We start from the raw sequence: 288,358 nt of genomic DNA, 5'->3' as shown, positions 1-288,358 counted from the left end.
AATATATATATATTATATAATATACATATATATTAGATAAACTAGTTAAAAACGTTAAAAAAGAAAAGGGTAAAAGTTAAAAAAAATTTTAGCAGAAGAAGAAAAAAAATGAAAAAGAAAAAAATTAAATTAACTGAAATAAAAAAAATCACAGGGAGAAAGCCATGAGTTCCATGCTTTGCTTTCTCCTCCTCTGGAATTCTGCTGCTCTCCTCGGTATTGAAACCACACTCCTTGGTTGGTGATCTTGGTCCTGGCTGGATTTCTTGTTGATCTTCTGGGGGAGGGGACTGATGTAGTAATTCTCAAGTGTCTTTGCCCCAGGCAGAATTGCACCACCCTTAACAGGGGCTGGGGTGAGTAATCCGCTCGGGTTTGCCTCAGGAGCTTTGGTTCCCTGAGCGCTTTCCGTAGAGTTCTGGAGGACGGAAATACAAATGGCAGCGCCCTAGTCTCCGGCCCGGAGGAGCCGAGAGCCCGGGGCCCCACTCCTCAGTGCGGCCTCAGAGAACAGTGCCCAGTAACTCCCGTCTGCCTGACCTCTGGCCATGCTCCGAGCTCACTGAGCCTTTGACCGGTTCAAGGTAATCCCGAGCTGTGATCTTACTGTTGGCTCTGTCTCTGTAGCTGGTTTTCCCGTTCCAATACCCGCAAGCTCTGCGACACTCAGACACCCCCGATTTTTCTGTGACCCTGCGGGACCTGAGGCCACGCTGACCCCGCGTGGGCTTCACCCCGGTTTAGCCTCTAGAGCGATGTCCCTCAATGGAACAGACTTCTAAAAGTCCTGATTTTGTGCTCCGTTGCTCCGCCGCTTGCCGGGAGCCAGCCCTTCCCCCCGGGGTCTATCTTCCCATCGCTTTGGATTCTCTTCTCTGCCAGTCCTACCTTTCAGAAAGTGGTTGTTTTTCTGTTTCCAGAATTGCTGTTCTTCTTTTCTTCAATCTGCCGATGGATTTGCAGGTGTTTGCAATCTTTAGATAAGCTATCTAGCTGATATCCTGCTAGCTGAAGTAGTCTCAGCCTACTTCTCCAACATCTTGACTCCTCCCTCCTGAGAGTAGTTATTTTTATTATGATTATGATTTTTTGCCTTTTTAAAAATTTTTTATTTTTTTTCAGCATAATAGTATTCATTGGTTTTGGACCACACCCAGTGCTCCATGCAAACTGTGTCCTCCCTAATACCCACCACCTGGTTCCCCCAACCTTCCACTTCCTGCCCCTTCAAAACCCTCAGATTGTTTTTTTTGTAATGGGTATCTGAGAAATCAGTATCAATTGGATTAAGAGTCTCATGCTCTACCGACTGAGCTAGCCAGGCATATCAATTGGATTAGACTTTGGTCTTTTAATAGTGGAGACAGTTAAAATAAGCCATTTTAGTATATGGCGGACAAACTAAGGTAATAGGATGGACAGCTAGCTTATTTTTAATTCACTTGGAGCATATTCTGGAACAGATTGAAAGTTCCCATTTGTAAGGCAATTTATCTAAATTGCCTCACTGAACCCTCACACCAGACTACAAGGTAGTTCTGACTGTCCCCATGCTAGAGATTGTCCTGAGGCCCAGACAGGGTGGTGATAGCAGGGAGCAGCAGAGTCCTGAGGGGCTACTTTCAAGCTCCAGTGCTCTTCCTTGGGCACTGCTGCTCAGAGGGAGGCAGGGTTCGATAGGGTTAAGGTCGGTTCTGCCCATTCAGGCTGCCTCTGAGTCTCATCTCTAAGAAGGGTATATCATCCAGACTGAACTACCTGCTTGTCAGGGCTTTGTTTTCTAGGTAGTCATGTTTCCTTAACAAAATGTATTTGTAGAATGTGACAGATGGAACTAGCCTCTGTTCCAATGGTTTTCTCACCTTTCACACCCCTGTCATCTCCAGGTGCAAGCTGTTTATTTATTTTTTTTCTGATTTATTTTTATTTTTATTTTTTGAGATTTTCTTTATTTATTTGTCAGGGAGAGAGCACAAATCAGGGGAAGAGGCAGGCAGAGGGAGAGGGAGAAGCAGGCTCCCCGCTGAGCAGAGAGGCCAAGGTGGGGCTCCATCTATAACCCTGGGATCATGACCTGAGCCAAAGGCAGACATTAAAATTCTCACGTCATGATCCCAGTGTCCTGGGATTGAGGCCTGCCTCAGGCTCCCAGAGAGCCTGCTTCTCCCTCTCCCTCTGTCGCTCTCCCTACTTGTCCTCTCTCTCTCTGTCAAATAAATAAATAAAATCTTTAAAAGAAAAAGAAAGGAAAAATAAAAAAAATGTATTGAGGAAAGAATTGATGGTTTGACATCTCCGTGTGTCTAGATTGGCTGAAGAAATTTTGGGAGTGCATGGATGCTGCAAAAACTACAAGCCCTGGATATCACACTACGGAACTTAAATAAAATATCAAGGTGCCATAGAGTGCACCCACCATTCCTAAAAGTCCAAGAAACGAAGGTAGATTTCTGGAAAAGTGAAGCTACACTTCCTGTGAGAAAAAAAGGGTTTCCTCCTCATCCTAAGTGATTTGATCAGTGAACTTTCCAGAACAGGAGGTCAACAGAACCAAGGGAACTAAGTACCCTACTATGCCATCATTTCTGATCTTGTTTTTCAGGTCTCCCTATACCTACTTCCTTGATGCCATATCCATAATCTCCTCTACATTACTTCTTTTTTAAGAGATTTACTTATTTATTTGAGAGAGAAAGAGAGAGAGAGAGAGAGAGATCATGTGCAAACAGGGGACGGGCAGAGTAGGAGAGAGAGAGAGATTCCTAAGCAGGCCTTAATTGGGCACAAAGCCCAATACAGAGCTTGATCCCAGGACCCTGAGATCATGATCTGCACTGAAATCCAGATTAGGCCCCTTAAGAGACTGAGCCACATAGGAGTCCCTCTCCACTGCACTTTAGAAAAGGGAGGGGCGCCTGGGTGGCTCAGTTGGTTGAGCGACTGCCTTCAGCTCAGATCATGATCCTGGAGTCCTGGGATTGAGTCCCACATCAGACTCCCTGCTTGGCAGGGAGTCTGCTTCTCCCGCTGACCTCTCTCCTCTCATGCTCTCTCTCTCTCTCAAATAAATAAATAAAATCATTAAGAAAAATTAAGAAAAAGAAAGAAAAGAAAAGTGAGACCTGCAGGATTTTCTTCCTGAGTCCACTCTGGTAGCAGAAAGAATAAGGACTGGAGGCCAGGAGACCTGGGGTCTAGTCTCAGCCATGCCACTATGTAGCAGCAGCCTTGAGCAAGTCACTTAACCTTTCTGAGATTCAGGATGTTCCTCTGTAAAAGTGGGGATTACATTATCTCAGGGATGACAAGTGGAACACAAACATTTACCTCCATCCTGCCTTCAACGGAGGCTACTGTTCAACCACATCGCTTATTAGAATTTTTTTCTGCAGCATTCTAGGCAGGCCCATCCCATTAAAGTGGATACTCGAGTATCTTACTTATTCTCCTGCAATTTAATAATCCTTACAGACCCCTCTAGGAAGTTCCAACTTTCCAATGAAGAGATGGCTATTTTTGTGATCTGGTAATAGTTCACTCAATAAAAGGAAAAGGAAAATTTAGGATCATAATTACATCCCCTGCTCCTGCCCAGCCAGGGTCTGAGCAGGATTTTCTTGAGGTCACCCTGTCCTTCCTTCCATGCCAGAGAGTTTGGTATTTGAGCTCCCCCTCCATCAGCTCACCCAGCAGGACAGTCCCAGACTTTAGCTCCCTTTCATCTCAAATAGCCCATACTTAACAGCTTCATATTTGGCAGCAAGGCATCTCTGAGAAAAGGAATGATCTCAGGTCACTGAAAACCAAGAATCAGGAGCAAAGGCATGTAATGATTCTATTCGATGCTTACCAAATCTACCCACATTTATAGTTCTCACCTGAGCAGGAATGCAATCACACAGACAGTACCAGATGGCGACAGCTTCAGAATTCCAGGTGGTTGCAACAGTGTTTTATTGAAAGAAGCAGTAAAGTGGTTCACACGGGCCCCCCTCCACCCCCAAACCATGCAGGGGCAAATGCTGGGCAAGAATGTGTGTGTGTTTGGGATAGGAGCCCTGGCTGGAGTTCTTTCTCTAAGAGGAAGGAGGGGAGAGGGGAGAAGCAGGTGCCACCATGAGGGAGGTGGGGTATCACGCTGCTCTGGCCTCAGGTGCAGACCTACACAGAACCGTCAAAGTGGACTGTCTCAGGTATACGTATGTCTTTAAACGTACAGGCCACGATGATGGATTTCTGTAGCTGCTTGGTCTCATAGTCGCATTTGGGGTGTTTGGAACCTTTCTTCAGGCGGCAGTCGGTGATGCGCATCTTGGAGCTGCTTTTGTAGCAGTTGGACTGCCCGTTCTTGCAGCGGACATTTTCCTGGGAGCAGATGGCCTTGACCTTATGCAGAGGCTCGTGGATAAACGTGTTCACTGGCTTGCACCGTCCAACCGTCATATCCCGGCGCTTCATCATTTCATTGCAGTAGCTGGCAGTGACTGTGGAGGTGTTTGGGTCCATGTGCTGCCGCTGGAACTTCTCGGCCTGAGACTCCTTGGCCAGCGAAGGCTGGACACAGCCAAGCATCAGCAACACCAGGACCAGTGGTGGGAACAGGATGAAGATCCTCTCCTGAGCCATGGTGGTCTCGCTCCTCTGGAAGAGCCTAGCCAGGAAAGGGAGAGAGGAGAAAAAACATTGCCTTCAAAAGAACCCAAGCTCCTACCTGTGGCTTCCCTGGCTCACAGTCTCCATTTGGGTCAGTCAGAAAGGTACCCCTTCTCCTGTGCAATTTTTCAAGGAATGAGACGCTCACATACACTCTTGTCTAAGAGCATTTAAGTCCCACTAGCTGGAGAGAGGTGATCTTTGCCTCTGGGTGGTGACTTGACAGTAAACTAAAATCCTACAGTCCTTGGTCTGAATATTAGAGGTAAAATTTAAAATCCATTTGAGGAGGCACGTGAGTGGCTCAGTCTGTTAAGTGTCTGCCTTGAGCTCAGGTCATGATCAGGTGTCCTGGGAAAGAGCCCCACCTCCAGCCCAGAGCCCTCCTCAATGCGGAGCCTGCTTCTCCCTCGCCCTCTGCTGCCCCCTCTGCTTGTGCTTTCTATCAATCTCTTTCATATAAATAAATAAAATCTTTAAAACACTAAAAAATAAATAAAGTACATTTGAAAAATAAATACATTTATACCCAGTGCTCAAGGGGCTTAGCAGAAAATCCTTTTGAATAAACCGTGAACTGAACGGCATCCCTGAACTACCACCATGACCTGCAGAATCATGATGCACAGGGACCTGTTGTCCTGCAAGGCAAGGGAAAGAGCCCAGTGCCTAACACCAGCATCACAAAGGGATGCCATAGTATTCCCAAGAGAAATGCTTCCCTCCCCCAGCGTCATTGGTTCCCAGCAGCCCACATGCTCCATCCCCATACTGGTCCCGTCCAAGCTTTCTCAGGTGCTAACCTCAGCCACCCTGGTCCCTCCAATCCAAAGCATAAATAGAAGGAGTCCCAGAGATCTCCTCTTCAGCCACTGACCTGGATCTCTAGCTTGGTCCCTAGGACAGAGCAGAAGGCCAGTCTCTGTGATCCCGGGATCCCTGAGGAGTGAATCTTATACAGATTACAAAGGGGCTTGGCTTCCAAGGAAAGATAGGTGGGAGGGGCATCTTGGTTTCACTTTAGAGGGAACCAAGGACCTTGTAAAGAAGGGCATTGTAGGGAATCATCTACACCACTCTTTTTTCAGGACTGCTGGGAAGGGTGAATCTTGGCCTCTACAGTATTGATGTCTGAACCCCAGCAAAGTCTCAGTCATCTCAGGGGGCCATTTTCACCAAAAAGTGCTTGGAGGTTTGCAAAGGACACATAAACATATGATCCCTAGAGCAGCAGAGAGGGGGAGGTCTTCTGTCTCCCCAGGAGTCCTGGCGTGGCTGGAATTCCAACAACATCTTTTCTGTGGGGAAGAGAGTGGGGCATCCAGGTGCCCCCCAATGGAAGGCTGCAAGGACCTGAGGTCTGGGGATGGGCGTGGGCAGTGGCCGGGCAGGGAGGAGGAGGAGACCTGCGACCTTACCCAGTGCTGGCTACTTCAGCTCTCCTGGATGTGGAAGGTTGGTGTGTGGCAAATGTTGGCCACAGCAACTGCTCCTGGAAGGTCAGAGTGGCAGAGAGGAACTAAAGTCAAACCAAGTCCCCAAGGGATGTCAGGCTGGCTCAGTCACCAGCTCATGGGACTGTTGATCTCATGGTTGTAGGTTTGAGCCCCATTCCTGGGATTGGAAATGACCTTTAAAAAAAAAACACCCTCAAATCCCTTTTGGAGAAAAAAGTAGAGAACACCATATTTCTTAGCAGCAGAATTCCCTCTGTCAACTGAGAAAGTAGGAAAAACTGAACAAGAACAAAAGCCTTTTCTGGGAAGTCTCAGGATTGTGTTTTTTGGAGCAATGCCTCAAAAGCTCTCTCCTGTACAGGAAGAGCAGAGTGTTGGGGATAAAGGGTAGGGGACAAGTACCTGACTTGCATCAGGGAGCCGAAGTCTCTGACAGACTGAGCCCTGCTGATTTATGCTTGGGTTGATCAATGCATTGGTGTTACCACAACACACGATTTCTGATTTGCATGAATTAATCATCTGTCATCAGAAGGCCACACTGGCAGATTTATGACCCAGATGCCCGGGGTCCCGTTGCCTTTATACGCAACTGCTTATAAAACAATTACTGTGTCTGGCCAGTTCAAAAGGTCTTTCTGCCCAGTTCAAAACTTCACTACAAAGGGAAATGGAGCTTCAAGATGGAGTCTGTCATGCCCAGAAATTTTATACAATTTCACACCTCCTAAAAAGAGACCTGTCTCTTCTGGGTGACAATTTCCATTCCTCTGGAATGAGAATAATCATAACTCCCTTTTTGCTCTGGATTTAGATGGTCTCAGTCCAAACTCTGATTTAGCACCTGAGGAGCTGGGCAACTCCCAGAACTGAATTTCTTTCCCTGTTCCTCCGTTTCCTCGATCGTGAAATGGGGATGATGATAAGTACATCTTAGGTTTATTATGAGGACAAAATAAGGTAAGATGGGAAGAAGGCTTGGAGAGGTCCTTGGAAAGCATGATAAATGCTAGCTCTAGTGATGGCTCACATAGGGTGCTATTGACATCCTCCATAAAGAATCTGCATCATTGACATGGGCCATCTCTGACTTTGTAAGAAAGTAGGGGTGAAGTAAAAACCTCCCAGGATTTTTTTTTTTTTTTTTTGGCAAAAAACCTGAACATGAAAAAGTAGGCCATTTTGAAGCCCCAAGGAGAGGAAGAAAGGGGAAGAGGAGAGAAGAGAGGGACCTTAGTAGAAAGAACAGAATTCTTTAAAGGAAGAATTTTTATTATGTTGCCACATGATATCCAAGAACTCCTTCCGAAGTCAGCATGACTTGCTAACAAGTATGAATTGGAAAGTGCCAAGTGGGTTGAGGAGGATGTGGTATGGTGTGAACTTTTATTTTTATGTAATTTGCCTAGCACCCTACCCTTCACCCAGGTTTGGTCTGTCTCTTTATCCTTACATAGCACGCATATCATCTGGAGTGGTGTTGGGAGGAAAACTTCCCTTAACCACTTAGGTTCATGTCAGAGAGCCTGCAATGTCCCTGATAAAAAAAGACTGACAGGAAAATAGACAATGTTTATTCGCACGCCTGTGTCGGAGCTCAATGAAGTGGTTCCCTGAACAGCAAGGGATAGGGGTTTCTAGATTAACGTCATAGGGGAAGGAAGGGAGGGAAATAGGATATAAATGGGGTCTTGCTTTTGTGTTTTTGGGGAAGATAAATGAGCTTTTAGGGAACAAGTGGGAAGTAAGACAGTTTGTGATAATGTTTGCTTATGTAGGCATGAGTGGCCTGTTCTCTTCCAGGGTGTAAAGCTTCCCCAGTGGAGATCTAGGGCAGTTTCACTCTCAGAAGATTGTCTTTATTCAGGTAAGAGAATCTCTGAGGGAAGCCTGGTGCATCAGTTGGTTAGGTGTCCAGCTCTTGATTTCAGTTCAGGTCATGATCTCAGGGTCTTGGGATCCAGCCACCATCAGGCTTCTCCCTGTCACCGGGGAGTCTGCTTATGATTCCCTGTCGCTCTCCCTCTGCCCCTCCTCCCCTACCTCTCAAAGATAAAACAAAATAACCACTTAGAGCTGAGCAGGTGAAAAGTTAGTGACTTCTACATCTACCACTTTTTAAGGGATAGGTACATGTTACCTTGCTCTCTCTCTTCTGCTTGCTTCTGAGCAGGAACAGAGGACTTCCCCTTCCTCTGGTTCATTGTGCCATTAATTCATTATCTCCCCACAACTCTCCATCTTCCCATTTCTGGGAACTGTAAGTAACAAATCTTAAGACTTTGCTTCTGTATCCATGTCCTGAAATGGTGACCTGGGTTTTTCACTCCCCAAAGTGGTAACTGGAATGCCGAGGGTGTAAGCTGACCATGTGGATGGGTTTTCCCCTCTTCAGCACATCATAATCTTAATTGAATACACTAGCTCTGATTTCTCAACACACCAACATAGAATTATTTACCCTGCACTTTGGAATGAAGATAAAATAAGGAATTTGCTGGCAAAACAATAAAATAAAACAAAACCTAATAGAGTTTATAACTTCATTAAAGCAGCCCTCCACTAAAAATATTTCTAATCATGGATTTCAGATTACAGAGAAAAGTTGCTCAATGGAAATATGAAATTCAGGAAGGAATAAAAAGTAGATGATGACAAATATGTGAACAAATCAAAGATGTCTTGAGTATATAAAGCCATGATGTGTTGTTGAGTTAAGAAGATAAAATTAAAATAAACATCAGTAACATAACTTGGAAGTGATGTGAATTGCCAAGTGTTCAAGAGATGACTTAAAGTACTGAGTAGACTTGTCTGTGTTTACTATGCATTTTAGAATTTCTAAGGTAAACAATGAAAAGATTTGAATCATAGGGTTTGCATTCCAAGCTAGCAGAAGGAATAAGTAGACTGTGGATCTGTTAGGATAGTCTAGGTTGTGCTGTGGTAACAAACAATCTTAAAATTTCAGCAGTTTAAAGTTTCTTACTCATTTACTGCTGTGTGTCTATCCTAGTCCAGCCATGGTATCTGCCTGCTGTAGTCACTTGGGAGAACAGGCTGAGACAGGTTTCATCTTGACACACACTGTCATAATCACAGAGGCAGAGGAAAGACAATATAAGACTGGGATGCCCAGGTGGCTCAGTCGGTTAAGCAACCTGCTCATGACTTTGGCTCAGGTCATGATCTTGGGTCATGAGATCAAGCCCTGAGTTGGGGTCTGGGATGAGCATGGGGACTGCTTGAGATTCTCTCTCTCTCTGCCGTCCTCCCATTCACTCTCTCTGTGTCTCCCTATGTAAATAAATAAAACCTTAAAAAAAAAAAAAACCAGCACCCCACAGGAAACTCTTAAAATTTCTGCTGAAAGGGGCACATTTCACTTCTATTCACACTTCATTGACCAGAGAAAGCCTCATGTTAACATTTAAATACAAGGGACAGAGAAATAGGATCTTTCTAGGTGCCTGGAACAAGAGAACTATTTGTGAACAGCTTTAATGGCTGTCACTGAATGACAGACAAATACACCTATAATCCAAGAGAAGAGAGAAAGGGTAAGAAACAGAAATGCCAGACAAATGAGACACATAGAAAAGGCAAAATAAGTTAGTAGATATTCACAGAGGAGAATAAAAGTGAAAAATTACATTATATAAATGGGCTCAATGGTCCAGTTAAAGATAAGATTGATAGTGGGGAAAAAATTAACACTCTCTCTTTCTCTTTCTATGTGCACGTATGCAGAGAGAGTAGGCACACACACCATGTGTATATTTATATATACATAACATTATTTATATATAAGATATGTATCTATCCTACAATTTTAAAAAATATTTAAGAAGGAAATATTTATTAAATGATGACATGTAATAATCAGGAGATCAATGGAGCATTTGCTGGAGTACTTTCAGAGCACCCTTATTCGAATATATTAAAGAGAAAGTCAGAGACAAGAAAAGGAGTTAACAAGGAGGCTGACAATGAGGGGATGAAGCAAATCTGTGCACTAGTGTGATGTGGGTGACTGGAAAGAAAGTGACTTGAAGGTGTGCACATCTTGAGGAAAGTCAGTACAGCAGAAGATACTGAAAATATAGCACAGAGATAGAGCATAGCTCCAGCAAGGAGGCTGACATGGATAGAGGAACAGGAGACTTTCTTGTCTGTGAGGATGGTGGAAAGGGGGAGGTGGGTACCAGACAAGGAAAAGGATGCAGCTGAGAAACAGTGAGGTTGACTAAGAATATGAGCAACAGAAGAATGTCCTTTCCAGCAATGGGATTTTCTCCAAGCAGTGAGACTTGAGTCTTGTTTGCCTTAAACCTCTGTTTTAAAACAGGGTTCGGGAGGCACCTGGGTGGCTCAGTGGGTTAAACCCCTGCCTCCGGCTCAGGTCATGGTCTCAGGGTCCTGGGATTGAGCCCCACATCGGACTCTCTGCTCAACGGGGAGCCTGCTTCCCCCTCTCTCTCTCTGCCTTCCTCTATGCCTACTTGTGAACTTTCTCTCTCTGTCAAATAAAAAAAAAATCTTTAAAACAGGGTTCTGAGAATGTCTGCATCATCTCTGTTGTCCTCTAGGTCATGAGAACAGTTATCCCGTGTAGAATGAGTCTGTGACCCATTACTGAGAGACCTCATTTCCCATACATTAAATCACAGTTGCAGTATTTATCTTCATTACACAGATTAAAATGTGATATCAATCTCTCAAAATTTTTCTCAAGTAGTTAGACATACATCCCAGTTGTCATTTCTTTAAGCACATACAATGTGATATTCATTTCCATAAACCATTCTTGAGAATTTGACTAGAGCCTGTAGAGAGAGAAGACCATCTGTATTATTTGCAGCTTCATGACTGGTATGTTATGTTCAGGAAAAATTTTTCGCCTCTCGGGACCTCAGTTTTGTCATCTATAAAACACACAAGCTGGATGATTGGCAAAGCACTAATAAAAGGGAATTTAAATGCATAGGGACCGGAGTGTGTTTGGATGGGGCTGTGGAATCAGTTCACCTTTTTATTTATTCCTAAAACTCCAACTTGGATTTTTCTGGTTGAGTGCAGATGAATACCCAAAAGTCCTGTATTAGGATTTTAAAGATCAGTAATATATCAACTTATGTATTTGTTTCCTTATTTGTAAATCAGGAATAATTAAAGTACCTTATTCTAAGATGCTATAGACTGAATGTTTGTTTCCCACCCCCCATCCCAAATTTGTATATTAAAACCCAAGTCTCAATGAGATGGTATTCAGAAGTGACGCCTTTGAGAGGTGATTATGTCATGAAGGTGGAGCACTAGTGGATAGGATTAGTGTCCTTAAAAGAGAGACCACAGAGAGCTCTTTTAGACCTCTATCATGTGAAACTGGTTCATAGCTATGAAACCATAAATATGCTCCTGTTGGCCGAAGCCCATCCCTATTTATGCTCATTCCCTTGACTAATAAATGATAATGTCCCTCTTCACTCCCCAAAGTGTCCCAATTCAGACAGTAAATTATATGGTCACTCTATTGAAAACACATAGTAATCCCTAATAGAATTTTTATATTATTATTATCACTCCTGATATTGTTCCTTCAAGAGTCAAAATTAAAAGTTCAGTTTCAATTCTGATTTAGTAGAGGTGACAGTGATTGATGTTTCTGGTTGGGAGGGAGGGATAGACTGACAATCTCTAAATTCTATCTTTATTTTTTAAAAAGATTTTACTGATTTATTTGACAGAGAAAATAAGCAGGGGGAGCATCGGAGGGAGAGGGAGAAGCCGGTTCACTCCTGGCAGGGAGCCCGAGATGTGGGGCTTGATCCCATGACCCTGGGATTATGAATGACCCAAAGGCAGACAGTTAACTGACTGAGCCAGCCAGGCCGTAACTTCTGTCTTTATAGAGAATCAGAGATCAGTGAAAATGGAATGGGTGTATCAGGAAATCACAGGCAGATCTGGACTTGGACATCACAGTAGGCACACATAGATTTACTCTGGGGTAACCGTAAGAGGGCACTGAGACATCCAAAGCAGAGCCCCTGAGAGAGCCTTGGGATAACCATGTACAACTGAGTATAACTCATAGGGACGATGATGGGAAACATAGCTGTACCTGAGCCTCCCTGGGGGAAAAATGGGACAGACAAGTTTGTAAATAGGAGGCGAAGGGAGTAAATGAAGGCTGGAGGAAGAGGGGTCTAAACAATGCAGCTTGCCTTGCACCTAAATGTTGCCTTTGGCTACTCCCTTCTGTGTCGTAGACAGTAGAGTGGCCAGAAAGAGGAAGGGGGCAGATCCAGAGCAGGGTGTGTCTTATCTACAGTCCCCTGTCTTGCCCTATCTCCAAAACTGCCTCTCAAGAGGTCTCGATTCCTGTTAGGTTCCTGGGGGAAGTTGCCTCAAGACAGCTTCAAATCTCCCGGATGTACCCAGGCCTCAGAAAAACGGACCATTGGAGATAGCATTTCAGACCTGGAACTTGGTCAGCCAGCTCCGATGACCAGGGTTACAGCTGAAGAGTGAAATCATTACTGGCTTACGTTCTCAGCGAACAATGTAGTTTTTGTTTAACATTTCTGAGTGCTTGTTGATAGATCAAGTTTCAGAAAATACTCTCTTCCAGTGAAAAGTGTTTAGACTGGTTGTAGGAGTAAGTCAGGGAGGTCTGGGGTTTGTCCTGACCTTCCACTGACCTTTCAGTCCCTTGAGAGGATGGCCTTTGTAATCAGTTCATCCTGTCCAATGACAAGTCTAAGGAAAGAGAAGATATTGTTCCATATCCAATAGATATGCCTGCTTATTTGCATGTTATCATCTTAGTCTCAGAAACACTTTCTGCTCCTGACTCTATTTCTACTTAACTTCATTTGTGACTTTGTGGAACATCATGTAGTGAGACAAAGCATGGGCCTGAATTAGAGCCCAATGCCACAGTATAGTCTACAGCTAACAACATGGTGTTGCTTATGTATTGCTGTACGGCACACTTACTAAACACCAATACTTTCATTATCTCTGATTTTATGGTTTAGGTGTAAAACATCAGTCTTCAGTAGGGTTGGGTAGAGATAAGGGAAAAATTACGAACACATCCTAAACTTTTGGAGTTCATCATAGTGGTATGGGCAAAACAATTCTCAGACTATGTTAGATGTATTACAAGAGTGAGCAAATGAGCACAAGTGTTAATGTTGTGAAGAGCCAGGTTTCAACCTGGACATGTGTTTACAGAATAGGTGGAGGAAACAAAGGGAAGGAAGAAACTTTTCCCCCCAACCTCTTAGGTTCAGAGACTGGGAATGTACAAGTTAAACTGACAAAAGATAGACTAGCAAGAGAAAAAACCTGAGCTATATACACATATACAGCACCAAGAGTGAACCCTAATGGATTCTCTGGACTTGGGGTGGTGTGTCAATGTAGGTCCATCATTTGTAATAAATGTACTGCTCTACTGTAAGATGTTGAGAGTGGGGGAGGCTGTGCATGGGGGGGGGGCATGGGGACACAGGGTATATGAGAATTCTGCTTTCTGCTCATTTTTTTCTGTGGATCTAAAACTGTCTCCAAAAATGATGTCTACTTAGAAGTAAAAATTTAAAAGAGATGCTGATTTCTTCAAAAATTTCAAAGACCTTGACTTATTTCACTCAGCATCATCTCTTCCAGTCCTGTCTATGTTGATAGAAAAGTTGGATATTCATCCTTTCTGATGGAGGCATAATACTCCATTGTATATGTGAAGCAGAGAGAGTCAATTATCATATGGTTTCACTTACTTATGGAGTATAAGGAATAACATGGAGGGCATTGGGAGATGGAGAGGAGAAGTGAGTTGGGGGAAATCAGAGGGGGAGACAAACATGAGAGACTATGTACTCTGAGAAACAATCTGAGGGTTTTGGATGGGATAGGGGTGGGGTGTTAGGTCAGCCTGTTGGTGGGTATTATGGAGGAAATGTATTGCATGGAACACTGGGTGTGGTGCATAAACAAAATTTTGGAACACTGAAAAAAAATTAAAAATAAAAGAATGTCAATGCTAAAAAAATATTTCAAGGACCTAAGGTACAGAGATTGTGGAAATATTATACATTAAAGGTGGCTAAAGATACATGGCAACTAACTGTGACACCTGATACTCGCCTTGACCCCGGACTAGGGGAAGCACACAGCTAAGAGAGCATAATGTGATGCAGGAACGGCTTTTGCATGCATAACCTCCAAGTCTGTACTTCCAGGCCCCCCACATGACAGGCACAAGCGCTGTCCTAAACAATCCCTACTGCTCAAATGCACACGAGAGGGAGGTGGAGATGAGTGACCCTGGAGATTTAAAGCCATTGCTCTACACGGGAGGACCTAGAGTGGGGCAGGTGAAGTTTCAGGATTTGCCATAAGATGAGAAATGAGAAGACAACCTTGATATTAATCAAGAATATGTGGACAGACCATGTGATTGATCAGAATCAATGAAACTCTCTTGAGAACAAGCTTTCAGGCTCTTGGACAGGCTGCACACAGTGTCCACATGCCCAGAGAGGATAAGCTGTGTGCACTCTGTGTGGACAGACTGACCAGACCACGATAAATGATGTTGATAAAGAAGGGAATTAGGCTTCTGAGAATGAAAGGAATAATCAGACAGAAGATCTTTATTCCATCAGTGGTCTTTCATGATCGTTGATATGTTGGAACCCTGATTCTTTCAAAGACCAGCCCATGTATTCCACTTTTCTTGGTAGGAAGAAAACTGTATAGAGAGATCCAATGGCTGGAGAGTCCACATTTTTCTTTCATAGTTCAGTGGCGCATCTCCCACCCTTCTCTGCCACTCTGTCATAATGGTGCTAAATCTCTGTTTGTATTTGAATGCAGTTAATTTTTGTCTTTTCTCAGTATTGACGGTAAGTCAACATCTGTATGGAATTTGTCATTACTTAACAGTTTGTTGTTGCCACCACTGCTGTCATTTCAATGTCTGTTGCTCTTACTTCCTGCTGCCAATGGTGGCGCTCTTTGAATGGCTTCTCCAGGGAAAGCATCACTCATCTCCTCTCTGTCTAGTACTGAGGCTCATTACATCCTTCTGTCTGAGGGGACCTCAGAACCCCTCAGACGTGTCACCTCACTCTCAGATGTGGAGAGAGCTGTTGACCTGGGATTTGACTGCTTGATCTTGTATAACTCCCTGGGGTGAGCTTATCTAAATTTCTTTCAAATGAGAGTCTACAGTCAATGTCGTCTCATCCTTTAGGAAATCTATGCTTTCTTGGGGTACATGGGTGGCTCAGTGAAGCCCTCAGTGCTTGATTTCAGCTCATGTCATGGTCTGAGGGTCATGAGATTGAGCTCCATGTTGGGTTCCGTGTTCAGTTAGAATCTGCTTGAGATTCTCTCTCCCTCTGCCTCTGTTCCACCCCATTCCCCTGTTCCCACTCACTCTCTCTAAAATTAATGAATAAAATCTTAAAAAAATAAAAAGAAATCTAGGCTTTCCTTTTCCCATTTTCCTGAGGCCATGTCATCTCTATGACAAGAAATCCAGGAGCTGCTGACTCCTCAACTGGATTCCTTCTATTAGGTATTTTATTTCTTCTCTTTAGCCTTGTCACCACCATCTCATATCCCCTCACCTCTCCCTGACCATACCAACCTCTTTAAGGTGAAAGAAGATGCCAAGTTTTGCCTGCTACAGGGCTTTTGCTCTTGTTATTTTTTCCTGCCTAAAATGTTCTTTTATATGACTGTGTCCTCATTTGACAGGTTTCACTTTAAATATCCCTTCACTGGAGTTCTACCCTGACCACACTATCTGTGGTCCTTGTCTTAGTCTGTTCAGAATACTGTAGCAAGCCCATATACTAGATGGCTTATAAAGAACAAACATCTCTTTCTAATAGTTTAGGGGACTGGAAAGCCCAAAGTCAAGGCACCAGCAGATTTGTTGTGTGCTGAGAATGCCACCATTTATAGAAGGTTTATAGATGGCTACCTTTTTGCTGTGTCTTCAGGGCAGGGAGTTCTCCTTGGCCCCATTCCTGTGGGCTACACCCTCATGACCTAGTCACCTCTCAAGTGCTTGATCTCCTAATACCATCACATGTGGGATTTAACATTTCAATCATTGTGTCTGTAGCAATTCTGTTTTTCTACCCACCAGTTCCTCTTCAATTAATTAGTCTAATTAATCTTTAATTGGTTAGTGGCCAATTAATCTTTACCAAGGCAAGTAAGACTATCCAAAGGCAAAAAGACATTCCCTTCAACAAATTTCTGGGAAAACTGGACAGCTACATAACAAGAAATGAAACTGGACCACTTTCTTTTACCAAACAAAAACAAACCCCAAATGGATTAAGGACCTATATGTGAGACCTGAAACCATAAAAATACTAGGAGTGAGCACAGGCAGTAATTTCTCTGACATCATCTACAGCAAAAAATTTCTAGATATGTCTCCTGAGATGAAGTAAAGGCAAAAATAAACCACTGGGACTACATCAAAAGAAAAAGGTTCTGTGCAATGAAGGAAACCATCAATAAAACTAACTGGCAACTGGGACACTTGGGTGGGTCAGTCAGTTAAGCATCTGCCTTCAGCTCAGGTCATGATCCCAGGATCCTGGGATTGGACACTCATCATGCTCCCTGCTTAGTCAGGATACTGCTTCTCCCTCTGCTTCTGCCTCTGCCTCTCTCTTTCTCTGTCTCTCATAATTGAATAAATAAAATATATTTTTAAAAGATTTTATTTATTCATTGGACAGAGATATAGCACAAGTAGGCAGAGTGGTAGGCATAAGGAGAGAGAGAAGCAAGCTCTTCACTGAGCAGGGACCCCGATGTGGGGTTCGAGCCCAGGACCCTGGGATCATGACCTGAGCCAAAGGCAGATGCTTACTTAACAACTAGGCCACCCAGGCACACCAAGTATCAGGACTTTTAATGACAGCTTTAATGATAAGCTAAAATGGTCATCACGCAAAATGTGCTTTCTTCCCAACACCAAACTGCTTTCTTAAGAAGGGATGGTAGGACACCAAGGGAGAAGTCAATGATGATTCTTCTTAGAGAAAAATATTTTGGTATCAAAATAGAGATTCTCTGATGGTGTGTGTTGTCGTCATCCTTCTGAAAGACATCAAAGAAAAAATGGCTGGGGCCCCTGGCTGGCTCAGTCAGAAAAGCATGCTGACTCTTGATGTAGGACTCATAATTTTGAGTCCCACATTGAGTATAGAAATTACTTAAAAAATCAATCAATCTTTAAAAAAATATTGTAGTTGGGACCCATGAGTGTTACAGTCAAAGTGACCGACTCTTGGTTTTGACTTAACTCTAGATCTCAGGGTCTGGAGGTCAAGCCCCACATTGGGTTGCACACTCATCAACTGTGAGTCTGCTGGTTTCTCTCTTCCTCTCCCTCTTCACAATCCTCAAACTTCCTTGCTCACCCCATCTCTCTCTTAAAATGAATAAATAAATCTTAAGAAGAAATGCAGTTATCCAGAGGGTGAAGCATTTTTCTTGATCTTCTTGGGGGGGACAGAAGTGAATTAACCTCATAGAAATCAGTCAAGAATTCTCTGAGCAACCCTGGGATTCCAAACATTCCTCTATCTGTATTACCCACCTGGAGGAGGAGTCCAAAACTTGAGGTGAGTGTGTGGTCCCACTGCGGTAAGAAGAGGGTTTGATGAGGCTGGAAACAACCTCAATATGTGATTTAAGAAGGCAATATGTTAAATAACATCACTTTTTTTCTTTTTAGAGAAGCAACACATATTCAATTCAGAAATGTTAGGAATTTTGGAAAAAATCACAAATCTTAAAAAAGACCGAAAACAAAAACAGGGGTGCTTGGGTCATTCAGTTGATCAAGTGGCTGCCTTCAGCTCACGTCATGATCTCAGGGTCCTGGGATGGAGCCCCAAGTGGGACTCCTTGCTCAGTGAGGAGTCTGCTTCTCTCTCTGTGCACCTTACCCCCAGGTTGTGCAAGTATGCTCTCTCCATCTAAAGTAAATAAATAAAATCTTTCAAACAAAGCAAAACAAAAACCCCAAAACCTTGTCAGCTCTAATCTCAACAAAGATAAACACTCTTTGTTTTCACAATTTCCAACCAGTATTTTTTCTGATTATATTTGAAATGAAAATGTGTGATAGGATATATAGCATTTTATTTTCTGCTTTTTTTTGTCATAACAATATAAACAGAGTATTTTCCAATTTCTATAAGCTTTTTCCTGGCGTGTATTTTATAGTGGCAGCATTGTTTTCTAGGCAATGTAATGCCTAGATTTCAGTATTCTTGAACTTCCTTCTTTTTTTTTTAAGATTTTATTTATTTGATAGACAGAAATTACAAGTAGTCAGAGAGGCAGGCAGAGAGAGAGGAGGAAGCAGGTTCCCCGCTGAGCAGACAGCCTGATGTGTGGCTCGATCCCAGGACACTGAGACCATGACCTGAGCTGAAGGCAGAGGCATTAACCCACTGAGCTACCCAGGTCCCCCCCCCCCCCCCACTTTTTAAAGGTTTTTTTTTTAGTGACTCCTGGGTGGCTTGGTAAATTAAGCACCTGCCTTCAAGTCAAGTCATGAACCCAGGATCCTGGGATCCAGTCCTGCATCAGGTTCCTTACTCAGGGTGAGCATGTTTCTCCCTTTGTTAGCTACTCTCCCTCCTTGTGCTCTCTCTCTGTCAAAGATTTTATTTACTTATTTGTGACAGAGAGAGAGAACATGAACATGCAGAGAGGAAGCATAAGAGGGAGTAGTAGATACTCAGGGGTGCAGGGAACCCAACAGTGGTTCAATTCCAGGACCCTGAGAACATGACCTGAGACACCCAGGTCACGCACAATGTCCTTGAACTTCAGTCTACTTTGTCATTGGTCAAGAACAGAGAACTACATGTTTTGAACTTTACTATGCTCAGTGATTCTTATTTAATTAATTATTTACAGATTTCACAATTTCGTGTGTTCATGGTCCCACATAACTGTTCATTGGTCTTAAAATATCCAATCCTCGGGGGTGCTCTGCTTGGCTAAGTAGTTATGTATAGGGTCTCATTATCCATAAGGAGTAGAGCTCTGATTCAAACCAATGTCCTTCTCTTGACCTTAATTTTCTGAAGGGGATATGTGACAGGCAGCAGGACCAGTAAATATGTAGAAATTTATTCTCTATGAAAACATTCATCTTTATATTGAGGAGAAGCCATCTTTGTAGCATGAAAACTAATCGAGTCCTCTGAAGACAACCAATGGAGAAAAGCACATTTACAAAAATTAGTGATTGAGGCAATTACTGAACAATATATAGCTTAGGCATCAAAGATTTATATGAGGAGATTAAGCATACAGGATAATTATCTGCGTCAAGTGTCTGTCCTAGAGGAGGGAATGAGGACACAAAGAATAGGGCACATGCATTTCCTTGGACAGATACTCTTCTCTCCTGAACCAGACCCAAGGCCCCCAGCCCCTCCCATTCCCTGGGCCTGTCTCCATCTCTCCTTGCCCCTCCAAGCACTCCTGTGAGCAACTCACTCCATCATCACATCCTTCTGCTTTGTCACACATCTTTCTCTACCTCCCCCTTCTTTCCTTCCCTCGAGTCTCTGTGTCCTGGTCTAGCAGGTACCCTCGGAGTTCTCTACAGACTGGAAATCTCATTTGGGGATTGCCAGGGTACTAGTGTATCCTCAGTTCAAGAAAATATATTTTTTAATACCCATTTCTATTGTTAATTTTCTTTAGTGAGCTTGACCTCTCTACCTTTACTGCTCCTTAGCTGGAAAATGAGGTGTTTAGCACAAATGTCTTTAGGAGTTCTTTTCAGCTCAGACTTTATCTAGGATTTGAATACTCTGATTAGGGAATAAGGGTGTGTGTGTGTGTGTGTGTGTGTGTGTGTGTGTGTGTCTGTAGAGGAAAGTGTATGGGAAGTTTGACTGAGATGCATTACTTATCTATGTAAATCTGATTTTCCTAAATCATTACAAATTCATGCAAAAAGGTATGATTATCTGAAATGAAATAGTTTTTGCTTATAGACTGCATCACTATTTTAAACTACGCAAGCCATTTTTTAAGCTGATAGTATTCTAGGGGAGATGCCAAGGCCTGTGGCTCAGAACTGTTGTTCAACTGAACCAGAGAAAAGATCAGCTCAAAAGATAGAGGATGATTTAAAACCTTTAAGACTGTCTAGCTTAGAGTACTGGAGAATACACAGAGATGCCTCTAAGTCAGCAGACATGAGTGTCAGAGTTTCCATTCTCAGCTGTCTCTGATAAAGTTTCTTCCCTTCATCTACCTTTGGTCTAATAGGCAATCAAGAGGCCTGGAACATGACATCTGGAGGAAACTTTGTTTGACAGGTGCTGTGTATCCTAACATATCTTGGCTTCACTCCTAATGTATAGCCATCATAATTTTCCACTGAGCATTGGAAATGAAGGGGCCTGACACTGTGTGGGTGTACTGATTTCATTCTAGACATTTTTATGAAGCCTCACAACAATGCTGTTGTATCAGTAACCCCTTCCTCCACTTCCCTAGAGATGATACTGACTCTTACCTGTTCTCAGAATCTAGGGAGACCTGCCATCCAATTGATTATGTCCCTATCATAGAGAATTTTGCTGTTTACCTGGTAGAAAAGAAGGAGTGAGCTCCTGCTCTGAGGCTTGGCTGGGATGGCTTGTATGTCCTCTGTCTAGTGCCAGCTGAGCCTGTTCCTGCAGCTCTAACTCAGGCTACAGAATTCCGGGTGACATCACTCTCCTGTTTCATCCATTGTCTGGGACAGCTGGGACACAGGGCTTCTCTCTCCTCATGGCCATCCACCCTCTAGGACTTTTTCCCCACAACCTCCACTATAACTTGACCGCAGGGGAGCTGCTTTTTCCAGGATGCTCCAGTTTCCAATGTGGTGAAACCAGAAACACCAAGGCTTAGACACAACACTTCATGCAGTCACTTCTGTCCCACTCTGTTGGTCCAGGTCAGGTACAAACCCAGCCCAGAGTCACCGGGAGGGCACTGCCCAAGGGGGTGAATGCAGGGAAGGGTTAAATATGGGGGCCATTCTATCACGATCTCCCAGAGAATGAATGGCCAGTGCCCTAGCCAGGCCCCGTTGTGAGGTAACTGGTGCCTCTAACACAGAGGCCCTTGTGCTTCTCTTGTCCCTGCAGGCCCCACTGCACTTCTCTGAGTCCCAGTCAGGTTCTTGAGCTCCTATAGACAACCTCTCAGGGCCTCCTGATATTTCAAGTTATAACAGGGTTGACTCGTCATGGAGGAGAAATATCGATGCCTAGACCACCAGATCCAAAAGACTTCATAAAGGGGGTCACTATGGATTCTTACTGAGGCCAGGCAATGACAGAACATCCTTGCAAAGGCCTCAAAGTCTGCTGTTTTCTAAATGCTACAAAGGCCCAGGCAATATTCACTTTGTGGCTGAGACGAACGCATGGATTCTACAAGAGTGATCACCACACAAGCTTAGTTTCTCCTAATGTATCTTAATAGGCACCACCAAAAAGTCTCACTGAATACAGCCTTCTTTCTTATATATATATATATATATATATAGAGAGAGAGAGAGAGAGAGAGAGAAAGCATGCATGGTGTGCGGGGGGCAGAATGGGGGCAACAACACACAGGGAGAGGGAGAGAATCTTGAGTGGACTCTGCACTGAGCATAGAACCCGACATGGGGGTTGATCTCCCGACCCTGAGATCATGCCATGAGCTGAATTTGAGAGTTAGAGGCTTAACTCCCTGAGCCACCAATGTGCTTCACTTTTTTAAAACCTTCTTCTAATGCTCAGTACACCCCCCACCCCCCCACCCCAACTGGGGAAATCACCTATGAGTGACCAAATACAGTTGTTTTGCTATGACAGAGGAATGCCAACCCACCTCCTCCGCTGCCATCCTCCTCTGCTGCCTAGAATAACAATCTGACAGTGGGTAAACCATGGTCAGATATTCAGGCTCACACAATGTAAAAACAGACCATCAGCTACAGCGTCCATATGTATGCATGCTTCCGGGTTGGCCAGCACCGCCGCATTCTCGTGTTCCACACTTCTGCTGGATATTCTACAGTGGCAGGACTCAGAGTTTTTGCTCCTGATTCACTCTAAAGTGAAATTAGTGAGGACTCCAAAGAGGTTTTTTGCGCTTATCTGTTCATATAGACCAACTTAACATGGAGAAAACTTCCCAAGATTTACTTATTAACTCATTTTAAAATAACAACAGTGAATCCATCCTATGACATTGATATATTTTTATGGCAAGTAATTCCACTTTCCAAAACAAAAAATTAATATGAACAATGACATTGCTTTACATTCTGAATATTCTTTTAATGCCTAGCTTAAAAATAAGACAGCTGGATTCTCATATCTGCTTTTCCATTCAATCTATATGGCACAGTGTTGTTCTGTCAGATAATACAAAGAAAAGCCAGGCTCCCACAGATGGATAGTTTTGGGTTAGAACCTCATAGACACCTCGACAGAGTTTGGGCAACCATCAAGGTCCTTGGGCCACACTTTGACAATTGCTTTACTAGAGCACCAGCAGCTTGCTACATGATATTGCAGATGTCCAACGGGAAACACCCATTTATCTATGTTAACGATCAATGCAAGGGGGCTAACAAAAGGGCTAACAAAAGAGCTGTACACCAAGAGTCTCTGCTGTGGTGGAATCATTTAACTCAGAGACCTAAAAGCATCATATAACAATTTCATTTAATATATAATTTATACATGCATGCATGATCAATTAAAAGAGCAAACATGTTACTTGTTTTGTTACTTGTATTCATAAACACTGCTTGTAGGACCTGAAGCAGGGATAGGCAGGGGGAGAGGGATCCCAGGAAAACTCCTAAGCAGACTCCCGTGATGTCTCCTCGTCTCTAACCTACCTCATCCCATCCTCCATCCTGGACTAGAGTCCTGGAGCTTAGTGTTATTGAAGGCAGAAGGGAAGACTCCAGGCTTTCCTTCTTCATCCCAGGAATGGGAACAGTTTGATGAGACACACTTTTATTCTGCCAAGGTGCCATAGTTTGGGATAGCACTCCCGAACCTCCCACCCCCCATACTAAAAATCAACAAATGTGCCAAGAGAATTTAAAGAAGAGAGTCATCCTAAGTTCATGTGTCTAAAGACTCAATATTATTAAGATGTGGATTCTCCCCAAACTAGTCTATAGATTCCACTCAATTCTAATAAAAATCCCTGGAGGATAGGCTGTTTCTAAAATTCATATGGAAATACAAAGAACCTAGCATTGCCAAAAGACTTAAAAAAAAAAAAGATATTATTTTTCAGTAATCTGTACCCTCAAGGTGGGGCTCAAACTCACAACACCGAGATCAAGAGTCCAATGCTCGATCCACTGAGCCAGCCAAGGGACCCTAGAATACCCAAAACAACTTTAAAAAGAGCAAAGTTGAAAGGCTAATGCCACTAGGTTTCAAACTTATTATGACATTAGCATGGGTTGGGGGCAGCAAATCGGGAGGGAGGGATTCTAAAGTAGTATGAAGAAAACTTGGGGGAAAGGATGGATACCTTTACGATCTTGATGATGGTGTTGGTTGCATGAGTATACCTATATGTCAAACTTACCAGATTGTATTCTTTACATATATGCAGTGTACCGTGTGTCAGTTCTCTGTCAATAAGGCTGTAAACACCAATTAAAGAACTTGTGTTCTTTAAAAAAAGTGTCAGGAGAATGAATAGATATTCTCCTGACAGACAACAGAGAACAAAGGGAAATAAAAGGTATCCAAATTGGCAATGAAGAAGTCAAACTCTCTCTCTTCGCAGATGACATGATACTTTATATGGAAAACCCAAAAGACTCCACCCCCAAACCACTAGAACTCATACAACAATTCAGTAATGTGGCAGGATACAAAGTCAATGTACAGAAATCAGTTGCTTTCTTATACACTAACAATGCAAATACAGAAAGAGAAATTAGAGAATCGATTCCATTTACTATAGCACCAAGAACCATAAGATACCTGGGAATAAACCTAACCAAAGAGGTAAAGCATCTGTACTCAAGGAACTACAGAACACTCATGAAAGAAATTGAAGAAGGCACAAAAAGATGAAAGACGATTCCATGCTCTTGGATCAGAAGAATAAACACTGTAAAAATGTCTATACTGCCTAGAGCAATCTGTACTTTCAATGCCATTCCGATCAAAATTTCACCAGTATTTTTCAAAGAGCTGGAGCAAATAATCCGAAAATCTGTACGGAATCAGAAGAAACCCCCAAATTGTTAAGGAAATGTTGAAAAAGAAAAACAAAACTGGGGGCATCATGTTACCTGATTTCAAGCTTTACTACAATTAGTGATCACCAAGACAGCATGGTACTGGCATAAAAACAGACACATAGACGACTGGAACAGAGTAGAGAGCCCAATATGGACCCTCAACTCTATGGTCAAATAATCTCGACAAAGCAGGAAAAAATATACAGTGGAATAAAGACAGTCTCTTCAATAAATGGCGCTGGGAAAATTGGACAGCTATATGTAGAAGAATGAAACTCGACTGTACTCTTACACCATTTACAAAAATAAACTCGAAATGGATAAAAAAGACCTCAATGTAAGACAGGAATCCATCAGAGTCATAGAAGAGAACATAGGCAGGAACCTCTTCGATATCAGCCACAGCAACTTCTTTCAAGATATGTCTCCAAAGGCAAAGAAAACAAAAGCGAAAATGAACTTTTGGGACTTCATCAAGATCAAAAGCTTCTGCACAGCAAAGGAAACACTCAACAAAACAGAGAGGCATGGGAGAACATATTTGCAAATGACAGTACAGACAAAAGGCTGATATCCATGATCTATAAAGAACTTCGCAAACTCAACACACAAAAAACAGATAATCATGTCAAAAAATGGGCAGAAGTCATGAACAGACACTTCTCCAATGAAGATAATGGTGTTATAGTAAATGGAATCGATTCTCTAATTTCCCTTTCTATGTTTTCATTGTTAGTGTATAAGAAAGCCACTGATTTCTGTACATTGACTTTGTATCCTGCGACATTACTGAATTGCTGTATAAGTTCTAGTGGTTTGGCGGTGGAGTCTTTTGGGTTTTCCATATAAAGTATCATGTCATCTGCGAAGAGAGAGAGTTTGACTTTTTCATTGCCAATTTGGATACCTTTTATTTCCCTTTGTTGTCTGATTGCTGTCGCTAGGAATTTTAATACTATGTTGAACAAGAGTGGTGAGAGTGGGCATCCTTGTTGTGTTCCTGATCTCAGTGGGAAGGCTGTGAGCTTTTTCCCATTGAGGATGATATTTGTTGTGGGGTTTTCATAGGTAAATTTTGTGAAGTTCAGGAATGTTCCCTCTATCTCTATTCTTTGAAGCGTTTTAATCAGGAACGGATGATGGATTTTGTCAAATGCTTTTTCTGCATCAATTGGGAGAACCATGTGGTTCTTCTCTCTTCTCTTATTGCTTTGTTCTATCACATTGATTGATTTGCAAATGTTGAACCATCCTTGCAACCCAGGGATGAATCCCACCTGGTCATGGTGGATAATCTTTTTTTTTTTTTTAATTTTTATTTTTTATAAACATATATTTTTATCCCCAGGGGTACAGGTCTGTGAATCACCAGGTTTACACACTTCACAGCACTCACCAAAGCACATACCCTCCCCAATGTCCATAATCCCACCCTCTTCTCCCAAACCCCCTCCCCCCAGCAACCCTCACATTTGCGACAACATGGATGGAACTAGAGCGAATCATGCTTAGTGAAATAAGTCAAGCAGAGAAAGACAACTATCATATGATCTCCCTGATATGAGGTGGATAATCTTTTTAATGTGCTGTTGTATCCTATTTGCTAGGATCGTGTTGAGAATCTTAGCATCCATATTCATCAGTGATATTGGTCTGAAATTCTCCTTTTTGGTGGGGTCTTTGCCTGGTTTGGGGATCAAGGTAATGCTGGCTTCATAGAAGAGTCTGGAAGTTTTCCTTCTGCTTCAATTTTTTGAAACCACTTCAGGAGAATAGGTGTTATTTCTTCTTTGAAAGTTTGGTAGAATTCCCCAGGGAATCCATCAGGGCCTGGGCTCTTGTTTTTTGGGAGGTTTTTGATCACTGCTTCAATCTTGTTACTAGATATTGGTCTATTCACTTTATCAATTTCTTCCTGGTTCAATTTGGGAAGTTTATAGTTTTCCAGGAATGTATCCATTTCATCTAGGTTGCTTAGCTTATTGCCATATAACTGTTGATAATAACTTGTGATTATTGTTTCTACTTCTTTGGTATTCATTGTGATCTCTCCCTTTTCATTCATAATTTTATGAATTTGAGCTTTCTCTCTTTTCTTTTGGATTAGTTTGGCCAATGGTTTATGGATCTTTTTGATTCTTTTAAAAATCCAGCTTCTATTTTCATTGATGTGTTCTACTGTGTCTCTGGTTTCTATCTCTTTGATCTCTGCTCTAATCTTGATTATTTCCCTTCTTCCGTGTGGCATTGGCTTAATTTGTCATTGATTCTCCAGTTCTTTAAGGTGTAGAGACAGCTGGTGTACTCTGGATTTTTCAATTTTTTTGAGGTAGGCGTGGATGGCTATGTATTTCCCCCTTAGGACTGCTTTTGCTGTATCCCATAGGTTTTGGACCAGATTGTCTTCATTCTCATTGATTTCCATGAATTGTTTAAGTTCTTCTTTGATCTCCTGGTTGATCCAAGCATTCTTAAGCAAAGTGGTGTTTAGCTTCCAGGTGTTTGAGTTCCTTCCAAACTTTTCCTTGTGGTTGAGCTCCAGTTTCAAAGCATTGTGATCTGAGAATATGCAGGGAATAATATCAGTCTTTTGGTATCGGTTGAGTCCTGATTTGTGACCCAGCATGTGGTCTATTCTGGAGAAGGTTCCATGTGCACTCAAGAAGAATGAGTATCCTGTTGTTTTAGGGTGGAGTGTTCTGTATATATATCTATGTGGTCCATCTGGTCCAATGTGTCATTCAATGCTCTTGTTTCTTTATTGATTTTCTGTTTGGATCACCTGTGTATTATTGAGAGTGGTTTTTTAAGATCTTCTACTATTAATGTATTCATATCAGTATGACTCTTTCTCTTGATTAACAGTTTTCTTATGTAATTGGCTGCTCCCATATAAATATTAACAATTGCTAGTCCCTTTAGGAATTGTGCAGTGTTCTTGGAAACACCATGTGTTGGAGAGGATGTGGAGAAAGGGGAGCCCTCTTGCACTGTTGGTGGGAATGCAAGTTGGTGCAGCAACTTTGGAGATCAGTGTGGATAGTCCTTAAGAAATTAAAATTAGGGCTTCCCTATGACCCTGCAATTGCACTACTGGGTATTTATGCCAAAGATACAGATGTAGTGAAAAGAAGGGCCATCTGTACCCCAATGTTGTAGCAGCAATGGCCATGGTCGCCAAACTGTGGAAAGAACCAAGATGCCCTTCAATGGATGAATGGATAAAGAACCATATACACTATGGAGTACTATGCCTCCATCAGCAAAGATGAATACCCACCTTTCGTATCAACATGGATGGGACTGGAAGAGATTATGCTGAGTGAAATAAGTCAAGCAGAGAGAGTCAATTATTATATGGTTTCACTTATTTGTGGAGCATAAGAAATAACACGGAGGACATGGAGAGGAGAAGGAAGCTGAGGGAAATTGGAGAGGGAGATGAACCATGAGAGACTATGGACTCTGAAAAACAACCTGAGGGTTTTGAAGGGGCGGGGAGGGGGGTGGGAAATTGGGGGAGCCAGTTGGTGGGTATTATGGAGGGCACACATTGCATGGAGCACTGGGTGTGGTGCAAAAAACAATGAATTCTGTTATGAGGAAAAGAAATTAAAAAAAGAAAGTGTTATGCAGTGTCCTTCTGTATCTCTGACTACAGTCTTTAGTTTAAAATCTGATTCATCTGATATGACAATCACTACCCTGACCTTCTTTTGAGGCCCACTGGCATGAAAGATACTTCTCCATCTTTTCACTTTCAGTCTGGGTGTATCCTTAGGTTTGAAATGTGTCTCTTGTAGACAACCTATGGATGGGTCCTGTTCTTTTATACAATCTGCAACCCTGTGTTGTTTTATGGGTGCATTAAGCCATTCATGTTGAGAGTGATTATTGAGAGATACGTTTTTATTGACATCATGTTACCTGTGAAGTCTTCGTTTCTATAGATTGTCTCCATATATTTCTGTTCAATGATATTCTTAGGATTTTTCCTCTTTTGTAGAACCCCCCTTAATATTTCCTGCAGTGTTGGCTTGGTGGTCACATACTCTTTTAAACCTTGCTGGTCTTGGAAGCTCTTTACCTTTCTATCCATTTTGAATGTCAGTCTTGCTGGATAAAGTATTCTTGGCTGCATGTTCTTCTCATTTAGTGCCCTGAATATGTCTTGCCAGCCCTTTCTGGCTTGCCAGGTTTCTGTGGACAGGTCTGACGTTATTCTGATGGGCTTTCCTCTGTGCATAAGAAATTTCTTTGTCCTAGATGCTTTCAAGAGCACCGGTCTACAATTATGATTCATCACTTTCACTATCAGGTGTCTTGAGATATTGTATGATTTTGGGGGAGGTATTTCTGCCTCTAGTACATGAATGCTGATTCCATTCACAAGATCAGGAAAATGTTCATGGAGAATTTGTTCAAATATATCTTCTAATCTTCTTTTTTTCTCCCCCCCCCCAGGTATTCCAGTAATTCTGACGTTGGAACATTTCATGGTGTCATTTATTTCCCTAATTTTGTTTTTGTGGCTTCTAAGCTGTTTGTTTCAGGCTTCCTCCTGATTCTTTTTCTCTATTTGTTTGTCTTCCAGATCACTGATTCTATCTTCTGTCTCGGTTACCCTAGCTTTTAGAGAATTTAGATTAGATAGGAACTCATTGAGAACATTGTGAACATCATCCCTGGTAGCTTTCACTTCTGCCCTAATCAATTCTATTTTGTCATCCATGGCTTTCTCCAACCTAGCTATTGTCTGGATAATTGTTAGCCTGAATTCCATTTCCGACATATTGTCTATGTCCATAGCCATTAGGTCTGTTGCAGAAGTCCCAGTCTTCGAATTTTTCTTCTGTTGGGCAGTCCTCCTTCTAGTCATTTTGGTGAGAGATGGCTGAATGGATGTGTAACTGAATGTACTGACAGTGGTGCAGGGAAGGTGCACCCTGGAACACCTCTGAGCAGTCCAGAGTCCCCACCCAAAAGAAAGAAAAAAGAAAAAGAGAGAGAGAGGAAAAAAAAGAAAGATAAAACAGAAGTCCCAACCCAAATGGGCCCCAAGGTAAGATTTATGAAGTATACCAACAAAAAGACTGACAAAAGTAGATGACAAAAGAAAAGGAAATAAATAAGTAAAAAGAAAACAAAAAAAGAAACTCATCTACAAGTACCCCAAGTATAAGATTTATATATTACCAGGACAGAAAGAAATACACAGAAACACTGGCAGAAGAAAAAGATGAGAGAGTAGTTATAAATTTTCAGTGTGTGCGAGAAAGGTTATTTTGATTCTTCCTGGATGTATCTTGATATCTTTGTTAAAGGACTCAACTTTCTTAAGATAAAGCGGGATTAAAATCTGGTTTACCTAAGGGGTAGCATTGATTGGGGAAAAAGGATTACCTTGATTAACTCTATATGAATATTAAAAAAAAAAAGAGAATAAACTAAACTAAAATTTAAAAAAATTAAAAAATAGAAAAGCAAAAGAAAAACACAGGTATATGTATCAAAAAGTTTAGGTTAAAAGGTTATTATGGAATTTGATGTACTGGACTTCTCAGTGTGATTGTAAATAGGTTAAAAATTTATATATAAAAAATGAAACAGAATAGTGGAAATGAATTAAAAATAAAAGAAGTTGTATCTATGAAGTAGTGGTGGTTGTCCTCTTGTCTTTTTTTTTTTTTGGTTGGCTTTTTGGGTGAGGGGCCCGCCATGTGGGTTTTCAGGGAGTCTTTCTGGAGTTAAGTCCTCCTGCCCCCATCAATGGGGTGGGCTCTGAAGAAACCAGGTATTCAGGCTTTTGTTCTCTGGAAGTTTTTTGTTTGTTTGTTTGTTCATTTGTTTTCTCTCACCTTGGCAGCTTTTGATGGCTTTTGGAGGTTTAGAGGAAAGCAAACTGCACCCGGACCTCCCTCTCAGAGAGAAGCCTGTCTGTTCCCCTCTGGGTGCTCCAGAGCACATAAATTCCCCCTTGGCCACTGGCAGAGCACATTCCCAGTCACAGTCTCTGGGGTCACAGGAACTCCTGCTTGTACCCCAAACCACGATAGCTGCAGCTGTCTGAGCTGCTCCACATGGCCAGAGAGGTCCCAAGCAGCGATAGAGCACTGAGATGTTCCCACTTGGCTGGGCCTGGGAGTGCTCAGACTCCCAGGGTCTGAGAGAGCACCAGCTGGCACCTGCATGCACCTCTCTCAGGCGAGGGTGTGGGGCGAGACTCAGACTCTGGTAGTGCGGCTCACATGTGGAGAGTGCAAAAGGCTGTGTTTCTGCTGGCTGGTGAGTCTCCCTCACCCTTAAGGGAGCTGCCACCCAAAAGCTCTCAGCCGTGCTGTCATGCTGTCAGCTCAGGGACCAAGACCTGGCTTCTTCGCAGCACTCTCTCTGGCTCAGTGCCAGGGGTGGTTGTCATGGGTCGGGAGACTTAAACCCGTGTCCCTAACTGCCCAGATTCCCACAATTTTACCCCACAATCCTTTGCTTTTTCTGTTTTCAGCCAGACTCCAAGTTAATGCTGGTCCCCAATCGCAGTCCCTCCAACGGGTTACTTCTGGAGGCTCCCTCCCACTTTTGTTTATCTTCTGATATCAGTCCGATGTTCCCACTCCACTTTACCTGCCCACTGGCATCTTCTGGCCCCATAGAGATCCTGAAGTGTATAATTCTAATAACAGGCTGGTTTCATGAGTGATCAGAGTTCTTTGGTAGGTAATCAGCTCACTTTAGGGTATAGGTTGAATTGGTGCCTCTCATACTTTCCTGCCATCTTGTTGTCCTCAATATTTTATTTTTTTAACTTAAATTTATTTTATTTTAAATTCAATTAATTATCATATAGTGTCTTATTAGTTTCAGAGGTGGAGTTCAGTGACTCATTGGCTGTATATAACACCCAGTGCTCATTATATCACATGCCCTCCTTAAGGTCCATCACTCATTTAACCCATTCCCCACCCTCCCCTCCAGCAATGCTCATTTTGTTTCTTTTCTTTTCTTTATTTATTTGACAGATAGAGACCACAAGTAGGCATGTAGAGAAAGAGGGGAAAACAGGCTCCCCGCTGAGCATGGAGCCTGATGTGGGGCTTGATCCAGGACCCTGGGATCATGACCTGAGCCAAAGGCAGAGGCTTAACCCACTGAGCCTCTCAGGTGCACCCCCACCTCAGTTTGTTTCTTATGATTAAGAGTCTTTTAGGATGTTTCCCTCTTTGAGTTCATCCTGTTTTCTTTGTCCCTCCTTCCATCTATGCTCCCCTGTTTTGTTTCAAAATTGCACATATGAGTGAAATCATATGATAATTATCTTTCTCTGAATGGCTTCCTTCACTTAGCTTAATACCCTCTAGTTCTATCCATGTCATTGCAAAGGGCAAGGTTTCATTTTTTTTTTTTTTTTGATGGCTGAGTAATAGTCTATTGTGTATCCATACCACATCTTCTTTATCCATTCACTTGCCCATGGACATCTGGGGTCTTTCCATAGTTTAACTATGTGGACATTGCTGCTCTAAACATTGAGGTACAGGTGCTCCTTCAAAACACTATATTTGTATTTTGGGGGTAAATGCTTAGTAGTGCAATTGCTGGGTCATAGGATGGCTCTATTTTTAATGTTTGAGGAAGCTCCATACTGTTTTCCAGAGTGGCTTTATCAACTTGCACTTCTGCTAGCAGTGTAAGAGTTTCTCTGCATCCTTGCCAACATTTGTTGTTTCCTGACTTGTTAATTTTATCCATTCTGACTAGTGAAACACAATCTCATTGTGGTTTTGATTGTATTTCCTGGATGCCAAGTGATGTTGAGCAGTTGGTCATGTGTCTGTTGCCATTTGGATGTGTTATTTGCAGAAATGTCTGTTCATGTCTTCTGCCCGTTTCTTGACTGGATTATTTATTCTTTGGATTTTGAATTTGATAAATTCCTTGTAGAGTTAGGATACTAGCCCTTTATCTGGTATGCCATTTGCAAATATCTTCTCCCATTCTATCCGTTGTCTTAGTTTTGTTGACAGTTTCCTTTGTTGTGGAAAAGCTCTTTATCTTGATGAAGTCCCAAGAATTCATTTTTGCTTTTGTTTCCCTAGCCTTTGAAGACATGTCCAGTAAGCAGTTGTTGCCCCCGAGGCTGAACAGTTGCTGCCTGTGTTCTTCTTTAGGATTTTGATAAATTCTTGTCTCATGTGTGGTCTTTCAGCCATTTTGAGTTCAAAACTCAAAACTTAGTAATAAGAAATCAAAATATCCAAGTGTTCAATATCATTGTTCATTAAGGAAATGCAAATTAGAACCATTATACACTTACTCTAATGGTCAAAATGAAAACTACTGACCATAGCCCAAGCCATCAAAAATGTGGAGCAACTGCAACTCCATTGCGGGGGGAATGAAGGCCTCTCCTGGGTACCACAACAAGTGCCCCCCAGGAGGAGGGCATGCCTGAGTCCAGACCTACAGCAGCTTCTCCAGCTCGCTTTCCCACCCAGGTGTCCAGGACCCCACCCCTAATTCCCCTGCCCCCACCATATCTTCATAGTGGGATCCCAGACCTTTCCTGGATGCACTTTCCACCAGGCCCCCAGGGGAGGGCAGGTGCCCAGGCCCATTCCTACAGGGTGCTCCTTGGTGTCAGGAGCACTGGCAGTCCCCCACCCCATCCCCAAGGGACTTCTGGTGTCCAGGAGCAGCAGTGGGAGGGGGTGCCCACATGGGCAAAGCTGTCAAGCACCAGCCTGATGTCGCTGTGGGCTGACCCAGCTGGACCCAGACAGCCACACTGCTCTGTGCTTGGCAGGACAGCAGGAAGATGTGGCATGATGAACCTTCTGCCCCGGGAGTTGGGTCTGTGCAGAGACCCTGGTACCAGTGCACCTTCCAGGCCCCATCCTCTCTGCTTGGAAAGCTGCATGTTAAAAACTGGTCAGTGTGAAAAATAAATAAGTAAGTGCAATAAAATAACATGTTTTTGCTCTCAAGAGCGAGTTTTTCCACCCTAGTGGCGCTATCACTTCCCTCGATGAAGTATGGACTGACTGACCTTAATCTCCACTTCCAAGGAGTTTCCCTTTTTATTCCTACCACAGGTGTTCACAGGGCAAGAGTCAACTCCTCTCCCTTGCCTGCAATGGGAGAATTCTGAAAGCCTGGGCCTACCAATTAATAACTACTTTGAAGAAAAATTAGTTTCCAAACTATACCATTATATTTGGCCAAATACCTGAGCAGTTCTCTAGAGAACTGTCGTGGTCTTCAAAAACAAGGATAGTCTGAGAGACTGTCATAGTCAGGAGGAGCCTAAGGAGACAGGTAATGAAATGCCAAGTGTGTCCTGGATGGAACCCTGGCACAGAAAAAGGATGTTGGTAAAAACTAAGGAACTCTGAATCAAGTATGGGTTTCAGTTCAATCATACTAAGAATAAAACAATTAACATACTCCCCTGCTTTCCTTTGTCCTTGGGAGTGAACACTTTGGGACTCCCTCATGGTGAGCTGGTTTGATTAAAACTGTAGCTGGAACACAGCATTAGTGGAGTTCGGGACAGGAATTGGCAGCCTGCCCTGCACTCTAGTTTACTGTGAGTTTACCAACTGTTGTTGCTAAACTGTTATTTGGAGGGTGCTACACAACATGACCGCAGGAAGGGAAGAAAGAACATCCCCATGCTTGGGTAAAACCTGGGGCCATGGGCTGCTATATTGGTCAATATTTCCCTTAAAAGCTTTGTGGGACAAATATCCCTGCTTTGGTTTTGTTGTTGTTGTCGTTGTTAAAAATAAGTGACAAATTGAAATGGGTCAGGACTTCAGATAGGCCATGGTGAGGGCCCCTTGTCTCTGTTCCAACAACTGAAGCCACAGCTAGAAGACTGAAAGGTTAAGAGCTGGAATCATCTATAGTCTCAATCACCCACAGGATGAGTGATTGATGTTGGCTGAGACCTTAGGTGGCCTAGGTCTTAGGTGGCTGGAGCATCTATGCATGGCCTCTCTAGGTTGCATAGGTTTCTTGAGAACATGGTGATTGCATACCAAGACAGAAAGGGAGAACCAAGCAGAAGCTGTATCACTACTTATGACTTGGCCTTGGAAATCATGCAAGAGGTCACTTTGATTCTATTCCTTGGAAGTGACTTCATACCACTACAGGTAGACTTAAGGCGCGCCTTAAAGGGGGGTGCCTGGTTGGCTCAGTCTGTACAGCATGAGACGGTTCATCTCAGGGTCATGGTTTTGAGCCTCAGATTCACTAGAGTTTGCTTTAAAAAAATTAAATGAAAAGTTAAAAGGTGAGAACTTCTAAAGTGTTGCAAAGTGTGTGGGTGGGCATCCCTGACATGTGGGCCAAGACTCCAGAGACTCCACTTTTCTGTGTAAGGGCAGTTCCAGCTCTAATCATATCTCTTGCATGGCCCACAGAAGAAGGCTCCAGAAGACACATTTGTGCCACTCTGAGTGATGACTGACTGACAGAAGTGGGTCAACCAGACATTCTTAATCAGGAAATTATATTTAAGGGAGAAGTATAAAGTGAGATGAACATGGGCTCACCACGTGAAACAGAAGGGTCGAGGAAATGAATCTGCTACCTACAGACTGAGGGAATGCATAGAAAAAAACACTGATGAGAGACACCAAGAGGCCAAATATCTTTCCAGTCCTGAGTCCATGATTTCCTGAGGCATTAGTTACAAATTCCCAGCCTGCTGGATGTCTTCCCTCCTACTAAATTCAGCCACAGCCAGAAGACAACATCCATGAAATAGTTTTGTTGACCAGAAGTAGCAGACCTTTTCTATACAGGGCCAGACAATAACTATTTCATTTTAGGGGGTTATATGTGGTGTCTCTCTTCCCCTCTCATTCTCTCCTCCCCTCCCCCTTGCCTGGTAGTCCTACCTCTAGATGGACAGTAGTTCCTGAATCAGACTGCCCATTACAGTCAGGCATGGACCTTTAAAATATTCCATCAAGCTGGGCCTCTTCCTCAGAAATTCATTTGGTTGTTTATTAAGTGTTCATCAAATTCATTTAATGGGACAAACAACTTCTGTGTCTCACCTTTACTGTCATACTGCTATAACACTCACGACACCTCTGACCTCAGATATGCAGTGGGTGTGTGTGTGGAGGGGGGAGGTGGTTTCCTACAACAGCCAATTCTGGGGCACCGGCTGGATGTTCAACAATTTAACTCAATTCTGACACTACCTCCCTGGAGATAGTGTCAGCTCCCCCAGATTAGGGATTCATTCCCCGAGGCTCACCCAATCCAGATGTCAATTCCAAGTCTCCTGATTGCCTGGCTATAAGTCTCAGCTTTCCCCTTGTTGGATTGATTTGCTAGAACCACTCACAGAACTCAAGGAAACACATATGCTTTCCCAGTTTTTGAAGGGATATGACAAGGAGAGAGATGCACAGCCAGATGAAGAGTTATGTTGGGTAAGGTCTGGGAGGGTCCCTAATGATTGTGCTTCTGTCCTCATGGAGTTGGCATGCATCACCCTCCCAGTGTGGATGATATAGGAAGGATGTTAGGCCTCAAAGCCAATGACCAAGAACAAATTCTTGAGATGTCTTTGCTGCAAAAAGATGGTTTCATTAAAGCAGGGGGGCAGGACCTGAGGGCAGATAGAGCTGCACTCTGGTGATGAGGAGTGGTCCATTATATAGTTCCAAGTTCAGAGGACTTTAGGGATAGGTAAATCTCTAAAGAATTGGGCAGGAAGGATTCCAGGACCTTGAAGGGGCTAGCTATTGATAGGAAGAGGTCATTTACTACTGTCTAGTGAAACATCAGTCATGAGGACTTCAGATTTATGTAAGTGGGCCATATGGTTGGGGATCATGTTATTATATATCTTGTGAAGGAGTAGAGATAATGAAAGTTCCCAAAGGACTTTTATATGTTATAGTAGACTTACAGGATCCTGAAGATCAGGCTATGATTGCCAGTTGTCCTTGGCAAAGTAGTAACATTGATGCAGCTGAGATCTTAGAGGAGTGTCACTCGGCCTGTGTCAAGGGCTTGTCATGGGCTGCAGGTAGTAAGGAAATTTAGTTCTTCTTTCACTTTTGTTTCTCACATCATAGATGTGTTTCCAACCCATTAGTTCCCCTAACCCTGAATTTTTTTTTTTTTTTTTTTTATAAAGGCTAACTCACACAGGTAGGGCAATTATTACCTCCATTTCCAGCTGCTCTCCTCTCTCTTGAGGTTGGGGGTGAGGCCAAAATTACCAAGCTTTTCATCATGGTTCCATCTTTCTGGTGATCAGCCCCCATCCAGAGACCTCCCAGGTGGCTGCCAGGGTTCTCTTCCTTCCTTTCATTCTTTTTTTTTTTTTTTAAGATTTTATTTACTTATTTGACAGACAAGTAGAGAGGCAGGCAAAGACAGAGAGAGGAGGAAGCAGGCTCCCCACTGAGCAGAGAGCCCGATGCTGGGCTCAGTCCCAGGATCCTGGGACCACGCAGGGTTCTCTTTCTTATAAGAAAAGATGTTCCCAGTGCTCTTATCACTTAGGAATTTACAAGGGTTTCAAGAGCCCTGTGCCAGGAATCAAAGACAGAATTCAACATATATTTTCTACTTTCTCACAGGGATCCAGTCATTGATTTTGTTTTTTTATAAAGCTCCCAGATGAACTTCATATGAAACCAGAGTTGAGAGCTGCTGGAATATTTGCTAAGTTCATTTCTAAGGTTTGCTACTTCTGAGTCATTCCTATAATGACTGTCAGGTCATTGAAACTGACTTAGGAATATACCTAAATGAATATCTGATTTAGTCAGTTATCTTGACTCTCCCACAATATCTGATTGCAGAAGAGAATAACAGGATTCTGAGAGAAAGTCTACCCTGGTCTGGTCTGTTAATTTAGAACAAATGCCTCTGGGCATAAAAGATTTTCCCCAAGTTATCTTCATTCTTATTCCCTCCCACAATTTCATCAATTTGTGTGTTCTGTAATGTATAAACAATGATTGTTGAGAAATAGTTGAGTAAGGTAGAGTAACTGAGTGGTTGGGTGACAGGAAATTCAGCCTTTTGCTAGGTTACTTTCTCCAAGAATCTTACTTTCTCCAAGAATCTCCAAGAATCTCCAAGGTAATGTTTATACAACATGTAAATCCATTGTGATTACTGATCAGGTCAATGCACCCCTTTCCCTGAGGATGGTGCTACATGTTCCTACACTGGTTCCTACCAAATGTGAACACAGATCCTTGTGTCCATGCCCCCTGCACTTGGCTTGAATACTTTGAACCTATGCAATGTAAATGTCACGCTGTTTAAGATTAATACTATCGAAATCTGTTCTAAATTGGAGGACTCAAGTCCCACGAGAGAAGTTCCCCAATGGGTACATGTTTTGTCAAGTGCCAGGTTGTCCTGGCCTTCTTATATCTTCCCACTGAGAGAGGCCTTGAGTATTTAGTACCCTTGGAATCCAGGCTCCTGAAACCCAAAACTTTATATTTCTGTCTTTGTTTCTAAGACCTGATGTAAAGATGTGGCATAAAGGAAAGTGAGTCTGACTAGCACAGCTGTTAAAGGAATCCCTTGGTTTGGAAAGAACCATTGTGCAGCACAGATAACTGACACACTTGTAACTACTTCAGTAGGTGGCCTTTTGGGTAGGCATTATGTTTGGCTGCTACTCAAAGACAGATCAGGCTACAGAACATTTTGACTTCCACTGGACTGTTAACCCAGTGAGTCTAGTCGTTGGTAGGGAAATGGAAAGGTATGAGGGGTAGCAGAATAGGCCACCTCCAAATATTCTTTTATCTTAAGCTGTTTATTGTGAGAAAGTGTAGACCAGGAGAAGTTCTCAAAGCAGAGTAGAGGTTACACTTTTCTAGGGGAAATTTATATTAGAAAGGGGTCCAGTACAAGAAGTGAGCCATGTCAGGGACTGCTTTCATCTGGGAGAGTCATCTTCATGACAGGACTAATTTCCTTCCACAAACATTTCCTCCTCTCGCCTTCTTCTGAATTGCCTTTTCCTCTTTTAAAGCCCTAGATCCCTATCTTTCCTTAGCCCTGGATGGTCCATAAGCCCCTGGTGGACAGCTGCTTTTTAGTTTCATATTTTTGTGGGGATCCCCTGTGTATGTACATAATTATAATAGTATTTGACTTGTTACTCTGCCTTTATAGAGGGGGCATAGGACTAACAGCTAAAAATCTAGAATGAAAGAGGGAAAATTATTTTTCCTCTCCTACATCTACGACCTAACTTCTTAATCCCAGCCAAATTCTGAATCCCAGTCCCTCAATTTCTATGTCTTCTACTTCTTCAAAAACACCATCACTCTGTGATATTTCAGTGTTTAAGTAAGACAGGCATGTTTTTAGCTTCCCATTACTATTTTTTTTCTTGATTTATGCTTTCTTTTCATGCATTGCAATAGATCATGGGAGAATTGATTCTAAGGTACAGTGGATTATTCTCCCTACTACTACTGACATTTAAAACATTATCTGATGAAATGCGGAAACCAACAGTAAAGATGTAGGATGCATTCGTTGTCAGTGTTAGAACCTGTGTGTGAAAGTACTACAGACAATTTATGAAATATCTGTGCCACCTCTAAATAAACATAGATCAGGATGTCAAGGAAATTCATAAAAGCCATGAGTAGAGTTTGATGAAATGGAGAATATTCTTGCTCCAAATTTCCAAAAAGATACAGGGGTGAGAGAAGTGGGCAGAGGCCCTGGGTTGCAGAATAACACCAAAGGTTGCCTAAGGGCCAGCTAGTTCTCCTAAGAATGTCAGCAAATGCAATCCAGATGGCTCCAGGCTGGCAATGATGTGAAAGGCATCCCAAACACACACACTCTAGGTCATTACAATGCAGCAGAAAGTGATTTTATTGCTGGGAACAGAATGGAACAAACTTGTAAGAAGTTCCAAGATTGAAAATATTGGGGCCTGAGTCTTTCCTTGCTCCTTTCCCTATTGCCCTTCTTCAAAACACACAAAGCTCCAAAGCAGAAAGGAGCTTTTTGTTGCTATTTGTTTTTGTCCCCAGCTCTGTTCTGGCATCATGGCCCCATAATTCTCTCACTGCCCTCCTTCTTTCTTCTATGGGAACCATGGGAATCAACAACAGGAAAAAAAAAAAAGGCAGAAGGGAGCACAAGAGAACCTGCACCAAGTGTAAGGCAAAGTAATGGGAACCTTCATCTAATCAAAGTATCCAGGAGGCTGTGATCTGATACTGTTTAACTGTACAGGAAGCAGACTATTGGGAGGGTAACCTGGCTGAAACTTGTTACATTTAACAAGGTAGAACCGGTTCTGGAGAGTAGCCTTGTAGCGGCAGTCACACTGTCCCTCCAGAGTGACAGCAGTAAGTCATGTTAATACAATTCACACTCCAGTGGCATTATTTTTGGCCAGTCTCGCAGTCTGTCTTGGGCAAAAGACAGGTAGCAGCTGCGTTCTGGATGGTGTCATGCAGAAAGGTGTCTGAAGGTTGACAAGTGTACGTATAAATATTGACACCATGCATTTCCATCTTGCATTGGCCAAGACCTGCTCTTATATGCTGAATTTCAAACCCTTGACCCCTTTGAGGTTTGGAGGCCTAGCAGTAAGTGCAATGGCCTCCATGATCCCAGCAGCACCCAGAGGAGAGGAAATAGTCCCAGAAGATCCAGCATCATCCCTTCTGTGTGAGAAGGGGGAAGAAAATAAGAGAATGATAGTAGTAGAAGCAGTAAGAGCAAAATTATCATTCGCAACCATTTAGATCTTCATCGCATCTTTCAAGATTTTTTTTTTTATTTTTTAAAGATTTTACTTATTTATTTGACAGACAGAGGTCACAGTTAGGCAGAGAGGCAGGCAGAGAGAGAGAGGAAGGGAAGCCGACTTCCTGCTGAGCAGAGAGCCCAATGCAGGGCTCAATCCCAGGACCCTGGGATCATGACCTGAGCCAAAGGCAGAGGCTTTCACCCACTAATCCACCAAGGTGCCTCCTTTAAAGATTTCTTAAGTCCATTTTTTTTAAAGCATCATCTTTACAACACGAGTTTCACAATTCTATGAAGGTCCTGAAGCCCAATGAGGAGGTATGTGAATTACGATGAACTTTCCTCTGACTGGCAGATACCATTTTTCTCTTTGTCCTGTGCTTATGGGTCCAGAATCTTGCCTCTTCCCTCCTCCATCCTGGATAATTTCTCCTCCATCATTTAACCTGGGCCTTCTGGCCATCATCACGGCTCTACTCTCCCTAACCCCCAGGCTTCTCCTCTTATGAGGTCTCCTTGCTGGGGGTCCTGCTGAGGACAGAGGAGGTGGTTAGTCCCAGGCTCAGAGACTTTTGTCTGCTTTTCCTCTGCCAGGTATGCCAGCATAGCCTGCCTGCAGCAGGGAAGGAAGGGCTCTGACCCCTAGGAAAGAGGAAAGGGAAACCTAGGGCTGGGAAGATGCCCTTCTTGTGCACAGTGTGGATGAGACCCACATCCTCCAACTCACTGTTTAAAGCCAGTATCCCTGCAGATGCAGGAAGACCAAGCCTCCTTAAAGGAACAAAGAAGTGATAACTTCCTCAAAGAAATTGTGAGGAAATGATGACTTCCTGATATGGGTTTGGTTCTTCCTTCTCCATAGGAAGCTTCAGTGTTTTGAACCTCTATGCTTTCAGTTCTTTAGGAGAAAACACCCAAGTTAAATTTGATACAATAGCTGCCAGGCACCTGGTAATGTTGTGAGTTGTAACAGCAGACTCCAAAGAATTATTCATTTATGGGTATGTTGTTGGGCCAGAATCTGGGATTCTCATGTATCTTGATGTATTTGATCCCAGATCCCAAGTTGTGCCTCCCTGTCCAGAGGAATGCTTATCTCCAGATTTTTCATGGACCTCCCAGCAAGTGTCAGAATACCCCTTAGCTTCCTTTCACGTGTGTAAGTTGTCCCTTATAGATCCACAGGGCAAGAGGGCAAGGCAGCTTTGGGAATGATCTTCTTTCTCCTTGGGCTGCTCTCTAGACTACAAAGCTTTCCTTGCTTTAAATCCAGTGTCTCAGAATTTGGCTTGCTGCACATTGGGTACACGGACATGTTGGAGTCTGGCAACAGAGACCCATGGACATGAAGGAGATAGGCCAGTTTAGGGTATTTGCCTCTTCTGTCTGTTCTTGCTTTTCCACTGGTGCTATAATACACTTACTTGGAATCTTCTTGTTTTTTGGAGGGCTCACAAAAATGTCTCCTGCAGGGACTCCCTGCCTCTAGCCTCTTTTCTTTCCAGTCTGTTCTACACATCCCTTCCAGATTAGTCCTCCTTGAGCATCAGTAGAATAGGGGAACACTCTTGCTCTTAATGTCTTAGTTATCTACAGGATAAAAACAATGTCTTTTCAGAGCAAAATCACAAGATACAAGGTTAATATACAAAAATCAATTGCTTTCTTAGATACCAGCAATGAACAGTTGAAATTTGAAAAGGAATTTTACATTCGCACCAAATGAAATGAAATATGTAGATATGAATCTACTAAAAAATGAATAAAATCAATATGAGGAAAACTACAAAACTCTGCTTAAGGGAATCAAAGAAAATCTAAGTACATGAGGAGATAATCTTTGTTCATGCCGAAGGAAACTAGACTCTGTGAACCCAAACTATGGCTCTTTGACACAAATAATTATTTTGTACTAAAGGCAGTTAAGAATCCATAAATGTAGGAAAGGCTCTCCTTTTTTGCCTAAAGGCAGGAAATTCTTTTACTGGAGACAATGTTACCAGCCAGAGGTGGCACCAGAGGAATCTGGAAACAAACCTTGTTATACTAACCCTTTTCTTTCTAGTTATTTATTCCCCATTTCCTATCCATAAACCAAATCCCTTTATCCTGTCAAGTCTCCAAAATGTATTGTGTCTTTGTCTGAAGGGTATAAAAGCTTCCAGCTCTGGTCGCTATTTCAGGTCTTCATTCCCTTATAGAGGTTCCCATGTACATGTGAAAGTTTAAGTGAATTTGTATGCTTTACTCTTACTTATCTCTGTCAGTTCAATTTTGAGACCCAGTCAGAATCCATAAGAGAGCTGAGTATCGCCCTCGACCCGCAAGGACGACAAGAAGCCCCAGTTCAGATGTATCTTCTCTCTCTTTATTTCCACAAGTCTACACACTTATATACGTTTACATGGCCAATCAGCGAGCAGGGTACAGGAGTGAGTGAACCAGGCTGTGCACCTAAACGAACAACTTTGCTAGCAACCAATGCTGTTTACTTCCTCTGTGGGCATTCCGCTTAGTTTCAGGAGGCAATACTAACCTTGCAACTAGCCAGGTGCCATCTTTTAATGGCGGAGGCTGCCCTGGCCAGGGGCCTGCCTCTGATAGCTGAGGAAAATGGTTTCTTCTCCTACAATGATATTATGCACTGTCCAAACCCATAGAAATACATAATGCAGAGAATTGATCATAATTAAATTGTCGACTTTAGTTAGCCATCATCAACATTGGCTCATCAATTATAGGAAAATGACCACCTCAAGGAACATGTTGATAACAGGAAAACTGTGGGCGGTGTGGCTAGGAAAGCAGGTGAGGGAGAAGCACAAGAGAATTTTCTATTTTTTTCTACTCAATTTTTCTGTAAACCTAAAAATGCCCTGAAGAATTAAGGCTACATAATTAGAACCAAACCAAACCAAACCAAGCCAAACAAGCTGTCTGTGTGCCTAGCCCTTATGTATACTATTCTACAGCCACAAGCCGCCCTGCCCCTTCTCTCCAGTTCCACACTGGATAGCACCCTGATAGCACCTGAACCCACTAGCAGAGGTAAACAGTATCAGATTTTCCCTGTGCCTAACTTGAGTTCCCAACCCTGGCCCCTTTCATCAGAAGTGCCTAAGAGACTTTTAAGAAGGCCTAGATTCCAGGCCTCTTGAAACAGACTCTGGGAAGGAGGTCTTTTTTGCATGTTTGTGTTTGATGAGCTCCATGGTGAATCTCATATCCATTCCTAGTGGAGAACCATTTTTCTTAGCTGACACTGATTTTCACCCACTGTCCAAGTTCCTATGACTGGCCTTCTACCTGATTCCTGAAACAAAGTTTCTACTTTTCAACTGCCATTCAACAGGCAGTTGAATGGCTATCTGCTACCAGAAGTAAAGTACAAGACATATTGGGGAGGACACAACTGGAAGAATCTACCTCTCCTCCCTATCTCTCTTAAATTATCCCAAATCTTACAAGTGTAGTAGAGGAATAACATCCATTCCTTCTACCCTTCTATGTTCTCAGTTGGGACTGTATAATGAAACAACAAACAAACAAACAAACAGATTAACAAGAGAAAAGAATTCCCATTTATTTCACATAGGTTTAAGGTGAGAGGAGAGCCTTCCCAAGGAAATAAAGTTCTAAAGAAGTGGTTAAACCTGAGTGTGTGTATGCCAGGTTTGAGGAAGAGTAGAAAGTGGTGGAAAGATGCACTAGAATAAAAGGTACAAGGTAAGTGTACTAATTGGGGGCAACTTAGGAAGATGTCTCTCCATTTTTGCAGATAATGACACTCCTTTCCTTTGGTTGTAGGAAACCCTCTCCAGGGGGGTTTAATGACCTGCTTCCAGAGAAGGTCAATAAGTCTTTCCTGTACCTGTCCTTTCTCAAGTTTCTTCAACTTAAAAGATTGAATTTGCCAAGTTGCCATATTCTGTAATAGCCTGTCCTGAACTCTGTCAGAAGCTCAGTGTGATGTGAATGGACCCTGGGTGTTGGCTTGGTCCTTAGTGCAGCCCTACAATCCTAAAGCAAGTTCAGGACATTTGATGCATCCATTTTGGGACCTCTGTTGCAACATGCCTGTGTCTTTTCCAAACTGCTGCCTGGCTTGAAGGGGATTAGTTCGAAGGCCTGCTATTTGGGCTGTTTCTTTCTCTAGACTTTTATATGCTTGCTGACTGCAAAAGTAATGGTGCCAAATTCTTGTCATTGAAAGAACATTAGCATCTTGAATCATACATGATATCAGCCATATTTAGCCTCTTAGAACTCCCTCTTCCGTGGTTGCTGAGGTCTTTCAGCAACCTGACAAGTGAGTCTGTCAGGCACCTGACAGCTGAGTGGTCAGAATAGTGAGTCAGAGACTAATGCTACCTGATGAGCTCCACGTTCCTTTTAAGGTTTAGTTTCATTGTTTCTGCAGAACTACGGGCCTGATTGTCAAAATGGCTGACACTGAGGAACACTGCAGGAAAGTAAGCCAATAGGCTTCAGATAAAGAGCGCCTACTCTGTACCACGAACTCTCCATCACGACGGTGGTTAGTTGTGTGAAAGGCAGGGATGTGTGCTTCTGTCTGCTGGGCTGCTGCGGGGTGACACGTGGGGGTGTCTGGGTCAGCTCAAGGTTTCATCCGGTGGTCCTTTTAAGTTTTCTTCCTAATGTCATTGTCTGGACTTTCTATTACCAGGATCTTCCTTACTGACAGAGAAGGGGCTGCAGTGAGGTAGTCTCTTCGACTTTTTCCTTTATATCTATGGAAATGTTAAGCATAAATGCAACACTGAGAAATAAATCTGGTAAAAAGGATGTTTTCCTTTGGTCGTTGTTTGTTAGGCCCCAGTTTCTTTTCCAGACGCAGTTCAGTTTTTTATGTCCCTTCACCGTCTTTATCTATTACACAGATTTAAGTATTAAATGTTATTAATATATTTGATGGAATATGATTCAGCCATCAGAAACATCAAATCTTGGCATTTGCAACAACTGGATGGAACTGGAGGACGTTATGCTAAGTGACAGAAGTCATTCAGAGAAAGACAATTATCGTATGATCTCACTGATCTGTGGAATTTAAGACACAAAGCAGAGGATCATACGGGAAGAGAGGAAAAAATAAAACCAGAGGAAGCCAGAGAGGGAGACAAACCATACAGACTCTTCATGATAGGAAACAAACTGAGGGTTTCTGGAGGGGAGAGGGGTAGAGGGATGGGGTAGCTGGGTGATGGATGTTAAGGAGGGCACATGATGTAATGAGCACTGGGGATTATATGAGACTGATGAGTCACTGACCTGTACCTCTGAAACTAACAATAATTGTATGTTAATTAGTTGACTTTATATGAAAAAAATTAAAATAATAATAAAATAATATATTATTACCAAAAATATAAATAAAAATAAAAGTTTATTGACAGGGCACCTGGGAGGCTCAGTGGGTTAAATGTCTGCCTTGAGCTCAGGTCATGATCCCCGGGTCCTGGGATTGGAGCCCCTGGTCTTGAGTGGTCAGGCTCCCTGCTCAGTGGGATGTCTGCTTCTTTCTTGACCTCTGTCCTTTCCCCCTTGCTCACAGGCTCTCTCTTTCTCAAGTAAATAAAGAAAACATTTTTTAAAGAGTGAATTAACATGTATACTGGTGCATGTGTTTCTCTCCTCTTTTTCTGTCACAAATAATAACATTTTATACGCAATGTTGTACACTATTTCCTCTTTCCCATTAAGAATATATTTTGAACCTATTTCATGTCAGTAGCAAAAGTGTACTTGGTTCTATTTGCATAGTATTCTGTTGTAAGGATATGCATCATATTTTAATCAGTCCCATGTTCAGGACATTCTGTTTTTTTTGCCAACTCTTACTATCATAAACTAATTAGGAGGAATATACTGGAGCAAAACAGCAGCCCGAAGGCCCATGGGATTATCTGAGTGGGCATGCTGTCCATAAGCCCCTCTGTGTGCTACCGGTCTTCCCTGGAGATAAGTTCTGAAGCTCCCGCATGAGTGTGGGTTCTAGGGGCTATGGGTTGACAATAGGAAACCCTTCCAGATGCATTTGCTGTTACCAGACCTAAGGAAGCCTAGGAAAAGTGAACATTCTAGGCACAACTGAGTAGTTATTTTTATTATGATTATGATTATTTTTTTGTAATGGGTATCTGAGAGGTCAGTATCAATTGGATTAGACTTTGGTCTTTTAATGCTGGAGACAGTTAAAATAATAGCCATTTTAGTATACGTCGGCCAAACTAAGGTACTAGGATAGACAGCTAACTTATTTTTACATTCACTTGGAACATACTATGGAGCAGATTGAAAGTTCCCATTTGTAAGGCAATTTATCTAAATTGCCTAAATGAACCCTCACACCAGACTACAAGGTAGTTCTGACTGTCCCCATGCTAGAGATTGTCCTGAGGCCCAGACAGGGTGGTGATAGCAGGGAGCAGCAGAGTCCTGAGGGGCTTCTTTCAAGCTCCAGGGCTCTTCCTTGAGCACTGCTGCTCAGAGGGACGCAGAGTGCGGTAGGGTTTAGGTCAGTTCTGCCCATTCAGGCTGCCTCTGAGTCTCATCTCTAAGATGGTGTATCATCCAGACTGAAGTACCTGGCTTGTCAGGGCTTTGTTTCCTAGGTAGTCATGTTTCCTTAACAAAATGTATTTGTAGAATGTGACAGATGGAACTAGCCTCTGTTCCAATGGTTTTCTCACCTTTCACACCCCTGTCCTCTCCAGGTGCAAACTGTGTTTATTTTTTTTTCTATTTTTTGATTTTATTTATTTATTTGTCAGAGCGAGAGAGCAAGCAGGGGGAGAGGCAGGCAGAGGGAGAGGGAGAAGCAGTTTCCCCGCTGAGTAGAGAGGCCAAGGTGGGGCTCCATCTATAACCCTGGGATCATGACCTGAGCCAAAGGCAGACATTAAAGGTCTCGGGTCATGATCCCAGGGTCTTGGGATCGAGCCCTGCCTCAGGCTCCCTGAGAGCCTGCTTCTCCCTGTCCCTCTGTTGCTCTCCATACTTGTGCTCTCTCTCTCTCTCTCTCTCTCTCTCTGTCAAATAAATAAATAAAATCTTTACAAGAAAAAGAAAGGAAAAAGAAAAAAAAGTATTGAGGAAAGAATTGATGGTTTGACATCTCTGTGTGTCTAGGCTGGCTGAAGGAATTTCAGGAGTGCATGGATGCTGCAAAAACTACAAGCTCTGGACATCACACTACGGAACTTAAATAAAATATCAAGGCTGCCATGGAGTGTACCCACCATTCCTAAAAGCCCAAGAGACAACGGTCAAATTCTGGAAAAGTGAAGCTACGCTTCCTGTGAGAAAAAATGATTTTCCTCCTTCTCCTGAGTGATTTGATCAGTGAACTTTTTAGAACAGGAGTCAACAGAACCAAGGGAACTAAGTACCCTACTATGCCATCCTTTCTGATCTTGTTTCTCAGGTCTCCCTAGACCTACTTCCTTGATGCCATATCCATAATCTCCTCTACCTTACTTCTTTTTTAGATATTTACTTATTTCTTTAAGAAAGAGAGAGGAGGAGCAGGCAGGGGAGGGGCAGAGGAGGAGAGGAAGACCCCAGGCAGGCTCTGCGCTGAGCACAAAGCCCAAACGGGACTCCATCCCTGGAACCTGAAATCATGATATGCACTGAAATCAAGAGTAAGTCCCTTAACAGGCTGAGCCACCCTGGTGCCCTCCTCTAACGCACTTAAAAAAAGGGAGAGTGCAGGATTTTCTTCCTGAGTCCACTGTGGTGAAGAAAGAACAAGGACTGGAGGCCAGGAGACCTGGGGTCTAGTCTCAGTTTTGCCACTAGGAAGCAACAACCATGAGCAAGTCTCTTACCCTTTCTGAGATTCAGGCCGTTCCTCTGTAAAAGTGGGGATTACATTATCTCAGGGATGGCAAGTGGAACACGCACATTTACCTCCATTCTGCCTTCAACAGAGGCTACTGTTCAACCACATCGCTTATTAGAACTTTTTTCTGCAACGTCCTAGGCAGGCCCAATCCATTAAAGTGGATACATGAGTCAAAATCTACTTATTCTTGTTTAATTTAATAATCCTTACAGACCCTTCTAGCTCCTAAATGGAACGTTCTGACTTTCCAACTAAGAGATGGCCATTTTTGTGATCTGGTAATAGCTCACTCAATAAAAGGAAAAGGAAAATTTAGGATCATAATTTCAGCCCCATGTCCTCCCAGCCAGGGTCTGAGCCGGGTTTTCTTGAGGTCACCCTGTCCTTCCTTCCATGCCAGAGAGTTCAGCATTTGAGCTCACCCTCCATCAGCTCACCCAGCAGGACAGTCCCAGACTGTAGCTCCCTTTCATCTCAAATAGCCCATAATTAACAACTTCATATTTGACAAGGCATCTCTGAGAAAAGGAATGATCTCAGGTCACCGAGAACCAAAAGTCAGGAGCTAAGGCACGTAATGATTCTATTCGATGCTTACGAAATCTACCCAGATTTACAGTTCTTACCCAAGCAGGAATGCAATCACACAGACAGTACCAGATGGCAACAGCTTCAGAAATCCAGGTGGTTGCAACTGTGTTTTATTGAAATAGTCCAGGAAGTGGTTTACAGAGGGTCCCCCTCATCCCCCAAATCACACAGGGGCAAGCCCTGGGTAGGAAGGCATGTGTGTTTGGGACAGGAGCCCTGGCTGGAGTTCTTTCTCTCAGAGCCAGGAAGGGGGAGGGGAGAAGCAGGTGCCACAACAGGGAAGTGGGGCATCTCGCTGCTCTGGCCTCAGGTGCAGACCTACACAGAACCGTTAAAGTGGACTGGCACGTATGGATTCCCTTCACAGGTCACGATGATGGATTTCCGTAGCTGCTGAGTCTCGTATTCGCATTTGGGGGATTTGGCCTCTTTCTTCAGGTGGCAGTCGGTGATGCGCATTTTGGAACTGCTTTTGTGGCAGTTGGGCTTCGTGTTCTTACAGGGGACATTTCCCTGGAAGCAGACAGCCTGGACATCTGGCAGAGGCTCGTGGATAAACGTGTTCACCCGCTTGCAATCTCCGAAGATGATATTCCGGTGCTTCATCATTTTATTGCAGTAGCTGGCAGTGACTGTGGAGGTGTCTGGGTCCATGTGCTGCCGCAGGAACTTCTCAGCCTGCGTTTCCTTGGCCAGAGAAGGCTGGACATAGCCCAGCACCAGCAGCACCAGGACCAGTGGTAGAAAGAGGATGAAGAACCTCTCCTGAGCCATGGTGGTCTCACTCCTCTGGAAGAGCCTAGCTGGGAAAAGGAGAGAGGAGAAAAAACATTGCCTTAGAAAGAACCCCAGCTCCTACCTGTGGCCTCCCTGGCTCACAGTCTCCCTTTTGGTCAGCCAGAAAGCTACCCCTTCTCCTGTGCAATTTTCCAAGGAATGTGACAGTTACATACACTCTTGTCCGAAAGCATTCAACTCCCACTCGCTGCAGAGAGGCGGGTCTTTGCCTCTGGGTAATGACCTGATAGTGAACTAAAATCCTGCAGTCCTGTGTCTGAATATTAGAGATTTTAAAATTTAAAATACATTTGAGGGGGCCCCTGGGTGGCTCAGTCTGTTAAGTGTCTGCCTTGGGCTTAGGTCATGATCTGGGAGTCCTGGGATCGAGCCCTGTCTCGAACCCAGCTCCCTGCTCAGTGGGGAGCCTGCTTCTCCCTCTCCCTCTGCTGCCCCTTCTGCTTGTGCTTTCTATCCATCCCTGTCAAATAAATAAATAAATAAATAAAATCTTAAAAACAAGACAAAAAAATAAAATACATTTGAAAAATTAATATATTTATACCCAGTGCTCAAGGGGCTTATTAAAAAATCCTTTTGAATAAGCCATGAGCTGATCGGCATCCCTGAAATACCACATGACCTGCAGGATCATGACGGACAGAGCGAGGCCTGTTTTCCTCCAACACAAGGGCAACAGCACAGTGCCTAACACCAGCATCATAGAGGGATGCCAGTGTGTTCCCAAAAGCAATGCTTCCCTCCCCCAGTGCCTTTGGTTCCCTGCAGCCCACATGCTCCATCCTGATATTGGTCCACCGCAAGCTTTCTTTGGTGCTAACCTCAGCCTCCTTGGTCCCTCCAATCAATGCATAATAGAAAGAATCCCTGAGATAATCTCTTCAGCCACTGACCTGGATGTCTAGCTTGTTCTCTAGGACAGAGCAGAAAGCCAGTCTCTGTGATCCCCGGATCTCTGGGGAGGGAATCTTATACAGATTACAAAGGGGCTTGGCTTCCAAGGAAAGATAGGTGGGAGGAGCATCTTGGTTTCACTTTAGAGGGAACCAAGGACCTTGTAAAGAAGGACATTGTAGGGAATCATCTACACCACGCTTTTTTCAGGACTGCTGGGAAGGGTGAGTCTTGTTTATAGTATCATGTGACCTCATCTGTCTGCTGGTTCACAAAGATCAACAATGAAAGCCATTATGGCAATGATGCCTGAACCCTGGAAAGTCATCTTCATCTTGGGGGGCCATTTGCAACAAACAAATAGCTCTTGCAGGTTTGCAAAGGGCACATAAATGTGTGATCCCCAGAGCAGCAGGGAAAGGGAGGTACTCTATCTCCTCAGGAGTCCTGGCATGGCTGGAATTCCAACAGCACCTCTTCTGGGGGTGGGGGCTGGTGGGGCCGGCATCCAGGCATCCACAGCTGGAAGACTGGGCAGACCTAGCTTCTGGGAGGGGGATGTTTCCTGGGCAGGGAGAGGAGGGGACCTGTGACCTCACCCAGTGTTGGCCACTTCAGCTCTCCTGCATGTGGAAGGTGGGTGTGCAGCAGTTCTTGTCCACAGCAACCACTCCTAGAAGGTCAGAGAGGAGGAGAGGAAGTCAAACCAAACTCCCAAGGGATGTCAGGCCAGCTCAGTCACCAGGGCATGGGAAAAATCTTACAACTTTGCTTCTGTATCCATGTCCTGAAATGTCGTCCTGGGATTTTCACTTCCCGAAAGTGGCAGCTGGAATGCTGAGGGTGTAACCTGACCATGTGAATGGCTTTTCCCCTCTTTAGCACATCATGATCTTAATTCAATACACTGGCTTTGATTTCTCAACACACCAACAGAGAATTATTTACCCTGGCACTTGGAAATAAAGATAAAATAAGGGATGCTGACAAAACAATAAAATAAAGCAAAACCTAATGGAGTACATGACTTCATTAAAGCAGCCTCCCACTAAAAAAATTTCTAAGCATGGATATCAGGTTACTGAGAAAAGCTCCTCAGTGGAAATATGAAATTCAGGAAGGAATAAAAAAAGATGATGATACATATATGGACAAATAAAAGGTGTTTGATGATATAAAGCCATAATATCTTGTTGAGTTAAGAAGATAAATTTAAAATATATGTCAGGAACATAACTTGGAAGTGATGTGAATTGCCAAGTGTTCAAGAGATGACTAAAAGTATTGATTTGACTTTTCTATGTTTAGTATGCATCTGAGAATTTCTAAGATAAGCAATGAAAAGAAGGGAAAGACAGGGTTTGAATTCCAAACTAGCAGAGAATAAGTAGACTGTGGATCAGTTAGGAGAGTCTAGTTGTGCTGCAGTAACAAACAATCTCAAAATTTCAGTAAAGTTTCTTTGTCATTCCTGCTATATATCTATCTTGGTCCAGCCTAGGGGCTCTGCCTGCTATTGTCACTTGGGAAAACAGGTTGGCACAGGCTTCTTCTTGACACACACTGTCTTAATCAAAGAGGCAGAGGAAAGAACATAGCACTGGGATGCCTCAGTGGCTCAGCTGGTTAAGCATCCTCCTCTTGATTTTGGCTCAGGTCATAAGATCAAACTCTGAGTTGGGCTCTGGGCTGAGCTTGGAGTCTGCTTGGGATTCTCTCTCTCTCTCCTCCTCCTCTGCCTTTTACCCACTCTCTCTCTCTGTCTCTAAGTGAATAAATAAAACATAAAAAAAAAAAAAACCCAGCACCGCAGAGGACAGCTCTTAATGCTTCTGCTGGAAGGGACATATGTCACTTCTATTCACATTTCATTGACCAGGGAAAACCTCATGGTCACATTTAAGTGCAAGGGACAGAGAAGTAGGATCATTCTAGGTGCCTGGAATGAGAGAATTATTTTGAACAGCTTTAATGGCTGTCACAGAATGACAGACAATTACACCATTAATCCAAAAGAAGCAAAGAAAGGATAGGAAATAGAAATGCCAGACAAATGAGACTAATAGAAAAGGCAAAATAAGGTAGGATAATAATAAAATAATAAAAATAATGAGGAAAATAAAAATGAATAATTATGTAAATGGACTAAATGGTACAGTTAAAAGACAATATTGATAGAAAAAAATTAGCACTTTTTCTGTCTATGTGCATATATAGAGAGAATATACTCACACTCACACACTATGTGTATATTTATGTACACATAATACATGTAAGATTATATGTATATACATATACATATAGATAACTTACAATTTTTAAAAAATGTTTAAGAAGGTAATATTTTATTAGATGATGAGATGTGATAATCAGCAGATCAATAGAGTATTTGCTGGAGTACTTTCAGAGCACCCTTATTCCAAGAGGTCAAAGAGAAAGTCAGAGTGAAAGAAATGGAGTTAACAAGGAGGCTGACAGTGACGAGCTGGAGCAAATTTGTGCACTAACATGATGGGGATGGCTGGGGAGAAGGTGACATGAAGGGGTGCACATCTTGGGGAAAGAGTCAGTATGGGAGAAGATAGTGAAAATACAGCACAGAGAGAGAGCATAGCTCCAGTAAGGGGGCTGACATGGGTAAAGGAATAGGAGACTGTCTTGTCTGTGACGATGGTGGAAAGGGGGAGGTGGGTACCAGACAAGGAAAAGCTTGCAGCTGAGAAACAGTGACGTTGACTAAGAATATGAGCAGCAGAAGAATGTCCCTTCCAGCAGTGGGATTTTCTCCAAGCAGTGAGACTTGAGTCTTGTTTGCCTCAAACCTCTGTTTTAAAACTGGGTTCTGAGAATGTCTGCATCATCTCTGTTTGTCCTCTAGGTAACAGGGACAGTTATCCAGTATAGAATGTGTCTGTGAGCCATTACTGAGAGACATCATTTCCCATACATTAAATCACAGTTGCAGTATTTATCTTCATTACACAGATTAAAATGTGATATCAATCTCTCAAAATTTCTCTCAAGTAGTTTGACATACATCACAGTTGTCATTTCTGTTATGCCCCAATAATTGGGTCTGTGATTAAAGGAGCGAGACTGATATAAAGTGAAGGTCAAGCAAAGTTTTATTTCATGCCAAGCATCAAGAATCGAACTGAACGTTCGGGGATGCACCTCTTACAAGGGAGGGCGATCCTTCTCTGTTTCACAGTCTAGCTTTTAAGGGCAAAGGCCATGCGGTTGGGCCTGGCCATGCACAGGTGACCAATGAGATTTTAACAGACACAGGAAGCTTCCCAATGATGGTAGATGACCAATTGAGTTACAATTTACCCTAGTAGACATTTGATTTAGCCTATCACACCTTGGTTAGGATTGGCACCCAAAAGGCTCCCAGATTGCGGGCCCATACTCTTGGGTAACCAGGGAGACAGTATGCATCCCCCCCACTGATCAGATGTCTCCACCTGGCCTGACCCACCATTGTATCTGGGCTTTGTTACCTGGAGCTGGTTTCTGGGACTTGTTTTAAGGGAATCCCCTGGGGGAAGGGGAACAGGGACATTTTAACTTTAATGGAAGCCTCTTGCTAAGTACATCCTTACATTACCCCCTTTTCTTGGGAGACTAGTCAAATCTTTGACTTTTTAGCCAGTTCTATACCGCCCTTTTTAACGGCTGCTAGACTGTTTTAATGACTCCAGTGTGATTTACCCAGAAACAGTATTTCTTTCCTAAGGTTATGCAGAGCCCCCCACTTCCCTTTATGAGAAACAGTAAGTTAAGTCCCCCGTTTTTTAATTTTGCAATTGCTCATGCCTCCCGCCTATATCTTAACAAAAGGGGCAACAATGAATTTAATGAGCTCATTGTTTTTTGAGTCTACTTTTAGTCCAGGATCGGCAGGGTCCATTGGCAGCAGCATTCACCTCTGGGGGGCGATCTTGTCCTCAGCTCTTTTGACGTGACCCTCGTGAATCCAGGCCCTGATGCCTCCTACTTTTATTGCCATGGGAGTGGTCAGGATGACAGTAAATGGTCCCTTCCAGCAAGGCTCCAGGTTTTTCACTCTAGGTGCCCCCTCCAGAGGCAGCGACGTATCTAAACCATGTCCCCGCACTGGGAAGGGTGTGGCTCCACCTCCGTCTCCATCCCAGTGTGGTCAGTCCGGATCCCTGCAGGGGCTCTTTTAAGACAGACTGTAATGCCTGCAGTGACTGGAGTATAGACTGATCAGTCATTTTTGCTATAGCAATCTCTTGTAATCGAGGGCAATGGGCAGGTCTCCCGAACATTATTTCAAATGCAGTCACCTTATTTAAGCAGGGTGTACATTGCACCCAGAGGAGGGTGAAGGGAAGGATATCCACCCACCCACCGCCAGTTTCCAGAATTAATTTTGTCAAGGTCTCTTGAAGAGTCTGACTCATTCTTTTTACTTGCCCTGAGCTCCGGGGCTGGTAGGTACATGTAGTTTCCAATTAGTGCCTATGGCTTTGGCCAATACCTGTGAGACTAAACTCACAAATGCAGGGCTTTGTCTGACCCAGTCACAAGAGGTGACCCAAATCTCTGGTAGCTTTTTGGTTACCATTCCTGCCATTTCATGTTCAGCAGAAAAAGCCTTTACCCAGCCTGAAAACGTATCTACAAAAACTAACATATACCTGTGCCCATATTTTCCCAGTTTCATCTCTGTAAAATCTATTTCCCAATAAATTCGTGGTTCCTTACCTCTTTCTCTTTTCCCTCTTCCCATTCTAGTTCCTCCTGCATTTACTGCCTGACATTGAGCACATCTATCAACCACTTCTTGAGCCATACACCCTAATTTAGAAATCTGGAACTGCTTGCCCATAAGCTCCTTAAGTTTGCGTGTCCCCAGATAAGTGCCCTGATGTATTTGGCTTACTAGTTTCTTCTAGTCTTAGCCCAATCTCCTTCATAATCTAATTTAGTCCACTTCTGTAAATGTACCTGCATCCTTGACCAGGAGGGCTGTGGCAGCAATTATGCGCAGGCAAGGCGGAACCCAGCTGCTACTGGATCTAGTTTCTTGCTAAGATAAGCTATTGGCCTTTGAGTCTGCCCCAGAGTCTGAGTCAAAACTCCTTCAGTCACCCCTGCCTTTCCATCCACATACAAGTGGAAGGGCTTGGTAACATCTGGGATGGCCAATGCTGGGGCAATCTGTACAGCTGTTTGTAATTCCTGAAATGCTCATTCTGCCTCAGCTGTCCACTCTACCATAGTGAGTCCTCCCTTAGCCAGTTCATAGAGAGGTTGTGCCATCTCCGTGAACCATGGTATCCACAGCCTGCAGTAGCTCACCATCTCAGGGAATTCCCTCATGGAGACCAAAGTCTAAATAAGTGGTGTGGCTCTTACAAAGATGTGTTTTCATTGCTGACACCCGGTACCCTTTTCCCTGCAGAGTCTGTAAGAGAGGTCTTGTCCCCTGCAATCATGACCCATAGTCCTCAGCAGCTATTTCCATTATTTCCACTAACTCAGTCAGATTTTTCCTTTCAAATTCTTCAATTTTCTGAAGTTACTTCCTTATATCTGGGGCTGACTGACTGGCAAAGGCAAGATCATCTACACGAGTTATCGTGCAACTTCTCTGCAGTTTACCTTAAGCTGTCTAGCTTAGGTAAACAAATATTTAATAGCAATCTAATCTAGAATTTGACACCCATAAAGGCATGTTATTAAAATAATTTTTATCTCTAAAATAACCATTTCCAGAGATATACAAATCAGGACTTATTCATTTGAAAAACAAGTCCAGTTTTAACAAACTTGGCCTAATAATTTACATAAGCTCAGCAAGAACAGTAAGTAATCATATAGATTTAGAATCTGCTTTGCTGGAACTTCTCATAAAGAATCTATAGGTTGAACTTTTAGTAGCCTCTCTGGGCCAGAAGCCAAGCCACAATTTGCCATCAGACATGCCTGCAATACCTGTCAGATTTGGGTGAACTCCTGAGGTGCCCAAAGTAATCTGAGACTCCTCCTCCTACCAGGGAGTGACATTCTTTACTCACCTGGTCAGGCTGCTGGGAACTCTGTAAGCAAGGTATCAGGCCAACAGTTCCAAGGGGCTTTACGGCTCTAGGTTTTATAAAATCAGCCTTAGTTCCTCTAAGCTGGTTATATCTGAGTCTTTTCAAATATGATGTTCCAGTCAAAGCCTTGGTAAAATGACCAGTGTTTCCAATGCTGTCCTGTTACAAGGAGAAGATTCTTATTGAACTTATGCAAATGACTGATTGCCAAGGAAGAAAGAATACTTAACTGAGTAGGTTTCAGAGGGTTCAGATAGAGAGAAAAGTTGAATGCCTTGATTTGTTTACAAATGAATACCTTTACATCTCTATTAGTTACAGATAACTTAAGAAAAATTTTCCCTAGCCTAGAGGAGCAAACATTACAGAAACAGCAATGTTTAAAACATTAAAGACACAACATCACAACCTTTCAGTCCATCTAGTCCCATGTTACTAATTCTGGTTTAGTCCGAATGTAGCCCTTACTTCTGTAAATTTTTACCCATTTCAGTTCCCGGGATTTTAACATATCAAAGACCCGTATTTGTCCTGAAAGTCTTTCCATATGAATTTCCTGTAAGGCGGAATTCATCTTACAAGAGAACTTAAACAATTACAAATGAAAAAACTCAGAACAGATATAGTTAAATATCAAGTGATGACCCTTATCAAAACATTAAAATTGTAGGAAATGTATAGAACCTCTAGAATAATTACAGCATTTACCCAAATGCAACCCAAGATTTATCATTGGGTTGCATTTGGGTACTGCATCAGTACTTGCTGAGTAACTTGGCATATCAAGGAAGCCTTATGAGCCAAAGAGATCTCATTTACAACTCTGGGCAGTCAAAGAGAAGACCATTTACATTTCAATTAACTGAAGAAAACTGCCCTTTTAAACAGAGAGAAAACCAGCTTTTCTATACCAGTGTTTTTCCTTTTTTAATTTTTAAGCCTGCAGTCTTGAGTTTTCTCGGTTTCCCTCCCATGAATGATGTCTCAGACAAAGGGAGGAGGATCTTTCAGATGCTGTCCTGCTCACGTCCCTCACAGGAACTTAGGAGCATCTTAGCTAAGGTCGGTCCATATAAACCCCAGATCAGGCTACTTTGTGGAGTAGATGACCATTATGCCATATGACACCCCACGAGACTCAGGGTGCAGCCCACTCGGACTCCATAGCGGAAGCGGTGGAGCCATACAGACACATTCACACAGTCAGGCATTCTTCAGATTCAAACAGGTAGGACACCTCTCCCCACTGGGTCTCCCCTTCCATTCTTTAGGAATGGATCTAGCTCAGAAAGCGGCCCCAGGCCCGTTTTTATTTATTATTTAAACAGAATCAGGCATCTGGTCTTTTTCTCTCCTTTTTACATATTTCCTACTTTTCTACAGAGTTGTTTCCCTTATTTCCATCAGTCTTAATTACACTTAGCCAGAACTTTGTACTCTTAGAAATACCTTAACCTCTACTGAAGATTAAATATAAACCAATTGTGAACTGTTACAACAGAATTCTTTAGATAGCAAATTTATCAATCAGTTAAGCACAAAACATGTTTGCCAACAGATTTCAAAAGCACAAACCTAGTTCCAGCAACCAGCGCTCTAGCATTTTATACATTTGGTTAAAGTTTCAGGTTACCAAAGACTTTGAAAGCTACCTTAAGAATTACCCATTAAAACTTTGAGACAGACAATTAATCATCAGTTCAGTCACCTCTTTGCTAATAGATTTAACACAGATTTTAACAAATAACACGAGCTTACTTGACTTTAAGGTAAAACTCTGAAGTTTCACATTTACTACTGTTAACTCAAAAGACATGTTCATCCTAATTAACTCAACAAACTTAAAGTAGTTCAAATACTGAACTATGTTCCTCCTGGGCCCACTCCACTTTGAATATTTACCTGAGACCCGGGGGGAAAGATCTGGCATTGGGGGTATTAGGTCCAGGGTGTTCTCTTCTTGTTTCCCGACAGTGAAGAACAGAACAAAGTGCCACCAGAATGCAGAGAAAGGGTTCCCAGTTCTAGGGCTCATCAGCTCCAAGAGAGGAGCACACACCATGCTTTCCCACCAGCAAGAGGGAGGCGCTAGGTAGTCCCCGTCGGGCCAGAGAGGGCAAGGAATGTCCCCAAAACAAAGTTTGTTTTGGCAAACAACAAACTCGGGAATATTCCTTAAAGTCTCTGTCTCGAATTAGACTACCCCCAGTTGGCTCCAGTTATAGCCATTAAAAGTCAGAGTTCCCTTACTCTCTACTTATCCTATTTCTTCAAACACAACCAACAGCAGAGAAGACAACAAAAAGACAAGACAAAGACAACCACAAGCCCAGGAGTTCTTACCCAGAACCTGCCACCGGTGGGGACTTTTTGATCTTCTGGCCTTTCAGTGGGACTTGAACCCCCTGACCACCTAGGTGACTGCCTATGGGGACTGAAACCCCCTGACTGTCTGAGGGGAATCGAACTCCCTGGCGATCTACCAGTGGAGGGAAGGTGCGTCCCCACATCCTCTCCAGCCCTGGGGAGCATGGCAGCGTCCAGCTTCACCCAGGTGGGCTATACCTGGAGCTCCACCCAGACACAACAACCGATCTCACAGAGCACCTGGAGATCATCGGATCCCACAGAGTAAAATCTGTGAGATTTTACCTCGATGCTTTTCCCAGAAATTCTGATGCTTGCTCAGTTCTTGTCATTTAATCCCAGACGAGCCCCCATATGTTATGCCCCAATAATGGGTCCGTGATTAAAGGAGCGAGACTGATATAAAGTGAAGTTCAAGCAAAGCTTTATTTCATGCCAAGCATCAAGAATCAAACCGAACGTTCAGGGATGCACCTCTTACAAGAGAATGTGATCCTTCTCTGTTTCACAGTCTAGTTTTTAAGGTCAAAGGCCATGCAGTCAGGCCGGGCCATGCACAGGTGACCGATGAGATTGTAACACACACAGGAAACTCCACAGTGATGGTAGGTGACCAATTGAGTTACAATTTATCCTAGTAGACATTTGATTTAGCCTATCACACCTTGGTTAGGATTGGCGCCCAAAAGGCTCCCAAAAGGCGGGGCCCATACTTCTTGGTAACCAGGGAGACAGTATGCATCCCCCCACTGATCGGATGTCTCCACCTGGCCTGACCCACCCTTGTATCTGGGCTTTGTTACCTGGAGCTGGTTTCTGGGACTTGTTTTAAGGGAATACCCTGGGGGGCAGGGACAGTTTAATTTTAATGGAAGCCTCTTGCTAAGTAGGTCCTTATAATTTCTTTAGGCACATAACAATGTAATTTTCATTTCCATAAACCACTCTTGAGAATTTGACTAGAGTCTCTAGAGTGAGGAGACCATATGTATTAGTTGCAGCTTCATGACTGGTATGTTATGTTCAGGAAAATTTTATCAACTCTCTGGACCTCAGTTTCATCATCTATAAAACACGCAAGCTGGAGGATTGGCAAAGCACTAATAAAAGACTATTTAAATGCAGAGTTCAGAGTGCTCACCATTACATTCACCTTTTTAATTATTCCTGCAACACCGACTGGCATTTTTCTGGATGAAAGCAGATGAATACCCAAAAGTCCTGCATTACGATTTTAAAGATCAATAATATATACACTTCTGTATTTGTTTTCTTATCTGTAAATTAGGAATAATAAAATACTTTATTTTAAGATGCTATAGACTGAATGTTTGTTTCCCCACCCCCACCCCAAATTTGTATATTAAAACCTAAGTCTCAATGGGATGGTATTTAGAAGTGAGGCCTTTGAGAGGGGATTATGTCATGAAGGTGGAGCACTCATGAATGGGATTAGTGCCCTTACAAGAGAGACCATGGAGAGCTCGTTTAGCCCTCTCTCATGTGAAACTGGTTCATAGCTATGAAACCATATATATGCCCCTCTTGGCCGAGAGACATCCTTATTTATGCTCATTCTCTTGGCTAATAAATAATAATGTCCCTTTTCACTCTCAAAGTGTCCCAATCAGACAGCAAATTATAGGGTCACCTTATTCAAAGCACACTGTAAGCCCTAAAAGAATTTTAATGTTATTATTATTACCACTACTGATATTGTTTCTCCAAGAGTCAAAATTAAAAGTTCACTTTTCATTCTGATCTAGTAGTAGAGGTAACAGTGATTGAAGTTTCTGATTGGGAGGGAAGGATAAACTGAAAAGTTTCAAAGTTCTCTTTATTTTTTTTAGAAGACCTTACTAGTTTATTGGACAGATAGAGACAGCATAAGCAGGAGCAGCATCAGAGGGAGAGGAAGAAGCAGGTTCACTGCTGAGTAGGGAGCTCGATGTGAGGGGTTTGATCCCAGGACCCTGGGATCATGGCCTGACCCAAAGGCAGACCTTAAGCGACTGAGCCACCCAGATGCTATAACTTCTATCTTTATAGATAATTAGAAAGCATTGAAAATGGAATGGGTGTATCAGGAAAACACAGGCAGATCTGGGCTTGGACATCATACTAGACACACTGAGATTTACTGTGGGGTAACTGTCAGGAGGCACTGAGGCATTCAAAACAGTGCCTTCGAGAGAGCCTTGGGATAACCATGTACAACTTAGCATAACTCATTGGGACAATGGTGGGAAACATGGCTGTTCCTGAGTCTCCTTGGGGGAAAAATGGGACAGACAAGTTTGTAAATAGGAAGCGAAGGGAGTAAATGAAGACTGGAGGCAGAGGGGTCTAAACAATGCAGCTTACCTTGCACCTAAAGATTGCCTTTGGCTACTCCCTTCTTCTTGGTAGACAATAGAGTGGACAGAAAGAGGAAGGGAGTAGATCCAGAGCAGGAGGTATCTTATCTGCAGTCCCCTGTCTTGCCCTATCTCCAAAACTGCCTCTCAAGAGCCCTCTCAATTCCTGTTAGGTTCCTGGGGGAAGTTGCCTCAAGACACCTTCAAATCTCTCGGCTGTACCCAAGCCTCAGAAAAACGGATCATTGGGGATAGAATCTCAGACCTGGAAATGGCCAGCCAGCTCAGATGACTGGGGTTACAGCTGAAGAATGAAATCATTCTTGGCTTAAGTTCTCAGTGAACAATGTAGTTTTTGCTTAACATTTCTGAGTGCTTGTTGACTGATCAAGTTTCAGAAAATACTCTCTTCCAGTGAAAAGTATTTAGACTGGGTGTAGGAGTAAGTCAGAGAGGTCTGGGGTTTGTTCTGAACTTTCACTGATCTTCCAGCCCCTTGAGAGGATGGCCCTTATAATCAGTTCATTTTTGCCAATGACGAGTCTAAGGAAAGAGAAGAGGGCTCTCTCTGGGATGATCAAATAGATATGCCTGCATATCTGCATGTTATCATATCAGTCTCAAAAACACTTTCTGCTCCTGACTCTATGCCCATTTAACTTCCTTTGTGACTTTGTGGAACATCATGTAGTGAGAAAAAGCATGGGCCTGAATTAGAGCCCCAGTGTCATAGTATAGCTTACGGCTAACTACGTGGTGCTGCTTATACATTGCAGTACGGCACACTTACTAAACAACAATACTTTCATTATCTCTGATTTTATGGTTTAGTTGTGAATCATCAGTCTTCAGCAGGGTAGGGTAGAGATAAGGGAAAAACTGCAAACACATCCTAAACTTTTGGAGTTCATCATGGTGGGATGGGCAAAATAATTCTCAGACTATGTTAGATGTGTTAGATGTATTATTCTCAGACTATATTAGATGTTAGAGTGAGAATGAGCACAAAGGTTAATGTTGTGAAGAGTCAGGGTTCAACCTGGACATGTGTTTATGGAATAGGTGAGGAAACAGAGTGGAGGAAGAAACTTTTTCCTCCACCCTCTTAGGTTCAGAGACTAGGAATGTACAAATTAAACTGACAAAAGATAGTCTAGCAAGAGATAAAACCTGAGTTATATACACATATACAGCATCCAAAGTGAACCCTAATGGATTCTATGGACTTTGGGTGATGTGTCAAAGTAGGTCCGTCATTTTAAACAAATGTACTGCTCTAGTGCAGGATGTTGACAACAGGGGAGGCTGTGCATGGGGAGACATGGGGACCCAGGGTATGTGAGAATTCTGCTTTCTGCTCATTATTTGCTGTGAATCTTAAACTGTTCCCCAAAATGATGTCTATTAAGAAGGAAAAATTAAAAAGTGATGCTGATTTCTTCAAAAATTTCAGACTTTTACTTACTTCACTCAGCATCATCTTTTCCAGTCCTGTCTATGTTGATACAAAAGTTGGGTATTCATCTTTTGTGATGGAGGCATAATACTCCATTGTATATGTCAAGCAGAGAGAGTCAATTATCATATTGCTTCGCTTACTTATGGAGCATGAGGAATAACATGGAGGACATTGGGAGATGGAGAGATGAAGTGAGTTGGGGGAAATTGGAGGGGGAGACAAACCATGAGAGACTGTGGACTCTGAGATACAACTGAGGGATTTGGAGGGGTGAGGGGTTGGAAGTTGTGTGAGACTGGTGATGGTTATTATGGAGGGCATGTATTGCATGGAGCACTGGGTATTGTACATAAACAAAGAATTTTGGAATACTGAAAAAAATAATAAAAGAATGTCAATGCTAAAAAAAAAAAACTTTCAAAGACCTAAGATACAGAGACGGTGGAACTGTTAGGATTAAAGGTGGCTAAAGACACATGGCAACTAATGTGACACCTGACACTGGCCTTGAACCCTAACTAGGGGAAGCACACAGCTGAGAGCGCATATGTGATGCAGGAAAAGCTTCTGCATGCATAATCTCCAAGTCTGTACTTCTGGGCCCTGCACATGACAGGCACAAGCCCTGTCCTACACCATCCCTACCCCTCAAATGCACATGAGAGGGAGGTGGAGATGAGGGACCATGGAGATTAAAGCCATTGCTCTACACAGGAGGACCTAGAGTGGGTCAGGCACAGTTTCAGGATTTGCCATAAGCAGAGAAATGAGAAGGCAACCTTGATTTTAGTCAAGAATGTGTGGACAGGTCATGTGATTGATCAGATTTAATGAAACCGTCCTGAGAACAAGCTTTTGGGTTCTTGGACAGGCTGCACATGGAGGCCATGTGCCCAGAGCAGATAAGCTGTGTGCATTCTGTGTGGACAGACTGACCAGACCCCGATAAATGATGTTGATAAAGAAGGGAATTAGTCCACAGCAAAGGAGGGGACACTCAGACAGAAGATCTTTATTCTATCAGTGGTCTTTCATGATCATTGACGTGTGGGAATGTTGATTTTTTCAAAGACCAGCCCACCTGTTCCACTTTTTTTGGTAGGAAGAAAACCGTATAGAGAGATCCAATGGATGGAGAGGCCATATTTATCTTTCACAGTCCAGTGGGCCGTCTTCCAGCCTTCTCTGCTGCTGTCATAATGATTCTAAATCTTTGTGTTTGTATTTGAATGCAATTAATTGTTCTCTTACTTCAGTATTGATGGTAAGTCAACATCTGTACAGAATTTGTCATTACTTAACATAGTTTGTTTTTGCCACTGCGGCTGTCATTTCAATTCCTACTGCTCCTATTTCCTGTTGCCAATAGTGGCACGCTTAGCATAGACTCCTCCAGGGAAAGTATCACTCAACTCCTCTCTGTCTAGTGCTGAGGCTCATTACATACTTCTGTCTTTTGCAAGGGGACCTCTGAGCCCCTCAGACATGTCACCTCACTCTCAGGTGTGGAGAGAGCTGTTGACCTGGGATTTGACTGCTGGCCCTCAGGTTGGATCTTGCATGACTCCTTGTGGTGAGCTAATTTAAATTTCCTTCAGATGAGAGTCTACAGTCCATGTTGTCTCTTCCTTTAGGAAATCTGTGCTTTCTTGGGGTACATGAGTGGCTCAGTGAAGCCCTCATTGCTTGAGGGTCATGTCATGGTCTGAGGGTTATGGGATTGAGCTCCATTTTGGGTTCTGGGCTCAGTATAGAATCACCTTGAGATACTCTCTCCCTCTGCCCCTGTACCACCCCATCCCCCTGTTCCCACTCACTTTCTCTCTAAAATAAATAAATAAAATTAAAAAAAAAATAAAAAGAAATCTAGGTTTTCCTTTTCCTATTCTCCTGAGGCCATGCCATTTCTGTGACAAGAAATACAAGAGCTACTGACACCTCAACCTGATTCCTTCTATTAGGTATTTTATTTCTTCTCTCTATGCCTTGTCACCACCATCTCATATCCCCTTGCCTCTCCCCAGCCACACCAGGCCATTTAGGGGGAGAGAAGATGCGAAGTTTTTCCTGCTACAGGGCTTTTGCACTTGTTATTTTTTCCTGCCTGAAATGTCCTTTTATGTGACTGTCTCCTCATTTCTTAAGTTTCACTTTAAATATCCCTTCATCAGAGTTCTTCCCTAATGTATAAATAATGATTGTTGAGAAATAGTTGAGTAAGGTAGAGTAACTGAGTGGTTGGGTGAAAGGAAATTCAGCCTTTTACTAGGTTACTTTCTCCAAGAATCTGCTGAAGTGTCCAGGAATATTTATACAATATATAAGTCCATTGTGATTACTGATCAGGTCAATGCACCCCTTTCCCTGAGGATGACGCTATGTTCCTACACTGGTACTTACTTAATGTGAACACAGATCCTTGCGTCTACTTCCCCTGCACTTGGCTTGAATACTTTGAACCTATGCAATGTAAATATCAACACTAAGATGAATACTACTGAAAGCTGCTCTAAATTGGCAGACTCAAGCCCTATGAGAGAAGTTCCCCTACTGGGTACCCACTTTGTGAAGTGCCAGGTTGTCCTGGCCTTCTCATGCCTTCCCACTGAGAGGGGCCTTGAGTATTTAGCAAGCTTGGAATCCAGGCTCTTGAAACCTGAAACTTCATATTTCTGTCTTTGTTTCTAAGACCTGACATAAAGAAATGACAAAAGGGAAGGTGAGTCTGACTAGCACAGCTATTAAAGGAATCGCTTGGTTTGGAAAGAACCATTGTGCAGCACAGATAACTGATACACTTGTAACTACTTCAGTAGGTGGCCTTTTGGATAGACATTATGTTTGGCTGCTACTCAAAGACAGATCAGGCTACAAAGCACTTTGACCTACCCTGGACTGTTAACCCAATGAGTTAGTCGTTGGAAAGGAAATGGAAAGGTATGAGGGGTAGCAGAATACGCCATCCCAAATATTCCTTTTTGGCACAAGAATTATCTTAAGCTGTTTATTGTGAGAAAGTGTAGACCAGGAGAAGTTCTGAAAGCAGAGTAGAGGTTACACTTTTGTAGGGGAAATTTACATTAGAAAAGGGTCCAGTACAGGAAGTGAGCCATGTCAGGGGTCACTTTCATCTGGGAGAGTCATCTTCATTCCAGGGCCAATTTCCTTTCACAAAATTTTCCTCCTCTCACCTTCCTCTGAATTGCTTTTACGCCCTTTAAAGCCCTAGATCCCTATCCTTTCCTTAGCCCAGGATGGTCCATAAGTCCCAGGTGGATAGCTGCTTTTTAGTCTCATATTTTTGTGGGGATCCACTATGTATGTATATAATTAAAATAGTTTTTGTCCTGTTACTCTGCCTGTTTATACTGGGGGTGCGGGCTCACAGCTAAGAACCTAGAATGGTAGAAGGAAAATTATTTTTCCTCTCCTACATCTGTACCTAGGTTCTTAATCTCAAGCATTTTCTGAATCCCAGTCCCTTAATTTCTATGTCTTCTACCTCTTCAAAAACACCATTACTTTTGTGAGATTTCAGTGTTTAAGTAAGACATGCATGTTTTTAGCTCCCCTGTATTTTTTTCCCCTTGATCTATGCTTTCTATCCATGCATTGCAATAGATCATGGGAGAATTGATTCTAAGGCTACAGGGGATTATTCTTCTTACTACTACTGACATTTAAAATTATCTGATGAGATATGGAAACCAAGAGTAAAGATGTAGGATGTATTGGTTGTCGAGGTTAGAACCTGTGTGAAAGTACTGTGGACATTTTATGAAATATCAGTGCCACCTCCAAATAAACATAGGTCATGGTTTCAAGGGAAATATGTAAAAAGCTATGAGTAGAGTTTGACGAGATGGAGAATATTCTTGCTAAAAGTTCCAAAAAACACAGGGGTGAGAGAAGTGGGAGAGCTCTGCGTTGCAGATTAACCTCAAAGGACGCCCAAGGACCAGCTAGTTCTCCTAAGAATGTCAGCAAATGCAATCTAGATGGCTCCAGGATGGCATTGATGTGAAAGGCATCCCAAACACACACACTCAAGGTCATTACAATGCAGCAGAAAGTGATTTTATTTCTGGGAACAGAATGCAACAAACTTGGAAGACGTTCCAAGATTAAAAATATGGGGCCTGGGTCTTTCCTTGCCCCTTTCACTATTGCCCTTCTCCAAAACACACAAAACTCCAAAGCGGAAAGGAATGCTATTTGTTTTTGTCCCCAGCTCTGGTCTGGCATCATGGCCCCATAATTCTCTCACTGCCCTCCTTCTTTCTTCTATGGGAACCATGGAAATCAACAATAATAATAAAAAAAAAAAGGCAAAAGGGAACCCAAGAGAACCTGCACCAAGTGTGAAGTGAAGTAATGGGAACCTTAGTCCAATCAAACTATCCAGAAGGCTATGATCTGGTACTGTTTAAGTGTATAGGAAGCATACTATTAGGAGGGTAACCTAGCTGAAACTTGTTACATTTTACAAGGTAGAACCGGTTCTGGAGCATAGCCTTGTAGTGGCAGTCACACTGTCCCTCCAGTTTGATAGCAGTAAGTCATGTTAATATGATTCTCCTTCCAGTGGCAGTATTTCTGGGCAGTCTCACAGTCTGTCTTGGGTAAAAGACAGGTAGCAGCTGCATTCTGGAAGGTGTCGTGCAGAAAGGTGTCTGAAGGTTTACAAGTCTGAGTATAATTATTGGCCCCACACATTTCTGTCTTGCACTGGACAGGACCTGCTCTTACATGCTGAATTTCAAACCCTCGAACCCTTTGAGGTTTGGAGGCCTAGCAGCAAGTGACACTGGCCCCCATGATCCCAGCAGCACCAGGAGGAGAGGAAATGGTCCCAGAATATCCAGCATCATCTCTTCTGTGTGGGAAGAGGGAAGAAAATAAGAGAATGATAGTAGTAGAAGCAGTAAGAGCAAAATTATCATTCACAACCATTTAGATCTTCATTGTGCCTTTCAAGATTTCTTTTTTTTTTTTTAAAGATTTTATTTATTTATTTGACAGAGAGAGATCACAAGTAGGCAGAGAGGCAGGCAGAGAGAGAGGAAGGGAAGCAGGCCCCCTGCTGAGCAGAGAGCCCGATGTGGGACTCGATTCCAAGACCCTGAGATCATGACCTGAGCCGAAGGCAGCGGCTTAACCCACTGAGCCACCCAGGCGCCCAGCCTTTCAAGATTTCTTAAGTCTATTTTTTTAAAACCATATTCTTTCCGATGTGATTCTCACAATTCTATGAAGGTCTACAAGCCCAGGGGGAAGAAATGTGAGTTAGGATGACTTTTCCTCTGACTGGCAGATCCCATTCCTCTCTGTCCTGTGCTTATGGGTCCAGAATCTTGCTTCTTCCCTCCTGCCTCTAGAAAATTTCTCCTCCGTCTATTTAACCTGGGCCATCTGGCCATCATCTCGGCTCTAACTCCCCAGCCTCCAGGCTATTCCTCTTACCAGGTCTCATTGCTTGGGGTCCTGCCAAGGAAAGAGTCAGTGGTTAGTCCCAGGCTCAGAGGCTTTTGTCTGCAGTTCCTCTGCCAGGTATGCCAGCATGGTCTGCTTGTAGCAGGGATAGTTTCTGAGCCCTAGGGAAGAGGAAAGGGAAACCTAAGGCTTGGAAGATGCCCTTCTTGTGCACAGTGTGGATGAGACCCACATCCTCCAACTCACTGTTTAAAGCCAGTATCCCTGCAGATGCAGGAAGACAAAGCCTCCTTATAGGTACAAAGGAGAAGTTATAACTTCCTCAAAGAACTTGTGAGGAAATAGTGACTTTCTGATATGGGTTTGGTGCTTCCTTCTCCATAGGAAGCTTCAGTGTTTGGAACCTCTATGCTTTCAGTTCTTTAGGAGAAAACACCCAATGTATATTTGATACAATATTTGCTAGTTACCTGGTAGTGTTGTGAATTGCAAGAGCAGACTCCATTGAATTATTGATTTATGGGTATGTTGTTGGGCCGGACTCTCTGCTACTCATGTATCTTGATGTATTTGATCCCAGATCCCAAGTTGTGTCTCACTCTCCAGAAGAATATTTATCTCCAAATTTTTCTAGGACCTCCCAACAACTTTCTGGAAACACCTTAGCTTCCTTTCATGTGTATAATTTGCCCCTTATAGATTCAGGAGTTCATAATCTAATGAAGGAGATGGTCAGATTAATAGAGACATACATTGTACATTAATAACTGTAAATACCTCTTTTGGCTGTGGTGGAGGAGGTGCCAGGGGGCTCTGAGGAGCCGGTAGATAGAAGGCTCTAACACTTGAACTTATTTTCAGATTAATAAGAATTTAGGTAAAGAGGATGGTAAAGGGCATCCCATGAGGGAACTGCATGTAAGAGGAAGCCAGAAGCTGGTTCCTGGACCCATTCTGAAATCATAAGGATCACTGTAATTTTATTATTTTCATGGTACACTTAGGTCTAAGTTGTGTTGTTTCATATTTAATTATGTTTTATGTACTCTGTTTGAAAAACGTATTTATTTGTTTGAGAGAGAGAAAAAGAGCATGAGTGGGTGGAGCGGCAAGGGAGAGGAGGGAGACTACCCATCCAGCAGCAATTCGTCCTATAGGGGCTCAATGCCACCACCCATGAGATCAGGACCTGAGTGCAAACCAATTGGAAGGTCAAATGACAGAGACACACAGGTGCCTCTGTTTTCCTTACTTCTTAAACTTCAGCACAGTCAATCATTAACTTTGTCTTTTTACTTATACTCTGCGGTACCTAATGATTGTAGACACATAACAGAGACTAGACAGAAACATTTATCTTGATGTATCTGATCCCAGATCCCAAGTTGTGCCTCCCTGTCCAGAGGAATGCTTATCTCCAGATTTTTCAAGGACCTCCCAGCAAGTGTCAGGAAACCCCTTAGCTTCCTTTCATAGTGTGTAAGTTGTCCCTTATAGATCAACAGGGTAAGAGGGCAAGGCAGCTTTGGGAATGATCCCCTTCTTTCTCCTTGGGCTGCTCTCTAGACTACAAAGCTTTCCTTGCTTTAAATCCAGTGTCTCAGAATTTGGCTTGCTGCACATTGGGTACACGGACATGTTGGAGTCTGGCAACAGAGACCCATGGACATGAAGGAGAAAGGCCAGTTTAGGGTATTTGCCTCTTCGGTCTGTTCTTGCTTTTCCACTGGTGCTGTAATACACTTACTTGGAATCTTCTTGTTTTTTGGAGGGCTCACAAAAATGTCTTCTACAGGGACTCCCTGCCTCTAGCCTCTTTTCCTTCTAATCTGTTCTACACATCCCTTCCAGATTAGTACTCCTTGAGCATCAATAGAATAGGGGAACACTCTTGCTTTTTAATGTCTTCAGTTATCTACAGGATAAAAATGATGTCTTTTCAGAGCAAAATCACAAGATATAAGGTTAATATACAAAAATCAACTGCTTTCTTAGGTACCAGTAACGAACAATTGAAATTTGAGAAAAAATTTACATATGCACCCAAGAAAAATGAAATATGTAGATATGAATCTACTAAAAAAAATGAACAAGCTCATTATGAGGAAAACTACAAAACTCTGCTGAAAGAAATCAAAGAAAATCTAAGTACATGAGGAGATCATCTTTGTTCATGCTGAAGGAAACCAGACTCTGTCACCCCAAGCTATGGCTCTTTGACACAAATAATATTTTGTACTAAGGGCAGTTAAGAATCCATAAATGCAGGAAAAGCTCTCCTTTTTTGCCTAAAGGTAGGATACAAATTCTTTTCCTGGAGTCAATATTACCAGCCAGAGGTGGCACCAGAGGAATCTGAAACAGACCTTGTTATACTAACCCTTTTCTTTCTAGTTATTTCTTCACCATTTCCTACCCGTAGACCAAACAAGTCTCCACAAATGTATTGTGTCTTTGTCTAGAGGGTATAAAAGCTTCCAGTGCTGGTCGCTATTTCAGGTCTTCATTTTCATACGGAGGCTCCTATGTACATGTGAAAATTTAAGCGAATTTGTATGCTTTACTCTTACTTATCTCTGTCATTTCAATTTTGCGACCTAGTCAGAGACCATGAAAAAGCCGAGGAAGATGGATTCCTCTCCTACAGTGATAGTATGCACTGTCCAAACCCATAGAAATATATAATGCAGAGAATTGATCATTATTCAATTGTGGGCTTTAGTTAGCCATCATCAATATTGGCTCATCAATTATAGGAAAAGGATGACACCCTCCCCCCCCAAAGAAGATGTTAATAACAGGAAAACTGTGGGATGTGTGGGTAGGAAAGAGGGGAAGAGAGAAGCACAAGAGAATTTTCTATTATTTCTACTCATTTTTTTGTAAACCTAAGAGGGCCCTGAAGAATTAAATCTACTTAATTAGAACCAAACCAAACCAAACCAAACCAACTCAAACCAAATGAGTTGTCTGTGTATCTAATACTCATGTATCCTGTTCTACAGCCACAAGCCCCACTTCTCTCTGCAGTGCCACAACTTGATAGCACCCTAAACACACTAGCAGAGGCAAACAGTATCAGATTACCCCTGTGCCTAACTGGGGTTCCCAACCCTGGCCTCTCTCATGAGAAGTGCCTAAGAGACTCTTAAGAAGGCCTAGATTCTAGGCCTCCTGAAACATACTCTTTGGGAAGCAGGTCTTTTTTGCATGTCTGTGTTTGATGAGCTCCATCAAATATCCATTCCTAGTGGAGAACCATTTTTCTTAGCTGACACTGATTTTCACCCAGTTCCCAAGTTCTCAAGACTGGCCTTCTACCTGATTCCTGAAACAAAGTTTGTACCTTGTCTTAAAACACCTATTTGAATGACTGCAAGAAAGATTGGAGAGGACACAACTGGAATAGTCTCCCTCTCCTCCCTATCTCTTTTAAATTATCCCAAATCTTACAAGTGTAGTGGAGGAATAATATCCATTTCTTCTACCCTTCTACGTTCTCAGCTGGGACCCTATAATAATAAGAATAAGAAAAACCCAAACAGATTAACAAGAGAAAGGTATTCCCATTTATTTCACATAGGTTTATGGTGAGAGGAAAGCCTTCTCAAGGAAATAAGGCTCTAAAAAAGTGGTTAAACCTGAGTGCGTGTGTGCTAGGTTTGATGAAAGGTGAAAGTGGTATAAAGATTTGCTAGAACAAAGGGTACAAGCTAAGTGTAGCAATTGGTGGGCAACTTAGCAAGATGTTTGTTCAGATGACACTACATTTTTGCAGATAATGACACTCCTTTCTTCTAGGTGTAGGAAACATTCTCCCAGGAAGGTTTAATGACCTGCTTCCAGAGCAGGTCAGTATGTCTTTCCTGTACCTGTCCTTTCTCAAATTTCTTCAACTTAAAAGATTGAATTTGCCAAGTTGCCATATTCTGTAATAGGATGTTCTGAACTCTGTCAGAAGCTGTGTGTCATGTGAATGGACCCTGGCGGTTGGCTTATAAACCTTGGTCCAGGCCCACAATCCTAAAGCAAGTTCAGGGCATTTGACGTGTCCATTTTGGGGTCTCTGCTGCAACACGCCTGTGTTTTCTCCACACTGCTGCCTGGCTTGATGGGGATTAGTTCGAAGGCCTGCTATTTGGGCTGTTTCTTTCTCTAGACTTTTATATGCTTGCTGACTGCAAAAGTAATGGTGCCAAATTCTTGTCACTGAAATTACAGAGCATTAGTATCTTGAATCATACACGATATTCAGTCATATTCAACCTCTTAGAACACTCCATCTACCCTGGTTGCTGAGGTCTTTCTGTGTCAGGCACCTGACAAGTGAGTGGTCAGAACAGTGAGTTAGGAACTGATACTACCTGATGAGTTCCATATTCTTTTTAAGGTTTAGTATTATTGTTTCTGCAGAGCTACAGGTTTGATTGTCAAAATGGCTGACACTGAGGAATACTGCCTGAAAGTAAGCCAATAGGCTTCAGATAAAGTGCACCTACTCTGTACCATGAGCTCTCCATCACGACGGTGGTTAGTTGTGTGGAAAGCACGGTTGTGTGCTTCTGTCTGCTGGGCTGCTGCAGAGTGACAGGTGGGGGTGTCCGGGTCAACTCAAGGTTTCATCGTGGTGATACTTATAAGTTTTCTTCCTAATGCTATTGTCTGGACTTTTTTCTAATTTTAAGATTTTATTTATTTATTTGACACAGAGAGAGAGATCAAAGTAGGCAGAGAGGCAGGCAGAGAGAGAGGGAAACCAGGCTCCCCGCTGAGCAGAGGCCCTGATGGGGGCCTGGATCTCAGACCCTGAGATCAAGACCTGAGCAGAAGGCAGAGGCTTAACCCGCTGAGCCACCCAGGCACCCCATTTTTTGGACTTTCTATTACCAGGATCTTCCTTACAGACAGAGAAGGGGCTGCAGTGAGGTAGTCCCTTTAACTTTTCCCTTTATATCTATGGACACCTTGTACATGCAAATGGTAAGCATCAATGCAACACTGAGAAATAAATCTGGTAAAAAGGATGTTTTCCTTTGGTCGTTGTTTGTTAGGCCCCAGTTTTCTTTTCCAGACGCAGTTCAGTTCTTTATGTCTCTTCACAGTCTTTATTTATTACACAGATTTAAGTATTAAATATTATTAATATATGCAATGGAATATGATTCAGCTGTCAGAAACATGAAATCTTGGCATTCGCAACAACTGGGTGGAACTGGAGAACATTATGCTAAGTGACAGAAGTCATTCAGAGAAAGACAATTATCATATGATCTCACTGATCTGTGGAATTTAAGGCACAAAGCAGAGGATCAAAGGGGAAGAGAGGAAAAATTAAAACCAGAGGAAGCCAGAGAGGGAGACAAACCATACAGACTCTTTATGATAGGAAACAAACTGAGGGTTTCTGGAGGGGAGAGGAGTAGAGGGATGGGGTAACTGGGTGATGGACGTTAAGGAGGGCACATGATGTAATGAGTACTGGGGATTATATGAGACTGATAAGTCACTGACCTGTACCTCTGAAACTAACAACAATTGTATGTTAATTAGTTGACTTTAAATAAAAAAATTTAAAATAATAATAAACTAATATATTATTACCAAAAATATAAATAAAAATAAAAGTTTATTGACAGGGCACCTGGGAGGTTCAGTGGGTTAAATGTCTGCCTTGAGCTCAGGTCATGATCCCCAGGTCCTGGGATTGGAGCCCCTGGTCTTGAGTGGTCAGGCTCCCTGCTCAGTGGGATGTCTGCTTCTTTCTTGACCTCTGCCCCCTCCCTTGTTCACAGGCTCTCTCTCTCTTTCAAGTAAATAAAGAAAACATTAAAAATGGTGAATTAACATGTATCCTCAGGCATGTGTTTCTCTCCTCTTTTCCCATCACCAATAATAACACTGTTTTTTATTTTTAAAATATTTTTTTAATTTATTTGACAGCAGAGATCCCAAGTAGGCAGAGAGGCAGGCTGAGAGAGAGGAGAGAGGAAGAAGTAGGCTGCTTGCAGAGCAGAGAGCCTGATGGGGGACTCTGTCCCAGGACTCTGGGATCATGACCAGAGCCAAAGGCAGAGGCTTTAACCAACTGAGCCACTCAGGTGCCCCACCAATAATAACATTTTATACACAATGTTGTACACTATTTCTTATTTCCCACTAAGAATATATTTTGGACATATTTCATATCAGTAGCAAAGGTGTATTTGGTTCTATTTGCATAGAATTTTGTTGTAAGGAAACGCATCATATTTTAACCAGTCCCATGTTCAGGACATTCTGTTTGTTTGCCAACTTTTACCAGTATAAACCAGCTAGAAGGAATATACTGGAACAAAACAGCAGCCCGATACCCATGAATTTATCTGTAGTGTGCATGCTGTCCATAAGTCCCTCTGCGTGCAACCGGTCTTCCCTGGAGATAAGTTCTGAATCTCCCGCATGAGTGTGGGTTCTAGGGGCTGTGGGTTGACAACAGGAAACCCTTCCAGATGCACTTGCTGTTACCAGACCTAAGGAAGCCTAGGAAAAGTGAACATTCTGGACACAACTGAGTAGTTATTATTATTATTATTATTATTATTATTATTATTCCATAATGGGTATCTGAGAAGTCAGTATCAATTGGATTAGACTTTGGTCTTTTAATGCTGGAGACAGTTAAAATTATAGTCATTTTAGTATATGACAGACAAACTAAGATTCTAAGATGGACAGTTAACTTATTTTTATATTCACTTGGAGCATATTCTGGAACAGATTGAAAGTTCCCATTTTAAGACAATTTATCAAAATTGCCTCACTGAACCCTCACACCAGACTACAAGGTAGTTCTGACTGTCCCCATGCTAGAGATTGTCCTGAGACCCAGACAGGATGGTGATAGCAGGGAGCAGCAGAGTCCTGAGGGGCTACTTCCAAGCTCCAGGGCTCTTCCTTGAGCACTTCTGCTCAGAGGGAGGCAGGGTGCGGTAGGGTTAAGGTCAGTTCTACCCATTCAGGCTGCCTCTGAGTCTCATCTCTAAGAAGGGTATATCATCCAGACTGAAGTACCTGGCTTGTCAGGGCTTTGTTTTCTAGGTAGTCATGTTTCCTTAACAAAATGTATTTGTAGAATGTGACAGATGGAACTAGCCTCTGTTCCAATGGTTTTCTCACCTTTCACAACCCTGTCATCTCCAGGTGCAAGCTGTGTTTATTTTTTTTTCTATTTTTTAAGATTTTATTTATTTGTCAGAGTGAGAGAGCACAAAGCAGGGGGAGAGGCAGGCAGAAGGAGAGGGAGAAGCAGGTTGCACGCTGAGCAGAGAGGCCAAGGTGGGGCTCCATCTATAACCCTGGGATCATGACCTGAGCCAAAGGCAGACATTAAAGGTCTCAGGTCATGATCCCAGGGTCCTGGGATCGAGCCCCACCTCAGGTCCCTGATCATCAGAGAGCCTGCTTATCCCTCTCCCTCTGTTGCTCTCCCTTCTTGTGCTCTCTCTCTCTCTCTGTCAAATAAATAAACAAAATCCTTACAAGGAAAAAAAAAGTATTGAGGAAAGAATTGATGGTTTGACTTCTCCGTGTGTCTAGATTGGCTGAAGGAATTTCAGGAGTGCCTGGATTCTGCAAAAACTACAAGCTCTGGACATCACACTATGGAACTTAAATAAAATATCAAGGCTGCCATAGAGTGCACCCACCATTCCTTAAAGCCCAAGAGAGGAAGGTAGAATTCTGGAAAAGTGAAGCTATGCTTCCTGTGGGGAAATATGAGTTTCCTCCTACTGAGTGATTTGATCAGTGAACTTTTCAGAACAGGACGTCCAATAGAACCAAGGGAACTAAGTACCCTACTATGCCATCCTTTCTGATCTTGTTTCTCGGGTCTCCCTAGACCTACTTCCTTGATGCCATATCCATAATTACTTCTACCTTACTTTTCTGTTTTTAAATATTTACTTATTTATTTGAGAGAGAGTGAGAGAGAGTGAGCGCAAGAGAGCACATGCAAGGGAGGGGCAGAGGAAGAGGAGGAGAGGGAGAGAGAGCGCATGTGCAAGCAGGGGAGGGGCAGAGGAGGAGAGAGAGGAAGACCCAAAGCAGGTTCTGAGCTGAGCACAAAGCCCAATATGGGACTCAATCCCTGACCTTGAGAGTATGATATGCAGGAAATCAAGAGTAGATCCCTTAACAGACTGAGCCACCCAGGTGCTCTCCCCACCACACTTAGGAAAAGGGAGACTGCAGGATTTTCTTCCTGAGTCCACTCTGGTAGCAGAAAGAACAATGACTGGAGGCCAGAGACCTGGGGTCTAGTCTCAGCTGTGCCACTAAGTAGCAGCAGCCGTGAGCAAGTCACTTACCCATTCCTGAGATTCAGGCTGTTCCTCTGTAAAAGTGGGGATTACTATCTCAGGGATAGCAAGTGGAACACACACATTTACCTCCATCCTGCCTTCAACAGAGGCTACCGTTCAACCTCATCACTTATTAGAATTTTCTTCTGCAACGTTCTAGGCAGGCCTAATCCATTAAAGTGGATACATGAGTCAAAATCTACTTATTCTCATTTAATTTAATAATCCTTACAGACCCGTCTAGCTCCTAAATGGAATGTCCTGACTTTCCAACTAAGAGATGGTCAATGTGATCTGGTAATAGTTCACTCAATAAAAGGAAAAGGAAAACTTAGGATCATAATTTCATCCCCTACTCCTGCCCAGCCAGGGACTGAGCAGGATTTTCTTGAGGTCACCCTGTCCTTCCTTCTGTGCCAGAGATTTTGGTATTTGAGCTCCCCCTCCATCAGCTCACCCAGCAGGACAGTCCCAGACTGTAGCTCCCTTTCATCTCAAATAGCCCATACTTAACAGCTTCATATTTTACAGCAAGGCATCTCTGAGCAAAGGGATGATCTCAGGTCACGGAGAACCAAGAGTCAGGAGCAAAGGTAAGTAATGATTCTATTTGATGCTTACGAAATCTACCCCGATTTACAGTTCTCACCCAAGCAGGAAAGCAATCACACGACAGTATCAGGATGGTGACAGTTTCAGAAATCCAGGTAGTTGGAACTGTGTTTTACAGAAAGAATCCAGGAAGTGGTTTACACAGGGACCCCCTCACCTCCCAAACCACAAAGGGGCAGGTCCTGGGTAGGAATGCATGTGTGTTTGGGATAGGAGCCCTGGCTGGAGTTCTTTCATATCCAGGAAGGGAGAGGGGAGAAGCAGTTGCCACAACAGGGAGGTGGGGCATCTTGCTACTCTGGCCTCAGGTGCAGACCTACACAGAACCATCAAAGTGGACTGTCTCATACTGTACACACTCACAGGCCACGATGATGAATTTCTCTTGCTGCGTGGTCTCATAGTCGCATTTGGGGTATTTGGAGCCTTCAGGCGGCAGTCGGTGATGCGCATTTTGGAACTGCTTTGGTGGCAGTTGGGCTTCCCATTCTTGCAGGTTACATTTCCCTGGAAGCAGATGTCCTGGACATCTGGCAGAGGTTCGTGGATAAACGTGTTCACCGGCTTGCAAAATCCAACCATCATATTCCGGCGCTTCATCATTTGGTTGCAGTAGCTGGCATTGACGGTGGAGGTGTTCGAGTCTATGTGCTGCCACAGGAACTTCTCGGCCCTCGACTCCTTGGCCAGAGAAGGCTGGACACTGCCCAGCACCAGCAGCACCAGAACCAGTAGTGGGAACAGGATGAAGAACCTCTCCTGAGCCATGGTGGTCTCACTCCTCTGGAAGAGCCTAGCCAGGAAAGGGAGAGAAGAGAAAAAGCGTTGCCTGAGAAAGAACCCCAGCTCCTACCTGTGGCTTCCCTGGCTCACAGTCTCCGTTTGGGTCAGCCGGAAAGGTACCCCTCCTCCTGTGCAATTTTCCAAGGATTGAGATGCTCACATAGACTCTTGTCAACGAGTATTTAAGTCCTACTAGCTGGAGAGAGGTGGTCTTTCCCTCTGGTTGGTGACTTGACAGTGAACTAAAATCCTTCTATGTCTGAATATTAGAGATTTTAAAATTTAAAATCTATTTGAGGGGGCACCTGGATGGCTCAGTCTGTTAAGTGTCTGCCTTGAGTTCAGGTTGTGATCTGAATTCCTATGATCTAGTCCTGTCTCGAGCTCAGCTCCCTGGTCACTGGGGAGCCTGCTTCTCCCACTCCCTCTGCTGCCCCCTCTGCTTGTGCTTTCTATCTATCCCTGTCAAATAAAGAAATAAAATCTTAAAAACATTTAAAAAAATAAAATACATTTGAAGAATAAGTACATTTATACCCAGTGCTCAAGGTGCTTATCAGGAAATCCTTTTGAATAAAACATGAGCTGAACTGTATCCCTGAAATACCACATGACCTATAGGATCATGATGGACAGAGTGAGGCCTATTGTTCTCCAACACAAGGGCAACAGCCCAGTTCCTAACACCAGTATCATAGAGGGATGCCATTGTATTCCCAAGAGCAATGCTTCCCTCCCCCAGTGCCTTTGTTTCCCTGCAGCCCACATGCTCCATCCCAATATTGGTCCAGCTCAAGTTTTTTCAGGTGCTAACCTCAACCACCCTGGTTCCTCTAACCCAACACAGAATAAGGAGTCCTTGAGACCATCTCTTCAGCCACTGACCTGGATCTCTAGCTTGGTCTCTAGGACAGAGCAGAGGGCCAGTCTCTGTGATCCCGGGATCCCTGGGGAGGGAATCTTTTACAGATTACAAAGGGGCTTGGCTTCCAAAGAAAGATAGGTGGGAGGAGCATCTTGGTTTCACTTTAGTGGGAACCAAAGACATTGTGAGGAAGGACATTGTAGGGAACCATCCACACCACTCTTTTTTCAGGACTGCTGAGAAGGGGGAGTCTTGTTTATAGGAACCGTACCATGTGAACCTCATCTGTCTGCTGGCTCACAAGGAGCGGCAAAGAAAGCCACTACGGTAATGATGCCTGAACTGGAGCAAAGTCCTTGTCATCTCAGGGGGCCATTTGCATCAAACAAATAACTCTTGCAGGTTTGCAAAGGACAAATAAACACATGATCCCCAGAGCACCAGAGAAATGGAGGTACTCTGTCTCCCCAGGAGTCCTGGCGTGACTGGAATTCCAACAGCACCTCTTCTGGTGTGGGGGGCATTCTGCTTTCTGCAGCTGGAAGACTGCATGGACCTAGGGTGTGTGTGGGGGGGTCTGGGCTGGGAGAGGGGAGACCTGCGACCTCACCCAGTGTTGGCCACTTCAGCTCTCCTGCGTTGGAAGGTGGATGTGTTACAGTTCTTGGCCACAGCAACCACTCCTAGAAGGTCAGAGTGGAGGAGAGGAACTAAAGTTAATGAAACCCCAAGGGATGTCAGGCTGGCTCAGTCACCAAGGCACGGGACAAATCTTATGACTTTGCTTCTGTATCCATGTCCTGAAACTGTGCCCTGGGCTTTTCACTTCCTGAAAGTGGCAGCTGGAATGCTGAGGGTGTAACCTGACCATGTGAATGGCTTTTCCCCTCCTTAGTACATCATAATCTTAATTCAATACACTGGCTTTGATTTCTCAACACACCAACATAGAATTATTTACTCTGGCACTTAGAAATGAATAAAATAAGGCATTTTCTGACAAAACAATAATATAAAACAAAATCTAATGGAGTTATATGACTTCATTAAAGCAGTCTTCCACTAAAAATTTCTAAGAATGGATTTGAGGTTACAAAGAAAGGCTACTCATCAGAAATATGAATTCAGGAAGGAATAAAGAAAGATGGTGACAAGTATGTGAACAAATCAAAGATCTTTTGACTATATAAAGCAATAATTTCTTGTTGAGTTAAGAAGATAAAATTAAAATATATGTCAGGAACATAACTTGGAAGTGATGTGAATTACCGTGTTCAAGAGATGACTAAAAGTATTGATTAGACTTCTTTATGTTTAGTATGCATTTGAGAATTTCGAAGCTAAGCAATGAAAAGAAGGGAAACACAGGGTTTGAATTCCAAACTAGCAGAGAATAAGTAGACTGTGGATCAGTTAGGAGAGTCTAGTTGTGCTGCAGTAACAAACAATCTCAAAATTTCAGTAGTTTAAAGTTTCTTTCTTATTCCAGCTACATATCTATCTTGGTCCAGCCTAGGGGCTCTGCCTGCTATTGTCACTTGGGAAAACAGGCTGACACAGGCTTCCTCTTGACACTCACTGTCTTAATCAAAGAGGCAGAGGAAAGAACATAGCACTGGGATGCCCTGGCAGCTCAGCTGGTTAAGCATCCTGCTCTTGATTTTGGCTCAGGTCATGATCTCAGGTCATAAGATCAAACTCTGAGTTGGGCTCTGGGCTGAGCTTGGAGTCTGCTTGGTGTTCTCTCTCTCCCTCCTCCTCTGCCTTTTACCCACTCTCTCTCTCTGTCTCTAAGTAAATAAATAAAACATTAAAAAAAAAACCCAGCACCGCAGAGGACAGCTCTTAATGCTTCTGCTGGAAGGGACATATGTCACTTCTATTCACACTTCATTGACCGCAGAAAACCTCATGGTCACATTTAAGTGCAAGAGACAGAGAAATAGGATCCTTCTGGGTGCCTGGAATGAGAGAATTATTTTGAACAGCTTTAATGGCTGTCACAGAATGACAGGCAATTACACCACTAATCCAAAAGAAGGGAAGAAATGATAGGAAATAGAAATGCCAGACAAATGAGACTAATAGCAAAGGCAAAATAAGGTAGTAGGTATTCATTGAGGAAAATAAAAATGAATAACTATGTTATATAAATGGACTAAATGGTACAGTTAAAAGACAAGATTGATAGAAAAAAAACTAACACTCTCTCTCTGTCTACGTGCATATATATAGAGTATACCCACACACTACGTGTATATTTATATATATACATGTACCTATAGATAACTTACAATTTTTAAAATGTTTAAGAAGGTAATATTTTATTAGATGATGAGATGTGATAATCAAGAGATCAATGGAGTATTTTCTGGAGTACTTTCAGAGAACCGTTATTCCAATAGGTTGGAGAAATAGTCAGAGTGAAAGAAATGGAATTAATGAGGAGGCTGACAGTGATGAGATGGAGTAAATTTGTGCACTAACATGATGAGGATGGCTGGGGAGAAGGTTACATGAAGGTGTGCACATCTTCGGGAAATAGTCAGTATGGGAGAAGACAGTGAAAATACAGCACAGAGAGAGAGCATAGCTCCAGGAAGGGGGCTGACATGGGTAAAGGAATAGGAGACTGTCTTGTCTGTGAGGTTGGTGGAAAGGGGAGGTGGGTACCAGACAAGGAAAAGGATGCAGCTGAGAAACAGTGACGTTGACTAAGAATATGAGCAGCAGAAGAATGTCCCTTCCAGCAATGGGATTTTCTCCAAGGACTGAGACTTGAGTCTTGTTTGCCTCCAACCCCTGTTTTAAAACTGGGTTCTGAGAATGTCTGCATCATCTCTGTTTGTCCTCTAGGTAACAGGGACAGTTATCCAGTATAGAATGTGTCTGTGAGCCATTATTGAGAGACATCATTTCCCATACATTAAATCACAGTTGCAGTATTTATCTTCATTACACAGATTAAAATGTGATATCAATCTTTCAAAATTTCTCTCAAGTAGTTTGACATACATCACAGTTGTCATTTCTTTAGGCATATACGGTGTGATATTCATTTCCATAAACCGCTCTTGAGAATTTGACTAAAGCCTGTAGAGTGAGGAGACCATATGTATTAGTTTCAGCTTCATGACTGGTATGTTATGTTCAGGAAAATGTTATCACCTCTCTGGACCTCAGTTTGTCATCTATAAAACACATGGATGATTGGCAAAGCACTAATAAAAGAGAATTTAAGTGCATAGCAACTGGAGTCTGTTTGGACAGTGGTCTGGAATCAGTTCACCTTTTTAATTATTCCTGAAACTCCAACTTGCATTTTTCTGGTTGAGTGCAGATGTGTACCCAAAAGTCCTGCATTATGATTTTAAAGATCAATAATATATCAACTTCTGTATTTGTTTCCTTATCTGTAAGTTATCTTATTCTAAGATGCTATGGACTGAATGTTTGTTTCCCACCCCCACCCCAAATTTGTATATTAAAACCTAAGTCTCAATGGGTTGGTAACCAGAAGTGGGGCCTTTGAGAGGTGATTATGTCATGGAGGTGGAGCACTTGGGAATGGGATTAGTGCCCTTACAGAGAGACCACGGAGAGCTCCTTTAGCTCTCTATCATGTGAAACTGGTTCATGGCTATGAAACCATCTAAGTGCCCCTGCTTGCTGAGGACCATCCCTATTTATGCTCATTTCTTGGCTAATATATAATAATGTCCCTCTTCACTCTCAAAAGTCTCCCAACCAGACAGCAAATTATAGGGTCACCCTATTCAAAGCACACTGTAAGCCCTAAAAGAATTTTAATGTTATTATTATTACCACAACTGATATTGTTTCTTCAAGAGTCAAAATTAAAAGTTCACTTTTAATTCTGATCTAGTAGTAGAGGTAAGTAGAGGTGACAGTAATTGAAGTTTCTTTTTTTAAGATTTATTTATTTATTTTTAATATTTTATTTATTTATTTGAGAGGTAGAGAGAGACTAAGAAAGAGAGAGAGCATGAGAGGAGAGAGGTCAGCAAAAGAAGCAGACTCTGTGCTGAGAAGGGAGCCCGATGTGGGACTCTATCCCAGGACTCCAGGATTATGACCTGAGCTGAAGGCAGTCGCTTAACCAACTGAGTCACCCAGGTGCCCTGAATGAGACTTTTTTTTTTAAATTTATTTTTTATTTATTGTCAGCATAACAGTATTCATTATTTTTGCACCACACCCAGTGCTCCATGCAATCTGTGCCCTCTATAATACCCACCACCTGGTACCCCAACCTCCCACCCCCCACCACTTCAAACCCCTCAGATTGTTTTTCAGAGTCCATAGTAATTGAAGTTTCTGATTGGGAGGGAAGGATAAACTGAAAAGTTTCAAAATTCTCTTTATTTTTTTTTAAATCATCTTATTGATTTATTGGACAGATAGAGAGCATAAGCAGGAGGAGCATCAGAGGGCGAGGGAGAAGCAGGCTTCCTGCTAAGCAGGGAGCCCAAGATGAGGGGCTTGATCCCAGGACCCTGGGATCATGAACTGGCCCAAAGGCAGACACTTAACTGACTGAGCCACTCAGATGCTATAACTTCTATCTTTATAGAGAATCAGAGAGCAGTGAAAATGGAATGGGTGTATCAGGAAAACACAGGCAGATCTGGGATTGGACATCACAGTAGGCACACTAAGATTTACTGTGGGGTAACTGTCAGAAGGCACTTGTACCTTACAGCTTAGGTGCAGCTTACATTGCACCTAAAAGTTACCTTTGGCTACTCCCTTCTGTGTGGTAAACAGTAGAGTGGCCAGAAAGAGGGAGGGGGTAGATCCAGAGCAGGATATGTCTTATCTGCAGTCCCCCGTCTTGTTCTATCTCTAAAATTTCCTCTCAAGAGGCTTTGATTCCTGTTAGGTTCCTGGGGAAAGTTGCCTCAAGAAAGCTTCAAATCTCCCAGATATCCCCAGGCCTCAGAAAAATGGACCATTGGGGATAGCATTTCAGACCTGGAAATTCATCAGCCAGCTCAGATGACTGGGGTTACAGCTGAAGAATGAAATCATTACTGGCTGAAGTTCTCAGTGAACAATGTAGTTTTGTTTAACATTTCTGAGTGCTTGTTGATTGATCAAGTTTCAGAAAATACTCTCTTCCAATGAAAAGTATTTAGACTGGGTGTGGGAGTAAGTCAGGGAGGTCTGGGATTTGTCCTGACTTTCACTGACCTTCCAGCCCCTTGAGAGTATGGCCCTGTAATCAGTTCATCCTGTCCAATGACAAGTCTAAGGAAAGAGAAGAGAGCTGTCTCTGGGATGGCCAAATAGATATGCCTGCTTATCTGCATGTTATCATCTCAGTCTCAAAAACACTTTCTGCTCCTGACTCTATGCCTACTTAACTTCATTTGTGACTTTATGGAACATCATGTAGTGAGAAAAAGCATGGGCCTGAATTAGAGCCGCAACACCATAGTATAGCCTATGACTAACAGCATGGTGTGCTTATGCCTCACTGTATGGCACACATACTAAACAACAATACTTTTACTATCTCTGATTTTATGGTTTAGGTGTAAAACATCAGTCTTCAGCAGGGAATGTAGAGATAAGGGAAAAACAGCAAACACATCCTAAACTTCGGGAGTTCATCATGGTGGTATGGGCAAAACAATTCTCAGACTATGTGAGATGTATTACAAGAGTGAGCAAATGAGCACAAGGGTTAATGTTGTGAAGAGCCAGGGTTCAACCTGGACATGTGTTTATGGAATAGGTGGAGGAAACAGAGTGGAGGAAGAAACTTTTTCCTCCACCCTCTTAGGTTCAGAGAGTAGGAATGTACAAATTAAGCTGGCAAAAGATAGACTAGCAAGAGAAAAAACCCTAGTTACATACACATATACAGCACCCAGAGTGAGCCCTAATGGCTTCTATAGACTTTGGGAGATGTGTCAAAGTAGGTCCATCATTTATAACAAATGTACTGCTCCAGTGTAGGATGTTGACAATGGGAGAGGCTGAATAATTATATATGAGAATTCTGCTTTCTACTCATTTTTTGCTGTGAATCAAACTGTCACCACAAATGATGTCTATTTAGAAGGAAAAATTAAAATGTGATGCTGATTTCTTCAAAAATTCCAGACTTTTACTTACTTCTCTCAGCATCATCTTTTCCAGTCCTGTCTATGTTGACACAAAAGTTGGGTATTCATCCTTTCTGATGGAGGCATAATACTCCATTGTATATGTCAAGCTGAGAGAGTCAATTATCATATGGTTTCACTTACTTATGGAGCATAAGGAATAACACGGAGGACATTGGGAGATGTTCAGGATGGTACAGTAAGCTTCCACATACTGGAAGATGGCTTATAAACAACAAACATCTCTAAGTGTTTAAGGGATTGGAAAGTCCAAGATGACGGCACCAGCAGATTTGGTGTCTGCTGAAAATCCACCTGATATTTATAGATGTTTTATAGATGGCTACCTATTTGCTGTGTCTTCATATGGTAGCAGGGCAGGGAGTTCTCCTGAGCCCCACTCCTGTGGGCTCTACCCTCATGACCTAGTCACCTCTCAAGTGCTTTACCCCCTAATACCATCATATGTGAAATTTCAACATTTCAAACATTCTGTCTATAGCAATTGTTTTTCTACCCACCAGTTCCTCTATTAGATTATTTAGTTTAATAAATATTCAATCAATTAGTGGCCAGTTAATCTTAACCAAAGCAAGTAGGACTATCCAAAGGCAAAAAGATAGTCCCTCCAAGAAATGGTTGGTAGAAGTCAAGATGGCAGAATGGTAGCAGGCTGAGATGACATCAGGTTGCAGGAGTTCAGCTAGATAGTTATCAAACCATTCCGAACACCAACAAACCCAACAGGAGATCGAAGAGAAGAGCAGCAATTCTTGATACAGAACATTGACCACTTTCTGAAAGGTAGGACTTATGGAGAAGTGAATCCAAAGAGATGGGAAGGTAGCCTGTGTGGGGAGGAGCCTTTTCCGGCAAGCCACGGAGCAATGGAGAGCAAAATCAGAACTTTTAGAAACCTGCTGTACTGGGGTACCAGGGTGGCTCAGTGGGTTAAAGCCTCTGCCTTCAGCTTGGTTTATGATCTCAGGGTCCTGAGATGAGCCCCACATCAGGCTCTCTGCTTGGCAAGGAGACTGCATCCCCTTCTCTCTGCCTGCCTCTCTGCGTGCTTATGATCTCTTTCTCTGTGTCAAAAAAAAAAAAAAAAGAAGAAGAAGAAGAAGTCGGCCACACTGAAGGACATTGCTCCAGATTCTACGCGGGGGTGGAGCCCTTGTGAGGACAGCATGGTCTCAAGTCCTGTGGGGTCACAGAAGGATCGGGGGTTTCTAAGTGTAGCAGAGCTCCCAGGTATTAAAGCAGGGAAGCTGGCTACAGAGACAGAGCCAAGGAGTGAACTCTGAATTCGGGGTTACCTTAAACTCTGATCTGTGGCACAGTCAGGGCATTGCTCTTTGAGCAGGGACCCCACAAGTGGCAGGGCCGGGGAGACCCCCTCCAGAGAGTGGCAGAAATCTTCTGGGTTTGGAGACCCTAAATGGGGCTGTGTGCCTGAGACAGAATTGCTGGGTCACAGGTCATGTGAGCTCAGAGGGTGGCCGGGGACCAGGTAGTAATTGAATGCTTTTCTCCAAGGGTGCACTGAGGAGTGAGGCCCTGAACTCTTGGTTTCTCTGGGCTGGAGATTGGGAGGCTGCCATTTTCATTCCCACCCTCCAGAGCTCTACAGAAAGCATTCAGGGAACAAAAGCTCCCGAGAGAGAAACCAAGCAGATTACTTAGCCGGCCTCTAGCAATGGCAGAGCAATTCCGCCTCAGGCAAAGACACTTGAGAATCACTATAACAGGCCCCTCCCCACAGAAGATAAGCAAGAAATCCAGCCAGGACACAGTTCACTGATCAAGGAGAAGAGGGTAATTCCAGAGGAGGGGAAAGCAAAGCCTGGAATTCATGGCTTTCTGCCGATGATCCTTTATCTTGTGAAGTTAATTAAATATTTTTAAATTTAATTTCTTTTCAGTGTAACAGAATTCATTGTTTATGCACCACACCCAGTGCTCCATGCAATACATGCCCTCCGTAGTACTCACCACTTGGCTCCCCCAGCCTCCCAACCTCCCACCCCTTCAAAACCCTCAGATTGTTTTTCGTAGTCTCAAAAGTGGCTGCATCAACTTGCATTCCCACCAGTAGTGTAGGAAGGTTCCCCTTTATCCACATCCTCTTCAGCACATGTTGTTTCCTGTCTTGCTAATTTTGACCATCCTAACTGGTGTAAGGTGGTATCTCAATGTGGTTTTAATTTGAATCTCCCTGATGGCTAGTGATGATGAACATTTTTTCATGTGTCTGATGGGCATTTGTATGTCTTCGTTGGAGAAGTGTCTGTTCATATCTTCTGCCCATTTTTTAATGTGATTGTCTGTTTTGTGTGTGTTGAGTTTGCGAAGTTCTTTATAGATCCTGGATATCAGCCTTTTGTCTGCACTGTCATTTGCAAATATCTTCTCCCATTCCGTGGGTTGCCTCTTTGTTTTGTTGACTATTTCCTTTGCTGTGCAGAAGCTTTTGATCTTGATGAAGTCCCAAAAGTTCTTTTTCGCTTTTGTTTCCTTTGCCTTTGGAGACATATCTTGGAAGAAGTTGCTGTGGCTGATATCAAAGAGATTACTGCCTATGTTCTCCTCTAGGATCCTGATGGATTCCTGTCTCACATTGAGGTCTTTTACCCATTTTGAGTTTATCTTTGTGTATGGTGTAAGAGAATGGTCAAGTTTCATTCTTCTACATATAGCTTCCCAGTTTTCCCAGCACCATTTATTGAAGAGACTGTCTTTTTTCCACTGTATATTTTTTCCTGTTTTGTCGAAGATTATTTGAACATAGAGTTGAGGGTCCATGTCTGGGCTCTCTACTCTGTTCCACTGGTCTATGTGTCTGTTTCTATGCCAGTACCATGCTGTCTTGGTGATCACTGCTTTGTAGTAAAGCTTGAAATCAGGTAACGTGATGCCCCCCACTTTATTTTTGTTTTTCAACTTTTCCTTAGCAATTCGGGTCTCTTCTGATTCCATACAAATTTTAGGATTATTTGCTCCAGCTCTTTGAAGAATGCTGGTGGAATTTTGATCAGAATGGCATTGAAAGTATAGATTGCTCTAGGCAGTATAGACATCTTAACAATATTTATTCTTCCGATCCAAGAGCATGGAATGGTCTTCCATCTTTTTGTGTCTTCTTCAATTTCTTTCATGAGTGTTCTGTAGTTCCTTGGGTATAGATGCTTTACCTCTTTGGTTAGGTTTATTCCCAGGGATCTTATGGTTCTTGGTACTATAGTAAAAAAAATCAATTCTCTAATTTCCCTTTCTGTATTTTCATTGTTAGTGTATAAGAATGCCACTGATTTCTGTACATTGACTTTGTATCCTGCCACGTTGCTGAATTGTTGTATGAGTTCTAGTAGTTTGGGGGTAGAGTCTTTTGGGTTTTCCATATAAAGTATCATGTCATCTGCAAAGAGAGAGAGAGTTTGACTTTTTCATTACCAATTTGGATACCTTTTATTTCTCTTTGTTGTCTGATTGCTGTTGCTAGGACTTCTAATACTATGTTGAACAAGAGTGGTGAGAGTGGGCATCCTTGTCGTGTACCTGATCTCAACGGGAAGGCTGTAACCTTTTTCCCATTGAGGATGATATTTGCTGTGGGTCTTTCATAGGTAGATTTGATGAAGTTCAGGAATGTTCCCTCTATCTCTATACTTTGAAGCGTTTTAATCAGGAACGGATGCTGGATTTTGTCAAATGCTTTTTCTGCATCAATTGAGAGGACCATGTGGTTCTTCTCTCTTCTCTTATTGATTTGTTCTAACGCATTGATTGATTTGCGAATGTTGAACCATCCCTGTAGCCCAGGAATGAATCCCATCTGGTCATGGTGGATAATCTTTTTAATGTACTATTGGATCCTGTTTGCTAGGATATTGTTGATAATCATGGCATTCATTTTCATCAGTTATATTGGTCTGAAATTCTTTTTTTTTTGGTGGGGTCTTTGCCTGGTTTGGGTTCAAGGTAATGCTGGTTTCATAGAAAGAGTTTGGAAGTTTTCCTTCTGCTTCAATTTTTTGAAACAGCTTCAGGAGAATAGGTGTTATTTCTTCTTTGAAAGTTTGGTAGAATTCCCCAGGGAATCCATCAGGACCTGGGCTCTTGTTTTTGATCACTGCTTCAATCTTGTTACTGGATATTGGTCTATTCACTTTATCAATTTCTTCCTGGTTCAATTTGGGAAGTTTATAGTTTTCCAGGAATGTATCCATTTCATCTAGGTTGCTTAGCTTATTGCTATATAACTGTTGATAATAACTTCTGATGATTGCTTCTACTTCCTTGGTATTGATTGTGATCTCTCCCTTTTCATTCATAATTTTATGAATTTGAGCTTTCTCTCTTTTCTTTTGGATTAGTGTGGCCAATGGTTTATAGATCTTACTGATTTTTTCAAAAAACCAGCTTCTAGTTTCATTGATACATTCTACCATATCTCTGGTTTCTACCTTATTGATGTCAGCTCTAATCTTGATGATTTCCCTTCTTATGTGTGGAGTTGGTTTGATTTGTTGTTGATTCTCCAGTTCTTTCAGGTGTAGAGACAGCTGGTGTACTCTGGATTTTTCAATTTTTTTGAGGGAGGATTGGGTGGCTATGTATTTCCCCCTTAGGACCGCCTTTGCTGTATCCCATAGGTTTTGTACTGGAGTGTCTTCATTCTCTTTGGTTTCCATGAATTGTTTCCATTCATCTTTGATCTCCTGGTTGATCCAAGCATTCTTAAGCAAGGTGGTCTTTAGTTTCCACGTGTTTGAGTTCCTTCTAAACTTTTCCTTGTGATTGAGCTCCAGTTTCAAAAGCATTGTGATCTGAGAATGTGCAGGGAATAATATCAGTCTTTTGGTATCGGTTGAGTCCTGATTTGTGACCCAGTATGTGGTCTATTCTGGAGAAGATTCCATGTGCACAAGAGAAGAATGAGTATTCTGTTGTTTTAGGGTGGAACATTCTGTATATATCTATGAGGTCCATCTGGTCCAATGTGTCATTCAATCCTCATGTTCCTCTGTTGATTTTCTGCTTGGATGATCTGTCTATTACTGAGAGAGGTGTGTTAAGATCTCCTACTACTAATGTATTCATATCAATATGACTCTTTCTCTCTCTTTTTTAAAAATATTTTATTTTTATTTATTTGTCAGAGAGAGAGAGCATGCGCAAGCACAAGCAGACAAAGTGGCAGGCAGAGACCAAGAGAGAAGCAGGCTCCCCACCGAGCAAGAAGCTTGATGTGGGACTTCATCCCAGGACACTGGGATCACGACCTGAGCTGAAGGCAACCGCTTAACCAACTGATCCATCCAGGGGTCCCGTGACTCTTTCACTTCATTAGCAGTTTTCTTATGTAATTTGCTGCTCCCATATTGGGGGCATATATATTTACAATAGTTAGATCTTCTTGGTGGATAGTCCCTTTAAGAATTATGTAGTGTCCTTATGTATCTCTGACTACTGTCTTTAGTTTAAAATCTAGTTTATCTGATATGAGAATCACTACCCTGACCTTTTGTTGAGGCCGATTGGCATGAAAGATGCTTCTCCATCCCTTCACTTTCAGTCCAGGACAGGGCCAGGGGTGATTGTCCTGGGTCAGGGGACTTAAGCCCCTGTCCCTAACTGCCCATATTCCCACAATTTTCCCCCATGATCCTTTGCTCATTTTGAGTGCTTTCAACCAGACTCCAAGTTAATGCTGGTCCCCAATCGCAGGGCACTCTTGTATTGGGGTATTACGTTCCAGTGGGTCACTTCTGGTGGCTTCCTCCCCCTTTTGTTTATCTTCCGATATCAGTCTGATGTTCCCACTCCATTTTGTCTGCCCACTGGCATCTTTTGCCTCCGTAGAGATCCAGAAGTGTATAATTCTAATCTCAGGTAATCAGCTCACTTTAGGGTATAGGTTGAAACAGCACCTCCACCTACTTCCCCGCCATCTTGTCTCCTTCTAATAAAATATTTTCAATTTTATTTCTTTTTTATTCTAATTTTTTAAGGGTATATCCTTAGGTTTGAAATGGGTCTCTTGTAGACAACATATGGATTGGTCCTGTTGCACCCCTGTGTTATTTTATGGGCACATTTAGGCCATTCATGTTGAGAGTGATTATTGAGAGATACGTTTTTATTGACATCAGTTACCTGTGAAGTGTTTGTTTCTATAGATTGTCTCCATATATTTCTGTTCAATGATATTCTTAGGATTTTTCCTCTTTTATAGAACCCCCCTTAATATTTCCTGCAGTGTCAGTTTGGTGGTCACATACTCTTAAACCTTGCTGGTCTTGGAAGTTCTTTACCTTTTGATCCATTTTGAATGTCAGTCTTGCTGGATAAAGTATTCTTGGCTGCATGTTCTTCTCATTTAGTGCCCTGAATACGTCTTGCCAGCCCTTTCTGTCTTGCCAGATTTCTGTGGACAGGTCTGACGTTATTCTGATGGGCTTTCCTCTGTGCATAAGGAATTTCTTTGTCCTAGCTGCTTTCAAGAGCTCCTGTCTACAATTATGATTCATCATTTTCACTATCAGGTGTCTTGTGGTCTTTCTAGATTCTATGATCTTGGGGGGAGACCATTCTGCTTCTAGTATATGAATGCTGGTTCCATTCACAAGATTGGGAAAATGTTCATGGAGAATTTGTTCAACTATATCTTCTAGTCTTCCTTCTTTCTCCTCCCCCTCAGGGGTTCCAGAAATTCTGACGTTGGAACATTTCATGGCGTCATTTATTTCCCTAACTCTGTTTTTGTGGCTTCTAAGCTGTTTGTTCTAGGCTTTCTCCTGAATCCTTTTTCTCTGTATTCCAGATCACTGATTCTATCTTCTGTCTCAGTTACCCTAGCTTTTAGAGAATTTAGATTAGATTGGAACTCATTGAGAACATTGTGAATATCATCCCTGTTGGCTTTCACATCTGCCCTAATCAATTCTATTTTGTCATCGATGGCTTTCTCCAACCTAGCTATTGCCTGGATAATTGTTAGCCTGAGTTCCCTTTCTGATATATTGTCTATGTCCATAGCCATTAGCTCTATTGCAGAAGGCCTTGTCTCTGAATTTTTCTTCTTTTGGGCATTCCTCCTTCTAGTCATTTTGGTGAGAGATGGCTGAATGGATGTGTAGCTGAATGTATTGACAGTGGTTCAGGGAAGGTGCACCCTAGAAGGCTTCTGAACAGTCCAGAGTCCCCACCCAAAAGAAAGAAAAAAAGAAAAAAAAAAAAGAAGAAAGAGATAGAGAGAGAGAGACATGAAAAAAAAATGAAAGATAAAATAAAAGAGAAGGCCCAGACCAAATGGGCCCCAAGGCAAGATTTATGAAGTATATAAACAAAAACAGACAAACAAAAAGACCAAAAAAATTAGATGACAAGAGAAAAGAAAATAAGTAAGTAAAAACAAACAAACAAAAGAACCTCGTCAATAAGAACCTCAAGTATAAGATTTATATACTACGAGGATAAAAACAAATACACAGAAACACTGGTGGAAGAAAAAGATGGGGGAGTGGTTATAAATTCTCAGTGTGGGTGAGGAAGTTTAATTTGATTCTTCCTGGATGTATCTTGATATCTTTGTTAAAGGACTCAACTTTCCTAAGATAAAGGGGGATTAAAAACTGGATTACCTGTAGGGTTAGCAATGACTGGGGAAAGGGGATTACCTTGAAGCTTATCTGTGTATAAATATTAAAAAAAAAAGAATAAACTAAAATAAAAGAAAATTAAATTTAAAAAATTAAAAATATAGAAAAGCAAAAGAACAACACAGGTATATGTATCAAAAAGTTCAGGTTAAAAGGTTATTATGTAATTTGATGTACTGGACATCTCACTGTGATGGTAAATAGGTAAAAAAGTTATATATAAAAAATATGAGCCAGAATAGTGGGAATGAATTAAAAATAGAAGTTGTATCTATGAAGTAGTGGTGGTTGTCCTCTTGTCTTTCTTTCTTTTTTTTTTTTTTTTTAGGTTGGCTTTCTGGGAGAGGGGCCTGCCATGTGTGCTTTCAAGGAGTTAAGTCCTTGTGTGTCTTGCTGGAGTTAAGTCCTCCTGCCCCCATCAAGGGGGTGGGCTCTGAGGAAACCGCTTTTTCAGGCGTTTGTTCTCTGGAGGTTTTTGTTTCGTTATTCGTTCATATGTTTTCTCTCCCCTTGGGAGCTTTTGATGGGTTTTGGAGGCTTAGAGGAAAGCAAACTGCACCCAGACCTCCCTCTCAGAGAGAAGCCTCAGTCTGTTCTCTAGGTGCTCCAGAGCACATAAATTCCCCCTCTGCTGCTGGCAGAGCATGTTCCCAGTCACAGTCTCTGGGGTCATAGGAACTCCCACTTGTACCCAAAACCATGATATCTGTGGCCATCTGGGCTGCTCCAGACCACCAGAGAGGTCCCAGGCAGTGATAGAGCACTGAGATTTTGATGCTGGCCTGGTCTGGGAGTGCTCAGACTCCCTGGGTCCGAAGAGCACCCTGGCTGGCACCTGCATGCACCTCTCTCAGGGGGAGATGTGGGGCGGGATTCAGACTCTGGTAGCATGGCTCATGGGTGGAGAGTGCAAAAGGCTGTGGTGCTGCTTGCTGGTGAGTCTCCCTCGCCCTCATGGGAGCCGCCACCCAGATGCTCTCAGGCAAGCTGTTGGCTCAGGGACCAAGACCTGGCTTCTTCGAAGCACCTCTCTGGCTCAGTGACAGGGGTGGTTTGTTTGGTTGGGGGACTTAAGCCCCTGTCCCTAACTGCCCAATTCCTGCAATTTCTCGCCACAATCCTGTGCTCTTTTTGAGTGCTTTCAACCAGACTCCAAGTTAATGCTGGTCCCCAATTGCAGGGCACTCTCATATTGGGGTATTACTTTCCAATGGATCGCTTCTGGTGGCTCCCTCCCCTTTTTGCTTATCTTCTGATATCAGTCCCATGTTCCCACTTCACTTTATCTGCCCACTTGCATTTTCTGCCCCCGTAGAGATCCAGAAGTGTATAATCCTAATCTCAGTCTGTTTTCATTGGTGATCAGAGTTCTTTGGTAGGTAATCAGCTCACTTTAGGGTACAGGTTGAAACGGTGCCTCCTCCTACTTCCCTGCCATCTTGTCTCCCCCATTAAAATATTTTAAATTTTATTTCTTTCTTATTCTAATTTTTTTAACTTTTACTCTTTTCTCTTTTAACATTTTTAAACTAGTTTATCTTAACAGTACCTTTCTTAAAAAAATACTTTTGAACCTTTATTATTATAGTCATATTTTATCCTTCATTGTATCTAAACTTATCTTTTGTATGCACATAGGTTTTTTTTCTTCTAAAATATTTTGGGATACATCTTCTTCTAATAGATCAAAATAAATCTAGCACAGGGTTTGTTCTAGTCTCTGGCCTGAGCAAATTCTCTCCACTTTTTCTTTCTTTTCCCAACCAACTTATCTTATGAACTCCTTTTTTATAATTTTTTAAAAATTTCATCTTTACTGTCATTTTCTATCCATTCATCATATTTACCCTTGTTTGTGTGTGTGTGTGTGTGTGTATTTTTTTCCCCTTTACTTAACATTTTGGGATGTAGTTACCTCTAAGAGACCAAAATACTCCCAAAATCAAGTGGGTTGCTCTGTTCTATTCACCAGTCTTATATATATATATTTTATTTTTCTATTTAATTAAAAAAATTTTTTTGAACTTCTTTTTACTCCTTTTCTTCTCCCCACAATTTCTGGTCTCTTCTAATTTGGTCAACACACATTTTTCTGGGGTCATTTCCACCCTTTCAGTATTTTATTCTCTCACTCATATATTCTTATCTGCATAAGATGACAAGGTGGAAAAACTCAGCACCAAAAAAAAAAAAAAAAAAAAGAAAAGAAAAGAAAAAGAAAGAAAAGAAAAAAAGGTAGTACCAAAGGCTAGGACCTAATCAATACGTATATTGGTAATATGTCAGATCTAGAGTTCAGAATGATGATTCTCAAGGTGCTAGCTGGGCTCGAGAAAGACATAGAAGATATTAGAGAAACACTGTCTGGAGAAATAAAAGCCATTTCTGGAGAAATAAAAGAACTAAAATCTAATGAAACTGAAATCAAAAAAGCTATTAATGAGGGGCAATAAAAAATGGAATCTCTTACTGCTAGGATAAATGAGGCAGAAGAGAATTAATGATATAGGGGACCAAATGATGGAGAATCAAGAAGCTGAGCAAAAGAGAGACAATCAACTACTGGACCATGAGGGGAGAATTCGAGAGATAAGTGATACCATCAGACACCACAACATTAGAATAATTGGAATTCCAGAAGAAGAAGAAAGAGAGATGGGGGCAGAAGGTATATTGGAGTGAATTATTATAGAGAATTTCCCTAATATGGCAAAGGGAACAAGCATCAAAATCCAGGAGGCACAGAGAATCCCTCTAAAATCAGTAAGAATAGGTCCGCACACTGTCATATAATAGCAAAACTTACAAGTCTTAGTGACAAAGAGAAAATCCTGAAAGCAGCCTGGGACAAGAAGTCTGTAACATACATTGGTAAAAAATATTTGATTGGCAGCAGACTTATCCACAGAGACCTGGAAGGCCAGAATGAACTGGCATGATATATTCAGAGCACTAAATGAGAAAAACATGCAGCCAAGAATACTATATCCAGCTAGGCTATCATTGAAAATAGAAGGAGACATAAAAACCTTCCAGGACAAACAAAAACTAAAAGAGTTTGTGAACACCGAAGCAGCTCTACAGGAAATATTGAAAGGATCCTCTAAGCAAAGAGAGAGCCTAAAAGTAGTAGACCAGAAAGGAACAGAGACAATATACAGTAACAGTCACCTTACAGGCAATACAACAGCACTAAATTCATATCTCTCAATAGTTACCCTAAATAAATGGGCTAAATGCCCCAATCAAAAGACAAGGGTATCAGAATGGAAGAAAAACAAAACCCATCAATATGCTGCCTACAAGAAATTCATTTTTCACCCAAAGGCACCTCCAGATTTAAAGTGAGGAGGTGGAAGACAATTTACCATTCTAATGGACATCAAAAGAAAGCTGGGGTGCATTCCTTATATCAGATCAATTAGATTTTAAGCCAAAGACTAAAATAAGAGATGAGGAAGGACACTATATTATACTCAAAGGGTCTGTCCAATAAGAAGACCTAACAATTTTCAATATCTATCCCCTAACAGTGGAGCAGCCAACTAGATAAACCAATTAATAACAAAATCAAAGAAACACATTGACAAATACAATAATAGTAGGGGACTTTAACAACCCCCCTCACTGAAATGGACATATCATCCAAGCAAAAGATCAACAAAGAAATAAAAGCCTTGAATGACACACTGGACAAGATAGACATCATGGATATATTCAGAGCATTCCATCCCAAAGCACCAGAATACACATTCTCCTTTAGTGCACATGGTACATTCTCCAGAATAGATCACATCCTGGGTCACAAATCAGGTTTCAACTGGTACCAAAAGATTGGGATCATTCCTTGCATATTTTCAGACCACAATGCTCTGAAGCTAAAACTCAATCACAAGAGGAAATTTTGAAATATCCCAAATACATGGAGGCTAAAGAGCATCCTACTATAAGATAAATGGGCCAAACAGGAAATTAAAGAAGAATTGAAAAAATTCATGCAAACAAATGATGATGAAAACACAATGGTTCCAAATCTGTGGGACACAGCAAAGGCAGTCCTGAGAGGAAAATATATAGCAATACAAGCCTTTCTCAAGAAACATGAAAAGTCTCATATACACAACATAACCCTACACCTAATGGAGCAGGAGAAAGAACAGCAAAGAAAGCCTAAACCCAGAAGGAGAAGAGAAATAATAAAGACCAGAGCAGAAATCAATAAAATAGAAACCAAAACACAAAACAAAACAAAAAAACCCACAATAGATCAAATCAACGAAACTAGGAGCTGGTTTTTTGAAAGAATTAGTAAGAATGATAAACCCCTGGCCAGGCTTATGAAAAAGAAAAGAGAAAGGACCCAAATAAATAAAATCATGAATGAAAGAGGATTGATCACAACCAACACCAAAGAAATACAAACAATTATAAGAACATATTATGAGCAACCATATGCCAGCAAATTTGACAATCTGGAAGAAATGGATGCATTCCTAGAGATGTATAAACTACCACAACTGAACCAGGATGAAATAGAAAACCTGAACAGGCCCATAACCAGTAAGGAGACTGAAGCAGTCATCAAAAATCTCCCAACAGACAAGAGCCCAGGGGCAGACGGCTTCCTAGGGGAATTCTATCAAGCATTTAAAGAAGAATTAATTCCTATTCTTCTGAAACTGTTCCAAAAAATAGAAATGGAAGGAAAACTCCCAAACTCATTTTATGAGGCTAGCATTACCTTGATCCCCAAACCAAAGACCCCATCAAAAAAGAGAATTACAGACCAATATCCTTGATGAACACAGATGCAAAAGTTCTCACCCAAATCCTAGCCAATAGGACCCACAGTACATTAAAAGGATTATTCACCACGACAAAGTGGGATTTATTCCACAGCCGCATTTGGCTCAACATCTGCAAATCAACCAGTGTTATACAGTACACTAAAAAAAGAAAGAACAAGGACTGTAATATACTCTCAATAAATGCCGAAAAAGCATTTGACAAAGTACTGCATCCTTTCTTGATCAAACCTCTCCAAAGTGTAGGATTAGAGGGTACAAAGCTTAATATCATCAAAGCCATCTATGAAAAACCCACAGAGAATATCATTCTCAATGGAGAAAAACCGAAAGCCTTTCCCCTAACGTCAGGAACACGGCAGGGATGTCCATAATCACCACTTCTATTCAACATAGTACTGGAAGTCCTAGCCTCAGCAATCAGAAAACAAAAAGAAATTAAAGGCACCCAAATTGGCAGAGAAGTAGTCAAACTCTCACTCTTTGCAGATGATATGATACTTTACGTGGAAAACCCAAATGACTCCACTCCAAAACTGCTAGAATTTGTACAGGAATTCAGTAAAGTGTCGGGATATAAAACCAATGCACAGAAAACAGTTGCATTTCTATACACCAACAAGACAGAAGAAAGAGAAATTAAGGAGTCCATGCCATTTACAATGGCACCTAAAACCATAAGATAACTAGGAATAAACCTAACCAAAGAGGCAAAGAATCTGTACTCAGAAAACTATAAAGTACTTATGAAAGAGATTGAGAAAGACACAAAAAAATGGAAATATGTTCCATGCTCATGGATTGGAAGAAAAAATATTGTGAAAATGTCTATGCTACCTAAAGCAATCTACACATTTAATGCAATCACTATCAAAATCCCATCCATTTTTTTCAAAGAAATGGAGTAAATTATCCTAAAATATATATGGAACCAGAAAAGACCTTGAATAGGCAGAGGAATGTTGAAAAAGAAAGCCAAAGTGGGTGGCATCACAATTCCAGACTTCAAGCTCTATGACAAAGCTGTCATCATCAAGACAGTATGGTACTGGCACAAAAACAGACACATAAATGAGTGGAACAGAATAGAGAGCCCAGAAATAGACCCTCAACCCTATGGTGAACTAATCTTTGACAAAACAGCAAAGAATATCCAATGGAAAAAAGACAGTCTCTTCAAAAATTGTGTTGGAAAAATTGGACAGCCACATGCAGAAAAATGAAACTGGACCATTTTCTTACACTAGACAGAAAAATAGACTCTAAATGGATGAAAGAACTCAATGTGAGAAGGGAACCCATCAAATCCTTGAGGAGAACACAGGTCGAAATCTCTTCGACCTCAGCCACAGCAACTTCTTCCTAGAAACATCTCCAAAAGCAAGGGAATCCAGGGCAAAAAATGAACTATTGGGACTTCATCAAAATCAAAAACTTTTGCATAGCAAAGGATACAGTCAACAAAACCACAAAACAGCTGACAGAATGGGAGAAAATATTTGCAAAAGACATATCAGATAAAGGGCTAGTATCCAAAATCTATAAAGAACTTATCAAACTCAACACCCAAAGAACAAATAATGCAATCAAAAAATGGGCAGAAGACATGAATAGACATTTATGCAAAGAGGACATCCAGATAGCCGATGAGACACATGAAAAAGTGCTCTCCATATCACTAAGCATCAGGGAAATGCAAGTCAAAACCACAATGAGATACCACATCATGCCAGTCAGAAGGGCTAACATTAACAACAACTCAGGAAACGACAGATGCTGGCAAGGATGTGGAGAAAGGAGAACCCTCCTACACTCTTGGTGGGAATGCAAGCTGGTACAACCACTCAGTAAAACAGCATGGAGGTTCCTCAAAAAGTTGAAAATAGAGCAGCTGTATGATCCAGCAATCACACTACTGGGTATTTACCCTAAAGATGCAAATGTAGAGATCTCAAGGGGACATGCACCCGAATGTTTATAGCAGCAATGTCTACAATAGCCAAAAAATGGAAAGAACCTAAATGTCCATCAAAAATGAATGGATAAAGAAGATGTGATATATATACATACAGTGGAATACTAGGCAGCCATCAAAAGAAATTAAATCTTGCCATTTGCAATGACATGGATAGAACTAGAGGATATTGTGCTGAGGGAAATAAGTTAATCAGAGAAAAACAATTATCATATGATCTCCTTTACATGAGGAATTTGAGAGCAAAGTGGGTGTTTGTGGGTTAGAGAAGGAAAAAATGGAACAGAATGAAATCCGGAGAGAGACAAACCATAAGAGACTCTTAATCTCACAAAACAAACTGAGGGTTGCCAGGGGTATGGGGGTAGGGAGAGGGTGGTTGGGTTATGGACATTGGGGAACGTATGTGCTATGGTGAGTGCTGTGAAGTGTGTAAACCTGGCAATCCACAGACCTGTACCCCTGTGGCTAATAATATATTATATGTTATAAAAAAAAAATTAAGACAAAAAACCACACAAATGGTTGAGAATCCCGGACAGCTTCATACCAAAGAATGAAACTGGACCACTTTTTTTTTTCTTTTTTACCAAACAAAAACAATCCCCATATGGATTAAGGACCTAAATGTGAGACCTAAAACCATAAAAATCTTAGAAGTGAGCACAGGCAGTAATTTCTCTAACTTCAGCTATAGCAACAAATTTCTAGATATGTCTCCTGAGACAAAGGAAGTAAAGGCAAAAATAAGTCATTGGGACTACATCAAAAGAAAAAGCTTCTGTGCAATGAAGGAAACCATCAATAAAACTAAATGGCAACCAGGGCACCTGGGTGACTCAGTTAAGCATCTGCCTTCAGCCCAGGTCATGATCCCAGGATTCTGGGATTGAGCCCTCATCATGCTCCCTACTTTGTTCAGATTCTGCTTCTCCCTCTGCTTCTCCCTCTGCCTCTGCCTCTACCTCTCTCTTTCTCTGTCTCTCATAAATAAATAAATAAATAAATAAATAAATAAATATATTTTTAAAAGATTTTATTTATTCATTGGACAGAGAGAGAACACAAGCAGGCAGAGCAGCAGGCAGAGGGAGAGAGAGAAGCAGGCTGTCCACTGAGCAGGGCGCCCGATGTGGGGTTGGAGCCCAGGACCCTCAGATCATGACCTGAGCTGAAGGCAGATGCTCATTTAACAACTGACCCACCCAGGTCCCCTACATATTAGGTCTTTTAATGACTTTTAATGATACCTAAAACAGTCATCAGGCAAAATGTGCTTTCTTCCCAACACCAAACTGCTTTCTCAAGAAAGAATGGTGGGACACCAAGGGAGAAGTCAATGGCAATTCTTCTTAGAGAAAAATATTTTTGTATCAAAATAGAGATTGTCTGGATGGTGTGTGTTACCAGTCATCCTTCTGAAGGACATCAAAGAAAAAATGGCTGGGGCCCATGGCTGGCACAGTCAGAAGAGCATGTTGACTCTTGATCTAGGTGTCATGATTTTTGAGTCCCACATAGGGTATAGAAACTACTTAAAAATCAATCAATCTTTTTAAAATTTTTTTATTTTTTTATTAACCTATAATGTATTATTAGTCCCAGGGGTACAGGTCTGTGAATTGCCAGGTTTACATACTTCACAGCACTCACCATAGCACATAGGTTCCCCATTGTCCATAACCCAACCACCCTCTCCCTACCAGTCAATCAATCTTTAAAAAAATATTGCAGGTGGTGGTGATGCAACATGGGGGCTTAAGTGGGTACGAGAAGAATAAATGAAAGAAAATGGGATTGGGAGGGAGACAAACCATAAGTGACTCTTAATCTCACAAAACAAACTGAGGGTTGCTGGGGGGAGGGGGGTTGGGAGAAGGGGTGGGATTATGGACATTGGGGAAGGTATGTGCTTTGGTGAGTGCTGTGAAGTGTGTAAACCTGGTGATTCACAGACCTGTACCCCTGGGGATAAAAATATATGTTTATAAAAAATAAAAAATTATAAAAAAAAATATTGCAGCTGGGATCCCTGAGTGATACAGTCAAAGTGACCGACTCTTGGTTTTGACTTATCTCTAGATCTCAGGGTCTTGAGGTCAAGGCCCACATTGGGTTCTACACTCAATCTGGAGTCTGCTGGTTTCTCTCTCCATCACCCTCTGCCCCATCCTCACATGTGCTTGTTTGCCTTCTCTCTCTAAAATAAATAAATCTTTTAAAAAATTAACATATAATGTGTTATTTGCCCCAGGGGTACAGGTCTGTGAATGGTCAGGCTTACACACTTCACAGCACTCATCATAGCACATACCCTACCCAATGTCCATAGCCCAACTGCCTTCCCCATACCTCCCCTCCCCTGGGAGCCCCAAGTTGTTTTGTGAGATTAAGAATCTCTTAAGGTTTGCCTCTCTCCTGACCCATCTTGTTTCATTTTTTCCTTCCCTACTCCCCACACCACCCACTTTGCCTCTCAAATTCCTCATATCAGGGAGATCATATGATAATTGTTTTTGTCTGATTGACTTATTTCGCTCAGCATAATACCCTCTAGTTCCAGCCACATTGCTGCAAATGGCAAGGTTTCATTTCTTTTGATGGCTGCGTAGTATTCCATTGTATATATATACACCACATCTTCTTTATCCATTCATGTGTTGATGGACAGCTAGGTTCTTTCCATCATTTGGCTATTGTGTACTTTGCTGGTATAAACATTTTGGTGCATGTGCCCCTTCGGATCACTGCATTTGCATCTTTAGGGTAATTTCCCAGTAGTGTGACTTCTGGGTGGTAGGGTAGCTCTATTTTCAACTTTTTGAGTAACCTCCATGCTGTTTCCAGGTGGCTGCACCAGCTTGCATTCCCACCAACAGTGTAGGAGGGTTTCCTGTCTCTGCTAAATAAATAAATCTTAAGAATTGCAGTTATCCAGAGGGTGAAGCATTTTTCTCAAAGTCTTCTTGGGGAGAAAGAAGTGAATTAACCCCACAGAAATCAGTCAAGAATTCTCTGAGCTACCCTGTGATTCCAAACATTCCTCTATCTGTATTACCCACCTGGAAGAGGTGTCCAAAACTCAAGGTGAAAGTATGGTCCCACTGCAGTAAGAAGAGGGTTTGATGAGGCTGGAAACAACCTCAACATCTGATTTAAGAAGGCAATATGTTGGGGTGCCTGGGCGGCTCAGTGGGTTAAGGCCTCTTCCTTTGGCTCGGGTCATGATCCCAGGGTCCTGGGATGGAGCTCCACATCGGGCTCTTTGCTCAGCAGGGAGCCTGCTTCCCTTCCTCTCTCTGCCTGCCTCTCTGCCTACTTGTGATCTCGGTCTGTCAAATAAATAAAATCTTTTTTAAAAAAAAGGCAATATGTTCAATAACATCACTTTTTTTCTTTTTAGAGAAGTAACACATATTCAATTCAGAAATGTTAGGAATTTTGGAAAAATCACAAATCTTAAAAAAGACCAAAAATAAAAACAGCAGTGTTTGGGTGATTGAATTGATCAAGTGGCTGCCTTCTGTTCATGTCATAAACTCAGGGTCATGGGATGGAGTTCTGCATGGGACTCCTTGCTCAGTCTGCTTCTTCCTCTGAGCACCCCAACCCCAGGTTGTGGAAGCATGCTCTCTCTCTCAAATAAATAAATAAAATCCTTAAAACAAAGCAAAACCAAAACCAAAGAAACTTAGTAAGCTGTAAACCAGACGAAGGTAAACACTCTTCATTTTCACAATTTCCAACCAGTATTTATTCTGATTGTATTTGAAATGAAAATGTGGGATAGGATATATAGCATTTTATCTTCTGCTTTTTTATTGTCTTAACAATATGAAGAGAATATTTTCCCATTTCCTTAGGCTTTCTCCTGGGGTGTATTTTATAGTGGCAAAATTGTTTTCTAGGCGATGTAATGCCTAGATTTCAATATTCTTGAACTTCCTTTTTTTTTTTTTTTTAAAGATTTTATTGAGAAACCCCTGGGAAAACCCAAACAGATTAACAAGAGAAAAGTATTCCCATTTATTTCACATAGGTTTATAGTGAAAGGAGAGCCTTCCCAAGGAAATAAGGCTCTAAAAATGTGGTTAAACCTGAGTGCGTGTGTGCTAGGTTTGATGGAAGGTGAAAGTGGTATAAAGATGTGCTAGAACAAAGGGTACAAGCTAAGTGTGGCAATTGGTGGGCAACTTAGCAAGATGTTTGTTCAGATGTCACTCCCTTTTTTCAGATAATGACACTCCTTTCTTTTGGGTGTAGGAAACCTTCTCCCAGGAAGGTTTAATGACCTGCTTCCAAGAAGGTCAGTATGTCTTTCCTGTACCTGTCCTTTCTCAAATTTCTTCAATTTAAAAGATTGAATTTGCCAAGTTGCCATATTCTGTAATAGGATGTCCTGAACTCTGTCAGAAGCTGTGTGTCATGTGAATGGACCCTGGCGGTTAGCTTATAAACCTTGGTCCAGGCCCACAATCCTAAAGCAAGTTCAGGGCATTTGACGTGTCCATTTTGGGGTCTCTGCTGCAACACGCCTGTGTCTTCTCCACACTGCTGCCTTGCTTGAAGGGGATTAGTTCAAAAGCCTGCTATTTGGGCTGTTTCTTTCTCTAGACTTTCATATGCTTGCTGACTGCAAAAGTAATGGTGCCAAATTCTTGTCACCGAAATTACAGAGCATTAGTATCTTGAATCATACACGATATTCAGTCATATTCAACCTCTTAGAACACTCCGTCTTCCCTGGTTGCTGAGGTCTTTCTGTGTCAGGCACCTGACAAGTGAGTGGTCAAAACAGTGAGTTAGAGACTGATACTACCTGATGAGCTCCATATTCTTTTTAAGGTTTAGTATTATTGTTTCTGCAGAGCTACAGGTTTGATTGTCAAAATGGCTGACACTGAGGAACACTGCCTGAAAGTAACCCAATAGGCTTCAGATAAAGTGCACCTACTCTGTACCACGAGCTCTCCATCACGATGGTGGTTAGTAGTGTGGAAAGCACGGTTGTGTGCTTCTGTCTGCTGGGCTGCTGTGGGGTGACAGGTGGGGATGTCCAGGTCAACTCAAGGTTTCATCATGGTGGTACTTAATAAGTTTTCTTCCTAATGCTATTGTCTGGACTTTTTTCTAATTTTAAGATTTTATTTATTTATTTGACACAGAGAGAGATCAAAGTAGACAGAGAGGCAGGCAGAGAGAGAGAGGGGAAGCAGGCTCCCCGCTGAGCGGAGTCCCTGATGGGGGCCTGGATCTCAGACCCTGAGATCAAGACCTGAGCAGAAGGCAGAGGCTTAACCCGCTGAGCCACCCAGGCACCCCATTTTTTGGACTTTCTATTACCAGGATCTTCCTTACTGACAGAGAAGGGGCTAAAGAGGTAGCCTTTAACTTTTTTCTTTATATCTATGGACACCTTGCACATGCAAATGGTAAGCATCAATGCAACACTGAAAAATAAATCTGGTAAAAAGGATGTTTTCCTTTGGTCGTTGTTTGTTAGGCCCCAGTTTTCTTTTCCAGACGCAGTTCAGTTCTTTATGTCTCTTCATGGTCTTTATTTATTACACAGATTTAAGTATTAAATATTATTAATATATGCAATGGAATATGATTCAGCTGTCAGAAACATGAAATCTTGGCATTCGCAACAACTAGGTGGAACTGGAGAACGTTATTCTAAGTGACAGAAGTCATTCAGAGAAAGACAATTATCATATGATCTCACTGATCTGTGGAATTTAAGACACAAAGCAGAGGATCATAGGGGAAGAGAGGAAAAAATAAAACCAGAGGAAACCAGAGAGGGAGACAAACCATACAGACTCTTAATCATAGGAAACAAACTGAGGGTTTCTGGAGAGGAGAGGGGTAGAGGGATGGGGTAGCTGGGTGATGGACATTAAGGAGGGCACATGATGTAATGAGCACTGGGGATTATATGAGACTGATGAATCACTGACCTGTACCTCTGAAACTAACAACAATTGTATGTTAATTAGTTGACTTTAAATGAAAAAAATTAAAATAATAATAAACTAATATATTATTACCAAAAATATAAATAAAAATAAAAGTTTATTGACAGGGCACCTGGGAGGCTCAGTGGGTTAAATGTCTGCCTTGAGCTCAGGTAATGATCCCCGGGTCTTGGGATTGGAGCCCCTGGTCTTGAGTGGTCAGGCTCCCTGCTCAGTGGGATGTCTGCTTCTTTCTTGACCTCTGCCCCCTCCCTTGTTCACAGGCTCTCTCTCTCTCTCAAGTAAATAAAGAAAACATTAAAAATGGTGAATTAACATGTATCCTCATGCATGTGTTTCTCTCCTATTTTCCCATCACCAATAATAACACTGTTTTTTATTTTTAAAAGATTTTATTTATTTATTTGACAGACAGAGATCCCAAGTAGGCAGAGAGGCAGGCTGAGAGAGAGGAGAGAGGAAGAAGCAGGCTGCTTGCAGAGCAGAGAGCCTGATGGGGGACTCAATCCCAGGACTCTGGGATCATGACCAGAGCCGAAGGCAGAGGCTTTAATCAACTGAGCCACCAACTGTTATTATTGGTGCCCCACCAATAATAACATTTTATACACAATGTTGTACACTATTTCCTGTTTCTCACTAAGAATAAATTTTGGACATATTTCATGTCAGTAGCAAAGGTAATTTGGTCCTATTTGCATAGTATTTTGTTGTAAGGAAATGCATCATATTTTATCCAGTCCCATGTTCAGGAAATTCTGTTTGTTTGCCAAATTTTACCAGTATAAACCAGTTAGAAGGAATATACTGGAACAAAACAGCAGCCCGAAGCCCCATGAATTTATCTGTAGTGTGCATGCTGTCCATAAGTCCCTCTGCGTGCTACCGGTCTTCCCTAGAGATAAGTTCTGAAGCTCCCGCATGAGTGTGGGTTCTAGGGGCTGTGGGTTGACAATAGGAAACCCTTCCAGATGCACTTGCTGTTACCAGACCTAAGGAAGCCTAGGAAAAGTGAACATTCTGGGCACAACTGAGTAGTTATTATTATTATTATTATTATTATTATTATTATTATTATTTTTCCGTAATGCGTATCTGATAAGTCAGTATCAATTGGATTAGACTTTGGTCTTTTAATGCTGGAGACGATTAAAATAATAGTCATTTTAGTATACGACGGACAAACTAAGATACTAAGATGGACAGCTAACTTACTTTTACATTCACTTGGAGCATATTCTGGAACAGATTGAAAGTTCCCATTTGTAAGACAATTTATCAAAATTGCCTCACTGAACCCTCACACCAGACTACAAGGTAGTTCTGACTGTCCCCATGCTAGAGATTGTCCTGAGGCCCAGACAGGGTGGTGATAGCAGGGAGCAGCAGAGTCCTGAGGGGCTACTTCCAAGCTCCAGGGCTCTTCCTTGAGCACTGCTACACAGAGGGAGGCAGGGTGTGGTAGGGTTAAGGTCAGTTCTGCCCATTCAGGCTGCCTCTGAGTCTCATCTCTAAGAAGGGTATATCATCCAGACTGAACTACTTGGCTTGTCAGGGCTTTGTTTTCTAGGTAGTCATGTTTCCTTAACAAAATGTATTTGTAGAATGTGACAGATGGAACTAGCCTCTGTTCCAATGGTTTTCTCACCTATCACACCCCTGTCATCTCTGGGTGCAAGTTGTGTTTATTTTTTTTTTTCGATTTTTTTTGAATTTTTTATTTTTTATAAACATATATCTTTATCCCCAGGGTTACAGGTCTGTGAATCACCAGGTTTACACACTTCACAGCACTCACCAAAGCACATACCCTCCCCAATGTCCATAATCCCACCACCTTCTCACAAACCCTCTCCCCCCAGCAACCCTCAGTTTGTTTTGTGAGATTAAGAGTCACTTATGGTTTGTCTCCCTCCCAATCCCATCTTGTTTCATTTATTCTTCTCCTACCCACTTAAGCCCCCATGTTGCATCACCACTTCCTCATATCAGGGAGATCATATGATAGTTGTCTTTCTCTGCTTCACTTATTTCACTAAGCATGATATACTCTAGTTCCATCCATGTTGTCGCAAATGGCAAGATTTCATTTCTTTTGATGGCTGCATAGTATTCCATTGTGTATATATACCACATCTTCTTGATCCATTCATCTGTTGATGGACATCTAGGTTCTTTCCATAGTTTGGCTATTGTGGACATTGCTGCTATCAACATTTGGGTGCACGTGCCCCTTTGGATCACTACATTTGTATCTTTAGGGTAAATACCCAGTAGTGCAATTGCTGGGTCATAGGGCAGTTCTATTTTTAACATTTTGAAGAACCTCCATCCTGTTTTCCAGAGTGGCTGCACCAGCTTACATTCCCACCAACAGTGGAGGAGGGTTCCCCTTTCTCCGCATCCTCGCCAGCATCTGTAATTTCCTGACTTGTTTATTTTAGCCATTCTAACTGGTGTGAGGTGATATTTCATTGTGGTTTTGATTTGTATTTCCCTGATGCCGAGTGATATGGAGCACTTTTTAATGTGTCTGTTGGCCATCTGGATGTCTTCTTTGCAGAAATGTCTGTTCATGTCCTCTGCCCATTTCTTGATTGGATTATTTGTTCTTTGGATGTTGAGTTTGCTAAGTTCTTTATAGATTCTGGACACTAGTCCTTTATCTGATATGTCATTTGCAAATATCTTATCCCAATCTGTCAGTTGTCTTTTATTTTGTTAACTGTATCCTTTGCTGTGCAAAAGCTTTTGATCTTGATGAAATCCCAATAGTTCATTTTTGCCCTTGCTTCCCTTGCCTTTGGCAATGTTCCTAGGAAGATGTTGCTGCTGGCTGAGGTCGAAGAGGTTGCTGCCTGTGTTCTCCTCAAGGATTTTGATGGATTCCTTTCGCACATTGAGGTCCTTCATCCATTTTGAGTCTATTTTTGTGGGTCGTGTAAGGAAATGGTCCAATTTCATTTTTCTGCATGTGGCTGTCTAATTTTCCCAGCACCATTTATTGAAGAGGCTGTCTTTTTTCCATTGGACATTCTTTCCTGCTTTGTCGAAGATTAGTTGACCATAGAGTTGAGGGTCTATTTCTGGGCTCTCTATTCTGTTCCATTGATCTATGTGTCTGTTTTTGTGCCAGTACCATGCTGTCTTGATGAAGACAGCTTTATAATAGAGCTTGAAGTCCGGAATTGTGATGCCACCAACTTTGGCTTTCTTTTTCAATATCCCTTTGGCTATTTGAGGTCTTTTCTGGTTCCATATTAATTTTAGAATTATTTGTTCCATTTCTTTGAAAAAGATGGATGGTACTTTGATAGGAATTGCATTAAATGTGTAGATTGCTTTAGGTAGCATAGACATTTTCACAATATTTATTCTTCCAATCCAGGAGCATGGAACATTTTTCCATTTCTTTGTGTCTTCCTCAATTTCTTTCATGAGTACTTTATAGTTTTCCGAGTATAGATTCTGTGCCTCTTTGGTTAGTTTTACTCCTAGGTATGGTTTGGGGTGCAATTGTAAATGGAATGGACTCCTTAATTTCTCTTTCTTCTGTATTGCTGTTTGTGTAGAGAAATGCAACTGATTTCTGTGCATTGATTTTATATTCTGACACTTTACTGAATTCCTGTATAAGTTCTAGCAGTTTTGGAGTGGAGTCTTTTGGGTTTTGCACATATAGTATGTTATCATCTGCGAAGAGTGATAATTTGACTTCTTCTTTGCCAATTCGGATGCCTTTAATTTCCTTTTGTTGTCTGATTGCTGACGCTAGGACCTCTAATAATATGTTGAATAGCAGTGGTGATAATGGACATCCCTGCTGTGTTCCTGACCTTAGCGGAAAAGCTTTCAGTTTTTGTCCATTGAGAATGATATTTGTGGTGGGTTTCTCATAGATGGCTTTGATGATATTGAGGTATGTGCCCTCTATCCCTACACTTTGAAGAGTTTTGATCAGGAAGGGATGCTGTACTTTGTCAAATGCTTTTTCAGCATCTATTGAGGGTATCATATGGTTCTTATTCTTTCTTTTATTGATGTGTTGTATCACATTGACTGATTTGCGGATGTTAAACCAACCTTGCAGCCCTGGAATAAATCCCACTTGGTCGTGGTGAATAATCCTTTTAAAGTACTGTTGTATCCTATTGGCTAGTATTTTGTTGAGCATTTTCGTATCTCTGTTCATCAAGGATATTGGTCTATAGCTCTCTTTTTTGATGTGATCCTTGTCTGATTTTGGGATCAAGGTGATGCTGGCCTCATAAAATGAGTTTGGAAGTTTTCCTTCCATTTCTATTTTTTGGAACAGTTTCAGAAGAATAGGAATTAGTTCTTCTTTAAATGTTTGGTAGAATTCCCCCGGGAAGCCGTCGGGTCGGGGCTTTTGTTTGTTTGGAGATTTTTAATGAATGTTGAATCTCCTTACTGGTTATGGGTTTGTTCAGGCTTTCTACTTCTTCCTGGTTCAATTGTGGTAGTTTATATGTTTCTGGGAATGCATCCATTTCTTCCAGAATGGCAAATTTGTTGAGGTAGAGTTGCTCATAGTATGTTCTTATAATAGTTTGTATTTCTTTGGTGTTAGTTGTGATCTCTCCTCTTTCATTCATGATTTTATTTATTCGGGTCCTTTTTCTTTTCTTTTTGATAAGTCGGGCCAGGGGTTTATCAATTTTACTAATTCTTTCAAAGAACCAGCTCCTAGTTTCGTTGATTTGTTGTATTGTTTTTTTGGTTTCTATTTCATTGATTTCTGCTCTGATCTTTATGATTTCTCTTCTCCTGCTTGGCTTAGGGTTTCTTTCTTGTTCTTTCTCCAGCTCCTTTAGGTGTAGGGTTAGGTTGTGTACCTGAGACCTTTCTTGTTTCTTGAGAAAGGCTTGTACCGCTATATATTTTCCTCTCAGGACTGCCTTTGTTGTGTCCCACAGATTTTGAACCGTTGTATTTTCATTATCATTTGTTTCCATGATTTTTTTCAATTCTTCTTTAATTTCCCGGTTGACCCATTTATTCCTTAGAAGGATGCTGTTTAGTCTCCATATATTTGGGTTCTTTTCAAACTTCCTTTTGTGGTTGAGTTCTAGCTTTAGAGCATTGTGGTCTGAAAGTATGCAGGGAATGATCCCAATATTTTGATACCGGTTGAGTCCTGATTTAGGACCGAGGATGTGATCTATTCTGAAGTATGTTCCATGTGCACTAGAGAAGAATGTGTATTCTGTTGCTTTGGGATGAAATGTTCTGAATATTTCTGTGATGTCCATCTGGTCCAGTGGGTCGTTTAAGGCCTTTATTTCCTGCTGATCTTTTGCTTGGATGATCTGTCCATTTCAGTGAGGGGAGTGTTAAAGTCCCCTACTATTATTCTATTATTGTTGATGTGTTTCTTTGATTTTGTTATTAATTGGTTTATATAGTTGGCTGCTCCCACGTTGGGGGCATAGATATTTAAAATTGTTAAATCTTCTTGTTGGACAGACCATTTGAGTATGATATAGTGTCCTTCCTCATCTCTTATTATAGTCTTTGGCTTAAAATCTAATTGATCTCGTAGAAGAATTGCCACTCCTGCTTTCTTCTGATGTCCATTAGCATGGTAAATTCTTTTCCACCCCCTCACTTTAAATCTGGAGGTGTGTTCGGGCTTAAAATGAGCTTCTTGGAGGCAACATATAGATGGGTTTTGTTTTTTTATCCATTCTGATACCCGTGTCTTTTGAACAGGGGCATTTAGCCCATTAACATTCAGGGTAACTATTGAGAGATATGAATTTAGTGCCATTGTATTGTCTGTAAGGTGACTGTTACTGTATATGGTCTCTGTTCCTTTCTGATCTACCATTTGTAGGCTCTCTCTTTGCTTAGAGGACCCCTTTCAATATTTCCTGTAGAGCTGGTTTGGTGTTTGCAAATTCTTTCAGTTTTTGTTTGTCCTGGAAGCTTTTAATCTCTCCTTCTATTTTCAATGATAGCCTAGCTGGATATAGTATTCTGGGCTGCATGTTTTTCTCGTTTAGTGCTCTGAAAATATCATGCCAGCTCTTTCTGGCCTGCCAGGTCTCTGTGGATAAGTCAGCTGCCAATCTAATATTTTTACCATTGTATGTTACAGACTTCTTTTCCCGGGCTGCTTTCAGGATTTTCTCTTTGTCACTGAGACTTGTAAATTTTACTATTAGGTGACGGGGTGTGGGCCTATTCTTATTGATTTTGAGGGGCGTTCTCTGAACCTCCTGAATTTTGATGCTCGTTCCCTTTGCCATATTGGGGAAATTCTCCCCAATAATTCTCTCCAGTATACCTTCTGCTCCCCTCTCTCTTTCTTCTTCTTCTGGCATCCCAATTATTCTAATGTTGTTTTGTCTTATGGTGTCACTTATCTCTCGAATTCTCCCCTCGTGGTCCAGTAGCTGTTTGTCCCTCTTTGTTCAGCTTCTTTATTCTCTGTCATTTGGTCTTCTATATCACTAATTCTTTCTTCTGCCTCATTTATCCTAGCAGTGAGAGCCTCCATTTTTTATTGCACCTCATTAATAGCTTTTTTGATTTCAACTTGGTTAGATTTTAGTTCTCTTATTTCTCCAGAAAGGGCTTTTATATCTCTCGAGAGGGTTTCTCTAATATCTTCCATGCCTTTTTCGAGCCCAGCTAGAACCTTGAGAATTGTCATTCTGAACTCTAGATCTGACATATTACCAATGTCTGTATTGATTACATCCCTAGCCTTCGGTACTGCCTCTTATTCTTTTTTTTTGTTGTGAATTTTTCCGTCTTGTCATTTTGTCCAGATAAGAGTATATGATGGAGCAAGTAAAATACTAAAAGGGTGGCAACAGCCCCAGGAAAATATGCTTTAACCAAATCAGAAGAGATCCCAAATCATGAGGGGGTAGAAAGGGGATAAAAAGAGGTTCAATAAGGAAGAAAGAAAAAAAAAAGAAAAAAGAAAAGAAAAGAATTAAAAAAAAAGAAAACAAATAAGAAAAATATAAAAAAGAAAAAATATATATATTGGATAAACTAGTTAAAAAACGTTAAAAAAGAAAAAGATAAAAGTTAAAAAAAAATTTACCAGCAGGCGAGGAAAAAAAAAAACAAAAAATAAAAACGAAAAAAATCAAATTAACTGCAAGACTAAAAAAAATCACAAGGAAAAAGCCATGAGTTCCTTGCTTTGCTTTCTCCTCCTCTGGAATTCTGCTGTTCTCCTTGGTATTGAAACTGTACTCCTTGGTAGGTGAACTTGGTCTCGGCTGGATTTCTTGTTGATCTTCTGGGGGAGGGGCCTGTTGTAGTGATCCTCAAGTGTCTTTGCCCCAGGCAGAATTGCACCACCCTTAACAGGGGCCCGGGTGAGTAATCCGCTTGGGTTTGCTTTCAGGAGCTATGGTTCCCTGAGCGCTTTCCGTAGAGTTCTGGAGGACGGGAATACAAATGGCAGCCTCCTGGTCTCCGGCTGGGAGGAGCCGAGAGCCCAGGGCCCCACTCCTCAGTGCGCCCTCAGAGAACAGCGCCCAGTTACTCCCGTCTGCCTGACCTCCGGCTGCGGTCCGAGCTCACCGAGCCTGCGACCGGTTCAAGGTAACATCGAGCTGCGAGCTTACTGCCGGTTCTGTCTCTGTAGCCAGCTTTCCCATTCCAATACCCGCAGCTCTGCGACACTCAGACACCCCCGATCCTTCTGTGACCCTGCGGGACCTGAGGCCATGCTGACCCCGCGTGGGCTTCGCCCTGGTTTAGCCTCTGGAGTGATGTCCCTCAGCGGAACAGACTTTTTTTTTTTTAAAGATTTTATTTATTTTATTTGACAGACAGAGATTACAAGTAGGCAGAGAGGCAGGCTTTTAAAAGTCCTGATTTTGTGCGCATTTGCTCCGCTGCTTGCCGGGAGCTGGCCCCTCCCCCTGGGGTCTATCTTCCCGTCGCTTTGGATTCACTTCTCCGCTGTTCCTACCTTTCAGAAAGTGGTTGTTTTTCTGTTTCCAGAATTGCTGTTCTTCTTCTATTCAATCTGCCAGTGGATTTTCAGGTGTTTGCAATCTTTAGATAAGCTATCTAGCTGATCTACGGCTAGCTGAAGTAGTCTCAGCCTGCTACGTCTCCGCCATCTTGACTCCGCCTCTTTAAGCAGAAGGCTGACTGAGGACAAAGCAGAAGCTGACACCCTCCTTTTTTTTCTATTTTTTAAGATTTTATTTATTTATTTGTCAGAGCGAGAGAGCACAAAGCAGGGGGAGAGGCAGGCAGAGGGAGAGGGAGAAGCAGGTTCCCCGCTGAGCAGAGAGGCCAAGGTGGGGCTCCAACTATAACCCTGGGATCATGACCTGAGCCAAAGGCAGACATTAAAGGTCTCAGGTCATGATCCCAGGGTCCTGGGATCGAGCCCCACCTCAGCTCCCTGATCATCAGAGAGCCTGCTTCTCCCTCTCCCTCTGTTGCTCTCCCTACTTTTGCTCTCTCTCTCTCTCTGTCAAATAAATAAATAAAATCTTTACAAGAAAAACAAAGGGAAAAAAAAGTATTGAGGAAAGAATTGATGGTTTGACATCTCCGTGTGTCTAGATTGGCTGAAAGAATTTCAGGAGTGCCTGGATTCTGCAAAAACTACAAGCTCTGGACATTACACTACAGAACTTAAATAAAATATCAAGGCTGCCATAGAGTGCACCCACCATTCCTTAAAGCCCAAGAGACAAAGGTAGAATTCTGGAAAAGTGAAGCTATGCTTCCTGTGGGAAAATATGAGTTTCCTCCTCCTGAGTGATTTGATCAGTGAACTTTTCAGAACAGGACGTCCAATAGAACCAAGGGAACTATGTACCCTACTATGCCATCCTTTCTGATCTTGTTTCTGGGGTCTGCCTATACCTACTTCCTTGATGCCATATCCATAATTACTTCTACCTTACTTTTCTGTTTTTAAAGATTTACTTATTTATTTGAGAGAGAGTGAGAGAGAGTGAACGCAAGAGAGCACATGCAAGGGAGAGTCAGAGGAAGAGGAGGAGAGAGAGAGAGAGCACATGTGCAAGCAGGGGAGGGGCAGAGGAGGAGAGAGAGGAAGACCCTAAGCAGGCTCTGAGCTGAGCACAAAGCCCAATATGGGACTTGATCCCAGGGCCTTGAGAGCATGATATGCATGAAATCAAGAGTAGATCCCTTAACAGACTGAGCCACCCAGGTGATCTCCCCACCACACTTAGGAAAAGGGAGACGGCAGGGTTTTCTTCCTGAGTCCACTCTGGTAGCAGAAAGAACAAGGACTGGAGGCTAGGAGACCTGGGGTCTAGTCTCAGCTGTGCCACTAAGTAGCAGCAGCCGTGAGCAAGTCACTTACCCATTCCTGAGATTCAGGCTGTTCCTCTGTAAAAGTGGGGATTACTATCTCAGGGATAGCAAGTGGAACACACACATTTACCTCCATCCTGCCTTCAACAGAGGCTACCGTTCAACCTCATCGCTTATTAAAATTTTTTTCTGCAATGTTCTAGGCAGGCCCAATCCATTAAAGTGGATACATGAGTCAAAATCTACTTATTCTTTTTTAATTTAATAATCCTTACAGACCCTTCTAGCTCCTAAATGGAATGTCCTGACTTTCCAACTAAGAGATGGTCAATGTGATCTGGTAATAGCTCACTCAATAAAAGGAAAAGGAAAACTTAGGATCATAATTTCATCCCCTACTCCTGCCCAGCCAGGGACTGAGAAGGATTTTCTTGAGGTCACCCTGTCCTTCCTTCTGTGCCAGAGATTTTGGTATTTAAGCTCCCCCTCCATCAGCTCACCCAGCAGGACAGTCCCAGACTGTAGCTCCCTTTCATCTCAAATGGCCCATACTTAACAGCTTCATATTTGACAGCAAGACATCTCTGAGCAAAGGAATGATCTCAGGTCACGGAGAACCAAGAGTCAGGAGCAAAGGCAAGTAATGATTCTATTTGATGCCTATGAAATCTACCCAGATTTACAGTTCTCACCCAAGCAGGAATGCAATCACATGACAGTATCAGGATGGTGACAGTTTCAGAAATCCAGGTGGTTGCAACTGTATTTTACTGAAAGAATCCAGGAAGTGGTTTAAACAAGGACCCCCTCACCTCCCAAACCACACAGGGGCAGGTCCTGGGTAGGAACACATGTGTGTTTAGGATAGGAGCCCTGGCTGGAGTTCTTTCATATCCAGGAAGGGAGAGGGGAGAAGCAGTTGCCACAACAAGGAGGTGGGGCATCAGGTGCAGACCTACACAGAAACATAAAGTGGACTGTCTCATACTGTACACATTCACAGGCCACGATGATGAATTTCTCTTGCTGCTTGGTCTCACAGTCGCATTTGGGGTATTTGGAGCCGTTCTTCAGGTGGCAGTCGGTGATGCGCATTTTGGAACTGCTTTGGTGGCAGTTGGGCTTCCAGTTCTTGCAGGTTACATTTCCCTGGAAGCAGATGACCTGGACATCTGGCAGAGGCTCGTGGATAAACGTGTTCACCGGCTTGCAAAATCCAACCATCATATTCCGGCGCTTCATCATTTGGTTGCAGTAGCTTGCATTGATGGTGGAGGTGTTCGAGTCTATGTGCTGCAGGAACTTCTCGGCCCTCGACTCCTTGGCCAGAGAAGGCTGGACACTGCCCAGCACCAGCAGCACCAGGACCAGTAGTGGGAACAGGATGAAGAACCTCTCCTGAGCCATGGTGGTCTCACTCCTCTGGAAGAGCCTAGCCAGGAAAGGGAGAGAAGAGAAAAAGTGTTGCCTGAGCAAGAACCCCAGCTCCTACCTGTGGCCCACCTGGCTCACAGTCTCTGTTTGGGTCAGCCGGAAAGGTACCCTTCCTCCTATGAAATTTTCCAAGGATTGAGATGCTCACATACACTCTTGTGGAAGAGTATTTAAGTCCTACTAGCTGGAGAGAGCTGGTCTTTCCCTCTGGTTGGTGACTTGACAGTGAACTGAAATCCTGCAGTCCTATGTCTGAATATTAGAAATTTTAAGATTTAAAATCTATTTGAGGGAGCACCTGGATGGCTCAGTCTGTTAAGTGTCTGCCTTGAGTTCAGGTCGTGATCTGAAGTCCTAGGATCTAGTCCTGTCTTGAGCTCAGCTTACTGGTCACTGGGGAGCCTGCTTCTCCCACTCCCTCTGCTGCCCCCTCTGTTTGTGCTATCTATCCCTGTCAAATAAATAAATAAAATCTTAAAAACATTAAAAAAATAAAATACATTTGAAGAATAAGTACATTTATACCAGTGCTCAAGGTGCTTATCAGGAAATCCTTTTGAATAAAACATGAGCTGAACTGTATCCCTGAAATACCACATGACCTATAGGATCATGATGGGCAGAGTGAGGCCTATTGTTCTCCAACACAAGGGCAACAGCCCAGTTCCTAACACCAGCATCATAGAGGGATGCCATTGTATTCCCAAGAGCAATGCTTCCCTCCCCCAGTGCCTTTGTTTCCCTGCAGCCCACCTGCTCCATCCCGATATTGGTCCAGCTCAAGTTTTTTCAGGTGCTAACCTCAACCACCCTGGTCCCTCTAATCCAAACACAGAAGAAGAAGGAGTCCCTGAGACCATCTCTTCAGCCATTGACCTGGATCTCTAGCTTGGTCTCTAGGACAGAGCAGAAGGCCAGTCTCTGTGATCCTGGTATCCCTGGGGAGAGAATCTTATACAGATTACAAAGGGGCTTGGCTTCCAAGGAAAGATAGGTGGGAGGAGCATCTTGGTTTCACTTTAGTGGGAACCAAAGACATTGTGAGGAAGGACATTGTAGGGAACCATCCACACCACTCTTTTTTCAGGACTGCTGAGAAGGGTGAGTCTTGTTTATAGGAACCATACCATGTGAGCCTCATCTGTCTGCTGGCTCACAAGGAGCAGCAAAGAAAGCCACTACAGTAATGATGCCTGAACCGCAGCAAAGTCCTTGTCATCTCAGGGGGCCATTTGCATCAAACAAATAACTCTTGCAGGTTTGCAAAGGACACATAAACACGTGATCCTCAGAGCACCAGAGAAATGGAGGTCCTCTGTCTCCCCAGGAGTCCTGGCATGACTGGAATTCCAACAGCACCTCTTCTGGTGTGGGGGGCATTCTGCTTTCTGCAGCTGGAAGACTGCATGGGCCTAGGGTCTGGGAGGGGGGGTCTGGGCTTGTAGGGGAGGAGACCTGCGACCTCACCCAGTGTTGGCCACTTCAGCTCTCCTGTGTGTGGAAGGTGGATGTGTTACAGTTCTTGGCCACAGCAACCACTCCTAGAAGGTCAGAGTGGAGGAGAGGAACTAAAGTCAAACGAAACCCCCAAGGGATGTCAGGCTTGCTCAGTCACCAAGGCACGGGACAAATCTTGTGACTTTGCTTCTGTATCCATGTCCTGAACTGTGCCCTGGGCTTTTCATTTCCTGAAAGTGGCAGCTGGAATGCTGAGGGTGTAACCTGACCATGTGAATGGCTTTTCCCCTCCTTAGTACATCATAATCTTAATTCAATACACTGGCTTTGATTTCTCAACACACCAACAGAGAATTATTTACTCTGGCACTTAGAAATGAATAAAATAAGGCATTTGCTGACAAAACAATAATATAAAACAAAACCTAATGGAGTTATATGACTTCATTAAAGCAGTCTTCCACTAAAAAATTTCTAAGAATGGATTTGAGGTTACAAAGAAAGGCTACTCATCAGAAATATGAATTCAGGAAGGAATAAAAAAAGATGGTGATAAGTATGTGAACAAGTCAAAGATCTTTTGACTATATAAAGCAATAATTTCTTGCTGAGTTAAGAAGATAAAATTAAAATATATATCAGGAACATAACTTGGAAGTAATGTGAATTGCCGTGTTCAAGAGATGACTAAAAGTATTGATTAGACTTCTCTATGTTTAGTATGCATTTGAGAATTTCTAAGATAAGCAGTGAAAAGAAGGGAAACATAGGGTTTGAATTCCAAACTAGCAGAGAATAAGTAGACTGTGGATCAGTTAGGAGAGTCTAGTTGTGCTGCAGTAACAAACAATCTCAAAATTTCAGTAGTTTAAAGTTTCTTTCTCATTCCTGCTACATATCTACCTTGGTCCAGCCTAGAAGTTCTGCCTGCTATTGTCACTTGGGAAAACAGGCTGACACAGGCTTGCTCTTTTCCCACACTGTCTTAATCAAAGAGGCAGAGGAAAGAACATAGTACTGGGATGCCCCCATGGCTCAACTGGTTAAGCATCCTGCTCTTGATTTTCGCTCAGGTCATGATCTCAGGTCATAAGATCAAACTCTGAATTGGGCTCTGGGCTGAGCTTGGAGTCTGCTTGGGATTCTCTCTCTCCCTCCTCCTCCTCTGCCTTTTACCCACTCTCTCTCTCTGTCTCTATCTAAGTAAATAAATAAAACCTAAAAAACAAAAACAAAAATAAAAAAACAGCACCACAGAGGACAGCTCTTAATGCTTCTGCTGGAAGGGACATATGTCACTTCTATTCACACTCCATTGACTGGAGAAAACCTCATGGTCACATTTAAGTACAAGGGACAGAGAAATAGGATCCTTCTAGGTGCCTGTAATGAGAGAATTACTTTGAACAGCTTTAATGGCTGTCACAGAATGACAGACAATTACACCACTAATCCAAAAGAAGCAAAGAAAGGATAGGAAATAGAAATGCCAGACAAATGAGAATACTAGCAATGGCAAAATAAGGTAGTAGGTATTCACTGAGGAAAATAAAAATGAATAATTATGTTATATAAATGGACTAAATGGTACAGTTAAAAGACAAGACTGATAGAAAAAAACTAACACTCTTTCTCTGTCTATGTGCATATAGAGAAAGTATACCGACACACTACGTGTATATTTATATATATACATGTACATATAGATAACTTACAATTTTTAAAAATGTTTAAGTAGGTAATATTTTATTAGATGATAATAAGGAGATCAATGGAGTATTTTCTGGAGTACTTTCAGAGAACCCTTATTCCAATAGGTTGAAGAAAAAGTCAGAGTGAAAGAAATGGAGTTAATGAGGAGGCTGACAGTGATGAGATAGAGTAAATTTGTGCACTGACAGGATGGGGATGGCTGGGGAGAAGGTGACATGAAGGGGTGCACATCTTGAGGAAAGAGTCAGTATGGGAGAAGACAGTGAAAATACAGCACAGAGAGAGAGCATAGCTCCAGGAAGGGGGCTGACATGGGTAAAGGAATAGGAGACTGTCTTGTCTGTGATGATGGTGGAAAGGGGAAGGTTGGTACCAGACAAGGAAAAGGATGCAGCTGAGAAACAGTGATGTTGACTAAGAATATGAGCAGCAGAAGAATGTCCCTTCCAGCAATGGGATTTTCTCCAAGCAGTGAGACTTGAGTCTTGTTTGCCTCAAACTTCTGTTTTAAAAAATGGTTCTGAGAATGTCTGCATCATCTCTGTTGTCCTCTAGGTCATGGGGACAGCTATCCAGTATAGAATGAGTCTGTGAGCCATTACTGAGAAACCTCATTTCCCATACATTAAATCACAGTTGCAGTATTTACCTTCATTACACAGATTAAATATGATATCAATCTCTCAAAATTTCTCTCAAGTAGTTTGACATACATCACAGTTGTCATTTCTTTAGGCATATATGATGTGATATTCATTTCCATAAACTGCTCTTGAGAATTTGACTAAAGCCTGTAGAGTGAGGAGACCATATGTATTAGTTGCAGCTTCATGACTGGTATGTTATGTTCAGGAAAATGTTATCACCTCTCTGGACCGCAGTTTGTCATCTATAAAACACATGGATGATTGGCAAAGCACTAATAAAAGAGAATTTAAGTGCATAGCAACTGGAGTCTGTTTGGACAGTGGTCTGGAATCAGTTCACCTTTTTAATTATTCCTGAAACTCCAACTTGCATTTTTCTGGTTGAGTGCAGATGTGTACCCAAAAGTCCTGCATTATGATTTTAAAGATCAATAATATATCAACTTCTGTATTTGTTTCCTTATCTGTAAGTTAGGAATAATTTAAGTACCTTATTCTAAGATGCTATGGACTGAATGTTTGTTTCCCACCCCCACCCCAAATTTGTATATTAAAACCTAAGTCTCAACGGGATGGTAAATAAAAGTGGGGCCTTTGAGAGGTGATTATGTCATGGAGGTGGAGCACTTGGGAATGGGATTAGTGCCCTTACAGAGAGACCACGGAGAGCTCCTTTTGCTCTCTATCATGTGAAACTGGTTCATAGCTATGAAACCATCTAAGTGCCCCTGCTTGCTGAGGACCATCCCTATTTATGCTCATTTCTTGGCTAATATATAATAATGTCCCTCTTCACTCTCAAAAGTGTCCCAACCAGACAGCAAATTATAGGGTCATCCTATTCAAAGCACACTGTAAGCCCTAAAAGAATTTTAATGTTATTATTATTACCACAACTGATATTGTTTCTTCAAGAGTCAAAATTAAAAGTTCACTTTTAATTCTTTTTTTTAGAGATTTTATTTATTTATTTGACAGACAGAGATCACAAGTAGGCAGAGAGGGCAGAGAGGCTGGCAGAGAGGAGGAAGCAGGCTCCCCGCAGAGCAGAGAGCTCGATGTGGGGCTCGATCCCAGGACCTGAGATCATGACCTGAGCTGAAGGCAGCGGCTTAACCCACTGAGCCACCCAGGCGGCCCCTCACTTTTAATTCTGATCTAGTAGTAGAGGTAAGTAGAGGTGACAGTAATTGAAGTTTCCTATTTTAAAAAAATTTATTTATTTATTTTTAATATTTCATTTATTTATTTAAGAGGTAGAGAAAGACAAAGAAAGAGAGAGAGCATGAGAGGAGAGAGGTCAGCGGGAGAAGCAGACTTCCTGCTGAGGAGAGAGCCCGATGTGGGACTCAATTCCAGGACTCCAGGATCATGTCCTGAGCCGGAGGCAGTCGCTTAACCAACTGAGCCACCCAGGTGCCTGAATGAGACTTTTTTTTTATTTATTTTTTATTTATTTTCAGCATAACAGTATTCATTATTTTTGCACCACACCCAGTGCTCCATGCAATCCGTGCCCTCTCTAATACCCACCACCTGGTACCCCAACCTCCCACCCCCCCACCACTTCAAACCCCTCAGATTGTTTTTCAGAGTCCATAGTAATTGAAGTTTCTGATTGGGAGGGAAGGATAAACTGAAAAGTTTCAAAATTCTCTTTATTTTTTTAAAATCATCTTATTGATTTATTGGACAGATAGAAGAGCATAAGCAGGAGGAGCATCAGAGGGTGAGGGAGAAGCAGGCTTCCTGCTAAGCAGGGAGCCCAAGATGAGGGGCTTGACCCCAGGACCCTGGGATTATGAACTGACCCAAAGGCAGACACTTAACTGACTGAGCCACTCAGATGCTATAACTTCTATCTTTATAGAGAATCAGAGAGCAGTGAAAATGGAATGGGTGTATCAGGAAAACACAGGCAGATCTGGGATTGGACATCACAGTAGGCACACTAAGATTTACTGTGGGGTAACTGTCAGAAGGCACTTGCACCTTACAGCTTAGGTGCAGCTTACCTTGCACCTAAAAGTTGCCTTTGGCTACTCCCTTCTGTGTGGTAAACAGTAGAGTGGCCAGAAAGAGGGAGGGGGTAGATCCAGAGCAGGATATGTCTTATCTGCAGTCCCCCATCTTGTTCTATCTCTAAAATTTCCTCTCAAAAGGCCTCGATTCCTGTTATGTTCCTGGGAAAGTTGCCTCAAGACAGCTTCAAATCTCCCATATATCCCCAGGCCTCAGAAAAATGGACCATTGGGGATAGCAATTCAGACCTGTAACTTCATCAGCCAGCTCAGATGAAATTATTACTGGCTGAAGTTCTCAGTGAACAATGTAGTTTTGTTTAACATTTCTGAGTGCTTGTCGATTGATCAAGTTTCAGAAAATACTCTCTTCCAATGAAAAGTATTTAGACTGGGTGTAGGAGTAAGTCAGGGAGGTCTGGGATTTGTCCTGACTTTCACTGACCTTCCAGCCCCTTGAGAGGATGGCCCTGTAATCAGTTCATCCTGTCCAATGACAAGTCTAAGGAAAGAGAAGAGAGCTGTCTCTGGGATGGCCAAATAGATATGCCTGCTTATCTGCATGTTATCATCTCAGTCTCAAAAACACTTTCTGCTCCTGACTCTATGCCTACTTAACTTCATTTGTGACTTTATGGAACATCATGTAGTGAGAAAAAGCATGGGCCTGAATTAGAGCCGCAACGCCATAGTGTAGCCTATGACTAACAGCATGGTGTGCGTATGCCTCACTGTACGGCACACTAACTAAACAACAATACTTTTACTATCTCTGATTTTATGGTTTAGGTGTAAAACATCAGTCTTCAGCAGGGAATGTAGAGATAAGGGAAAAACTGCAAACACATTCTAAACTTTTGGAGTTCATCATGGTGGTATGGGCAAAACAATTCTCAGACTATGTGAGATGTATTACAAGAGTGAGCAAATGAGCACAAGGGTTAATGTGGTTCACCTGGACATGTGTTTATGGAATACGTGGAGGAAACAGAGTGGAAGAAGAAACTTTTTCCTCCACCCTCTTAGATTCAGAGACCAGGAATGTACAAATTAAGCTGGCAAAAGATAGACTAGCAAGAGAAAAAACCCTAGTTACATACACATATACAGCACCCAACGTGAACCCTAATGGCTTCTATAGACTTTGGGAGATGTGTCAAAGTAGGTCCATCATTTATAACAAATGTACTGCTCTGGTGTAGGATGTTGACAATGGGAGAGGCTGAATAATTATATATGAGAATTCTGCTTTCTACTCATTTTTTGCTGTGAATCAAACTGTCACCACAAATGATGTCTATTTAGAAGGACAAATTAAAATGTGATGCTGATTTCTTCAAAAATTCCAGACTTTTACTTACTTCTCTCAGCATCATCTTTTCCAGTCCTGTCTATGTTGACACAAAAGTTGGGTATTCATCCTTTCTGATGGAGGCATAATACTCTATTGTATATGTCAAGCTGAGAGAGTCAATTATCATATGGTTTCACTTACTTATGGAGCATAAGGAATAACATGGAGGACATTGGGAGATGTTCAGGATGGTACAGCAAGCTTCCACATACTGGATGGCTTATAAACAACAAACATCTCTAAGTGTTTAAGGGATTGGAAAGTCCAAGATGACAGCACCAGCAGATTTGGTGTCTGCTGAAAATCCACCTGATATTTATAGATGTTTTATAGATGGCTACCTATTTGCTGTGTCTTCATATGGTAGCAGGGCAGGGAGTTCTCCTGAGCCCCACTCCTGTGGGCTCTACCCTCATGACCTAGTCACCTCTCAAGTACTTGACCTCCTAATACCATCACATGTGAAATTTCAACATTTCAAACATTCTGCCAGAGCAATTGTTTTTCTACCCACCAGTTCCTCTATTAGATTATTTAGTTTAATAAATATTCAATCAATTAGTGGCCAGTTAATCTTAACCAAAGCAAGTAGGACTATCCAAAGGCAAAAAGATAGTCCCTCCAAGAAATGGTTGGTAGAAGTCAAGATGGCAGAATGGTAGCAGGCTGAGATGACATCAGGTTGCAGGAGTTCAGCTAGATAGTTATCAAACCATTCCGAACACCAACAAACCCAACAGGAGATCGAAGAGAAGAGCAGCAATTCTTGATACAGAACATTGACCACTTTCTGAAAGGTAGGACTTATGGAGAAGTGAATCCAAAGAGATGGGAAGGTAGCCTGTGCGGGGAGGGGCCAGTTTCCGGCAAGCCACAGAGCAATGGAGCACAAAATCAGAACTTTTAGAAACCTGCTGTACTGGGGTACCTGGGTGGCTCAGTGGCTTAAAGCCTCTGCCTTCAGCTTGGTTCATGATCTCCGGGTCCTGAGATGAGCCCCACATCAGGCTCTCTGCTCGGCAAAGAGCCTGCATCCCCTTCTCTCTGCCTGCCTCTCTGCCTGCTTATGATCTCTTTCTCTGTGTCAAAAAAAAAAAAAAAAGAAGTCTGCCACACTGAAGGACATCGCTCCAGAGTCTACGCGGGGGTGGAGGCCTTGTGGGGACAGCATGGTCTCAAGTCCTGTGGGGTCACAGAAGGATCGGGGGTGTCTGAGTGTAGCAGAGCCCCCAGGTATTAAAGCAGGGAAGCTGGCTACAGAGACAGAGCCAAGGAGTGAACTCTGAATTCGGGGTTACCTTAAACTCTGATCTGTGGCACAGTCAGGGCATTGCTCTTTGAGCAGGGACCCCACAAGTGGCAGGGCCGGGGAGACCCCCCCCCCAGAGTGTGGCAGAGATCTGCTGGGTTTGGAGACCCTAAATGGGGCTGTGTGCCTGAGACAGAATTTCTGGGTCACAGGTCATGTGAGCTCAGAGAAGAGCCGTGGACCAGGTAGTCATTGAGTGCTTTTCTCCAAGGGTGCACTGAGGAGTGAAGCCCTGAGCTCTTGGTTTCTCTAGGCTGGAGATTGGGAGGCTGCCATTTTCATTCCCATCCTCCAGAGCTCTACAGAAAGCATTCAGGGAACAAAAGCTCCCGAGAGAGAAACCAAGCAGATTACTTAGCCAGCCTCTGGCAATGGCAGAGCAATTCCGCCTCAGGCAAAGACACTTGAGAATCACTATAACAGGCCCCTCCCCACAGAAGATAAGCAAGAAATCCAGCCAGGACCCAGTTCACTGATCAAGGAGAAGAGGGTAATTCCAGAGGAGGGGAAAGCAAAGCCTGGAATTCATGGCTTTCTGCCGATGATCCTTTATCTTGCAAAGTTAATTAAATATTTTTAAATTTAATTTCTTTTCAGTGTAACAGAATTCATTGTTTATGCACCACACCCGGTGCTCCATGCAATACGTGCCCTCCGTAGTACCCACCACTTGGCTCCCCCAGCCTCCCAACCTCCCACCCCGCCAAAACCCTCAGATTGTTTTTCGTAGTCTCAAAAGTGGCTGCACCAACTTGCATTCCCACCAGTAGTGTAGGAGGGTTCCCCTTTATCTACATCCTCTCCAGCACATGTTGTTTCCTGTCTTGCTAATTTTGGCCATCCTAACTGGTGTAAGGTGGTATCTCAATGTGGTTTTAATTTGAATCTCCCTGATGGCTAGTGATGATGAACATTTTTTCATGTGTCTGATGGGCATTTGTATGTCTTCGTTGGAGAAGTGTCTGTTCATATCTTCTGCCCATTTTTTAATGTGATTGTCTGTTTTGTGTGTGTTGAGTTTGAGAAGTTCTTTATAGATCCTGGATATCAGCCTTTTGTCTGCACTGTCATTTGCAAATATCTTCTCCCATTCCGTGGGTTGCCTCTTTGTTTTGTTGACTATTTCCTTTGCTGTGCAGAAGCTTTTGATCTTGATGAAGTCCCAAAAGTTCATTTTCACTTTTGTTTCCTTTGCCTTTGGAGACATATCTTGGAAGAAGTTGCTGTGGCTGATATCAAAGAGATTACTGCCTATGTTCTCCTCTAGGATCCTGATGGATTCCTGTCTCACATTGAGGTCTTTTACCCATTTTGAGTTTATCTTTGTGTATGGTGTAAGAGAATGGTCAAGTTTCATTCTTCTACGTATAGCTTCCCAGTTTTCCCAGCACCATTTATTGAAGAGACTGTCTTGTTTCCACTGTATATTTTTTCCTGTTTTGTGGAAGATTAATTGACCATAGAGTTGAGGGTCCATGTCTGGGCTCTCTACTCTGTTCCACTGGTCTATGTGTCTGTTTTATGCCAGTACCATGCTGTCTTGGTGATCACTGCTTTGTAGTAAAGCTTGAAATCAGGTAACGTGATGTCCCCCACTTTATTTTTGTTTTTCAACATTTCCTTAGCAATTTGGGTCTCTTCTGATTCCATACAAATTTTTGCATTATTTGCTCCAGCTCTTTGAAGAATACCGGTGGAATTTTGATCAGAATGGCATTGAAAGTACAGATTGCTCTAGGCAGTGTAGACATTTTAACAATATTTATTCTTCCGATCCAAGAGCATGGAATGGTCTTCCATCTTTTTGTGTCTTCTTCAATTTCTTTCATGAGTGTTCTGTAGTTCCTTGAGTACAGATGCTTTACCTCTTTGGTTAGGTTTATTCCCAGGGATCTTATGGTTCTTGGTGCTATAGTAAATGGAATCGATTCTCTAATTTCCCTTTCTGTATTTTCATTGTTAGTGTATAAGAAAGCCACTGATTTCTGTACATTTACTTTGTATCCTGCCACGTTGCTGAATTGTTGTATGAGTTCTCGTAGTTTGGGGGTAGAGTCTTTTGGGTTTTCCATATAAAGTATCATGTCATCTGCAAAGAGAGAGAGTATGACTTCTTCATTGCCAATTTGGATACCTTTTATTTCTCTTTGATGTCTGATTGCTGTTGCTAGGACTTCTAATACTATGTTGAACAAGAGTGGTGAGAGTGGGCATCCTTGTCGTGTTCCTGATCTCAACGGGAAGGCTGCAAGCTTTTTCCCATTGAGGATGATATTTGCTGTGGGTCCCTCATAGGTAGATTTGATGAAGTTCAGGAATGTTCCCTCTATCTCTATACTTTGAAGTGTTTTAATCAGGAATGGATGATGGATTTTTATCAAATGCTTTTTCTGCATCAATTTAGAGGACCATGTGGTTCTTCTATCTTCTCTTATTGATTTGTTCTATCACATTGATTGATTTGCGAATGTTGAACCATCCTTGTAACCCAGGGATGAATCCCACCTGGTCATGGTGGATAATCTTTTTAATGTACTATTGGATCCTGTTTGCTAGGATATTGTTGATAATCATGGCATCCATATTCATCAGTGATATTGGTCTGAAATTCTTTTTTTTGGTGGGGTCTTTGCCTGGTTTGGGGATCAAGGTAATGCTGGTTTCATAGAAAGAGTCTGGAAGTTTTCCTTCTGCTTCAATTTTTTGAAACCACTTCAGGAGAATAGGTGTTATTTCTTCTTTGAAAGTTTGGTAGAATTCCCCAGGGAATCCATCAGGACCTGGGCTCTTGTTTTTTGGGAGGTTTTTGATCACTGCTTCAATCTTGTTACTGGATATTGGTCTATTCACTTTATCAATTTCTTCCTGGTTCAATTTGGGAAGTTTATAATTTTCCAGGAATGTATCCATTTCATCTAGGTTGCTTAGCTTATTGCCATATAACTGTTGATAATAACTTCTAATTATTGTTTCTACTTCCTTGGTATTCATTGTGATCTCTCCCTTTTCATTCATAATTTTATGAATTTGAGCTTTCTCTCTTTTCTTCTGGATTAGTGTGGCCAATGGTTTATCAATCTTCTTGATCCTTTCAAAAAACCAGCTTCTAGTTTCATTGATACATTCTACCCTATCTCTGGTTTTTACATCATTGATGTCAGCTCTAATCTTGATGATTTCCCTTCTTATGTGTGGAGTTGGATTGATTTGTTGTTGATTCTCCAGTTCTTTAAGGTGTAGAGACAGCTGGTGTACTCTGGATTTTTCCAATTTTTTGAGGGAGGATTGGGTGGCTATGTATTCCCCCCTTAGGACTGCCTTTGCTGTATCCCATTGGTTTTGTACTGGAGTGTCTTCATTCTCATTGGTTTCCATGAATTGTTTCAGTTCTTCTTTGATCTCCTGGTTGATCCAAGCATTCTTAATCAAGGTTGTCTTTAGTTTCCAGGTGTTTGAGTTCCTTCCAAACTTTTCCTTGTAATTGAGCTCCAGTTTCAAAGCATTGTGATCTGAGAATGTGCAGGGAATAATATCAGTCTTTTGGTATCAGTTGAGTCCTGATTTTTGACCCACTATGTGGTCTATTCTGGAGAAGATTCCATGTGCACTCGAGAAGAATGAGTATTCTGTTGTTTTAGGATGGAACATTCTGTATATATCTATGAGGTCCATCTGGCCCAATGCCATTCAATGCTCTTGTTTCTCTGTTCATTTTCTGCTTGGATGATCTGTCTATTACTGAGAGAGGTGTGTTAAGATCTCCTACTATTAATGTATTCATATCAATATGACTCTTTCTCTCTCTCTTTTTTTAAATGATTTATTTTTATTTTTTTGTCAGAGAGAGAGAGAGCATGCGCAAGCACAAGCAGACAAAGTGGCAGGCAAAGACCAAGAAAGAAGCAGGCTCCCCACCGAGCAAGAAGCTTGATGTGGGACTCCATCCCAGGACACTGGGATCACGACATGAGCCTAAGGCAGCCGCTTAACCAACTGATCCACCCAGGTGTTCCGTGACTCTTTCTCTTCATTAGCAGTTTTCTTATGTAATTTGCTGCTCCCATATTGGGGGCATATATATTTACAATAGTTAGATCTTCTTGGTGGATAGTCCCTTTAAGAATTATGTAGTGTCCTTATGTATCTCTGACTAATGTCTTTAGTTTAAAATCTAGTTTATCTGATATGAGAATCACTACCCTGACTTTTTTTTGAGGCCGATTGGCATGAAAGATGCTTCTCCATCCCTTCACTTTCAGTCCAGGACAGGGCCAGGGGTGATTGTCCTGGGTCAGGGACTTAATCACCTGTCCCTAACTGCCCATATTCCCGCAATTTTCTCCCATGATCCTTTGCTCATTTTGAGTGCTTTCAACCAGACTCCAAGTTAATGCTGGTCCCCAATCGCAGGGCACTCTTGTATTGGGGTATTACTTTCCAGTGGGTCACTTCTGGTGGCTTCCTCCCCCTTTTGTTTATCTTCCGATATCAGTCTGATGTTCCCACTCCATTTTGTCTGCCCACTGGCATCTTTTGCCTCCGTAGAGATCCAGAAGTGTATAATTCTAATCTCAGGTAATCAGCTCACTTTAGGGTATAGGTTGAAACAGCACCTCCACCTACTTCCCCGCCATCTTGTCTCCTCCTAATAAAATATTTTCAATTTTATTTCTTTTTTATTCTAATTTTTTAAGGGTATATCCTTAGTTTGAAATGGTGTCTTGTAGACAATATATGGATTGGTCCTGTTGTTTTATCCAATCTGTATCGCTGTGTTATTTTATGGGCAAATTTAGGCCATAGGCCATTCATGTTGAGAGTGATTATTGAAAGATACATTTTTATTGACATCAGTTACCTATGAAGTCTTTGTTTCTATAGATTGTCTCCATATATTTCTGTTCAATGATATTCTTAGGATTTTTCCTCTTTTATAGAACCCCCCTTAATATTTCCTGCAGTGTCAGTTTGGTGGTCACATACTCTTAAACCTTGCTGGTCTTGGAAGCTCTTTACCTTTTGATTCATTTTGAATGTCAGTCTTGCTGGACAAAGTATTCTTGGCTGCATGTTCTTCTCATTTAGTGCCCTGAATACGTCTTGCCAGCCCTTTCTGTCTTGCCAGATTTCTGTGGACAGGTCTGACGTTATTCTGATGGGCTTTCCTCTGTGCATAAGGAATTTCTTTGTCCTAGCTGCTTTCAAGAGCTCCTGTCTACAATTATGATTCATCATTTTCACTATCAGGTGTCTTGTGGTCTTTCTAGATTTTATGATCTTTGGGGGAGACCGTTCTGCCTCTAGTATATGAATGCTGGTTCCATTCACAAGATTGGGAAAATGTTCATGGAGAATTTGTTCAACTATATCTTCTAGTCTTCCTTCTTTCTCCTCCCCCTCAGGGGTTCCAGTAATTCTGACGTTGGAACATTTCATGGCGTCATTTATTTCCCTAACTCTGTTTTCATGGCTTCTAAGCTGTTTGTTCTAGGCTTTCTCCTGATCCTTTTTCTCTGCATTCCAGATCACTGATTCTATCTTCTGTCTCAGTTACCCTAGCTTTTAGAGAATTTAGATTAGATTGGAACTCATTGAGAACATTGTGAATATCATCCCTGTTGGCTTTTACATCTGCCCTAAACAATTCCATTTTTTCATTGACGGCTTTCTCCAACCTAGCTATTGCCTGGATAATTGTTAGCCTGAGTTCCCTTTCTAACATATTGTCTATGTCCATAGCTATTAGCTCTGTTGCAGAAGGCCTGGTCTCTGAATTTTTCTTCTTTTGGGCATTGCTCCTTCTAGTCATTTTGGTGAGAGATGGCTGAATGGATGTGTAGCTGAATGTATTGACAGTGGTTCAGGGAAGGTGCACCCTAGAAGGCTTCTGAACAGTCCAGAGTCCCCACACAAAAGAAAGAAAAAAGAAAAAAAAGAAGAAGAAAGAGAGAGAGAGACAGGAAAAAAAATGAAAGATAAAATAAAAGAGAAGGCCTAGACCAAATGGGCCCCAAGGCAAGATTTATGAAGTATATAAACAAAAACAGACAAACAAAAAGACCAACAAAAGTAGATGACAAGAGAAAAGAAAATAAATAAGTAAAAACAAACAAACAAAAGAACCTCGTCAACAAGAACCTCAAGTGTAAGATTTATATACTACCAGGATAAAAACAAATACACAGAAACACTGGTGGAAGAAAAAGATGGGGGAGTGGTTATAAATTCTCAGTGTGGGTGAGGAAGGTTAATTTGATTCTTCCTGGATGTATCTTGATATCTTTGTTAAAGGACTCAACTTTCCTAAGATAAAGGGGGATTAAAAACTGGTTTACCGAGGGAGGAGTCAAGATGGCAGAGAAGTAGCAAGCTGAGACTGCTTCAGCTAGCCTGAGATCAGCTAGTTAGCTTATCTAAAGATTGCAAACACCTGAAAATCCATCAGCAGATCGAAGAGAAGAAGAATAGCAATTCTGGAAACAGAAAAACAACCACTTTCTGAAAGGTAGGACCGGCGGAGAAGTGAATCCAAAGTGACGGGAAGATAGACCCCGGGGGGAGGGGCCGGCTCCCGGCAAGCGGCGGAGCAACCGCGCACAAAATCAGGACTTTTAAGAGTCTGTTTCGCTGAGGGACATCGCTCCAGAGGCTAAACCCGGGCGAAGCCCACGCAGGGTCAGCGTGGCCTCAGGTCCCGCAGGGTCACAGAAGGATCGGGGGTGTCTGAGTGTCACAGAGCTTGCGGGTATTGGAACGGGAAAGCCGGCTACAGAGACAGAGCCGACAGTAAGCTCACAGCTCGGTGTTACCTTGAACCGGTCGCAGGCTCGGTGAGCTCGGAGCGCGGCCAGAGGTCAGGCAGACGGGAGTAACTGGGCGTTGTTCTCTGAGGGCGCACTGAAGAGTGGGGCCCTGGGCTCTCGGCTCCTCCGGGCCGGAGACCAGGAGGCCGCCATTTGTATTCCCGTCCTCCGGAACTCTACGGAAAGCGCTCAGGGAACAAAAGCTCCTGAAAGCAAACCCGAGCGGATTACTCACCCCGGCCCCGGGTAAGGGCAGTGTAATTCCGCCTGGGGCAAAGACACTTGAGAATCACTACAACAGGCCCCTCCCCCAGAAGATCAACAAGAAATCCAGCCGAGACCAAGTTCGCCTACAAAGGAGTGCGGTTTCAATACCAAGGAGAGCAGCAGAATTCCAGAGGAGGAGAAAGCCAAGCAGGGAACTCATGGCATTTTTCCTGTGATTTTTTTTAGTCTTGCAGTTAATTTAATTTTTGCTTTTTCATTTTTTTTTTCTCGCCGTTGGGTACATTTTTTTTTTTTTTAACTGTTACCTTTTTCTTTTTTAAAGATTTTTTACTAGTTTATCTAATATATATATTTTTTCTTTTTTACATTTTTCTTAGGTGTTTTCTTTTTTAAAAAATTCTTTTCTTTTCTTTTCTTTTCTTTTTTTTTTTTTTTTTGCTTTTTTTTTTCTTTCTTCCTTTTTGAACCTCTTTTTATCCCCTTTCTCCCCACTCACGATTTTGGATCTCTTCTAATTTGGTTAAAGCATATTTTCCTGGGGTTGCTGCCACCCTTTTAGTATTTTAATTGCCCCTTCATTTACTCTTATCTGGAAAAAATGACAATGTAAAAATTCAACACAAAAAAAAGAACAAGAGGCAGTACCGAAGGCTAGGGACCTAATCAATACAGACATCGGTAATATGTCAGATCTAGAGTTCAGAATGACAATTCTCAAGGTTCTAGCCGGGCTCGAAAAAGGCATGGAAGATATTAGAGAAACCCTCTCGAGAGATATAAAAGCCCTTTCTGGAGAAATAAAAGAACTAAAATCTAACCAAGTTGAAATCAAAAAAGCTATTAATAAGGTGCAATCAAAAATGGAGGCTCTAACTGCTAGGATAAATGAGGCAGAAGAAAGAATTAGTGATCTAGAAGACCAAATGACAGAGAATAAAGAAGCTGAGCAAAAGAGGGACAAACAGCTACTGGACCACGAGGGGAGAATTCGAGAGATAAGTGACACCATAAGACAAAACAACATTAGAATAATTGGGATGCCAGAAGAAGAAGAAAGAGAGAGGGGAGCAGAAGGTATACTGGAGAGAATTATTAGGGAGAATTTCTCCAATATGGCAAAGGGAACGAGAATCAAAATTCAGGAGGTTCAGAGAATGCCCCTCAAAATCAATAAGAATAGGCCCACACGCCGTCACCTAATAGTAAAATTTACAAGTCTCAGTGACAAAGAGAAAATCCTGAAAGCAGCCCAGAAGTCTGTAACATACAATGGTAAAAATATTAGATTGGCAGCTGACTTATCCACAGAGACCAGGCAGGCCAGAAAGAGCTGGCATGATATTTTCAGAGCACTAAACGAGAAAAACATGCAGCCCAGAATACTATATCCAGCTAGGCTATCATTGAAAATAGAAGGAGAGATTAAAAGCTTCCAGGACAAACAAAAACTGAAAGAATTTGCAAACACCAAACCAGCTCTACAGGAAATATTGAAAGGGGTCCTCTAAGCAAAGAGAGAGCCTACAAATGGTAGATCAGAAAGGAACAGAGACCATATACAGTAACAGTCACCTTACAGACAATACAATGGCACTAAATTCATATCTCTCAATAGTTACCCTGAATGTTAATGGGCTAAATGCCCCTGTTCAAAAGACACAGGGTATCAGAATGGATAAAATCAAAACCCATCTATATGTTGCCTCCAAGAAACTCATTTTAAGCCCGAAGACACCTCCAGATTTAAAGTGAGGGGGTGGAAAAGAATTTACCATGCTAATGGACATCAGAAGAAAGCAGGACTGGCAATCCTTATATCAGATCAATTAGATTTTAAGCCAAAGACTATAATAAGAGATGAGGAAGGACACTATATCATACTCAAAGGGTCTGTCCAGCAAGAAGATTTAACAATTTTAAATATCTATGCCCCCAACGTGGGAGCAGCCAACTATATAAACCAATTAATAACAAAATCAAAGAAACACATCAACAATAATACAATAATAGTAGGGGACTTTAACACTCCCCTCACTGAAATGGACAGGTCATCCAAGCAAAAGATCAGCAAGGAAATAAAGGCCTTAAACGACACACTGGACCAGATGGACATCACAGATATATTCAGAATATTTCATCCCAAAGCAACAGAATACACATTCTTCTCTAGTGCACATGGAACATTCTCCAGAATAGATTACATCCTCGGTCCTAAATCAGGACTCATCCGGTATCAAAAGATTGGGATCATTCCCTGCATATTTTCAGACCACAATGCTCTAAAGCTAGAACTCAACCAAAAAGGAAGTTTGGAAAGAACCCAAATACATGGAGAATAAACAGTATCCTTCTAAAGAATGAATGGGTCAACCGGGAAATTAAAGAAGAATTGAAAAAAATCATGGAAACAAATGATAATGAAAATACAACGGTTCAAAATCTGTGGGACACAACAAAGGCAGTCCTGAGAGGAAAATATATAGCGGTACAAGCCTTTCTCAAGAAACAAGAAAGGTCTCAGGTACACAACCTAACCCTACACCAAAAGGAGCTGGAGAAAGATCAAGAGAAAAACCCTAAGCCCAGCAGGAGAAGAGAAATCATAAAGATCAGAGCAGAAATCAATGAAATAGAAACCAAAAAACAATAGAAGAAATCAACGAAACGAGGAGCTGGTTCTTTGTAAGAATTAATAAAATTGATAAACCCCTGGCCCTACTTATAAAAAAGAAAAGAGAAAGGACTCAAATAAATAAAATCATGAATGAAAGAGGAGAGATCACAACTAACACCAAAGAAATACAAACTATTATAAGAACATACTATGAGCAACTCTACGGCAATAAATTTGATAATCTGAAAGAAATGGATGCATTCCTAGAAACATATAAACTACCACAACTGAGCCAGGAAGAAATAGAAAGCCTGAACAGACCCATAACCAGTAAGGAGATTGAAACAGTCATTAAAAATCTCCAAACAAACAAAAGCCCAGGGCCAGACGGCTTCCCGGGGGAATTCTACTAAACATTTAAAGAAGAACTAATTCCTATTCTCCTGAAACTGTTCCAAAAAGTAGAAATGGAAGGAAAACTTCCAAACTCATTTTATGAGGCCAGAATCACCTTGATCCCAAAACCAGACAAGGATCCCACCAAAAAAGAGAGCTATAGACCGATATCCTTGATGAACACAGATGCGAAAGTACTCAACAAAATACTAGCCAATAGGATTCAACAGTACATTGAAAGGATTATTCACCACGACCAAGTGGGATTTATTCCAGGGCTGCAAGGTTGGTTCAAGATCCGCAAATCAGTCAATGTGATACAACACATCAATAAAAGAAAGAACAAGAATCATATGATACTCTCAATAGTTGCTGAAAAAGCATTTGACAAAGTACAGCATCCCTTCCTGATCAAAACTCTTCAAAGTGTAGGGATAGAGGGCACATACCTCAATATCATCAACGCCATCTATGAAAAACCCACCGCAAATATCATTCTCAATGGAGAAAAACTGAAAGCTTTTCCGCTAAGGTCAGGAACACGGCAGGGATGTCCATTATCACCACTGATATTCAACATAGTACTAGAGGTCCTAGCCTCAGCAATCAGACAACAAAAGGAAATTAAAGGCAACGAAGAAGTCAAATTATCACTCTTCGCACATGATATCATACTATATGTGGAAAACCCAAAAGACTCCACTCCAAAACTGCTAGAACTTATACAGGAATTCAGTAAAGTGTCAGGATATAAAATCAATGCACAGAAATCAGTTGCATTTCTCTACACCAACAGCAAGACAGAAGAAAGAGATATTAAGGAGTCAATCCCATTTACAATTGCATCCAAAACCATAAGATACCTAGGAATAAACCTAACCAAAGAGACACAGAATCTATACTCAGAAAACTATAAAGTACTCATGAAACAAATTGAGGAAGACACAAAGAAATGGAAAAATGTTCCATGCTCCTGGATTGGAAGAATAAATATTGTGAAAATGTCTATGCTACCTAAAGCAATCTACACATTTAATGCAATTCCTATCAAAGTACCATCCATCTTTTTCAAAGAAATGGAACAAATAATTCTAAAATTTATATGGAACCAGAAAAGACCTCGAATAGCCAAAGGGATATTGAAAAAGAAAGCCAACCTTGGTGGCATCACAATTCCGGACTTCAAGCTCTATTACAAAGCTGTCATCATCAAGACAGCATGGTACTGGCACAAAAACAGACACATAGATCAATGGAACAGAGTAGAGAGCCCAGAAATAGACCCTCAAATCTATGGTCAACTCATCTTCGACAAAGCAGGAAAGAATGTCCAATGGAAAAAAGACAGCCTCTTCAATAAATGGTGCTGGGAAAATTGGACAGCCACATGCAGAAAAATGAAATTGGACCATTTCCTTACACCACACACAAAAATAGTCTCAAAATGGTTGAAGGACCTCAATGTGAGAAAGGAATCCATCAAAATCCTTGAGGAGAACACGGGCAGCAACCTCTTCGACCTCTGCCTCAGCAACATCTTCCTAGGAACATTGCCAAAGGCAAGGGAAGCAAGAGAAAAAATGAACTATTGGGATTTCATCAAGGTCAAAAGCTTTTGCACAGCAAAGGAAACAGTTAACAAAATCAAAAGACAGCTGACAGAATGGGAGAAGGTATTTGCAAACGACATATCAGATAAAGGACTAGTGTCCAGAATCTATAAAGAACTTAGCAAACTCAACATCCAAAGAACAAATAATCCAATCAAGAAATGGGCAGAGGACATGAACAGACATTTCTGCAAAGAAGACATCCAGATGGCCAACAGACACATTAAAAAGTGCTCCATATCACTCGGCATCAGGGAAATACAAATCAAAACCACAATGAGATATCACCTCACACCAGTCAGAATGGCTAAAATCAACAAGTCAGGAAATGACAGATGCTGGCGAGGATGTGGAGAAAGGGGAACCCTCCTACACTGTTGGTGGGAATGCAAGCTGGTGCAGCCACTCTGGAAAACAGCATGGAGGTTCCTCAAAATGTTGAAAATAGAACTGCCCTATGACCCAGCAATTGCACTATTGGGTATTTACCCTAAAGATACAAATGTAGTGATCCAAAGGGGCACGTGCACCCGAATGTTTATAGCAGCAATGTCCACAATAGCCAAACTATGGAAAGAACCTAGATGTCCATCCACAGATGAATGGATCAAGAAGATGTGGTATATATACACAATGGAATACTATGCAGCCATCAAAAGAAATGAAATCTTGCCATTTGCAACAACATGGATGGAACTAGAGCGTATCATGCTTAGCGAAATAAGTCAAGCAGAGTTAGACAACTATCATATGATCTCCCTGATATGAGGAAGTGGTGATGCAACATGGAGGCTTATGTGGGTAGGAGAAGAATAAATGAAACCACATGGGATTGGGAGGGAGACAAACCATAAGTGACTCTTAATCTCACAAAACAAACTGAGGGTTGCTGGGGGGAGGGGGTTTGGGAGAAGGGGGTGGGATTATGGACATTGGGGAGGGGATGTGCTTTGGTGAGTGCTGTGAAGTGTGTAAATATGGTGATTCACAGACCTGTACCCCTGGGGATAAAAATATATGTTTATAAAAAATAAAAAATTAAAAAAAAAAACTGGTTTACCTGTAGGGGTAGCAATGACTGGGGAAAGGGGATTACCTTGAAGCTTAACTGTATAGAAATATTAAAAAAAAAAAGAAAAAAGAAGAATAAACTAAAATAAAAGAAAATTAAATTTAAAAAATTTAAAAAATAGAAAAGCAAAAGAAAAACACAGGTATATGTATCAAAAAGTTCAGGTTAAAAGGTTATTATGTAATTTGATGTACCTGACATCTCACTGTGATGGTAAATAGGTAAAAAAAGGTATATATTAAAAAAATGAGCCAGAATAGTGGGAATGAATTATAAATAGAAGTTGTATCTATGAAGAAGTGGTGGTTGTCCTCTTGTCTTTTTTTTTGGTTGGCTTTCTGGGGGAGGGGCCTGCCATGTGTGTTTTCAAGGAGTTAAGTCCTTGTGTGTCTTGCTGGAGGTAAGTCCTCCTGCCCCCATAAAGAGGGTGGGCTCTGAGGAAACCGATTTTTCAGGCATTTGTTCTCTGGAGGTTTTTATTTGTTTATTGGTTCATATGTTTTCTCTCCCCTTGGGAGCTTTTGATAGGTTTTCGAGGCTTAGAGGAAAGCAAACTGCACCCAGACCTCCCTCTTAGAGAGAAGCCTCAGTCTGTTCTCTAGGTGCTCCAGAGCACATAAATTCCCCCTCTGCTGCTGGCAGAGCATGTTCCCAGTCACAGTCTCTGGGGTCATAGGAACTCCCGCTTGTACCCAGAACCATGATATCTGTGGCCATCTGGGATGCTCCAGACCACCAGAGAGGTCCCAAGCAGTGATAGAGCACTGAGATTTTCCTGCTGGCCTGGCCTGGGAGTACTCAGACTCCCTGGGTCCGAAGAGCACCCTGGCTGGCACCTGCATGCACCTCTCTCAGGGGGAGATGTGGGGCGGGATTCAGACTGTGGTAGCATGGCTCATGGGTGGAGAGTGCAAAAGGCTGTGGTGCTGCTTGCTGGTGAGTCTCCCTCGCCCTCATGGGAGCCGCCACCCAGATGCTCTCAGGCAAGCTGTTGGCTCAGGGACCAAGACCTGGCTTCTTCGAAGCACCTCTCTGGCTCAGTGACAGGGGTGGTTTGTTTAGGTTGGGGGACTTAAGCCCCTGTCCCTAACTGCCCAATTCCCGCAATTTCTCCCCACAATCCTGTGCTCTTTTTGAGTGCTTTCAACCAGACTCCAAGTTAATGCTGGTCCCCAATCACAGGGCACTCTCATATTGGGGTATTACTTTCCAATGGATCCCTTCTGGTGGCTCCCTCCCCTTTTTGTTTATCTTCTGATATCAGTCCCATGCTCCCATTTCACTTTATCTGCCCACTTGCATTTTCTGCCCCCGTAGAGATCCAGAAGTGTATAATTCTAATCTCAGTCTGTTTTCATTGGTGATCAGAGTTCTTTGGTAGGTAATCAGCTCACTTTAGGGTACAGGTTGAAACGGTGCCTCCTCCTACTTCCCTGCCATCTTGTCTCTCCCTAATAAAATATTTTAAATTTTATTTCTTTCTTATTCTAATTTTTTTTAACTTTTACTCTTTTCTCTTTTAACATTTTTAAACTAGTTTATCTTAACAATACCTCTCAAAAAATACTTTTGAACCTTTATTATTATAGTCATATTTTATCCTTCATTGTCTCTAAACTTATCTTTTGTATGCACACAGTTTTTTTTCTTCTAAAATATTTTGGGATACATCTTCTTCTAATAGATCAAAATAAATCTAACACAGGGTTTGTTCTAGTCTCTGGCCTGAGCAAATTCTCCCCACTTTTTCTTTCTTTTCCCAACCAACTTATCTTATGAACTCCTTTTTTATAATTTTTAAAAAAATTTGTCTTTACTGTCATGTTCTATCCATTCATCATATTTACCCTTGTTTGTGTGTGTGTGTGTGTGTGTGTGTGTGTGTGTGTGTGTGTATTTTTCCCCTTTCCTTAACATTTTGGGATGTAATTTCCTCTAAGAGACCAAAATTCTCCCAAAATCAAGTGGGTTGCTCTGTTCTCTTCACCAGTCTTATATATATATTTTATTTTTCTATTTGGTTTAAATATTTTTTTGAACTTCTTTTTACTCCCTTTCTTCTCCCCACAATATCAGGTCTTACATTTTTCGGGGGTCATTTCCACCCTTTCAGTATTTTATTCTCTCACTCATATATTCTTATCTGCATAAGATAACAAGGTGGAAAAACTCAGCACAAAAAAAAAAGAAAGATAAGAAAAGAAAAAGAAAATAAAGAAAGAAAAAAAGGCAGTACCAAAGGCTAGGACCTAATCAATACGTATATTGGTAATATGTCAGATCTAGAGTTCAGAATGACGATTCTCAAGGTGCTAGCTGGGCTCGAGAAAGGCATAGAAGATATTAGAGAAACACTGTCTGGAGAAATAAAAGCCCTTCCTGGAGAAATAAAAGAAATAAAATCTAATGAAACTGAAATAAAAAAAGCTATTAATGAGGGGCAATAAAAACTGAAAGCTCTTACTGCTAGGATAAATGAGGCAGAAGAGAATTAATGATATAGAAGACCAAATGATGGAGAATCAAGAAGCTGAGCAAAAGCGAGACAATGAACTACTGGACCATGAGGGGAGAATTCGAGAGATAAGTGATACCATCAGACACCACAATATTAGAATAATTGGAATTCCAGAAGAAGAAGAAAGAGAGATGGGGGCAGAAGGTATATTGGAGTGAATTATTATAGAGAATTTCCCTAATATGGCAAAGGGAACAAGCATCAAAATCCAGGAGGCACAGAGAATCCCTCTAAAATCAGTAAGAATAGGTCCGCACACTGTCATATAATAGCAAAACTTACAAGTCTTAGTGACAAAGAGAAAATCCTGAAAGCAGCCCAGGACAAGAAGTCTTTAACATACATTGGTAAAAAATATTTGATTGGCAGCAGACTTATCCACAGAGACCTGGAAGGCCAGAATGAACTGGCATGATATATTCAGAGCACTAAATGAGAAAAACATGCAGCCAAGAATACTATATCCAGCTAGGCTATCATTGAAAATAGAAGGAGACATAAAAACCTTCCAGGACAAACAAAAACCAAAAGAGTTTGTGAACACCAAACCAGCTCTACAGGAAATATTGAAAGGGATCCTCTAAGCAAAGAGAGAGCCTAAAAGTAGTGGACCAGGAAGGAACAGAGACAATATACAGTAACAGTCACCTTACAGGCAATACAACAGCACTAAATTCATATCTCTCAATAGTTACCCTGAATGTAAATGGGCTAAATGCCCCAATCAAAAGACAAGTGTATCAGAATTGAAGAAAAACAAAACCCATCAATATGCTGCCTACAAGAAATTCATTTTTCACCCAAAGTCACCTCCAGATTTAAAGTGAGGAGGTGGAAGACAATTTACCATGCTAATGGACATCAAAATAAAGCTGGGGTGCATTCCTTATATCAGATCAATTCGATTTTAAGCCAAAGACTAAAATAAGAGATGAGGAAGGACACTATATTATACTCAAAGGGTCTGTCCAACAAGAAGATCTAACAATTTTCAATATCTATGCCCCTAACAGTGGAGCAGCCAACTAGATAAACCAATTAATAACAAAATCAAAGAAACACATTGACAAATACAATAATAGTAGGGGTCTTTAACAACCCCCCTCACTGAAATGGACATATCATCCAAGCAAAAGATCAACAAGGAAATAAAGGCCTTGAATGACACACTGGACAAGATAGACATCATGGATATATTCAGAACATTCCATCCCAAAGCAATAGAATACACATTCTTCTTTAGTGCACATGGTACATCCTCCAGAATAGATCACATCCTGGGTCACAAATCAGGTTTCAACTGGTACCAGAAGATTGGAATCATTCCTTGCATATTTTCAGACCACAATGCTCTGAAGCTAGAACTCAATCACAAGAGGAAATTTTGAAATATCCCAAATACATGGAGGCTAAAGAGCATCCTACTATAAGATAAATGGGCCAACCAGGAAATTAAAAAAGAATTGAAAAAATTCATGCAAACAAATGATGATGAAAACACAATGGTTCCAAATCTGTGGGACACAGCAAAGGTAGTCCTGAGAGGAAAATATATAGCGATACAAGCCTTTCTCAAGAAACATGAAAAGTCTCTTATACACAACATAACCCTACACCTAATGGAGCAGGAGAAAGAACAGCAAAGAAAGCCTAAACCCAGCAGGAGAAGAGAAATAATAAAGACCAGAGCAGAAATCAATGAAATAGAAACCAAAACACAAAACAAAACAAAAAAACCCACAAGAACAAATCAACGAAACTAGGAGCTGGTTTTTTGAAAGAATTAGTAAGATTGATAAACGCCTGGCCAGGCTTATGAAAAAGAAAAGAGAAAGGACCCAAATAAATAAAATCATGAATAAAAGAGGATTGATCACAACCAACACCAAAGAAATACAAACAATTATAAGAACATATTATGAGCAACCATATGCCAGCAAATTTGACAATCTGAAAGAAATGGATGCATTCCTAGAGACGTATAAACTACCACAACTGAACCAGGATGAAATAGAAAACCTGAACAGACCCATAACCAGTAGGAGACTGAAGCAATCATCAAAAATCTCCCAACAGACAAGAGCCCAGGGGCAGACGGCTTCCTAGGGGAATTCTATCAAGCATTTAAAGAAGAATTAATTCCTATTCTCCTGAAACTGTTCCAAAAAATAGAAATGGAAGGAAAACTCCCAAACTCATTTTATGAGGCTAGCATTACCTTGATCCCCAAACTAAAGACCCCATCAAAAAAGAGAATTACAGACCAATATCCTTGATGAACACAGATGCAAAAGTTCTCACCCAAATCCTAGCCAATAGGATCCAGCAGTACATTAAAAGGATTATACACCACGGACTAAGTGGGATTTATTCCACAGCCGCATTTGGCTCAACATCTGCAAATCAATCAGTGTTATACAGTACATTAATAAAAGAAAGAACAAGGACTATATGATACTCTCAATAAATGCTGAAAAAGCATTTGACAAAGTACTGCATCCTTTCTTGATAAAACCTCTCCAAAGTGTAGGATTAGAGGGTACACAGCTTAATATCATCAAAGCCATCTATGAAAACCCACAGCGAATATCATTCTCAATGGAGAAAAACTGAAAGCCTTTCCCCTAGGGTCAGGAACACGGCAGGGATGTCCATAATCACCACTGCTATTCAACATAGTACTGGAAGTCCTAACCTCAGCAATCAGAAAACAAAAAGAAATTAAAGGCACCCAAATTGGCAGAGAAGTAGTCAAACTCTCACTCTTTGCAAATGATATGATAATTTATGTGGAAAACCCAAATGACTCCACTCCAAAACTGCTAGAATTTGTACAGGAATTCAGTAAAGTGTCGGGATATAAAACCAATGCACAGAAAACAGTTGCATTTCTCTACACCAACAAGACAGAAGAAAGAGTAATTAAGGAGTCCATGCCATTTACAATGGCACCTAAAACCATAAGATAACTAGGAATAAACCTAACCAAAGAGGCAAAGAATCTGTACTCAGAAAACTATAAAGTACTTATGAAAGAGATTGAGAAGACACAGAGAAATGGAAATATGTTCCATGCTCATGGATTGGAAGAAAAAATATTGTGAAAATGTCTATGCTACCTAAAGCAATCTACACGTTTAATGCAATCACTATAAAAATCCCATCCATTTTTTTCAAAGAAATGGAATAAATTATCCTAAAATTTATATGGAACCAGAAAAGAACTTGAATAGGCAGAGGAATGTTGAAAAAGAAAGCCAAAGTGGGTGGCATCACAATTCCAGACTTCAAGCTCTATGACAAAGCTGTCATCATCAAGACAGTATGGTACTGGCACAAAAACAGACACATAAATGAGTGGAACAGAATAGAGAGCCCAGAAATAGACCCTCAACTCTATGGTGAACTAATCTTTGGCAAATCAGCAAAGAATATCCAATGGAAAAAAGACAGGTCTTCAACAAATTGTGTTGGGAAAATTGGACAGCCACATGCAGAAAAATGAAACTGGACCATTTTCTTACACTAGACAGAAAAATAGACTCTAAATGGATGAAAGAACTCAATGTGAGAAGGGAACCCATCAAATCCTTGAGGAGAACACAGGGAGCAATCTCTTTGACCTCAGCCACAGCAACTTCTTCCTAGAAACATCACCAAAAGCAAGGGAATCCAGGGCAAAAAATGAACTATTGGGACTTCATCAAAATCCTTTGCACAGCAAAGGAAACAGTCAACAAAACCACAAAACAACTGAAAGAATGGGAGAAAATATTTGCAAAGGACATATCAGATAAAGGGCTAGTATCCAAAATCTATAAAGAACTTATCAAACTCAACACCCAAAGAACAAATAATGCAATCAAAAAATGGGCAGAAGACATGAACAGACATTTATGCAAAGAGGACATCCAGATGGCCGACGAGACACATGAAAAAGTGCTCTCATATCACTCAGCATCAGGGAAATGCAAGTCAAAACCACTATGAGATACCACATCATGCCAGTCAGAAGGGCTAACATTAACAAGTCAGGAAACGACAGATGCTGGCAAGGATGTGGAGAAAGGAGAACCCTCCTACACTGTTGGTGGGAATGCAAGCTGGTACAACCACTCAGTAAAACAGCATGGAGGTTCCTCAAAAAGTTGAAAATAGAGCAACTGTATGACCCAGCAATCAAACTACTGGGTATTTACCCTAAAGATGCAAATGTAGAGATCTCAAGGGGACATGCACACGAATGTTTATAGCAGCAATGTCTACAATATCCAAACAATGGAAAGAACCTAAATGTCCTTCAAAAAATGAATGGATAAAGAATGTGATATATATACATACAGTGGAATACTAGGCAGCCATCAAAAGAAATTAAATCTTGCCATGTGCAATGACATGGATAGAACTAGAGGGTATTGTGCTGAGGGAAATAAGTTAACCAGAGAAAAACAATTATCGTATGATCTCCTTGACATGAGTAATTTGAGAGCAAAGTAGGTGTTTGGGGGTTAGAGAAGGAAAAAATGGAACAGAATGAAATCCGGAGGGAGACAAACCATAAGAGACTCTTAATCTCACAAAACAAACTGAGGATTGCCAGGAGTATGGGGGTAGGGAGAGGGTGGTTGGGTTATGGACATTGGGGAACGTATGTGCTATGGTGAGTGCTGTGAAGTGTGTAAACCTGGCAATCCACAGACCTGTACCCCTGGGGCTAATAATTATTATATGTTAATAAAAAAATTAAGACAAAAACCCACACAAATGGTTGAGAATCCCGGACAGCTTCATACCAAAGAATGAAACTGGACCACTTTTTTTTTTTTCATTTTTACCAAACAAAAACAAACCTCATATGGATTAAGGACCTAAATGTGAGACCTGAAACCATAAAAATCCTAGAAGTGAGCACAGGCAGTAATTTCTCTAACTTCAGCTATAGCAACAAATTTCTAGATATGTCTCCTGAGACAAAGGAAGTAAAGGCAAAAATAAACCATTGGGACTACATCAAAAGAAAAGCTTCTGTTCAATGAAGGAAACCATCAATAAAACTAAATGGCAACCAGGGCACCTGGATGACTCAATTAAACATCTGCCTTCAGCTCAGTTCATGATCCCAGGATCCTGGGATTGAGCCCTCATCATGCTCCCTACTTTGTTCAGATACTGCTTCTCCCTCTGCCTCTGCCTCTACCTCTCTCTTTCTCTGTCTCTCATAAATAAATAAATAAATAAATAAAATCTTTTTAAAAAAATATTTTATTTATTCATTGGACAGAGAGAGAGCACAAGCAGGCAGAGCAGCAGGCAGAGGGAGAGAGAGAAGCAGGCTCTCCACTGAGCAGGGCGCCCGATGTGGGGTTGGAGCCCAGGACCCTCAGATCTGGACCTGAGCTGAAGGCAGATGCTCATTTAACAACTGACCTACCCAGGTCCCCTACATATTAGGTCTTTAATGACTTTTAATGATACCTAAAACAGTCATCAGGCAAAATGTGCTTTCTTCCCAACACCAAACTGCTTTCTCAAGAAAGAATGGTGGGACACCAAGGGAGAAGTCAATGGCAATTCTTCTTAGAGAAAAATATTTTTGTATCAAAATAAAGATTGTCTGGATGGTGTGTGTTACCAGTCATCCTTCTGAAAGACATCAAAGAAAAAATGGCTGGGGCCCATGGCTGGCACAGTTAGAAGAGCATGTTGACTCTTGATCTAGGTGTCATGATTTTTGAGTCCCACATAGGGTATAGAAACTACTTAAAAATCAATCAATCTTTTTAAAAATTTTTTATTTTTTTATTAACCTATAATGTATTATTAGTCCCAGGGGTACAGGTCTGTGAATTGCCAGGTTTACATACTTCACAGCACTCACCATAGCACATAGGTTCCCCATTGTCCATAACCCAACCACCCTCTCCCTACCAGTCAATCAATCTTTAAAAAAATATTGCAGCTAGGATCCCTGAGTGTACAGTCAAAGTGACCAACTCTTGGTTTTGACTTATCTCTAGATCTCAGGGTCTTGAGGTCAAGGCCCACATTGGGTTCTACACTCAGCCTGGAGTCTGCTGGTTTCTCTCTCCCTCACCCTCTGCCCCATCCTCACATGTGCTTGCTTGCCTTCTCTCTCTAAAATAAATAAATCTTTTAAAAAATTAACATATAATGTGTTATTTGCCCCAGGGGTACAGGTCTGTGAATGGTCAGGCTTACACACTTCACAGCACTCACCATAGCACATACCCTCCCCAATGTCCATAACCCAACTGCCTTCCCCATACCTCCCCTCCCCTGGGAGCCCTCAGTTTGTTTTGTGAGATTAAGAGTCTCTTATGGTTTGTCTTTCTCCTGAACCATCTTGTTTCATTTTTTCCTTCCCTACTCCCCACCCCACCCACTTTGCCTCTCAAATTCCTCATATCAGGGAGATCATATGATAATTTTTTTTGTCTGATTAACTTATTTCGCTCAGCATAATACCCTCTAGTTCCAGCCACATTGCTGCAAATGGCAAGGTTTCATTTCTTTTGATGGCTGCGTAGTATTCCATTGTATATATATACACCACATCTTCTTTATCCATTCATGTGTTGATGGACAGCTAGGTTCTTTCCATAGTTTGGCTATTGTGTACATTGCTGGTATAAACATTTGGGTGCATGTGCCCCTTCGGATCACTGCATTTGCATCTTTATGGTAATTACCCAGTACTGTGACTGCTGGGTGGTAGGGTAGCTCTATTTTCAACTTTTTGAGTAACCTCCATGCTGTTTTCCAGGTAGCTGCACCAGCTTGCATTCCCACCAACAGTGTAGGAGGGTTTCCTGCCTCTGCTAAATAAATAAATCTTAAGAATTGCAGTTATCCAGAGGGTGAAGCATTTTTCTCAAAGTCTTCTTGGGGAGAAAGAAGTGAATTAACCCCACGGAAATCAGTCAAGAATTCTCTGAGCTACCCTGTGATTCCAAACATTCCTCTATCTGTATTACCCACCTGGAAGAGGTGTCCAAAACTCAAGGTGAAAGTATGGTCCCACCGCAGTAAGAAGAGGGTTGGATGAGGCTGGAAACAACCTCAACATCTGATTTAAGAAGGCAATATGTTGGGGTGCCTGGGTGGCTCAGTGGGTTAAGGCCTCTGCCTTCAGCTCAGGTCATGATCCCAGGGTCCTGGGATCGAGCCCCACATCGGGCTCTCTGCTCAGCGGAGCCTGCTTCCCTTCCTCTCTCTGCCTGCCTCTCTGCCTACTTGCGATCTCGGTCTGTCAAATAAATAAATAAAATCTTAAAAAAAAAAAAAGCAAGGCAATATGTTAAAAAACATCACTTTTTTTCTTTTTAGAGAAGTAACACATATTCAATTCAGAAATGTTAGGAATTTTGGAAAAATCACAAATCTTAAAATCACAAATGTTAAAAAAAGACCAAAAATAAAAACAGCAGTGTTTGGGTGATTGAATTGATCAAGTGGCTGCCTTCTGTTCATGTCATGAACTCAGGATCATGGGATGGAGTTCTGCATGGGACTACTTGCTCAGTCTGCTTCTCCCTCTGTGCACCCCACCCCCAGGTTGTGGAAGCATTCTCTCTTTCTCAAATAAATAAATAAATAAAATCCTTAAAACAAAGCAAAACCAAAACCAAAGAACTTAGTCAGCTGTAATCCAGACGAAGGTAAACACTCTTCATTTTCACAATTTCCAACCAGTATTTATTCTGATTGTATTTGAAATGAAAATGTGGGATAGCATATATAGCATTTTATCTTCTGCTTTTTTATTTTTGTCTTAACAATATGGCTTTCTCCTGGGGTGTATTTTATAGTGGCAACATTGTTTTCTAGGCGATGTAATGCCTAGATTTCAATATTCTTGAACTTCCTTTTTTTTTTTTTTTTAAAGATTTTATTGAGAAACCCCTGGGAGCCTCAGTCAGTTAAGCACCTGCCTTCAAGTCAGGTCATGAACCCAGGATCCTGGGATCCAGTCCCGCATCAGGCTCCTTGTTCAGGGGGATCCTGCTTCCCCCTTTGACAGCCACTCCCCCTGCTTATGCTTTCTCTCTGTTAAAGATTTTATTCATTTATTTGACAGAGAGAGACAGAGAACATGAATTTGGGGAAAGGGAGCATAAGAGCAAGAAGTAGATTCCTGGGGGAACAGGGAACCCTACAGGGGTTCGAGCCTTGAACTTCTGTCTGCTTTATCATTGGTCAAGAACAGAGAACTACGTGTTTTGAAATTTACTAGGCTCAGTGAGTCTTATTTAATTAATTATTTACAGATTTTACAATTTGGTGTGTTCATGGCCCCACATTGGCCTTAAAATATTCAATCCCTGCTTGGCTAAGTAGTTATGTACAGGGTCTATTATCCATGAGGAGTAGATCTCTGATTCAACCCATTGTCCTTCAGTTGACCTTAACTTTCGAAGGGGATATATGACAGGCAGCAGTACCAGGAAATATGTAGAAATTTATTCTCTATGAAAACACTCATCTTTATATTGAGGAGAAGCCATCTTTGTAGCATGAGACTAATGGAGTCCTCTGAAGACAACCAAGAGGTAAAAAGCACATTCTCTAAAATTAGTGGTTCGGGTTAGTGGCAATTACTGGACAATATATAGCTTAGCCAACAAAAATTTATATGAGGATATTTAGCATACAGTAAATATGTTTCCTTACCTGCATCAAGTGTCTGTCCTAAAGGAGGGAATGAAAACCCAATGAATAGGGCACCTGCATTTCCTTGGACAGATGCTCTTCTCTCCTGAACCAGACCCCAGGCCCCCAGCACCTCCCATTCCCTGGGCCTGTCTCCATCTCTCCTTGCCCCTCCAAGCACTCCTGTGAGCAACTCACTCCATCATCACATCCTCTTGCCTTGTCACACATCTTTCTCTACCTTTCCCTTCTTTCCTTCTCTCCCGTCTCAGTGCCCTGGTCTAGCAGGTTCCCTTGGAGTTCTCTACAGATTGCAAATCTCATTGGGGATTGCCATAGTGTACTAATGTGTCCTCAGAACAAGAAAATGTGTTTTTTAATACCCATTTCTATTGTTAATTTTCTTTAGTGAGCTTGACCTCTCTACCTTTACTGCTCCTTAGCTGGAAAATGAGGTGTTTAGCATGAATGTCTTTAGGAGTTCTTTTCAGCTCAGACTTTATCTAGGATTTGAATACTCTGATTAGGGAACAAGGGTGTGTGTGTGTGTGTGTGCGTCTGTAGAGGAAAGTGTATGGGAAGTTTGACTGAGATGCATTACTTATCTATGTAAATCTGATTTTCCTAAATCATTAGAAATTCATGCAAAAAGGTATGATTATCTGAAATGAAATTGTTTTTACATACAGATTGCATCACTATTTAAGGCTATGCAAACCATTTTTAAGCTGATTTTATTCTAGGGGAGATGCCAAGGCCTGTGGCTCAGAACTGTTGTTCAACTGAACAAGAGAAAAGATCAGCTCAAAAGACTAGAGGATGATTTCAAACCTCTAAGACCCTCTAGCTTAGATGACTGGAGAATACACAGAGATGCCTCTCAGCAGACATGAGTGTCAGAGTTTCCATCCTCAGCTGTCTCTGATAAAGTTTCTTCCCTTCATCTACCTTTGGTCTAATAAGCAGTCAAGAGGCCTGGAACATGACATCCGGAGGAAATTTGTATGACAGGTGCGGTGTATCCTAACATACCTTGGCTTCACTCATCATGTATTTACATCATAACTTTCCACTGAGCATTGGAAATGAAGGGGCCTGACACTGCGAGGGTGTACTGATTTCATTCTAGACATTTTTATGAAGCCTCACAACAGTGCTGTCCTCTCTCAGTAACCCCTTCCTCCACTTCCCTAGAGATGATACTCTTACCTGTTCTCAGAATCTATGGTGACCTGCCATCCAACTGATTATATCCCTATCATAGAGAATTTTGTTGCTTACCTGGTGGTAAAGAAAGAATGGCTCCTAGTCTGAGGCTCAGCAGGGAGAGAAAGCGCATGCGTGGTGGGGGGGAAGGCAGCGTGGAGGGGGCGGAGAGTGGGCGGCAACACACAGGGAAAGGGAGAGAATCTTGAGCTGACTCTGCACTGAGCATAGAACCCGACATGGAGGTTGATCTCCCGACCCTGAGATCATGCCCTAAGCTGAAATCGCGAGTCAGAGGCTTAACCCACTGAGCCACCAAGGTGCTTCACTTTTTTAAAACCTTCTTCTAATGCTCAGTACACACCCCCATCCCCGTTTCCCCTATTGGGGAAGTCACTGATGAGTGAGCAAATACAGTTGTTTTGCTATGACAGAGGAGTGCCAACCCACCTCCTCCGCTGCCTAGGATAACAATCTGACAGTGGGTAAACCATGGTCGGATATTCAGGCTCACACAATATTAGAAAACACCACCAGCTACAGCGTCCATATGTATGCATGCTTCCAGGTTGGCCTGCACCACCGCATTCCTGTGTTCCAAGCTCCTGCTGGATATTCTACAGTGGCAGGACTCAAGAGTTTTTGCTCCTGATTCACCTTTAGAGTCTTAGAAATAAGTGAGGACTCCAAAGAGGGTTTTTGCGTTTTTCTGTTCATATACACCATATTGTAAATTTAACATGGAAAAAACTTCCTAAGATTTACTCATTAACTCATTTAAAAATAACAACAGTGAATCCATTCTATGACATTGATATGTTTCTATGGCAAGTAATTCCGCTTTCCAAAACCAAAAAATTGATATGAACAATGGTATTGTTTCACATTTCTGAACATTCTTTTAATGCCTAGCTTAAAAATAGAAAGCTGGATTGTCATATATGCTTTTCCATGAAATCTATATGGCACAGTGTTGTTGTGTCAGATTATACTAAGAAAAGCCAGCCTCTCACAGATGGATAGTTTTTGGGTTAGGACCTCACAGACACCGCGACAGAGTTTGGGGGACTATCAAGGTCCTTGGATCACACTTTGACAACTGCTTTACTAGAGTACCAGCAGCAGCTTACTACATAATATTGCAAACGCCGAACAGGAAACACACATTTATCTATATTAACAATCAATGCAAGGGGGCTAACAAAAGAGCTATACACCAAGTGTCTCTGCTGTGGTGAAATCATTTAACTCAGAGACTGAAAAGCATCACACAACAATTTTATATAATTTATAATTTATATGTGCATGCACGGTCAATTAAAAGAGCAAACATGATTTTGTTAATTGTGATCATAAACACAGCTTGCAGGTCCTGAAGGAGGGAGAGGCAGAGGGAGAGGGATCCTAGGCAGATTCCCAAGCAGACTCCTGTGACATCTTCTGGTCTCTGACATAGCTCATCCCATCTTACATCCTGGAAGAGAGCCCTGGAGCTTGGTGTTAGTGAAGGCAGAAGGGAAGGCTCCAGGCTTTCCTTCTTCATCTCAGGAATGGGAACAGATTGATGAGACTCACTTTTATTTTGCCAACGTGCTATAGTTTGGGATAGCACTCCAGAACCTCCCCCCCCCCCATACTAAAAATCAACAAACGTGCCAAGAGAACTTAAAGAAGAGAGTCATCCTATGTTCATGTGTCTAAAGACTCAATATTATTAAGATGTGGATTCTCCCCAAATTGATCTATAGATTCCACTCAATCCTAATAAAAATCCCTGGAGGATAAGTTGTTTTTAAATTCATATGGAAATACAAAGAAACTAGCATTGTCAAAAAAGACTCTCTTTTTTTTTTAAGATTTTATTTTTCAGTAATCTGTACCCCCAAGGTGGGGCTCAAACTCACAACCCCAAGATCAAGAGTCCAATGCTCTATCCACTGAGCCAGCCAAGGGCCCCTAGGATATCCAAAACAACTTTAAAAAGAGCAAAGTTGAAAGGCTAATGCCATTAGGTTTCAAAACTTACTATGAAGTTGGGGTGGATTGGGGGCAATAAATCAGGATGGAGGGATTCTAAAGTAGTATGAAGAAAATTTAGGGAAAAGATGGATACCTTTACAATCTTGATGATGGTGGTGGTTTCATGAGTATATGCATATGTCCAACCTTGCCAGATTGTACTCTTTACATATACGTAGTGTACTGTGTTTCAGCTCTCTGTCAATAAAGCTGTAAACACCATTTAAAGAACTTATGTTCTTTATTTTATTTTTTTAAAGACTTTATTTATTCAACAGACAGAGATCACAAGTAGGCAGAGAGGCAGGCAGAGAGAAAGAGAGGAGGAAGTAGGCTTCCTGCTGAAGCATTCAGCCCTGCTGATGCGGGGCTCGATCCCAGCACCCTGAGACCATGACCTGAGCTGAAGGCAGAGGTTTTAACCCACTGAGCCACCCAGGCACCCCAAGAACTTGTGTTCTTTTTAAAAGAAGTGTCAGGAGAATGAGTAGAAAAGCTACTAGCTGGGAGAATATTTGCAAATCAGATGTCTGATTTTAATTTTGTATCTGATTTTAAATATGTATCTAGAATACATAAAGAAATCTCAAAACTCAGTATTTTATTTTTTAACTTAAATTTATCTTATTTTAAATTCAATTAATTATCATATAGTGTCTTATTAGTTTCAGAGGTGGAGTTCAGTGACTCATTGGCTGTATATAACACCCAGTGCTCATTATATCACATGCCTACCTTAATGTCCATCACCCAAAAACCCATCCATCCTCCCCTCCAGCAATCCTCAGTTTGTTTCTTTTCTTTCCTTTCCGTTCCTTTCCTTTCCTTTCCTTTCCTTTTCTTTTCTTTTCTTTTCTTTTCCTTTCTTTTCTCTTCTCTTCTCTTCTCTTCTCTTCTCTTCTCTTTTTTTTCTTTTCTTTTCTTTTCTTTTCTTTCCTTTTCTATTGACAGACAGAGATCACAAATAGGCAGAGAGGCAGCCAGAGAGAGGGGAAAGTACGCTCCCCACTGAGTAGAGAGCCTGATGCAGGGCTCTATCTCAGGAACTGGGATCATGACCTGAGCCGAAGGCAGAGGCTTAACCCACTGAGCCACACAGGTGCACCCCCACCTCAGTTTGTTTCTTATGATTAAGAGTCTCTTAGGGCTTGTTTACCTCTCTGAGTTCATCCTGTTTTCTTTTTCTCTCCTTTCCTCTATGCTCCCCTGTTTTGTTTCAAAATTCCACATATCAGTGAAATCATATGATAATTGTCTTCCTCTGAATGACTTATTTCATTTAGCATAATACCCTCTAGTTCCATCCATGTCATTGCAAAGGGCAAGATTTCATTTATTTATTTTGGATGGCTGAGTAATAGACCATTGTGTATCCATACCACATCTTCTTTATCTATCCACCTGCCCATGGACATCTGGGGTCTTTCCATAGTTTAACTATGTGGATATTGCTGCTCTAAACATTGAGGTACAGATGCTCCTTCAAAACACTCTATTTGTATCTTTGGGGTAAATGATTGTATTGTAATTGCTAGGTCATAGGATGGCTCTATTTCTAATGTTTTGAGGAACCTCCATACTGTTTTCCAGAGTGGCTATAGCAACTTGCATTTCTGCCAGCAGCGTTAGTGTTTCTCTGCATCCTTGCCAACACTTGTTGTTTCCTGACTTGTTAATTTTAGCCATTCTGACTGGTGTGAGGCGACATCTCATTGTGATTTTGACTTGTATTTCCCTGATGCCAAGTGATGGTGAGCAGTTTGTCATGTGTCTGTTGGCCATTGGATGTGTTCTTTGCAGAAATGTCTGTTCATGTCTTCTGCCCGTTTCTTGACTGGATTATTTATTCTTTGTATTTTGAATTTTATAAATTCCTTGTAGAGTTTGGTTACCAGCCCTTTATCTGGTAGGTCATTTGGAAGTATCTTCTCCCATTCTATCAGTTGTCTTAGTTTTGTTGACAGTTTCCTTTGTTGTAGAAAAGCTTTTTATCTTGATGAAATCCCAGGAGTTCATTTTTGCTTTTGTTTCCCTAGCCTTTGAAGATGTGTCCAGTAAGCAGTTGCTATAGCTGAGGCTGAACAGGTTGCTGCCTGTTTTCTTCTCTAGGATTTTGATAAATTCTTGTCTCATGTGTGGGTCTTTCATCCATTTTGGGTTCAAAACTCAAAATTTAGTAATTGGAAATCTAAATATCCAAGTGTTCAATACCATTGGTCATTAGGGAGATGCAAATTAGAACCATTACACACTTAACTCTAATAGTCAAAATGACAACGACTGACCATAGCCCAAACCGTCAAAGATGGGGAGCAACTGCAACTCCACTGCTGGGGGAATAAACCCCCTCCTGGGGGACTACAGCGGGAGCCCCCCTGGGGGAAGGCATACCTGAGCTGGGACCTAGAGCAGGTTCTGGAGCTTGCTTTCCCACCCAGGTGGCCAGTAGCGCCCACGTGGGAGAAGCTGTCAAGTACCAGGCCCAGGTCATCCTAGGCTGGCCCAGATGGACCCAGACAGCCACCCTGGCCTGTGCTTGCCGAGATAGCAGGAAGATGTGGTGTGATGAACCTTCTGCTCTGGGAGCCGGGTCTGTGCAGAGATCCTGGTCCCACTACACCTGCCAGGCCCCGTCCTCTCTGCTTGGAAAGCTGCATGTTAAAAATGGGTCAGTGTGAAAATAAATAAATAAGCACAATAAAATGGCATGATTTGCTCTCTAGAACGAATTTTTTCACCCTAGCAGCGCTATCACTTCCCTCAATGAAGTATGTACTAACTGACCTTCAAACTCCACTTCTGAGGAGTTTCCCTTTTTATTCCTACCACAGGTGTTCACAGGGCAAGAGTCAACTCCTCTCCCTTGCGAGCATGGGAGAATTCTGAAAGCCTGGGCCTACCAATTAATGACTACTTCTAAGAAAAATTGGTTTCAAGCTACACCATTACATTTGGCCAAAAATACCTGAGCAGTTCTTTACAGAACTGTCGTGGTCTTTGAAAATAAGGATAGCTTGAGAGACTGTCATAGTCAGGAGGAGCCTAAGGAGACAGGTAATGAAATGTCAAGTGTGTCCTGGATGGAACCCTGGCACAGAAAAAGGATGTTGGTAAAAACTAAGGAACTCTGAATCAAGTATGGGTTTCAGTTCAATCATACTAAGAATAAAACAACTAAAATACTTCCCTTCTTTCCTTTGTCCTTGGGAGCAAACACTCTGGGACTCCCTTTTGGTGAGCTTGTTTGATTCAAACAAAGAGGCAACCCACGGAATGTGAGAAGATATTTGCAAATGACAGTACAGACAAAAGGTTGATATCCAGGATCTATAATGAACTCCTTAAACTCAACACACACGAAACAGGCAAGCATATCAAAAAATGGGAAGAAGATATGAACAGACACTTCTCCAGTCAAGACATACAAATGGCTATCAGACACATGAAAAAATGTTCATCATCATTAGCCCTCAGGGAGATTCAAATTAAAACCACATTGAGATATCACCTTACACCAGTTAGAATGGCCAAAATTAACAAAACAGGAAGCAACATGTGTTGGAGAGGATGTGGAGAAAGGGGAACCCTCTTCCACTGTTGGTGGGAATGCAAGTTGGTGCAACCTCTTTGGAGAACAGTGTGGAGATTCCTCAAGAAATTAAAAATAGAACTTCCCTATGACCCTGCAATTGCACTCCTGGGTATTTATCTCAAGATACAGATGCCATGAAAAGAAGGGCCATCTGTACCCCAATGTTTATAGCAGCAATGGCCACGGCCGCCAAACTATGGAAAGAACCAAGATGCCCTTCAATGGACGAATGGATAAGGAAGATGTGGTCCATATACACTATAGAGTATTATGCCTCCATCAGAAAGGACGAATACCAAACTTTTTTTTTTTTTTAATTTTTTATAAACATATAGTTTTATCCCCAGGGGTACAGGTCTGTGAATCACCAGGTTTACACACTTCACAGCACTCACCATAGCACATACCCTCCCCAATGTCCATAATCCCACCCTCTTCTCCCAAACCCCCTCCCCCCAGCAACCCTCAGTTTGTTTTGTGAGATTAAGAGTCACTTATGGTTTGTCTCCCTCCCAATCCCATCTTGTTTCATTTATTCTTCTCCTACCCACTTAAGCCTCCATGTTGCATCACCACTTCCTCATATCAGGGAGATCATATGATAGTTGTCTTTCTCTGCTTGACTTATTTCGCTAAGCATGATTCGCTCTAGTTCCATCCATGTTGTCGCAAATGGCAAGATTTCATTTCTTTTGATGGCTGCATAGTATTCCATTGTGTATATATACCACATCTTCTTGATCCATTCATCTGTGGATGGACATCTAGGTTCTTTCCATAGTTTGGCTATTGTGGACATTGCTGCTATAAACATTCGGGTGCATGTGCCCCTTTGGATCACTACATTTGTATCTTTAGGGTAAATACCCAATAGTGCAATTGCTGGGTCATAGGGCAGTTCTATTTTCAACATTTTGAGGAACCTCCATGCTGTTTTCCAGAGTGGCTGCACCAGCTTGCATTCCCACCAACAATATAGGAGAGTTCCCCTTTCTCCACATCCTCGCCAGCATCTGTCATTTTCTGACTTGTTGATTTTAGCCATTCTGACTGGTGTGAGGTGATATCTCATTGTGGTTTTGATTGTATTTCCCTGATGCCGAGTGATATGGAGCACTTTTTCATGTGTCTGTTGGCCATCTGGATGTCTTCTTTGCAGAAATGTCTGTTCATGTCCTCTGCCCATTTCTTGATTGGATTATTTGTTCTTTGGGTGTTGAGTTTGCTAAGTTCTTTATAGATTCTGGACACTAGTCCTTTATCTGATATGTCGTTTGCAAATATCTTCTCCCATTCTGTCAGTTGTCTTTTGATTTTGTTAACTGTTTCCTTTGCTGTGCAAAAGTTTTTGATCTTGATGAAATCCCAATAGTTCATTTTTTCCCTTGCTTCCCTTGCCTTTTGTGTTGTTCCTAGGAAGATGTTGCTGCGGCAGAGGTCGAAGAGGTTGCTGCCTGTGTTCTCCTCAAGGATTTTGATGGATTCCTTTCGCACATTGAGGTCCTTCATCCATTTTGAGTCTATTTTTGTGTGTGGTGTAAGGAAATGGTCCAATTTCATTTTTCTACATGTGGCTGTCCAGTTTTCCCAGCACCATTTATTGAAGAGGCTGTCTTTTTTCCATTGGACATTCTTTCCTGCTTTGTCGAAGATGAGTTGACCATAGATTTGAGGTTCTATTTCTGGGCTCTCTATTCTGTTCCATTGATCTATGTGTCTGTTTTTGTGCCAGTACCATGCTGTCTTGATGATGACAGCTTTGTAATAGAGCTTGAAGTCCGGAATTGTGATGCCACCAACGTTTGCTTTCTTTTTCAATATCCCTTTGGCTATTCGAGGTCTTTTCTGGTTCCATATAAATTTTAGCATTATTTGTTCCATTTCTTTGAAAAAGATGGATGGTACTTTGATAGGAATTGCATTAAATGTGTAGATTGCTTTAGGTAGCATAGACATTTTCACAATATTTATTCTTCCAATCCAGGAGCATGGAACATTTTTCCATTTCTTTGTGTCTTCCTCAATTTCTTTCATGAGTACTTTATAGTTTTCTGAGTATAGATTCTGTGTCTCTTTGGTTAGGTTTATTCCTAGGTATCTTATGGTTTTGGATGCAATTGTAAATGGGATTGACTCCTTAATATCTCTTTCTTCTGTCTTGCTGTTGGTGTAGAGAAATGCAACTGATTTCTGTGCATTGATTTTATATCCTGACACTTTACTGAATTTCTGTATAAGTTCTAGCAGTTTTGGAATGGAGTCTTTTGGGTTTTCCACATATAGTATCATATCATCTGTGAAGAGTGATAATTTGACTTCTTCTTTGCCGATTTGGATGCCTTTAATTTCCTTTTGTTGTCTGATTGCTGAGGCTAGGACCTCTAGTACTATGTTGAATAGCAGTGGTGATAATGGACATCCCTGCTGTGTTCCTGACCTTAGTGGAAAAGCTTTCAGTTTTTCTCCATTGAGAATGATATTTGCGGTGGGTTTTTCATAGATGGCTTTGATGATATTGAGGTATGTGCCCTCTATCCCTACACTTTGAAGAGTTTTGATCAGGAAGGGATGCTGTACTTTGTCAAATGCTTTTTCAGCATCTATTGAGAGTATCATATGGTTCTTGTTCTTTCTTTTATTGATGTGTTCTATCACGTTGACTGATTTGCGGATGTTGAACCAACCTTGTAGCCCTGGAATAAATCCCACTTGGTCGTGGTGAATAATCTTTTTAATGTACTGTTGAATTCTATTGGCTAGTATTTTGTTGAGTATTTTGGCATCTGTGTTCATCAAGGATATCGGCCTATAGCCCTCTTTTTTGGTGGGATCCTTGTCTGGTTTTGGGATCAAGGTGATGCTGGCCTCATAAAATGAGTTTGGAAGTTTTCCTTCCATTTCTATTTTTTGGAACAGTTTCAGGAGAATAGGAATTAGTTCCTCTTTAAATGTTTGGTAGAATTCCCCCAGGAAGCCGTCTGGCCCTGGGCTTTTGTTTGTTTGGAGATTTTTAATGACTGTTTCAATCTCCTTACTGGTTATGGGTCTGTTCAGGCTTTCTATTTCTTCCTGGTTCAGTTGTGGTAGTTTATATGTTTCTAGGAATGCATCCATTTCTTCCAGATTGTCAAATTTATTGCCGTAGATTTGCTCATAGTATGTTCTTATAATAGTTTGTATTTCTTTGGTGTTAGTTGTGATCTCTCCTCTTTCATTCATGATTTTATTTATTTGGGTCCTTTCTCTTTTCTTTTTGATAAGTCGGGCCAGGGGTTTATCAATTTTATTAATTCTTTCAAAGAACCAGCTCCTACTTTCGTTGATTTGTTCTATTGTTTTTTTGGTTTCTATTTCATTGATTTCTGCTCTGATCTTTATGATTTCTCTTCTCCTGCTGGGCTTAGGGTTTCTTTCTTGTTCTTTCTCCAGCTCCTTTAGGTGTAGGGTTAGGTTGTGTACCTGAGACCTTTCTTGTTTCTTGAGAAAGGCTTGTACCGCTATATATTTTCCTCTCAGGACTGCCTTTGTTGTGTCCCACAGATTTTGAACCGTTGTATTTTCATTATCATTTGTTTCCATGATTTTTTTCAATTCTTCTTTAATTTCCCGGTTGACCCATTCATTCTTTAGAAGGATACTGTTTAGTCTCCATGTATTTGGGTTCTTTCCAAACTTCCTTTTGTGGTTGAGTTCTAGCTTTAGAGCATTGTGGTCTGAAAATATGCAGGGAATGATCCCAATCTTTTGATACCGGTTGAGTCCTGATTTAGGACCGAGGATGTGATCTATTCTGGAGAATGTTCCATGTGCACTAGAGAAGAATGTGTATTCTGTTGCTTTGGGATGAAATATTCTGAATATATCTGTGATGTCCATCTGGTCCAGTGTGTCGTTTAAGGCCTTTATTTCCTTGCTGATCTTTTGCTTGGATGACCTGTCCATTTCAGTGAGGGGAGTGTTAAAGTCCCCTACTATTATTGTATTATTGTTGATGTGTTTCTTTGATTTTGTTATTAATTGGTTTATATAGTTGGTTGCTCCCACGTTGGGGGCATAGATATTTAAAATTGTTAAATCTTCTTGCTGGACAGACCCTTTGAGTATGATATAGTGTCCTTCCTCATCTCTTATTATAGTCTTTGGCTTAAAATCTAATTGATCTGATATGAGGATTGCCACTCCTTCTTTCTTCTGATGTCCATTAGCTTGGTAAATTCTTTTCCACCCCCTCACTTTAAATCTGGAGGTGTCTTCGGGCTTAAAATGAGTTTCTTGGAGGCAACATATAGATGGGTTTTGTTTTTTTATCCATTCTGATACCCTGTGTCTTTTGACAGGGGCATTTAGCCCATTCACATTCAGGGTAACTATTGAGAGATATGAATTTAGTGCCATTGTATTGCCTGTAAGGTGACTGTTACTATATATGGTCTCTGTTCCTTTCTGATCTACCACTTGTAGGCTCTCTCTTTGCTTAGAGGACCCCTTTCAATATTTCCTGTAGAGCTGGTTTGGTATTTGCAAATTCTTTCAGTTGTTGTTTGTCCTGGAAGCTTTTAATCTCTCCTTCTATTTTCAATGATAGCCTAGCTGGATATAGTATTCTGGGCTGCATGTTTTTCTCGTTTAGTGCTCTGAAAATATCATGCCAGCTCTTTCTGGCCTGCCAGGTCTCTGTGGATAAGTCAGCTACCAATCTAATATTTTTACCATTGTATGTTACAGACTTCTTTTCCCGGGCTGCTTTCAGGATTTTCTCTTTGTCACTGAGACTTGTAAATTTTACTATTAGGTGACGGGGTGTGGGCCTATTCTTATTGATTTTGAGGGGCGTTCTCTGAACCTCCTGAATTTTGATGCTCATTCCCTTTGCCATATTGGGGAAATTCTCCCCAATAATTCTCTCCAGTATACCTTCTGCTCCCCTCTCTCTTTCTTCTTCTTCTGGAATCCCAATTATTCTAATGTTGTTTCGTCTTATGGTGTCACTTATCTCTCGAATTCTCCCCTCGTGGTCCAGTAGCTGTTTGTCCCTCTTTTGCTCAGCTTCTTTATTCTCTGTCATTTGGTCTTCTAGATCACTAATTCTTTCTTCTGCCTCATTTATCCTAGCAGTGAGAGCCTCCATTTTTGATTGCACCTTATTAATAGCTTTTTTGATTTCAACTTGGTTAGATTTTAGTTCTTTTATTTCTCCAGAAAGGGCTTTTATATCTCTCGAGAGGGTTTCTCTAATATCTTCCATGCCTTTTTCGAGCCCGGCTAGAACCTTGAGAATTGTCATTCTGAACTCTAGATCTGACATATTACCGATGTCTGTATTGATTAGGTCCCTAGCCTTCGGTACTGCCTCTTGTTCTTTTTTTTGTCGTGAATTTTTACGTCTTGTCATTTTGGCCAGATAAGAGTAATTGAAGGGGCAAGTAAAATACTAAAAGGGTGGCAACAACCCCAGGAAAATATGCTTTAACCAAATTAGAAGAGATCCAAAATCGTGAGTGGGGAGAAAGGGGATAAAAAAAGGTTCAAAAATGAACAAAGAAAAAAAAAGAACAAAGAAAAGAAAAAAAAAAAAAGAAAAGAAAAAAATTTTTAAAAAAAGAAAACACCTGAGAAAAATGTAAAAAAGAAAAAATATATATATTAAATAAACTAGTAAAAAATCGTTAAAAAAGAAAAAGGTAACAGTTAAAAAAAAAAAAATTTGCCCGAAGGCGAGAAGAAAAAAAAAAAAAATGAAAAAGAAAAAATTAAATTAACTGCAAGACTAAAAAAAATCACAGGAAAAAAGCCATGAGTTCCGTGCTTGGCTTTCTCCACCTCTGGAATTCTGCTGCTCTCCTTGGTATTGAAACCGCACTCCTTGGTAGGTGAACTTGGTCTCGGCTGGATTTCTTGTTGATCTTCTGTGGGAGGGGCCTGTTGTAGTGATTCTCAAGTGTCTTTGCCCCAGGCAGAATTACACTGCCCTTACCCGGGGCCGGGGTGAGTAATCCGCTCGGGTTTGCTTTCAGGAGCTTTGGTTCCCTGAGCGCTTTCCGTAGAGTTCCGGAGGACGGGAATACAAATGGCGGCCTCCTGGTCTCCGGACCGGAGGAGCCGAGAGCCCAGGGTCGCACTCCTCAGGGCGCCCTCAGAGAACAGCGCCCAGTCACTCCCGTCTGCCTGACCTCTGGCCGCGCTCCGAGCTCACCGAGCCTGCGACCGGTTTAAGGTCACCCGGAGCTGCGAGCTTACTGTCGGCTCTGTCTCTGCAGCCTGCTTTCCCGTTCCAATACCCGCAAGCTCGACACTCAGACACCCCCGATCCTTCTGTGACCCTGCGGGACCTGAGGCCATGCTGACCCCGCGTGGGCTTCGCCCAGGTTTAGCCTCTGGAGCGATGTCCCTCAGAGGAACAGATTTTTAAAAGTCCTGATTTTGTGCACGGTTGCTCCGCTGCTAGCCGGGTGCCGGCCCCTCCCCCGGGGTCTATCTTCCCGTCGCTTTGGATTCACTTCTCCGCCAGTCCTACCTTTCAGAAAGTGGTTGTTTTTCTGTTTCCAGAATTGCTGTTCTTCTTCTCTTCGATCTGCCGATGGATTTTCAGGTGTTTGCAATCTTTAGATAAGCTACCTAGCTGATCTCCGTCTAGCTGAAGCAGTCTCAGCTTCTCCCAATACCCAACTTTTGTATCAACATGGATGGGACTGGACGAGATTATGCTGAGTGAAATAAGTCAAGCAAAGAGAGTCAATTATATAGTTTCACTTATTTGTGAAGCATAACAAATATCATGGAGGACAAGGGGTGTTAGAGAGGAGAAGGGAGTTGGGGTAAATTGGAAGGGGAGGTGAATCATGAGAGACTACGGACTCTGAAAAACAATCTGAGGGGTTTGAAGTGGCGGGGGGCTGGGAGGTTGGGGTACCAAGTGGTGGGTATTAGAGAGGGCACAGAGTGCATGGAGCACTGGGTGTGGTGCAAAAATAATGAATACTGTTTTTCTGAAAATAAATAAATTAATTAAAAAAAACTGTAGCTGGAACACAGCATTAGTGGAGTTCAGGACATGAATTGGCAGCCTGCCCTGCACTCTCACTTACTGGGAGTTTAACAACTGTTGTTGGTAAACTGTTATTTGGAGGGTGCTACACAACATGACCGCAGGAAGGGAAGAAAGAACATCCCCACGTTGGGTAAAAGCTGGGGCCCTGGGCTGCTATAGTGGTCAGGATTTCCCTTAAAAGCTTTGTGGGACAAATCTCCCTGCTTTGGGTTTGTTGTTGTTGTCGTTGTTAAAAACAAGCGAAAAATTGGAATGGGTCAGGAATTCAGATAGGCCATAGTGAGGGCCCCTTGTCTCTGTTCCAACAACTGAAGCCACAGCTGGAAGACTGAAAGGTTAAGAGCTGGAATCATCTATAGTCTCATTCACCCGCAGGATGAGTGATTGATGTTGGCTGAGACCTTAGGTGGCCTAGGTCTTAGGTGGCTGGAGCATCAATGCAAGGCCTCTCTGGGTGGCATGGGTTTTTTAAGAACATGGTGATTGTATCCCAAGACAGAAACGCAGGACCAAGCAGAAGCTGTATCACTTCTTATGACTTGGCCTTGGCAATCATGTGAGAAGTCACTTTGATTCTATTCCTTGGAAGTGATTTCCTAAAACTCACCCATACTCAAGTAACGGTAACACAGACCATATCTTTTAACAGAGAAGAATTAATATCACACTGTAAGAAGAGCATGTAGAATGGTATATGTTGGTCTGGCTACCTTTGGGAAAATATAATCTGCTCTGATCAGTTTGAAGAAATTATGGCAATACTTGGAAAAATTGAAAATGTATAGGACATGGCAATTCCACATCTAGATGTACCTTGTTAAAATTTTTCTACACGTGCACACAGAGACATATAGAAAGATATTCATTGTTACATCGTTTGGAAACTTTTGAAATATTCCAAATATTCGCCAACTGAAGATTACTAAAGGAATGGTGTTTTATTGATACAAAGGGACAACAATACATCACAACAAGGAAAGGAATGAAAAACATACATTTTAATATTGAGACTTAAAAGCACTAATGATTGAACAACAGAGCAAATTGCAGAAAGATTTGACCCATATGATAGAATTTGTGTACATTTATTTTCTTTTTTTCTGTTTTATATTAGCATATAATGTATTATCTGCCCAGGGATACAGGTCTGTGAATCATCGGGCTTACACATTTCAGAACACTCAGCATTGCACATACCCTCCCCAAAGTCCATAACCCAACCACCCTGTCCCTTACCTCCCTCCCTCAAGCAACTCGCAGTTTGTTTTGTGAGATTAAGAGTCTCTTATGGTTTGTCTTGTGTACATGATTTTAAAATTGCTCCCAGAGCACTAGATTTTGCTTATAAATATATTAAACATGAAGTACAAATGTAAAAATAGGACTGGATACACTCCAATTTTATGCTTTCATTTGTGAAGCATTAGGAGGAGTGAGAATGGAGAGAAGAAAAAAGTGGATGCTAAGGTTTTTATATTTTATTTATTGACAAAATGCTAAGCAAAATGAAAAATGATGTTTATTAGTGTTGCGTACTATATATTGGCTTGTATTGATCTACATTGCTTAAATTTTGAAAAGTAATTAATCACCTTAAACATGAAATGAGCCCATGAACGGGCAGGGGAAAGACTTAGTAATACCTACCAAGAAAAAAAAATAATAAAAGCCACCAAGAAGTATAAGGAACTCCAGAAGACTCCCCATTCCACTGAGCTTAGCTTCTCCTCTCTTGTGAGGCTTTCTGGCCCCTCTCCTTTCACCCTCACACTGGGCTGTCCTTTGTAGGCTTGCCTTAATTGTGGACAAACAGCACTTTCTGTTTCTGTTAGCACTGGGTAGATAGTATGGCATTTTCAAAAATAACCTTACAAATTGAAAAGATGACTTACATAAAAAAGCATTCATACTAGGAAATTAATCAATCCAAACAGGTTTAGATTATCTACTCTCCGTTCTTCCCTATGGAAGTAGCTAAGGCGTCCGTGTAAGACAGGAGGTCAGGCTGTCAGAGCAGTTCCTTGTTTTCACTGGACCTGCATCTTCTAATCAACATAAATTCTCTTTTATTCCTTTAAAGTACCATGTCATTGGATTCAATTCTCAAATTCTGTAGGTGATATATTTTGAATTGTGTCCTTAGCTTATTTTCTCAGAACTATGACATTTCTAAGCAAGGGCTCACTGTCTTGGAATGAGGTCTGGTCTTAGGATGCCACCAGAGCCACAGATCCTGAAGCTCCTCAGAGTTTCCTACGCTGGGAGGAAAGGCAAAGGGTCAGGAAAGCCTGGAAGGGGAGACACAAGATGGGTACAAGTGTGGGTCTCAGTCCAGGCCATGCTGGCTCTGGTGTTCTCCAACCACTATAGGTAGACTTTTAAGGAGTGCCTTGAAAGGGGTTGCCTGGTTGGCTCAGTCTGTACAGCAAGAGATGGTTCATCTCAGGGTCATGGTTTGGAGACCCAAGTTCACTAGAATTTGTTTAAAAAAAAAAAAGTTAAGTGAAAAGTTAAAAGGTGAGAACTTCAAAAGTGTTGCAAAGTGTGTGGGTGGGCATCCCTGACATGGGGGCCAAGATTCCAGAGACCCCACTTTTCTGTGTAAGGGCAGTTCCAGCTCTAATCCTATCTCCTGTGTGGCCACAGAAGAAGGCTCCAGAAGGTACATTAGTGCCATTGAACTCTGTCTGAGCGATATGATTGACTGATGCAGGTGGGCCAACCAGACATCCTTCAGCAGAAAATTCTATTTAAGGGAGAAATAGAAAGTGAGATGAACATGGGCTCACCATGTGAAACAGAAGGGTCAAGGAAATGAATCTGCTATACCCAGACTGAGGGAATGCATAGAAAAGAACACTGATGAGAGATACCAAGAGGCCAAATATCTTTCCAGTCCCGAGTCCATGTTATCCTGAGGCACTACTTACAAATTCTCAGCCTGCTGGGTATCTTCCTTCCTACTGAATTCTAGCCACCTAGGTCAGCCACAGCCAGAAGACAACATCCATGGAATAGTTTTGTTGACCAAAAGTAGCAGACCTTTTCTATACAGGCCAGACAATAACTATTTCATCTTTGTGGGATACATGTGGTGTCTCTCTTCCTAATTCTTCCTTCTCCTCCCCTTCCCCTTGTCCAGTAGTCCCACCTCTAGATGTACAGTAGTTCCTGTATCAGACTACCCGTTACAGTCAGGCAGGGACCTTTAAAAAATATTCCATCAAGCCGGGCCCCATCCTCAGAAATTCATTTGGTTGTTTATTAAGCGTTCATCAAATTCATTTAATGGGACAAACAGCTTCTCTGTCTCTCCATTACTGTCACACTGCTTCCACACTCACAACACCTCTGACCCCAGATATGCAGTGGGGGTGTATGTGTGTGCAGTGGAGGTGGTTTCGTACAACGGGCAACTCTGGGGCATTGGCTGGATATTCTACAATTTAACTCAATTCTGACACTACTTCCCTGGAGATAGTGTCAGCTCCCCCAGATTAGGGACTCATTCCCCGAGGCTCACCCAATCCAGATGTCAATCACAAGTCTCCTGATTGCCTGGCTGTAAGTCTCAGCTTTCCCCCGACCCCCTTGTTTGTTGGATTGATTTGCTAGAACCACATACAGAACTCAAGGAAAAACATATGCTTTACCGTTTTTGAAGGCATATGACAAGGAGAGAGATGCACAGACAGATAAAGAGTTATGTTGGGTAAGGTCTGGGAGTATCCCTAAAGATTAAGCTTCTGTCCTCATGGAGTTGGTGTGCATCACCCTCCCACTGTAGATGATGTAGTAAGGATGTTAGGGCTTAAAGCCAGGGACCAAGAATGAATTCTTGAGATGTCTTTGGCACAAAAAAGGGGCTTTATTAAAGCAGGGGGACAGGACCTGAGGGCAGATAGAGCTGCACTCAGATCATGAGGAGTGGCCCATTATATACTTTCAAGTTTGGAGAGCTTTAGGGATAGGGTAAGTCTCTAATGAACTGGGCAGGAAGGTTCCAGGATTTTGAAGGGGCTAGCTATTGCCAGGAAGAGATCATTTATTACTGTCTTGTAAAAACTTCATCATGAGGTTTTTCAGATTTATATAAGTGGGCCATATGCTTGGGGATCATGTCATCATATATCTTGGGGAGGAGTAGAGATAATGGAAATCCCCGACGGACTTTTATATGTTATAGTAGACTTACAGGATCCTGAAGATCAGGCTATGATTGCCAGTAGCCCTTGGCAAAGTAGTAACATTGATGCAGCTGAGTTCTTAGAGGAGTGTCACTCTGCTTGTGTCAAGGACTTGTCATGGGCTGTAGGGAGTAAGGAAATTTAGTTTTTCTTTCCTTTTGTTTCCCACATCATGAATGTGTTTCTAACCCAGGAGTTCCTCTAACCCCGAACTTTTGGGGTCTTTATAAAGGCTACCTCACACAGGCAGGGCAATTATTACCTCCATTTCCAGCCCCTCTCCCCTCTCTTGAGGATGGGGGTGAGGCCATCATGACTCCATCTTGCTGGTGATCAGCCCCATCCAGAAACCTCCCAGGTGGCTGCCAAGGGTCTCTTTCTTATAAGAAAAGATGTTCCCAGTGCTCCTATCACTTAGGAATTTACAAGGCTTTCAAGAGCCCTGTGCCAGGAATCAGAGGCAGAAATCAACATATATTTTCTACTTTCTCAATGGGATCCAGTCACTGACTTTGTTTTTGATAAAGCTCCCAGATGAACTTCATATGAAACCAGAGTTGAGAGTGGCTGGGATATTTGCTGAAATATTAAGGTTTGCAACTTTTGTGTCATTCCTATAATGACTGTCAGGTCATTGAAGCTGACTTAGGAATATACCTAAATGAATATCTGATTTAGTCAATTATCTTGACTCTCCCACAATACCTGATTACATGCAGAAAATAACACAAATCTGAGAGACAGTCTACCCTGGTCTGGTCTTTTAATTCAGAACAAATGCCTCTGGGCATAAAAGGTTTTCTTCAAGTTATTTTCATTCTTATTTCCTCCCACAATTTCTTCAATTAGTGTGTTCTGTAATACATAAATAATGATTGTTGAGAAATAGTTGAGTAAGGTAGAGTAACAGAGTGGTTGAGTGAAAGGAAATTCAGCCTTTTACTAGGTTACTTTCTCCAATAATCTGCTGAAGTGTCCAGGAATATTTATACAATACCTAAGTTCATTGTGATTACTGATCAGGTCAATTCACCTCTTTCCCTGAGGATGATGCTATGTTCCTACACTGGTTCTTATGGAATGTGAACACAGATCCTTGTTTCTACTCCCCCTGCACTTGGCTTGAATACTTTGAACCTAGGCAATGTAAATGTCACGCTGCTTAAGATTAATACTATTGAAAGCTGCTCTAAAGTGGCAGACTGAAGTCCCATGGGAGAAGTTCCCCTACTGGGTACCCACTTTCTCAAGTGCCAGGTTGTCCTGGCCTTCTTATGTCTTCCCACTGAGAGGGGCCTTGAGTATTTAGCACCCTTGGAATCCAGACTTTTGAAACCCGAAGCTTCATATTTTCTGTCTTTGTTTCTCGTCCTGACATAAAGATGTGGCATGAAGGAGAGTGAGTCTGACTAGCACAGCTATTAAAGGAATCGCTTGGTTTGGAAAGAACCATTGTGCAGCACAGATAACTGATACACTTGTAACTACTTCAGTAGGTGGCCTTTGGGATAGGCATTATGTTTGGCTGCTACTCAAAGACAGATCAGGCTACAAAGCACTTTGACCTACCCTGGACTGTTAACCCAATGAGTTAGTAGTTGGCAGGGAAATGGAAAGGTATGAGGAGTACCAGAATAGGCCACCTCCAAATAATCCTTTCTGGCACAAGAATTATCTTAAGCTGTTTATTGTGAGAAAGTGTAGACCAGGAGAAGTTCTGAATGCAGAGGAGAGGTTACACTTTTGGAAGGCAAATTTACATTAGAAAAGGGTCCAGTACAGGAAGTGAGCCATGTCAGGGGTCACTTTAATCTGGGAGAGTCATCTTCATGACAGGGCTAATTTCCTTTCACAAACATTTCCTCCTCTCACCTTCCTCTGAATTGCATTTCCCTCTTTTAAAGCCCTAGATCCCTATCCTTTCCTTAGCCCAGGATGGTCCATAAGTCCCAGGTGGATAGCTGCTTTTTAGTCTCATATTTTTGTGGGGATCCACTATGTATGTATATAATTAAAATAGTTTTTGTCCTGTTACTCTGCCTGTTTATACTGGGGGTGCGGGCTCACAGCTAAGAACCTAGAATGGTAGAAGGAAAATTATTTTTCCTCCCCTACATCTGTACCTAGGTTCTTAATCTCAGGCATTTTCTGAATCCCAGTCCCTTAATTTCTATGTCTTCTACCTCTTCAAAAACACCATTACTTTTGTGAGATTTCAGTGTTTAAGTAAGACATGCATGTTTTTAGCTCCCCTGTATTTTTTTCCCCTTGATCTATGCTTTCTTTCCATGCATTGCAATAGATCATGGGAGAATTGATTCTAAGGCTACAGGGGATTATTCTCCTTACATCTACTGACATTTAAAATTATCTGAAGAGATATGGAAACCAAGAGTAAAGATGTAGGATGCATTGGTTGTCAGTGTTAGAACCTGTATGTGAAAGTACTGTGGACATTTTATGAAATATCTGTGCCACCTCCAAATAAACATAGGTCATGGTTTCAAGGGAAATATGTAAAAGCCATGAGTAGAGTTTGATGAGATGGAGAATATTCTTGCTCCAAAGTTCCAAAAAGACACAGGGGTGAGAGAAGTGGGCAGAGGCCCCGGGTTGCAGAATAACATAAAAGGATTCCTAAGGCCCAGCTAGTTCTCCTAAGAATGTCAGCAAATGCAATCTAGATGGCTCCAGGCTGGCAATGATGTGAAAGTCATCCCAAACACACATACTCAAGGTCATTAAAATGTAGCAGAAAGTGATTTTATTACTGTGAACAGAATGCCACAAACTTGGATGATGTCCCAAGATTAAAAATATGGGGGCTTGGGTCTTTCCTTGCCCCTTTCCCTATTGCCCTTCTCCAAAACACACAAAGCTCCAAAACAGAAAGGAATTCTATTTGTTTTTGTCCCCAACTCTAGTCTGGAATCATGGCCCCATAATTCTCTCATTCCCCTCCTTCTTTCTTCTATGGGAACCATGGAAATCAACAATGAAAAAAAAAAAAAAAGGCAGAAGGGAGCACAAGAGAACCTGCACCAAGTGTGAGGCAAAGTAATGGGAAATGTAGTCTAATCAAACCATCCAGGGGGCTGTGATCTGGTACTGTTTAAGTGTACAGGAAGCATACTATTGGGAGGGTTACCTGGCTGAAACTTGTTACATTTAACAAGTTAGAACGGGTTCTGGAGGGTAGCCTTGTAGTGGCAGTCACACTGTCCCTCCAGAGTGACAGAAGTAAGTCATGTTAATACAATTCACACTCCAGTGACAGTTTTGTGGCCAGTCTCACAATCTGTCTTGGGCAAAAGACAATTAGCAGCCGTGTTCTGGAAGGTGTTGTGCAGAAAGGTGTTTGAAGGTTTACAAGTCTGAGTATAATTATTGGCCCCACTCATTTCTGTCTTGCATTGGACAGGACCTGCTCTTACATGCTGAATTTCAATCCCTTGAGCCCTTTCAGGTTTGGAGGACTAGCAGCAAGTGGCACTGGCCCCCATGATCCCAGCAGCACCAAAAGGAGAGGAAATGGTCCCAGAAGATCCAGCATCATCCCTTCTGTGTGGGAAGAGGGAAGAAAATAAGAGAATGATAGTAGTAGAAGCAGTAAGAGCAAAATTATCATTCACAACCATTTAGATCTTCATTGCGTCTTTCAAGGTTTCTTGTCCATTTTATTTATTTATTTGTTTGTTTGTTTGTTTATTTTTAAAGTCTATTAAAAAAAAAATCTTTCCAACATGGGTCTCACAATTCTTTGAAGTTCCTGAAGCCCAATGACGAGGAATGTGAATTAAGATGATCTTTTCTTTGACTGACAGATCCTATTATTCTCTTTGTCCTGTGCTTATGGGTCCAGAATCATGCCTCTTCCCTCCTCCCTCCTGGATAATTTCTCCTCCATCTATTTAACCTGGGCTATCGGGCCATCACCTCGGCTCTATCTCCCCAAGCCCCAGGCTTCTCCTCTTACCAGGTCTCCTTGCTGGGGGTCCTGCTGAGGACAGAGGCAGTGGTTAGTCCCAGGCTCAGAGGCTTTTTTCTGCTTTTCCTCTTCCAGGTATGCCAGCATGGCCTACCTGCAGCAGACAAGGATTCTGAGCCCGAGGAAAGAGGAAAGGGAAACCTGGGGCTTGGAAGAGGCCCTTCTTGTGCACAGTATGGATGAGACCCACCCACATCCTCCAACTCACTGTTTAAAACCAGTATCCCTGCAGATGCAGGAAGACCAAGCCTCCTTAAAGGAACAAAGAAGTGATAACTTCCTCAATAAATTGTGAGGAAATGGTGATTTCCTGATATGGGTTTGGTGCTTCCTTCTCCATAGGAAGCTTCAGTGTTTTGAACCTCTATGCTTTCAGTTCTTTAGGAGAAAACACCCAAGGTAAATTTGATACAATAGCTGCCAGGTACCTGGTAATGTTGTGAATTGCAACAGCAGACTCCATTGAATTATTGATTTATGGCTATGTTGTTGGGCCAGACTCTGGGCTTCTCATGTATCTTGATGGATCTGATCCCAGATCCCAAGTTGTGCCTCACTCTTCAGAAAACTCTTATCTCCAGATTTTTCTAGGACCTCCCAACAACTTTCTGGAACCTCCTTAGCTTCCTTTCATGTGTATAAGTTGTCCCGTATAGATTCAAGAATTCATAATCTAATGAAGGAGATGGTCAGATTAATAGAGACATACATGGTATATTAACAACTGTAAATAGGTCTTTTGGCTGCAGTGGAGGAGGTGCCAGGCGGCTCTGAGGAGCTGGTAGACAGAAGGCTCTGACACCTGAACTTATTTTCAGATTAATAAGAAGTTAGGTGAAGAGGATGGTAAGGGCATCCCATGAGGGAACTGCATGTAAGAGGAAGCCAGAAGCTGGTTCCTGGACCCATTCTGAAACCATAAGGACCACTGTAATTTTATTGTTTGTGTGATACACTTAGGTCTAAGTTGTGCTGTTTCCTACTTAATTATGTGTTACGTACTCTCTTTGAAAAACTTATTTTTTCATTTGAGAGAGAGAAAAAGAGAGAGGGCATGAGTGTGTGGAGGGGCAAAGGGAGAGGGGGGAGACTCCCCTTCCAGCACTTCGTCCTATTGGGGCTCAGTCCCACCACCTATGAGATCAGGACCTGAGTGCAAACCAATTGGAAAGTCAAATGACGGAGATACACATGTGCCTCTGTTTTCCTTACTTTTTTTTTCTTTTAGTTTTATTTATTTATTTACTTGACAGAGAGAAAGATTAGAAGTAGGCAGAGAGGCAGGCCGGGGTTGGGGGGAAGCAGGCTCCCCGCTGAGTAGAGAACCCAGTGTGGGGCTGGATCCCAGGAAGCTGAGATCATGACCTGAGCTGAAGGCAGAGGCTCTAACCCACTGAGCCCCCCAGGCGCCCTCTGTTTTCCTTACTTCTTAACCTTCAGCACAATCAATCATTAATTTTGTCTTTTTACTTCTACTCTGGGTTACCTATCTACCTGGATTGTAGAAACATAACAGAGACCAGACAGAAACATGTATCTTGATGTATCTGATCCCAGATCCCAAGTTGTGCCTCACTGTCCAGAAGAATGCTTATCTCCAGATTTTCCAAGGACCTCCCAGCAAGTGTCAGGAAACCCCTTAGCTTCCTTTCATAGTGTGTAAGTTGTCCCTTATAGATCAACAGGGTAAGAGGGCAAGGAAGCTTTAGGAACGATCCCTTTCTTTCTCCTTGGGCTGCTCTCTAGACTACAAAGCTTTCCTTGCTTTAAATCCAGTGTCTCAGAATTTGGCTTGCTGCACATTGGGTACACGGACATGTTGGAGTCTGGCAACAGAGACCCATGGACATGAAGGAGAAAGGCCAGTTTAGGGTATTTGCCTCTTCTGTCTGTTCTTGCTTTTCCACTGGTGCTGTAATACACTTACTTGGAATCTTCTTGTTTTTTGGAGGGCTCACAGGAAAGTCTCCTACAGGGACTCCCTGCCTCTAGCCTCTTTTCCTTCCAATCTGTTCTACACATCCCTTCCAGATTAGTACTCCTTGAGCATCAATAGAATAGGGGAACACTCTTGCTTTTTAATGTCTTCAGTTATATACAGGATAAAAATGATGTCTTTTCAGAGCAAAATCACAAGATATAAGGTTAATATACAAAAATCAACTGCTTTCTTAGGTACCAGTAACGAACAATTGAAATTTGAGAAAAAAATTTACATACGCACCCAAGAAAAATAAAATATGTAGATATGAATCTACTAAAAAAATGAACAAGCTCATTATGAGGAAAACTACAAAACTCTGCTGAAAGAAATCAAAGAAAATCTAAGTACATGAGGAGATCATCTTTGTTCATGCTGAAGGAAACCAGACTCTGTGACCCCAAGCTATGGCTCTTTGACATAAATTTTATTTTGTACTAAAGGCAGTTAAGAATCCTTAAATGCAGGAAAGGCTCTCCTTTTTTGCCTAAAGTCAGGAAATAAATTCTTTTCCTGTAGACAATGTTACCAGCCAGAGGTGGCACCAGAGGAATCTGGAAACAAACCTTGTTATACTAACCCTTTTCTTTCTAGTTATTTCTTCACCATTTCCTACCCATAAACCAAACCCCTTTATCCTGTCAAGTCTTCAAAATGTATTGTGTCTTTGTCTAAAGGGTATAAAAGCTTCCAGTGCTGGTCGTTATTTTAGGTCTTCATTCCCTTACGGAGTCTCCCATGTACATGTGAAAATTTAAGTGAATTTGCATGCTTTATTCTTACTTATCTCTGTCAGTTCAATTTTGAGACCCAGTCAGAGACCATAAGAGAGCTGAGGAAGATGGCTTGTTCTCCTACAGTAATATTATGCACTGTCCAAACCCATAGGAATATATAATGCAGAGAATTGATCATTATTAAATTGTGGACTTTAGTGAGCCTTCATCAATATTGGCTCATCAATTATATGAAAAGGACCACCCCCCCAGGAAGATTTTAATAAAGGGAAAACTGTGGGCTGTATGGGTAGGAAAGCGGGGAAGGGAGAAGCACAAGAGAATTTTCTATTCTTTCTATAAACTATTTTTCTGTAAACTTAAAACTACCCTGAAAAATTAAAGCTACTTAATTAGAACCAAACCAAACCAAACCAAAAATGTCACTCCATTTTTGCAGTTGTCTGTGTGCCTACCCCTCATGTATCCTATTCTACAGCCACAAGCCCCCCTTCTCTCCAGTCCCACAACTTGATAGCACCCTGAGCCCACTAGCAGAGGTAAACAGTATCAGATTACCCCTGTGCCTGGGCAGGAGTTCCCAACCATGGCCCCTTTCATCAGAAGTGCCTAAGAGACTTTTAAGAAGGCCTAGATTCCAGGCCTCCTGAAACAAACTTTTTGGGAAGGAGGTCTTTTGCATGTCTGTGTTTGATGAGCTCCACGGTGAATCTCAAACCCATTCCTAGTGGAGAACCATTTTCTCTGGCTCATGCTGATTTTCACCCACTGCCCAAGTTCTCAAGACTGCGATTCTGCCTGATTCCTGAAACAAAATTTCTACCTTCTCTTGAAACAGGGAGTTGAATAACTGACTGCTACCAGAAGTAAAGTGCAAGACAGATTGGGGAGGACACAACTGGAAGAGTCTACCTCTCCTCCCTATCTCTCTTAAATTATCCCAAATCTAACAAGTGTAGTGGAGTAATAATATCCATTCCTTCTACCCTTCTAAGTTCTCAGCTGGGGCCCTATAATAAAAAAAAAAACAAATTAACAAGAGAAAAGAATACCCTTTTATTTCCTATAGGTTTAAGAGGAGAGCCTTCCCAAGGAAATAAGGCCCTAAAGAAGTGGTTAAACCTGAGTGTGTGTATGCCAGGTTTGATGAAAGGTGGAAAGTGGTGGAAGGATGTGCTAGAACAAAGGGTACAAGCTAAGTGTAGTAAATGGGGGGGAACTTAGCAAGATGTTTGTTTAGATGTCACTCCATTTTTGCAGATAATGACACTCCTTTCCTCTGGGTGCCGGAAACCCTCTCCCAGGAGGGTTTTATGACCTGCTTCCAGAGAAGGTCAGTAAGTCTTTCCTGTACCTGTCCTTTCTCAAATTTCTTCAACTTAAAAGATTGAATTTGCCAAGTTGCCATATTCTGTAATAGCCTGTCCTGAACTCTGTCAGAAGCTGTGTGTGATGTGAGTAGACGCTGGTGGTTGTCTTGGCCCTTGCTTCAGCCCTACAATCCTAAAGCAAGTTCAGGGCATTTGATATGTCCATTGTGTGGTCTCTGTTGCAACATGCCTGTGTCTTCTCCACACTGCTGCCTGGCTGGAAGGGGATTAGTTCGAAGCCTGCTATTTGGGCTGTTTCTTTCTCTAGACTTTTATATGCTTGCTGACTGCAAAAGTAGTGGTGCCAATTTCTTGTTACCGAAATAACAGAACATTAGTATCTTGAATCATACACGATATTCCGTCATATTCAACCTCTTAGAACACTCCCTCTCCCCTGGTTGCTGAGGTCTTTGTGTGTCAGGCACCTGCCAGATGAGTGAGAACAGTGAGTCAGAGACTGATACTACATGATGAGCCCCACGTTCCTTTTAAGGTTTAGTTTTATTGTTTCTGCAGAGCTATGGGCCTGATTGTCAGAATGGCTCCCCAGGCTTAGGCCGTTGCTCACTTCAGGCATTTGGTGTCTTTTTGTTTTTGTCCAGTTGCTAGGTCAGACTATCTTATGACTTCCTTCTTCTTTCCAAATAAGTCATAAGGAACTCTTTCTATTTGTTTTGCTGTGTGGGCCCTGAGTTTTCCATATTTCCCCCTAGACCTTATCCCTTTAACTGTCTATACAATTTACATACTTATTATATTTTTTTGTCTTTTGTTTGTTTGCTTGTTTGTTCTGCTATTCCTCTAGCCTGTAGGTACTCAAATGATTACTGAATAAGGCTCTGCCAACGAAGGGCCCTACTGCCACTACACAATATTCCTGAGATGTCAAGGTCACGGACTGATGTGGGCTTCCGGCTAGCCATGACCAGTTCCTCACTCAACTGAATCTCCACTCTGGCCATCCATGAGGCCTAATGGGGGGCCTGGAGGAGACACCCCCTTTCCCCTAAGTGGCAAGCGCAGCTGATCCAACCGCTCTTTATCTGTGGGCACCTCAGTTCTTCTTTTTAATGCCTTCCCTCGGGAATCCGCAGCCGTCATCGACCCCCGGCCCACCGCCTCTCCTAGCCTTTCCAGAGGCTGAGGCCTTGACCACGAAGAGGAGCTGATGCTGGCCGCCCTCGTCAACCCTCAATAAACGCGCGTGTAAAGGCGCTTTTTTGCGCCAGCAGGGGGCAGGAGCTCCCCAGCAATCCAGTTCTGGGAGCGCGCCCTGCTCCAGCTGAGTTTCCCCGCCCCACCCCTGGTCCTCCCCAGCTCCCCTCCTTCTTCCTGGGCGGAGTGAGGAAGGACGCCAGGGCCCGCAGGGGCAATCTGTGCGCACGGGGCCCTGGGTGGTGACGCGGTGCTGGGCTTCGATTCGGGAGAGCCAGGCTCCCGCCGGGGATGATGCTCTTCGAGCTCCCGGGCTCCTCGAGTAACACTCGGGCGGCGCGGCCCCTGAGCCCCGAGACACCCGTCCCGCCCCGTTATTCCCAGGTCCCTTCACCCCCAGGGCTCCGCCACCGCGGGGTCGGGTCACGGCTTGCGGAGGGAGGTCTGGGGGTTTTACAGGGAGGGCCTCCCGCTTCCTCCAGAGGCGCAAACCCCGGACCCGGGGGGGGGGGGGGCACAGCCCGGGAACCAGGCGCTGCCGGGAGAGGGGGTTGCGGAGGAGGGGAAATCCCAGCTCTCGCCCCACACCTTCGCCCTCTCGGGCGGGTCCCATTGTCGCCGCCGCCAGAGCCGGCAGGGGGCGCTGCGCCGCCCTTGCGGGGTGCCCGGGGACCAGAACGTGACCTCCTGGTTCTTCCGTAGAGGTGGCTTGCTAAAGGCCCTTTGAAATTCTGAGGAACACTGCGCGAAAGTAAGCCAATAGGCTTCGGATAAAGAGCGCCTACTGTGTACCACGAGCTCTCCATCCTGTCGGTGGTTAGATGTGCGGAAGGCGAGGGTGTGTGCTTCCGTCTGTGGGGCTGCTGCAGGGTGACAGGTAGGGGTGTCTGGGTCAACTCAAGGTTTCATCGCGGTGGTCCTTTTAAGTTTTCTTCCTAACATCATTGTCTGGACTTTCTATTTACCAGGATCTTCCTTACCGACCGAGAAGGGGCTGCAATGAGGTAGTTTCTTTGACTTTTTCCTTTATAGCTATGTATGCATCGCACATGCAAATGGTAAGCGTAAATGCAATACTGAGAAACAGATCTGGTAAAAAGGATGTTTTCCTTTGGTCGTTGTTTGTTAGGCCCCAGTTTCTTTTCCAGACGCAGTTCAGTTTTTTATGTCCCTTCACCATCTTTATCTCTTACACAGATTTAAGTAATAAATATTATTAATATATTTGATGGAATATGATTCAGCCATCAGAAACATGAAATCTTGGCATTTGCAACAACTAGGTGGAACTGGAGGACATGACAGAAGTCATTCAGAGAAAGACAGTTATCGTATGTGGAATTTAAGACACAAAGCAGAGGATCATAGAGGAAGAGAGAAAAAAATAAAACTAGAGGAAACCAGAGAGGGAGACAAACCATACAGACTCTTAATGATAGGAAACAAACTGAGGGTGTCTGGAGGAGAGAGGGATAGAGGGATGGGGTAACTGGGTGATGGACGTTAAGGAGGGCACATGATGTAATGAGCACTGGGGATTATATGAGACTGATGAGTCACTGACCTGTACCTCGAAACTAACAATTATATGTTAACTGTTGAATTTAAATAAAAAATCTCACAATAAGAATGAACAAATATATTATTACAAAAAATTAAAAATAAAAGTTTATTGACAGGGCACATGCGTGGCTCAGTGGGTTAAGCGTGTGCCTTCAGCTCAGGTCATGATTCTTGCATCCTGGGATTGGAGCTCCTGTTCTTGAGTGGTCAGGCTCCCTGCTCAGTGGGGATGTCTGCTTCTTTCTTGACTTCTGCCCCTCTCCCTTGCTCAGATGCTCTCTCTCTTTCTTTCAAATAAATAAAGAAAACATTCAAAAAAGTTAATTAATATGTATACATGTGCATGTGTTCCCTCATTTTCCTTCACAGATAATAACAATTATACGCAATGTAGTACACTGTTTTCTCTTTCCCACTAAGAATGTATTTTGGACTTATTTCATGTCAGTTGCAAAGGTGTACTTGGTTCTATTTTGATAGTATTCTGTTGTAAGGATATGCATCATATTTTAACCAGTTCCATGCTCAGGACATTATGTTTGTTTCCCAACTTTTACTAGTATAAAGCACTTAAGAGGAATATACTGGAACATAACAGCAGCAGGAAGCCCCATGGATTTATCTGGAGCTCACGTGCTGTCCATAAATCCCTTTGCGTTTTACTGTCTTTCCTGGAGATAAGTTCTAAAGCTCCCACATGAGTGTGGGTTCCGGGGGCTGTGGGTTGACAACAGGAAACCCTTGCAGATGCACTTGCTGTTACCAGACCTAAGGAAGCCTAGGAAAAGTGAACATTCTGGGTACAACTGAGTAGTTTTTTTTTTTTAAATTTTTAATTTTTTATAAAAATATATTTTTATCCACAGGGGTACAGGTCTGTGAATCACCAGGTTTACACACTTCACAGCACTCACCAAAGCACATACCCTCCCAATGTCCATAACCCCACCCCCCTTCTCCCAACCCCTCACCCCACAGCAACCCTCAGTTTGTTTTGTGAGATTAAGAGTCACTTATGGTTTGTCTCCCTCCCAATCCCATCTTGTTTCATTGATTCTTCTCCTACCCACTTAAGCCCCCATGTTGCATCACCACTTCCTCATATCAGGGAGATCATATGAGAGTTGTCTTTCTCTGCTTGACTTATTTCGCTAAGCATGATACACTCTAGTTCCATCCATGTTGTCACAAATGGCAAGATTTCATTTCTTTTGATGGCTGCATAATATTCCATTGTGTATATATACCAATCTTCTTCATCCACTCATCTGTTGATGGACATCTAGGTTCTTTCCATAGTTTGGCTATTGTGGACATTGCTGCTATAAACATTCGGGTGCACGTGCCCCTTTGGATCACTACGTTTGTATCTTTAGGGTAAATACCCAGTAGTGCAATTGCTGGGTCATAGGGCAGTTCTATTTTCAACATTTTGAGGAACCTCCATGCTGTTTTCCAGAGTGGCTGCATCAGCTTGCATTCCCACCAACAGTGGAGGAGGGTTCCCCTTTCTCTGCATCCTCACCAGCATCTGTCATTTCCTGACTCGTTGATTTTAGCCATTCTGACTGGTGTGAGGTGATATCTCATTGTGGTTTTGATTTGTATTTCCCTGATGCCGAGTGCTATGGAGCACTTTTTCATGTGTCTGTTGGCCATCTGGATGTCTTCTTTGCAGAAATGTCTGTTCATGTCCTCTGCCCATTTCTTGATTGGATTATTTGTTCTTTGGGTGTTGAGTTTGCTAAGTTCTTTATAGATTTTGGACACTCGTCCTTTATCTGATATGTCGGTTGCAAATATCTTCTCCCATTCTGTCAGTTGACTTTTGATTTTGTTAACTGTTTCCTTTGCTGTGCAAAAGCTTTTGATCTTGATGAAATCCCAATAGTTCATTTTTGCCCTTGCTTCTCTTGCCTTTGGCGATGTTCCTAGGAAGATGTTGCTGCGGCTGAGGTCGAAGAGCTTGCTGCCTGTGTTCTCCTCAAGGATTTTGATGGATTCCTTTCTCACATTGAGGTCCTTCATCCATTTTGAGTCTATTTTCGTGTGTGGTGTAAGGAAATGGTCCAATTTCATTTTTCTGCATGTGGCTAATTTTCCCAACACCATTTATTGTAGAGGCTGTCTTTTTTCCATTGGACATTCTTTCCTGCTTTGTCGAAGATTAGTTGACCATAGAGTTGAGGGTCTATTTCTGGGCTCTCTATTCTGTTCCATTGATCTATGTGTCTGTTTTTGTGCCAGTACCATGCTGTCTTGATGATGACAGCTTTGTAAAGAGCTTGAAGTCCGGAATTGTGATGCCACCCACTTTGGCTTTCTTTTTCAATATCCTTTTGGCTATTCGAGGTCTTTTCTGGTTTCATATAAATTTTAGAATTATTTGTTCCATTTCTTTGAAAAAGATGGATGGTACTTTTGATAGGAATTACATTAAATGTGTAGATTGCTTTAGGTAGCATAGACATTTTCACAATATTTATTCTTCCAATCCAGGAGCATGGAACATTTTTCCATTTCTTTGTGTCTTCCTCAATTTGTTTCATGAGTACTTTATAGTTTTCTGAGTATAGATTCTGTGCCTCTTAGTTTAGGTTTATTCCTAGGTATCTTATGGTTTGGGGTGCAATTGTAAATGGGATTGACTCCTTAATTTCTCTTTCTTCTGTCTTGTTGGTGTAGAGAAATGCAACTGATTTCTGTGCATTGATTTTATATCCTGACACTTTACTGCATTCCTGTACAAGTTCTAGAAGTTTTGTAGTGGAGTCTTTGGGGTTTTCCACTTATAGTATCATATCATCTGCGAAAAGTGATAATTTGACTTCTTCTTTGCTGATTTTGATGCCTTTAATTTCCTTTTGTTGTCTGATTACTGAGGCTAGGACTTCTAGTACTATGTTGAATAGCAGTGGTGATAATGGACATCTCTGCCATGTTCCTGACCTTAGCGGAAAAGCTTTTAGCTTTTCTCCATTGAGAATGATATTTGCGGTGGGTTTTTCATAGATGGCTTTGATGATATTGAGGTATGTGCCCTCTATCCCTACACTTTGAAGAGTTTTGATCAGGAAGGTATGCTGTACTTTGTCAAATGCTTTTTCAGCATCTATTGAGAGTATCATATGGTTCTTGTTCTTTCTTTTATTGATGTGTTGTATCACATTGACTGATTTGCGGATGTTGAACCACCCTGTAGCCCTGGAATAAATCCCACTTGGTCGTGGTGAATAATCCTTTCAATGTACTGTTGAATCCTATTGGCTAGTATTTTGTTGAGTATTTTCGCATCTGTGTTCATCAAGGATATTGGTCTATAGCTCTCTTTTTTGATGGGATCCTTTCTGGTTTTGGGATCAAGGTGATGCTGGCCTCATAAGATGAGTGTGGAAGTTTTTCTTCCATTTATATTTTTTTGGAACAGTTTCAGGAGAATAGGAATTAGTTCCTCTTTAAATTTTTGGTAGAATTCCCCCAGAAGCCATCTGGCCCTGGCTTTTGTTTGTTTGGAGATTTTTAATGACCGTTTCAATCTCCTTACTGGTTATGGGTCTGTTCAGGCTTTCTATTTCTTCCTGGTTCAGTTGTGGTAGTTTATATGTTTCTAGGAATGCATCCATTTCTTCCAGATTGTCAAAGTTGTTGGCATAGAGTTGCTCATAGTATGTTCTTATAATAGTTTGTATTTCTTTGGTGTTAGTTGTGATCTCTCCTCTTTCATTCATGATTTTATTTATTTGGGTCCTTTCTCTTTTCTTTATGATAAGTATGGCCAGAGGTTTATCAATTTTATTAATTCTTTCAAAGAACCACCTCTTAGTTTCGTTGATTTGCTCTATTGTTTTTTTGGTTTGTATTTCATTGACTTCTGCTCTTATCTTTATGATTTCTCTTCTCCTTCTGGGCATAGGGTTTCTTTCTTGTTCTTTCTCCAGCTCCTTTAGGTGTAGGGTTAGGTTGTGTACCTGAGACCTTTCTTGTTTCTTGAGAAAGGCTTGTACCGCTATATATTTTCCTCTCAGGACTGCCTTTGTTGTGTCCCACAGATTTTGAACCATTGTATTTTCATTATCATTTGTTTCCATGATTTTTTTCAATTCTTCTTTAATTTCCCGTTTGACCCATTCATTCTTTAGAAGGATGCTGTTTAGTCTCCATGTATTTGGGTTCTTTCCAAACTTCCTCTTGTGGTTTTGTTCTAGCTTCAGAGCATTTTGGTCTGAAAATATGCAGGGAATGATCCCAATCTTTTGATACCGGTTGAGTCCGATTTAGGACGGAGGATGTGATCTATTCTGGAGAATGTTCCATGTGCACTAGAGAAGATTGTGTATTCTGTTGCTTTGGGATGAAATGTTCTGAATATATCTGTGATGTCCATCTGGTCCAGTGTGTCATTTAGGGCCTTTATTTCATTGCTGATCTTTTGCTTGGATGATCTGTCCATTTCACTGAGGGGAGTGTTAGTCCCTACTATTATTGTATTATTGTTGATGTGTTTCTTTGATTTTGTTATTAATTGGTTTATATAGTTGGCTGCCTCCATGTTGGGGGCATAGATATTTAAAATTGTTAGATCTTCTTGTTGGACAGACCCTTTGAGTATGATATAGTGTCCTTCCTCATCTCTTATTATAGTCTTTGGCTTAAAATCTAATTAATCTGGGAGAAGGGTTGCCACTCCTGCTTTCTTCTGATGCCCATTAACATGGTAAATTCTTTTCCACCCCCTCACTTTAAATCTGGAGGTGTCTTTGGGCTTAAAATGAGTTTCTTGGAGGCAACATATAGATGGGTTTTGTTTTTTTATACATTCTGATACCCTGTGTCTTTTGATTGGGGCATTTAGCCCATTAACATTCAGAGTAACTATTGAGAGATATGAATTTAGTGCCATTGTATTGCCTGTAAGGTGTCTGTTACTGTATATTGTCTCTGTTCCTTACTGATCTATGACTTGTAGGCTCTCTCTTTGCTTAGAGAACCCCTTTCAATATTTCCTGTAGAGCTGGTTAGGTGTTTGCAAATTCTTTCAGTTTTTGTTGTCCTGGAAGCTTTTAATCTCTCCTTCTATTTTCAATGATAGCCTAGCTGGATATAGTATTCTTGGCTGCATGTTTTTCTTGTTTAGTGCTCTGAAAATATCATGCCAGCTCTATCTGGCCTGCCAGGTCTCTGTGGATAAGCCAGCTGCCAATCTAATATTTTTACCATTGTATGTTACAGACTTCTTTTCCACCCCCTCACTTTAAATCTGGAGGTGTCTTTGGGCTTAAAATGAGTTTCTTGGAGGCAACATATAGATGGGTTTTGTTTTTTTATACATTCTGATACCCTGTGTCTTTTGATTGGGGCATTTAGCCCATTAACATTCAGAGTAACTATTGAGAGATATGAATTTAGTGCCATTGTATTGCCTGTAAGGGCTGCTTTCAGGATTTTCTCTGTCACTAAGACTTGTAAATTTTACTATTAGTTGACGGGGTGTGGGCCTATTCTTATTGATTTTGAGGGGCGTTCTCTGAACCTCCTGAATTTTGATGCTCGTTCCCTTAGCCATATTGGGGAAATTCTCCCCAATATTTCTCTCCAGTATACCTTCTGCTCCCCTCTTTCTTTCTTCTTCTTCTGGAATCCCAATTATTCTAATGTTGTTTTGTCATATGGTGTCACTTATCTCTCGAATTCTCCCCTCGTGGTCCAGTAGCTGTTTGTCCCCCTTTTGCTCAGCTTCTTTATTCTCTGTCATTTGGTCTTCTATATCACTAATTCTTTCTTCTGCCTCATTTATCCTAGCAGTGAGAGCCTCCATTTGTAATTGCACCTCATTAATAGCTTTTTTGATTTCATCTTGGTTAGATTTTAGTTCTTTTATTTCTCCAGAAAGGGTTTTTATATCTCCTGAGAGGGTTTCTCTAATATCTTCCATGCCTTTTTTGAGCCCGGCTAGAACCTTGAGAATTGTCATTCTTAACTCTAGATCTGAAATATTACCAGTGCCTGTATTGATTAGGTCCCTAGCCTTTGGTACTGCCTCTTTTTCTTTTTTTTGTCGTGAATTTTCCCGCCTTGTCATTTTGTCCAGATAAGAGTATATGAAGGAGCAAGTAAAATACTAAAAGGGTAGCAACAACCCCAGGAAAATATGCTTTAACCAAATCAGAAGAGATCCCAAATCGTGAGGGGGGAGAAATGGGATAAAAAGAGGTTCAAAAAGAAAGAAAGAAAAAAAAGAAAAAAAAAAGAAAAAAAAAGAATTTTTTAAAAAAGAAAACAAATAAAGAAAAATATAAAAAAGAATATATATATATATATTAGATAAACTAGTTAAAAACGTTAAAAAAGAAAAGGGTAAAAGTTAAAAAAAATTTTAGCAGAAGAAGAAAAAAAATGAAAAAAAAAATTAAATTAACTGCAATAAAAAAAACCACAGGGAGAAAGCCATGAGTTCCGTGCTTTGCTTTCTCCTCCTCTGGAATTCTGCTGCTCTCCTCGGTATTGAAACCACACTCCTTGGTTGGTGATCTTGGTCCTGGCTGGATTTCTTGTTGATCTTCTGGGGGAGGGGACTGATGTAGTAATTCTCAAGTGTCTTTGCCCCAGGCGGAATTGCACCCCCCTTAACAGGGGCCGGGGTGAGTATTCCGCTCAGGTTTGCCTCAGGAGCTTTGGTTCCCTGAGCGCTTTCCGTAGAGTTCTGGAGGACGGGAATACAAATGGCAGCGCCCTAGTCTCCGGCCCGGAGGAGCGGAGAGCCCGGGGCCCCACTCCTCAGTGCGGCCTCAGAGAACAGTGCCCAGTAACTCCCGTCTGCCTGACCTCTGGCCATGCTCCGAGCTCACCGAGCCTTTGACCGGTTCAAGGTAATCCCGAGCTGTGATCTTACTGTTGGCTCTGTCTCTGTAGCTGGTTTTCCCGTTCCAATACCCGCATGCTCTGCGACACTCAGACACCCCCGATCCTTCTGTGACCCTGCGGGACCTGAGGCCACGCTGACCCCGCGTGGGCTTCACCCCGGTTTAGCCTCTAGAGCGATGTCCCTCAATGGAACAGACTTCTAAAAGTCCTGATTTTGTGCTCCGTTGCTCCGCCGCTTGCCGGGAGCCAGCCCCTCCCCCTGGGGTCTATCTTCCCATCGCTTTGGATTCTCTTCTCTGCCAGTCCTACCTTTCAGAAAGTGGTTGTTTTTCTGTTTCCAGAATTGCTGTTCTTCTTTTCTTCAATCTGCCGATGGATTTGCAGGTGTTTGCAATCTTTAGATAAGCTATCTAGCTGATATCCTGCTAGCTGAAGTAGTCTCAGCCTACTTCTCCACCATCTTGACTCCTCCCTCCTGAGTAGTTATTTTTATTATGATTATGATTTTTTGCCTTTTTAAAAATGTTTTATTTCTTTTCAGCATAATAGTATTCATTGTTTTTGCACCACACCCAGTGCTCCATGCAATCTGTGAACCCTCACACCAGACTACAAGGTAGTTCTGACTGTCCCCATGCTAGAGATTGTCCTGAGGCCCAGACAGGGTGGTGATAGCAGGGAGCAGCAGAGTCCTGTGGGGCTACTTTCAAGCTCTAGTGCTCTTCCTTGGGCACTGCTGCTCAGAGGGAGGCAGGGTTCGATAGGGTTAAGGTTGGTTCTGCCCATTCAGGCTGCCTCTGAGTCTCATCTCTAAGAAGGGTATATCATCCAGACTGAACTACCTGCTTGTCAGGGCTTTGTTTTCTAGGTAGTCATGTTTCCTTAACAAAATGTATTTGTAGAATGTGACAGATGGAACTAGCCTCTGTTCCAATGGTTTTCTCACCTTTCACACCCCTGTCATCTCCAGGTGCAAGCTGTTTATTTATTTTTTTTCTGATTTATTTTTATTTTTATTTTTTGAGATTTTCTTTATTTATTTGTCAGGGAGAGAGCACAAATCAGGGGAAGAGGCAGGCAGAGGGAGAGGGAGAAGCAGGCTCCCCGCTGAGCAGAGAGGCCAAGGTGGGGCTCCATTTATAACCCTGGGATCATGACCTGAGCCAAAGGCAGACATTAAAATTCTCACATCATGATCCCAGTGTCCTGGGATTGAGGCCTGCCTCAGGCTCCCAGAGAGCCTGCTTCTCCCTCTCCCTCTGTCACTCTCCCTACTTGTCCTCTCTCTCTCTGTCAAATAAATAAATAAAATCTTTAAAAGAAAAAGAAAGGAAAAATAAAAAAAATGTATTGAGGAAAGAATTGATGGTTTGACATCTCCGTGTGTCTAGATTGGCTGAAGGAATTTTGGGAGTGCATGGATGCTGCAAAAACTACAAGCCCTGGATGTCACACTATGGAACTTAAATAAAATATCAAGGTGCCATAGAGTGCACCCACCATTCCTAAAAGTCCAAGAAACGAAGGTAGATTTCTGGAAAAGTGAAGCTACACTTCCTGTGAGAAAAAAAGGGTTTCCTCCTCATCCTAAGTGATTTGATCAGTGAACTTTCCAGAACAGGAGGTCAACAGAACCAAGGGAACTAAGTACCCTACTATGCCATCCTTTCTGATCTTGTTTTTCAGGTCTCCCTAGACCTACTTCCTTGATGCCATATCCATAATCTCCTCTACATTACTTCTTTTTTAAGAGATTTACTTATTTATTTGAGAGAGAAAGAGAGAGAGAGAGAGAGATCATGTGCAAACAGGGGACGGGCAGAGTAGGAGAGAGAGAGAGATTCCTAAGCAGGCCTTAATTGGGCACAAAGCCCAATACAGAGCTTGATCCCAGGACCCTGAGATCATGATCTGCACTGAAATCCAGATTAGGCCCCTTAACAGACTGAGCCACATAGGAGTCCCTCTCCACTGCACTTTAGAAAAGGGAGGGGCGCCTGGGTGGCTCAGTTGGTTGAGCGACTGCCTTCAGCTCAGATCATGATCCTGGAGTCCTGGGATTGAGTCCCACATCAGACTCCCTGCTTGGCAGGGAGTCTGCTTCTCCCGCTGACCTCTCTCCTCTCATGCTCTCTCTCTCTCTCAAATAAATAAATAAAATCATTAAGAAAAATAAAGAAAAAGAAAGAAAAGAAAAGTGAGACCTGCAGGATTTTCTTCCTGAGTCCACTCTGGTAGCAGAAAGAATAAGGACTGGAGGCCAGGAGACCTGGGGTCTAGTCTCAGCCATGCCACTATGTAGCAGCAGCCTTGAGCAAGTCACTTAACCTTTCTGAGATTCAGGATGTTCCTCTGTAAAAGTGGGGATTACATTATCTCAGGGATGACAAGTGGAACACAAACATTTACCTCCATCCTGCCTTCAACGGAGGCTACTGTTCAACCACATCGCTTATTAGAATTTTTTTCTGCAGCATTCTAGGCAGGCCCATCCCATTAAAGTGGATACTCGAGTATCTTACTTATTCTCCTGCAATTTAATAATCCTTACAGACCCCTCTAGGAAGTTCCAACTTTCCAATGAAGAGATGGCTATTTTTGTGATCTGGTAATAGTTCACTCAATAAAAGGAAAAGGAAAATTTAGGATCATAATTACATCCCCTGCTCCTGCCCAGCCAGGGTCTGAGCAGGATTTTCTTGAGGTCACCCTGTCCTTCCTTCCATGCCAGAGAGTTTGGTATTTGAGCTCCCCCTCCATCAGCTCACCCAGCAGGACAGTGCCAGACTTTAGCTCCCTTTCATCTCAAATAGCCCATACTTAACAGCTTCATATTTGGCAGCAAGGCATCTCTGAGAAAAGGAATGATCTCAGGTCACTGAAAACCAAGAATCAGGAGCAAAGGCATGTAATGATTCTATTCGATGCTTACCAAATCTACCCACATTTATAGTTCTCACCTGAGCAGGAATGCAATCACACAGACAGTACCAGATGGCGACAGCTTCAGAATTCCAGGTGGTTGCAACAGTGTTTTATTGAAAGAAGCAGTAAAGTGGTTCACACGGGCCCCCCTCCACCCCCAAACCATGCAGGGGCAAATGCTGGGCAAGAATGTGTGTGTGTTTGGGATAGGAGCCCTGGCTGGAGTTCTTTCTCTAAGAGGAAGGAGGGGAGAGGGGAGAAGCAGGTGCCACCATGAGGGAGGTGGGGTATCACGCTGCTCTGGCCTCAGGTGCAGACCTACACAGAACCGTCAAAGTGGACTGTCTCAGGTATACGTATGTCTTTAAACGTACAGGCCACGATGATGGATTTCTGTAGCTGCTTGGTCTCATAGTCGCATTTGGGGTGTTTGGAACCTTTCTTCAGGCGGCAGTCGGTGATGCGCATCTTGGAGCTGCTTTTGTAGCAGTTGGACTGCCCGTTCTTGCAGCGGACATTTTCCTGGGAGCAGATGGCCTTGACCTTATGCAGAGGCTCGTGGATAAACGTGTTCACTGGCTTGCACCGTCCAACCGTCATATCCCGGCGCTTCATCATTTCATTGCAGTAGCTGGCAGTGACTGTGGAGGTGTTTGGGTCCATGTGCTGCCGCTGGAACTTCTCGGCCTGAGACTCCTTGGCCAGCGAAGGCTGGACACAGCCAAGCATCAGCAACACCAGGACCAGTGGTGGGAACAGGATGAAGATCCTCTCCTGAGCCATGGTGGTCTCACTCCTCTGGAAGAGCCTAGCCAGGAAAGGGAGAGAGGAGAAAAAACATTGCCTTCAAAAGAACCCAAGCTCCTACCTGTGGCTTCCCTGGCTCACAGTCTCCATTAGGGTCAGTCAGAAAGGTACCCCTTCTCCTGTGCAATTTTTCAAGGAATGAGACGCTCACATACACTCTTGTCTAAGAGCATTTAAGTCCCACTAGCTGGAGAGAGGTGGTCTTTGCCTCTGGGTGGTGACTTGACAGTAAACTAAAATCCTACAGTCCTTGGTCTGAATATTAGAGGTAAAATTTAAAATCCATTTGAGGAGGCACGTGAGTGGCTCAGTCTGTTAAGTGTCTGCCTTGAGCTCAGGTCATGATCAGGTGTCCTGGGAAAGAGCCCCACCTCCAGCCCAGAGCCCTCCTCAATGCGGAGCCTGCTTCTCCCCTGCCCTCTGCTGCCCCCTCTGCTTGTGCTTTCTATCAATCTCTTTCATATAAATAAATAAAATCTTTAAAACACTAAAAAATAAATAAAGTACATTTGAAAAATAAATACATTTATACCCAGTGCTCAAGGGGCTTAGCAGAAAATCCTTTTGAATAAACCGTGAACTGAACGGCATCCCTGAACTACCACCATGACCTGCAGAATCATGATGCACAGGGACCTGTTGTCCTGCAAGGCAAGGGAAAGAGCCCAGTGCCTAACACCAGCATCACAAAGGGATGCCATAGTATTCCCAAGAGAAATGCTTCCCTCCCCCAGCGTCATTGGTTCCCAGCAGCCCACATGCTCCATCCCCATACTGGTCCCGTCCAAGCTTTCTCAGGTGCTAACCTCAGCCACCCTGGTCCGTCCAATCCAATGCATAAATAGAAGGAGTCCCAGAGATCTCCTCTTCAGCCACTGACCTGGATCTCTAGCTTGGTCCCTAGGACAGAGCAGAAGGCCAGTCTCTGTGATCCCGGGATCCCTGAGGAGTGAATCTTATACAGATTACAAAGGGGGCTTGGCTTCCAAGGAAAGATAGGTGGGAGGGGCATCTTGGTTTCACTTTAGAGGGAACCAAGGACCTTGTAAAGAAGGGCATTGTAGGGAATCATCTACACCACTCTTTTTTCAGGACTGCTGGGAAGGGTGAATCTTGGCCTCTACAGTATTGATGTCTGAACCCCAGCAAAGTCTCAGTCATCTCAGGGGGCCATTTTCACCAAAAAGTGCTTGGAGGTTTGCAAAGGACACATAAACATATGATCCCTAGAGCAGCAGAGAGGGGGAGCTCTTCTGTCTCCCCAGGAGTCCTGGCATGGCCGGAATTCCAACAACATCTTTTCTGTGGGGAAGAGAGTGGGGCATCCAGGTGCCCCCCAATGGAAGGCTGCAAGGACCTGAGGTCTGGGGATGGGCGTGGGCAGTGGCCGGGCAGGGAGGAGGAGGAGACCTGCAACCTTACCCAGTGCTGGCTACTTCAGCTCTCCTGGATGTGGAAGGTTGGTGTGTGGCAAATGTTGGCCACAGCAACTGCTCCTGGAAGGTCAGAGTGGCAGAGAGGAACTAAAGTCAAACCAAGTCCCCAAGGGATGTCAGGCTGGCTCAGTCACCAGCTCATGGGACTGTTGATCTCATGGTTGTAGGTTTGAGCCCCATTCCTGGGATTGGAAATGACCTTTAAAAAAAAAACACCCTCAAATCCCTTTTGGAGAAAAAAGTAGAGAACACCATATTTCTTAGCAGCAGAATTCCCTCTGTCAACTGAGAAAGTAGGAAAAACTGAACAAGAACAAAAGCCTTTACTGGGAAGTCTCAGGATTGTGTTTTTTTGGAGCAATGCCTCAAAAGCTCTCTCCTGTTCAGGAAGAGCGGAGTGTTGGGGATAAAGGGTCGGGGACAAGTACCTGACTTGCATCAGGGAGCCGAAGGCTCTGCCAGACTGGGCCCTGCTGATTTATGCTTGGGTTGATCAATGCATTGGTGTTACCATAACACACGATTTCTGATTTGCATGAATTAATCATCTGTCATCAGAAGGCCACACTGGCAGTTTTATGACCCAGACGCCAGGGGTCCCGTTGTCTTTATACACAACTGCTTATAAAACAATTACTGTGTCTGGCCATTTCAAAAGGTCTTTCTGCCGAGTTCAAAACTTCACTACAAGGGGAAATGGAGCTTCAAGAAGGAGTCTGTCATGCCCAGAAATTTTATACAATTTCACACCTCCTAAAAAGAGACCTGTCTCTTCTGGGTGACAATTTCCATTCCTCTGGAATGAGAATAATCATACCTCCCTTCTTGCTCTGGATTTAGATGGTCTCAGTCCAAACTCTGATTTAGCACCTGAGGAGCTGGGCAACTCCCAGAACTGAATTTCTTTCCCTGTTCCTCCGTTTCCTCGATCGTGAAATGGGGATGATGATAAGTACATCTTAGGTTTATTATGAGGACAAAATAAGGTAAGATGGGCAGAAGGCTTGGAGAGGTCCTTGGAAAGCATGATAAATGCTAGCTCTAGTGATGGCTCACATAGGGTGCTATTGACATCCTCCATAAAGAATCTGCATCATTGACATGGGCCATCTCTGACTTCCTAAGAAAGTAGGGGTGAAGTAAAAACCTCCCAGGCTTTTTTGTTTGTTTGTTTTTTTTTTTTTTTGGCAAAAAACCTGAACATGAAAAAGTAGGCCATTTTGAAGCCCTAAGGAGAGGAAGAAAGGGGAAGAGGAGAGAAGAGAGGGACCTTAGTAGAAAGAACAGAATTCTTTAAAGGAAGAATTTTTATTATGTTGCCACATGATATCCAAGAACTCCTTCCGAAGTCAGCATGACTTGCTAACAAGTATGAATTGGAAAGTGCCAGTGGGGTGAGGAGGATGTGGTATGGTGTGAACTTTTATTTTTATGTAATTTGCCTAGCACCCTACCCTTCACCCAGGTTTGGTCTGTCTCTTTGTCCTTACATAGCACGCATATCATCTGGAGTGGTGTTGGGAGGAAAACTTCCCTTAACCACTTAGGTTCATGTCAGAGAGCCTGCAATGTCCCTGATAAAAAAAGACTGACAGGAAAATAGACAATGTTTATTCGCACGCCTGTGTCGGAGCTCAATGAAGTGGTTCCCTGAACAGCAAGGGATAGGGGTTTCTAGATTAACGTCATAGGGGAAGGAAGGGAGGGAAATAGGATATAAATGGGGTCTTGCTTTTGTGTTTTTTGGGAAGATAAATGAGCTTTTAGGGAACAAGTGGGAAGTAAGACAGACAGTTTGTGATAATGTTTGCTTATGTAGGCATGAGTGGCCTGTTCTCTTCCAGGGTGTAAAGCTTCCCCAGTGGAGATCTAGGGCAGTTTCACTCTCAGAAGATTGTCTTTATTCAGGTAAGAGAATCTCTGAGGGAAGCCTGGTGCATCAGTTGGTTAGGTGTCCAGCTCTTGATTTCAGTTCAGGTCATGATCTCAGGGTCTTGGGATCCAGCCACCATCAGGCTTCTCCCTGTCACCGGGGAGTCTGCTTATGATTCCCTGTCCGCTCACTCTGCCCCTCCTCCCCTACCTCTCAAAGATAAAACAAAATAACCACTTAGAGCTGAGCAGGTGAAAAGTTAGTGACTTCTACATCAACCACTTTTTAAGGGATAGGTACATGTTACCTTGCTCTCTCTCTTCTGCTTGCTTCTGAGCAGGAACAGAGGACTTCCCCTTCCTCTGGTTCATTGTGCCATTAATTCATTATCTCCCCACAACTCTCCATCTTCCCATTTCTGGGAACTGTAAGTAACAAATCTTAAGACTTTGCTTCTGTATCCATGTCCTGAAATGGTGACCTGGGTTTTTCACTCCCCAAAGTGGTAACTGGAATGCCGAGGGTGTAAGCTGACCATGTGGATGGGTTTTCCCCTCTTCAGCACATCATAATCTTAATTGAATACACTAGCTCTGATTTCTCAACACACCAACATAGAATTATTTACCCTGCACTTTGGAATGAAGATAAAATAAGGAATTTGCTGGCAAAACAATAAAATAAAACAAAACCTAATAGAGTTTATAACTTCATTAAAGCAGCCCTCCAATAAAGATATTTCTAATCATGGATTTCAGATTACAGAGAAAAGCCGCTCAATGGAAATATGAAATTCAGGAAGGAATAAAAAGAAGATGATGACAAATATGTGAACAAATCAAAGATGTCTTGAGTATATAAAGCCATGATGTGTTGTTGAGTTAAGAAGATAAAATTAAAATAAACATCAGTAACATAACTTGGAAGTGATGTGAATTGCCAAGTGTTCAAGAGATGACTTAAAGTACTGAGTAGACTTGTCTGTGTTTACTATGCATTTTAGAATTTCTAAGGTAAACAATGAAAAGATTTGAATCATAGGGTTTGCATTCCAAGCTAGCAGAAGGAATAAGTAGACTGTGGATCAGTTAGGATAGTCTAGGTTGTTCTGTGGTAACAAACAATCTTAAAATTTCAGCAGTTTAAAGTTTCTTACTCATTTACTGCTGTGTGTCTATCCTAGTCCAGCCATGGTATCTGCCTGCTGTAGTCACTTGGGAAAACAGGCTGAGACAGGTTTCATCTTGACACACACTGTCATAATCACAGAGGCAGAGGAAAGACAATATAAGACTGGGATGCCCAGGTGGCTCAGTCGGTTAAGCAACCTGCTCACGACTTTGGCTCAGGTCATGATCTTGGGTCATGAGATCAAGCCCTGAGTTGGGGTCTGGGATGAGCATGGGGACTGCTTGAGATTCTCTCTCTCTCTGCCGTCCTCCTATTCACTCTCTCTGTGTCTCCCTATGTAAATAAATAAAACCTTAAAAAAAAAAAAACCAGCACCCCACAGGAAACTCTTAAAATTTCTGCTGAAAGGGGCACATTTCACTTCTATTCACACTTCATTGACCAGAGAAAGCCTCATGTTAACATTTAAATACAAGGGACAGAGAAATAGGATCTTTCTAGGTGCCTGGAACAAGAGAACTATTTGTGAACAGCTTTAATGGCTGTCACTGAATGACAGACAAATACACCTATAATCCAAGAGAAGAGAGAAAGGGTAAGAAACAGATATGCCAGACAAATGAGACACATAGAAAAGGCAAAATAAGTTAGTAGATATTCACAGAGGAGAATAAAAGTGAAAAATTACATTATATAAATGGGCTCAATGGTCCAGTTAAAGATAAGATTGATAGTGGGGAAAAAATTAACACTCTCTCTTTCTCTTTCTATGTGCACGTATGCAGAGAGAGTAGGCACACACACCATGTGTATATTTATATATACATAACATTATTTATATATAAGATATGTATCTATCCTACAATTTTAAAAAATATTTAAGAAGGAAATATTTATTAAATGATGACATGTAATAATCAGGAGATCAATGGAGCATTTGCTGGTTCACATTTTTAATTATTCCTAAAACTCCAACTTGGATTTTTCTGGTTGAGTGCAGATGAATACCCAAAAGTCCTGTATTAGGATTTTAAAGATCAGTAATATATCAACTTATGTATTTGTTTCCTTATTTGTAAATCAGGAATAATTAAAATACCTTATTCTAAGATGCTATAGACTGAATGTTTGTTTCCCACCCCCCATCCCAAATTTGTATATTAAAACCCAAGTCTCAATGAGATGGTATTCAGAAGTGATGCCTTTGAGAGGTGATTATGTCATGAAGGTGGAGCACTAGTGGATAGGATTAGTGTCCTTAAAAGAGAGACCACAGAGAGCTCTTTTAGACCTCTATCATGTGAAACTGGTTCATAGCTATGAAACCATAAATATGCTCCTGTTGGCCGAAGCCCATCCCTATTTATGCTCATTCCCTTGACTAATAAATGATAATGTCCCTCTTCACTCCCCAAAGTGTCCCAATTCAGACAGTAAATTATATATATGGTCATTCTATTGAAAACACATAGTAAGCCCTAATAGAATTTTTATATTATTATTATCACTCCTGATATTGTTCCTTCAAGAGTCAAAATTAAAAGTTCAGTTTCAATTCTGATTTAGTAGAGGTGACAGTGATTGATGTTTCTGGTTGAGAGGGAGGGATAGACTGACAATCTCTAAATTCTATCTTTATTTTTTAAAAAGATTTTACTGATTTATTTGACAGAGAGAATAAGCAGGGGGAGCATCGGAGGGAGAGGGAGAAGCCGGTTCACTCCTGGCAGGGAGCCCGAGATGTGGGGCTTGATCCCATGACCCTGGGATTATGAATGACCCAAAGGCAGACAGTTAACTGACTGAGCCAGCCAGGTGCCGTAACTTCTGTCTTTATAGAGAATCAGAGATCAGTGAAAATGGAATGGGTGTATCAGGAAATCACAGGCAGATCTGGACTTGGACATCACAGTAGGCACACATAGATTTACTCTGGGGTAACCGTAAGAGGGCACTGAGACATCCAAAGCAGAGCCCCTGAGAGAGCCTTGGGATAACCATGTACAACTGAGTATAACTCATAGGGACGATGATGGGAAACATAGCTGTACCTGAGCCTCCCTGGGGGAAAAATGGGACAGACAAGTTTGTAAATAGGAGGCGAAGGGAGTAAATGAAGGCTGGAGGAAGAGGGGTCTAAACAATGCAGCTTGCCTTGCACCTAAATGTTGCCTTTGGCTACTCCCTTCTGTGTCATAGACAGTAGAGTGGCCAGAAAGAGGAAGGGGGCAGATCCAGAGCAGGGTGTGTCTTATCTACAGTCCCCTGTCTTGCCCTATCTCCAAAACTGCCTCTCAAGAGGTCTCGATTCCTGTTAGGTTCCTGGGGGAAGTTGCGTCAAGACTGCTTCAAATCTCCCAGATGTACCCAGGCCTCAGAAAAACGGACCATTGGAGATAGCATTTCAGACCTAGAACTTGGTCAGCCAGCTCCGATGACCAGGGTTACAGCTGAAGAGTGAAATCATTACTGGCTTACATTCTCAGCGAACAATGTAGTTTTTGTTTAACATTTCTGAGTGCTTGTTGATAGATCAAGTTTCAGAAAATACTCTCTTCCAGTGAAAAGTGTTTAGACTGGGTGTAGGAGTAAGTCAGGGAGGTCTGGGGTTTGTCCTGACCTTCCACTGACCTTTCAGTCCCTTGAGAGGATGGCCCTTGTAATCCGTTCATCCTGTCCAATGACAAGTCTAAGGAAAGAGAAGATATTGTTCCATATCCTGCTTATTTGCATGTTATCATCTTAGTCTCAGAAACACTTTCTGCTCCTGACTCTATTTCTACTTAACTTCATTTGTGACTTTGTGGAACATCATGTAGTGAGAAAAAGCATGGGCCTGAATTAGAGCCCAATGCCACAGTATAGTCTACAGCTAACAACATGGTGTTGCTTATGTATTGCTGTACGGCACACTTACTAAACACCAATACTTTCATTATCTCTGATTTTATGGTTTAGGTGTAAAACATCAGTCTTCAGTAGGGTTGGGTAGAGATAAGGGAAAAATTACGAACACATCCTAAACTTTTGGAGTTCATCATAGTGGTATGGGCAAAACAATTCTCAGAGTATGTTAGATGTATTACAAGAGTGAGCAAATGAGCACAAGTGTTAATGTTGTGAAGAGCCAGGTTTCAACCTGGACATGTGTTTACAGAATAGGTGGAGTAAACAAAGGGAAGGAAGAAACTTTTCCCCCCAACCTCTTAGGTTTAGAGACTGGGAATGTACAAGTTAAACTGACAAAAGGTAGACTAGCAAGAGAAAAAACCTGAGCTATATACACATATACAGCACCAAGAGTGAACCCTAATGGATTCTCTGGACTTGGGGTGGTGTGTCAATGTAGGTCCATCATTTGTAATAAATGTACTGCTCTACTGTAAGATGTTGAGAGTGGGGGAGGCTGTGCATGGGGGGGGCATGGGGACACAGGGTATATGAGAATTCTTCTTTCTGCTCATTTTTTTCTGTGGATCTAAAACTGTCTCCAAAAATGATGTCTACTTAGAAGGAAAAATTTAAAAGAGATGCTGATTTCTTCAAAAATTTCAAAGACCTTGACTTATTTCACTCAGCATCATCTCTTCCAGTCCTGTCTATGTTGATAGAAAAGTTGGATATTCATCCTTTCTGATGGAGGCATAACTCCATTGTATATGTGAAGCAGAGAGAGTCAATTATCATATGGTTTCACTTACTTATGGAGCATAAGGAATAACATGGAGGGCATTGGGAGATGGAGAGGAGAAGTGAGTTGGGGGAAATCAGAGGGGGAGACAAACATGAGAGACTATGTACTCTGAGAAACAATCTGAGGGTTTTGGATGGGATAGGGGTGGGGTGTTAGGTCAGCCTGTTGGTGGGTATTATGGAGGACATGTATTGCATGGAACACTGGGTGTGGTGCATAAACAAAATTTTGGAACACTGAAAAAAAATTAAAAATAAAAGAATGTCAATGCTAAAAAAATATTTCAAGGACCTAAGATACAGAGACTGTGGAAATATTATACATTAAAGGTGGCTAAAGATACATGGCAACTAACTGTGACACCTGATACTCGCCTTGACCCCGGACTAGGGGAAGCACACAGCTAAGAGGGCATAATGTGATGCAGGAACAGCTTTTGCATGCATAACCTCCAAGTCTGTACTTCCAGGCCCCCCACATGACAGGCACAAGCGCTGTCCTAAACAATCCCTACTGCTCAAATGCACACGAGAGGGAGGTGGAGATGAGTGACCCTGGAGATTTAAAGCCATTGCTCTACACGGGAGGACCTAGAGTGGGGCAGGTGAAGTTTCAGGATTTGCCATAAGATGAGAAATGAGAAGACAACCTTGATATTAATCAAGAATATGTGGACAGACCATGTGATTGATCAGAATCAATGAAACTCTCTTGAGAACAAGCTTTCAGGCTCTTGGACAGGCTGCACACAGTGTCCACATGCCCAGAGAGGATAAGCTGTGTGGACAGACTGACCAGACCACGATAAATGATGTTGATAAAGAAGGGAATTAGGCTTCTGAGAATGAAAGGAATAATCAGACAGAAGATCTTTATTCCATCAGTGGTCTTTCATGATCGTTGATATGTTGGAACCCTGATTCTTTCAAAGACCAGCCCATGTATTCCACTTTTCTTGGTAGGAAGAAAACTGTATAGAGAGATCCAATGGCTGGAGAGTCCACATTTTTCTTTCATAGTTCAGTGGCGCATCTCCCACCCTTCTCTGCCACTCTGTCATAATGGTTCTAAATCTCTGTTTGTATTTGAATGCAGTTAATTTTTGTCTTTTCTCAGTATTGACGGTAATTCAACATCTGTATGGAATTTGTCATTACTTAACAGTTTGTTGTTGCCACCACTGCTGTCATTTCAATGTCTGTTGCTCTTACTTCCTGCTGCCAATGGTGGCGCTCTTTGAATGGCTTCTCCAGGGAAAGCATCACTCATCTCCTCTCTGTCTAGTACTGAGGCTCTTTACATCCTTCTGTCTGAGGGGACCTCAGAACCCCTCAGACGTGTCACCTCACTCTCAGATGTGGAGAGAGCTGTTGACCTGGGATTTGACTGCTTGATCTTGTATAACTCCCTGGGGTGAGCTTATCTAAATTTCTTTCAAATGAGAGTCTACAGTCAATGTCGTCTCATCCTTTAGGAAATCTATGCTTTCTTGGGGTACATGGGTGGCTCAGTGAAGCCCTCAGTGCTTGATTTCAGCTCATGTCATGGTCTGAGGGTCATGAGATTGAGCTCCATGTTGGGTTCCATGTTCAGTTAGAATCTGCTTGAGATTCTCTCTCCCTCTGCCTCTGTTCCACCCCATTCCCCTGTTCCCACTCACTCTCTCTAAAATTAATGAATAAAATCTTAAAAAAATAAAAAGAAATCTAGGCTTTCCTTTTCCCATTTTCCTGAGGCCATGTCATCTCTATGACAAGAAATCCAGGAGCTGCTGACTCCTCAACTGGATTCCTTCTATTAGGTATTTTATTTCTTCTCTTTAGCCTTGTCACCACCATCTCATATCCCCTCACCTCTCCCTGACCATACCAACCTCTTTAAGGTGAAAGAAGATGCCAAGTTTTGCCTGCTACAGGGCTTTTGCTCTTGTTATTTTTTCCTGCCTAAAATGTTCTTTTATATGACTGTGTCCTCATTTGACAGGTTTCACTTTAAATATCCCTTCACTGGAGTTCTACCCTAACCACACTCTCTGTGGTCCTTGCCTTAGTCTGTTCAGAATACTGTAGCAAGCCCATATACTAGATGGCTTATAAAGAACAAACATCTCTTTCTAATAGTTTAGGGGACTGGAAAGCCCAAAGTCAAGGCACCAGCAGATTTGTTGTGTGCTGAGAATGCCACCATTTATAGAAGGTTTATAGATGGCTACCTTTTTGCTGTGTCTTCATATGGTGGCAGGGCAGGGAGTTCTCCTTGGCCCCATTCCTGTGGGCTACACCCTCATGACCTAGTCACCTCTCAAGTGCTTGATCTTCTAATACCATCACATGTGGGATTTAACATTTCAAACATTGTGTCTGTAGCAATTCTGTTTTTCTACCCACCAGTTCCTCTTCGATTAATTAGTCTAATTAATCTTTAATTAGTTAGTGGCCAATTAATCTTTACCAAAGCAAGTAAGACTATCCAAAGGCAAAAAGACATTCCCTTCAACAAATTTCTGGGAAAACTGGACAGCTACATAACAAGAAATGAAACCGGACCACTTTCTTTTACCAAACAAAAACAAACCCCAAATGGTTTAAGGACCTATATGTGAGACCTGAAACCATAAAAATACTAGGAGTGAGCACAGTCAGTAATTTCTCTGACATCATCTACAGCAAAAAATTTCTAGATATGTCTCCTGAGACGAAGTAAAGGCAAAAATAAACCACTGGGACTACATCAAAAGAAAAAGGTTCTGCACAATGAAGGAAACCATCAATAAAACTAACTGGCAACTGGGTCACTTGGGTGGGTCAGTCAGTTAAGCATCTGCCTTCAGCTCAGGTCATGATCCCAGGATCCTGGGATTGGACACTCATCATGCTCCCTGCTTAGTCAGGATACTGCTTCTCCCTCTGCTTCTGCCTCTGCCTCTCTCTTTCTCTGTCTCTCATAATTGAATAAATAAAATATATTTTTAAAAGATTTTATTTATTCATTGGACAGAGATATAGCACAAGTAGGCAGAGTGGTAGGCATAAGGAGAGAGAGAAGCAAGCTCTTCACTGAGCAGGGACCCCGATGTGGGGTTCGAGCCCAGGACCCTGGGATCATGACCTGAGCCAAAGGCAGATGCTTACTTAACAACTAGGCCACCCAGGCACACCAAGTATCAGGACTTTTAATGACAGCTTTAATGATAAGCTAAAATGGTCATCACGCAAAATGTGCTTTCTTCCCAACACCAAACTGCTTTCTTAAGACGGGATGGTAGGACACCAAGGGAGAAGTCAATGAGATTCTTCTTAGAGAAAAATATTTTGGTATCAAAATAGAGATTCTCTGATGGTGTGTGTTGTCGTCATCCTTCTAAAAGTCATCAAAGAAAAAATGGCTGGGGCCCCTGGCTGGCTCAGTCAGAAAAGCATGCTGACTCTTGATGTAGGACTCATAATTTTGAGTCCCACATTGAGTATAGAAATTACTTAAAAAATCAATCAATCTTTAAAAAATATTGTAGTTGGGACCCATGAGTGTTACAGTCAAAGTGACCGACTCTTGGTTTTGACTTAACTCTAGATCTCAGGGTCTGGAGGTCAAGCCCCACATTGGGTTGCACACTCATCAACTGTGAGTCTGCTGGTTTCTCTCTTCCTCTCCCTCTTCACAATCCTCAAACTTCCTTGCTCACCCCATCTCTCTCTTAAAATGAATAAATAAATCTTAAGAAGAAATGCAGTTATCCAGAGGGTGAAGCATTTTTCTTGATCTTCTTGGGGGGGACAGAAGTGAATTAACCTCATAGAAATCAGTCAAGAATTCTCTGAGCAACCCTGGGATTCCAAACATTTCTCTATCTGTATTACCCACCTGGAGGAGGAGTCCAAAACTTGAGGTGAGTGTGTGGTCCCACTGCAGTAAGAAGAGGGTTTGATGAGACTGGAAACAACCTCAATATCTGATTTAAGAAGGCAATATGTTAAATAACATCACTTTTTTTCTTTTTAGAGAAGCAACACATATTCAATTCAGAAATGTTAGGAATTTTGGAAAAAATCACAAATCTTAAAAAAGACCGAAAACAAAAACAGGGGTGCTTGGGTCATTCAGTTGATCAAGTGGCTGCCTTCAGCTCACGTCATGATCTCAGGGTCCTCGATGGAGCCCCAAGTGGGACTCCTTGCTCAGTGAGGAGTCTGCTTCTCTCTCTGTGCACCTTACCCCCAGGTTGTGCAAGTATGCTCTCTCCATCTAAAGTAAATAAATAAAATCTTTCAAACAAAGCAAAACAAAAACCCCAAAACCTTGTCAGCTCTAATCTCAACAAAGATAAACACTCTTTGTTTTCACAATTTCCAACCAGTATTTTTTCTGATTATATTTGAAATGAAAATGTGTGATAGGATATATAGCATTTTATTTTCTGCTTTTTTTGTCATAACAATATAAACAGAGTATTTTCCAATTTCTATAAGCTTTTTCCTGGCGTGTATTTTATAGTGGCAGCATTGTTTTCTAGGCAATGTAATGCCTAGATTTCAGTATTCTTGAACTTCCTTCTTTTTTTTTAAGATTTTATTTATTTGATAGACAGAAATTACAAGTAGTCAGAGAGGCAGGCAGAGAGAGAGGAGGAAGCAGGTTCCCCGCTGAGCAGACAGCCTGATGTGTGGCTCGATCCCAGGACACTGAGACCATGACCTGAGCTGAAGGCAGAGGCATTAACCCACTGAGCTACCCAGGTGCCCCCCCCCCCACTTTTTAAAGGTTTTTTTTTAGTGACTCCTGGGTGGCTTGGTAAATTAAGCACCTGCCTTCAAGTCAAGTCATGAACCCAGGATCCTGGGATCCAGTCCTGCATCAGGTTCCTTACTCAGGGTGAGCATGTTTCTCCCTTTGTTAGCTACTCTCCCTCCTTGTGCTCTCTCTCTGTCAAAGATTTTATTTACTTATTTGTGACAGAGAGAGAGAACATGAACATGCAGAGAGGAAGCATAAGAGGGAGTAGAAGATACTCAGGGGTGCAGGGAACCCAACAGTGGTTCAATTCCAGGACCCTGAGAACATGACCTGAGACACCCAGGTCACGCACAATGTCCTTGAACTTCAGTCTACTTTATCATTGGTCAAGAACAGAGAACTACATGTTTTGAACTTTACTATGCTCAGTGATTCTTATTTAATTAATTATTTACAGATTTCACAATTTCGTGTGTTCATGGTCCCACATAACTGTTCATTGGTCTTAAAATATCCAATCCTCGGGGGTGCTCTGCTTGGCTAAGTAGTTATGTATAGGGTCTCATTATCCATAAGGAGTAGAGCTCTGATTCAAACCAATGTCCTTCTCTTGACCTTAATTTTCTGAAGGGGATATGTGACAGGCAGCAGGACCAGTAAATATGTAGAAATTTATTCTCTATGAAAACATTCATCTTTATATTGAGGAGAAGCCATCTTTGTAGCATGAAAACTAATCGAGTCCTCTGAAGACAACCAATGGAAAAAAGCACATTTACAAAAATTAGTGATTGAGGCAATTACTGAACAATATATAGCTTAGGCATCAAAGATTTATATGAGGAGATTAAGCATACAGGATAATTATCTGTGTCAAGTGTCTGTCCTAGAGGAGGGAATGAGGACACAAAGAATAGGGCACATGCATTTCCTTGGACAGATACTCTTCTCTCCTGAACCAGACCCAAGGCCCCCAGCCCCTCCCATTCCCTGGGCCTGTCTCCATCTCTCCTTGCCCCTCCAAGCACTCCTGTGAGCAACTCACTCCATCATCACATCCTTCTGCTTTGTCACACATCTTTCTCTACCTCCCCCTTCTTTCCTTCCCTCTAGTCTCCGTGTCCTGGTCTAGCAGGTACCCTCGGAGTTCTCTACAGACTGGAAATCTCATTTGGGGATTGCCAGTGTACTAGTGTATCCTCAGAACAAGAAAATATATTTTTTAATACCCATTTCTATTGTTAATTTTCTTTAGTGAGCTTGACCTCTCTACCTTTACTGCTCCTTAGCTGGAAAATGAGGTGTTTAGCACAAATGTCTTTAGGAGTTCTTTTCAGCTCAGACTTTATCTAGGATTTGAATACTCTGATTAGGGAATAAGGGTGTGTGTGTGTGTGTGTGTGTGTGTGTGTGTGTGTGTCTGTAGAGGAAAGTGTATGGGAAGTTTGACTGAGATGCATTACTTATCTATTTAAATCTGATTTTCCTAAATCATTACAAATTCATGCAAAAAGGTATGATTATCTGAAATGAAATAGTTTTTACTTATAGACTGCATCACTATTTTAAACTACGCAAGCCATTTTTTAAGCTGATAGTATTCTAGGGGAGATGCCAAGGCCTGTGGCTCAGAACTGTTGTTCAACTGAACCAGAGAAAAGATCAGCTCAAAAGATAGAGGATGATTTAAAACCTTTAAGACTGTCTAGCTTAGAGTACTGGAGAATACACAGAGATGCCTCTAAGTCAGCAGACATGAGTGTCAGAGTTTCCATTCTCAGCTGTCTCTGATAAAGTTTCTTCCCTTCATCTACCTTTGGTCTAATAGGCAATCAAGAGGCCTGGAACATGACATCTGGAGGAAACTTTGTTTGACAGGTGCTGTGTATCCTAACATATCTTGGCTTCACTCCTAATGTATAGCCATCATAATTTTCCACTGAGCATTGGAAATGAAGGGGCCTGACACTGTGTGGGTGTACTGATTTCATTCTAGACATTTTTATGAAGCCTCACAACAATGCTGTTGTATCAGTAACCCCTTCCTTCACTTCCCTAGAGATAATACTGACTCTTACCTGTTCTCAGAATCTAGGGAGACCTGCCATCCAATTGATTATGTCCCTATCATAGAGAATTTTGCTGTTTACCTGGTAGAAAAGAAGGAGTGAGCTCCTGCTCTGAGGCTTGGCTGGGATGGCTTGTATGTCCTCTGTCTAGTGCCAGCTGAGCCTGTTCCTGCAGCTCTAACTCAGGCTACAGATTTCCGGGTGACATCACTCTCCTGTTTCATCCATTGTCTGGGACAGCTGGGACACAGGGCTTCTCTCTCCTCATGGCCATACACCCTCTAGGACTTTTTCCCCACAACCTCCACTATGAACTTGACCGCATGGGAGCTGCTTTTTCCAGGATGCTCCAGTTTCCAATGTGGTGAAACCAGAAACACCAAGGCTTAGACACAACACTTCATGCAGTCACTTCTGTCCCACTCTGTTGGTCCAGGTCAGGTACAAACCCAGCCTAGAGTCACCGGGAGGGCACTGCCCAAGGGGGTGAATGCAGGGAAGGGTTAAATATGGGGGCCATTCTATCACGATCTCCCAGAGAATGAATGGCCAGTGCCCTAGCCAGGCCCTGTTGTGAGGTAACTGGTGCCTCTAACACAGAGGCCCTTGTGCTTCTCTTGTCCCTGCAGGCCCCACTGCACTTCTCTGAGTCCCAGTCAGGTTCTTGAGCTCCTATAGACAACTTCTCAGGGCCTCCTGATATTTCAAGTTATAACAGGGTTGACTCGTCATGGAGGAGAAATATCGATGCCTAGACCACCAGATCCAAAAGACTTCATAAAGGGGGTCACTATGGATTCTTACTGAGGCCAGGCAATGACAGAACATCCTTGCAAAGGCCTCAAAGTCTGCTGTTTTCTAAATGCTACAAAGGCCCAGGCAATATTCACTTTGTGGCTGAGACGAACGCATGGATTCTACAAGAGTGATCACCACACAAGCTTAGTTTCTCCTAATGTATCTTAATAGGCACCACCAAAAAGTCTCACTGAATACAGCCTTCTTTCTTATATATATATATATATATATATATATATAGAGAGAGAGAGAGAGAGAGAAAGCATGCATGGTGTGCGGGGGGCAGAATGGGGGCAACAACACACAGGGAGAGGGAGAGAATCTTGAGTGGACTCTGCACTGAGCATAGAACCCGACATGGGGGTTGATCTCCCGACCCTGAGATCATGCCATGAGCTGAATTTGAGAGTTAGAGGCTTAACTCCCTGAGCCACCAATGTGCTTCACTTTTTTAAAACCTTCTTCTAATGCTCAGTACACCCCCCACCCCCCCACCCCAACTGGGGAAATCACCTATGAGTGACCAAATACAGTTGTTTTGCTATGACAGAGGAATGCCAACCCACCTCCTCCGCTGCCATCCTCCTCTGCTGCCTAGAATAACAATCTGACCGTGGGTAAACCATGGTCAGATATTCAGGCTCACACAATGTAAAAACAGACCATCAGCTACAGCGTCCATATGTATGCATGCTTCCGGGTTGGCCAGCACCGCCGCATTCTCGTGTTCCACACTTCTGCTGGATATTCTACAGTGGCAGGACTCAGAGTTTTTGCTCCTGATTCACTTTAGAGTCTTAGAAATTAGTGAGGACTCCAAAGAGGGTTTTTGCGCTTATCTGTTCATATAGACCATATTGTAAACTTAACATGGAGAAAACTTCCCAAGATTTACTTATTAACTCATTTTAAAATAACAACAGTGAATCCATCCTATGACATTGATATATTTTTATGGCAAGTAATTCCACTTTCCAAAACAAAAAATTAATATGAACAATGACATTGCTTTACATTCTGAATATTCTTTTAATGCCTAGCTTAAAAATAGACAGCTGGATTCTCATATCTGCTTTTCCATTCAATCTATATGGCACAGTGTTGTTCTGTCAGATAATACAAAGAAAAGCCAGGCTCCCACAGATGGATAGTTTTGGGTTAGAACCTCATAGACACCTCGACAGAGTTTGGGCAACCATCAAGGTCCTTGGGCCACACTTTGACAATTGCTTTACTAGAGCACCAGCAGCTTGCTACATGATATTGCAGATGTCCAACAGGAAACACCCATTTATCTATGTTAACGATCAATGTAAGGGGGCTAACAAAAGGGCTAACAAAAGAGCTGTACACCAAGAGTCTCTGCTGTGGTGGAATCATTTAACTCAGAGACCTAAAAGCATCACATAACAATTTCATATAATATATAATTTATACATGCATGCATGATCAATTAAAAGAGCAAACATGTTACTTGTTTTGTTACTTGTATTCATAAACACTACTTGTAGGACCTGAAGCAGGGATAGGCAGGGGGAGAGGGATCCCAGGAAGACTCCTAAGCAGACTCCCGTGATGTCTCCTGGTCTCTAACCTACCTCATCCCATCCTCCATCCTGGACTAGAGTCCTGGAGCTTAGTGTTATTGAAGGCAGAAGGGAAGACTCCAGGCTTTCCTTCTTCATCCCAGGAATGGGAACAGATTGATGAGACACACTTTTATTCTGCCAAGGTGCCATAGTTTGGGATAGCACTCCCGAACCTCCCACCCCCCATACTAAAAATCAACAAATGTGCCAAGAGAATTTAAAGAAGAGAGTCATCCTATGTTCATGTGTCTAAAGACTCAATATTATTAAGATGTGGATTCTCCCCAAACTAGTCTATAGATTCCACTCAATTCTAATAAAAATCCCTGGAGGATAGGCTGTTTCTAAAATTCATATGGAAATACAAAGGACCTAGCATTGCCAAAAGACTTAAAAAAAAAAAAGATATTATTTTTCAGTAATCTGTACCCTCAAGGTGGGGCTCAAACTCACAACACCGAGATCAAGAGTCCAATGCTCTATCCACTGAGCCAGCCAAGGGCCCCTAGAATAGCCAAAACAACTTTAAAAAGAGCAAAGTTGAAAGGCTAATGCCACTAGGTTTCAAACTTATTATGACGTTAGCATGGGTTGGGGGCAGCAAATCGGGAGGGAGGGATTCTAAAGTAGTATGAAGAAAACTTGGGGGAAAGGATGGATACCTTTATGATCTTGATGATGGTGGTGGTTGCATGAGTATACCTATATGTCAAACTTACCAGATTGTATTCTTTACATATATGCAGTGTACCGTGTGTCAGTTCTCTGTCAATAAGGCTGTAAACACCAATTAAAGAACTTGTGTTCTTTAAAAAAAGTGTCAGGAGAATGAATAGATATTCTCCTGACAGACAACAGAGAACAAAGGGAAATAACAGGTATCCAAATTGGCAATGAAGAAGTCAAACACTCTCTCTTCACAGATGACATGATACTTTATATGGAAAACCCAAAAGACTCCACCCCCAAACCACTAGAACTCATACAACAATTCAGTATTGTGGCAGGATACAAAGTCAATGTACAGAAATCAGTGGCTTTCTTATACACTAAGAATGCAAATACAGAAAGAGAAATTAGAGAATAGATTCCATTTACTATAGCACCAAGAACCATAAGATACCTGGGAATAAACCTAACCAAAGAGGTAAAGGATCTGAACTCAAGGAACTACAGAACACTCATGAAAGAAATTGAAGAAGACACAAAAAGATGAAAGACCATTCCATGCTCTTGGATCAGAAGAATAAACACTGTAAAAATGTCTATACTGCCTAGAGCAATCCATACTTTCAATGCCATTCCGATCAAAATTTCACCAGTATTTTTCAAAGAGCTGGAGCAAATAATCTGAAAATCTGTACAGAATCAGAAGAAACCCCCAAATTGTTAAGGAAATGTTGAAAAAGAAAAACAAAACTGGGGGCATCACGTTACCTGATTTCAAGCTTTACTACAAAGCTGTGATCACCAAGACAGCATGGTACTGGCATAAAAACAGACACATAGACGACTGGAACAGAGTAGAGAGCCCAATATGGACCCTCAACTCTATGGTCAAATAATCTCGACAAAGCAGGAAAAAATATACAGTGGAATAAAGACAGTCTCTTCAATAAATGGCGCTAGGAAAATTGGACAGCTATATGTAGAAGAATGAAACTCGACTGTACTCTTACACCATTTAAAAAGATAAACTCGAAATGGATAAAAAAGACCTCAATGTAAGACAGGAATCCATCAGAGTCATAGAAGAGAACATAGGCAGGAACCTCTTCGATATCAGCCACAGCAACTTCTTTCAAGATATGTCTCCAAAGGCAAAGAAAACAAAAGTGAAAATGAACTTTTGGGACTTCATCAAGATCAAAAGCTTCTGCACAGCAAAGGAAACACTCAACAAAACAAAGAGGCAACCCACGAAATGGGAGAACATATTTGCAAATGACAGTACAGACAAAAGGCTGATATCCAGGATCTATAAAGAACTTCGCAAACTCAACACACACAAAACAGATAATCAAAAAAAAAAAAAATGGGCAGAAGTCATGAACAGACACTTCTCCAATGAAGATAATGGTGTTATAGTAAATGGAATCGATTCTCTAATTTCCCTTTCTATGTTTTCATTGTTAGTGTATAAGAAAGCCACTGATTTCTGTACATTGACTTTGTATCCTGCGACATTACTGAATTGCTGTATAAGTTCTAGTGGTTTGGCGGTGGAGTCTTTTGGGTTTTCCATATAAAGTATCATGTCATCTGCGAAGAGAGAGAGTTTGACTTCTTCATTGCCAATTTGGATACCTTTTATTTCCCTTTGTTGTCTGATTGCTGTCGCTAGGAATTCTAATACTATGTTGAACAAGAGTGGTGAGAGTGGGCATCCTTGTTGTGTTCCTGATCTCAGTGGGAAGGCTGTGAGCTTTTTCCCATTGAGGGTGATATTTGTTGTGGGGTTTTCATAGGTAAATTTTGTGAAGTTCAGGAATGTTCCCTCTATCTCTATTCTTTGAAGCGTTTTAATCAGGAACGGATGATGGATTTTGTCAAATGCTTTTTCTGCATCAATTGGGAGGACCATGTGGTTCTTCTCTCTTCTCTTATTGCTTTGTCCTATCACATTGATTGATTTGCAAATGTTGAACCATCCTTGCAACCCAGGGATGAATCCCACCTGGTCATGGTGGATAATCTTTTTAATGTGCTGTTGGATCCTATTTGCTAGGATCGTGTTGAGAATCTTAGCATCCATATTCATCAGTGATATTGGTCTGAAATTCTCCTTTTTGGTGGGGTCTTTGCCTAGTTTGGGGATCTGGGTAAAGCTGGCTTCATAAGGAGCGTCTGAAAGTTTCCCTTCTGCTTCAATTTTTTGAAACCACTCCAGGAGAATAGGTGTTATTTCTTCTTTGAAAGTTTGGTAGAATTCCCCAGGGAATCCATCAGGACCTGGGCTCTTGTTTTTTGGGAGGTTTTTGATCACTGCTTCAATCTTGTTACTAGATATTGGTCTATTCACTTTATCAATTTCTTCCTGGTTCAATTTGGGAAGTTTATAGTTTTCCAGGAATGTATCCATTTCATCTAGGTTGCTTAGCTTATTGCCATATAACTGTTGATAATAACTTGTGATTATTGTTTCTACTTCTTTGGTATTCATTGTGATCTCTCCCTTTTCATTCATAATTTTATGAATTTGAGCTTTCTCTCTTTTCTTTTGGATTAGTTTGGCCAATGGTTTATCAATCTTTTTGATTCTTTTAAAAATCCAGCTTCTATTTTCATTGATGTGTTCTACTGTGTCTCTGGTTTCTATCTCTTTGATCTCTGCTCTAATCTTGATTATTTCCCTTCTTCCGTGTGGCATTGGCTTAATTTGTCATTGATTCTCCAGTTCTTTAAGGTGTAGAGACAGCTGGTGTACTCTGGATTTTTCAATTTTTTTGAGGTAGGCGTGGATGGCTATGTATTTCCCCCTTAGGACTGCTTTTGCTGTATCCCATAGGTTTTGGGCCAGATTGTCTTCATTCTCATTGACTTCCATGAATTGTTTAAGTTCTTCTTTGATCTCCTGGTTGATCCAAGCATTCTTAAGCAAAGTGGTGTTTAGCTTCCAGGTGTTTGAGTTCCTTCCAAACTTTTCCTTGTGGTTGAGCTCCAGTTTCAAAGCATTGTGATCTGAGAATATGCAGGGAATAATATCAGTCTTTTGGTATCGGTTGAGTCTTGATTTGTGACCCAGCATGTGGTCTATTCTGGAGAAGGTTCCATGTGTACTCAAGAAGAATGAGTATCCTGTTGTTTTAGGGTGGAGTGTTCTGTATATATATCTATGTGGTCCATCTGGTCCAATGTGTCATTCAATGCTCTTGTTTCTTTATTGATTTTCTGCTTGGATCACCTGTGTATTATTGAGAGTGGTTTTTTAAGATCTTCTACTATTAATGTATTCATATCAGTATGACTCTTTCTCTTGATTAACAGTTTTCTTATGTAATTGGCTGCTCCCATATAAATATTTACAATTGCTAGTCCCTTTAAGAATTGTGCAGTGTTCTTGGAAACACCATGTGTTGGAGAGGATGTGGAGAAAGGGGAGCCCTCTTGCACTGTTGGTGGGAATGCAAGTTGGTGCAGCAACTTTGGAGATCAGTGTGGATAGTCCTTAAGAAATTAAAATTAGGGCTTCCCTATGACCCTGCAATTGCACTACTGGGTATTTACGCCAAAGATACAGATGTAGTGAAAAGAAGGGCCATCTGTACCCCAATGTTTGTAGCAGCAATGGCCATGGTCGCCAAACTGTGGAAAGAACCAAGATGCCCTTCAATGGATGAATGGATAAAGAACCATATACACTATGGAGTACTATGCCTCCATCAGCAAAGATGAATACCCACCTTTCGTATCAACATGGATGGGACTGGAAGAGATTATGCTGAGTGAAATAAGTCAAGCAGAGAGAGTCAATCATTATATGGTTTCACTTATTTGTGGAGCATAAGAAATAACACGGAGGACATGGAGAGGAGAAGGAAGCTGAGGGAAATTGGAGAGGGAGATGAACCATGAGAGACTATGGACTCTGAAAAACAACCTGAGGGTTTTGAAGGGGCAGGGAGGGGGGTGGGAAATTGGGGGAGCCAGTTGGTGGGTATTATGGAGGGCACACATTGCATGGAGCACTGGGTGTGGTGCAAAAAACAATGAATTCTGTTATGAGGAAAAGAAATTAAAAAAAGAAAGTGTTATGCAGTGTCCTTCTGTATCTCTGACTACAGTCTTTAGTTTAAAATCTGATTCATCTGATATGACAATCACTACCCTGACCTTCTTTTGAGGCCCACTGGCATGAAAGATACTTCTCCATCCCTTCACTTTCAGTCTGGGTGTATCCTTAGGTTTGAAATGTGTCTCTTGTAGACAACCTATGGATGGGTCCTGTTCTTTTATACAATCTGCAACCCTGTTTTGTTTTATGGGTGCATTAAGCCATTCATGTTGAGAGTGATTATTGAGAGATACGTTTTTATTGACATCATGGTACCTGTGAAGTCTTCATTTCTATAGATTGTCTCCATATATTTCTGTTCAATGATATTCTTAGGATTTTTCCTCTTTTGTAGAACCCCCCTTAATATTTCCTGCAGTGTTGGCTTGGTGGTCACATACTCTTTTAAACCTTGCTGGTCTTGGAAGCTCTTTACCTTTCTATCCATTTTGAATGTCAGTCTTGCTGGATAAAGTATTCTTGGCTGCATGTTCTTCTCATTTAGTGCCCTGAATATGTCTTGCCAGCCCTTTCTGGCTTGCCAGGTTTCTGTGGACAGGTCTGACGTTATTCTGATGGGCTTTCCTCTGTGCATAAGAAATTTCTTTGTCCTAGATGCTTTCAAGAGCACCGGTCTACAATTATGATTCATCACTTTCACTATCAGGTGTCTTGAGAGATTGTATGATTTTGGGGGAGGTATTTCTGCCTCTAGTACATGAATGCTGATTCCATTCACAAGATCAGGAAAATGTTCATGGAGAATTTGTTCAAATATATCTTCTAATCTTCTTTTTTTCTCCCCCCCCCCCAGGTATTCCAGTAATTCTGACGTTGGAACATTTTATGGTGTCATTTATTTCCCTAATTTTGTTTTTGTGGCTTCTAAGCTGTTTGTTTCAGGCTTCCTCCTGATTCTTTTTCTCTATTTGTTTGTCTTCCAGATCACTGATTCTATCTTCTGTCTCGGTTACCCTCGCTTTTAGAGAATTTAGATTAGATTGGAACTCATTGAGAACATTGTGAACATCATCCCTGGTAGCTTTCACTTCTGCCCTAATCAACTCCATTTTGTCATCCATGGCTTTCTCCAACCTAGCTATTGTCTGGATAATTGTTAGCCTGAATTCCATTTCCGACATATTGTCTATGTCCATAGCCATTAGGTCTGTTGCAGAAGTCCCAGTCTTCGAATTTTTCTTCTGTTGGGCAGTCCTCCTTCTAGTCATTTTGGTGAGAGATGGCTGAATGGATGTGTAACTGAATGTACTGACAGTGGTGCAGGGAAGGTGCACCCTGGAACACCTCTGAGCAGTCCAGAGTCCCCACCCAAAAGAAAGAAAAAAGAAAAAGAGAGAGAGAGGAAAAAAAAGAAAGATAAAACAGAAGTCCCAACCCAAATGGGCCCCAAGGTAAGATTTATGAAGTATACCAACAAAAAGACTGACAAAAGTAGATGACAAAAGAAAAGGAAATAAATAAGTAAAAAGAAAACAAAAAAAAGAAACTCATCTACAAGTACCCCAAGTATAAGATTTATATATTACCAGGACAGAAAGAAATACACAGAAACACTGGCAGAAGAAAAAGATGAGAGAGTAGTTATAAATTTTCAGTGTGTGCGAGAAAGGTTATTTTGATTCTTCCTGGATGTATCTTGATATCTTTGTTAAAGGACTCAACTTTCTTAAGATAAAGCGGGATTAAAATCTGGTTTACCTAAAGGGTAGCATTGATTGGGGAAAAAGGATTACCTTGATTAACTCTATATGAATATTTAAAAAAAAAGAGAATAAACTAAAATAAAATTAAAAAAAATTAAAAAATAGAAAAGCAAAAGAAAAACACAGGTATATGTATCAAAAAGTTTAGGTTAAAAGGTTATTATGGAATTTGATGTAGTGGACATCTCACTGTGATTGTAAATAGGTTAAAAATTTATATATAAAAAAATGAACCAGAATAGTGGAAATGAATTAAAAATAAAAGAAGTTGTATCTATGAAGTAGTGGTGGTTGTCCTCTTGTCTTTTTTTTTTTTGGTTGGCTTTTTGGGTGAGGGGCCCGCCATGTGGGTTTTCAGGGAGTCTTTCTGGAGTTAAGTCCTCCTGCCCCCATCAATGGGGTGGGCTCTGAAGAAACCAGGTATTCAGGCTTTTGTTCTCTGGAAGTTTTTTGTTTGTTTGTTTGTTCATTTGTTTTCTCTCACCTTGGCAGCTTTTGATGGCTTTTGGAGGTTTAGAGGAAAGCAAACTGCACCCGGACCTCCCTCTCAGAGAGAAGCCTGTCTGTTCCCCTCTGGGTGCTCCAGAGCACATAAATTCCCCCTTGGCCACTGGCAGAGCACATTCCCAGTCACAGTCTCTGGGGTCACAGGAACTCCTGCTTGTACCCCAAACCACGATAGCTGCAGCTGTCTGAGCTGCTCCACATGGCCAGAGAGGTCCCAAGCAGCGATAGAGCACTGAGATGTTCCCACTTTTCTGGGCCTGGGAGTGCTCAGACTCCCAGGGTCTGAGAGAGCACCAGCTGGCACCTGCATGCACCTCTCTCAGGGGAGGGTGTGGGGCGAGACTCAGACTCTGGTAGTGCGGCTCACATGTGGAGAATGCAAAAGGCTGTTTCTGCTGGCTGGTGAGTCTCCCTCACCCTTACAGGAGCTGCCAAGTGTGTCCTGGATGGAACCCTGGCACAGAAAAAGGATGTTGGTAAAAACTAAGGACCTCTGAATCAAGTATGGGTTTCAGTTCAATCATACTAAGAATAAAACAATTAACATACTCCCCTGCTTTCCTTTGTCCTTGGGAGTGAACACTTTGGGACTCCCTCATGGTGAGCTGGTTTGATTAAAACTGTAGCTGGAACACAGCATTAGTGGAGTTCGGGACAGGAATTGGCAGCCTGCCCTGCACTCTAGTTTACTGTGAGTTTACCAACTGTTGTTGGTAAACTGTTATTTGGAGGGTGCTACACAACATGACCACAGGAAGGGAAGAAAGAACATCCCCATGCTTGGGTAAAACCTGGGGCCATGGGCTGCTATATTGGTCAATATTTCCCTTAAAAGCTTTGTGGGACAAATATCCATGCTTTGATTTTGTTAATGTTGTTGTTAAAAATAAGTGACAAATTGAAATGGGTCAGGACTTCAGATAGGCCATGGTGAGGGCCCCTTGTCTCTGTTCCAAAATTTGAAGCCACAGCTAGAAGACTGAAAGGTTAAGAGCAGGAATCATCTATAGTGTCAATCACCCACAGGATGAGTGATTGATGTTGGCTGAGACCCTAGGTGGCTTATGTCTTAGGTGGCTGGAGCATCTATGCATGGCCTCTCTGGGTTGCATAGGTTTCTTGAGAACATGGTGATTGCATACCAAGACAGAAAGGGAGAACCAAGCAGAAGCTATATCACTACTTATGACTTGGCCTTGGAAATCATGCAAGAGGTCACTTTGATTCTATTCCTTGGAAGTGACTTCATACCACTACAGGTAGACTTAAGGCGCGCCTTAAAGGGGGGTGCCTGGTTGGCTCAGTCTGTACAGCATGAGACGGTTCATCTCAGGGTCATGGTTTTGAGCCTCAGATTCACTAGAGTTTGCTTTAAAAAAATTAAATGAAAAGTTAAAAGGTGAGAACTTCTAAAGTGTTGCAAAGTGTGTGGGTGGGCATCCCTGACATGTGGGCCAAGACTCCAGAGACTCCACTTTTCTGTGTAAGGGCAGTTCCAGCTCTAATCATATCTCTTGCATGGCCCACAGAAGAAGGCTCCAGAAGACACATTTGTGCCACTCTGAGTGATGACTGACTGACAGAAGTGGGTCAACCAGACATTCTTCATCAGGAAATTATATTTAAGGGAGAAGTATAAAGTGAGATGAACATGGGCTCACCACGTGAAACAGAAGGGTCGAGGAAATGAATCTGCTACCTACAGACTGAGGGAATGCATAGAAAAAAACACTGATGAGAGACACCAAGAGGCCAAATATCTTTCCAGTCCTGAGTCCATGATTTCCTGAGGCATTAGTTACAAATTCCCAGTCTGCTGTATGTCTTCCCTCCTACTAAATTCAGCCACAGACAGAAGACAACATCCATGGAATAGTTTTGTTGACCAGAAGTAGCAGACCTTTTCTATACAGGGCCAGACAAGAACTATTTCATTTTAGGGGGTTATATGTGGTGTCTCTCTTCCCCTCTCATTCTCTCCTCCCCTCCCCCTTGCCTGGTAGTCCTACCTCTAGATGGACAGTAGTTCCTGAATCAGACTGCCCATTACAGTCAGGCATGGACCTTTAAAATATTCCATCAAGCTGGGCCTCATCCTCAGAAATTCATTTGGTTGTTTATTAAGTGTTCATCAAATTTATTTAATGGGACAAACAACTTCTGTGTCTCACCTTTACTGTCATACTGCTACAACACTCACGACACCTCTGACCTCAGATATGCAGTGGGTGTGTGTGTGGAGGGGGGAAGTGGTTTCCTACAACAGCCAATTCTGGGGCACCGGCTGGATGTTCAACAATTTAACTCAATTCTGACACTACCTCCCTGGAGATAGTGTCAGCTCCCCCAGATTAGGGATTCATTCCCCGAGGCTCACCCAATCCAGATGTCAATTCCAAGTCTCCTGATTGCCTGGCTATAAGTCTCAGCTTTCCCCTTGTTGGATTGATTTGCTAGAACCACTCACAGAACTCAAGAAAACACATATGCTTTCCCAGTTTTTGAAGGGATATGACAAGGAGAGAGATGCACAGCCAGATGAAGAGTTATGTTGGGTAAGGTCTGGGAGGGTCCCTAATGATTGTGCTTCTGTCCTCATGGAGTTGGCATGCATCACCCTCCCAGTGTGGATGATATAGGAAGGAAGCCAATGACCAAGAACAAATTCTTGAGATGTCTTTGGTGCAAAAAGATGGTTTCATTAAAGCAGGGGGGCAGGACCTGAGGGCAGATAGAGCTGCACTCTGGTGATGAGGAGTGGTCCATTATATAGTTCCAAGTTCAGAGGACTTTAGGGATAGGTAAATCTCTAAAGAACTGGGCAGGAAGGATTCCAGGACCTTGAAGGGGCTAGCTATTGATAGGAAGAGGTCATTTACTACTGTCTAGTGAAACATCAGTCATGAGGACTTCAGATTTATGTAAGTGGGCCATATGGTTGGGGATCATGTTATTATATATCTTGTGAAGGAGTAGAGATAATGAAAGTTCCCAAAGGACTTTTATATGTTATAGTAGACTTACAGGATCCTGAAGATTAGGCTATGATCGTTGTCCTTGGCAAAGTAGTAACATTGATGCAGCTGAGATCTTAGAGGAGTGTCACTCGGCCTGTGTCAAGGGCTTGTCATGGGCTGCAGGTAGTAAGGAAATTTAGTTCTTCTTTCACTTTTGTTTCTCACGTCATAGATGTGTTTCCAACCCATTAGTTCCCCTAACCCTGAACTTTTTTTTTTTTTTTTTTTTTTTTTTTTTTTTTTTTTTTATAAAGGCTACCTCACACAGGTAGGGCAATTATTACCTCCATTTCCAGCTGCTCACCTCTCTTTTGAGGTTGGGGGTGAGGCCAAAATTACCAAGCTTTTCATCATGGTTCCATCTTTCTGGTGATCAGCCCCCATCCAGAGACCTCCCAGGTGGCTGCCAGGGTTCTCTTCCTTCCTTTCATTCTTTTTTTTTTTTTTTTAAGATTTTATTTACTTATTTGACAGACAAGTAGAGAGGCAGGCAAAGGCAGAGAGAGGAGGAAGCAGGCTCCCCACTGAGCAGAGAGCCCGATGCTGGGCTCAGTCCCAGGATCCTGGGACCACGCAGGGTTCTCTTTCTTATAAGAAAAGATGTTCCCAGTGCTCTTATCACTTAGGAATTTACAAGGGTTTCAAGAGCCCTGTGCCAGGAATCAAAGACAGAAATCAACATATATTTTCTACTTTCTCACAGGGGTCCAGTCATTGATTTTGTTTTTTTATAAAGCTCCCAGATGAACTTCATATGAAACCAGAGTTGAGAGCTGCTGGAATATTTGCTAAGTTCATTTCTAAGGTTTGCTACTTCTGAGTCATTCCTATAATGACTGTCAGGTCATTGAAACTGACTTAGGAATATACCTAAATGAATATCTGTTAGTCAGTTATCTTGACTCTCCCACAATATCTGATTGCAGCAGAGAATAACACGAATCTGAGAGAAAGTCTACCCTGGTCTGGTCTGTTAATTTAGAACAAATGCCTCTGGGCATAAAAGATTTTCCCCAAGTTATCTTCATTCTTATTCCCTCCCACAATTTCATCAATTTGTGTGTTCTGTAATATATAAACAATGATTGTTGAGAAATAGTTGAGTAAGGTAGAGTAACTGAGTGGTTGGGTGACAGGAAATTCAGCCTTTTGCTAGGTTACTTTCTCCAAGAATCTTACTTTCTCCAAGAATCTCCAAGAATCTCCAAGGTAATGTTTATACAACATGTAAATCCATTGTGATTACTGATCAGGTCAATGCACCCCTTTCGGAAACTGAGGATGATGCTACATGTTCCTACACTGGTTCCTACCAAATGTGAACACAGATCCTTGTGTCCATGCCCCCTGCACTTGGCTTGAATACTTTGAACCTATGCAATGTAAATGTCACACTGCTTAAGATTAATACTATCAAAACATGTTCTAAATTGGAGGACTCAAGTCCCACGAGAGAAGTTTCCCAATGGGTACATGTTTTGTCAAGTGCCAGGTTGTCCTGGCCTTCTTATATCTTCCCACTGAGAGAGGCCTTGAGTATTTAGTACCCTTGGAATCCAGGCTCCTGAAACCCAAAACTTTATATTTCTGTCTTTGTTTCTAAGACCTTACGTAAAGATGTGGCATAAAGGAAAGTGAGTCTGACTAGCACAGCTGTTAAAGGAATCCCTTGGTTTGGAAAGAACCATTGTGCAGCACAGATAACTGACACACTTGTAACTACTTCAATAGGTGGCCTTTTGGGTAGGCATTATGTTTGGCTGCTACTCAAAGACAGATCAGGCTACAGAACATTTTGACTTCCACTGGACTGTTAACCCAGTGAGTCTAGTCGTTGGTAGGGAAATGGAAAGGTATGAGGGGTAGCAGAATAGGCCACCTCCAAATATTCTTTTTTGGCACAAGAATTATCTTAAGCTGTTTATTGTGAGAAAGTGCAGACCAGGAGAAGTTCTGAAAGCAGAGTAGAGGTTACACTTTTCTAGGGGAAATTTATATTAGAAAGGGGTCCAGTACAAGAAGTGAGCCATGTCAGGGACTGCTTTCATCTGGGAGAGTCATCTTCATGACAGGACTAATTTCCTTCCACAAACATTTCCTCCTCTCGCCTTCTTCTGAATTGCCTTTTCCTCTTTTAAAGCCCTCGATCCCTATCCTTTCCTTAGCCCTGGATGGTCCATAAGACCCTGGTGGACAGCTGCTTTTTAGGTTCATATTTTTGTGGGGATCCCCTGTGTATGTACATAATTATAATAGTATTTGACTTGTTACTCTGCCTTTATAGAGGGGGCATAGGACTAACAGCTAAAAATCTAGAATGAAAGAGGGAAAATTATTTTTCCTCTTCTACATCTAGGACCTAACTTCTTAATCCCAGCCAAATTCTGAAACCCAGTCCCTCAATTTCTATGTCTTCTACTTCTTCAAAAACACCATCACTCTGTGATATTTCAGTGTTTAAGTAAGACAGGCATGTTTTTAGCTTCCCATTGCTATTTTTTTTCTTGATTTATGCTTTCTTTTCATGCATTGCAATAGATCATGGGAGAATTGATTCTAAGGTACAGTGGATTATTCTCCCTACTACTACTGACATTTAAAACATTATCTGATGAAATACGGAAACCAACAATAAAGATGTAGGATGCATTCGTTGTCAGTGTTAGAACCTGTGTGTGAAAGTACTACAGACAATTTATGAAATATCTGTGCCACCTCTAAATAAACATAGATCAGGATGTCAAGGAAATTCATAAAAGCCATGAGTAGAGTTTGATGAAATGGAGAATATTCTTGCTCCAAATTTCCAAAAAGATACAGGGGTGAGAGAAGTGGGCAGAGGTCCTGGGTTGCAGAATAACACCAAAGGTTGCCTAAGGGCCAGCTAGTTCTCCTAAGAATGTCAGCAAATGCAATCCAGATGGCTCCAGGCTGGCAATGATGTGAAAGGCATCCCAAACACACACACTCTAGGTCATTACAATGCAGCAGAAAGTGATTTTATTGCTGGGAACAGAATGGAACAAACTTGTAAGAAGTTCCAAGATTGAAAATATTGGGGCCTGAGTCTTTCCTTGCTCCTTTCCCTATTGCCCTTCTTCAAAACACACAAAGCTCCAAATCAGAAAGGAGCTTTTTGTTGCTATTTGTTTTTGTCCCCAGCTCTGTTCTGGCATCATGGCCCCATAATTCTCTCACTGCCCTCCTTCTTTCTTCTATGGGAACCATGGGAATCAACAACGGGAAAAAAAAAAAAAAAAGGCAGAAGGGAGCACAAGAGAACCTGCACCAAGTGTAAGGCAAAGTAATGGGAACCTTCATCTAATCAAAGTATCCAGGAGGCTGTGATCTGATACTGTTTAACTGTATAGGAAGCAGACTATTGGGAGGGTAACCTGGCTGAAACTTGTTACATTTAACAAGGTAGAACCGGTTCTGGAGAGTAGCCTTGTAGCGGCAGTCACACTGTCCCTCCAGAGTGACAGCAGTAAGTCATGTTAATACAATTCACACTCCAGTGGCATTATTTTTGGCCAGTCTCGCAGTCTGTCTTGGGCAAAAGACAGGTAGCAGCTGCGTTCTGGATGGTGTCATGCAGAAAGGTGTCTGAAGGTTGACAAGTGTACGTATAAATATTGACACCATGCATTTCCGTCTTGCATTGGCCAAGACCTGCTCTTATATGCTGAATTTCAAACCCTTGACCCCTTTGAGGTTTGGAGGCCTAGCAGTAAGTGCAATGGCCTCCATGATCCCAGCAGCACCCAAGGGGAGAGGAAATAGACCCAGAAGATCCAGCATCATCCCTTCTGTGTGGGAAGGGAAGAAAATAAGAGAATGATAGTAGTAGAAGCAGTAAGAGCAAAATTATCATTCGCAACCATTTAGATCTTCATCGCATCTTTCAAGATTTTTTTTTTATTTTTTAAAGATTTTACTTATTTATTTGACAGACAGAGGTCACAGTTAGGCAGAGAGGCAGGCAGAGAGAGAGAGGAAGGGAAGCCGACTTCCTGCTGAGCAGAGAGCCCAATGCAGGGCTCAATCCCAGGACCCTGGGATCTTGACCTGAGCCAAAGGCAGAGGCTTTCACCCACTAATCCACCAAGGTGCCTCCTTTAAAGATTTCTTAAGTCCATTTTTTTTTAAAGCATCATCTTTACAACACGAGTTTCACAATTCTATGAAGGTCCTGAAGCCCAATGAGGAGGTATGTGAATTACGATGAACTTTCCTCTGACTGGCAGATACCATTTTTCTCTTTGTCCTGTGCTTATGGGTCCAGAATCTTGCCTCTTCCCTCCTCCATCCTGGATAATTTCTCCTCCATCATTTAACCTGGGCCTTCTGGCCATCATCACAGCTCTACTCTCCCTAACCCCCAGGCTTCTCCTCTTATGAGGTCTCCTTGATGGGGGTCCTGCTGAGGACAGAGGAGGTGGTTAGTCCCAGGCTCAGAGACTTTTGTCTGCTTTTCCTCTGCCAGGTATGCCAGCATAACCTGCCTGCAGCAGGGAAGGAAGGGCTCTGACCCCTAGGAAAGAGGAAAGGGAAACCTAGGGCTGGGAAGATGCCCTTCTTGTGCACAGTGTGGATGAGACCCACATCCTCCAACTCACTGTTTAAAGCCAGTATCCCTGCAGATGCAGGAAGACCAAGCCTCCTTAAAGGAACAAAGAAGTGATAACTTCCTCAAAGAAATTGTGAGGAAATGATGACTTCCTGATATGGGTTTGGTTCTTCCTTCTCCATAGGAAGCTTCAGTGTTTTGAACCTCTATGCTTTCAGTTCTTTAGGAGAAAACACCCGAGTTAAATTTGATACAATAGCTGCCAGGCACCTGGTAATGTTGTGAGTTGTAACAGCAGACTCCAAAGAATTATTCATTTATGGGTATGTTGTTGGGCAAGAATCTGGGATTCTCATGTATCTTAATGTATTTTATCCCAGATCCCAAGTTGTGCCTCCCTGTCCAGAGGAATGCTTATCTCCAGATTTTTCATGGACCTCCCAACAACTGTCAGAATACCCCTTAGCTTCCTTTCATGTGTGTAAGTTGTCCCTTATAGATCCACAGGGCAAGAGGGCAAGACAGCTTTGGGAATGATCTCCTTCTTTCTCCTTGGGCTGCTCTCTAGACTACAAAGCTTTCCTTGCTTTAAATCCAGTGTCTCAGAATTTGGCTTGCTGCACATTGCGTACATTTACAAGTTGGAGTCTGGCAACAGAGACCCATAGGCATGAAGGAGAAAGGCCAGTTTAGAGTATTTGCCTCTTCTGTCTGTTCTTGCTTTTCCACTGGTGCTGTAATACACTTACTTGGAATCTTCTTGTTTTTTGGAGGGCTCACAAAAATGTCTCCTGCATGGACTCCCTGCCTCTAGCCTCTTTTCTTTCCAGTCTGTTTTACACATCCCTTCCAGATTAGTCCTCCTTGAGCATCAGTAGAATAGGGGAACACTCTTGCTCTTAATGTCTTAGTTATCTACAGGATAAAAATGATGTCTTTTCAGAGCAAAATCACAAGATACAAGGTTAATATACAAAAATCAATTGCTTTCTTAGATACCAGCAATGAACAGTTCAAATTTGAAAAGGAATTTTACATTCGCACCAAAAAGAAATGAAATATGTAGATATGAATCTACTAAAAAATGAATAAAATCAATATGAGGAAAACTACAAAACTCTGCTTAAGGGAATCAAAGAAAATCTAAGTACATGAGGAGATAATCTTTGTTCATGCCGAAGGAAACTAGACTCTGTGAACCCAAACTATGGCTCTTTGACACAAATAATTATTTTGTACTAAAGGCAGTTAAGAATCCATAAATGCAGGAAAGGCTCTCCTTTTTTGCCTAAAGGCAGGAAATTCTTTTCCTGGAGACAATGTTACCAGCCAGAGGTAGCACCAGAGGAATCTGGAAACAAACCTTGTTATACTAACCCTTTTCTTTCTAGTTATTTATTCCCCATTTCCTATCCATAAACCAAATCCCTTTATACTGTCAAGTCTCCAAAATGTATTGTGTCTTTGTCTAAAGGGTATAAAAGCTTCCAGCTCTGGTCGCTATTTCAGGTCTTCATTCCCTTATAGAGGTTCCCATGTACATGTGAAAGTTTAAGTGAATTTGTATGCTTTACTCTTACTTATCTCTGTCAGTTCAATTTTTTTTATTTTTTATTTTTTATAAACATATATTTTTATCCCCAGGGGTACAGGTCTGTGAAACACCAGGTTTACACACTTCACAGCACTCACCAAATCACACACCCTCCCCAATGTCCATAATCCCACCCCCTTCTCCCAAACCCCCTCCCCCCAGAAACCCTAAGTTTGTTTTGTGAGATTAAGAGTCACTTATGGTTTGTCTCCCTCCCAATCCCATCTTGTTTCATTTATTCTTCTTCTACCCACTTAAGCCTCCATGTTGCATCACCACTTCCTCATATCAGGGAGATCATATGATAGTTGTCTTTCTCTGCTTGACTTATTTCGCTAAGCATGATTCGCTCTAGTTCCATCCATGTTGTTGCAAATGGCAAGATTTCATTTCTTTTGATGGCTGCATAGTATTCCATTGTGTATATATACCACATCTTCTTGATCCATTCATCTGTTGATGGACATCTAGGTTCTTTCCATAGTTTGGCTATTGTGGACATTGCTGCTATAAACATTCGGGTGCATGTGCCCCTTTGGATCACTACATTTGTATCTTTAGGGTAAATACCCAATAGTGCAATTGCTGGGTCATAGGGCAGTTCTATTTTCAACATTTTGAGGAACCTCCATGCTGTTTACCAGAGTGGCTGCACCAGCTTGCATTCCCACCAACAGTGTAGGAGGTTCCCCTTTCTCCGCATCCTCGCCAGCATCTGTCATTTCCTGACTTGTTGATTTTAGCCATTCTGACTGGTGTGAGGTGATATCTCATTGTGGTTTTGATTTGTATTTCCCTGATGCCGAGTGATATGGAGCACTTTTTCATGTGTCTGTTGGCCATCTGGATGTCTTCTTTGCAGAAATGTCTGTTCATGTCCTCTGCCCATTTCTTGATTGGATTATTTGTTCTTTGGGTGTTGATTTTGATAAGTTCTTTATAGATTCTGGACACTAGTCCTTTATCTGATATGTCATTTGCAAATATCTTCTCCCATTCTGTCAGTTGTCTTTTGATTTTGTTAACTGTTTCCTTTGCTGTGCAAAAGCTTTTGATCTTGATGAAATCCCAATAGTTCATTTTTGCCCTTGCTTCCCTTGCCTTTTGCGTTGTTCCTAGGAAGATGTTGCTGCGGCAGAGGTCGAAGAGGTTGCTGCCTGTGTTCTTCTCAAGGATTTTGATGGATTCCCTTTGTACATTGAGGTCCTTCATCCATTTTGAGTCTACTTTTGTGTGTGGTGTAAGGAAATGGTCCAATTTCATTTTTCTGCATGTGGCTGTCCAATTTTCCCAGCACCATTTATTGAAGAGGCTGTCTTTTTTCCATTGGACATTCTTTCCTGCTTTGTCAAAGATTAGTAGACCATAGATTTGAGGGTCTATTTCTGGGCTCTCTATTCTGTTCCATTGATCTATGTGTCTGTTTTTGTGCCAGTACCATGCTGTCTTGATGATGACAGCTTTGTAATAGAGCTTGAAGTCCGGAATTGTGATGCCACCAACGTTTGCTTTCTTTTTCAATATCCCTTTGGCTATTCGAGGTCTTTTCTGGTTCCATATAAATTTTAGCATTATTTGTTCCATTTCTTTGAAAAAGATGGATGGTACTTTGATAGGAATTGCATTAAATGTGTAGATGGCTTTAGGTAGCATAGACATTTTCACAATATTTATTCTTCCAATCCAGGAGCATGGAACATTTTTCCATTTCTTTGTGTCTTCCTCAATTTCTTTCATGAGTACTTTATAGTTTTCTGAGTATAGATTCTGTGTCTCTTTGGTTAGGTTTATTCCTAGGTATCTTATGGTTTTGGATGCAATTGTAAATGGGATTGACTCCTTAATTTCTCTTTCTTCTGTCTTGCTGTTGGTGTAGAGAAATGCAACTGATTTCTGTGCATTGATTTTATATCCTGACACTTTACTGAATTCCTGTATAAGTTCTAGCAGTTTTGGAGTGGAGTCTTTTGGGTTTTCCACATATAGTATCATATCATCTGCGAAGAGTGATAATTTGACTTCTTCTTTGCCGATTTGGATGCCTTTAACTTCCTTTTGTTGTCTGATTGCTGAGGCTAGGACCTCTAGTACTATGTTGAATAGCAGTGGTGATAATGGACATCCCTGCCGTGTTCCTGACCTTAGCGAAAAAGCTTTCAGTTTTTCTCCATTGAGAATGATATTTGCGGTGGGTTTTTCATTGATGGCTTTGATGATATTGAGGTATGTGCCCTCTATCCCTACACTTTGAAGAGTTTTGATCAGGAAGGGATGCTGTACTTTGTCAAATGCTTTTTTAGCATCTATTGAGAGTATCATATGGTTCTTGTTCTTTCTTTTATTGATGTGTTGTATCACATTGACTGATTTGCGGATGTTGAACCAACCTTGTAGCCCTGGAATAAATCCCACTTGGTCATGGTGAATAATCTTTTTAATGTACTGTTGAATCCTATTGGCTAGTATTTTGTTGAGTATTTTCGCATCTGTGTCATCAAGGATATCGGTCTATAGCTCTCTTTTTTGGTGGGATCCTTGTCTTGTTTTGGAATCAAGGTGATGCTGGCCTCATAAAATGAGTTTGGAAGTTTTCCTTCCATTTCTATTTTTTGGAACAGTTTCAGGAGAATAGGAATTAGTTCTTCTTTAAATGTTTGGTAGAATTCCCCCGGGAAGCCGTCTGGCCCTGGGCTTTTGTTTGTTTGGAGATTTTTAATGACTGTTTCAATCTCCTTACTGGTTATGGGTCTGTTCAGGGTTTCTATTTCTTCCTGGTTCAGTTGTGGTAGTTTATATGTTTCTAGGAATGCATCCATTTCTTCCAAATTGTCAAATTTATTGGCGTAGAGTTGCTCACAGTATGTTCTTATAATAGTTTGTATTTCTTTGGTGTTAGTTGTGATCTCTCCTCTTTCATTCATGATTTTATTTATTTGGGTCCTTTCTCTTTTCTTTTTGATAAGTCTGGCCAGGGGTTTATCAATTTTTTTAATTCTTTCAAAGAACCAGCTCCTACTTTCGTTGATTTGTTCTATTGTTTTTTTGGTTTTTATTTCATTGATTTCTGCTCTGATCTTTATGATTTCTCTTCTCCTGCTGGGCTTAGGGTTCTTCCTTGTTCTTTCTCCAGCTCCTTTAGGTGTAGGGTTAGGTTGTGTATCTGAGACCTTTCTTGTTTCTTGAGAAAGGCTTGTACCGCTATATATTTTCCTCTCAGGACTGCCTTTGTTGTGTCCCACAGATTTTGAACTGTTGTATTTTCATTATCATTTGTTTCCATGATTTTTTTCAATTCTTCTTTAATTTCCCGGTTGACCCATTTATTCTTTAGAAGGATACTGTTTAGTCTCCATGTATTTGGGTTCTTTCCAAACTTCCTTTTGTGGTTGAGTTCTAGCTTTAGAGCATTGTGGTCTGAAAATATGCAGGGAATGATCCCAATCTTTTGATACCGGTTGAGTCCTGATTTAGGACCGAGGATGTGATCTATTCTGGAGAATGTTCCATGTGCACTAGAGAAGAATGTGTATTCTGTTGCTTGGGGATGAAATATTCTGAATATATTTGTGATGTCCATCTGGTCCAGTGTGTCGTTTAAGGCCTTTATTTCCTTGCTGATCTTTTGCTTGGATGACCTGTCCATTTCAGTGAGGGGAGTGTTAAAGTCCCCTACTATTATTTTATTGTTGTTGATGTGTTTCTTTGATTTTGTTATTCATTGGTTTATATAGTTGGCTGCAACCACATTGGGGGCATAGATATTTAAAATTGTTAAATCTTCTTGTTGGACAGACCCTTTGAGTATGATATAGTGTCCTTCCTCATCTCTTATTATAGTCTTTGGCTTAAAATCTAATTAATATTGGAGAAGGGTTGCCACTCCTGCTTTCTTCTGATGTCCATTAGCATGGTAAATTCTTTTCCACCCCCTCACTTTAAATCTGGAGGTGTCTTCGGGCTTAAAATGTGTTTCTTGGAGGCAACATATAGATGGGTTTTGTTTTTTTATCCATTCTGTTACCCTGTGTCTTTTGACAGGGGCATTTAGCCCATTCACATTCAGGGTAACTATTGAGAGATATGAATTTAGTGCCATTGTATTGCCTGTAAGGTCACTGTTACTGTATATGGTCTCTGTTCCTTTTTGATCTACCACTTGTAGGCTCTCTCTTTGCTTAGAGGACCCCTTTCAATATTTCCTGTAGAGCTGGTTTGGTATTTGCAAATTCTTTCAGTTGTTGTTTGTCCTGGAAGCTTTTAATCTCTCCTTCTATTTTCAATGATAGCCTAGCTGGATATAATATTCTTGGCTGCATGTTTTTCTCATTTAGTGCTCTGAAAATATCATGCCAGCTCTCTGGCCTGCCAGGTCTCTGTGGATAAGTCAGCTGCCAATCTAATATTTTTACCATTGTATGTTACAGACTTCTTTTCCCGGACTGCTTTCAGGATTTTCTCTTTGTCACTGAGACTTGTAAATTTTACTATTAGGTGACGGGGTGTGGGCCTATTCTTATTGATTTTGAGGGGCATTCTCTGAACCGCCTGAATTTTGATGCTCGTTCCCTTTGCCATATTGGGGAAATTCTCCCCAATAATTCTCTCCAGTATACCTTCTGCTCCCCTCTCTCTTTCTTCTTCTTCTGGAATCCCAATTATTCTAATGTTGTTTCGTCTTATGGTGTCACTTATCTCTCTAATTCTCCCCTCGTGGTCCAGTAGCTGTTTGTCCCTCTTTTGCTCAGCTTCTTTATTCTCTGTCATTTGGTCTTCTATATCACTAATTCTTTCTTCTGCCTCATTTATCCTAGCAGTTAGAGCCTCCATTTTTGATTTCACATCATTAATAGCTTTTTTAATTTCAACTTGGTTAGATTTTAGTTCTTTTATTTCTCCAGAAAGGGCTTTTATGTCTCTCGAGAGGGTTTCTCTAATATCTTCCATGCCTTTTTCGAGCCCGGCTAGAACCTTGAGAATTGTCATTCTGAACCCTAGATCTGACATATTACCGATGTCTGTATTGATTAGGTCCCTAGCCTTCGGTACTGCCTCTTGTTCTTTTTTTTGTGTTGAATTTTTACGTCTTGTCATTTTGTCCAGATAAGAGTAAATGAAGGGGCAAGTAAAATACTAAAAGGGTGGCAACAACCCCAGGAAAATATGCTTTAACCAAATTAGAAGATATCCAAAATTGTGAGTGGGGAGAAAGGGGATAAAAAGAGGTTCAAAAAGGAAGAAAGAAAAAAAAGAGCAAAAAGAAAAGAAAAAAAAAAGAAAAGAAAAGAAAAGAATTTTTAAAAAAAGAAAACACCTAAGAAAAATGTAAAAAAGAAAAAATATATAATTAGATAAACTAGTAAAAAATCGTTAAAAAAGAAAAAGGTAACAGTTAAAAAAAAAAAAATTTTACCCGAAGGCGAGAAAAAGAAAAAAAAAAAAATGAAAAAGAAAAAATTAAATTAACTGCAAGACCTAAAAAAATCACAGGAAAAAAGCCATGAGTTCCGTGCTTGGCTTTCTCCTCCTCTGGAATTCTGCTGCTCTGCTTGGTATTGAAACCGCACTCCCTGGTAGGTGAACTTGGTCTTGGCTGGATTTCTTGTTGATCTTCTGGGGGAGGGGCCTGTTGTAGTGATTCTCAAGTGTCTTTGCCCCAGGCAGAATTACACCGCCCTTACCCGGGGCCAGGGTGAGTAATCCGCTCGGGTTTGCTTTCAGGAGCTTTTGTTCCCTGAGCGCTTTCCGTAGAGTTCCGGAGGACGGGAATACAAATGGCGGCCTCCTGGTCTCCGGCCCGGAGGAGCCGAGAGCCCAGGGCCACACTCCTCAGTGCGCCCTCAGAGAACAGCGCCCAGTCACTCCCGTCTGCCTGACCTCCGGCCGCGCTCCGAGCTCACCGAGCCTGCGACCGGTTCAAGGTCACCCCGAGCTGCGAGCTCACTGTCGGCTCTGTCTCTGTAGCCGGCTTTCCCGTTCCAATACCCGCAAGCTCTGCGGCACTCAGACACCCCCGATCCTTCTGTGACCCTGCGGGACCTGAGGCCACGCTGACCCCGCATAGGCTTCGCCCCAGTTTAGCCTCTGGAGCGATGTCCCTCAGCGGCACAGACTTTTAAAAGTCCTGATTTTGTGCGCGGTTGCTCCGCCACTTGCCGGGAGCCGGCCCCTCCCCCCGGGGTCTATCTTCCCGTCACTTTGGATTCACTTCTCCGCCGGTCCTACCTTTCAGAAAGTGGTTGTTTTTCTGTTTCCAGAATTGCTGTTCTTCTTCTCTTCGATCTGCCGATGGATTTTCAGGTGTTTGCAATCTTTAGATAAGCTATCTAGCTGATCTCCGGCTAGCTGAAGCAGTCTCAGCTTGCTACTTCTTCACCATCTTGACTCCTCTCTCTCTGTCAGTTCAATTTTGAGACCCAGTCAGAATCCATAAGAGAGCTGAGTATCGCCCTCGACCTGCAAGGACGACAAGAAGCCCCAGTTCAGATGTATCTTCTCTCTCTTTATTTCCACAAGTCTACACACTTATATACGTTTACATGACCAATCAGTGAGTAGGGTACAGGAGGGAGTGAACCAGGCTGTGCACCTAAACGAACAACTTTGCTAGCAACCAATGCTGTTTACTTCCTCTTTGGGCATTCCGCTTAGTTTCACGAGGCAATACTAACCTTGCAACTAGCCAGGTGCTATCTTTTAATGGCGGAGGCCACCCTGGCCAGGGGCCTGCCTCCGATAGCTGAAGAAAATGGTTTCTTCTCCTACAATGATATTATGCACTGTCCAAACCCATAGAAATACATAATGCAGAGAATTGATCATAATTAAATTGTCAACTTTAGTTAGCCATCATCAACATTGGCTCATCAATTATAGGAAAATGACCACCCCAAGGAACATGTTGATAACAGGAAAACTGTGGGCGGTGTGGGTAGGAAAGCAGGTGAGGGAGAAGCACAAGAGAATTTTCTATTTTTTTCTACTCAATTTTTCTGTAAACCTAAAAATGCCTGAAGAATTAAAGCTACATAATTAGAACCAAACCAAACCAAACCAAGCCAAACAAGCTGTCTGAGTGCCTAGCCCTCATGTATCCTATTCTACAGCCACAAGCCCCCCTGCCCCTTCTCTCCAGTTCCACACTGGATAGCACCCTGATAGCACCTGAACCCACTAGCAGAGGTAAACAGTATCAGATTTTCCCTGTGCCTAACTTGAGTTCCCAACCCTGGCCCCTTTCATCAGAAGTGCCTAAGAGACTTTTAAGAAGGCCTAGATTCCAGGCCTCTTGAAACAGACTCTGGGAAGGAGGTCTTTTTTGCATGTTTGTGTTTGATGAGCTCCATGGTGAATCTCATATCCATTCCTAGTGGAGAACCATTTTTCTTAGCTGACACTGATTTTCACCCACTGTCCAAGTTCCTATGACTGGCCTTCTACCTGATTCCTGAAACAAAGTTTCTACTTTTCAACTGCCATTCAACAGGCAGTTGAATGGCTATCTGCTACCAGAAGTAAAGTACAAGACATATTGGGGAGGACACAACTGGAAGAATCTACCTCTCCTCCCTATCTCTCTTAAATTATCCCAAATCTTACAAGTGTAGTAGAGGAATAACATCCATTCCTTCTACCCTTCTATGTTCTCAGTTGGGACTGTATAATGAAACAACAAACAAACAAACAAACAGATTAACAAGAGAAAAGAATTCCCATTTATTTCACATAGGTTTAAGGTGAGAGGAGAGCCTTCCCAAGGAAATAAAGTTCTAAAGAAGTGGTTAAACCTGAGTGTGTGTATGCCAGGTTTGAGGAAGAGTAGAAAGTGGTGGAAAGATGCACTAGAATAAAAGGTACAAGGTAAGTGTACTAATTGGGTTCAACTTAGGAAGATGTCTCTCCATTTTTGCAGATAATGACACTCCTTTCCTTTGGTTGTAGGAAACCCTCTCCCAGGAGGGTTTAATGACCTGCTTCCAGAGAAGGTCAATAAGTCTTTCCTGTAACTGTCCTTTCTCAAGTTTCTTCAACTTAAAAGATTGAATTTGCCAAGTTGCCATATTCTGTAATAGCCTGTCCTGAACTCTGTCAGAAGCTCAGTGTGATGTGAATGGACCCTGGGCGTTGGCTTGGTCCTTAGTGCAGCCCTACAATCCTAAAGCAAGTTCAGGACATTTGATGCATCCATTTGGGGACCTCTGTTGCAACAGCCTGTGACTTTTCCAAACTGCTGCCTGGCTTGAAGGGGATTAGTTCGAAGGCCTGCTATTTGGGCTTTTTCTTTCTCTAGACTTTTATATGCTTGCTGACTGCAAAAGTAATGGTGCCAAATTCTTGTCATTGAAAGAACATTAGCATCTTGAATCATACATGATATCAGCCATATTTAGCCTCTTAGAACTCCCTCTTCCGTGGTTGCTGAGGTCTTTCAGCAACCTGACAAGTGAGTCTGTCAGGCACCTGACAACTGAGTGGTCAGAATAGTGAGTCAGAGACTAATGCTACCGGATGAGCTCCACGTTCCTTTTAAGGTTTAGTTTCATTGTTTCTGCAGAACTACGGGCCTGATTGTCAAAATGGCTGACCCTGAGGAACACTGCAGGAAAGTAAGCCAATAGGCTTCAGATAAAGAGCGCCTACTCTGTACCACGAACTCTCCATCATGACGGTGGTTAGTTGTGTGAAAGGCAGGGATGTGTGCTTCTGTGTGCTGGGCTGCTGCGGGGTGACACGTGGGGGTGTCTGGGTCAGCTCAAGGTTTCATCCGGTGGTCCTTTTAAGTTTTCTTCCTAACGTCATTGTCTGGACTTTCTATTACCAGGATCTTCCTTACCGACAGAGAAGGGGCTGCAGTGAGGTAGTCTCTTCGACTTTTTCCTTTATATCTATGGAAATGTTAAGGGTAAATGCAACACTGAGAAATAAATCTGGTAAAAAGTATGTTTTCCTTTGGTCGTTGTTTGTTAGGCCCCAGTTTCTTTTCCAGACGCAGTTCAGTTTTTTAGGTCCCTTCCCCGTCTTTATCTATTACACAGATTTAAGTATTAAATGTTATTAATATATTTGATGGAATATGATTCAGCCATCAGAAACATCAAATCTTGGCATTTGCAACAACTGGATGGAACTGGAGGACGTTATGCTAAGTGACAGAACTCATTCAGAGAAAGACAATTATCGTATGATCTCACTGATCTGTGGAATTTAAGACACAAAGCAGAGGATCATAGGGGAAGAGAGGAAAAAATAAAACCAGAGGAAGCCAGAGAGGGAGACAAACCATACAGACTCTTCATGATAGGAAACAAATTGAGTGTTTCTGGAGGGGAGAGGGGTAGAGGGATGGGTTAGCTGGGTGATGGATGTTAAGGAGGGCACATGATGTAATGAGCACTGGGGATTATATGAGACTGATGAGTCACTGACCTGTACCTCTGAAACTAACAATAATTGTATGTTAATTAGTTGACTTTAAATGAAAAAAATTAAAATAATAATAAACTAATATATTATTACCAAAAATATAAATAAAAATAAAAGTTTATTGACAGGGCACCTGGAGGCTCAGGGGGTTAAATGTCTGCCTTGAGCTCAGGTCATGATCCCCGGGTCCTGGGATTGGAGCCCCTGGTCTTGAGTGGTCAGGCTCCCTGCTCAATGGGATGTCTGCTTCTTTCTTGAGCTCTGTCCTTTCCCCCTTGCTCACAGGCTCTCTCTTTCTCAAGTAAATAAAGAAAACATTTTTTAAAGAGTGAATTAACATGTATACTGGTGCATGTGTTTCTCTCCTCTTTTTCTGTCACAAATAATAACATTTTATATGCAATGTTGTACACTATTTCCTCTTTCCCATTAAGAATATATTTTGAACCTATTTCATGTCAGTAGCAAAAGTGTACTTGGTTCTATTTGCATAGTATTCTGTTGTAAGGATATGCATCATATTTTAATCAGTCCCATGTTCAGGACATTCTGGTTTTTTTTTGCCAACTCTTACTATCATAAACCAATTAGGAGGAATATACTGGAGCAAAACAGCAGCCCGAAGGCCCATGGGTTTATCTGAGTGCGCATGCTGTCCATAAGTCCCTCTGTGTGCTACCGGTCTTCCCTGGAGATAAGTTCTGAAGCTCCTGCATGAGTGTGGGTTCTAGGGGCTATGGGTTGACAATAGGAAACCCTTCCAGATGCACTTGCTGTTACCAGACCTAAGGAAGCCTAGGAAAAGTGAACATTCTAGGCACAACTGAGTAGTTATTTTTATTATGATTATGATTATTTTTTTGTAATGGGTATCTGAGAGGTCAGTATCAATTGGATTAGACTTTGGTCTTTTAATGCTGGAGACAGTTAAAATAATAGCCATTTTAGTATACGGCGGCCAAACTAAGGTACTAGGATGGACAGCTAACTTATTTTTACATTCACTTGGAACATACTATGGAGCAGATTGAAAGTTCCCATTTGTAAGGCAATTTATCTAAATTGCCTCACTGAACCCTCACACCAGACTACAAGGTAGTTCTGACTGTCCCCATGCTAGAGATTGTCCTGAGTCCCAGACAGGGTGGTGATAGCAGGGAGCAGCAGAGTCCTGAGGGGCTTCTTTCAAGCTCCAGGGCTCTTCCTTGAGCACTGCTGCTCAGAGGGACGCAGGGTGCGGTAGGGTTTAGGTCAGTTCTGCCCATTCAGGCTGCCTCTGAGTCTCATCTCTAAGATGGTATATCATCCAGACTGAACTACCTGGCTTGTCAGGGCTTTGTTTCCTAGGTAGTCATGTTTCCTTAACAAAATGTATTTGTAGAATGTGACAGATGGAACTAGCCTCTGTTCCAATGGTTTTCTCACCTTTCACACCCCTGTCCTCTCCAGGTGCAAACTGTGTTTATTTTTTTTTCTATTTTTTGATTTTATTTATTTATTTGTCAGAGCGAGAGAGCACAAAGCAGGGGGAGAGGCAGGCAGAGGGAGAGGGAGAAGCAGTTTCCCCGCTGAGTAGAGAGGCCAAGGTGGGGCTCCATCTATAACCCTGGGATCATGACCTGAGCCAAAGGCAGACATTAAAGGTCTCGGGTCATGATCCCAGGGTCTTGGGATCGAGCCCTGCCTCAGGCTCCCTGAGAGCCTGCTTCTCCCTGTCCCTCTGTTGCTCTCCATACTTGTGCTCTCTCTCTCTCTCTCTCTCTCTCTCTGTCAAATAAATAAATAAAATCTTTACAAGAAAAAGAAAGGAAAAAGAAAAAAAAGTATTGAGGAAAGAATTGATGGTTTGACATCTCTGTGTGTCTAGGCTGGCTGAAGGAATTTCAGGAGTGCATGGATGCTGCAAAAACTACAAGCTCTGGACATCACACTACGGAACTTAAATAAAATATCAAGGCTGCCATGGAGTGTACCCACCATTCCTAAAAGCCCAAGAGACAACGGTCGAATTCTGGAAAAGTGAAGCTACGCTTCCTGTGAGAAAAAATGATTTTCCTCCTCCTCCTGAGTGATTTGATCAGTGAACTTTTTAGAACACGAGTCAACAGAACCAAGGGAACTAAGTACCCTACTATGCCATCCTTTCTGATCTTGTTTCTCAGGTCTCCCTAGACCTACTTCCTTGATGCCATATCCATAATCTCCTCTACCTTACTTCTTTTTTAGATATTTACTTATTTCTTTAAGAGAGAGAGAGGAGGAGCAGGCAGGGGAGGGGCAGAGGAGGAGAGGAAGACCCCAGGCAGGCTCTGCGCTGAGCACAAAGCCCAAACGGGACTCCATCCCTGGAACCTGAAATCATGATATGCACTGAAATCAAGAGTAAGTCCCTTAACAGGCTGAGCCACGCTGGTGCCCTCCTCTAACGCACTTAAAAAAAGGGAGAGTGCAGGATTTTCTTCCTGAGTCCACTGTGGTGAAGAAAGAACAAGGACTGGAGGCCAGGAGACCTGGGGTCTAGTCTCAGTTTTGCCACTAGGAAGCAACAACCATGAGCAAGTCTCTTACCCTTTCTGAGATTCAGGCCGTTCCTCTGTAAAAGTGGGGATTACATTATCTCAGGGATGGCAAGTGGAACACGCACATTTACCTCCATTCTGCCTTCAACAGAGGCTACTGTTCAACCACATCGCTTATTAGAATTTTTTTCTGCAACGTCCTAGGCAGGCCCAATCCATTAAAGTGGATACATGAGTCAAAATCTACTTATTCTTGTTTAATTTAATAATCCTTACAGACCCTTCTAGCTCCTAAATGGAACGTTCTGACTTTCCAACTAAGAGATGGCCATTTTTGTGATCTGGTAATAGCTCACTCAATAAAAGGAAAAGGAAAATTTAGGATCATAATTTCAGCCCCATGTCCTCCCAGCCAGGGTCTGAGCCGGGTTTTCTTGAGGTCACCCTGTCCTTCCTTCCATGCCAGAGAGTTCAGCATTTGAGCTCACCCTCCATCAGCTCACCCAGCAGGACAGTCCCAGACTGTAGCTCCCTTTCATCTCAAATAGCCCATAATTAACAACTTCATATTTGACAAGGCATCTCTGAGAAAAGGAATGATCTCAGGTCACCGAGAACCAAAAGTCAGGAGCAAAGGCACGTAATGATTCTATTCGATGCTTACGAAATCTACCCAGATTTACAGTTCTTACCCAAGCAGGAATGCAATCACACAGACAGTACCAGATGGCAACAGCTTCAGAAATCCAGGTGGTTGCAACTGTGTTTTATTGAAATAGTCCAGGAAGTGGTTTACAGAGGGTCCCCCTCATCCCCCAAATCACACAGGGGCAAGCCCTGGGTAGGAAGGCATGTGTGTTTGGGACAGGAGCCCTGGCTGGAGTTCTTTCTCTCAGAGCCAGGAAGGGGGAGGGGAGAAGCAGGTGCCACAACAGGGAAGTGGGGCATCTCGCTGCTCTGGCCTCAGGTGCAGACCTACACAGAACCGTTAAAGTGGACTGGCACGTATGGATTCCCTTCACAGGTCACAATGATGGATTTCCGTAGCTGCTGAGTCTCGTATTCGCATTTGGGGGATTTGGCCTCTTTCTTCAGGTGGCAGTCGGTGATGCGCATTTTGGAACTGCTTTTGTGGCAGTTGGGCTTCGTGTTCTTACAGGGGACATTTCCCTGGAAGCAGACAGCCTGGACATCCGGCAGAGGCTCGTGGATAAACGTGTTCACCCGCTTGCAATCTCCGAAGATGATATTCCGGTGCTTCATCATTTTATTGCAGTAGCTGGCAGTGACTGTGGAGGTGTCTGGGTCCATGTGCTGCCGCAGGAACTTCTCAGCCTGCGTTTCCTTGGCCAGAGAAGGCTGGACATAGCCCAGCACCAGCAGCACCAGGACCAGTGGTAGAAAGAGGATGAAGAACCTCTCCTGAGCCATGGTGGTCTCACTCCTCTGGAAGAGCCTAGCTGGGAAAAGGAGAGAGGAGAAAAAACATTGCCTTAGAAAGAACCCCAGCTCCTACCTGTGGCCTCCCTGGCTCACAGTCTCCCTTTTGGTCAGCCAGAAAGCTACCCCTTCTCCTGTGCAATTTTCCAAGGAATGTGACAGTTACATACACTCTTGTCCGAAAGCATTCAACTCCCACTCGCTGCAGAGAGGCGGGTCTTTGCCTCTGGGTAATGACCTGATAGTGAACTAAAATCCTGCAGTCCTGTGTCTGAATATTAGAGATTTTAAAATTTAAAATACATTTGAGGGGGCCCCTGGGTGGCTCAGTCTGTTAAGTGTCTGCCTTGGGCTTAGGTCATGATCTGGGAGTCCTGGGATCGAGCCCTGTCTCGAACCCAGCTCCCTGCTCAGTGGGGAGCCTGCTTCTCCCTCTCCCTCTGCTGCCCCTTCTGCTTGTGCTTTCTATCCATCCCTGTCAAATAAATAAATAAATAAATAAAATCTTAAAAACAAGACAAAAAAATAAAATACATTTGAAAAATTAATATATTTATACCCAGTGCTCAAGGGGCTTATTAAAAAATCCTTTTGAATAAGCCATGAGCTGATCGGCATCCCTGAAATACCACATGACCTGCAGGATCATGACGGACAGAGCGAGGCCTGTTTTCCTCCAACACAAGGGCAACAGCACAGTGCCTAACACCAGCATCATAGAGGGATGCCAGTGTGTTCCCAAAAGCAATGCTTCCCTCCCCCAGTGCCTTTGGTTCCCTGCAGCCCACATGCTCCATCCTGATATTGGTCCACCGCAAGCTTTCTTTGGTGCTAACCTCAGCCTCCTTGGTCCCTCCAATCAATGCATAATAGAAAGAATCCCTGAGATCATCTCTTCAGCCACTGACCTGGATGTCTAGCTTGTTCTCTAGGACAGAGCAGAAAGCCAGTCTCTGTGATCCCCGGATCTCTGGGGAGGGAATCTTATACAGATTACAAAGGGGCTTGGCTTCCAAGGAAAGATAGGTGGGAGGAGCATCTTGGTTTCACTTTAGAGGGAACCAAGGACCTTGTAAAGAAGGACATTGTAGGGAATCATCTACACCACGCTTTTTTCAGGACTGCTGGGAAGGGTGAGTCTTGTTTATAGTATCATGTGACCTCATCTGTCTGCTGGTTCACAAAGATCAACAATGAAAGCCATTATGGCAATGATGCCTGAACCCTGGAAAGTCATCTTCATCTTGGGGGGCCATTTGCAACAAACAAATAGCTCTTGCAGGTTTGCAAAGGGCACATAAATGTGTGATCCCCAGAGCAGCAGGGAAAGGGAGGTACTCTATCTCCTCAGGAGTCCTGGCATGGCTGGAATTCCAACAGCACCTCTTCTGGGGGTGGGGGCTGGTGGGGCCGGCATCCAGGCATCCACAGCTGGAAGACTGGGCAGACCTAGCTTCTGGGAGGGGGATGTTTCCTGGGCAGGGAGAGGAGGGGACCTGTGACCTCACCCAGTGTTGGCCACTTCAGCTCTCCTGCATGTGGAAGGTGGGTGTGCAGCAGTTCTTGTCCACAGTAACCACTCCTAGAAGGTCAGAGAGGAGGAGAGGAACTAAAGTCAAACCAAACTCCCAAGGGATGTCAGGCCAGCTCAGTCACCAGAGCATGGGAAAAATCTTACAACTTTGCTTCTGTATCCATGTCCTGAAATGTCTTCCTGGGATTTTCACTTCCCGAAAGTGGCAGCTGGAATGCTGAGGGTGTAACCTGACCATGTGAATGGCTTTTCCCCTCTTTAGCACATCATGATCTTAATTCAATACACTGGCTTTGATTTCTCAACACACCAACAGAGAATTATTTACCCTGGCACTTGGAAATAAAGATAAAATAAGGGATGCTGACAAAACAATAAAATAAAGCAAAACCTAATGGAGTACATGACTTCATTAAAGCAGCCTCCCACTAAAAAAATTTCTAAGCATGGATATCAGGTTACTGAGAAAAGCTCCTCAGTGGAAATATGAAATTCAGGAAGGAATAAAAAAAGATGATGATACATATATGGACAAATAAAAGGTGTTTGACGATATAAAGCCATAATATCTTGTTGAGTTAAGAAGATAAATTTAAAATATATGTCAGGAACATAACTTGGAAGTGATGTGAATTGCCAAGTGTTCAAGAGATGACTAAAAGTATTGATTAGACTTCTCTATGTTTAGTATGCATCTGAGAATTTCTAAGATAAGCAATGAAAAGAAGGGAAACACAGGGTTTGAATTCCAAACTAGCAGAGAATAAGTAGACTGTGGATCAGTTAGGAGAGTCTAGTTGTGCTGCAGTAACAAACAATCTCAAAATTTCCGTAGTTTAAAGTTTCTTTGTCATTCCTGCTATATATCTATCTTGGTCCAGCCTAGGGGCTCTGCCTGCTATTGTCACTTGGGAAAACAGGTTGGCACAGGCTTCTTCTTGACACACACTGTCTTAATCAAAGAGGCAGAGGAAAGAACATAGCACTGGGATGCCTCAGTGGCTCAGCTGGTTAAGCATCCTCCTCTTGATTTTGGCTCAGGTCATAAGATCAAACTCTGAGTTGGGCTCTGGGCTGAGCTTGGAGTCTGCTTGGGATTCTCTCTCTCTCTCCTCCTCTTCTGCCTTTTACCCACTCTCTCTCTCTGTCTCTAAGTAAATAAATAAAACATAAAAAAAAAAAAAAACCCAGCACCGCAGAGGACAGCTCTTAATGCTTCTGCTGGAAGGGACATATGTCACTTCTATTCACATTTCATTGACCAGGGAAAACCTCATGGTCACATTTAAGTGCAAGGGACAGAGAAGTAGGATCATTCTAGGTGCCTGGAATGAGAGAATTATTTTGAACAGCTTTAATGGCTGTCACAGAATGACAGACAATTATACCATTAATCCAAAAGAAGCAAAGAAAGGATAGGAAATAGAAATGCCAGACAAATGAGACTAATAGAAAAGGCAAAATAAGGTAGGATAATAATAAAATAATAAAAATAATGAGGAAAATAAAAATGAATAATTATGTAAATGGACTAAATGGTACAGTTAAAAGACAATATTGATAGAAAAAAATTAGCACTTTTTCTGTCTATGTGCATATATAGAGAGAATATACTCACACTCACACACTATGTGTATATTTATGTACACATAATACATGTAAGATTATATGTATATACATATACATATAGATAACTTACAATTTTTAAAAAATGTTTAAGAAGGTAATATTTTATTAGATGATGAGATGTGATAATCAGCAGATCAATAGAGTATTTGCTGGAGTACTTTCAGAGCACCCTTATTCCAAGAGGTCAAAGAGAAAGTCAGAGTGAAAGAAATGGAGTTAACAAGGAGGCTGACAGTGACGAGCTGGAGCAAATTTGTGCACTAACATGATGGGGATGGCTGGGGAGAAGGTGACATGAAGGGGTGCACATCTTGGGGAAAGAGTCAGTATGGGAGAAGATAGTGAAAATACAGCACAGAGAGAGAGCATAGCTCCAGTAAGGGGGCTGACATGGGTAAAGGAATAGGAGACTGTCTTGTCTGTGACGATGGTGGAAAGGGGGAGGTGGGTACCAGACAAGGAAAAGCTTGCAGCTGAGAAACAGTGACGTTGACTAAGAATATGAGCAGCAGAAGAATGTCCCTTCCAGCAGTGGGATTTTCTCCAAGCAGTGAGACTTGAGTCTTGTTTGCCTCAAACCTCTGTTTTAAAACTGGGTTCTGAGAATGTCTGCATCATCTCTGTTTGTCCTCTAGGTAACAGGGACAGTTATCCAGTATAGAATGTGTCTGTGAGCCATTACTGAGAGACATCATTTCCCATACATTAAATCACAGTTGCAGTATTTATCTTCATTACACAGATTAAAATGTGATATCAATCTCTCAAAATTTCTCTCAAGTAGTTTGACATACATCACAGTTGTCATTTCTGTTATGCCCCAATAATTGGGTCTGTGATTAAAGGAGCGAGACTGATATAAAGTGAAGGTCAAGCAAAGTTTTATTTCATGCCAAGCATCAAGAATCGAACTGAACGTTCGGGGATGCACCTCTTACAAGGGAGGGCGATCCTTCTCTGTTTCACAGTCTAGCTTTTAAGGGCAAAGGCCATGCGGTTGGGCCTGGCCATGCACAGGTGACCAATGAGATTTTAACAGACACAGGAAGCTTCCCAATGATGGTAGATGACCAATTGAGTTACAATTTACCCTAGTAGACATTTGATTTAGCCTATCACACCTTGGTTAGGATTGGCACCCAAAAGGCTCCCAGATTGCGGGCCCATACTCTTGGGTAACCAGGGAGACAGTATGCATCCCCCCCACTGATCAGATGTCTCCACCTGGCCTGACCCACCATTGTATCTGGGCTTTGTTACCTGGAGCTGGTTTCTGGGACTTGTTTTAAGGGAATCCCCTGGGGGAAGGGGAACAGGGACATTTTAACTTTAATGGAAGCCTCTTGCTAAGTACATCCTTACATTACCCCCTTTTCTTGGGAGACTAGTCAAATCTTTGACTTTTTAGCCAGTTCTATACCGCCCTTTTTAACGGCTGCTAGACTGTTTTAATGACTCCAGTGTGATTTACCCAGAAACAGTATTTCTTTCCTAAGGTTATGCAGAGCCCCCCACTTCCCTTTATGAGAAACAGTAAGTTAAGTCCCCCGTTTTTTAATTTTGCAATTGCTCATGCCTCCCGCCTATATCTTAACAAAAGGGGCAACAATGAATTTAATGAGCTCATTGTTTTTTGAGTCTACTTTTAGTCCAGGATCGGCAGGGTCCATTGGCAGCAGCATTCACCTCTGGGGGGCGATCTTGTCCTCAGCTCTTTTGACGTGACCCTCGTGAATCCAGGCCCTGATGCCTCCTACTTTTATTGCCATGGGAGTGGTCAGGATGACAGTAAATGGTCCCTTCCAGCAAGGCTCCAGGTTTTTCACTCTAGGTGCCCCCTCCAGAGGCAGCGACGTATCTAAACCATGTCCCCGCACTGGGAAGGGTGTGGCTCCACCTCCGTCTCCATCCCAGTGTGGTCAGTCCGGATCCCTGCAGGGGCTCTTTTAAGACAGACTGTAATGCCTGCAGTGACTGGAGTATAGACTGATCAGTCATTTTTGCTATAGCAATCTCTTGTAATCGAGGGCAATGGGCAGGTCTCCCGAACATTATTTCAAATGCAGTCACCTTATTTAAGCAGGGTGTACATTGCACCCAGAGGAGGGTGAAGGGAAGGATATCCACCCACCCACCGCCAGTTTCCAGAATTAATTTTGTCAAGGTCTCTTGAAGAGTCTGACTCATTCTTTTTACTTGCCCTGAGCTCCGGGGCTGGTAGGTACATGTAGTTTCCAATTAGTGCCTATGGCTTTGGCCAATACCTGTGAGACTAAACTCACAAATGCAGGGCTTTGTCTGACCCAGTCACAAGAGGTGACCCAAATCTCTGGTAGCTTTTTGGTTACCATTCCTGCCATTTCATGTTCAGCAGAAAAAGCCTTTACCCAGCCTGAAAACGTATCTACAAAAACTAACATATACCTGTGCCCATATTTTCCCAGTTTCATCTCTGTAAAATCTATTTCCCAATAAATTCGTGGTTCCTTACCTCTTTCTCTTTTCCCTCTTCCCATTCTAGTTCCTCCTGCATTTACTGCCTGACATTGAGCACATCTATCAACCACTTCTTGAGCCATACACCCTAATTTAGAAATCTGGAACTGCTTGCCCATAAGCTCCTTAAGTTTGCGTGTCCCCAGATAAGTGCCCTGATGTATTTGGCTTACTAGTTTCTTCTAGTCTTAGCCCAATCTCCTTCATAATCTAATTTAGTCCACTTCTGTAAATGTACCTGCATCCTTGACCAGGAGGGCTGTGGCAGCAATTATGCGCAGGCAAGGCGGAACCCAGCTGCTACTGGATCTAGTTTCTTGCTAAGATAAGCTATTGGCCTTTGAGTCTGCCCCAGAGTCTGAGTCAAAACTCCTTCAGTCACCCCTGCCTTTCCATCCACATACAAGTGGAAGGGCTTGGTAACATCTGGGATGGCCAATGCTGGGGCAATCTGTACAGCTGTTTGTAATTCCTGAAATGCTCATTCTGCCTCAGCTGTCCACTCTACCATAGTGAGTCCTCCCTTAGCCAGTTCATAGAGAGGTTGTGCCATCTCCGTGAACCATGGTATCCACAGCCTGCAGTAGCTCACCATCTCAGGGAATTCCCTCATGGAGACCAAAGTCTAAATAAGTGGTGTGGCTCTTACAAAGATGTGTTTTCATTGCTGACACCCGGTACCCTTTTCCCTGCAGAGTCTGTAAGAGAGGTCTTGTCCCCTGCAATCATGACCCATAGTCCTCAGCAGCTATTTCCATTATTTCCACTAACTCAGTCAGATTTTTCCTTTCAAATTCTTCAATTTTCTGAAGTTACTTCCTTATATCTGGGGCTGACTGACTGGCAAAGGCAAGATCATCTACACGAGTTATCGTGCAACTTCTCTGCAGTTTACCTTAAGCTGTCTAGCTTAGGTAAACAAATATTTAATAGCAATCTAATCTAGAATTTGACACCCATAAAGGCATGTTATTAAAATAATTTTTATCTCTAAAATAACCATTTCCAGAGATATACAAATCAGGACTTATTCATTTGAAAAACAAGTCCAGTTTTAACAAACTTGGCCTAATAATTTACATAAGCTCAGCAAGAACAGTAAGTAATCATATAGATTTAGAATCTGCTTTGCTGGAACTTCTCATAAAGAATCTATAGGTTGAACTTTTAGTAGCCTCTCTGGGCCAGAAGCCAAGCCACAATTTGCCATCAGACATGCCTGCAATACCTGTCAGATTTGGGTGAACTCCTGAGGTGCCCAAAGTAATCTGAGACTCCTCCTCCTACCAGGGAGTGACATTCTTTACTCACCTGGTCAGGCTGCTGGGAACTCTGTAAGCAAGGTATCAGGCCAACAGTTCCAAGGGGCTTTACGGCTCTAGGTTTTATAAAATCAGCCTTAGTTCCTCTAAGCTGGTTATATCTGAGTCTTTTCAAATATGATGTTCCAGTCAAAGCCTTGGTAAAATGACCAGTGTTTCCAATGCTGTCCTGTTACAAGGAGAAGATTCTTATTGAACTTATGCAAATGACTGATTGCCAAGGAAGAAAGAATACTTAACTGAGTAGGTTTCAGAGGGTTCAGATAGAGAGAAAAGTTGAATGCCTTGATTTGTTTACAAATGAATACCTTTACATCTCTATTAGTTACAGATAACTTAAGAAAAATTTTCCCTAGCCTAGAGGAGCAAACATTACAGAAACAGCAATGTTTAAAACATTAAAGACACAACATCACAACCTTTCAGTCCATCTAGTCCCATGTTACTAATTCTGGTTTAGTCCGAATGTAGCCCTTACTTCTGTAAATTTTTACCCATTTCAGTTCCCGGGATTTTAACATATCAAAGACCCGTATTTGTCCTGAAAGTCTTTCCATATGAATTTCCTGTAAGGCGGAATTCATCTTACAAGAGAACTTAAACAATTACAAATGAAAAAACTCAGAACAGATATAGTTAAATATCAAGTGATGACCCTTATCAAAACATTAAAATTGTAGGAAATGTATAGAACCTCTAGAATAATTACAGCATTTACCCAAATGCAACCCAAGATTTATCATTGGGTTGCATTTGGGTACTGCATCAGTACTTGCTGAGTAACTTGGCATATCAAGGAAGCCTTATGAGCCAAAGAGATCTCATTTACAACTCTGGGCAGTCAAAGAGAAGACCATTTACATTTCAATTAACTGAAGAAAACTGCCCTTTTAAACAGAGAGAAAACCAGCTTTTCTATACCAGTGTTTTTCCTTTTTTAATTTTTAAGCCTGCAGTCTTGAGTTTTCTCGGTTTCCCTCCCATGAATGATGTCTCAGACAAAGGGAGGAGGATCTTTCAGATGCTGTCCTGCTCACGTCCCTCACAGGAACTTAGGAGCATCTTAGCTAAGGTCGGTCCATATAAACCCCAGATCAGGCTACTTTGTGGAGTAGATGACCATTATGCCATATGACACCCCACGAGACTCAGGGTGCAGCCCACTCGGACTCCATAGCGGAAGCGGTGGAGCCATACAGACACATTCACACAGTCAGGCATTCTTCAGATTCAAACAGGTAGGACACCTCTCCCCACTGGGTCTCCCCTTCCATTCTTTAGGAATGGATCTAGCTCAGAAAGCGGCCCCAGGCCCGTTTTTATTTATTATTTAAACAGAATCAGGCATCTGGTCTTTTTCTCTCCTTTTTACATATTTCCTACTTTTCTACAGAGTTGTTTCCCTTATTTCCATCAGTCTTAATTACACTTAGCCAGAACTTTGTACTCTTAGAAATACCTTAACCTCTACTGAAGATTAAATATAAACCAATTGTGAACTGTTACAACAGAATTCTTTAGATAGCAAATTTATCAATCAGTTAAGCACAAAACATGTTTGCCAACAGATTTCAAAAGCACAAACCTAGTTCCAGCAACCAGCGCTCTAGCATTTTATACATTTGGTTAAAGTTTCAGGTTACCAAAGACTTTGAAAGCTACCTTAAGAATTACCCATTAAAACTTTGAGACAGACAATTAATCATCAGTTCAGTCACCTCTTTGCTAATAGATTTAACACAGATTTTAACAAATAACACGAGCTTACTTGACTTTAAGGTAAAACTCTGAAGTTTCACATTTACTACTGTTAACTCAAAAGACATGTTCATCCTAATTAACTCAACAAACTTAAAGTAGTTCAAATACTGAACTATGTTCCTCCTGGGCCCACTCCACTTTGAATATTTACCTGAGACCCGGGGGGAAAGATCTGGCATTGGGGGTATTAGGTCCAGGGTGTTCTCTTCTTGTTTCCCGACAGTGAAGAACAGAACAAAGTGCCACCAGAATGCAGAGAAAGGGTTCCCAGTTCTAGGGCTCATCAGCTCCAAGAGAGGAGCACACACCATGCTTTCCCACCAGCAAGAGGGAGGCGCTAGGTAGTCCCCGTCGGGCCAGAGAGGGCAAGGAATGTCCCCAAAACAAAGTTTGTTTTGGCAAACAACAAACTCGGGAATATTCCTTAAAGTCTCTGTCTCGAATTAGACTACCCCCAGTTGGCTCCAGTTATAGCCATTAAAAGTCAGAGTTCCCTTACTCTCTACTTATCCTATTTCTTCAAACACAACCAACAGCAGAGAAGACAACAAAAAGACAAGACAAAGACAACCACAAGCCCAGGAGTTCTTACCCAGAACCTGCCACCGGTGGGGACTTTTTGATCTTCTGGCCTTTCAGTGGGACTTGAACCCCCTGACCACCTAGGTGACTGCCTATGGGGACTGAAACCCCCTGACTGTCTGAGGGGAATCGAACTCCCTGGCGATCTACCAGTGGAGGGAAGGTGCGTCCCCACATCCTCTCCAGCCCTGGGGAGCATGGCAGCGTCCAGCTTCACCCAGGTGGGCTATACCTGGAGCTCCACCCAGACACAACAACCGATCTCACAGAGCACCTGGAGATCATCGGATCCCACAGAGTAAAATCTGTGAGATTTTACCTCGATGCTTTTCCCAGAAATTCTGATGCTTGCTCAGTTCTTGTCATTTAATCCCAGACGAGCCCCCATATGTTATGCCCCAATAATGGGTCCGTGATTAAAGGAGCGAGACTGATATAAAGTGAAGTTCAAGCAAAGCTTTATTTCATGCCAAGCATCAAGAATCAAACCGAACGTTCAGGGATGCACCTCTTACAAGAGAATGTGATCCTTCTCTGTTTCACAGTCTAGTTTTTAAGGTCAAAGGCCATGCAGTCAGGCCGGGCCATGCACAGGTGACCGATGAGATTGTAACACACACAGGAAACTCCACAGTGATGGTAGGTGACCAATTGAGTTACAATTTATCCTAGTAGACATTTGATTTAGCCTATCACACCTTGGTTAGGATTGGCGCCCAAAAGGCTCCCAAAAGGCGGGGCCCATACTCCTTGGTAACCAGGGAGACAGTATGCATCCCCCCACTGATCGGATGTCTCCACCTGGCCTGACCCACCCTTGTATCTGGGCTTTGTTACCTGGAGCTGGTTTCTGGGACTTGTTTTAAGGGAATACCCTGGGGGGCAGGGACAGTTTAATTTTAATGGAAGCCTCTTGCTAAGTAGGTCCTTATAATTTCTTTAGGCACATAACAATGTAATTTTCATTTCCATAAACCACTCTTGAGAATTTGACTAGAGTCTCTAGAGTGAGGAGACCATATGTATTAGTTGCAGCTTCATGACTGGTATGTTATGTTCAGGAAAATTTTATCAACTCTCTGGACCTCAGTTTCATCATCTATAAAACACGCAAGCTGGAGGATTGGCAAAGCACTAATAAAAGACTATTTAAATGCAGAGTTCAGAGTGCTCACCATTACATTCACCTTTTTAATTATTCCTGCAACACCGACTGGCATTTTTCTGGATGAAAGCAGATGAATACCCAAAAGTCCTGCATTACGATTTTAAAGATCAATAATATATACACTTCTGTATTTGTTTTCTTATCTGTAAATTAGGAATAATAAAATACTTTATTTTAAGATGCTATAGACTGAATGTTTGTTTCCCCACCCCCACCCCAAATTTGTATATTAAAACCTAAGTCTCAATGGGATGGTATTTAGAAGTGAGGCCTTTGAGAGGGGATTATGTCATGAAGGTGGAGCACTCATGAATGGGATTAGTGCCCTTACAAGAGAGACCATGGAGAGCTCGTTTAGCCCTCTCTCATGTGAAACTGGTTCATAGCTATGAAACCATATATATGCCCCTCTTGGCCGAGAGACATCCTTATTTATGCTCATTCTCTTGGCTAATAAATAATAATGTCCCTTTTCACTCTCAAAGTGTCCCAATCAGACAGCAAATTATAGGGTCACCTTATTCAAAGCACACGGTAAGCCCTAAAAGAATTTTAATGTTATTATTATTACCACTACTGATATTGTTTCTCCAAGAGTCAAAATTAAAAGTTCACTTTTCATTCTGATCTAGTAGTAGAGGTAACAGTGATTGAAGTTTCTGATTGGGAGGGAAGGATAAACTGAAAAGTTTCAAAGTTCTCTTTATTTTTTTTAGAAGACCTTACTAGTTTATTGGACAGATAGAGACAGCATAAGCAGGAGCAGCATCAGAGGGAGAGGAAGAAGCAGGTTCACTGCTGAGTAGGGAGCTCGATGTGAGGGGTTTGATCCCAGGACCCTGGGATCATGGCCTGACCCAAAGGCAGACCTTAAGCGACTGAGCCACCCAGATGCTATAACTTCTATCTTTATAGATAATTAGAAAGCATTGAAAATGGAATGGGTGTATCAGGAAAACACAGGCAGATCTGGGCTTGGACATCATACTAGACACACTGAGATTTACTGTGGGGTAACTGTCAGGAGGCACTGAGGCATTCAAAACAGTGCCTTCGAGAGAGCCTTGGGATAACCATGTACAACTTAGCATAACTCATTGGGACAATGGTGGGAAACATGGCTGTACCTGAGTCTCCTTGGGGGAAAAATGGGACAGACAAGTTTGTAAATAGGAAGCGAAGGGAGTAAATGAAGACTGGAGGCAGAGGGGTCTAAACAATGCAGCTTACCTTGCACCTAAAGATTGCCTTTGGCTACTCCCTTCTTCTTGGTAGACAATAGAGTGGACAGAAAGAGGAAGGGAGTAGATCCAGAGCAGGAGGTATCTTATCTGCAGTCCCCTGTCTTGCCCTATCTCCAAAACTGCCTCTCAAGAGCCCTCTCAATTGTTGTTAGGTTCCTGGGGGAAGTTGCCTCAAGACACCTTCAAATCTCTCGGCTGTACCCAAGCCTCAGAAAAACGGATCATTGGGGATAGAATCTCAGACCTGGAAATGGCCAGCCAGCTCAGATGACTGGGGTTACAGCTGAAGAATGAAATCATTCTTGGCTTAAGTTCTCAGTGAACAATGTAGTTTTTGCTTAACATTTCTGAGTGCTTGTTGACTGATCAAGTTTCAGAAAATACTCTCTTCCAGTGAAAAGTATTTAGACTGGGTGTAGGAGTAAGTCAGAAAGGTCTGGGGTTTGTCCTGAACTTTCACTGATCTTCCAGCCCCTTGAGAGGATGGCCCTTATAATCAGTTCATTTTTGCCAATGACGAGTCTAAGGAAAGAGAAGAGGGCTCTCTCTGGGATGATCAAATAGATATGCCTGCATATCTGCATGTTATCATATCAGTCTCAAAAACACTTTCTGCTCCTGACTCTATGCCCATTTAACTTCCTTTGTGACTTTGTTGAACATCATGTAGTGAGAAAAAGCATGGGCCTGAATTAGAGCCCCAGTGTCATAGTATAGCTTAGGGCTAACTACGTGGTGCTGCTTATACATTGCTGTACGGCACACTTACTAAACAACAATACTTTCATTATCTCTGATTTTATGGTTTAGTTGTGAATCATCAGTCTTCAGCAGGGTAGGGTAGAGATAAGGGAAAAACTGCAAACACATCCTAAACTTTTGGAGTTCATCATGGTGGGATGGGCAAAATAATTCTCAGACTATGTTAGATGTGTTAGATGTATTATTCTCAGACTATATTAGATGTTAGAGTGAGAATGAGCACAAAGGTTAATGTTGTGAAGAGTCAGGGTTCAACCTGGACATGTGTTTATGGAATAGGTGAGGAAACAGAGTGGAGGAAGAAACTTTTTCCTCCACCCTCTTAGGTTCAGAGACTAGGAATGTACAAATTAAACTGACAAAAGATAGTCTAGCAAGAGATAAAACCTGAGTTATATACACATATACAGCATCCAAAGTGAACCCTAATGGATTCTATGGACTTTGGGTGATGTGTCAAAGTAGGTCCGTCATTTAAAACAAATGTACTGCTCTAGTGCAGGATGTTGACAACAGGGGAGGCTGTGCATGGGGAGACATGGGGACCCAGGGTATGTGAGAATTCTGCTTTCTGCTCATTATTTGCTGTGAATCTTAAACTGTTCCCCAAAATGATGTCTATTAAGAAGGAAAAATTAAAAAGTAATACTGATTTCTTCAAAAATTTCAGACTTTTACTTACTTCACTCAGCATCATCTTTTCCAGTCCTGTCTATGTTGATACAAAAGTTGGGTATTCATCTTTTGTGATGGAGGCATAATACTCCATTGTATATGTCAAGCAGAGAGAGTCAATTATCATATTGCTTCGCTTACTTATGGAGCATGAGGAATAACATGGAGGACATTGGGAGATGGAGAGATGAAGTGAGTTGGGGGAAATTGGAGGGGGAGACAAACCATGAGAGACTGTGGACTCTGAGATACAACTGAGGGATTTGGAGGGGTGAGGGGTTGGAAGTTGTGTGAGACTGGTGATGGTTATTATGGAGGGCATGTATTGCATGGAGCACTGGGTATTGTACATAAACAAAGAATTTTGGAATACTGAAAAAAATAATAAAAGAATGTCAATGCTAAAAAAAAAAAAAACTTTCAAAGACCTAAGATACAGAGACGGTGGAACTGTTAGGATTAAAGGTGGCTAAAGACACATGGCAACTAATGTGACACCTGACACTGGCCTTGAACCCTAACTAGGGGAAGCACACAGCTGAGAGAGCATATGTGATGCAGGAAAAGCTTCTGCATGCATAATCTCCAAGTCTGTACTTCTGGGCCCTGCACATGACAGGCACAAGCCCTGTCCTACACCATCTCTACCCCTCAAATGCACATGAGAGGGAGGTGGAGATGAGGGACCATGGAGATTAAAGCCATTGCTCTACACAGGAGGACCTAGAGTGGGTCAGGCACAGTTTCAGGATTTGCCATAAGCAGAGAAATGAGAAGGCAACCTTGATTTTAGTCAAGAATGTGTGGACAGGTCATGTGATTGATCAGATTTAATGAAACTGTCCTGAGAACAAGCTTTCGGGTTCTTGGACAGGCTGCACATGGAGGCCATGTGCCCAGAGCAGATAAGCTGTGTGCATTCTGTGTGGACAGACTGACCAGACCCCGATAAATGATGTTGATAAAGAAGGGAATTAGTCCACAGCAAAGGAGGGGACACTCAGACAGAAGATCTTTATTCTATCAGTGGTCTTTCATGATCATTGACGTGTGGGAATGTTGATTTTTTCAAAGACCAGCCCACCTGTTCCACTTTTTTTGGTAGGAAGAAAACCGTATAGAGAGATCCAATGGATGGAGAGGCCATATTTATCTTTCACAGTCCAGTGGGCCGTCTTCCAGCCTTCTCTGCTGCTGTCATAATGATTCTAAATCTTTGTGTTTGTATTTGAATGCAATTAATTGTTCTCTTACTTCAGTATTGATGGTAAGTCAACATCTGTACAGAATTTGTCATTACTTAACATAGTTTGTTTTTGCCACTGCGGCTGTCATTTCAATTCCTACTGCTCCTATTTCCTGTTGCCAATAGTGGCACGCTTAGCATAGACTCCTCCAGGGAAAGTATCACTCAACTCCTCTCTGTCTAGTGCTGAGGCTCATTACATACTTCTGTCTTTTGCAAGGGGACCTCTGAGCCCCTCAGACATGTCACCTCACTCTCAGGTGTGGAGAGAGCTGTTGACCTGGGATTTGACTGCTGGCCCTCAGGTTGGATCTTGCATGACTCCTTGTGCTGAGCTAATTTAAATTTCCTTCAGATGAGAGTCTACAGTCCATGTTGTCTCTTCCTTTAGGAAATCTGTGCTTTCTTGGGGTACATGAGTGGCTCAGTGAAGCCCTCATTGCTTGAGGGTCATGTCATGGTCTGAGGGTTATGGGATTGAGCTCCATTTTGGGTTCTGGGCTCAGTATAGAATCACCTTGAGATACTCTCTCCCTCTGCCCCTGTACCACCCCATCCCCCTGTTCCCACTCACTTTCTCTCTAAAATAAATAAATAAAATTAAAAAAAAAATAAAAAGAAATCTAGGTTTTCCTTTTCCTATTCTCCTGAGGCCATGCCATTTCTGTGACAAGAAATACAAGAGCTACTGACACCTCAACCTGATTCCTTCTATTAGGTATTTTATTTCTTCTCTCTATGCCTTGTCACCACCATCTCATATCCCCTTGCCTCTCCCCAGCCACACCAGGCCATTTAGGGGGAGAGAAGATGCGAAGTTTTTCCTGCTACAGGGCTTTTGCACTTGTTATTTTTTCCTGCCTGAAATGTCCTTTTATGTGACTGTCTCCTCATTTCTTAAGTTTCACTTTAAATATCCCTTCATCAGAGTTCTTCCCTAATGTATAAATAATGATTGTTGAGAAATAGTTGAGTAAGGTAGAGTAACTGAGTGGTTGGGTGAAAGGAAATTCAGCCTTTTACTAGGTTACTTTCTCCAAGAATCTGCTGAAGTGTCCAGGAATATTTATACAATATATAAGTCCATTGTGATTACTGATCAGGTCAATGCACCCCTTTCCCTGAGGATGACGCTATGTTCCTACACTGGTACTTACTTAATGTGAACACAGATCCTTGTGTCTACTTCCCCTGCACTTGGCTTGAATACTTTGAACCTATGCAATGTAAATATCAACACTAAGATGAATACTACTGAAAGCTGCTCTAAATTGGCAGACTCAAGCCCTATGAGAGAAGTTCCCCTACTGGGTACCCACTTTGTGAAGTGCCAGGTTGTCCTGGCCTTCTCATGCCTTCCCACTGAGAGGGGCCTTGAGTATTTAGCAAGCTTGGAATCCAGGCTCTTGAAACCTGAAACTTCATATTTCTGTCTTTGTTTCTAAGACCTGACATAAAGAAATGACATAAGGGAAGGTGAGTCTGACTAGCACAGCTATTAAAGGAATCGCTTGGTTTGGAAAGAACCATTGTGCAGCACAGATAACTGATACACTTGTAACTACTTCAGTAGGTGGCCTTTTGGATAGACATTATGTTTGGCTGCTACTCAAAGAGAGATCAGGCTACAAAGCACTTTGACCTACCCTGGACTGTTAACCCAATGAGTTAGTCGTTGGAAAGGAAATGGAAAGGTATGAGGGGTAGCAGAATACGCCATCCCAAATATTCCTTTTTGGCACAAGAATTATCTTAAGCTGTTTATTGTGAGAAAGTGTAGACCAGGAGAAGTTCTGAAAGCAGAGGAGAGGTTACACTTTTGTAGGGGAAATTACATTAGAATTACATTAGAAATTACATTAGAAAAGTGTCCAGTACAGGAAGTGAGCCATGTCAGGGGTCACTTTCATCTGGGAGAGTCATCTTCATTCCAGGGCCAATTTCCTTTCACAAACATTTCCTCCTCTCACCTTCCTCTGAATTGCATTTCCCTCTTTTAAAGCCCTAGGTCCCTATCCTTTCCTTAGCCCAGGATGGTCCATAAGTCCCAGGTGGATAGCTGCTTTTTAGTCTCATATTTTTGTGGGGATCCACTATGTATATATATAATTAAAATAGTTTTTGTCCTGTTACTCTGCTGTTTATACTGGGGGTGTGGGCTCACAGCTAAGAACCTAGAATGGTAGAAGGAAAATTATTTTTCCTCCCCTACATCTGTACCTAGGTTCTTAATCTCAAGCATTTTCTGAATCCCAGTCCCTTAATTTCTATGTCTTCTACCTCTTCAAAAACACCATTACTTTTGTGAGATTTCAGTGTTTAAGTAAGACATGCATGTTTTTAGCTCCCCTGTATTTTTTTCCCCTTGATCTATGCTTTCTTTCCATGCATTGCAATAGATCATGGGAGAATTGATTCTAAGGCTACAGGGGATTATTCTTCTTACTACTACTGACATTTAAAATTATCTGATGAGATATGGAAACCAAGAGTAAAGATGTAGGATGTATTGGTTGTCGGGCTTAGAACCTGTGTGAAAGTACTGTGGACATTTTATGAAATATCAGTGCCACCTCCAAATAAACATAGGTCATGGTTTCAAGGGAAATATGTAAAAAGCTATGAGTAGAGTTTGACGAGATGGAGAATATTCTTGCTAAAAGTTCCAAAAAACACAGGGGTGAGAGAAGTGGGAGAGCTCTGGGTTGCAGATTAACCTCAAAGAATGCCCAAGGACCAGCTAGTTCTCCTAAGAATGTCAGCAAATGCAATATAGGTGGCTCCAGGATGGCATTGATGTGAAAGGCATCCCAAACACACACACTCAAGGTCATTACAATGCAGCAGAAAGTGATTTTATTGCTGGGAACAGAATGCAACAAACTTGGAAGACGTTCCAAGATTAAAAATATGGGGCCTGGGTCTTTCCTTGCCCCTTTCACTATTGCCCTTCTCCAAAACACACAAAACTCCAAAGCGGAAAGGAATGCTATTTGTTTTTGTCCCCAGCTCTGGTCTGGCATCATGGCCCCATAATTCTCTCACTGCCCTCCTTCTTTCTTCTATGGGAACCATGGAAATCAACAATAATAATAAAAAAAATAAAAAGGTAGAAGGGAACACAAGAGAACCTGCACCAAGTGTGAAGCGAAGTAATGGGAACCTTAGTCCAATCAAACTATCCGGAAGGCTGTGATCTGGTACTGTTTAAGTGTATAGGAAGCATACTATTAGGAGGGTAACCTGGCTGAAACTTGTTACATTTTACAAGGTAGAACCGGTTCTGGAGCATAGCCTTGTAGTGGCAGTCACACTGTCCCTCCAGTTTGATAGCAGTAAGTCATGTTAATATGATTCTCCTTCCAGTGGCAGTATTTCTGGGCAGTCTCACAGTCTGTCTTGGGTAAAAGACAGGTAGCAGCTGCATTCTGGAAGGTGTCGTGCAGAAAGGTGTCTGAAGGTTTACAAGTCTGAGTATAATTATTGGCCCCACCCATTTCTGTCTTGCATTGGACAGGACCTGCTCTTACATGCTGAATTTCAAACCCTTCAACCCTTTGAGGTTTGGAGGCCTAGCAGCAAGTGGCACTGGCCCTCATGATCCCAGCAGCACCAGGAGGAGAGGAAATGGTCCCAGAATATCCAGCATCATCTCTTCTGTGTGGGAAGAGGGAAGAAAATAAGAGAATGATAGTAGTAGAAGCAGTAAGAGCAATATTATCATTCACAACCATTTAGATCTTCATTGTGCCTTTCAAGATTTCTTAAGTCTATTTTTTTAAAACCATATTCTTTCCGATGTGATTCTCACAATTCTATGAAGGTCCACAAGCCCGGGGGGAAGAAATGTGAGTTAGGATGACTTTTCCTCTGACTGGCAGATCCCATTCCTCTCTGTCCTGTGCTTATGGGTCCAGAATCTTGCTTCTTCCCTCCTGCCTCTAGAAAATTTCTCCTCCGTCTATTTAACCTGGGCCATGTGGCCATCATCTCGGCTCTAACTCCCCAGCCTCCAGGCTATTCCTCTTACCAGGTCTCATTGCTTGGGGTCCTGCCAAAGAAAGAGTCAGTGGTTAGTCCCAGGCTCAGAGGCTTTTGTCTGCAGTTCCTCTGCCATGTATGCCAGCATGGTCTGCTTGTAGCAGGGATAGTTTCTGAGCCCTAGGGAAGAGGAAAGGGAAACCTAAGGCTTGGAAGATGCCCTTCTTGTGCACAGTGTGGATGAGACCCACATCCTCCAACTCACTGTTTAAAGCCAGTATCCCTGCAGATGCAGGAAGACAAAGCCTCCTTATAGGTACAAAGGAGAAGTTATAACTTCCTCAAAGAACTTGTGAGGAAATAGTGACTTTCTGATATGGGTTTGGTGCTTCCTTCTCCATAGGAAGCTTCAGTGTTTGGAACCTCTATGCTTTCAGTTCTTTAGGAGAAAACACCCAATGTATATTTGATACAATATTTGCTAGGTACCTGGTAGTGTTGTGAATTGCAAGAGCAGACTCCATTGAATTATTGATTTATGGGTATGTTGTTGGGCCAGACTCTCTGCTACTCATGTATCTTGATGTATTTGATCCCAGATCCCAAGTTGTGTCTCACTCTCCAGAAGAATATTTATCTCCAGATTTTTCTAGGACCTCCCAACAACTTTCTGGAAACACCTTAGCTTCCTTTCATGTGTATAATTTGCCCCTTATAGATTCAGGAGTTCATAATCTAATGAAGGAGATGGTCAGATTAATAGAGACATACATTGTACATTAATAACTGTAAATACCTCTTTTGGCTGCGGTGGAGGAGGTGGCAGGGGGCTCTGAGGAGCTGGTAGATAGAAGGCTCTAACACTTGAACTTATTTTCAGATTAATAAGAATTTAGGTGAAGAGGATGGTAAAGGGCATCCCATGAGGGAACTGCATGTAAGAGGAAGCCAGAAGCTGGTTCCTGGACCCATTCTGAAATCATAAGGATCACTGTAATTTTATTATTTTCATGGTACACTTAGGTCTAAGTTGTGTTGTTTCATATTTAATTATGTTTTATGTACTCTGTTTGAAAAACGTATTTATTTGTTTGAGAGAGAGAAAAAGAGCATGAGTGGGTGGAGTGGCAAGGGTAAGGAGGGAGACTCCCCATCCAGCAGCAATTCGTCCTATTGGGGCTCAATCCCACCACCCATGAGATCAGGACCTGAGTGCAAACCAATTGGAAGGTCAAATGACAGAGGCACACAGGTGCCTCTGTTTTCCTTACTTCTTAAACTTCAGCACAGTCAATCATTAACTTTGTCTTTTTACTTATACTCTGCGGTACCTAATGATTGTAGACACATAACAGAGACTAGACAGAAACATTTATCTTGATGTATCTGATCCCAGATCCCAAGTTGTGCCTCCATGTCCAGAAGAATGCTTATCTCCAGATTTTTCAAGGACCTCCCAGCAAGTATCAGGAAACCCCTTAGCTTCCTTTCATAGTGTGTAAGTTGTCCCTTATAGATCAACAGGGTAAGAGGGTAAGGCAGCTTTGGGAATGATCCCCTTCTTTCTCCTTGGGCTGCTCTCTAGACTACAAAGCTTTCCTTGCTTTAAATCCAGTGTCTCAGAATTTGGCTTGCTGCACATTGAGTACACGGACATGTTGGAGTCTGGCAACAGAGACCCATGGACATGAAGGAGAAAGGCCAGTTTAGGGTATTTGCCTCTTCGGTCTGTTCTTGCTTTTCCACTGGTGCTGTAATACACTTACTTGGAATCTTCTTGTATTTTGGAGGGCTCACAAAAATGTCTCCTACAGGGACTCCTTGCCTCTAGCCTCTTTTCCTTCCAATCTGTTCTATACATCCCTTCCAGATTAGTACTCCTTGAGCATCAATAGAATAGGGGAACACTCTTGCTTTTTAATGTCTTCAGTTATATACAGGATAAAAATGATGTCTTTTCAGAGCAAAATCACAAGATATAAGGTTAATATACAAAAATCAACTGCTTTCTTAGGTACCAGTAACGAACAATTGAAATTTGAGAAAAAATTTACATATGCACCCAAGAAAAATGAAATATGTAGATATGAATCTACTAAAAAAAATGAACAAGCTCATTATGAGGAAAACTACAAAACTCTGCTGAAAGAAATCAAAGAAAATCTAAGTACATGAGGAGATCATCTTTGTTCATGCTGAAGGAAACCAAACTCTGTGACCCCAAGCTATGGCTCTTTGACACAAATAATATTTTGTACTAAGGGCAGTTAAGAATCCATAAATGCAGGAAAAGCTCTCCTTTTTTGCCTAAAGGTAGGATACAAATTCTTTTCCTGGAGTCAATGTTACCAGCCAGAGGTGGCACCAGAGGAATCTGAAACAGATCTTGTTATACTAACCCTTTTCTTTCTAGTTATTTCTTCACCATTTCCTACCCGTAGACCAAACAAGTCTCCACAAATGTATTGTGTCTTTGTCTAGAGGGTATAAAAGCTTCCAGTGCTGGTCGCTATTTCAGGTCTTCATTCCCATACGGAGGCTCCTATGTACATGCGAAAATTTAAGCGAATTTGTATGCTTTACTCTTACTTATCTCTGTCATTTCAATTTTGCAACCTAGTCAGAGACCATGAAAAAGCCGAGGAAGATGGATTCCTCTCCTACAGTGATAGTATGCACTGTCCAAACCCATAGAAATATATAATGCAGAGAATTGATCATTATTCAATTGTGGACTTTAATTAGCCATCATCAATATTGGCTCATCAATTATAGGAAAAGGATGACACCCTCCCCCCCCAAAGAAGATGTTAATAACAGGAAAACTGTGGGATGTGTGGGTAGGAAAGAGGGGAAGAGAGAAGCACAAGAGAATTTTCTATTCTTTCTACTCATTTTTTTGTAAACCTAAAAGGGCCCTGAAGAATTAAAGCTACTTAATTAGAACCAAACCAAACCAAACCAACTCAAACCAAATGAGTTGTCTGTGTATCTAATACTCATGTATTCTGTTCTACAGCCACAAGCCCCACTTCTCTCTGCAGTGCCACAACTTGATAGCACCCTAAACACACTAGCAGAGGCAAACAGTATCAGATTACCCCTGTGCCTAACTGGGGTTCCCAACCCTGGCCTCTCTCATGAGAAGTGCCTAAGAGACTCTTAAGAAGGCCTAGATTCTAGGCCTCCTGAAACAGACTCTTTGGGAAGCAGGTCTTTTTTGCATGTCTGTGTTTGATGAGCTCCATCAAATATCCATTCCTAGTGGAGAACCATTTTTCTTAGCTGACACTGATTTTCACCCAGTTCCCAAGTTCTCAAGACTGGCCTTCTACCTGATTCCTGAAACAAAGTTTGTACCTTGTCTTAAAACACCTATTTGAACGACTGCAAGAAAGATTGGAGAGGACACAACTGGAATAGTCTCCCTCTCCTCCCTATCTCTTTTAAATTATCCCAAATCTTACAAGTGTAGTGGAGGAATAATATCCATTTCTTCTACCCTTCTACGTTCTCAGCTGGGAACCTATAATAATAAGAATAAGAAAAACCCAAACAGATTAACAAGAGAAAAGTATTCCCATTTATTTCACAGAGGTTTATGGTGAGAGGAAAGCCTTCCCAAGGAAATAAGGCTCTAAAAAAGTGGTTAAACCTGAGTGCGTGTGTGCTAGGTTTGATGAAAGGTGAAAGTGGTATAAAGATTTGCTAGAACAAAGGGTACAAGCTAAGTGTAGCAATTGGTGGGCAACTTAGCAAGATGTTTGTTCAGATGACACTACATTTTCCTACACTCCTTTCTTCTGGGTGTAGGAAACCTTCTCCCAGGAAGGTTTAATGACCTGCTTCCAGAGAAGGTCAGTATGTCTTTCCTGTACCTGTCCTTTCTCAAATTTCTTCAACTTAAAAGATTGAATTTGCCAAGTTGCCATATTCTGTAATAGGATGTTCTGAACTCTGTCAGAAGCTGTGTGTCATGTGAATGGACCCTGGCGGTTGGCTTATAAACCTTGGTCCAGGCCCACAATCCTAAAGCAAGTTCAGGGCATTTGACGTGTCCATTTTGGGGTCTCTGCTGCAACACACCTGTGTTTTCTCCACACTGCTGCCTGGCTTGATGGGGATTAGTTCGAAGGCCTGCTATTTGGGCTGTTTCTTTCTCTAGACTTTTATATGCTTGCTGACTGCAAAAGTAATGGTGCCAAATTCTTGTCACCGAAATTACAGAGCATTAGTATCTTGAATCATACACGATATTCAGTCATATTCAACCTCTTAGAACACTCCATCTACCGTGGTTGCTGAGGTCTTTCTGTGTCAGGCACCTGACAAGTGAGTGGTCAGAACAGTGAGTTAGGGACTGATACTACCTGATGAGTTCCATATTCTTTTTAAGGTTTAGTATTATTGTTTCTGCAGAGCTACAGGTTTGATTGTCAAAATGGCTGACACTGAGGAACACTGCCTGAAAGTAAGCCAATAGGCTTCAGATAAAGTGCACCTACTCTGTACCACGAGCTCTCCATCACGACGGTGGTTAGTTGTGTGGAAAGCACGGTTGTGTGCTTCTGTCTGCTGGGCTGCTGCGGAGTGACAGGTGGGGGTGTCCGGGTCAACTCAAGGTTTCATCGTGGTGATACTTATAAGTTTTCTTCCTAATGCTATTGTCTGGACTTTTTTCTAATTTTAAGATTTTATTTATTTATTTGACACAGAGAGAGAGATCAAAGTAGGCAGAGAGGCAGGCAGAGAGAGAGGGAAAGCAGGCTCCCCGCTGAGCAGAGGCCCTGATGGGGGCCTGGATCTCAGACCCTGAGATCAAGACCTGAGCAGAAGGCAGAGGCTTAACCCGCTGAGCCACCCAGGCACCCCATTTTTTGGACTTTCTATTACCAGGATCTTCCTTACAGACAGAGAAGGGGCTGCAGTGAGGTAGTCCCTTTAACTTTTCCCTTTATATCTATGGACACCTTGTACATGCAAATGGTAAGCATCAATGCAACACTGAGAAATAAATCTGGTAAAAAGGATGTTTTCCTTTGGTCGTTGTTTGTTAGGCCCCAGTTTTCTTTTCCAGACGCAGTTCAGTTCTTTATGTCTCTTCACAGTCTTTATTTATTACACAGATTTAAGTATTAAATATTATTAATATATGCAATGGAATATGATTCAGCTGTCAGAAACATGAAATCTTGGCATTCGCAACAACTGGGTGGAACTGGAGAACATTATGCTAAGTGACAGAAGTCATTCAGAGAAAGACAATTATCATATAATCTCACTGATCTGTGGAATTTAAGGCACAAAGCAGAGGATCAAAGGGGAAGAGAGGAAAAATTAAAACCAGAGGAAGCCAGAGAGGGAGACAAACCATACAGACTCTTTATGATAGGAAACAAACTGAGGGTTTCTGGAGGGGAGAGGAGTAGAGGGATGGGGTAACTGGGTGATGGACGTTAAGGAGGGCACATGATGTAATGAGTACTGGGGATTATATGAGACTGATAAGTCACTGACCTGTACCTCTGAAACTAACAACAATTGTATGTTAATTAGTTGACTTTAAATAAAAAAATTTAAAATAATAATAAACTAATATATTATTACCAAAAATATAAATAAAAATAAAAGTTTATTGACAGGGCACCTGGGAGGTTCAGTGGGTTAAATGTCTGCCTTGAGCTCAGGTCATGATCCCCAGGTCCTGGGATTGGAGCCCCTGGTCTTGAGTGGTCAGGCTCCCTGCTCAGTGGGATGTCTGCTTCTTTCTTGACCTCTGCCCCCTCCCTTGTTCACAGGCTCTCTCTCTCTTTCAAGTAAATAAAGAAAACATTAAAAATGGTGAATTAACATGTATCCTCAGGCATGTGTTTCTCTCCTCTTTTCCCATCACCAATAATAACACTGTTTTTTATTTTTAAAATATTTTTTTAATTTATTTGACAGCAGAGATCCCAAGTAGGCAGAGAGGCAGGCTGAGAGAGAGGAGAGAGGAAGAAGTAGGCTGCTTGCAGAGCAGAGAGCCTGATGGGGGACTCTGTCCCAGGACTCTGGGATCATGACCAGAGCCAAAGGCAGAGGCTTTAACCAACTGAGCCACTCAGGTGCCCCACCAATAATAACATTTTATACACAATGTTGTACACTATTTCTTATTTCCCACTAAGAATATATTTTGGACATATTTCATATCAGTAGCAAAGGTGTATTTGGTTCTATTTGCATAGAATTTTGTTGTAAGGAAACGCATCATATTTTAACCAGTCCCATGTTCAGGACATTCTGTTTGTTTGCCAACTTTTACCAGTATAAACCAGCTAGAAGGAATATACTGGAACAAAACAGCAGCCCGATACCCATGAATTTATCTGTAGTGTGCATGCTGTCCATAAGTCCCTCTGCGTGCAACCGGTCTTCCCTGGAGATAAGTTCTGAAGCTCCCGCATGAGTGTGGGTTCTAGGGGCTGTGGGTTGACAACAGGAAACCCTTCCAGATGCACTTGCTGTTACCAGACCTAAGGAAGCCTAGGAAAAGTGAACATTCTGGACACAACTGAGTAGTTATTATTATTATTATTATTATTATTATTATTATTATTCCATAATGGGTATCTGAGAAGTCAGTATCAATTGGATTAGACTTTGGTCTTTTAATGCTGGAGACAGTTAAAATTATAGTCATTTTAGTATATGACAGACAAACTAAGATTCTAAGATGGACAGTTAACTTATTTTTATATTCACTTGGAGCATATTCTGGAACAGATTGAAAGTTCCCATTTTAAGACAATTTATCAAAATTGCCTCACTGAACCCTCACACCAGACTACAAGGTAGTTCTGACTGTCCCCATGCTAGAGATTGTCCTGAGACCCAGACAGGATGGTGATAGCAGGGAGCAGCAGAGTCCTGAGGGGCTACTTCCAAGCTCCAGGGCTCTTCCTTGAGCACTTCTGCTCAGAGGGAGGCAGGGTGCGGTAGGGTTAAGGTCAGTTCTACCCATTCAGGCTGCCTCTGAGTCTCATCTCTAAGAAGGGTATATCATCCAGACTGAAGTACCTGGCTTGTCAGGGCTTTGTTTTCTAGGTAGTCATGTTTCCTTAACAAAATGTATTTGTAGAATGTGACAGATGGAACTAGCCTCTGTTCCAATGGTTTTCTCACCTTTCACAACCCTGTCATCTCCAGGTGCAAGCTGTGTTTATTTTTTTTTCTATTTTTTAAGATTTTATTTATTTGTCAGAGTGAGAGAGCACAAAGCAGGGGGAGAGGCAGGCAGAAGGAGAGGGAGAAGCAGGTTGCACGCTGAGCAGAGAGGCCAAGGTGGGGCTCCATTTATAACCCTGGGATCATGACCTGAGCCAAAGGCAGACATTAAAGGTCTCAGGTCATGATCCCAGGGTCCTGGGATCGAGCCCCACCTCAGGTCCCTGATCATCAGAGAGCCTGCTTATCCCTCTCCCTCTGTTGCTCTCCCTTCTTGTGCTCTCTCTCTCTCTCTGTCAAATAAATAAACAAAATCCTTACAAGGAAAAAAAAAGTATTGAGGAAAGAATTGATGGTTTGACTTCTCCGTGTGTCTAGATTGGCTGAAGGAATTTCAGGAGTGCCTGGATTCTGCAAAAACTACAAGCTCTGGACATCACACTATGGAACTTAAATAAAATATCAAGGCTGCCATAGAGTGCACCCACCATTCCTTAAAGCCCAAGAGAGGAAGGTAGAATTCTGGAAAAGTGAAGCTATGCTTCCTGTGGGGAAATATGAGTTTCCTCCTACTGAGTGATTTGATCAGTGAACTTTTCAGAACAGGACGTCCAATAGAACCAAGGGAACTAAGTACCCTACTATGCCATCCTTTCTGATCTTGTTTCTCGGGTCTCCCTAGACCTACTTCCTTGATGCCATATCCATAATTACTTCTACCTTACTTTTCTGTTTTTAAATATTTACTTATTTATTTGAGAGAGAGTGAGCGCAAGAGAGCACATGCAAGGGAGGGGCAGAGGAAGAGGAGGAGAGGGAGAGAGAGCGCATGTGCAAGCCGGGGAGGGGCAGAGGAGGAGAGAGAGGAAAACCCAAAGCAGGTTCTGAGCTGAGCACAAAGCCCAATATGGGACTCAATCCCTGACCTTGAGAGCATGATATGCATGAAATCAAGAGTAGATCCCTTAACAGACTGAGCCACCCAGGTGCTCTCCCCACCACACTTAGGAAAAGGGAGACTGCAGGATTTTCTTCCTGAGTCCACTCTGGTAGCAGAAAGAACAAGGACTGGAGGCCAGAGACCTGGGGTCTAGTCTCAGCTGTGCCACTAAGTAGCAGCAGCCGTGAGCAAGTCACTTACCCATTCCTGAGATTCAGGCTGTTCCTCTGTAAAAGTGGGGATTACTATCTCAGGGATAGCAAGTGGAACACACATATTTACCTCCATCCTGCCTTCAACAGAGGCTGCCATTCAACCTCATCACTTATTAGAATTTTCTTCTTCAACGTTCTAGGCAGGCCTAATCCATTAAAGTGGATACATGAGTCAAAATCTACTTATTCTCATTTAATTTAATAATCCTTACAAACCCGTCTAGCTCCTAAATGGAATGTCCTGACTTTCCAACTAAGAGATGGTCAATGTGATCTGGTAATAGTTCACTCAATAAAAGGAAAAGGAAAACTTAGGATCATAATTTCATCCCCTACTCCTGCCCAGCCAGGGACTGAGCAGGATTTTCTTGAGGTCACCCTGTCCTTCCTTCTGTGCCAGAGATTTTGGTATTTGAGCTCCCCCTCCATCAGCTCACCCAGCAGGACAGTCCCAGACTGTAGCTCCCTTTCATCTCAAATAGCCCATACTTAACAGCTTCATATTTTACAGCAAGGCATCTCTGAGCAAAGGGATGATCTCAGGTCACGGAGAACCAAGAGTCAGGAGCAAAGGTAAGTAATGATTCTATTTGATGCTTACGAAATCTACCCCGATTTACAGTTCTCACCCAAGCAGGAAAGCAATCACACGACAGTATCAGGATGGTGACAGTTTCAGAAATCCAGGTAGTTGGAACTGTGTTTTACAGAAAGAATCCAGGAAGTGGTTTACACAGGGACCCCCTCACCTCCCAAACCACAAAGGGGCAGGTCCTGGGTAGGAATGCATGTGTGTTTGGGATAGGAGCCCTGGCTGGAGTTCTTTCAGACCCAGGAAGGGAGAGGGGAGAAGCAGTTGCCACAACAGGGAGGTGGGGCATCTTGCTACTCTGGCCTCAGGTGCAGACCTACACAGAACCATCAAAGTGGACTGTCTCATACTGTACACACTCACAGGCCACGATGATGAATTTCTCTTGCTGCGTGGTCTCATAGTCGCATTTGGGGTATTTGGAGCCTTTCTTCAGGCGGCAGTCGGTGATGCGCATTTTGGAACTGCTTTGGTGGCAGTTGGGCTTCCCGTTCTTGCAGGTTACATTTCCCTGGAAGCAGATGACCTGGACATCTGGCAGAGGCTCGTGGATAAACGTGTTCACCGGCTTGCAAAATCCAACCGTCATATTCCGGCGCTTCATCATTTGGTTGCAGTAGCTGGCATTGACGGTGGAGGTGTTCGAGTCTATGTGCTGCCACAGGAACTTCTCGGCCCTCGACTCCTTGGCCAGAGAAGGCTGGACACTGCCCAGCACCAGCAGCACCAGAACCAGTAGTGGGAACAGGATGAAGAACCTCTCCTGAGCCATGGTGGTCTCACTCCTCTGGAAGAGCCTAGCCAGGAAAGGGAGAGAAGAGAAAAAGCGTTGCCTGAGAAAGAACCCCAGCTCCCACCTGTGGCCTCCCTGGCTCACAGTCTCCGTTTGGGTCAGCCGGAAAGGTACCCCTCCTCCTGTGCAATTTTCCAAGGATTGAGATGCTCACATAGACTCTTGTCAACGAGTATTTAAGTCCTACTAGCTGGAGAGAGGTGGTCTTTCCCTCTGGTTGGTGACTTGACAGTGAACTAAAATCCTTCTATGTCTGAATATTAGAGATTTTAAAATTTAAAATCTATTTGAGGGGGCACCTGGATGGCTCAGTCTGTTAAGTGTCTGCCTTGAGTTCAGGTTGTGATCTGAATTCCTATGATCTAGTCCTGTCTCGAGCTCAGCTCCCTGGTCACTGGGGAGCCTGCTTCTCCCACTCCCTCTGCTGCCCCCTCTGCTTGTGCTTTCTATCTATCCCTGTCAAATAAAGAAATAAAATCTTAAAAACATTTAAAAAAATAAAATACATTTGAAGAATAAGTACATTTATACCCAGAGCTCAAGGTGCTTATCAGGAAATCCTTTTGAATAAAACATGAGCTGAACTGTATCCCTGAAATACCACATGACCTATAGGATCATGATGGACAGAGTGAGGCCTATTGTTCTCCAACACAAGGGCAACAGCCCAGTTCCTAACACCAGTATCATAGAGGGATGCCATTGTATTCCCAAGAGCAATGCTTCCCTCCCCCAGTGCCTTTGTTTCCCTGCAGCCCACATGCTCCATCCCAATATTGGTCCAGCTCAAGTTTTTTCAGGTGCTAACCTCAACCACCCTGGTTCCTCTAATCCAAACACAGAAGAAGAAGGAGTCCCTGAGACCATCTCTTCAGCCACTGACCTGGATCTCTAGCTTGGTCTCTAGGACAGAGCAGAGGGCCAGTCTCTGTGATCCCGGGATCCCTGGGAAGGGAATCTTATACAGATTACAAAGGGGCTTGGCTTCCAAAGAAAGATAGGTGGGAGGAGCATCTTGGTTTCACTTTAGTGGGAACCAAAGACATTGTGAGGAAGGACATTGTAGGGAACCATCCACACCACTCTTTTTTCAGGACTGCTGAGAAGGGGGAGTCTTATTTATAGGAACCGTACCATGTGAACCTCATCTGTCTGCTGGCTCACAAGGAGCGGCAAAGAAAGCCACTACGGTAATGATGCCTGAACTGGAGCAAAGTCCTTGTCATCTCAGGGGGCCATTTGCATCAAACAAATAACTCTTGCAGGTTTGCAAAGGACAAATAAACACGTGATCCCCAGAGCACCAGAGAAATGGAGGTACTCTGTCTCCCCAGGAGTCCTGGCATGACTGGAATTCCAACAGCACCTCTTCTGGTGTGGGGGGCATTCTGCTTTCTGCAGCTGGAAGACTGCATGGACCTAGGGTGTGTGTGGGGGGGTCTGGGCTGGGAGAGGAGGAGACCTGCGACCTCACCCAGTGTTGGCCACTTCAGCTCTCCTGCGTGTGGAAGGTGGATGTGTTACAGTTCTTGGCCACAGCAACCACTCCTAGAAGGTCAGAGTGGAGGAGAGGAACTAAAGTTAATGAAACCCCAAGGGATGTCAGGCTGGCTCAGTCACCAAGGCACGGGACAAATCTTATGACTTTGCTTCTGTATCCATGTCCTGAAACTGTGCCCTGGGCTTTTCACTTCCTGAAAGTGGCAGCTGGAATGCTGAGGGTGTAACCTGACCATGTGAATGGCTTTTCCCCTCCTTAGTACATCATAATCTTAATTCAATACACTGGCTTTGATTTCTCAACACACCAACATAGAATTATTTACTCTGGCACTTAGAAATGAATAAAATAAGGCATTTTCTGACAAAACAATAATATAAAACAAAACCTAATGGAGTTATATGACTTCATTAAAGCAGTCTTCCACTAAAAAATTTCTAAGAATGGATTTGAGGTTACAAAGAAAGGCTACTCATCAGAAATATGAATTCAGGAAGGAATAAAGAAAGATGGTGACAAGTATGTGAACAAATCAAAGATCTTTTGACTATATAAAGCAATAATTTCTTGTTGAGTTAAGAAGATAAAATTAAAATATATGTCAGGAACATAACTTGGAAGTGATGTGAATTGCCGTGTTCAAGAGATGACTAAAAGTATTGATTAGACTTCTTTATGTTTAGTATACATTTGAGAATTTCTAAGCTAAGCAATGAAAAGAAGGGAAACACAGGGTTTGAATTCCAAACTAGCAGAGAATAAGTAGACTGTGGATCAGTTAGAAGAGTCTAGTTGTGCTGCAGTAACAAACAATCTCAAAATTTCCGTAGTTTAAAGTTTCTTTCTTATTCCAGCTACATATCTATCTTGGTCCAGCCTAGGGGCTCTGCCTGCTATTTTCACTTGGGAAAACAGGCTGACACAGGCTTCCTCTTGACACTCACTGTCTTAATCAAAGAGGCAGAGGAAAGAACATAGCACTGGGATGCCCTGGCAGCTCAGCTGGTTAAGCATCCTGCTCTTGATTTTGGCTCAGGTCATGATCTCAGGTCATAAGATCAAACTCTGAGTTGGGCTCTGGGCTGAGCTTGGAGTCTGCTTGGTGTTCTCTCTCTCCCTCCTCCTCTGCCTTTTACCCACTCTCTCTCTCTGTCTCTAAGTAAATAAATAAAACATTAAAAAAAAATACAGCACCGCAGAGGACAGCTCTTAATGCTTCTGCTGGAAGGGACATATGTCACTTCTATTCACACTTTATTGACCGCAGAAAACCTCATGGTCACATTTAAGTGCAAGAGACAGAGAAATAGGATCCTTCTAGGTGCCTGGAATGAGAGAATTATTTTGAACAGCTTTAATGGCTGTCACAGAATGACAGGCAATTACACCACTAATCCAAAAGAAGGGAAGAAGTGATAGGAAATAGAAATGCCAGACAAATGAGACTAATAGCAAAGGCAAAATAAGGTAGTAGGTATTCATTGAGGAAAATAAAAATGAATAACTATGTTATATAAATGGACTAAATGGTACAGTTAAAAGACAAGATTGATAGAAAAAAAACTAACACTCTCTCTCTGTCTACGTGCATATATATAGAGTATACCCACACACTACGTGTATATTTATAAATATACATGTACCTATAGATAACTTACAATTTTTAAAAATGTTTAAGAAGGTAATATTTTATTAGATGATGAGATGTGATAATCAAGAGATCAATGGAGTATTTTCTGGAGTACTTTCAGAGAACCGTTATTCCAATAGGTTGGAGAAAAAGTCAGAGTGAAAGAAATGGAATTAATGAGGAGGCTGACAGTGATGAGATGGAGTAAATTTGTGCACTAACATGATGAGGATGGCTGGGGAGAAGGTGACATGAAGGTGTGCACATCTTCGGGAAAGAGTCAGTATGGGAGAAGACAGTGAAAATACAGCACAGAGAAAGAGCATAGCTCCAGGAAGGGGGCTGACATGGGTAAAGGAATAGGAGACTGTCTTGTCTGTGAGGTTGGTGGAAAGGGGAGGTGGGTACCAGAGAAGGAAAAGGATGCAGCTGAGAAACAGTGACGTTGACTAAGAATATGAGCAGCAGAAGAATGTCCCTTCCAGCAATGGGATTTTCTCCAAGGAGTGAGACTTGAGTCTTGTTTGCCTCCAACCCCTGTTTTAAAACTGGGTTCTGAGAATGTCTGCATCATCTCTGTTTGTCCTCTAGGTAACAGGGACAGTTATCCAGTATAGAATGTGTCTGTGAGCCATTATTGAGAGACATCATTTCCCATACATTAAATCACAGTTGCAGTATTTATCTTCATTACACAGATTAAAATGTGATATCAATCTCTCAAAATTTCTCTCAAGTAGTTTGACATACATCACAGTTGTCATTTCTTTAGGCATATACGGTGTGATATTCATTTCCATAAACCGCTCTTGAGAATTTGACTAGAGCCTGTAGAGTGAGGAGACCATATGTATTAGTTTCAGCTTCATGACTGGTATGTTATGTTCAGGAAAATGTTATCACCTCTCTGGACCGCAGTTTGTCATCTATAAAACACATGGATGATTGGCAAAGCACTAATAAAAGAGAATTTAAGTGCATAGCAACTGGAGTCTGTTTGGACAGTGGTCTGGAATCAGTTCACCTTTTTAATTATTCCTGAAACTCCAACTTGCATTTTTCTGGTTGAGTGCAGATGTGTACCCAAAAGTCCTGCATTATGATTTTAAAGATCAATAATATATCAACTTCTGTATTTGTTTCCTTATCTGTAAGTTATCTTATTCTAAGATGCTATGGACTGAATGTTTGTTTCCCACCCCCACCCCAAATTTGTATATTAAAACCTAAGTCTCAATGGGTTGGTAACCAGAATTGGGGCCTTTGAGAGGTGATTATGTCATGGAGGTGGAGCACTTGGGAATGGGATTAGTGCCCTTACAGAGAGACCACGGAGAGCTCCTTTAGCTCTCTATCATGTGAAACTGGTTCATGGCTATGAAACCATCTAAGTGCCCCTGCTTGCTGAGGACCATCCCTATTTATGCTCATTTCTTGGCTAATATATAATAATGTCCCTCTTCACTCTCAAAAGTCTCCCAACCAGACAGCAAATTATAGGGTCACCCTATTCAAAGCACACTGTAAGCCCTAAAAGAATTTTAATGTTATTATTATTACCACAACTGATATTGTTTCTTCAAGAGTCAAAATTAAAAGTTCACTTTTAATTCTGATCTAGTAGTAGAGGTAAGTAGAGGTGACAGTAATTGAAGTTTCTTTTTTTAAGATTTATTTATTTATTTTTAATATTTTATTTATTTATTTGAGAGGTAGAGAGAGACTAAGAAAGAGAGAGAGCATGAGAGGAGAGAGGTCAGCAAAAGAAGCAGACTCCGTGCTGAGAAGGGAGCCCGATGTGGGACTCTATCCCAGGACTCCAGGATTATGACCTGAGCTGAAGGCAGTCGCTTAACCAACTGAGTCACCCAGGTGCCCTGAATGAGACTTTTTTTTTTAAATTTATTTTTTATTTATTGTCAGCATAACAGTATTCATTATTTTTGCACCACACCCAGTGCTCCATGCAATCTGTGCCCTCTATAATACCCACCACCTGGTACCCCAACCTCCCACCCCCCACCACTTCAAACCCCTCAGATTGTTTTTCAGAGTCCATAGTAATTGAAGTTTCTGATTGGGAGGGAAGGATAAACTGAAAAGTTTCAAAATTCTCTTTATTTTTTTTTAAATCATCTTATTGATATATTGGACAGATAGAGAGCATAAGCAGGAGGAGCATCAGAGGGCGAGGGAGAAGCAGGCTTCCTGCTAAGCAGGGAGCCCAAGATGAGGGGCTTGATCCCAGGGCCCTGGGATCATGAACTGGCCCAAAGGCAGACACTTAACTGACTGAGCCACTCAGATGCTATAACTTCTATCTTTATAGAGAATCAGAGAGCAGTGAAAATGGAATGGGTGTATCAGGAAAACACAGGCAGATCTGGGATTGGACATCACAGTAGGCACACTAAGATTTACTGTGGGGTAACTGTCAGAAGGCACTTGTACCTTACAGCTTAGGTGCAGCTTACATTGCACCTAAAAGTTACCTTTGGCTACTCCCTTCTGTGTGGTAAACAGTAGAGTGGCCAGAAAGAGGGAGGGGGTAGATCCAGAGCAGGATATGTCTTATCTGCAGTCCCCCGTCTTGTTCTATCTCTAAAATTTCCTCTCAAGAGGCCTCGATTCCTGTTAGGTTCCTGGGGAAAGTTGCCTCAAGAAAGCTTCAAATCTCCCAGATATCCCCAGGCCTCAGAAAAATGGACCATTGGGGATAGCATTTCAGACCTGGAAATTCATCAGCCAGCTCAGATGACTGGGGTTACAGCTGAAGAATGAAATCATTACTGGCTGAAGTTCTCAGTGAACAATGTAGTTTTGTTTAACATTTCTGAGTGCTTGTTGATTGATCAAGTTTCAGAAAATACTCTCTTCCAATGAAAAGTATTTAGACTGGGTGTGGGAGTAAGTCAGGGAGGTCTGGGATTTGTCCTGACTTTCACTGACCTTCCAGCCCCTTGAGAGTATGGCCCTGTAATCAGTTCATCCTGTCCAATGACAAGTCTAAGGAAAGAGAAGAGAGCTGTCTCTGGGATGGCCAAATAGATATGCCTGCTTATCTGCATGTTATCATCTCAGTCTCAAAAACACTTTCTGCTCCTGACTCTATGCCTACTTAACTTCATTTGTGACTTTATGGAACATCATGTAGTGAGAAAAAGCATGGGCCTGAATTAGAGCCGCAACACCATAGTATAGCCTATGACTAAGAGCATGGTGTGCTTATGCCTCACTGTATGGCACACATACTAAACAACAATACTTTTACTATCTCTGATTTTATGGTTTAGGTGTAAAACATCAGTCTTCAGCAGGGAATGTAGAGATAAGGGAAAAACAGCAAACACATCCTAAACTTCGGGAGTTCATCATGGTGGTATGGGCAAAACAATTCTCAGACTATGTGAGATGTATTACAAGAGTGAGCAAATGAGCACAAGGGTTAATGTTGTGAAGAGCCAGGGTTCAACCTGGACATGTGTTTATGGAATAGGTGGAGGAAACAGAGTAGAGGAAGAAACTTTTTCCTCCACCCTCTTAGGTTCAGAGAGTAGGAATGTACAAATTAAGCTGGCAAAAGATAGACTAGCAAGAGAAAAAACCCTAGTTACATACACATATACAGCACCCAGAGTGAGCCCTAATGGCTTCTATAGACTTTGGGAGATGTGTCAAAGTAGGTCCATCATTTATAACAAATGTACTGCTCCAGTGTAGGATGTTGACAATGGGAGAGGCTGAAGAATTATATATGAGAATTCTGCTTTCTACTCATTTTTTGCTGTGAATCAAACTGTCACCACAAATGATGTCTATTTAGAAGGAAAAATTAAAATGTGATGCTGATTTCTTCAAAAATTCCAGACTTTTACTTACTTCTCTCAGCATCATCTTTTCCAGTCCTGTCTATGTTGACACAAAAGTTGGGTATTCATCCTTTCTGATGGAGGCATAATACTCCATTGTATATGTCAAGCTGAGAGAGTCAATTATCATATGGTTTCACTTACTTATGGAGCATAAGGAATAACACGGAGGACATTGGGAGATGTTCAGGATGGTACAGTAAGCTTCCACATACTGGAAGATGGCTTATAAACAACAAACATCTCTAAGTGTTTAAGGGATTGGAAAGTCCAAGATTAAGGCACCAGCAGATTTGGTGTCTGCTGAAAATCCACCTGATATTTATAGATGTTTTATAGATGGCTACCTATTTGCTGTGTCTTCATATGGTAGCAGGGCAGGGAGTTCTCCTGAGCCCCACTCCTGTGGGCTCTACCCTCATGACCTAGTCACCTCTCAAGTGCTTTACCTCCTAATACCATCATATGTGAAATTTCAACATTTCAAACATTCTGTCTATAGCAATTGTTTTTCTACCCACCAGTTCCTCTATTAGATTATTTAGTTTAATAAATATTCAATCAATTAGTGGCCAGTTAATCTTAACCAAAGCAAGTAGGACTATCCAAAGGCAAAAAGATAGTCCCTCCAAGAAATGGTTGGTAGAAGTCAAGATGGCAGAATGGTAGCAGGCTGAGATGACATCAGGTTGCAGGAGTTCAGCTAGATAGTTATCAAACCATTCCGAACACCAACAAACCCAACAGGAGATTGAAGAGAAGAGCAGCAATTCTTGATACAGAACATTGACCACTTTCTGAAAGGTAGGACTTATGGAGAAGTGAATCCAAAGAGATGGGAAGGTAGCCTGTGTGGGGAGGAGCCTTTTCCGGCAAGCCACGGAGCAATGGAGAACAAAATCAGAACTTTTAGAAACCTGCTGTACTGGGGTACCAGGGTGGCTCAGTGGGTTAAAGCCTCTGCCTTCAGCTTGGTTTATGATCTCAGGGTCCTGAGATGAGCCCCACATCAGGCTCTCTGCTTGGCAAGGAGACTGCATCCCCTTCTCTCTGCCTGCCTCTCTGCGTGCTTATGATCTCTTTCTCTGTGTCAAAAAAAAAAAAAAAGAAGAAGAAGAAGAAGTCGGCCACACTGAAGGACATTGCTCCAGATTCTACGCGGGGGTGGAGCCCTTGTGGGGACAGCATGGTCTCAAGTCCTGTGGGGTCACAGAAGGATCGGGGGTTTCTAAGTGTAGCAGAGCTCCCAGGTATTAAAGCAGGGAAGCTGGCTACAGAGACAGAGCCAAGGAGTGAACTCTGAATTCGGGGTTACCTTAAACTCTGATCTGTGGCACAGTCAGGGCATTGCTCTTTGAGCAGGGACCCCACAAGTGGCAGGGCCGGGGAGACCCCCTCCAGAGAGTGGCAGAAATCTTCTGGGTTTGGAGACCCTAAATGGGGCTGTGTGCCTGAGACAGAATTTCTGGGTCACAGGTCATGTGAGCTCAGAGGGTGGCCGGGGACCAGGTAGTAATTGAATGCTTTTCTCCAAGGGTGCACTGAGGAGTGAGGCCCTGAGCTCTTGGTTTCTCTGGGCTGGAGATTGGGAGGCTGCCATTTTCATTCCCACCCTCCAGAGCTCTACAGAAAGCATTCAGGGAACAAAAGCTCCCGAGAGAGAAACCAAGCAGATTACTTAGCCGGCCTCTAGCAATGGCAGAGCAATTCCGCCTCAGGCAAAGACACTTGAGAATCACTATAACAGGCCTCTCCCCACAGAAGATAAGCAAGAAATCCAGCCAGGACACAGTTCACTGATCAAGGAGAAGAGGGTAATTCCAGAGGAGGGGAAAGCAAAGCCTGGAATTCATGGCTTTCTGCCGATGATCCTTTATCTTGTGAAGTTAATTAAATATTTTTAAATTTAATTTCTTTTCAGTGTAACAGAATTCATTGTTTATGCACCACACCCAGTGCTCCATGCAATACGTGCCCTCCGTAGTACTCACCACTTGGCTCCCCCAGCCTCCCAACCTCCCACCCCTTCAAAACCCTCAGATTGTTTTTCGTAGTCTCAAAAGTGGCTGCATCAACTTGCATTCCCACCAGTAGTGTAGGAAGGTTCCCCTTTATCCACATCCTCTTCAGCACATGTTGTTTCCTGTCTTGCTAATTTTGACCATCCTAACTGGTGTAAGGTGGTATCTCAATGTGGTTTTAATTTGAATCTCCCTGATGGCTAGTGATGATGAACATTTTTTCATGTGTCTGATGGGCATTTGTATGTCTTCGTTGGAGAAGTGTCTGTTCATATCTTCTGCCCATTTTTTGATGTGATTGTCTGTTTTGTGTGTGTTGAGTTTGCGAAGTTCTTTATAGATCCTGGATATCAGCCTTTTGTCTGCACTGTCTATTTGCAAATATCTTCTCCCATTCCGTGGGTTGCCTCTTTGTTTTGTTGACTATTTCCTTTGCTGTGCAGAAGCTTTTGATCTTGATGAAGTCCCAAAAGTTCATTTTCGCATTTGTTTCCTTTGCCTTTGGAGACATATCTTGGAAGAAGTTGCTGTGGCTGATATCAAAGAGATTACTGCCTATGTTCTCCTCTAGGATCCTGATGGATTCCTGTCTCACATTGAGGTCTTTTACCCATTTTGAGTTTATCTTTGTGTATGGTGTAAGAGAATGGTCAAGTTTCATTCTTCTACATATAGCTTCCCAGTTTTCCCAGCACCATTTATTGAAGAGACTGTCTTTTTTCCACTGTATATTTTTTCCTGTTTTGTCAAAGATTATTTGAACATAGAGTTGAGGGTCCATGTCTGGGCTCTCTACTCTGTTCCACTGGTCTATGTGTCTGTTTCTATGCCAGTACCATGCTGTCTTGGTGATCACTGCTTTGTAGTAAAGCTTGAAATCAGGTAACGTGATGCCCCCCACTTTATTTTTGTTTTTCAACATTTCCTTAGCAATTCGGGTCTCTTCTGATTCCATACAAATTTTAGGATTATTTGCTCCAGCTCTTTGAAGAATGCTGGTGGAATTTTGATCAGAATGGCATTGAAAGTATAGATTGCTCTAGGCAGTATAGACATCTTAACAATATTTATTCTTCCGATCCAAGAGCATGGAATGGTCTTCCATCTTTTTGTGTCTTCTTCAATTTCTTTCATGAGTGTTCTGTAGTTCCTTGAGTATAGATGCTTTACCTCTTTGGTTAGGTTTATTCCCAGGGATCTTATGGTTCTTGGTACTATAGTAAAAAAAATCAATTCTCTAATTTCCCTTTCTGTATTTTCATTGTTAGTGTATAAGAATGCCACTGATTTCTGTACATTGACTTTGTATCCTGCCACGTTGCTGAATTGTTGTATGAGTTCTAGTAGTTTGGGGGTAGAGTCTTTTGGGTTTTCCATATAAAGTATCATGTCATCTGCAAAGAGAGAGAGAGTTTGACTTTTTCATTACCAATTTGGATACCTTTTATTTCTCTTTGTTGTCTGATTGCTGTTGCTAGGACTTCTAATACTATGTTGAACAAGAGTGGTGAGAGTGGGCATCCTTGTCGTGTACCTGATCTCAACGGGAAGGCTGTAACCTTTTTCCCATTGAGGATGATATTTGCTGTGGGTCTTTCATAGGTAGATTTGATGAAGTTCAGGAATGTTCCCTCTATCTCTATACTTTGAAGCGTTTTAATCAGGAACGGATGCTGGATTTTGTCAAATGCTTTTTCTGCATCAATTGAGAGGACCATGTGGTTCTTCTCTCTTCTCTTATTGATTTGTTCTAATGCATTGATTGATTTGCGAATGTTGAACCATCCCTGTAGCCCAGGAATGAATCCCATCTGGTCATGGTGGATAATCTTTTTAATGTACTATTGGATCCTGTTTGCTAGGATATTGTTGATAATCATGGCATTCATTTTCATCAGTTATATTGGTCTGAAATTCTTTTTTTTTTTTGGTGGGGTCTTTGCCTGGTTTGGGTTCAAGGTAATGCTGGTTTCATAGAAAGAGTTTGGAAGTTTTCCTTCTGCTTCAATTTTTTGAAACAGCTTCAGGAGAATAGGTGTTATTTCTTCTTTGAAAGTTTGGTAGAATTCCCCAGGGAATCCATCAGGACCTGGGCTCTTGTTTTTGATCACTGCTTCAATCTTGTTACTGGATATTGGTCTATTCACTTTATCAATTTCTTCCTGGTTCAATTTGGGAAGTTTATAGTTTTCCAGGAATGTATCCATTTCATCTAGGTTGCTTAGCTTATTGCTATATAACTGTTGATAATAACTTCTGATGATTGCTTCTACTTCCTTGGTATTGATTGTGATCTCTCCCTTTTCATTCATAATTTTATGAATTTGAGCTTTCTCTCTTTTCTTTTGGATTAGTGTGGCCAATGGTTTATAGATCTTACTGATTTTTTCAAAAAACCAGCTTCTAGTTTCATTGATACATTCTACCATATCTCTGGTTTCTACCTTATTGATGTCAGCTCTAATCTTGATGATTTCCCTTCTTATGTGTGGAGTTGGTTTGATTTGTTGTTGATTCTCCAGTTCTTTCAGGTGTAGAGACAGCTGGTGTACTCTGGATTTTTCAATTTTTTTGAGGGAGGATTGGGTGGCTATGTATTTCCCCCTTAGGACCGCCTTTGCTGTATCCCATAGGTTTTGTACTGGAGTGTCTTCATTCTCTTTGGTTTCCAAGAATTGTTTCCGTTCATCTTTGATCTCCTGGTTGATCCAAGCATTCTTAAGCAAGGTGGTCTTTAGTTTCCACGTGTTTGAGTTCCTTCTAAACTTTTCCTTGTGATTGAGCTCCAGTTTCAAAAGCATTGTGATCTGAGAATGTGCAGGGAATAATATCAGTCTTTTGGTATCGGTTGAGTCCTGATTTTTGACCCAGTATGTGGTCTATTCTGGAGAAGATTCCATGTGCACAAGAGAAGAATGAGTATTCTGTTGTTTTAGGGTGGAACATTCTGTATATATCTATGAGGTCCATCTGGTCCAATGTGTCATTCAATCCTCATGTTCCTCTGTTGATTTTCTGCTTGGATGATCTGTCTATTACTGAGAGAGGTGTGTTAAGATCTCCTACTACTAATGTATTCATATCAATATGACTCTTTCTCTCTCTTTTTTAAAAATATTTTATTTTTATTTATTTGTCAGAGAGAGAGAGCATGCGCAAGCACAAGCAGACAAAGTGGCAGGCAGAGACCAAGAGAGAAGCAGGCTCCCCACCGAGCAAGAAGCTTGATGTGGGACTTCATCCCAGGACACTGGGATCACGACCTGAGCTGAAGGCAACCGCTTAACCAACTGATCCATCCAGGGGTCCCGTGACTCTTTCACTTCATTAGCAGTTTTCTTATGTAATTTGCTGCTCCCATATTGGGGGCATATATATTTACAATAGTTAGATCTTCTTGGTGGATAGTCCCTTTAAGAATTATGTAGTGTCCTTATGTATCTCTGACTACTGTCTTTAGTTTAAAATCTAGTTTATCTGATATGAGAATCACTACCCTGACCTTTTGTTGAGGCCGATTGGCATGAAAGATGCTTCTCCATCCCTTCACTTTCAGTACAGGACAGGGCCAGGGGTGATTGTCCTGGGTCAGGGGACTTAAGCCCCTGTCCCTAACTGCCCATATTCCCACAATTTTCCCCCATGATCCTTTGCTCATTTTGAGTGCTTTCAACCAGACTCCAAGTTAATGCTGGTCCCCAATCGCAGGGCACTCTTGTATTGGGGTATTACTTTCCAGTGGGTCACTTCTGGTGGCTTCCTCCCCCTTTTGTTTATCTTCCGATATCAGTCTGATGTTCCCACTCCATTTTGTCTGCCCACTGGCATCTTTTGCCTCCGTAGAGATCCAGAAGTGTATAATTCTAATCTCAGGTAATCAGCTCACTTTAGGGTATAGGTTGAAACAGCACCTCCACCTACTTCCCCGCCATCTTGTCTCCTTCTAATAAAATATTTTCAATTTTATTTCTTTTTTATTCTAATTTTTTAAGGGTATATCCTTAGGTTTGAAATGGGTCTCTTGTAGACAACATATGGATTGGTCCTGTTGCACCCCTGTGTTATTTTATGGGCACATTTAGGCCATTCATGTTGAGAGTGATTATTGAGAGATACGTTTTTATTGACATCAGTTACCTGTGAAGTGTTTGTTTCTATAGATTGTCTCCATATATTTCTGTTCAATGATATTCTTAGGATTTTTCCTCTTTTATAGAACCCCCCTTAATATTTCCTGCAGTGTCAGTTTGGTGGTCACATACTCTTAAACCTTGCTGGTCTTGGAAGTTCTTTACCTTTTGATCCATTTTGAATGTCAGTCTTGCTGGATAAAGTATTCTTGGCTGCATGTTCTTCTCATTTAGTGCCCTGAATACGTCTTGCCAGCCCTTTCTGTCTTGCCAGGTTTCTGTGGACAGGTCTGACGTTATTCTGATGGGCTTTCCTCTGTGCATAAGGAATTTCTTTGTCCTAGCTGCTTTCAAGAGCTCCTGTCTACAATTATGATTCATCATTTTCACTATCAGGTGTCTTGTGGTCTTTCTAGATTCTATGATCTTGGGGGGAGACCATTCTGCTTCTAGTATATGAATGCTGGTTCCATTCACAAGATTGGGAAAATGTTCATGGAGAATTTGTTCAACTATATCTTCTAGTCTTCCTTCTTTCTCCTCCCCCTCAGGGGTTCCAGAAATTCTGACGTTGGAACATTTCATGGCGTCATTTATTTCCCTAACTCTGTTTTTGTGGCTTCTAAGCTGTTTGTTCTAGGCTTTCTCCTGAATCCTTTTTCTCTGTATTCCAGATCACTGATTCTATCTTCTGTCTCAGTTACCCTAGCTTTTAGAGAATTTAGATTAGATTGGAACTCATTGAGAACATTGTGAATATCATCCCTGTTGGCTTTCACATCTGCCCTAATCAATTCTATTTTGTCATCGATGGCTTTCTCCAAGCTAGCTATTGCCTGGATAATTGTTAGCCTGAGTTCCCTTTCTGATATATTGTCTATGTCCATAGCCATTAGCTCTATTGCAGAAGGCCTTGTCTCTGAATTTTTCTTCTTTTGGGCATTCCTCCTTCTAGTCATTTTGGTGAGAGATGGCTGAATGGATGTGTAGCTGAATGTATTGACAGTGGTTCAGGGAAGGTGCACCCTAGAAGGCTTCTGAACAGTCCAGAGTCCCCACCCAAAAGAAAGAAAAAAAGAAAAAAAAAAAAGAAGAAAGAGATAGAGAGAGAGAGACAGGAAAAAAAAATGAAAGATAAAATAAAAGAGAAGGCCCAGACCAAATGGGCCCCAAGGCAAGATTTATGAAGTATATAAACAAAAACAGACAAACAAAAAGACCAACAAAATTAGATGACAAGAGAAAAGAAAATAAGTAAGTAAAAACAAACAAACAAAAGAACCTCGTCAATAAGAACCTCAAGTATAAGATTTATATACTACGAGGATAAAAACAAATACACAGAAACACTGGTGGAAGAAAAAGATGGGGGAGTGGTTATAAATTCTCAGTGTGGGTGAGGAAGTTTAATTTGATTCTTCCTGGATGTATCTTGATATCTTTGTTAAAGGACTCAACTTTCCTAAGATAAAGGGGGATTAAAAACTGGATTACCTGTAGGGTTAGCAATGACTGGGGAAAGGGGATTACCTTGAAGCTTATCTGTGTATAAATATTAAAAAAAAAAAGAATAAACTAAAATAAAAGAAAATTAAATTTAAAAAATTAAAAATATAGAAAAGCAAAAGAACAACACAGGTATATGTATCAAAAAGTTCAGGTTAAAAGGTTATTATGTAATTTGATGTACTGGACATCTCACTGTGATGGTAAATAGGTAAAAAAGTTATATATAAAAAATATGAGCCAGAATAGTGGGAATGAATTAAAAATAGAAGTTGTATCTATGAAGTAGTGGTGGTTGTCCTCTTGTCTTTCTTTTTTTTTTTTTTTTAGGTTGGCTTTCTGGGAGAGGGGCCTGCCATGTGTGTTTTCAAGGAGTTAAGTCCTTGTGTGTCTTGCTGGAGTTAAGTCCTCCTGCCCCCATCAAGGGGGTGGGCTCTGAGGAAACCGCTTTTTCAGGCGTTTGTTCTCTGGAGGTTTTTGTTTCGTTATTCGTTCATATGTTTTCTCTCCCCTTGGGAGCTTTTGATGGGTTTTGGAGGCTTAGAGGATGCAAACTGCACCCAGACCTCCCTCTCAGAGAGAAGCCTCAGTCTGTTCTCTAGGTGCTCCAGAGCACATAAATTCCCCCTCTGCTGCTGGCAGAGCATGTTCCCAGTCACAGTCTCTGGGGTCATAGGAACTCCCACTTGTACCCAAAACCATGATATTTGTGGCCATCTGGGCTGCTCCAGACCACCAGATAGGTCCCAGGCAGTGATAGAGCACTGAGATTTTGATGCTGGCCTGGTCTGGGAGTGCTCAGACTCCCTGGGTCCGAAGAGCACCCTGGCTGGCACCTGCATGCACCTCTCTCAGGGGGAGATGTGGGGCGGGATTCAGACTCTGGTAGCATGGCTCATGGGTGGAGAGTGCAAAAGGCTGTGGTGCTGCTTGCTGGTGAGTCTCCCTCGCCCTCATGGGAGCCGCCACCCAGATGCTCTCAGGCAAGCTGTTGGCTCAGGGACCAAGACCTGGCTTCTTCGAAGCACCTCTCTGGCTCAGTGACAGGGGTGGTTTGTTTGGTTGGGGGACTTAAGCCCCTGTCCCTAACTGCCCAATTCCTGCAATTTCTCGCCACAATCCTGTGCTCTTTTTGAGTGCTTTCAACCAGACTCCAAGTTAATGCTGGTCCCCAATTGCAGGGCACTCTCATATTGGGGTATTACTTTCCAATGGATCGCTTCTGGTGGCTCCCTCCCCTTTTTGCTTATCTTCTGATATCAGTCCCATGTTCCCACTTCACTTTATCTGCCCACTTGCATTTTCTGCCCCCGTAGAGATCCAGAAGTGTATAATCCTAATCTCAGTCTGTTTTCATTGGTGATCAGAGTTCTTTGGTAGGTAATCAGCTCACTTTAGGGTACAGGTTGAAACGGTGCCTCCTCCTACTTCCCTGCCATCTTGTCTCCCCCATTAAAATATTTTAAATTTTATTTCTTTCTTATTCTAATTTTTTTAACTTTTACTCTTTTCTCTTTTAACATTTTTAAACTAGTTTATCTTAACAGTACCTTTCTTAAAAAAATACTTTTGAACCTTTATTATTATAGTCATATTTTATCCTTCATTGTATCTAAACTTATCTTTTGTATGCACATAGGTTTTTTTTCTTCTAAAATATTTTGGGATACATCTTCTTCTAATAGATCAAAATAAATCTAGCACAGGGTTTGTTCTAGTCTCTGGCCTGAGCAAATTCTCTCCACTTTTTCTTTCTTTTCCCAACCAACTTATCTTATGAACTCCTTTTTTATAATTTTTTAAAAATTTCATCTTTACTGTCATTTTCTATCCATTCATCATATTTACCCTTGTTTGTGTGTGTGTGTGTGTGTATTTTTTTCCCCTTTCCTTAACATTTTGGGATGTAGTTACCTCTATGAGACCAAAATACTCCCAAAATCAAGTGGGTTGCTCTGTTCTATTCACCAGTCTTATATATATATATATATATATATATATATATATATATATATATTTTTTTTTTTTATTTTTCTATTTAATTAAAAAAATTTTTTTGAACTTCTTTTTACTCCTTTTCTTCTCCCCACAATTTCTGGTCTCTTCTAATTTGGTTAACACACATTTTTCTGGGGTCATTTCCACCCTTTCAGTATTTTATTCTCTCACTCATATATTCTTATCTGCATAAGATGACAAGGTGGAAAAACTCAGCACCAAAAAAAAAAAAAAGAAAGAAAAGAAAAGAAAAAGAAAGAAAAGAAAAAAAGGTAGTACCAAAGGCTAGGACCTAATCAATACGTATATTGGTAATATGTCAGATCTAGAGTTCAGAATGATGATTCTCAAGGTGCTAGCTGGGCTCGAGAAAGGCATAGAAGATATTAGAGAAACACTGTCTGGAGAAATAAAAGCCATTTCTGGAGAAATAAAAGAACTAAAATCTAATGAAACTGAAATCAAAAAAGCTATTAATGAGGGGCAATAAAAAATGGAATCTCTTACTGCTAGGATAAATGAGGCAGAAGAGAATTAATGATATAGGGGACCAAATGATGGAGAATCAAGAAGCTGAGCAAAAGAGAGACAATCAACTACTGGACCATGAGGGGAGAATTCGAGAGATAAGTGATACCATCAGACACCACAACATTAGAATAATTGGAATTCCAGAAGAAGAAGAAAGAGAGATGGGGGCAGAAGGTATATTGGAGTGAATTATTATAGAGAATTTCCCTAATATGGCAAAGGGAACAAGCATCAAAATCCAGGAGGCACAGAGAATCCCTCTAAAATCAGTAAGAATAGGTCCGCACACTGTCATATAATAGCAAAACTTACAAGTCTTAGTGACAAAGAGAAAATCCTGAAAGCAGCCCGGGAAAAGAAGTCTGTAACGTACATTGGTAAAAAATATTTGATTGGCAGCAGACTTATCCACAGAGACCTGGAAGGCCAGAATGAACTGGCATGATATATTCAGAGCACTAAATGAGAAAAACATGCAGCCAAGAATACTATATCCAGCTAGGCTATCATTGAAAATAGAGGAGACATAAAAACCTTCCAGGACAAACAAAAACTAAAAGAGTTTGTGAACACCGAAGCAGCTCTACAGGAAATATTGAAAGGATCCTCTAAGCAAAGAGAGAGCCTAAAAGTAGTAGACCAGAAAGGAACAGAGACAATATACAGTAACAGTCACCTTACAGGCAATACAACAGCACTAAATTCATATCTCTCAATAGTTACCCTAAATAAATGGGCTAAATGCCCCAATCAAAAGACAAGGGTATCAGAATGGAAGAAAAACAAAACCCATCAATATGCTGCCTACAAGAAATTCATTTTTCACCCAAAGGCACCTCCAGATTTAAAGTGAGGAGGTGGAAGACAATTTACCATTCTAATGGACATCAAAAGAAAGCTGGGGTGCATTCCTTATATCAGATCAATTAGATTTTAAGCCAAAGACTAAAATAAGAGATGAGGAAGGACACTATATTATACTCAAAGGGTCTGTCCAATAAGAAGACCTAACAATTTTCAATATCTATGCCCCTAACAGTGGAGCAGCCAACTAGATAAACCAATTAATAACAAAATCAAAGAAACACATTGACAAATACAATAATAGTAGGGGACTTTAACAACCCCCCTCACTGAAATGGACATATCATCCAAGCAAAAGATCAACAAGGAAACAAAAGCCTTGAATGACACACTGGACAAGATAGACATCATGGATATATTCAGAGCATTCCATCCCAAAGCAACAGAATACACATTCTCCTTTAGTGCACATGGTACATTCTCCAGAATAGATCACATCCTGGGTCACAAATCAGGTTTCAACTGGTACCAGAAGATTGGGATCATTCCTTGCATATTTTCAGACCACAATGCTCTGAAGCTAAAACTCAATCACAAGAGGAAATTTTGAAATATCCCAAATACATGGAGGCTAAAGAGCATCCTACTATAAGATAAATGGGCTAACCAGGAAATTAAAGAAGAATTGAAAAAATTCATGCAAACAAATGATGATGAAAACACAATGGTTCCAAATCTGTGGGACACAGCAAAGGCAGTCCTGAGAGGAAAATATATAGCAATACAAGCCTTTCTCAAGAAACATGAAAAGTCTCATATACACAACATAACCCTACACCTAATGGAGCAGGAGAAAGAACAGCAAAGAAAGCCTAAACCCAGCAGGAGAAGAGAAATAATAAAGACCAGAGCAGAAATCAATAAAATAGAAACCAAAACACAAAACAAAACAAAAAAACCCACAATAGATCAAATCAACGAAACTAGGAGCTGGTTTTTTGAAAGAATTAGTAAGAATGATAAACCCCTGGCCAGGCTTATGAAAAAGAAAAGAGAAAGGACCCAAATAAATAAAATCATGAATGAAAGAGGATTGATCACAACCAACACCAAAGAAATACAAACAATTATAAGAACATATTATGAGCAACCATATGCCAGCAAATTTGACAATCTGGAAGAAATGGATGCATTCCTAGAGATGTATAAACTACCACAACTGAACCAGGATGAAATAGAAAACCTGAACAGGCCCATAACCAGTAAGGAGACTGAAGCAGTCATCAAAAATCTCCCAACAGACAAGAGCCCAGGGGCAGATGGCTTCCTAGGGGAATTCTATCAAGCATTTAAAGAAGAATTAATTCCTATTCTCCTGAAACCGTTCCAAAAAAATAGAAATGGAAGGAAAACTCCCAAACTCATTTTATGAGGCTAGCATTACCTTGATCCCCAAACCAAAGACCCCATCAAAAAAGAGACTTACAGACCAATATCCTTGATGAACACAGATGCAAAAGTTCTCACCCAAATCCTAGCCAATAGGACCCACAGTACATTAAAAGGATTATTCACCACGACAAAGTGGGATTTATTCCACAGCCGCATTTGGCTCAACATCTGCAAATCAACCAGTGTCATACAGTACACTAAAAAAAGAAAGAACAAGGACTGTAATATACTCTCAATAAATGCTGAAAAAGCATTTGACAAAGTACTGCATCCTTTCTTGATCAAACCTCTCCAAAGTGTAGGATTAGAGGGTACAAAGCTTAATATCATCAAAGCCATCTATGAAAAACCCACAGAGAATATCATTCTCAATGGAGAAAAACCGAAAGCCTTTCCCCTAACGTCAGGAACACGGCAGGGATGTCCATAATCACCACTGCTATTCAACATAGTACTGGAAGTCCTAGCCTCAGCAATCAGAAAACAAAAAGAAATTAAAGGCACCCAAATTGGCAGAGAAGTAGTCAAACTCTCACTCTTTGCAGATGATATGATACTTTACGTGGAAAACCCAAATGACTCCACTCCAAAACTGCTAGAATTTGTACAGGAATTCAGTAAAGTGTCGGGATATAAAACCAATGCACAGAAAACAGTTGCATTTCTATACACCAACAAGACAGAAGAAAGAGAAATTAAGGAGTCCATGCCATTTACAATGGCACCTAAAACCATAAGATACCTAGGAATAAACCTAACCAAAGAGGCAAAGAATCTGTACTCAGAAAACTATAAAGTACTTATGAAAGAGATTGAGAAAGACACAAAAAAATGGAAATATGTTCCATGCTCATGGATTGGAAGAAAAAATATTGTGAAAATGTCTATGCTACCTAAAGCAATCTACACGTTTAATGCAATCACTATCAAAATCCCATTCATTTTTTTCAAAGAAATGGAGTAAATTATCCTAAAATTTATATGGAACCAGAAAAGACCTTGAATAGGCAGAGGAATGTTGAAAAAGAAAGCCAAAGTGGGTGGCATCACAATTCCAGACTTCAAGCTCTATGACAAAGCTGTCATCATCAAGACAGTATGGTACTGGCACAAAAACAGACACATAAATGAGTGGAACAGAATAGAGAGCCCAGAAATAGACCCTCAACCCTAAGGTGAAGTAATCTTTGACAAAACAGCAAAGAATATCCAATGGAAAAAAGACAGTCTCTTCAAAAATTGTGTTGGGAAAATTGGACAGCCACATGCAGAAAAATGAAACTGGACCATTTTCTTACACTAGACAGAAAAATAGACTCTAAATGGATGAAAGAACTCAATGTGAGAAGGGAACCCATCAAATCCTTGAGGAGAACACAGGTCGAAATCTCTTCGACCTCAGCCACAGCAACTTCTTCCTAGAAACATCTCCAAAAGCAAGGGAATCCAGGGCAAAAAATGAACTATTGGGACTTCATCAAAATCAAAAACTTTTGCACAGCAAAGGATACAGTCAACAAAACCGCAAAACAGCTGACAGAATGGGAGAAAATATTTGCAAAGGACATATCAGATAAAGGGCTAGTATCCAAAATCTATAAAGAACTTATCAAACTCAACACCCAAAGAACAAATAATGCAATCAAAAAATGGGCAGAAGACATGAATAGACATTTATGCAAAGAGGACATCCAGATAGCCGATGAGACACATGAAAAAGTGCTCTCCATATCACTAAGCATCAGGGAAATGCAAGTCAAAATCACAATGAGATACCACATCATGCCAGTCAGAAGGGCTAACATTAGCAACTCAAGGATGTGGAGAAAGGAGAACCCTCCTACACTCTTGGTGGGAATGCAAGCTGGTACAACCACTCAGTAAAACAGCATGGAGGTTCCTCAAAAAGTTGAAAATAGAGCAGCTGTATGATCCAGCAATCACACTACTGGGTATTTACCCTAAAGATGCAAATGTAGAGATCTCAAGGGGACATGCACCCGAATGTTTATAGCAGCAATGTCTACAATAGCCAAACAATGGAAAGAACCTAAATGTCCATCAAAAATGAATGGATAAAGAAGATGTGATATATATACATACAGTGGAATACTAGGCAGCCATCAAAAGAAATTAAATCTTGCCATTTGCAATGACATGGATAGAACTAGAGGATATTGTGCTGAGGGAAATAAGTTAATCAGAGAAAAACAATTATCGTATGATCTCCTTTACATGAGTAATTTGAGAGCAAAGTGGGTGTTTGTGGGTTAGAGAAGGAAAAAATGGAACAGAATGAAATCCGGAGAGAGACAAACCATAAGAGACTCTTAATCTCACAAAACAAACTGAGGGTTGCCAGGGGTATGGGGGTAGGGAGAGGGTGGTTGGGTTATGGACATTGGGGAACGTATGTGCTATGGTGAGTGCTGTGAAGTGTGTAAACCTGGCAATCCACAGACCTGTACCCCTGTGGCTAATAATATATTATATGTTATAAAAAAAAAATTAAGACAAAAAACCACACAAATGGTTGAGAATCCCGGACAGCTTCATACCAAAGAATGAAACTGGACCACTTTTTTTTTTTCTTTTTTACCAAACAAAAACAATCCCCATATGGATTAAGGACCTAAATGTTGAGACCTAAAACCATAAAAATCCTAGAAGTGAGCATAGGCAGTAATTTCTCTAACTTCAGCTATAGCAACAAATTTCTAGATATGTCTCCTGAGACAAAGGAAGTAAAGGCAAAAATAAGTCATTGGGACTACATCAAAAGAAAAAGCTTCTGTGCAATGAAGGAAACCATCAATAAAACTAAATGGCAACCAGGGCACCTGGGTGACTCAGTTAAGCATCTGCCTTCAGCCCAGGTCATGATCCCAGGATTCTGGGATTGAGCCCTCATCATGCTCCCTACTTTGTTCAGATTCTGCTTCTCCCTCTGCTTCTCCCTCTGCCTCTGCCTCTACCTCTCTCTTTCTCTGTCTCTCATAAATAAATAAATAAATAAATAAATAAAATATTTTTTAAAAGATTTTATTTATTCATTGGACAGAGAGAGAACACAAGCAGGCAGAGCAGCAGGCAGAGGGAGAGAGAGAAGCAGGCTGTCCACTGAGCAGGGCGCCCGATGTGGGGTTGGAGCCCAGGACCCTCAGATCATGACCTGAGCTGAAGGCAGATGCTCATTTAACAACTGACCCACCCAGGTCCCCTACATATTAGGTCTTTAATGACTTTTAATGATACCTAAAACAGTCATCAGGCAAAATGTGCTTTCTTCCCAACACCAAACTGCTTTCTCAAGAAAGAATGGTGGGACACCAAGGGAGAAGTCAATGGCAATTCTTCTTAGAGAAAAATATTTTTGTATCAAAATAGAGATTGTCTGGATGGTGTGTGTTACCAGTCATCCTTCTGAAGGACATCAAAGAAAAAATGGCTGGGGCCCATGGCTGGCACAGTCAGAAGAGCATGTTGACTCTTGATCTAGGTGTCATGATTTTTGAGTCCCACATAGGGTATAGAAACTACTTAAAAATCAATCAATCTTTTTAAATTTTTTTTATTTTTTTATTAACCTATAATGTATTATTAGTCCCAGGGGTACAGGTCTGTGAATTGCCAGGTTTACATACTTCACAGCACTCACCATAGCACATAGGTTCCCCATTGTCCATAACCCAACCACCCTCTCCCTACCAGTCAATCAATCTTTAAAAAAATATTGCAGGTGGTGGTGATGCAACATGGGGGCTTAAGTGGGTACGAGAAGAATAAATGAAAGAAAATGGGATTGGGAGGGAGACAAACCATAAGTGACTCTTAATCTCACAAAACAAACTGAGGGTTGCTGGGGGGAGGGGGGTTGGGAGAAGGGGTGGGATTATGGACATTGGGGAAGGTATGTGCTTTGGTGAGTGCTGTGAAGTGTGTAAACCTGGTGATTCACAGACCTGTACCCCTGGGGATAAAAATATATGTTTATAAAAAATAAAAAATTATAAAAAAAAAATATTGCAGCTGGGATCCCTGAGTGATACAGTCAAAGTGACCGACTCTTGGTTTTGACTTATCTCTAGATCTCAGGGTCTTGAGGTCAAGGCCCACATTGGGTTCTACACTCAATCTGGAGTCTGCTGGTTTCTCTCTCCATCACCCTCTGCCCCATCCTCACATGTGCTTGCTTGCCTTCTCTCTCTAAAATAAATAAATCTTTTAAAAAATTAACATATAATGTGTTATTTGCCCCAGGGGTACAGGTCTGTGAATGGTCAGGCTTACACACTTCACAGCACTCACCATAGCACATACCCTCCCCAATGTCCATAACCCAACTGCCTTCCCCATACCTCCCCTCCCCTGGGAGCCCTCAGTTTGTTTTGTGAGATTAAGAGTCTCTTATGGTTTGTCTTTCTCCTGAACCATCTTGTTTCATTTTTTCCTTCCCTACTCCCCACCCCACCCACTTTGCCTCTCAAATTCCTCATATCAGGGAGATCATATGATAATTTTTTTTGTCTGATTAACTTATTTCGCTCAGCATAATACCCTCTAGTTCCAGCCACATTGCTGCAAATGGCAAGGTTTCATTTCTTTTGATGGCTGCGTAGTATTCCATTGTATATATATACACCACATCTTCTTTATCCATTCATGTGTTGATGGACAGCTAGGTTCTTTCCATAGTTTGGCTATTGTGTACATTGCTGGTATAAACATTTGGGTGCATGTGCCCCTTCGGATCACTGCATTTGCATCTTTATGGTAATTACCCAGTACTGTGACTGCTGGGTGGTAGGGTAGCTCTATTTTCAACTTTTTGAGTAACCTCCATGCTGTTTTCCAGGTAGCTGCACCAGCTTGCATTCCCACCAACAGTGTAGGAGGGTTTCCTGCCTCTGCTAAATAAATAAATCTTAAGAATTGCAGTTATCCAGAGGGTGAAGCATTTTTCTCAAAGTCTTCTTGGGGAGAAAGAAGTGAATTAACCCCACGGAAATCAGTCAAGAATTCTCTGAGCTACCCTGTGATTCCAAACATTCCTCTATCTGTATTACCCACCTGGAAGAGGTGTCCAAAACTCAAGGTGAAAGTATGGTCCCACCGCAGTAAGAAGAGGGTTGGATGAGGCTGGAAACAACCTCAACATCTGATTTAAGAAGGCAATATGTTGGGGTGCCTGGGTGGCTCAGTGGGTTAAGGCCTCTGCCTTCAGCTCAGGTCATGATCCCAGGGTCCTGGGATCGAGCCCCACATCGGGCTCTCTGCTCAGCGGAGCCTGCTTCCCTTCCTCTCTCTGCCTGCCTCTCTGCCTACTTGCGATCTCGGTCTGTCAAATAAATAAATAAAATCTTAAAAAAAAAAAAAGCAAGGCAATATGTTAAAAAACATCACTTTTTTTCTTTTTAGAGAAGTAACACATATTCAATTCAGAAATGTTAGGAATTTTGGAAAAATCACAAATCTTAAAATCACAAATGTTAAAAAAAGACCAAAAATAAAAACAGCAGTGTTTGGGTGATTGAATTGATCAAGTGGCTGCCTTCTGTTCATGTCATGAACTCAGGATCATGGGATGGAGTTCTGCATGGGACTACTTGCTCAGTCTGCTTCTCCCTCTGTGCACCCCACCCCCAGGTTGTGGAAGCATTCTCTCTTTCTCAAATAAATAAATAAATAAAATCCTTAAAACAAAGCAAAACCAAAACCAAAGAACTTAGTCAGCTGTAATCCAGACGAAGGTAAACACTCTTCATTTTCACAATTTCCAACCAGTATTTATTCTGATTGTATTTGAAATGAAAATGTGGGATAGCATATATAGCATTTTATCTTCTGCTTTTTTATTTTTGTCTTAACAATATGGCTTTCTCCTGGGGTGTATTTTATAGTGGCAACATTGTTTTCTAGGCGATGTAATGCCTAGATTTCAATATTCTTGAACTTCCTTTTTTTTTTTTTTTTAAAGATTTTATTGAGAAACCCCTGGGAGCCTCAGTCAGTTAAGCACCTGCCTTCAAGTCAGGTCATGAACCCAGGATCCTGGGAT

At 42.0% G+C, this 288,358-nt stretch overlaps 8 pseudogenes across 9 annotated transcripts in view; all 8 read right to left on the bottom strand.

Annotated features, from left to right (window-relative positions):
• LOC309867828 (ribonuclease pancreatic pseudogene) overlaps positions 1 to 5,586 on the bottom strand; it is a 68,230-nt pseudogene extending 62,644 nt beyond the window's left edge. Inside the window, exon 1 of the transcript XR_014316712.1 lies at positions 5,531 to 5,586. The product of XR_014316712.1 is annotated as a ribonuclease pancreatic pseudogene (transcript). The remainder of the gene's footprint in view (positions 1 to 5,530) is intronic.
• Positions 3,938 to 5,612, bottom strand: LOC309867827 (ribonuclease pancreatic pseudogene; annotated as a pseudogene). Of its 2 annotated transcripts, none has more exons than XR_014316711.1 (2): positions 5,531 to 5,612; positions 3,938 to 4,651 (listed from the first exon to the last, which is right to left on the bottom strand). The product of XR_014316711.1 is annotated as a ribonuclease pancreatic pseudogene (transcript). The 2 variants fall into 2 exon arrangements; another variant differs by having other exon boundaries at positions 5,457 to 5,574.
• A 43,185-nt stretch (positions 5,613 to 48,797) lies between these two features.
• Positions 48,798 to 50,473, bottom strand: LOC309867823 (ribonuclease pancreatic pseudogene; annotated as a pseudogene). Its single transcript has 2 exons — positions 50,395 to 50,473; positions 48,798 to 49,502 (listed from the first exon to the last, which is right to left on the bottom strand). The product of its transcript is annotated as a ribonuclease pancreatic pseudogene (transcript).
• Positions 50,474 to 77,061: 26,588 nt separating this feature from the next.
• On the bottom strand, positions 77,062 to 78,759 carry LOC309867824 (ribonuclease pancreatic pseudogene; annotated as a pseudogene). Its single transcript has 2 exons — positions 78,705 to 78,759; positions 77,062 to 77,829 (listed from the first exon to the last, which is right to left on the bottom strand). The product of its transcript is annotated as a ribonuclease pancreatic pseudogene (transcript).
• A 36,528-nt stretch (positions 78,760 to 115,287) lies between these two features.
• LOC309867779 (ribonuclease pancreatic pseudogene) lies at positions 115,288 to 116,902 on the bottom strand (annotated as a pseudogene). The gene is made up of 2 exons (XR_014316710.1): positions 116,848 to 116,902; positions 115,288 to 115,969 (listed from the first exon to the last, which is right to left on the bottom strand). The product of XR_014316710.1 is annotated as a ribonuclease pancreatic pseudogene (transcript).
• On the bottom strand, positions 115,288 to 263,806 carry LOC309867791 (ribonuclease pancreatic pseudogene; annotated as a pseudogene). The gene is made up of 3 exons (XR_014316708.1): positions 263,742 to 263,806; positions 262,382 to 262,862; positions 115,288 to 115,492 (listed from the first exon to the last, which is right to left on the bottom strand). The product of XR_014316708.1 is annotated as a ribonuclease pancreatic pseudogene (transcript).
• On the bottom strand, positions 187,114 to 188,795 carry LOC309867786 (ribonuclease pancreatic pseudogene; annotated as a pseudogene). The gene is made up of 2 exons (XR_014316709.1): positions 188,707 to 188,795; positions 187,114 to 187,827 (listed from the first exon to the last, which is right to left on the bottom strand). The product of XR_014316709.1 is annotated as a ribonuclease pancreatic pseudogene (transcript).
• Positions 234,023 to 235,669, bottom strand: LOC309867793 (ribonuclease pancreatic pseudogene; annotated as a pseudogene). The gene is made up of 2 exons: positions 235,621 to 235,669; positions 234,023 to 234,728 (listed from the first exon to the last, which is right to left on the bottom strand). The product of its transcript is annotated as a ribonuclease pancreatic pseudogene (transcript).
• Positions 263,807 to 288,358: the final 24,552 nt, after the last annotated feature.

Source organism: Mustela nivalis (genome assembly GCF_964662115.1).
Source record: "Mustela nivalis genome assembly, chromosome: 6".
In the NCBI taxonomy this organism is placed as follows: Eukaryota; Metazoa; Chordata; class Mammalia; order Carnivora; family Mustelidae; genus Mustela; species Mustela nivalis.
Note: the sequence above shows the minus strand (reverse complement) of the source record. Positions and strands in the feature narration are given on the sequence as shown.